This window comes from Archocentrus centrarchus, chromosome 20, assembly GCF_007364275.1.
Source record: "Archocentrus centrarchus isolate MPI-CPG fArcCen1 chromosome 20, fArcCen1, whole genome shotgun sequence".
Classification (NCBI taxonomy): domain Eukaryota; kingdom Metazoa; phylum Chordata; class Actinopteri; order Cichliformes; family Cichlidae; genus Archocentrus; species Archocentrus centrarchus.
In genome coordinates this window covers 31,104,836-31,337,039 of record NC_044365.1, presented here as the reverse complement: position 1 = coordinate 31,337,039, position 232,204 = coordinate 31,104,836, and the positions used below count along the sequence as shown (strand labels likewise).

At 43.5% G+C, this 232,204-nt stretch overlaps 9 protein-coding genes and 1 long non-coding RNA gene across 17 annotated transcripts; 5 read left to right on the top strand and 5 right to left on the bottom strand.

Annotated features, from left to right (window-relative positions):
• Positions 1-16,324: 16,324 nt before the first annotated feature.
• nanog (nanog homeobox) lies at positions 16,325-19,234 on the top strand. 3 transcript variants are annotated; one of them, XR_004021528.1, is made up of 6 exons: positions 16,325-16,977; positions 17,403-17,530; positions 17,697-17,777; positions 18,190-18,531; positions 18,623-18,763; positions 18,909-19,234. XR_004021528.1 is itself a non-coding variant. In XM_030756075.1 (3 exons), exons 1-3 carry the CDS (start codon positions 18,490-18,492, stop codon positions 18,993-18,995), a joined length of 270 nt encoding a protein of 89 aa, XP_030611935.1. In that variant the 5' UTR covers positions 18,017-18,489; the 3' UTR covers positions 18,996-19,234. The 3 variants fall into 3 exon arrangements, 1 of the variants encoding a protein (XP_030611935.1); XR_004021529.1 differs by lacking the exon at positions 16,325-16,977 and having other exon boundaries at positions 17,334-17,530; XM_030756075.1 differs by lacking the exons at positions 16,325-16,977; positions 17,403-17,530; positions 17,697-17,777 and having other exon boundaries at positions 18,017-18,531.
• Positions 19,235-23,443: 4,209 nt separating this feature from the next.
• Positions 23,444-25,029, bottom strand: LOC115799988 (uncharacterized). The gene is made up of 5 exons (XR_004021629.1): positions 24,906-25,029; positions 24,659-24,739; positions 23,905-24,246; positions 23,716-23,781; positions 23,444-23,563 (listed from the first exon to the last, which is right to left on the bottom strand). It is a non-coding gene; the product is annotated as an uncharacterized LOC115799988 (long non-coding RNA).
• Positions 25,030-25,221: 192 nt separating this feature from the next.
• ipo4 (importin 4) lies at positions 25,222-37,944 on the top strand. Of its 2 annotated transcripts, none has more exons than XM_030757083.1 (30): positions 25,222-25,357; positions 28,352-28,438; positions 28,542-28,621; positions 28,711-28,752; positions 28,862-28,991; positions 29,384-29,563; positions 29,766-29,831; positions 29,920-30,021; positions 30,159-30,242; positions 31,271-31,426; positions 31,543-31,596; positions 31,684-31,793; positions 31,989-32,097; positions 32,427-32,556; positions 32,711-32,824; positions 32,976-33,089; positions 33,262-33,385; positions 33,544-33,655; positions 33,749-33,879; positions 33,971-34,048; positions 34,147-34,204; positions 35,403-35,508; positions 35,632-35,825; positions 35,934-35,984; positions 36,191-36,316; positions 36,526-36,752; positions 36,869-37,001; positions 37,120-37,224; positions 37,610-37,679; positions 37,782-37,944. In XM_030757083.1, exons 1-30 carry the CDS (start codon positions 25,286-25,288, stop codon positions 37,910-37,912), a joined length of 3,276 nt encoding a protein of 1,091 aa, XP_030612943.1. In that variant the 5' UTR covers positions 25,222-25,285; the 3' UTR covers positions 37,913-37,944. The 2 variants fall into 2 exon arrangements, with proteins under 2 accessions (XP_030612943.1, XP_030612944.1); XM_030757084.1 differs by lacking the exon at positions 25,222-25,357 and adding an exon at positions 27,699-28,042.
• Positions 37,945-41,450: 3,506 nt separating this feature from the next.
• On the bottom strand, positions 41,451-54,786 carry rec8b (REC8 meiotic recombination protein b). 2 transcript variants are annotated; one of them, XM_030756051.1, is made up of 18 exons: positions 54,616-54,786; positions 54,442-54,510; positions 53,935-54,077; positions 52,845-52,920; positions 52,333-52,450; positions 50,358-50,421; positions 50,199-50,266; positions 49,498-49,579; positions 47,969-48,029; positions 47,582-47,774; positions 47,143-47,277; positions 46,608-46,683; positions 45,999-46,183; positions 45,770-45,809; positions 45,595-45,670; positions 45,401-45,502; positions 42,100-42,206; positions 41,451-41,968 (listed from the first exon to the last, which is right to left on the bottom strand). In XM_030756051.1, exons 1-18 carry the CDS (start codon positions 54,669-54,671, stop codon positions 41,895-41,897), a joined length of 1,725 nt encoding a protein of 574 aa, XP_030611911.1. In that variant the 5' UTR covers positions 54,672-54,786; the 3' UTR covers positions 41,451-41,894. The 2 variants fall into 2 exon arrangements, with proteins under 2 accessions (XP_030611911.1, XP_030611912.1); XM_030756052.1 differs by having other exon boundaries at positions 47,969-48,026.
• Positions 54,787-55,968: 1,182 nt separating this feature from the next.
• Positions 55,969-73,311, top strand: pdcd6 (programmed cell death 6). 2 transcript variants are annotated; one of them, XM_030757053.1, is made up of 6 exons: positions 55,969-56,174; positions 60,485-60,546; positions 69,087-69,131; positions 70,154-70,324; positions 72,009-72,118; positions 72,464-73,311. In XM_030757053.1, the coding sequence occupies exons 1-6, from the start codon at positions 56,092-56,094 to the stop codon at positions 72,560-72,562; spliced, it is 570 nt and encodes a 189-aa protein (XP_030612913.1). In that variant the 5' UTR covers positions 55,969-56,091; the 3' UTR covers positions 72,563-73,311. The 2 variants fall into 2 exon arrangements, with proteins under 2 accessions (XP_030612913.1, XP_030612914.1); XM_030757054.1 differs by having other exon boundaries at positions 70,154-70,312; positions 72,464-73,309.
• A 251-nt stretch (positions 73,312-73,562) lies between these two features.
• On the top strand, positions 73,563-92,032 carry LOC115799722 (probable enoyl-CoA hydratase). Its single transcript, XM_030756993.1, has 7 exons — positions 73,563-73,858; positions 76,477-76,647; positions 80,324-80,421; positions 81,049-81,193; positions 88,713-88,862; positions 90,234-90,349; positions 91,405-92,032. Exons 1-7 carry the CDS (start codon positions 73,714-73,716, stop codon positions 91,510-91,512), a joined length of 933 nt encoding a protein of 310 aa, XP_030612853.1. The 5' UTR covers positions 73,563-73,713; the 3' UTR covers positions 91,513-92,032.
• A 4,568-nt stretch (positions 92,033-96,600) lies between these two features.
• On the top strand, positions 96,601-143,350 carry bmp6 (bone morphogenetic protein 6). The gene is made up of 7 exons (XM_030756242.1): positions 96,601-97,490; positions 123,323-123,515; positions 130,233-130,381; positions 130,572-130,769; positions 140,159-140,235; positions 141,624-141,734; positions 142,147-143,350. Exons 1-7 carry the CDS (start codon positions 97,082-97,084, stop codon positions 142,294-142,296), a joined length of 1,287 nt encoding a protein of 428 aa, XP_030612102.1. The 5' UTR covers positions 96,601-97,081; the 3' UTR covers positions 142,297-143,350.
• A 619-nt stretch (positions 143,351-143,969) lies between these two features.
• txndc5 (thioredoxin domain containing 5) lies at positions 143,970-151,876 on the bottom strand. Its single transcript, XM_030756244.1, has 10 exons — positions 151,611-151,876; positions 149,662-149,814; positions 149,108-149,213; positions 148,905-149,001; positions 148,036-148,151; positions 147,623-147,709; positions 147,046-147,216; positions 146,356-146,438; positions 145,935-146,064; positions 143,970-145,666 (listed from the first exon to the last, which is right to left on the bottom strand). The coding sequence occupies exons 1-10, from the start codon at positions 151,793-151,795 to the stop codon at positions 145,544-145,546; spliced, it is 1,251 nt and encodes a 416-aa protein (XP_030612104.1). The 5' UTR covers positions 151,796-151,876; the 3' UTR covers positions 143,970-145,543.
• Positions 151,877-171,156: 19,280 nt separating this feature from the next.
• Positions 171,157-175,825, bottom strand: bloc1s5 (biogenesis of lysosomal organelles complex-1, subunit 5, muted). Of its 2 annotated transcripts, none has more exons than XM_030755979.1 (5): positions 175,621-175,825; positions 175,385-175,473; positions 174,644-174,773; positions 174,118-174,176; positions 171,157-173,960 (listed from the first exon to the last, which is right to left on the bottom strand). In XM_030755979.1, exons 1-5 carry the CDS (start codon positions 175,763-175,765, stop codon positions 173,790-173,792), a joined length of 594 nt encoding a protein of 197 aa, XP_030611839.1. In that variant the 5' UTR covers positions 175,766-175,825; the 3' UTR covers positions 171,157-173,789. The 2 variants fall into 2 exon arrangements, with proteins under 2 accessions (XP_030611839.1, XP_030611840.1); XM_030755980.1 differs by having other exon boundaries at positions 173,790-173,960; positions 175,391-175,473.
• A 20,313-nt stretch (positions 175,826-196,138) lies between these two features.
• Positions 196,139-203,975, bottom strand: eef1e1 (eukaryotic translation elongation factor 1 epsilon 1). Of its 2 annotated transcripts, XM_030757098.1 has the most exons (4): positions 203,868-203,975; positions 202,480-202,677; positions 199,775-199,870; positions 196,139-197,971 (listed from the first exon to the last, which is right to left on the bottom strand). In XM_030757098.1, exons 1-4 carry the CDS (start codon positions 203,949-203,951, stop codon positions 197,828-197,830), a joined length of 522 nt encoding a protein of 173 aa, XP_030612958.1. In that variant the 5' UTR covers positions 203,952-203,975; the 3' UTR covers positions 196,139-197,827. The 2 variants fall into 2 exon arrangements, with proteins under 2 accessions (XP_030612958.1, XP_030612959.1); XM_030757099.1 differs by lacking the exon at positions 199,775-199,870.
• Between the last annotated feature and the right edge of the window lie 28,229 nt (positions 203,976-232,204).

Here is a 232,204-nt window from a genome sequence, read left to right as displayed (position 1 = left end):
CAACACCATCAGATCACACAGGTCCTGAAAGGTACTCACCCCTACCCCTCCATGATTTCAAGTGTTGCCTTAAGCTTCCAGGATCAACTCATGCCTTCAGAACTGCAGCTTTAACTAGAATATTTCTGACCATCATTTGCAGTCAGTGCAGAGTTTTGTGGCCTTTTCCAGTCAGAACAGACTGCAGCATAACCACACAGACAGCTTCTGGCAGCCACACAAAATAAAAACAGGCACCTCTGTCTTCATCAAACTTGGATGTGACTGACCGACCAACACTGTCAAGTAGAGTCTGCATTTGAATTGGCAACACTTTATCTACTAACAGCTTTTAACAGTTCTGGTCCGAGACCAGTCGAGACCAAGACCAAGGGGAGGGCGAGACCGAGACAAGACCAAGACCAGTGCCTGACGCTACATGACACAATAAAATGTGAAACATGATCAAAATCACTTCTCAAATTGATCTGAAAGATACGCATTCCCATAAAATTACCCTGATATTAAAAACTCACAGCTCAAATAAATATAACCATCTTCATTTAATCCTCCTGGGTGACTTCCATCATTTATCACAGAATGTAAAACAATTATTCAGAGTTCATCACAATAGTCTTAACTTTTCTCTGCCTTTCATAAACTATGCATAAAGTTGTGTTGTTTTTAAACCAACAACCTTTGTAAAAATGGGAGCTTTTTCAAAACCACATAGCTAAATGTGTAAAACTGAAAAAATGGCAAACACTCATCCACAGTAAGAGCTAAAGCCTTTAATCTTATACAGATTAAAGCTGCAGGATGTAACTTTTATAAAAAATCTGGTTTTTACATATTTGTTAAAACTGTCACCATGTCAGACAGTATGAGACCAATAATCTGCGAAAAAAATGGAGCTCCTCCACCTCCTCCCTGAACCGCTCCCAGTCAAAAACAACCAGTCAGAGCCAGGAGGAGGGTCTTAGCACTGTCAATCACTCCTGGTGTATGCTGCTCAGTGTAGTTGTGTGCGACACTTCAAGATTTGGTATCGATCCTATGTAAAGTAAACACAGGGCCATTATCACTGATACTGATACCAATACTTTTTAATAATTATGAAGAATTTCCATGAAGTTTAACTGGTTTGAGATTTTTTTCCTTTGGATCATTAATTAGTTAAAACCCAGGATAGAATTGGGCAAAGTTTATATGTAAGTAGAAAATACTTTATCAAAATAAAAGTTATTGTTCTGAAACAATAGAACAAAACAATTTTCCCCATACATTGATGTCTGGAATTTTTTTTCATAAATTAAGTGTACAAAATCATCACTCAAGAACAAATGCAAACTTTTTTCCAGGTAGATTTTTCAGAAAGTATAATAAAAAATAAATAAAAAATGTCCCTTCATTAACTAATTTTCTACAAATTTAAATTTAAATTTGATTTAAATGATTCATAGCAAAATCCTTTTTTTTCCCAAATAAAATTTCACTGCAACACTAACACCTTTAATGAACGAATCCCAAAGGAGAATCGTTCCTTCAGCCTACCAGGGAAAGCACCAGTTTCAACTTACACACATCCAATAATCAATACGGCTCCAAGTGTCCTAAACTGTCTGAGTTTATACAAGACAGCACAAAAACTCAACCTCCAGAATATTAACAGCTGAAAACATTTAACAGAAAAGAACTGCTCAGAGTAACCAGACAGACAAGTGGTGTAGTCATTCAGATGATATAGCCTCCAAACACCAATACTTGGCACACAAAATATCAGCTCATCACAAGTTACCAAACCTGAGACTAATTAACTCAAACTTTCTTCACAGGCAAGCCCAAAGTCACAACTAACCAAATTAACCTGTGCAGGTGTAAACAATATAGCTCAAATGCTTACCAGCACATCAACATACATGCCATGTTTGAATGTGTAGAGAGTGTATGAGTGAGAGGGGTACCAAACACTTCATCAGCCAAGCAGCCTCCATGAAGAAAAGAGGAGAGCCAAGAGCATCTGGCAGGGCTACTTTAAAGCACACCTGTGCTTGACCTGCTCAGGTGTGCTTAATCTGAAATTGGGTCAGCTCCACCCACTAGAGATGCAGAAAACGGCAACAAGAAAACAAGGCCAGCCCAGTGACTGCCACACAAGTCTGTTATTGTCAGAAGGTACTCAGTGTAATTAGTGATGGCCAAACGAAGCTTTGAAGCTTTCCATCCAGTTGCTTCAAAAACAGGTTAATTACTGAGGCTTCATGTGCACACAAGCCCCCCCTGTTGGTCAAAACCTTTATTGTCATTTCAGCTATTTGTGATGGCCTCATGGCTGTCTTGTAACTGTGTCTACTACCAATGGGAACACTACCAAGAATAGAAACAAAAACACCTTAACTTGGTTTGGTGTGGGTCACTCATTCATGTGAACTGCCTTGATTACTGTGTGGGTGATGGTTATAGAGGTCTTGGAGTCAGTTGGTTTCTCTTTCTGGAAATAACCTCTCTGGCTTTGGTGCTGAGGAGGCAGGGCTGACTCATCCAAAACAGAGGGCAGGGGCTTCTCTCCTTATCTGACAAACAGAATGTGAATATGTTGATACTGCTCTTCAAACACAGACACACAGTAAATAGAAATATGAGAATCTATAATCAATGTTCTCATATACTTTTCAGCAGTTTTTCCTTGGATTGTCCCAGAAACACCAAGCAGAGTTTGTTGGAAAGGTCTAAATCCAACAATACAGCTGTGTGACCACATCAGGTCATATCAACAGGTACAGACTCTAAAATGTCCTCCATGTTGTGTGTGTGTGTATTCAGGAGAGCCCCCACTATCACTGCATTTAGCAAACACCAGCCGCCACAGCTATACCGCTGCTTTTATCGCGGCTTCCACCTGTATTATTTCACTGCAGTTTGCAACCTACCACAGAGCAGGGAAAGTTCACAATGTGCACGTTTGATCTCCCTACGGTCATGCGGCATGAACGCGAGGAGGAGTAAGAGGAAACATGAAGATCAAATGCAAATTTCAGGCATGATGTAACACGAGTGGATCATCGCTGACAAGTTTTGCCACGCCTCCATTGTGCTGTGAGTGTGCGTGTGTGGCTGCGCTCGTGCGTTTTGCTGGCTGTGCAGAGAATGTCAGCTGTTATTTTCTCTTTACGGCAGCTGTTATTTTCTCTTTAGGGCAGCTGTTATTTTCTCTTTATGGCAGCTGTTATTTTCTCTTTAGGGCAGCTGTTATTTTCTCTTTACGGCAGCTGTTATTTTCTCTTTAGGGCAGCTGTTATTTTCTCTTTATGGCAGCTGTTATTTTCTCTTTAGGGCAGCTGTTATTTTCTCTTTGCGGCAGCTGTTATTTTCTCTTTACGGCAGCTGTTATTTTCTCTTTACGGCAGCTGTTATTTTCTCTTTACGGCAGCTGTTATTTTCTCTTTACGGCAGCTGTTATTTTCTCTTTACGGCAGCTGTTATTTTCTCTTTACGGCAGCTGTTATTTTCTCTTTACGGCAGCTGTTATTTTCTCTTTAGGGCAGCTGTTATTTTCTCTTTGCGGCAGCTGTTATTTTCTCTTTACGGCAGCTGTTATTTTCTCTTTACGGCAGCTGTTATTTTCTCTTTACGGCAGCTGTAGCCACCAGAAGATCACTACAACCAAAGTTTGCTAGCGGGGGCTGTCATAACACTAGCGATCGTTTGGTGACGGACACCCCCCCCCCCCCTTCCTCAGTATCGAGGGGCTCCGTCAGAATATTTTTTATGCTTTAATCCCTGATTAGCGACTAAAAATAGAGCTGCAGTAGAAACGTAATTTGGAGGAGGCTTGTGAATAAAAAGCATTACAGCGTTAAGCTCATGCAGCCCCCAGTTTTTCAACAAAAACACAACAGCAGCTGTTTTACTGCAGTCTGTCTGCACATGCGCAGCAAGCGCAAAGAGGCGGAGCCGTTACTGAGACGGTGGAGCCAAAGACGTCCAAAGCAGCAGCGCTTGTTCCTGTAACCACCTCAAACCTTTACTGGGAAACAGCTGGAGGTCCTTCTTCAACCACCTGATCAGCAACATGAAGAACAGAGAACTTTGCAGCTGCTCCATCCACCCTGTTTGTTTCACTGCAGTGAAACTGCAGTACGGAAGTACGGGCACATGTGTTCACGCACATGATCAATAGAGGGTCATAACCACCTCCAGGGGACTACGCCCACAGGGGTTTAAATACCTGGGTCTCTCCACCATTTGGTTGAGAACTGAAGAAGCCTTTCGGATGAGAGGTGAAACGTCTTCAAGAAACAAAAAAGAAGTCCAGTCGCCTTTTTCAAGCTCCAGAGACTACTATGACCTGGATGACTGAGAATGTACACAGACATATTGCCTTGCACTTTGGGAGGAACACCCTTCAATTGGTGCGGGAGTATGAAAGGGACTCAAGAAAGCTAGCGGACTACAGGAACCACCTTCGTTTCAACTTGAGATGCAGACAGTCCAGACTGGTTCCCAAGAGTTTGCACCTTGGGTCCACAGTAAAAGGACATAGAGCTGACCAAATTCTATGGAGAGCACAGAACCACCTTTTGAGTGAAAGGATAAGACAGGTCCATTTCACCATAGATGCACTCCAGAACAAAATCCACCAGACTCAGCAGAAACTCTCATCACTCTTACCTCACACCATCGCAGAAGAAGTTTTTACATTTGTGGACAAAGCCCAGCTCGCACAACACATCAAAGGCAAGGAAAGACAACTACGTAAATTTCAAACTCTGCAAACCAAGGCATACCATTCATCTGTTAACAAACAGGACGACACGATAAGCAACGGAAACTAACGAAAGTGGGTGAAGAACCTATCAGACAGGGTCCTCACCAAACCAGAAGAAAATGTGCTAGCTGTGGTGTTCCAGACAGAAGCATTGAACCCATAGAGTAAAGAGGGTTTTGAGTTAATGTTGTAGTGACGGTGCTCCTGTGTGGTGGAGGTTGGTTGTATTGTTAAGTTGTAGTTGGAAGAAAATAACGAGTCGCCACGGGAGGGCGCTTTTGGGTAGAGAACCGGCTGTGTGAAAAAAACAATAAATCAGGTTGCTGTGTGAAACTTCCAGTTGTCTGCTTGAAAAGTGTTTATGGGATCCAATAACATACACAACAGACTTTTGGCGACGAGGATGGGATTTTCAAGTTGGAAGACACAGAGTCCGCGGACGGAGCGACTCCATCGAGGCAACCCAGGACTGTAAAACGAAAAGCCGAGCTTTGGTGAGTGAAAGGACCGCCGAACCGGAGCGACTCCATCGAGGCAACCCAGGACTGTAAAACGAAAAGCCGAGCTTTGGTGAGTGAAAGGACCGCCGAACCGGAGCTAAGAAAATGGCGTTTGGAAAGCCAGAAGACTTTCACTTCGAGGAAAGTGAGGAAAGTTTTGACAACTACCGTGCACGTCTCGAGCAGTATTTTGCAGCAAACGGCTTGGACACTAAAGAGGTGAAAACTAAGTCGGTGTTTCTCACAGTGGTAGGGAAACGAGCACATAGCTTGTTGATGGATTTATGTGCACCAAATAAACCGTCGGAAAAAACCTACGAGGAGTTGGTGAATTTGCTTCAGCGGCACTACGTACCGAAGACCAATTTCATTGCAGAAAGGTGCAAGTTTCACGGGAGAAACCAAAAAGACAACGAGACGATCAGTGAGTATGTGGCCAGCTTAAGAAAGTTAGCGGCTACATGTAAGTTTGGGACCTTCTTAGATGAAGCACTGCGTGATAGATTTGTCTGTGGGGTCAAGAGCAGTGAGCTGAGAGATCGGCTGCTCAGCACCGCGCACACCAAAGACTTGACACTCCCGCTTGCTGTAGAAATGGCGCTCTCTTTTGAGGTAACCAAGGACAGTGCACAGCAATTTGCACAGAAAGCTTTCAAGGCTCACATAGTGGACAAGAAAGCTAAGGCAAGGTACCGTGAAGCTACGGAGAAATGTGCAGCTGTCGGGAAGCCCTGTTATCGTTGCGGTGGAAAGAGTCACAGCCCGAACGACTGCAGGTTTAAGGCAAGCGAGTGTCATGAGTGTAAAAAGAAAGGACACATAGCCAAAGCCTGTCGCTCACGCAAGGAAGGAGGCTATTCCACGACGACCAAGGGAGCCATGCATCTGGATATGGAGAAAAGGCGTCCCAGCGTTTTCACGCACCAGTCCTGCCTTGGTGTCAGTGATCTTAAGCCGCCCCAGAGTGCAGATCGAGGCAGCGCTCACAAGTTTCAGGGAGATCGAGATGGCATGCAACTCCTGTCACACCACAACAGAGAAGACAGAGTGGCCAGCGATGTTTTGGTGCAGGATAAAATGGAGGCTGCACCGAACTCTGACAATGATCCAGTTGTGACATTAGACAGTCCCGATTTTGGTCTGTTTGAAATTAACACAGGTAATGGTGATGTTGTAAAACCTTATTACGTGTATGTCAGTATAAATGGTTCAAGAGTGAAAATGGAACTAGACACTGGTGCAGCAGTGTCAGTGATATCCGAAAAGCTGTACAAGCGCAGATTTAAGTCAGTTAAACTTAGTGCAGCAAATTGTGTACTTAAAACGTACAGCCAAGAATCATTGCAACTGATGGGTAAATTTATGGCAAAAGTAAAATGTCAAGAGACCACTAAAAAACTAGAACTGCTAGTTGTAAAAGGAAGCGGCCCCACTTTGATGGGTAGAGACTGGATTAGCCAGTTGCAGCTGGACTGGTCACAAGTGAATAGAGTGGCTCCAGAAACAGTGGAAGACGTATGCACCAAGTATGCATCAGTGTTCAAACCTGAGCTTGGCAAGTTGAATGGTATTAAAGCCAAGTTGTATGTAGCACCCGAAGCAGTACCAAAGTTCCACAAGCCCAGAAATGTGCCTTATGCACTGAGAGAAGCTGTGGAAAGGGAACTGACTAAATTGGAGGCGGAAGGGGTTATTTCACCTACTAATTACAGTGAGTGGGCCGCTCCAATAGTGTGTATACCTAAAAAGGATGACAGTGCAAGATTATGTGGAGACTACAAGGTCACCATAAATCCCTGGTTAAAAGTGGATCAGTATCCACTCCCAAGAACTCAAGATCTGTTTGCAAAATTAGCAGGAGGTCAGAAATTCACCAAACTAGACTTATCCCAGGCCTACCAGCAAGTCGAGTTGGAGGAAAGCTCTAGGCATTACCTGACAATAAACACTCACAAGGGGTTGTATCGATACAACAGGTTGCCCTATGGTGTTGCAAGTGCCCCTGCAATTTTCCAGAAAATAATGGATCAGGTGCTTCAGGGCATGGATGGAGTTATCTGCTATCTTGATGATATTTTGATAACTGGTAAAGATGCAGAAAGCCACCTGGCTAACTTAAAGGAAGTTCTTAAGAGGCTAGAAGGCTACAATCTCAGAGTAAAGCAAGAAAAATGTGAGTTCATGCAAGACAGTGTATCCTACTTAGGACATGTCATTGATGCCACAGGTATTCATCCTATGAAGGAAAAGACAACTGCCATTCAGAAGGCCCCAGTCCCAAGAAATGTAACTGAACTTAGGTCGTTCTTGGCTCTGTTAAACTATTATGGGAAGTTTATTCCAAACTTATCCACCCTGATCCAGCCGATGTCAGCATTGCTGCACAAAGATGCAGACTGGATTTGGTCAGAAAACTGTCAAGATGCATTTGAGAATGCAAAGAAGGCACTGCAATCTGACAAAGTTTTGGTGCATTTTGACTCAGAGTTGCCAATTATCTTAGCATGTGATGCATCTCCTTATGGAGTTGGTGCTGTAATCAGTCACCAAATGAAAGATGGAAGTGAAAGACCGATTGCATTTGCATCAAGAATGTTAACCAAGACTGAACAGAACTACTCTCAGATTGAAAAAGAAGCACTTGGGTTGGTGTTTGGTGTTATGAAGTTCCATGACTACCTTTTTGGAAGGAAATTCACTTTGGTGACAGACCACAAACCATTACTGAAAATTTTAGGACCAAAAACAGGTGTACCTACACTAGCTGCTGCTAGGTTGCAAAGGTGGGCTCTAATCCTGGCTGCATACAAGTACGAGATTCAGTACAAGAGATCTGAACAGCATAGTAATGCAGATGCCTTATCAAGGCTACCAATGAAACTGAATGTAGATGTGGTGTCAAACCCCATTTACAAAGTATCTTACCTTGAAGAGTTACCTCTCACTGAAAGGGAGATAGCGAAAGAAACAGACAGAGATTCTGTATTGAAAGTGGTGAAACAGTTGGTGTTGACTGGCTGGCCTAAACATGTACAGGATGATTTGCTGAAGCCTTATTTTCAGAGAAGACTTGAGCTTACAGTTGAGGATGATTGTCTGCTGTGGGGGCTACGTGTCGTAGTTCCTGAAAGATTCAGAAACCAGTTGCTCGCTGAACTGCATGAACACCACTGGGGAATAGTTAAGATGAAATCCCTTGCCAGAAGTTTGTTTTGGTGGCCAGCAGTAGATGAGTGCATTGAAAGGGAAGTCAGTGAGTGTGCCATTTGCCAAAAGCAACGTAGTGTGCCTTGTACTGCACCAGTACATTCATGGAAATGGGCTTCCAGTCCGTGGGAAAGGATACATCTTGATTTTGCAGAGGACCGCAAGCAGATGTTCCTGGTACTGATAGATGCCTATGCTAGATGGCCAGAGGTTATTCCTATGCATACTACTACATCTGCTAAAACCATTGAAACATTGAGAACGTTGTTTGCAGCTTACGGGTTACCAAAAGAAGTTGTAACAGATAACGGGCCTCAGTTTGTGTCGCAAGAGTTTGAGTCATTTCTAAAAAAAAATGGAGTGCAGCACATTAAATCGCCTGCATACCACCCTGCCAGTAATGGATTAGCTGAGCGATTAGTCCAAAATCTTAAGAAGTCACTGGCAAAGAATCGAGCTGTTGGTGGCATGACACTGGAGCACTGTGTTGCAAATTTTCTCTTAGGGTACAGAAACATGCCCCACACAACAACAGGAAAAACTCCAGCGGAGTTGTTTCTGAAAAGACAAGTTCGAACGCGACTGTCACTAATAAGACCTCAGTTTTCCCAGAGAATGCAAAACAAAACAGACCCACTTTTGCCCCGTGTCAGGGTCTTCGCTGTAGGTCAACCTGTCTTGGTAAAGAATTACAGGGGAGGGGAGAAGTGGTTGAATGGAGTTGTACAAGAAATTCTGGGTCCTGTAACTTACAGTGTTGAACTGAATGGGAAATGTGTAAAAAAGCATGTAAATCAGATGTTGGGGGTGAATGGAAACGCAGCTCAGCTGACCAAAACAGACTCTTGTGGTGGAACTTTTTGGGATTGTGATGATCTCGATACAAACGAAGATGTGGATCAACAAAGGGAAGAAAGCACTGTGGGAACACAGCCAACTGAGTTGACATCACCTACAGTCGAAGGGAACACTCGCCCAGTGAGAAACCGGCGGCCTCCTGAAAGACTGAACTTGGAATTGAGATTGTAAATGTGAGAAAAGAAAGGAAGAGTAAAAATAAGTTTTTTTTTCCTGTTTGTGTTAAAAAAAAACAAAAGAAAAGACAAAAAAAAAAAAATCAATAACTGAAAATGTTCAATGGATGGAGAAGTATTGATTTTACAGGGGAAGAGCTGTGGTGTTCCAGACAGAAGCATTGAACCCATAGAGTAAAGAGGGTTTTGAGTTAATGTTGTAGTGACGGTGCTCCTGTGTGGTGGAGGTTGGTTGTATTGTTAAGTTGTAGTTGGAAGAAAATAACGAGTCGCCACGGGAGGGCGCTTTTGGGTAGAGAACCGGCTGTGTGAAAAAAACAATAAATCAGGTTGCTGTGTGAAACTTCCAGTTGTCTGCTTGAAAAGTGTTTATGGGATCCAATAACATACACAACACTAGCCAAAGGACTCAACTTTGCCATAGCCCCACAACAGCTTCCTATAGTAGACCTCATCACAGCAACAGAAACCGCTATAAGAAATAACAAACTTTCTCATCCTGAAGCAGAACAGATCAGGATGAAAGTTTCAGCCACTCTCTCCAGTGCAAGACTTCCTCCATCCAACCTCACCATTCAGGAGAAGAAGGCCATCACAGCCCTAAGCAAGGATCAAAACATCACCATACTGCCAGCCGACAAGGGGAGGTGCAAGGTTGTGCTGAATTCATCGGATTACCACAACAAAATTACTACACTCCTCAGTGACAACAATACTTATGAGGTCTTGAGACGTGATCCCACAAGCAACTACAAGAAAAAAGTTGTTTGCTGCCTGCAACAACTTGAAAAGGAAAAAGCCATTGACCGCCCCACTTACTACCGCCTGTACCCTGGAGAAGCCACTCCATGCATTTATGGACTCCCAAAGATCCACAAAGAAGGAGTCCCACTTCGACCCATTATCAGCAGTATAAACTCGGTCACCTACAACATTTCCAAACACCTCGCCACCATCTTATCACCGCTTGTTGGCATCACACCCCACCACATTGAAAACTCTACAGATTTTACCAACAAGGTCCAGAATCTTGTACTGGATCCAGATGAAACCATGGTGTCCTTTGATGTGGTTTCACTTTTCACTTGCATACCCACAACTGAGGCAGTGGAGACCGTCAGAAGACGACTACAGGAAGACGATTCCTTACTGAACAGAACCAGCTTCACCCCAGATCAGATTTGTGCACTTTTAGATCTCTGCCTTACCACAACATATTTTAAATACAATGATGGATTCTACAGACAGAAGCATGGATGTGCCATGGGCTCCCCAGTGTCTCCCATTGTAGCCAACCTTTACATGGAGGAAGTGGAAAGTAAAGCTCTTGGTTCTTTCAAAGGGATGGCACCTAGCCACTGGTACAGATATGTAGATGACACCTGGGTCAAAATCAAAACCCAAGAAGTAGAAGCCTTCACTCGTCACATTAACTCAGTGGATAAATACATACGTTTTACCAGGGAGGACACCAGAGATAACAAGTTACCATTCCTGGACTGTGCGGTGCTTATCGAGGAAGATGGAAGCCTCAACATTGAAGTTTACCGGAAGCCCACACACACAGACCAATATCTCCTCTTTGACTCCCACCACCCTCTGGAACACAAACTTGGGGTGATCAGGACCCTACAACACCGTGCGGAAAGTGTTCCCTCTAAGGCAGAAGGGAAGCATAAGGAACACACACACATTGAGAAAGCCCTCAAAACATGCGGTTACCCCAACTGGGCCTTCATCAAATCAGCTAAGATGCACAGGAATGAAGGCCAAACACAAACTACAGAGAATAGGAAGGACAAGAGGAACAACATTGTCATCCCATATGTGTCAGGCTTGTCAGAGAAACTCAGAAGAATTTTCTCCAAGCATGACATCTCAGTATACTTCAAACCAAGTCACACCCTAAGGCAAAAACTGGTTCATCCCAAGGACAAACCCGCCAAACACAAGATCAGCGATGTAGTGTATGCTGTTCAGTGCAGTGAAGAGTGCTCGGACCTCTACATTGGTGAAACCAAACAGCCTCTTCACAAACGAATGGCACAACATAGAAGAGCCACCTCGACAGGACAAGATTCAGCAGTACATCTGCATCTGAAGGAAAAAGGGCACTCTTTTGAGGATGCCAATGTTCATATTTTGGACAGGGAAAACAGATGGTTTGAAAGAGGAGTGAAAGAAGCCATCTATGTCCACTGTGAACAACCATCATTGAACAGAGGAGGTGGATTACGTCACCAACTTTCCCCCGCTTACAGTGCTGTCCTGAGCTCCCTTCCCAGACGTCTCAACCCCCATTCACACCTTTGTTCCAGTGACCTCAATAGGCCACAGGAAACAATGGAGCGGAGTCCTAAATTGGTTTCAACTGAAACCACTGATTAAATATGACCCACGCCCCCTTCACACCTGGGCACATGTGTTCACGCACATGATCAATAGAGGGTCATAACCACCTCCAGGGGACTACGCCCACAGGGGTTTAAATACCTGGGTCTCTCCACCATTTGGTTGAGAACTGAAGAAGCCTTTCGGATGAGAGGTGAAACGTCTTCAAGAAACAAAAAGAAGTCCAGTCGCCTTTTTCAAGCTCCAGAGACTACTATGACCTGGATGACTGAGAATCTACACAGACATACGGAAGTTAAAATGTGCAGATGATTACTTGATGCATTAATCAATAGAATACTTAATTACTAAAATAATCGATAGTTGCTTGTATTCAGAAAGCCATAGTCAAACATTACTTTTCAGCACCAGTGGACCTATGAAAGGCCTTCAAGAAAAAACTACAGTTCCCAGCAAGATGATGTCACTTACAACATGGTGGCTGATTTTCCAATGTAGGAAATGCTTTTAGCAGCTGTTTGATAAAACATCTGGATTACATTTTTGTTGTGTATGCTTTTTACATGATTTCTGCAAACCCATTAGAGGAAGTAAACGTCACCCTTGGGCACATTAAATGCATGATTAATAAGTGTAACTGTTCTGGATTATATGCAAAAATGATCACTCTATTGATCTAATAAGGCCTGGGTTAGCATTCTGCGTTGGTCCTACGTACATAACCGAAAATCCTCTCTGAACCTAACTTGACAAGCAGCTCGAGAAATGTAACTACAGGTTCGCAATGACTGGTTAGGCTTCAGAGGTGCTTTCTGGTTACATATGCAGGCACCATCACTCAATTAACAAGTGGGAGCAGCTTTTTTAATTAGCAAGCATTAGGGTTACATTTCAGAGAAACTAATTCTGTGGACCGTCATACAAGTTTTCATTTGCTTCTGTAGGGGGCGCTATTGCACCTATTGCCTTGAATCCACAGTTATGGATTCCGCCTGAGTGATCACATTTTTAGGCCGATCGGGCAAAGCATGTGCGAACAAGTGCACGAACAATTTTGTGGTGAGGGAGAAAAACAAAGGCCAAATTCAGTGGCCTGGTGTGACAAGGCCGTTGAATATTCTCCAAAACCATGAACAACCTTTGATGGGCTACTTGTCGAGATGATCTGGAGCCATTTTGGTCTCAATGGGTGAAATACCCTAGAAGGAGATGATTTAAACAGCAGGCCTGAAAATGGCAAAAACTGACACCTTCATAGCTCTGAGGACACACAAAACACGATATTTCATGATATTTCCAGGTGCCACTAGGTGGCGGGCTAACATTTAGGGACTTTATACATATCATTGTGTTCAGGGCTGGAGGCTTATCAAAGCACTAAAATTTGATGCATGTCAGCTGGCATAGACTCCAGCCCCCCCCCCCCCCCCCCCCCCCCCCCCTGCCCCCTCCGCGTTTGGAGTCCTTACTGACTGAGCCATGACAACTGACAAGTTTTTTTTTTTTTTTTTGTTTTTTTATTTAACATACAGTACCAGTCAAAGGTTTGGAAAGAATACAGTGAATTGCTGTATTCTGAGCAATTCACTTGGCATATGCCAATAAAATTGAGTTAAGCTGTATAATATTGCTGGGTAAAGATCATACAATATTATACAGAAACCCCCAACAATCAAACGACCCCCTTATGAGCAAGCAAGTGGCGACAGTGGGGAGGAAAAACTCCCTTTTCAGGAAGAAACCTCCGGCAGAACCGGGCTCAGGGAGGGGCAGCCATCTGCCGAGGCTGGTTGGGTAGTTGCTTAACTAATTTTAATGAATTGCCATTCATTGCTATGCTTTCTGACTCCATGTAGGAAGCCCCTTTTTCGGGCTCCTTGTTCCCTTCTGAGGTCATCTGTCTCAGCTCTCATTGCTGGACATTTCTCCTTGAGAGTCCTTTCTTTTTCATTTTCTTCATCAGTTTGTCCTGTTCTCTCTGCATGAGGTTGTTGCGCTGAACAATGCTCTTTTTTTCAGCCTCCAATGACTCATACATCAGGTTAAGGACTCTTTCTCCTTGGAGGTTTATGTGCAGCTCTGTGATTTGGGCCTGCAGAGCGGGAGCTGTCAGGCTGAGGGCTTCAATCTGAGCTCTGAGATTGTCCGTTTTTTGCTGCAAAGATTGTTCTTTTTGGACCTTTGACCGTAGCCCCTCAATCGCCCTCTCCAGAGTCGTATGTTGACTCGTCATGTTGTTCTTCTCTGCTTTCAGAGTCTTATAGGCCACCTTAACAGCAGCTAAATCCTCTAAATTCTTATTGAGGATCTGAATTTGTTGAGCTGCTTCTTCATTTTTCTGCTTTATGGCATCTGTCTGTTGCCTCAGCACAAAATACTTTTGTCTCCAATCTTCTTCGATTTCAATCTGCTTGGAGAGACCAGCTTGTTTTTTAAAGAGTTTTCTGCTGTGCTTTTGCAGGGCTTTCTCCTCAGCTTTAAGCTCTTCCAAATCTCTTCTCATTTGGATATTGATCTGAAGGTCATTGATTTGAGCTTCCAAGTCGGCGTTTTCCTTTTTTATGCTGTTCAACAGCCTCAGACTTCCTCGACTGTGATAGCTGTAATATTCTTCAAGGAGATTTTGACGCTCCTTGCGCAAATCCCAATGTTTAGACCACAGAGAGTTCATAATGTCATCATTGGCTGTTTCTCTCACTAAAGATTTTACTTCTTCAAGAGCTTGCTGAACCTCCTCAATATCTGTCTGCAGCATCTCATTCTCTTGTTGAATGTTGCTGTAGGCTTCATTGTTAGCCTTACAACACTCAACTAAACTCGTGACGTGCTCACGCCCATCCTTGAGTCTCTGGATTTCTCTTTTCATTGCTGCATGCCGTTCCTTCATTTCTTCATTTAATTTGCTTAGCTCCTCGCAGTTTTCCTGTAGCACCATTTTACTTCTGGTTCTTTCCTGCAGGAGCTGGAGCTCCTTCTGGAGCGCTTCATGTTCTTCATTTAAAGCATCATTTTCTGCTTTGATTCTGTCAAAGCTGTCAGTGTTCACAGCGAACTCTGAGGTTTCTAAAGAGGGAACGATCTCTTGGTTGGTAGTCATTCTTGATTTCTTGAATCACTGAAAAGTTTGTAAGTTTGTATTCACCAAGGAACTAACAGTTACAAGCTGTGTTGAAACTTTCACTCGCGGTCTGCTTATGAACTCTGGGGGAGGTGCTGTGACTCTTTGATATTTGAGCATAGAACTCTTTGATCCAACATCAAAGACACTTGCATGCTGAAGACAAATCCACCAATCAGTTTAAAGTTCATTCTGCCAATCAGAATGCTTGCATACATTTAAATCCACCAATTGAAAACAGCAGTCAGATGCACTGCCTAACTGCTGAATTACAGGCACTTTGTGGCAAATCCCTGTTAAATTTGCCTCGGTGCACCTGTTGAACTACTGCTTCTAAATCAAAAACTGTAGCTCCTATCAGAATACTTTTTACACTGTGAGATTCACAAGGACCTGCTCTAAACAGAAGTGCATTTTTTATTTACCTGGACTTAAAAACGTCATCATGGGAGCAGTTTAAAAAAAGGGCTCTTTTCTGGTTTTGAGAAAATCTCCTCTCTAAAATTACATTGTTCTTAATGGAGGAGTTGGAAGGTACTCCCTGTACTTGGATCCTCACAGTTTAAAATATTTCCATCTGTTAGGGTTGAGAGACACATTGTTTGAAAGAAGAGGAGTGGCTCTACATTTTGAGGGTAAAATGATGGCTGTAGAATGAACACTGTGGACACAGTGGCAGTTTAAAAAGAAAAATTTAAGATGAAAAATTTGAAGTCTCCCACTCTGTCAGCTGGAGCTCTCAGTCTAACCACCAACATTCCATCCAACACACACACATTCTACCCTCTGAGGTCAAACATACATCCTCATCTCTGAGGTCTCCTCCATATGAAATGAATTCTTGGATCAATTATTTTACTGCCAACATGGTTAAATTGATAGATATTGTTATATACCCCAAAAGTAAAAAAGAGCTCAAGTACAGCCTGTCTGCATGAAAGTTAGCACACAAAAACTGATGTAGTTTAATAATGCAAGGCCTGAGAGCTTTCAGAATAGACATGCATGTAGTCAGGACTTTGCTTTACCCATTAGAAAAACTGGATGTGAATATCTTAAAGTATGGGGTAGATAGAGACCTTGGAACACATACCTAAAACAGGCGGGCATGGAAAAAAAATATCTATGCAGAATGGTTTCATTTACTTTGTAATTGCTTTGCCAGGGATTGTCATAGAAACACACATGATGACTTGTTGGAAAGGTGGAGTTATGCTGAATCCATCAATACCAAATATGTAAATGTAGCCTGCATAATCAGGGTGTTAAGTCACTTAATGTATGAAGTGCCCCAACTGAGAGAAAGTGAAGTATTGACAGAATTAGGTCTCCAATCTAAAACATTATTATGCTGTATGTATTTTCATATAACACAGTAGGCTTGTTGAATTAATGTGCATGTTTTCTAAATCCAGCAATACCAAATACGTAAATATACCATACACAGTCATTTAAAAATGCTGATGGAGAGTTAATGAAGCTCATTTTCTGCTTTCTAAGTGCTTTATTTTCCCTTCAAACCTGAAGAAAATCTGTTTAAATGAAATGATGAATGAGGACCAATGAAACTGCTTTGACTCAATAATAAAACGACTGGTTCAACCCCACAGCCGCAGAAGGCCTTATAAGCTGTTCTTCAGTCAGTCTCAGCACACACAGCGTCGTCCTGCTCAGCTTGAAGCCACTTTTCATCAAATCTGCTGCGAAGCTGACAGACTGGAAGACGCACATGACTTCCAAACATCCCTTCTACTACGCCTGTGGCTGCCCGCGTCCTTTCCCGGGCAGAGCCACGGGAGCTCGATGGGCTGGGGCGAAGCGGGAGACACCAACCCGAATAACTGCTGCCAGAACCAGGCAAGAGCTGCAGTGTAACGACCCCGAGCAGCCACGGACGGACAGCTTCACTACCAGGCCACAGGCCGCCCTTACGAAAATCCACTATGGTTTTAAACCATAGTGGATTTTCGTAAGGACGCACACGCTGGGGGTGATTCATTGAGGCACAGTGACTCACCGGTATGTATGCCTTTTTGTTTTTCCCAGAGTTAGCTAAACTGTGAGCAGCTGCAGCAACACCTTTGACTCAGTGTGCTGTAAGGCCATATATCAGTACTTACATCTCCCGACCTGGTGTTAAAAGCTTCAATTTCTCTTTCCAAGCTGGAAAAGGAAGTCCACTTCAGCTCCATCTTGGTTTTGAAAGACTTTCCAAACGTCCCGCCACTTTTTTTTTCTTACTGTTGCAAAATGGCGACACCTGGTGGTAAAGTTTAAGGATTCCACCAAAATAAAAGCCTTAGAGGTTAAGCTGTTTACTTTTGTTTTGTTTTATATCGATTTATGTTCTAAAGTGTCTTATACCAACACATCAGTGACCATGCTGACCCATGTGGACACTGTAGACTTGTGCTTACTTGGCCTCTGTCTCTTTATCCTCACAGATTTGTGGAGTTGTGCCAGCAGCCTTGAAGGAAGTCTCCACCTGGCAGGCATTGCATGGGCTGAGAATGCTTTTGATGAAGAGATGAGCAACAGCAACTCTTTGCAGCTCTGTCGCAAAGGACTTTGAGTCAGTAAACTACAGAAGTAAACTGGCTATATTTTGCGAGTAAATTCTAGCACATTGCTAGTATATCATCCTGCAATTAGACCTAATCTTAGGACACCTGTGCCATACTGCTAGGTTTTAACTGTTTGAGCAGAGATGCTTGAGCCACGTTTACTTTAATCTGCAGGCACCAAATCTGCTGCAAAGATGGAAGACTGGAAGACACAGATGACAGTCAGCTCTCCCATGGAGGTCTGCTTCTCACCAGGTATGTACTCAGCATTGTTGCCCAGTCAGCCAATATTAACAGAGTTGGCCAACCTCTGTGACAACTGGCAAAAATACCCTTTCAATCTGTGTTTAAGGCCTGATGCCAGAATCCACCATTTCTCTCACAGCTGATCAGGGAGTCCACTTCCTGCCCATCTTGGTTTTGAAAAGCTTTCTGAATATCCCACCATTTTCTTAACCTCCTCTTTTTAAAGTGGTGTCATCTGGTGACAAATTCTAAGAATGCAGCCAAACTAAAATGCAGAGGAAGTTTGTGGGAGCGTCAAACTGTTGTGTATGAAGCCCATCAATTTACCCTTTTGTGTATCATTTTCTGTTGTAAAGTCACTTATGCCAACACATCAGTAACCATGCTGACCCTGTATAGACTTGTGCTTACTTGGCCTCAGCCTTTTTACCCTCCCAGACTCGTGGAGTCCTGGCAGCAGCCCTGAAGTGAGTCTCCCCCTGGCAGACGTCATTACATGGGCTGAGAATGCTCTGGATAATGAGACAAGAGCGACTCTGACACTGCTGAAGCTGTTTCCAGCTCTGTCACAGAGGATGCAACTACAGTTCCACTCTGCATGCTCCCATCACTGCTCCAGAGAAGGCTGCAGAGGAACCCCAAAGAGAGGCCTGGGTTTTCTCAGAGAAGCAATTAAATATTCTTCTCCATCACTTCAGTCTGTAGACTCATCCCACCTGAAATGGAAGAGCTGGCAGAGCTGACAGGACTGACCTACAAACAGGTGAGTGTTTCTATTCTTTCAAGGTTGTTACAATACAAGTATATTAAATTTAATTGTCTGGCTCATTAATCTGTTTTTTTCCTTTTTATAGGTGAAGACGTGGTTTCAGAACAGAAGAGCAACAATGAGGAGAAGAAACAAAGATGCCAACTGGTGCTCAGAGCATCAACACCCCAAAAAGGACTGTCCACTTCATGGACCTTTAAGCAACATCCCCCCACATGTCCCTCATGTAAGTATCTCCAACACAAATGATCTGTTTCTATTTTAGTCATTATCGGGGGAAGTGATTGGATTTCATGAAATGTAGTGTCTTTAATTTGAAACAGGAGCTCTGTATTGTGGTTTTACTGACAGTCTGCCTCTCTGTGATTCAGTTTCAGGGAGAGGAACAGCCCCCCCCTCAGGACGCACTACAGCCAGCCTGGGATGGATACAAACACTTTTCATGCTGCGTTACCTGATAGCGCCCCCTCCTGGACTTTATCACATTCAGCTGTGCCCAGCTTGCCACAGATGGTCACCTGGTCCGTGCCTCGAGCATTTCCACCATCTTGGCTGCAAAACTCCACGTGTGATGAGGAGGGGTGAGGCTGACTGTGGATCTGCAGGCTGGTGGCTTTCAGATAGAAAGCAGCTTCAAAGCACTTCTACACTGGCTGCAGTTTTTTCAGTGTGGAAGCTACATCCATGTTTTATACTGTATGAGTTTTTTCTGTAAATCTTCCTGATGTTTATATTGTCCTGTTGATGCTTCATTAAAACAGAGGCTGTTTCTAACATCAGTAATGCTGTGAATGTCTCTGTAATGATTTTCTTCCAATAAATGAGGACTTTGGGAGAATGAAATCCTGCCTCCAAGCCAAAACGGACTACAGGAGGAGAATAGAGTCCCATCTGTCCAGCAATAACACACGGGAGGTGTGGCAGGGCATTCAGAACATCACAAACTTCAGAGGCTGTGATGTGACTTCAGGAGACCTGAGTGTGTCACTAGCAGAGGAACTTAACTGTTTCTTTGCTCGCTTTGAGATGCCTCAGGACCACCCATCTGCTCCAGTCCTGCCCCCCCCCCCCCCCCCCCACCAGGCTGCACCCCACTCACTGTCCAGGAGCATGAGGTACGGCGCGTGCTCCTGGCAGTGAACCCCAGGAAGGCTGCCGGACCAGACGGAGTACCTGGCAAGGTGATCAGAGCGTGTGCCCACCAGCCCACCCTGATTCTCACCAGGATTTTCAACCTCTCCCTGGCCCAAGCAGTCATCCCCCCTGCCTAAAAACAGCCACAATCATCCCCGTGCCCAAAAGGTCATCTGTCACCAGCCTAAATGATTACCGCCCTGTGGCCCTCACACCGGTAATCATGAAGTGCTTTGAGAGGCTGGTTCTCCAGCACATCAAAGACCATCTGCCCCCCACTTTCGACACCCATCAGTTTGCATATCGTGCAAACAGATCCACAGAGGACGCCATCGCTGTAGCTCTCCACTCTGTGTTGAGCCACTTGGAGCAGCAGCAGAGCTACGCTCGCATGCTCTTTGTGGATTACAGCTCAGCATTCAACACAATCATCCCGGACATTCTCACCACCAAACTGCACACCCTAGGCCTGCCCCCTCTCACATGTTCCTGGATCAAGGACTTCTTAACCAACCGGCCCCAGACTGTGAGACTTGGCCCCCATCTCTCCTCCACCCGCACACTGAGCACTGGCTCCCCACAGGGCTGTGTGCTGAGCCCCCTCCTGTACTGCCTCTACACCCATGACTGCAGTCCGGCCCACAATAACAACCTCATCGTCAAATTTGCTGACGACACCACAGTGGTCGGCCTCATCTCAAAGGGAGATGAGGCAGCTTACAGAGAGGAGGTCCTGAAGTTGACAGCCTGGTGTTCAGAGAACAACCTGGTACTGAACACCATGAAAACCAAAGAGATCATCATCGACTTCAGGAAGCACAGGACTGACCCAGCTCCCCTCTACATCAACGGCGAGCGTGTGGAGAGGGTCCACACCTTCAGGTTTCTCGGTGTCCTCATCTCTGCTGATCTCTCTTGGTCAGATAACATCACAGCTGTTATCAAGAAGGCTCAGCATCGACTTCACTTCCTGAGGGTCCTCAGGAAGAACAACTTGGACTCAAACCTGCTGCTGACCTTCTACCGCTCATCCATTGAGAGCCTGCTGACGTACTGTATCACAGTATGGTACAGCAGCTGCACTGAGGCAGACAGGGTCAGGCTTCAGAGGGTAGTCAAGACAGCACAAAGAATCGTTGGCTGCCCTCTCCCCTCCCTGATGGACATCTACACCTCCCGCTGCATCAGCAGAGCCAGGAACATCATCAAGGACAGCTCACACCCTGGCTTTGACCTGTTTGACCTGCTGCCCTCTGGCAGGCGCTACAGGTGCATCAAAACCAGAACAAACAGACTCAAGAACAGTTTCTTCACCAGAGCAATCACCACCCTGAACTCACACACTCACCCACTGTAAGTGTGCAACACCCACTGTAACTGTGCAGCACCCACATCTCTGTGCAATATTAGATTATTCATACTGAACAATATCTAACATTCCTATATTGTGTAATATCCAGTATTCATTCACTAGTGCAATATTCATTCACCAAGTGCAATATTCATCATCTTCATTATTATATGTATACACGCATTTACTTTCTTACAATGTACAGATGCACCAATGTAGGTATGTATGTATATATTTTTATACATTCTATTTTTTGTATATTTTACACATTGTTTATTTTCTGTATATCTCTTGATCATATTGATTATACTAGATTATAATATTTTTATAATATTTTTATTTTTATTTAGAGAGTTTGATTTTCTGTTACATGGCACTGAACAGGAGTGGCCCTCCAATCTCATTGTACATCCTGTATAATGACAATAAAGGCATTCTATTCTATTCTATTCTATTCTATTTTTATTGATGAGCTACAATATTTGAAGTCATGACTCTTAAATCACAGAGAATTCATAGAGAAACTCTTAGAAATCGTGCTGTGACACGTCTAACAACCAAAGTCCTGTTACAGCTCTGGCGTCTCATCACAGGCTGATGTGTGCTTCCTCCTGCACACTGATACAGTTGGTGGATGGAGTTCAGCAGAAAGAAAATAGTTCCTAAATTAAAGATTTCAACAGGAAATCAAATGTAATACTTTTTCACTGCAAGTCCAATTTTGTTCCAGTTTAGAAGATCAATAAAATATCAGTCCCCTGCCTGCCTCCATATCTGCTGTCAGAGATTGGACATCCAAATATTTTAGGGACTTCAAGAATCTATCTTTCTGTGTTAACATGAGCTGCAATCTTCTGGATTCGTAGTCATAGTATGAGAGAGTTCATCTGAAGGATCTGGACTTAGTTATCCAAGAAAACCCTCTAAGAACAGTCCTACCTTCATCCCTTCAACTATTTCTGAGAAAACTAAAGACGGCAGGGACCTGAAACTTTGCATACTTCATATTAAGAAATCGAGGATAATGAAGTTTCTGTCTAAAGTGGCAGCCTCAACCTTCAGACCTCTGTGGCCTGGTTTGAAATGTGAACATCTTCTGCAGCCCAGCCAAAGCCTTAGTCACAACTCATCTCCATAAAAGCAGAACAGTCAGGATTTCCTTCATTTTCATTCATTTCACTCTGATTTCTTTATTTTTGTAAAGAGTTCAGGATCAAAAATTGGTCATTTTAAACCTCACAGCTTTGTTTCTTTATTTTACGTCCTTTTTCTAACATCAATGACTCATTTCCATGTTAAAGCTCCTAGACTCAAGTTGTACAGGAGTTTAAAAGATGCGACTTTCACATTTATTCTTATCAGTTTCATTTAAAAAAAATTATCTTTAAGAGTTCAGAATGTGTCTTTGCAAATTAAAAAAGGTTTTCTCTGTAAGCATTTTAAACTGCCACATCTGTCAGTTAATAATGTTAATGATAGACTTGCACAAAAAAATTCAGTAAAATCAAGTTTAAAGTCCATCATTCAATCAAAAGCTTCTCTGCTGCTAACATTTTAGCCTTTGATCCATTTTTAATAACAGTGCAGAACTGACGTCTGTGTTATTGAATATATTTAATTAATGAGTGATATACTGAGAAACAAGAAATCTCAGCTGGAAAATATTTTTGTTAGGAAAGCAACGTATATCATAGTGACTGATCAGGATCGCCACTGCTGGAAAATGAAAATGAAACTGGTCGAGCATGATGATGAGAATCTCAGCAATACTGAAGATGGCGGCGCGCCACTGATGCCAAACATTTCAGTTATTGGTCTCCACTGTTTTATTCCCAGACAGCTTCAGAGAGAAAAATATACTGATATTGACGAGTGTTTCGTTATGGGGAAACCTGACCAGGTGGTGACTGCCTCCCACAGCAAAAGCACTCCATCCACCAAGAGACGCCACCCTGAGGACTCTCCTGAATCCTATGCAGTGCTTTCAAAAGATGGGACAGTGATTGTGCTTATGAATACTGAGATGATGGGGACTGTATTCATATTGATTAAGATATTTATTGTTTTCCACTGTGCTTGGACTCCGTTGGTTTCTCTTTTTGGAAATAATCCTTTTACATGGTACTGAGGAGGAAGGGCTGCACAAGTATCCCACAGCAAGCCTGCATCAGCTTGGATATATGCACCTCTGCCTAGATGATCCTGATAGATGAGGTGTTGCTGTTCTACCCCAGTTACAAACACTTCCCTTTGTGTCCTCGATATAAACAAGCTGAGAAAGAAATCTCACGACTTCTGAAAAATTCATGAACTTTAACAATCCTGCCAAATATTATGTTAGAGACTCAAAAACACAAAGGAAGGATTTCATTTGACCAATATCCTCATTTATTGGAAGAAAATCATTGCAGACTAATCAATGCATCAGTAACTTTGAAACAGAAATATATAAAAACAGCCTGTTTTAATGAAGCATCAATGGGGGGGGGTCTCTATCCCAGGCTGGTTGTAGTGCTCCCTGAGTGGAGGCTGTCCCTCTCTCTGAAATCACAGACAGGTGGACTGTCGGTAAAACCAGAATACAGAGCTCCTGTTTCAAATTAAAGACACTACATTTCATGAAATCCAATCAATTCACCAGATAACCACTGAAACAGAAACAGATCATTTGTTTAATAATTGGAGCCAATTACATGAGGGACATGTGGCATCTTAGTTTCTCCTCCTCATTGTTGCTCTTCTGTTCTGAAAGTCTTCACCTATAAAAAGGAAAACAGAAAAAATTTTAAGCTAATTAATGAGCATAACTGAGCCTAAAGTGAACATGAATTTAATTTAATATACTTGTATTGTAACAACCTTGAAAGAATAAAAACACTCACCTGTTTGTAGGTCAGTCCTGTCAGCTCTGCCAGCTCTTCCATTTCAGGTGGGATGAGTCTACAGACTGAAGTGATGGAGAAGAATATTTAATTGCTTCTCTGAGAAAACCCAGGCCTCTCTTTGGGGTTCCTCTGCAGCCTTCTCTGGAGCAGTGATGGGAGCATGCAGAGTGGAACTGTAGTTGCATCCTCTGTGACAGAGCTGGAAACAGCTTCAGCAGTGTCAGAGTCGCTCTTGTCTCATTATCCAGAGCATTCTCAGCCCATGTAATGACGTCTGCCAGGGGGAGACTCACTTCAGGGCTGCTGCCAGGACTCCACGAGTCTGGGAGGGTAAAAAGGCTGAGGCCAAGTAAGCACAAGTCTATACAGGGTCAGCATGGTTACTGATGTGTTGGCATAAGTGACTTTACAACAGAAAATGATACACAAAAGGGTAAATTGATGGGCTTCATACACAACAGTTTGACGCTCCCACAAACTTCCTCTGCATTTTAGTTTGGCTGCATTCTTAGAATTTGTCACCAGATGACACCACTTTAAAAAGAGGAGGTTAAGAAAACGGTGGGATATTCAGAAAGCTTTTCAAAACCAAGATGGGCAGGAAGTGGACTCCCTGATCAGCTGTGAGAGAAATGGTGGATTCTGGCATCAGGCCTTAAACACAGACTGAAAGGGTATTTTTGCCAGTTGTCACAGAGGTTGGCCAACTCTGTTAATATTGGCTGACTGGGCAACAATGCTGAGTACATACCTGGTGAGAAGCAGACCTCCATGGGAGAGCTGACTGTCATCTGTGTCTTCCAGTCTTCCATCTTTGCAGCAGATTTGGTGCCTGCAGATTAAAGTAAACGTGGCTCAAGCATCTCTGCTCAAACAGTTAAAACCTAGCAGTATGGCACAGGTGTCCTAAGATTAGGTCTAATTGCAGGATGATATACTAGCAATGTGCTAGAATTTACTCGCAAAATATAGCCAGTTTACTTCTGTAGTTTACTGACTCAAAGTCCTTTGCGACAGAGCTGCAAAGAGTTGCTGTTGCTCATCTCTTCATCAAAAGCATTCTCAGCCCATGCAATGCCTGCCAGGTGGAGACTTCCTTCAAGGCTGCTGGCACAACTCCACAAAGCTGTGAGGATAAAGAGACAGAGGCCAAGTAAGCACAAGTCTACAGTGTCCACATGGGTCAGCATGGTCACTGATGTGTTGGTATAAGACACTTTAGAACATAAATCGATATAAAACAAAACAAAAGTAAACAGCTTAACCTCTAAGGCTTTTATTTTGGTGGAATCCTTAAACTTTACCACCAGGTGTCGCCATTTTGCAACAGTAAGAAAAAAAAAGTGGCGGGACGTTTGGAAAGTCTTTCAAAACCAAGATGGAGCTGAAGTGGACTTCCTTTTCCAGCTTGGAAAGAGAAATTGAAGCTTTTAACACCAGGTCGGGAGATGTAAGTACTGATATATGGCCTTACAGCACACTGAGTCAAAGGTGTTGCTGCAGCTGCTCACAGTTTAGCTAACTCTGGGAAAAACAAAAAGGCATACATACCGGTGAGTCACTGTGCCTCAATGAATCACCCCCAGCGTGTGCGTCCTTACGAAAATCCACTATGGTTTAAAACCATAGTGGATTTTCGTAAGGGCGGCCTGTGGCCTGGTAGTGAAGCTGTCCGTCCGTGGCTGCTCGGGGTCGTTACACTGCAGCTCTTGCCTGGTTCTGGCAGCAGTTACTCGGGTTGGTGTCTCCCGCTTCGCCCCAGCCCATCGAGCTCCCGTGGCTCTGCCCGGGAAAGGACGCGGGCAGCCACAGGCGTAGTAGAAGGGATGTTTGGAAGTCATGTGCGTCTTCCAGTCTGTCAGCTTCGCAGCAGATTTGATGAAAAGTGGCTTCAAGCTGAGCAGGACGACGCTGTGTGTGCTGAGACTGACTGAAGAACAGCTTATAAGGCCTTCTGCGGCTGTGGGGTTGAACCAGTCGTTTTATTATTGAGTCAAAGCAGTTTCATTGGTCCTCATTCATCATTTCATTTAAACAGATTTTCTTCAGGTTTGAAGGGAAAATAAAGCAGTCATATAAATGAGCTTCACTAACTCTTACACTTTTCTAAATATTAATCTCTGGATGTATAATATAAGTATAATCTCACAGACACTGACCTGGTTGTATTTTTGGGTGGAGGTGAACAGTTAATTTAGACCAGTGATACTCAAAGTGTGGCTGCAAGAGGACATTTACAATATGGACTTTTTACATTTGTAATCTGACAGTCTGAACTCTTCCAAGATTTTAAAAATGAAACCGACAGGAATAAATAAAACAGTCACATCTTTCAAACTCATGTACAACTTAATTCTAACAGATAAAAGTTCAGGATGAGATGTTACCTCATTGGTTGGATCAGATGATAATTTGGTTTAATTCTACAGGATAAAATCATTTGGTTCCAAAAATCAAACTGATTTTTGATGTTCAGTCTCTGACAGCAGATTTGGAGCCATGTAGAAACTTGAGGTTTGCAGGTAGGGGACTGATATTTTATTTTCCCCTCTGGCATGTACTGCTGTTTATCCATGTAGATTATTTTGCTGAGATTATCATGTTAAAGACTCAATTAAAAACACATAGAGGCAGGAGTCCTCATTTATTTGAAGAAAGTCATTGCAGAGACATGCACTGACTTTAAAACAGTATAGAAACAGCCTCTCTTTCAGTGAAGCATCATCAACAGAAGAATATTTAAATTAAAGATCAGATCTACAGAAAAACCTCAGACAGTATAAGACATGGATGTGGCTTCCATGTTGGAAAAATGCAGCCAGTGTGGAAGTGCTTTAAAGCTGCTTTTTATCTGAAAGTTTCACAATCAGACTCCTTCATCAGCTCGATGGCTCCCTTCACCTTCAGTGCCCACCATCTTATTCAGGGATTACCACCAACCACCTTGCAGAATGGAATGGAAGTGAGGAACATGGTCCATTCAGATGTCCTCAGCCTCCCTCAGGATGCTGTCGAAGTTCTGCTGGAGGTGGGAGTTGAAGACCTCGTCTGCTGGGGACCGGGGTGATCAGTTGACAGCTCACCTCCTCTCTTCACCAGAGTGTCCAGAACATATGGCCACAGATCTGATGAACTGCATCATCATGATCTGATGATGCAGTTCATCCTGCAGCCTAAGGTGTCCTGGTGCCACGTGCACTTATGGACATCCTTATGTTCAAGCATGATATTCGTTACAGACAAACTGAAGTCCAGTAACAGAACACCACTGAAAAGCTGCAGAATTCACCAGAAAATGACGGCATTAAAGTTGGAGAGAGGGGAAAACTATCCCACAGGAAAAAAATGACAGTGGGAGAGAAGACCCAACCAGGGAGGAGAGAGCTGTGAGCAGTACTGATGAAGATGAAGATGGTCAGACAGACGACTGTCTGGCATTTAAACACTTTATCTCAGTTATAGTTGAATGATTTAAACTGTGGTGAAATAGGCTTAGAAACAAATAACTCCAACATGGGCCTCCACCTCTGCACACAGTGCTGCATTTTCAAAGTCTAACATCTGGCTCATGGGAATGGGTCAAATTTAGAAATTGATCGCGTTTTAAATTACCTTCAAATTACCTCGTGAGTAACTGAGCCGATCAGGCCCATAGAGAGACTGTAGCTTTGTAAAAGAAAAATGTTTTGGGGCCTCCTCTCCAGCTGTGGGCGCTGTTTGTCTCCATCAAACTCTGAGTAACTCTGAACTCCGCAGGTCCCTTTAACGCAACTCACGTGGAGTTCCTGGCCGGTTCTACCCCGCGTGCAGATCGTTGGAGCGCGCCCGAACCGGACCGAACTCAGACGCGCGCATCTGTCAGTCTCTCCTTTTCGGTTCCCACTGTTTAAAAGTGATTTTCCTTCCAAGGCGAACTCGGTAGCTAACTTTAAACTCACCGAGAGAGCCCCGGTTGACGTATTTGGCAGGTGTCGCACAGGCACACTACGTCGAAGACAGCTCGTTTAATCCGTGCGGGTTTGTTAACGTTAACAAGAGGTCACAGAGGTGATCGCGCTGAGGCGGCGAGATGACAGCAGAGCTCGAACAGATCCTTTCGCAGCTGACACAGCCGGACAATGCAGCTATCCAGCAGGTAACGCCACAAACAGCTTCGCTGAAGTTGATGTTAGTTTTACTTCGACAGCTGTGAGGCAACTTTCTGAAATAGCTGCTGGAGGCAGCGCTTATAAGCTAGCTAACACACCAAAGGTAACATTATGGCAGCTATATCTGTTAAATCATTGGTTCCGATATATAGGGCCTTTGGGTTCTCACATTACCCTCTTTAGTTGGAACCTTAAATAAAAAACAGGCTTGATTGTGAGTCACTCGGTGACCTGTTATTTCTGTGTGCTGTATTGGAGGCCCCCACCGCGGACAGTCTCTTTTGTCCCCCTTTTAGGCCACAGCTCAGCTGAAACAGGCTTTCAAAGACCCAGCCATTATACCAGCCTTGTGTACGGTCATGAGTGGCTCCCAAAACCCTCAGGTACTATGAGCGTGTCAGCAGTAAAATCAATTTAACCCCTGGTGTGTGTGTGTGTGGCAAACAATTCCCATTGTTCCCTTTGTAAACATTTTACACCCTACAGATCCGGCAGTCCGCTGCAGTGATGCTGAGGCTCAGGGTGAAGAAACACTGGAAGAAGATCGGACCCAGTGACAGAGAGAGGTTTGCTTTTTACTTTTATAACACCCAGCTGTTATAGTTCAGACTCAGCTGAATTGTTGTAACTCTGAGGTTTTGCTTTGTTTATGCAGCCTGAAGGCAGTGGTGCTGCAGGCTTTCATGCAGGAAACAGAGTAAGCAAAGTACTGCCCTTGGTGTTTCTCAGTCTACACATGTAGACCTCCATATATGTGTAATCACGTGCTTGAGCTGTCGTCCCTGTATGCATTTTTATTCCCGCAGACACACAGTGCAGCATTCGCTCTCCCAGCTGTGCGCCATAATGGTTAAGCACGAGACGCCAGACCGTTGGCCTGCCCTGCTGCAGCTTCTCAATCAGGCCACCAAGAGCGGCAACCCTCATGACAGACAGGTACCCTGATCATACCAGCTAGGGATTCTGATGAGTCTGATTTATTTACTGATTTAAGACTTAAACAGAACTGCCAGTGATTTCTGAGCATGTCTGGACCCATTCATAACCTGTGGTTATAGCTTTGTTAGCTATGACTTAAAGCAGGGATGTCAAATTCCTTTTACATTGGGGGGCCACATACAGCCAACTTTGATTTTAAGTGGGTCATACAAGTAAAAGTTTTAACTACACATTTAATCCCTGAGATAGCTTAACAGGAGTCAATTCTTTGACTGGCCAGTTCTGGTCCCTGGGCCTTATGTTTGACACCCTTGGCTTAAAATCTCATATTGTAAATTGCACAGTTTAATCCCTGAAATGTCATCATTTTTTTTTTTTTTTTTTGCCAGGTTGGTCTCCTGCTGCTGAACAAAGTGATTGAGTCCAATCCCGAGCCGTTCAAGCCTCACTACTGCCAGCTGTTACAGCTGCTCAGGACTGTGCTGCAGGACCACAGCAACCCTACAGCACTGTACTATGGCATCCTCACCCTCACAGCCATAACAGCATTCACTGGCACAGAGGAGATGGTGAGGCATAGTAACTGCTTTTCCTTTGACATCCATGAGAGAGAGTGTTTCAGTGTGTAGACATTTACACTGCATTTGATGCATCACTAATTAAGTCTAAACAGCCTGCTGTTTAAGGCCTGAATTATATTTAAACGTTGTCATCTTTAAGGCTTCAGAAAAGTATTTTGTCATAACTTGCTAATATCTTGCTGTCTTACAGCACCTGATGCGTTCCATCATCCCGGGTCTGATTGTTGCCCTGAAATGCCTCATCAAGGCCGATGAGGTAAATTCTGACATTTAGCAGATATTTTTGGACCTCGTGTGCAGATGAACCAGACCTGCTAAATTACTGTTTGTCTGTATCTTCACAGAACCAAGCCAGTGAGGCCATGGAGGTGTTCAATGAGCTCATGGAGAGTGAGGTGTCCATAATCGTCCCTCATGTTGCTGACATTGTCCGCTTTTTCTTGGAGGTGGGACCTGAATGTGGGAATTCTGTCTGATATTGTAAATGTTGTTTAGTTTGCTGAGCTGGCAGGTGATGTTTGTTACCCGAATGCCCCGAACGAGAGTTTTACCAGTAAATTTTAACAGTGTGTGCTTGTGTTAGGTCGGCAGTGACGCCACCCTCAGTGACTCTCTGCGAGTTAAAGCGCTCTCTTGTGTCGCCTTCATCATCAAGTTGAAAAGTAAGGTGAGTCATCCACCAGCTGTTTAAATAACTGGCTTATATATGAGCTGTATAATATATGTGGGACTATTATTATTTGAAGGACATGACTGGCAGGGTTGTCTTGGTTGTGATTGAAAGTTAAAAACTAATACAGCCTCTAAACATGGCTGGCTGGTTCGTGACAGGCCTGCGGGCTGTCCTTGTCTGATCTCTTGGCTGTAAAATATCCTGTATGTGTTAAATAATGCCTTATGAATATTTGCATTACAGACTTTGCCCCCCCATGGGCCTGAATGATGAGTATAATGTTATAGTTTCTCTTAGATTCACATGTTCTGCTGAAAAAAACCCAGGGGCGTGTGAATGAATAAGTGGTTCATGTTGGGTGTTACGGTGATGCAGTTCCTCAGTCCTCCTGAACGGCCGAGGCTTCTCCTGAGAATGCAGAGATGCTGCTGATATACCTGAAGAAGGTTAAACAAATGGAAATGTTTTAATTTAAAACAATATCAACAGTAAGCAAGACAGAGTGTGTGTGTGTGTGTGTGTGTGTGTGGGTGTGTTACATTTAATTGTCTTTATAAAGTTTTTTTTTTTTCTGGCACATCTGTTACCCATTCAGGTGTGCAGAGATTTTGCATCAAAAGCTTCCAGGTTGACTCTATTATGCAGCACAAATCTGCATTCATGAAATCTCACCAAGTAATAATCCAGCAGCAAACAAATGAAAAATAAAAGTTGTGCCAATATCAGCCATAACCTCCCCATCAGCTCGTGGACTTTGTAGGAAGAGACAGTTTATAAGAATTTGTTTTAAATGAATGAGTGTTTGCAGGGGATGTTTTGGTGTTTTGTAGTGCAAATCTTGGTGGCACTCTGCAGTTGAGTGAAAGGGCATTTTCCACCAGTCCTCACTGGGCGCTGGTTTGCATTAATGGAGTATTAAAAAGCTTTTAAAGATCCAAATATCTGAGATCTGCAGCACCAGCCGAAGTTTGATTAGTAACTTTTTACTGACTTGAAGTAATATATTTTTCTCATCTTTGCAGACAGTTATGAAGCAGAAGCTCCTGAACCCAATCCTGCAGGCCGTTTTCCCTGTACTGACTGCAGCGCCACCTCCTGGTGAGCAGGACCCGGATGATGAGGAGGACGAGAGTGGAGATGGAACAGACAATGAAAATCCCAAACAGTGTGCTGCTCAGGTCTGTAACCATATTGATGTATAACATGCTGCTTTGTTATATGAAAGAAATTTACTTTGCAGAAACTTGAAGTCATTTTTAAATGAGGTTTGACTCGTTTTATCATCTGTTTTCAGATTATTGACGCCATGGCTCTCCACATGCCTCCAGAGAAACTGTTCCAACAGCTAGTAGGTCACGTAGATTTGAAATAACTGATCCCTGACTCTTAAATCTGCTTTCTGATCGTTACGTTGTTTTTGTGGTGGTTGTGATAGATGCCCTTTACTCACACCTGCCTTGCCAGTGAAAATCCATATCATCGGAAGGGAGGACTCGTGTGTCTTGCTGTGCTGGCTGAAGGTTGTGCAGACCACATACGCACTAAGTACGTCTCCTTCACATTAAAATAGTTTCTCTTCAATTCATCAATTGTTCAGTTTTTCTTTGTGGAAACAGACGCTTATACACACAGTTTGATTTTGTCAAACTTTTGACTGTCTACAAATTGTGTGTGTGTGTGTGTGTGTGTGTGTGTGTGTGTGTGTGTGTGTGTGTGTGTGTGTGTGTGTGTGTGTGTTAGGATGTTAAAGTCAGTGCTGCAGACAGTGTGTCAGAGTCTTTCACACAGCAGTGAGGTGGTGCGCAGTGCTGGCCTTTTTGCCCTCGGACAGTTCTCTGAACATTTACAGGTGAGTCAGGACACACCTGCCAGCAGAATACAGCAGCAGCTGTTTGTGTGGTTCTTTGGTATTTGTGCCTGTATTGAAGTGTTTATCATTATTACTGTATTTGTGACGCAGTATGCTCAGTTTAGACTTTTCAAACAGGACGTGTGTGTGATGGCGTGGACAGAGGTTACTGTGCAGTGTTGGAGCCTTAAAGTACCACTTAACTAAAAGCAGATTGATGTGGATATTTGTAGTTTTTCAGAATAAAATGATGATGAAGATTAGAATTATTAACTTAGAACTGTTTAGGTTTCTTTTGCTTACTCTTATTTTCCTTCTTTGGTTTCCAGCCTGAGGTGAGCAGGTTCTGCTCAGAGTTGATGCCTCTGCTGCTGGGTTACATTTCATCGTTGAACCAGGCCAAGATTGGTCATGTCACCAGAGCCTTCTATGCCCTAGAGAACTTCATGGAGAACCTAGGTAAGCTGGAAAAAGATCTCACACACCTCCTTACCTGGAGAGGAAGAGTTTCACTGAACCAAACCTCGACTGTTAAACTGAACAACAATCAATCATCATATCAGAATCATTTACTGACAACGAGCTGTGAGTCTTATTTTGTTTTTCCAAACAGGAGCTGATATTGAGCCCTACCTGCCCACTCTGATGGACACCATGTTGTCTGCTCTGAACAACACTGATAACCTCAAGCTAAAAGAGTTAGCAGTGTCTGCTATAGGTGCCATAGGTGAGAGGCCGTCAGGGATTTACACAATAACCCTCAAATAAATGAGCTGCAGTTTTCTGGCTAACTCTGTAAGCTGATGGTTAAACAGCCTTAAGACACAAGCTGGAGCTTATTGCTTAAATGAAAACGAATCCCAAAATGCCTTTAACAGCCAACGCTGCCAAGGAGCTGCTGGTGCCCTACTTCAGTCCAGTTATTGAAAGTCTGAAGGGCTTCCTGACCACCACCACAGAGGAAATGAGGTCTTTACAAACTCAGTCTTTGGGTAAGTAAACTCCAAGTTTGTTCTTCTTAGAACAGAAAGCTTTTTGACCTCATCTTCTCTGGTAGTGTCTCGTTTGATTTCTTTAGGCTTGTCTCACTCCGTACTCTCACTAAGTCAGCAGCACGAATGAATGAATGGATGGATGATGATCTTGTTCTGTTGTTGTGTTCAGGCACTCTCTCGGTTCTGGCCCGCACCGTTGGCAAAGATGTCTTCAGTCCTCTTGCTGCTGAGTGTGTCCAGCTGGGCCTCAACCTCACCGATACCAACGATGACCCTGACCTACGACGCTGCACGTGTGTAACGGTCCATTATTGAACAAAACATTTTAACTCGTCTTCATTTCAGGGGAGGCGTTTTTCCCCCCTGCTGTCAGAGCTCTTCACAAAATAATAGAGAAAAACTGCAACTTGTTTGCTAGCTGTTCACACCTCTCCATTCCTCCATCTTTTAGGTACAGCCTCTATTCTGCTGTATCCACAGTCAGCCCTGAGTGCCTGACTCCTCACCTCACCGCCATAACAACTGTCATGCTGTTCGCCCTCAAATCCAGTGAAGGCATCACGGTAGAAATGACCAACATAACACTCGTGTTTTGAAGCACTTGCGATTAAAAATGTGTGTTTGACTTTCCCTCCTCCTCCTCTCTTTATTTTCAGGCACACCTCGAGGAGGACAAGACGTTTGTTCTGCTAGATGATGACGAAGGTGATGAAGAGGGCGATCAGGAAAACGATACTGAGGATTTTTTAGAAGATGACAAAGAGACAGATGTCCATGACGTTGCCGGGTTGGGCTCGCACGTGCACACACGCACATTCATGAACATTTACTACACTGGTCTCACTGACCCTGATTACCCCCCCGTGTCCATCTCTCAGGTTCAGCGTGGAGAACGCCTACATTGATGAAAAGGAGGATGCCTGCGAGGCTCTGGGAGAGATTGCCTTCAACACTGGGTAAAACATGTTCATAATGAGGGGGTTGCTGTGGGGTTTTTGTGGTTTTGGGTGTGAATGTGTAATTTTTGCTCTTGTTGCTGTGGTTTCCCTCACAGCGTTGCCTTCCAGCCCTTCCTGGAGTCCAGCTTCCAGCAGGTTTATGAGATGAGAGATGTGAGTGACTCTGGTTGACTAAATTTCCCACTCTGTCTAATGTACTGTGAAGGCCACTCTGTGTCTTGTACTTGTGTGTCTAGTTATAAATGGAACAGTCTGTAGGCTGATTGATAAGGTCAGTTTAAATCCCTCCTGTTGTTGTTATTTTGGGTCAGGTTTAAAAGCTGGCAGCATGGTGGCGCGGTGGTTAGCACTGCTGCCTCACAGGGTGGGTTCGATTCCACCTTTGCCCAGCCCCCTCCCTCCCTCTCTGTGTGGAGTTTGCATGTTCTCCCCGTGTCTGCGTGGGTTTCCTCCCACAGTCCAAACACATGCACTTACTGGGGTTAGGTTAATTGGAAACTCTAAATTGCCCGTAGGTGTGAATGTGAGTGTGGATGTTGTCTGTCTCTCTGTGTTGGCCCTGCGTCAGGCTGGCGACCTGTACAGGTGTACCTGCCTCTCACCTTATGTCAGCTGGGATAGGCTCCAGCCCCCCCGCGGCCCTGAACAGGATGAGCAGAAGTGAATGAATGGATGGTTTGAAAGCTGTATTCACAGATAGAATCATTGCTAGTTAAAACAAGCCTCCAAGAATCTATAGACACTACTGCTAAAAACATGTTAAAGTCATTGTGGCTTATATATGTTAGAACACCCTCCCTAAAACAGACCATGGTCATATGTTAGCACGTGATCAAATGTTTTTATGTCTGTATCATTTTATTAATACTTTTTCAGTGTAACTGGGAATTAGAGGATATGTAGGGAATTACCTGAAAGAGGATCTTAGTTTAACACATTTGCAGGCTTCTTTTGTGATATGGAAGTAACGTAATGATTCATTGGTCTCTTCATAACAAGAGATTCATGACTTTAACCCCCACCAGAGGTCTCTGTTTGGGTTTCCTCTGACCTCAGAAGACAGTCTCATGCCGCTGCTACTGACCGAGACACTGAATTAGAACTTGGGTTAGTGTGCAAAGTATGCCCTGGTGATCAATAATGGATAGTAGGAATAAAATACTAATCAGTCTCCATTTATTACTGGCATTACAATTTTCTGGGGTCAAACCTTGTTGGTTCTGCCAAGATGTCGAGGTGACCTTCAGGAGGACACATGCATGCATTAAACCACTTATGTCTGTATCTCTGACAGCACCACCCATGATGCTGTAGCTTGATGCTTTTGTGGTATTCCTACTTCCCTCCCTAGTTTCCCCATGAGGACGTCCGCAGGGCAGCGTTTGGAGCCATGGGCCAGTTTTGTCAAGCCCAGCACAAAGTGTGGAAGGAGAATCCCACCGACTCCAACCACCAGGGTAATACAAGCATGCTGAATTAGGCAGTGCTGCTTTCTGCAGTAAATTAAGTTAGAAAGTTACATATACCCACTTTAACTTTCTTCTTCATTGTCTCTGCGCACGTTTGCCCCACACTCTCAGCCCTGTCGAAGTTGCTGGATGTAGTGGTTACCTGCTTTGTGGAAATGGTGCAAACAGATCGCGAGCGTCACGTTGTGATGGATGTCTTGGAAGCCATGAACAACGTGATCAAATCCTGCAAGGAGGAGGTTTTCAAAAACCCTTCACACCTGACGGAGATCAGCCGTACCATTCATAACGTGCTCAAGAAGAAGGTGAGGGTGTGAGGGGTGGACTGGTTCGTTTGTCCAAGCTCGGGACGTTAAACAAACTTCTCAGATTGTTTTTGACGACCTTGCACTGTTTTCTGTTTGTCTGCTCAGACTGTGTGTCAGGACAGTGGTGGTGAGGAAGCTGATGATGACGAACAACAGGTGCTGCAGCTCAGTCACGGCAGTAAACAGAATCTGCACGATGCTGAATTATTCTTGTGAAATGGAGAAAATGATGTAAAGGCTTCAGTCAGTGAGAAAGCACCCACAGGAGCCTGTGCGGTTGTAGCTTCTTTTTCAGTGATTGTGTTTATTTTCTTCCCCTTGATCACTGAGTGTGTTTCCTGTTGGTGTGCTGTCTCCTACAGGCAGAGTATGACGCCATGCTCCAGGAGTTTGCAGGGGAGGGAATCCCCCTGCTGGCTGCCTCTGTTCCTGCACAAAACTTTTTCCCTTTCCTCAACGACCTGTTGCCTCTCATCATGAACAAAGCTGTGAGTCTGAATGCACCGACACATTTAGGGGATTGATGCTTTCAAACTCGCAGTCTCGTCTCTGAGCATTAATATGCTTTGACTCTGGTTCTGCTGATCGCTCAGAAAGTGCCCCTGAAACTCATTTGTGCCTTGAAAATGTGATTCTTTTGGTTGAATTATTTGAAATCCTGTTAAGTCACCCTAATTTATTTATTTGACCCTTAAAGAAATCCTCGTGCACGGTGGCAGAGCGGTCCTTCTCTGTGGGCACAATTGCAGAAATCCTTCAAGCTCTCATCAGTGTGTCTGGGGGCCGCGAAGTGGCGGGCCGGCTGTCCAATCGCTTGCTTCCTGTGCTGGTGGCCGGAGCGAAGGACAGAGACACCGAGGTTCGCAATAACAGCGTGTTTGGACTGGGATGTTTGGCTCAGGCCGCCGGACCCATCGTTGTATCGTATCCTTCATAACTGTGTGTGGCTTCTGTTTAGATTATGTGCAGTGTATGCAAATACACATTTATACAATGAATGAAATGAAATGAACCCCAGTCCTTAGCAAAGGGTGTTTCAGAGACTATCCAATGATACTCTCCGTGTTTTCCAACCTGCTGGCCAAGGAATCTGACCTCAGGGTGATTGACAATCTGTGTGCTGCCCTCTGCAGGATGATCATGGGCAATGTGAACGCTGTCCCTCTGGAACAGGTTTGTTACCTGTAACATTTTACATCTCAGCTGTTAACATGGTTCTAGCCTCTTCAGCTAATCTTCATTACAGCAGTGCTGCTGCAGTTCAAGCAAATGACTCTGTGCTCACTGACAGGTTGTACCTACTTTGGTGGCTCATCTGCCCCTCAAAGAAGACCAAGAAGAGAACAACACAGTGTTCAGCTGTCTGGCTATGCTCTACACACACAGCCCTGCTCTGGTACAGTCATACCATGTTAATTACAGTCATAACCATGCTTATATCTGATTAGATTTCCAGGTTAGAGATGGTGTGAGTTTGGATTGCTGTGGCCCAAGCTGAGCATTAACTGTAATACTAAATAGAAAGTGGATGCTGTGCAGGAAAGCATGTTTCCCTGAAAGTTTCTGTCTGTCAGAGGATGTGTAATGCTTACAGTGATTATAGAGTGATGCTTTGGAAGGGGACATTTTTTATTAAATGTCAAATGTTAAACAGTCTATTGTTACAGTTACACACATGCAGAAAGCTTGACTGACAGCACACACGCTCAGATGTGAACACTGAACTTCCTCACACTTGCGGTGCATTTTGTCCCTAAATTGTTTGTTTTCGTCTCTTTCAGGTTGTGAAACTAATGAAACCCATAGTTGCTGCTTCCAGTCATGTTGTTGGCAACAAGGATGTTGATAAAGGTGAAGATTTCTTTGGCAGCACGTTGCCTGTTTTGTCAGCTGTCCCTGCGCTGCTCTCTCAGCTCTCCTGTAACCTCTGACTCTCGGTTTGTCTCTCCACAGAAAGCCAGCACGTTTCAGCAGAACTCTTGAAAACATTTGCCCAGAACCACAGTGCAGAGTTCCACGCAGCTGTGACCTCACTTCCTGCAGACCGGCGGGCCGTTCTGAGCGCCGCCGTCACGCCTTCATAGCCCACACACACACACTTCCACTGTCCAGCCAGGGCCGTGAATGTTTATACTGCAGGTGGAAAATGGGATAGTTGTGTGTGACGTTTCCTGAAAGTGATCTGAATGCAGCACTTCAGCCATTCTTCTGAATACATTCAGCAGTTCTGCCTTTTAATTTATTTGCCTACATGCATGCTTTGTTTACATTTTGTTATGTCTGGAGTTACAGTTCACCATCCTGCGTTTTGTACTTTGATTTCCTGCTTCACTGTAAATCGTTGCTCTTCTTTGCACACTTTGGACACACTTCTTGTTTTCTTCTCAGGAGTGCGAAGTTATGGATTTAATAAATGTAGTTTTTATTCCCATCTCCCCGGTCAGTCAGCAGGCTTTAACCTGTGGACCAGTACATGTGGTCTCTGTCCTAGAACTGCCTTATTCAGAGAGTACTCACTCTCTGTACACATGCTGAGTTATGAAAGTACTTACTTTACTCCTAGTACACTGCTAATGCTCAGCAAGCTAACCTGTGACCAGCTTTCACCCTTTGGTGCTACTTTTTTAGTGGGGGGGGAAATATCGTACAACACAGAGTTAATGAGGAGAGAAGCTTTTTACAGATGCTACAACAGTTCAACAATGTAACTCTGACAAGTTATGCAGTTAATGTCAGTGCAGGTGTACAAAGTAGCACTTTGACAGCACTAAATAAAAGCAGTCTTGTGTCATAATGAGCGTTCATGTTAGCCTCTTATTTAAATAAACGAAGGGAACACGTGGAGCGTGTTGGTTCCCCTTCAGTTGCACTCAGTTTTATGTGAGGGAGACCCCCTTGTTGCTCCTCAGATCTCCTGCTGTCCTCGAGCCCAGCTGCTGGTTTTCCAAGTCCAGTGCCATAGTCATCTGCACAGGTGTCAGTGCGTTTTCCCCTGATGCAGGCAGACACACAAACACACAGGTTTTTTTTTTTACCTCACACTCACGTTTGAGACAAATTCCACACATCGTCAAAGGCTCCGACCGTGTGCACACAGCAGGGTCTGCTTCACGCTGCAAGCCTTTTCTCCACAGCTGTGTTTAATTCTGCTAAAAGGGTAAATGAATAAATGTGTAATTTTGACAAGTGAACCAGATTCCTCACAGTGATGAAGAATGAGGTTTAATTTGGGCGCTGACGTAATGTTTGGTCTGATCTAATGTCATTGCCTCAGGCTGTGGCACGCCACTGTGATCCACACGGGCTCGACAAGTCACCCGTTATCTGAGAGGACGCCGCGCACTGAAGCCGGGCTCAGTGACTTTTTTTGGGCATGGTAATGCAGATGTGAGCTAGCAGTGACACAGAGCCAATGAAAATCAGAAACCCTGAGCTGACTTTAACAGCAGCAGAAGCGTCATTAAGAGCATCACAGATTTAAGCTGCTCGCAGACCTGTGCACGCCTGCTTCCAGGGCAGAATGTCCATTCCGGTGCGGCAGAAGGAGCGGTCAGTGTGGGCCTCGGTGCTGTACAGGACCTCCTGGAGCTGCTTGTCCCCAGGCTTCTGGGCTTTCACTCGCACCTGAAGGACAAAACAGAAAAGGTATCATTTTACTTGATTTGCAGATTCTGGTCACATCCGTGCAGTTAATCTCACAGCCGTACCTCTAAGATGGTGACCTCCTTCTCCTTCAGCTTCCCTGCTTTGTTCTTCACCTGAGTCTTCTTGGTGTCAACCCACACCACCCTCTCCTTCACCTCTGACCTGGACATACCAATACATATTCAATAAATATTCTTTAGATTGCTTCTTAATAAATAAAAAAAAAAAAAATCCCTCACATGGAACAAAACTCACTCTTGGATTCCCAGATCAGCCAGTGTGGTGTCCAGGAAAGGAAAGGGCTGGTTTGCCGGGTCAGGCTGTACCTCGATGGGCAGTGTCACCGACATGGGAATGTCCCGCTCCACTTCAACACGCACCATCATGCTGCGGGACCCTGGGAGCTTTTTGCCTGCTGGCTCGTCCGTCTCTCCGTCAGGATGCTCCACAGTCACCTCTTCCTCCTCCAGCAAATGTTTAGTCTCGCCTGCTGCCAGCCTGACTCACTGATCTGTATCTCAGGAGGCAGTGGGTTTCTACCCTCTCCCCCTGTGATCCTGTGCGTTATCTCTAAGACTCGCTATCTGCACCTTTTTTTTCTCCAGCACTTCTTTATTGTTAGAGATGCTGCTTGCTGTGCTCTTCTCTGGGGCACTGCTGATTCAGAGCTCTGCTTCTTCTGATGGTAAACGCTTCTGGAAAGGCTGAATGTGAGTCTCTCTGATTCATACAGACTTGTGCTCTGCCCTGCAGGCTGATATATGCAGCCAGTGTGAATGTGTGTAATGTGTCACTCAGATGTTAGGTTCATTAGACTGTCACAGGGGTGATGGACGGATGGTGGTGGCTGTAGGGCCGGGTGTCTGACCGGGCCATCTCCTACCTTCAGATCAGGCAGTATGTGACCTCACCCACATGTAGCCTGTTAAATATTTGATGTTTTTAAATTCTTGGTACTTAAAGGTTAAATTAGTAAATTTGGTGAAAGAAGGGGAGGCGGGGGGGTACAGGGTCACTTCAGGTTCAATGTCGACAGCAGATTTATGACCGGCTGATGAGATAATCCATTCCACCATATCCAGTCCTGCACTCATCGTTAGTCCTCTGTCTCATTTCTCTGACAGCTGAGGTGAGCAGGAGCTCGATACTCGAACCTTCACATCACAGCGTCACATTTTCAGCTTTAAAAAGAAACAAGAGCATTCGAAGTTTGAAGGCTGCTGCCTGAGGACACAAACACAGGACACGTGCAGCACCACAGCGGGCGGTGTGTGTGTGTGTCCTGTGCAGTTATGTTCAGCTTGTCACATTCCACCGGCCGCCACAACAGATCCTCTCACACAGATAGCAGCTTTACATCAGCGCTGCAGGAAGGGGAGCAGGTGATGTAGACACTCAGGAATGCGTTGAACTAAATGGAGAAAAACTATGTGTATATTTGTATATATAAATAATACAGCCTTCCCAGCATGGTGCTGTTTGTAAGCAGCACAAGGTCACACTAACCTTGCTGCAGTGGAGGCAGCTACACGGGGACTATTAAGCTCCTTCTGAGCAAACAGTCTACTGTAAGAGATGGAGAGGACACGTGCTGGCACAGTGTCACCACCTGAATGCGTATCAACAATGTTCCCATTCCAGGGTGCTGACGTGAACGAGGATTTCTGCCCTGACGGCAGCGCTGACCTCAGCTCGGGCTTCTTGGTCACATCGAGGTATTTAACAAGCAAACACTGAGACTGTTATTGAGCCGTGAGGTCACAGAGGAGTTTTTCTGCCAGCGCGGCAACATCTGGTCCTGTGGCAGGCAGGAGATAAACACACTGACATTTCACATTTCATTAATTTCTAGATGCAGCACCTTTCTACACCATATGCAGAGCATCAGGGAGAAACGGGGATTTGTGGGATGCTGTTTTTCTCAGTTGCTAAGTCATATTATGACAAAGAATATTTCTAGTTTCATAAAATGCATTTTATTAAAGATTTAAAAATATTTAAAAGAATAAAAGTTCATACTGCAGATACAAACTGTATAAAAAGTGGAGTTAAAAATGATTTAAAAGGATAAAAATCCACAGAAAATAGAAACTATAATAACACAACTCAGGCCAAACCCGACACTTTGTATCCTTAAAATAAAACCATGTAAACAAATCTGAACCAGATGAACAGCAACAACATTTTTAAAATATTCTTAAAAATACTGAGTACAATTTTGTTTAAGTACACTTCAATGTTTAACTCTGGATTTTTTTTTAATGCATAAAAACTCGAAACGCCGATTAAAAAAAAGACCATTTTCTATTCCTATTAATAAAAGGTAACAGATTATTATCCTCATATGGTGTGAATAAAAACAGGATGTGTTCAGATTAGCTGAAGCTCCACTGGGTTTTAGTTTGATGCTGTGGGAAGTGTTCAGGCGGGGCTTATGGTGATGCAGCTGTAGGGTTCAGCCTGATGTACCGTCACCTGTCCTGCAGACAGGAGCTCTGGGGAAAGGAGGCATCACAAGAGCCTGTGTTAGTGTACAGTGCAGGGAAACTGATGGAAGGCTGGAATTACATGTCAATGCACCTGATTCTTCAAGTCTGAATAAAATCAATTTGTGCCTTTTGTTTACCCAGCAGTTTGTAGAACGTATCAGACGCAGTGGAGCGATTGGCCTCTGGGGGCAGCAAAGAGTCAAAGGTGACTTCACTGAACCTCTGCAGGCTGGAGGTGATCCAGCTGGAAAAGAAAAGCAGTGTAAGTGCACGTGATATGGATATAGTGGGAAGGAGGCTTCCAGGATTATTGTTTTGTTTCATAAGTCATAGTGTGAGGTTTATTTTCATGCTGATAAGTTCTAAAATTGAACTTTTTTTCAAGACTTTTACTGATCCTGGAACACGAAGCTGGTGAATTCACACTGTACCCCCTAAAACCTTCGCTAAGAAAGCACGAATACGGCTGCAAATGCTGCTCCTGTTCACACAACAACACAAGAGAATCCAGCCAAAATGTCCCATTACAGCCATGTTAGCTTCAGAGCTTCAGTCAGACAGTGGCTTTATCATCAGTACACTGAGCACTGCAGTGCTGTCACATTAAAATGTTTCAGATCATCAACAAAATTCAAGCAAATGCGGATTTTAATGAATGATTTTGTTTATTAGGGGGGGGGGGGGGGGGGGGGGGGCTGTGTGAGAAACTGTCTGCAGTTTAAAATCATGAGTTAACTGTCATTAATCACATGTTTGGACAGCTGATTACTGCCAGACCTGCTGAGTTAAGAAATCAGGTATAAAGAAGCAGTCTGATGAAGTGAAGTAGCACATCGTGCCACGATCCAAAGAAACAGGTGAGACACAAAGTGACTGATGTCGGTCTGTAAAGGGTCACAAAGACATTTCTCATCTCAACAACTCATCCAGGAGCTCCCAAAGAACCCAGAACAACATCTCAGGAGCTGCAGGCCTCACGTGCCTCCGTTAGGCTCAGTGTTCATGATTCAACACTAAGACGGAGACTGCGCACAAGAACACAAAGACTTGTGTCACATTGGGCAGAAAACATCCTGATGATCTCTCAGACTTTTGGGAAAATATTCTGTGGACTGACGAGACAAAAAGGTTTTTTTAGAAGGTTTGAGTCCTTTTAGAGCTGCATAAAACTAACACAGCGTTTCATAAAGAGAACATCAAACCCACAGTCAAATATGGTGGTGGTAGAGTGATGGTGTGGGGCTGCTTTGCTGCTCATGAATTCTGCTTTCTACCACAAAACCCTGAAGGAGAAGGTCCGGCCATCAGCTCAAACATCTTCTGGTTATACAGCAAGACGACGGTCCAAAACAGAGCAGCAGCTCCACCTCTGAATGGCTCAAAAACCAAAATGAAGGTTTTGGACTGGCCAAGTCTGAAGTCCGGGTCTTTGGCATGACGTTAAACAGGCCGTTCATGCTCAAAACCCACCAATTAAAACAATTCTGCAAAGAAGAGCGGGTCGAAATTCCTCCACAGCGATGTGAAAGACTCACTGCCAGTTAGTGCAAACAGCAAACAGCAGTTCCTGCTGCCAACGGTGGGTTCTCAACGTGGGTTCAACGAAGGGTTCTCGAGTTACTGCGCAGACCCTTCGATGGACGCTTTGGTTACCTTTGTCTAACATCAAAATTAATTTGATGATCTGAAACATGCAAGTGTTGCAAATATGCAAAAAAACTAAGAAATCAGGATGGGCTCAGATACTTTGTCACAGCACTGTATTTGACATCTACACAAATTCTGAGTCAGTGCAGCAGTCCCAGTGTCTCAGCCTCACAGAGAGGGACGTGCGTCAGTCTCAGCCCTCTCTGTGCAGACGTCCAACAACTCAGAAAGCGGGTCGACCTGCTCTGCTGGAGGCAACAAGTGTATGTGCAACCACAAATGTCGCCATATAGATGCAAACTGTGATTAACACAGGTTGACTGTCTCATGCATGAACTGAATAAAAATGAGAATTTTGCAGGATATGGACCAGATGTACAAATCAGCCCATCGGGGAGACTCTCAGTATGTAAATGACAGCTCAGTACAAGAAAAACCTCCCTGAAAACACATTTCTGACAACACTGAGACAGAGACTGAGACCAACACTGTCACACACAGTAAATAAGGATGTGAAAATGCCTCAAAGTGCTGCTGTTTATCAGCACATCTAATCAAGATTACGAGCATTTAAGTGCTGAGTTTTATCAGTATCTACCCATCAATTCAGACCTGCGCTGTGTTTCTCTTCATGCAATTCAACTAACACAGCTGGAATCCTGAATAAGGAGACGGTGGCCTCGTTTTCAAAGTGTAGCCACTAATGATTCACCTTTAAAAGTCTGCCACGGCCTGCCTTCACATACAAAGAGCGCAGTAACATGCCGTGCCACAAAACACTAATCACCTCGGGGTGATTCAGGCAACAGGGCCGAGTCTGAAGTCTTCAGATCTCAACACGAGGGAATATTAGAGCAATAAAGTGCAAGTGGAGGCTGGGCGGCATGAATACAGAGCCTGCACTTCAAACTCAGGAGTCAGAAAGAATTCAAATGTCAAAGAAACCTTCTCAGTGGGATCTTCTAGCATCCTCGATCTTCCATGTTTATCAGAGTGTGAATATCTGGCCCAGTTCAAACAGTATATCAGCCGTATTTAAGTGTTGCACCATATGTGCCAAACGCCTTTAATTGAGACTGTGTGTCTAACTAAACATGTGGGCACACCTTCAAGCTAACAAGCTAGCTAACACAGAGAGGCAAAGCAGAAGCAGAGAGTGGACAAAGTCACGAGAATTAAGAAGCTGAAAAATTTACCAAGAGTAAAGAGAGGCGTGAGTATCTCACCAGGAGATGATCTCTGTTCTGAAGGATGATCATTTCTGTTAAATACTGAATCCACAAAGAAAGCCTCTGAGCTGAGGAGAGGCTTGCAGCTACAGCAAAATAAGTCCCTTTGAGCAGAGTCTCAAAGCGATGCCAAGGAGGCCATTTACTCTCTTATTTCCCCCCAAACAGCCAGTGAAATGTTAAGGAAACAAGCGCTATGATACTGCAGGGAGAAACAAAACGAATCATCACTTTGCTTTGACTGATTTTGTTTAATCAAATGCCTCGTGTTGCCAGGAGTCGTCACATTGAGGCTGATGAGCAGGCTGTTAGGTTGGCTGTGTGGCAGCCATGATGACAGCGTGTACTCCTGCTTGACTGATTGTAGCGACGTCCTGTTTGTTGTCTGGTTCCAGCTTCACGTGGACCAGAAAAGTAAAGAGAAGTCTCTGATTAGATTAAAAAGCTGTCGAGGTCTGGCCCCTGGTGTAACGCTCATTTCTCAGTGTGGCCTTCAGTGCAGCTCAGTTTGACACACCTGTGTGTGTGTGTGCGAGTGTGTGTGTCTTGCAGTACAGAGCACCTCGGCATGTCCCTGCTGTCTGCGTCAGTCTGAGCCTCGGGCATCTCAATCCTTTCTTCTGCTATGGGCTCCATTGGTAGTTGGACTTCTTCTGGCACAGACCTACACACACACACACACACACACACACACACACACAGTGATCTGTTTCTTATGCACCTAGCTGTCCATCTTTCTATCTGTCTGAGACTTACCATCTGCTGATGGGAGTGATGACATCACTGACTGATTTATCTTCTCTGGACACGTCCAGCATCACATCTGACACAGCTGGTTACACACACAAACACACAGTGAACAGCTTTGTGCTGCCAAAATATAATCTGAAAAGTAATGTGTGTGTGTGGGAAAGAGAGAAGCTCTTCTCACATGAAGCCTCTGCGGTTTGCAGTCTGGACTCAGTGGTTATCTGTGAGAGAGAGAATCGTGAAACAGAAATGAGGTTTATAATCTGGCAGGCTACCACTGCAGGCCAGGCTGATACCAGATAAGCCTCATTATTACAGGCGTGTTTTCACAAACACCCTCTCAGAGTGGAGTTTGGTAAGATTACCACCACTTTACATCAATAATTACATGTACTTTTACACAGACCCACCTCCTTCATGGATGAGTGCCTTCGCTTCTTCTCTGTCCTCATTATTTCTCTCTCTTGCACTGACTCTGATCTCCCCTCCTCTTCCTCCCCCTCTTCCACCTCCCCTTTCGCTTTTTCTTCTCTGGGCAGGATGGCGAGTGAGGCCTGCTGTTTCCATAGTGTCTGGAGGTCAGCGTGAAGGAGGGCTGTAGATGGGGTATAAGGCAGAAGGCAGGTTTTCATGCTGGCAGGTTATGGTATTATTTCTTCACTATACCAACAGTGCATATAGTGCTAAGCCCTATACGCTGCTATGAAGCGGTGACATCAGTACTAGCAAACATTGTCAGAGGCCCGGTGAGGTTGATGTTGATTGGAAAGTCTGCACAATGTTTATGCAACAAAGCGAGAAGTTGCCGCACTTCTCTCTGACTGTGTGTCAACTTTGTGTTTATTAGGCTTCCTAACTGAGAGGTTCACACATCTTCTGTTCAGTTTTATAAAATATCAGTAGTTGAAGTGATTCACAAGGAATTTTATACTGTTCACATCCTCCTGTGTTTTCATTCATGAAAGGTTTAGAAATTTCTGTTCAGTCAATAGTGTAACAGTGCAGCTCCTGGTACTGACATCCACAGGGGGCGCTGAAGAGCTGAGCGGGCGTAGCATGCTTGGTCAGTGACAGGGAGTCCAGCAGCACCTCTGACTGAGAGAAAAAAACAAGATTTTAGGGTTGTGGTGCAGCGATGGAGGAGGGAGAAGAGGAGGAAGCCAATCACGGGAAGGGAGGAAAAAAGCAACAAAGGAAGGCAATGAAATCAATGAGCATGATTGCAGTGGGCTCAGAGAAGGAAAAGAAGTGGAGAGCTGGAGTTTAATTAACAGACACCCTGGTGAACAAACACTTTGATGGTGAGACTTTGACTGCACAACAGCAGAGACTGGAAATCCAATCGGTCAGTCAGCCGCTGATGCCCGTGATACAGTGAATACAGCTGCGGCTGAGCGGACAAGAAGCTGTTAAATGTGCACGTGTGCTTCAGCAGCTATGCGGCTCTGATAAAACTACATGTGTCATTTAATATCTGAAAATTTTAATTACACTGAATTAATTCAGATAAATCTTTAAATGCTGCTGCTAAGTGACGTCATCTCAGGCTACTACCAGGCTGCGTGTCTCGATCCTCGGGTTCCCGATCTGCTCCTCCATTGCTCTCTCGGATATCTGGACCTGAGGGTCTGCGAAGACCAGCTGACGCCGGCGTCTTCCACCACGTTTCCTCAGAGGAGGAACGACCGCCTGATGGCAGAGTAGCAAACATAACTTTGACAGTCCAGGGCGCACACAGTGGAAAACATGCAGCTCTGTGCTCAAACACCCACACATGCTTTCTATTATTTGCTTCTAAAACAAAACTAGCTGCCCGTGAGTCACTGTCACCACAGTGTGTCCTACACAATCATCATTTGACAGCCTAAAACAAAAAGGTGGATTTAATGTCTTCTTTTCTGTCAACAAAATCAACGCCTCACACAAACGCTGACATGCTTTCATCTATTCACAAAACAAAACTAGCGACCAGTCCGCACGCTCCTCATCTCACCTCTTCACGGGGACTTCCTCCTGTTCCGTCTCCCCCTTTCCCAGATGCCCCAGAGGGTGGAGTTGGCATGGCAACTTGTACAGGGGTCATCTCTAGGGCAATGGTTGCCAAAGGAACCGCCACAGGCTGACCCGACTCCTCGTCCAGCAGCCACACATCGTCCTGGTCTGCCCCCAACGCCGTCTCCTTCAGCCTGGAAACAATTACACACATGCTTCCAGCACAACACTGAAAATGCTCATGAGGCAACACCGCCATCACACCTTTGAGACAGGTGTACTGACTGAACGGTGATGAAATATTCTTGTAATTCTAGAGCACATTGTCTGTAACAGCCAGCAGAAAGCCAAACAGTGTTAGTCGGGTTTGTTACTAGCCAAGACTCACTGGTGAGCAGAAGACATGGCTCCGTCCCCGCTCCTCTCCTCTGTCTGCTCCTCTGCATCTGCTTAACACGTGTTGCACACAACGCTCAGAGACACAGGACAAAAACAAGCTAATGCTTAGTAAATGCAGTTTTCCCCAAATGACCCTGAAAAAAGCTCACTGATGAGTCAGAGGAGCTCGTTCTTCTTTCTATTCTCTCGCTCAAGTTTTAACCTCCTGAGACCCCGCGTCCACATATGAGGACATTACATTTTGGCTTTGCTGCACCTTAGACTTCATTGTGCTCAACAGTATTTTATACTTTTAAGTCATGTTGTTTTTGTTGTGTTATGCTATAAAATAGTGTCCACATCTGAGGACATCTTTTTTTCTCACAAAAGTATGTAACAACCATGTGACAAAATACAACTTCCTGTTCAAAGAGGAAGCTTAGTTTATATACATATCAGGTCCATCTGATCACAAATATCTAGGAGAAGGTAAAAATGCATCGCAAACAGGAGCTCGGGTCTCAGGAGGTTAATGCAGAAAATCAATCATTTTATTTCAGGCACCTTTCAAAACACTCAAGGTCCCCTTACACAGAAGAGTTAAATAAAATAAACCCATAAAACAAGTTTGCAATGTTTAAAATCACTACGAACAGAGAATTCATGTGACAGGAGGGAGACCGTCAGAGTGAGGAAGCCAGTTTACAGAGGAGACAGAGTCAGTGTTATGGACCTCTGGTGGGAGGGAGAGGTGAGGAGCAGAGCAACTGAACTAAAGGCTCTGGACCCCCACGGTAGTCCAAAGGTGGGAGTACGAATGGGTGTGTTGGCATGCAGCAGTTCAGAGAGGTACTGCAGGGCAAGGCTATAGATCACCTTAAAGGTGAGGAGCACAATCTTGAAATCAATATCTTTAACCAGAAGCCAGCGGAGCTGCCAAAGGACGTGTGTGAGGTCTGTTGATGCTCAGCTGTTGTCCTGTCTGTTTGCTAAGACTAGTACACAGTTGTATAATCTTCCATAATCTTTGTTCAAGCAGAAGCTAAACCTCTAAACTTCTGGCTCTCTGCTCTCCAATCAAACGGAACCAGAAAATAAATGTTTTCTTTCTGGTAGCAGGAGCACTCAAACAGGGTCAGAAGTCTCTTTTTCCAATTACAGCAGCGGCGCAAAGGATTTGACCCGGGTGATGGGGGCAGACGCAGTACAACAGGCTTTCTCCCGGCTCAGAATGGGTCTTGTTGTAGGTGACTACATGCTTACAGTAAAGGAAATGAGTTCAGGGTTTGGCATTTTCCCGTTATTTTAAGGCTTAGATAAACAAAAACATCTTTTAGGCTTGAAATGAACCAAACTAGCCATAAAAACACAGGTGACCTTTCTTTGACTCTGCCTAAAACCTCTTAGAAAGAGTGCAGAAAAACATCCTGGACAAGAGAGGAACACGTGGTGGTGGAGGTACAATGTGACGTCAGGCTAAACAGATAAAATCCTATTACGTGTGTGCAGTGCTTATCAGTGTGTACGACAGAAACACACCTTTAGCGAAGTGGTCTGCTTGGTCCATCAGCAAGTCAATCTCTCTGACTGTGGCTTCAGGAAGGTCAGGCCCCTCAAAATACTGACAGAAATATTTGAAAGATTGAACAGATGAAAACTGCGAGGAAAGTGATTAAAAACCCCCAAAGAAGTAAACATGCAGCAGCGAAGCAGCCGGGCACAGATATCACCGTGTTTCTGTCTGCACGGCAACACGAAGCTCACGGGACGTGAGCATAAGTCAGATCTTATCAAGCCAGAATGGACATCATCAACTGATGCAGTTCAGGAGGACCATTAGCAGTCCCTGAGTGACAGAATGAGGAGGCTAACAGTGCGCGTGCAGGTACTGCTCGACTTGCAGCAGAGAAACGCACAACTCTGGTTTCCTTTAAGCACCTGCCACCGAGGACATTATGTCACTGCTGTCATGTTTGTCCACATTCCCGCACACCCTGCTCACTTCACATTATAAATGGTGAATAGTTTGAACACTTCAAATAATATCTGATCTCGCTGACGCTGCTCGCTCGTCACAAAGCAAACAGGAAGCAGGCTTCTAATCTGTGACAAAGATGTTAACCAGAGATGCTGTGGGCACACGGTCCACATCCCGGCTCTGTGATTCACCAGGACGCCCGCTGTATCTAAAAATGATGACCGGGGTGTTTCTTGTCCCCGCACTCTGACAGAGAGTTTACCTCAGCAGTGGTGATGGTGAAGAGCTCCTTCTCAGTTAGAGTGATGGCAGCTGGAGGTGACCTGAAACCTGGTTAAGAGCACAAGAAGGATGTGTGAGTAAGCTGAGGTTCAAATGGGGTGCAGCTCCAGCTTCTTAGATGTTAAAATGTCCATCTCACCGTCTTTGTCTTGTGTGGTGTGGGGACTGGGCACCAGGGAGCGCTGTTCAATCATAGACCCTGTCTGGAAATGCAAATTACAAACATGTAACAAACAGGACTGATTCCTGCACAGGCTCTCACTTAGAGAGCGCAGGGATCCTTTAAATTCAGCGTCTCTTATATTATTTGCCCCACATAACAGTGACTTATTCTACTCATTACAGATTATGAGGACAAAGTTCAAGCCCAAGCCTGCCAGATTTACAACACCCACACTGAGCGAGTTAGCCACTGTGATTTAACTGACTCGACTATGCAGGATTGTAAGGAGGGAGAAATAAAGTGTAAAACTTCCAGATAAGATGGGATGTAAATAAAAGCAGAATGCAGTGATCTGCAAATCTTAAACAGCAAAATTTTATTCACAATAAAAAAAATAATCAAATGTTTATAAATAAAAAAAAAAAAAAAAGATCATTTTGAATTTGACTGCAGCAACACATCCCAAAAAAGTTGGGACAGAGCCATGTTTACCGCAGCATCCCTTCTTCTTTTAACTACAGTCTGTAATTGTGTGGGCGCTGAGGAGAGCAGCTGCTGGACTTTGGGCAGAGCAATGCTGTCCCGTTCTTGTCTGATAGAGGATTCTGGCTGCTCAGCAGTCTTGGGTCACTTCATGATGAGCCAAATATTTTCAGCTGGACTACATGTAGGTCAGTTCAGACTCTTCTTCTTCTCGTTTATCTCACTCGCTTTGGTCCGGAGACGATGGCAGGATTTCTGAATCGTGTTCACATACAGCTTCTTCTTTGTATGATACAGCTTTCAGCTGCATCTGTGGATGGCGCGGTGAACTGTGGACACATACGGTGATTTCTGGACGGGTTCCTGAGTCCGTGCAGTGAGTTCTATGAATCATGCCAGTTTCTACTGCAGGTGATGCCTGAGGAAGATCACGGCCATCTCATACTGACTTTTGGCCTTGTTCCTGCACACTGACTCAGACTCTTTACTGTAGATGATGAGCTTGTCAAAGTCTTCACAATTTTAAATCGAGGAACATTATTCTGAAATTGTTCCACAATTTGTCGACTGAGTTCTTTGCAGATTGGTGAACCTCTGCCCATCTTTACTTCTGAGAAACTCTGCCTCTCTAAGATGCTCTTATTGTACCAGTCCTGTTGCTGACCTGTGGCCTGTTAACCTCATTAGTTGCAAAATGTTCCTGTTTCTTTTTAGTGGCCCTTACTTTTCCAGCCTTTTGGTGCCCCATCCCAATTTGACGTGTTGCTGCCATCAAATTCAAATTGAGCTAATATTTCTCATTAAATAGTAAAATATCTAAATTTAAACATCTGATATGCATTCACTGTGAATAAAATACAGGTTTATGAATTTTGCAAATCATTGCATTCTGCTTCTATTAACATTTCTACACACCGTCTCAACTTCTTTGGACTTTGGACATGAAACCATAAAACAATGACTCAAGCAAATGGTACATATGTAATTTCTGTTACTTCTGGTGTCAAGAAACTCGTGAGAAATAACACTTCAGTGGACATCAGAAGTTTATCGGTGTGTAAAGAGAAGAGCCAAATGTCACCAACAGTCTTACAGAAGAAGCTCATCTCTGAATTAAACTTGAAGTGAGAAAACAGAGACGGCAGTTTGTCTGAGACATTCACTTGTTTGGGGTGTTATACTGTATGTGTGAAATCCTGCAAAATACAACCGTTACAATTGATGGTAATTATTGTAACAGTAGCTGCTGCTGCTGACAAAAACTGTTCACCACGTCCATCCGGCCTGTTTGCAGAGCGAGCGAGCTATGGAGAGCACGGAGCTCGGGGATGGTGACTAGGACTGGCACCAAGTTTGACATTTTTTTCTGTGCTACATTGACATTGGACTGCGGCCCCTCTGTAGCTTACCTGACATATTTCAGAGGCATGCATATACAATATTGGTATATACTGGTGGCTGTGCGTACCTGCAGTAATTTATATGGGCTGGGGAGTAGATCAGACTCCATGACACCAAAGAAGGGATCCTGTGCTCCCTCTGCCTCCTCCATCATGTACAGGATCGTAGGCATGTCCAAGGCATTCCTACAGCATCACACACCAACGTTATTGCTCAGCATATTAAAACAATTCGCACCACTTCTAATCATATAAAATACGGCTGGAATAATATCACAGCAAATGAGAGCATACAGTACCACTGTTCCATAATGTAGCTTATTAAACATTAATGAAACTATTTAAATGAAAGCAGCTCAATTTGCCCACCCATTTAAATGCTACATTCTCCTTTTTACAGTTTATTACTCCAAACAATCTGTTTGTCATCTCATAAATATTCACCCAGAAGCCTGTGAGCTCAGACTTTTCCAAACACCTAAAACCTCCTGACAGTTCTCCTATTTTTTTTTTCCAGATGCCCCAAGAGACAAAACTTTGTTCCCCTGTGGATTATAACGTCGTGTCTGCACACACAGACCTGCCAGATTCAGCCATGTCTATAGGCATGCATCTTTTACTGCGCAGCAGGCGGTCTATGGTTTGTTGAGCCTCCTCTGGAAAAACAGAGCAATGATGCACATGAGTGTTACAGAAGCAGGAGAAGGGACATCACATGTAAATTAAAGGTGACAAATGTACTGAAGGTGACTGGAGGCTGAGATGTGAACGTGACTTCCTCACAGATAAAAAGTCCTGACACGATTTCTGTTATCCAGACAGCCCTGTGCAACCTGCAACCCATTCAGGATACACGCTACCGTCAACTATATAAGCGTGTAAAAAAAAACAAAAAAGGATGTCTGAACAAATAAAAATGAGCATGGAGGATGTTTATGTTCCATTTTACAATGATCATACCAAACATCACTAAGACATGCTTAATAATACCTCATAAACATCGTACCCACACACTTGGAGGTTTTATTCCACCGGTGGGTGAAATTAAATGCCACTGCAGACCGTGGCTGCTTTCTTGGCTTCTCCTCCTGCATTACGTTTCTCTGTTTTCATCAACCACGACCACAGCATGATTGTGAATCTGTCGGATGCAATATCATTGTCAGGCTGCAATTTGAGACGTGATGAATCGAGACTGTTGTGCTGTGTTTGATGATGTTGCTTTCATCAGTTCCATATTGGCACCTAAATCAGACTTCTCAAGGGGGAGCCGGGGTGATAGCATTGTTTGGGTTTTACACCGAAACAGTTTTCATGAGACGGAGAGGAGCGACAAACACGATCCGTCTGTTGTGTTTTGCATGAAGTAAACAAACTGTCTTTTTCCCAGTTAACGTGCGTCATGAAAAATAATGAAGCTGCTCTGTTGTTGCTTCTGGTTGATTTGTTTTTTTTTGGCACTGAAAATCATTCTGCTACTCCTACATAATCAAGCTTCAGATTTGTTTTTACCCACGTTACTCATTCATCTCCCCAATTTCTGGTATATGCTTTTAAATTTGACAAGTGCCACAGTAACTCGAAGTGAATTTTCTATGGCATGATGAAGCTTGTAGCTTTGGATGTAAACAATGATCAGATCAGTTTCAGTTTATCTTCTTTCTGCTCACCCAGCAGGAAGCCACACTGCCTGTGGTAGACTACAACCACTCCATACTGCAGCTGGGAGGACAGGTAGAGAGAGAACCGAGGCCTGGGCAGGCTGGGCTGCGGTGGAGGAACCTGTGCGGTCACATAGTCCAAAATCTCCCCGCTGTAAACATTTAAGAAAGGAGGCAGAGAAATCTTGAATAAACGTGCAACAGAATGAATTCAAACAGATAGTATAACCCCTTTGGACGGTGGAGATGGTGTAGGAGATGTCAGAAAATGAATAACTGGTGACCGAAGGAGATAACTGCAGAAAAAAAAACTGTACTAGTATATACAGGTAGTTGTGAAGCAGAAACTGTTATCTCTTTAACATCAATAATCTAATGGCTCAAGGGAAAACACACATAAAATTATAAAATGTGAGATACTGATGATAGTTTTTACTGTAAAAATAAAACCCAACCTGTTCTTAACCTGTGCTAATGTACTTTAATCAATCTGCCTCGCATTCATTACATTCATACCAGGTCCGCTTCACATTGACTCTCAGGAGCTCTCTACGGGTCACCCTGATGCCTTTAGTTGCTGCTAACCTGAACAAAAAAACATTCACAAAATTTAGATTTAAATGTTAGCTAAGCAGCAGGCTGATGTGTATCCGTGTCCTTTAACTGTGGTTTAAATGCTGTAGGACTCACCAAATGGTGGAAAAACATCCAGAATGACGCTGGAGCACATTGGGGTAGTAAAACATTTTGTTTTGAATTTAAAGATAATGCAGGAACTTGAAGAATAAAGGATTAACTTTAGGAACTGAGCAAAATAAGTAAGTCTTCGCTGGTTAGAAATTCGCGCCTCTGTTTCCCGCCTCAAATCCCACTGCACCAATCAGCTTTCAGATCCCGGACAATGAACGTAAACAGCCATGATGCGTTCAGGTACTGAAATAAATATAAAGGAATCCGTTTGGTTGGGCTGACCTGTATAAAAGGAAAGCTAACATTATCCATACTGCATTAATCTGAGATATTTCTGCAGTAAAAAAGTTACTTTAAGTTACTTTAAAACTGATGATTAAGAGTGATAGCAGTACTCAAGTACTACATTAGTTACATTATTATATGATTTCACTGTTTTTGTGAGAATATGATTTTTGGTTTTGGCTCATTTTTTTCACAGCCATACCAATTAAAAACTCAAAATCCAACGCATTTAAATGGATTACTATTTAATGAATTCATATAAAATTTAAAAATGTGCATAGTTACTAAAGAGTGTATGGCACAGCAAATTAAAATAAAAAGCTCAACTTTGTTATGTTATTATCTTGATAATGATGCAATATCTTACATGAATAATGAAATATTCTCATACTTCTGAGAATAGTATTTTAAGTACACCTTTTCTGCAAATCTTTGTGTACTTTGAAGTAAATACTCAAAATCACTTAAGTAGAGACTTGTTGCCCCCCCCCCCCCCACACACACACACATACACACTGTGAAAATGTTTTGCCCTCCTCAGTGCATCTCTTTAAATATATAACTATGCAATGATGTGATATGTGATAGCTATTGATTTAAATATATGTGGAAAACAATGCATTTTTAATTTTGAGAGATAGACTCTCTCCTGTGTGTCTGACAGAGGTCTGGTGAACTGCACTCACTTTACAAACTACTGTGTAGACTTGTGTTTAGTTATCCTGCTCTCTGCTGCTTTAATGCGGCTGCCACATTGTTAGGGGGCGGCAGTGTTTCCTAATATGAAGACGGTCTGTGTGCACATTTAAGTCAGTATTTTTTTTGGATATGATTTTCTGATTTTCCAGGAGCTTCCCTGAGTCACCCCATTAAAAAAAAAAAATCCTGGAAACGCCCCTGAATAGACCCTCTTTATTTATTTATTTTAAATTTTTAATTAAAACGCACTATTTTTACCATCACTTACAGTAACGTGAACATTTAAGGTTTTAGTTTCTATTTTCACTTCACGTGAAAATAGAAGAGGAGAGAGTGACGTCACCGCCCCAACGGGTAGTGAATGATTTGGCCACGCCCCTGTGCGTGAACGTCGGGGTGGTGGAGTCTGAAGCCGCTGAGAGCAGAAACTACAGCAGGAGGAGGAAACGCAACCTTAGACTTGTGCGATTTTTGACAGAGCGCTCCCGTAAAATGGCGTACCACAGTCCGTACAGAGCTCCCCCGCACATCAGCGCTCCCCCGGACCAGGGCTTCCTGTGGAATATCTTCCAGAGGTGAGTGCGGCCAGGACAGGCGTTTGCTCCCGTTTGCTCCCGCTCCCGCTGCCTCCCGCTGCCGTCTCTCACTCTTCGCTTCGCGGTGAAAACTGCTGTCGTGTAGCGCGGAAGGAAGAGAGTGAGGCTGGGTGGGGGTGACGCTCAATATTTCAGTGACAGCTCCCCCCTTTTTTCTTATCTTTTCATAACTCCTTCTTTGGCCCAGGACGGACCTCCCGGAGTGAAATTGGGGATTTTCAGTACTCCAGTTGCCTCCCAGTTGTGGAACTAGTACTGCACAGTTCCTGTATCTGCTTTATGCCACTCATCTAGTACTACCGTACAGTACTACACGTCAGCAGTGCCGCATGGTTGTATTACTGACGTTAAATTGCGGTGATGTCACAGGCAGCCAGCTTGCTCAGTGCCAGCGATGAGTTTTCAAACCCGGGTCCAAGGACCTCCGGGAGTCCTTGGAGGGTTTCCCCCCTCCCCGGTTCATCCTGGCAGCGCAGACACAGCTCAGTTCAACACGTCTCCACTGAATGCCGTCTTCCACCGACACTTGGGTCCGAAAAAGTCAGACAAAATGTTTTAATCTGTAAAAAAATATCTGAGAGCTTTATATGACAGCTATTTAAAATACACTGGAAAGCTCATTTCTACATCTGTCATATCTTGGATTTTTACCCCCCGCCCCAGTTTGGATGTTAAAGTGTCTCTGGGGGGCTTTCACCCATTGATAGTCATCGATTTCAGCACAGCTTGAGTCAAAAGTGTGTCAGCAGCCAAGAAGGTCATAGTAGTAGGCAGAGAGGGAAATGTGCATATGCTTTGGCCCCTGGTGATAGTAAGCTATAGAGTTATGTAATACTGCAGAGGATTTTTTTCCTTCTCACATCAGGATGCTGCTGGCATCAAGGCTCGAAACACCCTTAACTAATTATTTATGTGTGTTGCAAACCCTGTAAGACATCAGATGGACACATGTTGTCTCTGCCTCATTCTCTCGCAGCAGAAACAGCACCTTCCCGTGACTGTGTACACATGTGGAGCCATCACTGTGTCTGGCATTATTATGACTGTCATAAGGACATACAGTCATGTGTCACATGAGCAGCGAGCTGCCTCATCTGCTGCCCCTCGCTGAATATCTGGCAAAGCTGTGCTGGAATTCCCTCGGTCATGTGGTCAGAGTCAATGGAGCATAATTGATGCAGAAGGCTTTTCAATCTCTGTGACACACACCTACTGACTCATGACTCACCGTCCCATTGTTGGACTGCTTTTAGATATATTTGCACACAGTAACTCGCCGTGGTATGACTACATCTGAGTGGATGTGCCGCGACAAGCGAAGAAAAGCAGGCTGTAAAGCAGTTGCATGGCTAGATGCTGAGTGAATTATGCTGTTCCTTTTGTGTGCTTTCTAATGGTGGATGGCTACAGAAATGTTTGAACCCGGCCCTTCGAGATGTGGTTTTTGTAGATCAAACATATAGATTTGTGGTGATTGATTATCCTCTACTCCTCAATTCTCAGCATCGTGTTAATGTCATCAAATTACTACTTGCTGGAAACGTTTACCTGAAAAAAGTTTTTACATACACAGAGCTAACTCGAGGTATGCCGTCTTACTGCAAACCCGGAGTTCATGCAACAACTTGCTGCAGCCTCAGATTAAAAAGGTTTAAAATAGTTTTAATTTGGGCGTTTTTTTTTCCAGCGTGAGAGCCACAGCACCAGTGCCTTACTTTTGGACCAGTTATGTGGAAAGTAGGACGGATTCCAGCCTGATTGCCTAACAGGAAACAGTGAAACATGGGAAAATCTGAGCAGAATAACTGACTCAGGCGTGGTGCCGCTGCCGCTTTACATAAAAGTTCTGCGTTTGACAGCGTGAAGATGGAAACAGCAGATGGTTAACTGTCTGCTCTGCAGGGAAGAAGCAGTTTTAATGATGCTTTCGCTTTTTTTTTTTACTGTCGAGGTAACTTTGCCTGAGGCAGAGTGTGTGAGCTTGTAAGAGGAAGACCGGCGTTGGGGGGAGAAAAGAGGAGAGCTTATTCTGTACACACACATGCTTCTTTGAGTTAATATATCAGTGTTTGGTGAAGGCCGTGTGCCCCCTCTGCCTGCACCAACCCAACCAATCATCACTTTCACGGTGACAGAGCTCTCATTTATGGCCAGGAGGACCCGGCAGGAGTGTGTGTTTGCTTTTCTTTATTTAACGGGGCGAAATGCACGCTGACATATAGCTGATCACCTCGAAGGCTGCAGTCATGGACTTAAAACTGCAGAAAAACCAGTCACAGCCGGGCGCAGAAACCCAGCCCACATTTTGTGTGTGTGTGTGTGTGTTTGGGTGTTTTGTTGGGGGGGGTTCCCTGTCTCCTCCCCTCTTCTTCTCTGCTGGTATTCAGACTGTTTGTTGATCGAGCGCTGCATCAACAGGTTGGGCCCGGCAGGTTGCTAAGGAACAACTGAGTCAGTGGATGTTTGACTAAGCAGCTAAAAGTGTAAGGCCTGACGCTCGTGCCCAACCTCAGTGTCTCAAAGAGAGGCTCGTGGCTGCGTTTAAGCAGACCGTTACGTTTTGTCATATCCACTTATGTATGCTCATACTAAACGCGGCCAGAGTTTGTGATCATGAGATGAGCCTGAAGCTCAGGCCTCAGACTGCTCCAAATGTTCAGCTGAAGTTTTTTCTTCCCTCTGCTCTCTGTGATGTCACTCACAGCTGAGCGCCCTAATATGGTCCCAGTATGGTGAGACCTACCAGTGTCCGTTTGTGTTAGAGTGAAGGACTATGTGCATTCAATCCATGCATAGCCTGATGGCAATTATGCTGTGCATAGATTAAATGCTGATTGGCTGAAAATTGCCTTGAATTTGAAGGGGGGCCAACAGGAGAAATAACTATGAATAAATGCTAAAGATTAAAGAAACACCCATGGAAAGCACAGCCATTGGCTGCAGGCTGTCATAGCAACAACAACTAATCATTCACACGGTAATGTTTCACTGCATTGATCAACTTCTCCTTCATTTTGATGCCAAACTGTATCTGCTACCTCACTCTCCGGGGATATTTCCATGATTGGCTAGAGGCAGCACTGGTGTATTTGAATAAATCTGTTTTGATTGGCTGACAGCTGCACTGGGAGTTTAAAGTTTAACCTTTATCAATGTTTCAGCTCAAGTACTGTGAGCAAAGTGAAGCAACGTATGGCACTGCTTCACAGGGAGAGAGAGGCAAGAGCACTGGAGCCTGAAACGTGTACATGTGAGTCTTTCTCCAGTGCAGAAGCCCCACCCACCTGCTTTTTAAACCTTCTGTTTATGAGGAGCAGCCAATCAGAAGAAGGTGTTTTTAAAGGCACAGAGGAAGTATAAGATAAATCAGGATTCTTTTGAACTGCGGCTCAGGCAAAACTACTTTAAGAGAACCTGAGAATAAAAATGTGGAAATGCTCAAAACTGGGCTCCTTTAAGGTATTGTAAGTGTATATTAATTATTACATTGTATGTCAATCCCTTCCTTTGTTTGAAGTCTGAACGCATGAAATTAATGCGTCATTAACTAAAGGATAAGGGCTCCATTAGGGCTGAAAGAGTTGAATAGCTGATGAACCTAAAACTTGTTGCCAGCTATACTGATAATTAATTAGGCAATCAGTCTTTATCAGTAGTTGTTGTAGTTTTTGCTTCCTAGTTTCCTGTCAGTTGATTTATTGACTAATTGTATGAGCTGTAACCCCAGGATCTGGGACAAAGAGACACTCTGCTTTAATTTTCATGGGTAATTCCTCTTTATTAGTTTTTGGAGGACTTTTCTCTTTGATATAATCAAATAATTAACAGTCTAGTTGACATGAGACAGCCCGGTATGGTCTTTAATGTATTGCCAGGTGTTCCAAATAGCTTTCCCATGCACATACCACACTATCCAATCAATCTATCAAATCTGTTCTGCTATTTAAGAGTCCTCCAAGCAGACCTCATACTGGTGCCACTAAAAGTTACAACATCCTGTTTCAGGTTGCTTTCTCAGAACCAACACACACACACACACACACACACACACACACACACACACCCACCCACCCACCCATATCTTCCAACCTCGTCTGGCCGGTTTCTACAAGCATACAAGCTGCCTTCTGTGACCTGCTCATAGACTTCCATTCATTCTTTGTGGACTGTTGAAACACTAACACGTGCTCAGGAAGATAAGATTTCAGTTGGCAGGTGCCGGTGCCTGCTGCTTTTGTGTGTGAAGTGTTTAAAGCGTTGTGGCATATAATCTGTGTTTTCCTCCCCAGGGTCGACAAGGACCGGAGTGGAGTGATATCAGACTCAGAGCTCCAGCAGGCCTTATCCAATGGTATGGATCAGTGTCTTGGAATTTTTATATATATATATATATATATATATATATATATAAATATAAATATAAATTTATGCTCCATTCCCACCTCTCCCTCTATCTCAGTCTGTCATTCTTCTTAATTCTCTCTGTTCTTCTTTTTTCTTTCTCTCTCTCTCTCCCATCTCCTCGATGCACACCATTGGTCGCTGCCTCTCTATGATTTAAGCAGCTGTCATGTTTAAGTAGAAAAATGGATGGGGATTTTATTTTTATCCCATGGATAGCAGGTGAACTGAATAAAAATGAATGTAGTTTTATTTTTGTCCCAGAACAAAGGAGCGGGTGAGAAATTTATCAGCGTAGCATCAAAGAAAATACTTTGATATGTTTCTTCGTCCCTGCAGTGACAGCCAGCGACACACTGCACCGGCCGGTAGTTGAAATTGTGGGTGTGGATTATGTCACAGTTTCCAAAAGTCCAAACAGGATGAGTGCTCTCGTATCAGGAGTGATGGGGGAAAAAAAGCACAGACTGGATATAAAAGATGGAAGTAACCACTGTGACATCACCCATTGGCCACTGGCTGTTTTTTTCTTTTCTTTTTTTGGGGCCAGAAATAATGACCATATTTGGACAAGAGGGTATAAAGTTAACCAATGAATAAACTACTGGAAAGCAAAACTGTACCTTTTTAGATGGACTGTACCACACAGCAGGCTAACACGTCAGACATGGTGGAGAGCTCCAGTTTAGTGACTGCAATTAGCAAAGGTGAGGTCCAGCGGACAGCTGCCCACGTTGGCACTAATGTCAGAAAAGTGGCCACAGAACAAATTTGAAATCCAGAACGATAAATTATAAAGAAACAGGCCAAAACTGTTTTTTCACAGCGCTGCACTGATACTAATTTCATCGCTGAATTTGGACATTTTAACATGGGAGTCTAAAGAGACTGGCTCCTCCTGTGTGACTATTAAGTAGCAGGGTTTTAAAAGCTAGTCAGCTGGAGGCCATTCAGTGCCAGCCATAGATAACAACCCCAATCAGCCCTCTACTACATCAGTTAATGATGGCTTAATTAACTAGTTAGCTACAGCTCATGAAACCCACGCATTTCACTGACTGCCTAAATTTGAAAACGTCTGCTTTTGTCTGAAGATTTTCATAAAGTTGTCTGTGAGATTGAGTGCTCACACTTCCTTTATTATTATTATTAAAGCGGCGTGCTTTTTCTCCTGCCGAATAATCTGATTGAAACCCCTCGGATGTAGCATGAGGTTTACAGCTGCTAGTAGAGGAGGTGCAGTCTCTCCTTAGCCTTGTAGGTCTGGAGGAGGATTCAAACAGGAACGAGGCTTCACTTCCTAAACAAATTAAAGCAAAAGAAATGGCGAGCGTGTGATTCTTCGCAGCAGTTTCGGGAGAAGCGCCGAATAAATGACACAGGTCATCCTTTCTGCTCACATCCTGGCAAATGAAGTCAGTTGTGTTGACTGAGGAGAGCTGCCACAGCAGAGCTCTCCTCAGTCAGATCTGTTTTCCTGCCACACTCAACACTGCATCGCTTCTTGACCTTGCTCACAGTGAGACAGCAAAGTTAAAGTGCAGTAATGATTAATGAGAACAGCGTTAAAACCAGAAACTGTGGGTACAGGTTAATGTTTGTGTATTCATTAAAATATAATGTGTTCCCCCATCTTTTTTGTTTGATTTGCTCCAGCAGCTTTTTAAAGACTTTTGAACCGATTGCGCTGCCCAGAAACCCATTTTTCTGTGCACTTCAAAGGAGAGGGGAAAAAGTAGCGTCGGAGCCAGCAGCAGCACTGAAAGAAGCTGTTATCAGGCTGCGCAGTGGCTCTGGCACAGCATACTGATTAGTGTGTGGAGCGTGTGTGTGCGCGCAGGCGAGCGTGTGTGTGTGTGCGTTGTTCATTTCATCAGATTTTTCTTTGCCAAGGGTCAGTGAGTCTTGTTTTTGTTTTTAGACTCAGTGTTGTGTTTATGTGCTCCTCACTGCGTGTGCGTGCGGTGAACGGCGGGTCTCCAGGTCCAGTCTCCCAGTTCATTAGACTCATTGGGACATGAACCAGAGCCAGCCGAGCTGAACATGGCGCTGCATCCTGTCCTGCAGTTTCCTAAAGACAACCTGCCGTTCGACTGTCTGTCGCAGCTCTGCCGTCCCAGCGTTGTTCTTTTTTTAATCAGTTTCCTGCCATCAGCTGTGCTTTGACTGCCTGTTCTTTGCCCCGGCTCCCTCAGCTCAGAGGACCGAGGTTCAGGAGGGAGGCTGGGGCAGCGTGAACGTTTCTGCACCACGTTTCTGTCTTTCTGCACATAGAAAATGATCACTTACATGCTCCTTTTTCCATTTTACTTTGTGCAGACGCCCATTTTAAGAAATCATTTGATCGCATGCTGTTTTTTACATTGTGTTTTTTTCTCCAGTCAGCAGGATGTCACTTTTTTAAAGGCATTTTAAACATTATACAAGATCCTCTGCTCTCCTTACATTTCTCTCGAGGATGTGGCACCGGCTCTTCGCCTGCTGTGTCCTCTTGTCCTCTCTTACTCTAACTTTCTCTCTTTGTCTCTCACCCTTTCTTAGTCCCCCCCGTCTGTCTCTGTCTTCCCTCCTCTCTCAGTCCTGGTGTTACAGCGTATTATCCCTGTTGAGTCTGTGATCGCCTCTGTGCATGTGCCTGCCTGTGTCCTGCGTATGCCTTTTAGCCGGGCCAATTGCTATAAATATGGATTTTCTTTTTTTTTCTGGCCTCCACTCTTTCCTCCGCAGTAAGCAGATATCCCACAAACTTGCCTCCATGCTCCACCGCTCTCCTGCTTCACTTATTTGTGTAGGAGCGCCACTGAAATTGCTGACAAACAAGCGGGCTCGTGGAGCTCAATCAGCAATCGTTGCCTTTACACTTGCACAGTTTTGTTAAACCCGAGTTGAGTCAGACAGCGTGGACATCAACCAGATAGTGTTAAGCTTTCCAGTGTTTCCACCTTCGGACCGAGGAGAGGCGTCATGCCCTGATTGTGTTACAGCCAGTAACAGTCTGAGGCACCAGGGTCATTTTGACTGGATTTCTTGAGCTTCTTTGTGTGTGTGTGTGTGTGTGTGTGTGTGTGTGTGTGTGTGTGTGTGTGTGTGTGTGTGTGTGTGTGTGTGTTTTGTATCATGATTGTTAAATGGCATAGACCACAAAACAAACAGAGCTGGCTGTCTATTACTATTCTCACTCCTTTATGACACATGTACACGAGCTGCCTGCGTTCCCCTGTGGTCAAACTCTCCACATACTGCATAACTGTACTAGCTGCATCATTTCAAATACAAGCTTTGAGTGAGATCAAGAAAAAAAAACAAAATTGCAATCATGGTGATATATTCAACAGTAATCCAGCAATAATCATGTTCATCACTCTGTCCCCTTGCTGCTCTCAAGGTCAAACCTTTACCTGACTCATACAGGGTGTGTGTCTGTGTGGGGTCAGGTCTGTGTAGCTACTTTGTGAGGTACATAGCTCAACATTTAAAATGTGTTTGGAAAAGTTCAGGTCCATGTTTGCTTGCTTATGTCAGGCGTGTAGGTACAAGTGAGTCTCTGAACTCCATCACGACCGTTATACATATGCGTATACACTGCGGTCAGTGCTCTCTGTTTTTCCACTCGCCCGCCTCACTCCTCAGCTCCTATATTCCCTCACTTCTGTCCACCTCACCAGTGGCAGGTCACCAGTGAGAGAGACCAGTGTGTGGACTGGACAGAGGGTCTATTGTCCCAGTTTGCCGTGAAACACTCACAAACATCTCAGCCATACTTGCCGCCTCACACTGGGCAGCCGCAGTCTGTCTGGCATACATTGGTGACCTCACAGCTTGTGTGTGTGTGTGTGTGTGTGTGTGTGTGTGTGTGTGTGTGTGTGTGTGTGTGTGTAAAGGTCACAGCTTGTTCTGTGCTCTGCCTTTGGTCATTCTTCTGCTGGCTCTAATGTTGGAGCAGCATTCACAGCATGTAGATGTTACAGACGATTGTATAAAGATATTATCAGAATTTTTACTGTGATTTTTAACTGTACTCATGGTTCTTTGTGTATTCGTGGTATAAAACATCAGAGATGCTTTTAAAGGTAAATTAGAAATGTTGTCTTTGGAGGAGTGTAACAAATATCAGCCTATATTAATATCTGAATTTTTTGCTCCCTAAAAATCCAGCATCAGTCGAGTACTATTTATTAGTTAACTTATTATAATTAATAAAATAATTGTTGACATTTTAGTCAAACAAACTTCAGGTGACTTCATATTTCACAGGACTCTGTGACGTCCTGTGAAATATGAAGCGCACACTTACTGCTGGATAAGCAGCAGCCAGTTGTTTTGGTACGTTGCAGATACGGCGCGTTCGTCTATGCCTCGGTCTTTGGAGGGATGAAGATTTGTGCTTCTCTTCCAGACACAGGACCCGGTCATCCTGCAGTCATTGAGTGGACCATGAACTCCTCTGTGTACCAAAGTATTCTGGAGTCAAGTGTGAGGCCACCTGTCTGACAGCTAAAGCTGCAATGACTCAGGCAAAGTCCAGATCTCAAACAGATTGAGATGCAGTGGGTGGGACCTTAAGAGAGCTGTGCATAAGTTAATGAACTGAAGCAACATTGTAAAGAAGAGTGGGTCAAAGTTCCTCCACAAAGTGTGAGCGAAGCCATAGAGCCACCTTTGGCAGCAGTAGTTTTCTGGATCGTTCACATGACTGCATATAGGCTTTGTAATTGTAATATGTTGATGATTTTTCCATAATTAGGCATCTCACTTTGACATCACAGTTTTCAGATGTTTCAGTACAGATAGCTACTTTCAGCTGCTCCCTTATTCACATGAGGTTTCCACAGCGGGTAGCTCTGCATGTTTGATTTGGCACATTTTTATGCCCTTCCTGATGCAACCCCAAAGGCATTTGTGCCCCCCCCAGAATTGAACCGGGGAGCTTTTGCTTGTTAGGAAACCACTGCACTGCAGAGCCATTATAATTTTCCATATATTTCGGTAATCTTAAAATTTGTAGCGTTTCTGCCCATTTTTAAAAGCATTATGCATTTGAAAACAATTAGTTTTAGGTTTTTATTTGAAACGATATGAAATGATTTGTTGGCGATCAAACTATTAGGAAGTCATAGTCAATAGTTATAATTATAGATTTTTTTTGTACAATAAGCCTTTTTTAAACCAAAAATCACATTAGAATATCTGTCCCATAGAAAGGAAACAGTACAAGGATGATAAACAAAAATGTAGCCAATTAAAAAAAGAGCATCCCTTTATAAAATATAATATATGGTCATAAATCGCACCACTTCATTCAATTTAGTCACTAAAACAAATGTAAATGTTTGCATTCATGCCTCCTTCTGTGCTTGAATGTCAAACATGTTACTGAGGAAAATGTTTCTGAAATAATGTGATCAGTTTAATGAAAAAAACAGCAGTAACGCTGACCTGTTCCTGCAAGTTGGCCTCACATCAACGTTCTAATGATGCTTTATGATTGTTGCTTTAGTTCATCCAGTGGATGAAAAAGGAGTATAGATTCTGGCCCAGACCCCAGCTTCAGTAAGAGCCTCAGGCCCGGTCCCAAAACAGCTCTATCTCCACAGTGCTGGACAGCCTCAGCCATCAATAAAACAAACCGAGCAGGAGGGAGGAAATGAGCGGTGTCTTCTGAAGCACACGCAGTACTTAGCGTACCAGAATCTTAACTTTTGAAGTCCTGCATTTGTTTTGGCTTCATTATTTATTAGACACTTTAATGGACTTTCCCCGAGTAAAATCAAGGTGCGAGTAAGGCAGCAATAAAGCAATTTCTATGTTCTGTTTTGATTTGAAACCCTTTTATTCAAATGAGATCCTCTTATCTAAGCTCTTACGGCTCAGAGCTGCAAACCTGCTTACTGCTGGCGTAGCTAAACTGTGGAGGAAAATCAAAAACAAGCAGCACAGTGTGAAAAAGGCTCCAGAGTGTTGGCAAGTTGTTAAAATTCTGCAGATGCAGTTTTAGGGTCTGCAGATAGAGTTGCAGGAAACAACCTTAGGTCAGCAAATGCAGGCAGGAGAGCTCAAGGTGCTGCAACAGGAACTAAACTGCAAATGTTTTGTTCACCTCATCTCCTCAGGTCGCTTCTCTTTTGTTAGCTATCTCTGCTCCTTTTGTGTTTCCCCGCCTCCCCTCCCGTCTCTGCGTCCTCCCACGCACGCTCCTCTTCATGCACGCTCCTCTTCATGCACGCTCCTCTTCACGCACGCTCCTCTTCACGCACGCTCCTCTTCACGCACGCTCCTCTTCATGCACGCTGCTCTTCATGCACGCTCCTCTTCATGCACGCTCCTCTTCATGCACGCTCCTGAACCGCCGGCCGGCCTGTAATAAAGTGAGGTGGTGAGTCAGCAGCAGTTTAGATGGCCTGATAAATCTCAGTGTCTTGAGAGTGTGAAGCAGGCTATAAAAGTATAAACACTCACCTGAAGTAAAGACCCATCGCTCTTTTTCCCGACCACCTAAACGACAGGTAGATTCACATGTAATTGAAGTTTGTCCTCTAGATGAAAAATAATGGTGTGTGTCAGGGGGAAAAGGGCATACTTTGTCACAACCCCCCCTTTTTTTTTTTAAACTTCAGCTTATTGAACTTCAGGCTGGAAAAAGTCTTGAGCCGCGCCTCATTTATTTATATTTTGCTAGGAAAATGGGAAAATGGGGAGGCCAATCCATGGCTGATAGCATTCCACTGCGTATTTTTCCATCCTGTAGTGCACTGGTACTGTGTTTGGGATCGCTGTCATGCTGAAAAATGAAGCTGTTGCCAATCAGATGCAAAAGATGATGCTTTTAATTCATGTAATAACTCAATTTTATGCCCATCAAACTGTTATTTTTGTCTTTTTTCATAGATTCAACTAAAGAAATTGAAACAAATGATGTGTTTTTGTGACAGACTGCTTGTAACAAAGTGCAAAAAGATACAATTTAAAACTGGTTCTTTGCTCAGTTATGTGTAGACACAACACTGGTGTTTTTCATGCTTGAATGATTCATAGGTCAGTGTTAGTGTGGCTTAACAAACAAACAGTAAAACATTCCTCGGGAAAAGGTCGGGTACAAGGAGTGGACTGAGCATGAGTGAAAAAGCAGCCGATGTCCAAAGAAAACCACTGGAAGAACTACTGCTCAGGACCGCTTTAAGGAAATGGGTGGCTCAAGACTTTTACACAGTACTGTAAATCCTCATCTTTGCAGTTGTTTTTCCATTTTGTTAATTCTTCTGTTGTGTATGTCTGTAGTAACATTATTAGTACGTTATTATTCAGGGATCCTATATATCATAAGAGATACTCCAGATGTTGGTTGTCTTGCACAAGCGTCTGCTGGATATCAGGAAGGCTGCTTTTAAAGAAATAACACATTCTCTGACACACAATGTGTGCGCTCCAGTGACACGTAATTGTCTGTCATGAACATTAAAAAGAAAAAAACCTAAAAGATTCTCATTATAATTTAGCTTTTCTAATCACATTTTAATGTGTCTGTAGCTCAGGATAGGCTTTCTTTACAGCGCACGTTTTGATTGGTCATTGCAGGAGCAACGCAAGTGGAATTAATGACGATATTAATGCCGCTGTACTAACCGAGCGTCCCACGAGGATATGACGCTGTGACAGTGAGTCAGCAGGCGCAATAAATCATTTTAATGACAGTTTGACGTGTCACTGGAGGACAATCACAGTGGATTAGTAACATTTGTGATATATGGAATGAAATCAGTGACTTGTGCACGTCGGTGTGCAGGTTTCAGGGCCCCCGCTTTGACAACTCAACACCTGCCTGGGATTAAAAGTGCGTCTGCAAAATCATTCCCTCTTCACTCATTCACTCCTCCCATAATAACACAAAGGAGACCACACTAATGATCGCCATTTTTCTTTATCCGTCACATGACGGGTTAGTGTGGTAATCTTCCTCATTTATAAAACGTAGAGTGCTGCAGTGTGGGGCTGTGGAGAGAAAGTCATCTACCACCGGTTTTACTCCACTGTGGACCTGACATAGTGCACGCTCGTACGGTACATATAACAATAATAATAGTGGCAGAAAGTATATTTTACAGGCAGTACTGTTAAGTATGGCAGCAGTAATATTATCTTTCTTAAAATTAAGCTGGGCATTGCCATCAGTTCTTATCCCAGGCTAATAAACTGATTAAAAATCAGATGGGTATGTAGTGTCTTATGAAATAAATACAGGCGGCACTGAAATATTGTGAGAATGTAGTAATTAAGCTACAATAGCAACAAGAGTTTGTTTTCTGCAGCCCCTACATAATTGTGGGGGCTGCAGCTAGAATTGAGTGTGCTGATAATGTCCTCCCTAAAGCCTTTATTCTACCATCACTGCTGCTTTCCTGCTCTGTTATCATATATCCGTTTGTTTGGGGTGTTTAACAGCTTGTTGCAGCAGACGCTCTCGGTGTATTTTTAACCAGCGTTCCTGTTTCACAGGCACGTGGACTCCTTTCAACCCAGTGACGGTCCGCTCCATTATATGTAAGTAGCCACTGACGGTGAGACGTTCACACACACACACACACACACACACACACACACACACACACACACACACACACACACACACACACACACACTGCCTCCTGTTCTGAAAATATTCGAGTTGTTTATCTGCTTTCTTGCCATGACGACCAGATTAGTTCATTAAGCGGTGAGCAGCCTGAAGACACAAACAAACCTCTGCTGTTATCCCGCTCTAATGGAAACCTGCAGCCATCAATAAAACAGGGACGAGGGGAACATTCCCTTACAGTTGTTACCTGTGAGGGAATGTTTCCAAACGGCAGCTGCTGGTTTCCTCACACTTCAAATATTGATCTGTTTACACTTTCACGATATACAGCTTAGGTTAAAAACGTGGAACTCTGCAGCGTAGTTGAGGACTAAGTCATGAGCTTTTAAACTCTTCGACTCTGGATCATGTTTAATATATATATATATATATATATACACACTTGTACTTTCCGTATTTGAGTTTATTTCCCTGCCACATCTGAGTGACTGTGGCTTATTATTTATTCTGAAACACCAAGTCCAGAAGTATGCTCCAAATATCTTTCCCTTGGTCTCAGATGTACTTTGCTCCCCATTTGTTGTGCGACTTCCAAAGTAAATCCCTATAATTCCATCGCCTTTCCTTCCCACTGTACCGTGTGCAGTAAATCCATTGTTTAGTACTCCCACAGCAAGAAGCATATCCTGTGATAACACTCCCTTTGTTGGGAGGTAATTGGATTGAAGCGCATGGGGCTGAGGAGTGGAGTGCTGGTGGGGGGATCAAGCTGTTTTCTTGCTCTGTTATAACGCAGTCTCATGAGGCAGGAGTTAGTCAAGTGTGAGTCTGTCTGTCCCACACTGTTAATTCTGCTGTTCTCTCACAGCCCTGGAAAAAATGTATGCAGTGAAATTAAAGCTGTCCCAAACACGTTTAGTGTGTGTGTGTGTGTGTGTCTGTCGACCATACAGTACTAGTGCATTTAACGCATTATTGTCTACTTCAGCCATGTTTGACAGGGAAAATAAAGGTGGGGTGAACTTCAACGAGTTTGCCGGTGTGTGGAAGTACATCACAGACTGGCAGAACATCTTCAGGACCTACGACAGGGACAACTCCGGCTTCATCGATAAAAACGAGCTCAAACAGGCGCTGACTGGATTCGGTGAGCTCCAAAGTATGATTCAGTATTTACATTTACGGCGCTGGTGGAGGGCTCAGTAGGTGTGTCTAGGCTTTCTCTGGGTCACTCGGTCAGGTTTTCGTCTTTTGTGTGTGTGTGTGTGTGTGTGTGTGTGTGTGTGTGTGTGTGTGTGTGTGTGTGTGTGTGTGTTTGGAAACAGCAGCTAGCTATCAAACAAGAGTGGCATTTTTATGGTATTTCTTCCTGACCGCTCATGCAGTAAATGCTTTCGATGTTACGTTAAATATTAATTTGTGCCTCTAAATTGCTGTGTCCAAGCCCATTGCAGGAAAAGTTTGGGTTAAACATTTGAACTTTTCCTGTTTATCAGCGGGCAGGCAAGTTTAGCACCTGCAGCCATACTGGTGGAGTAAGTGCTTAATGTGGTTTGGCCTTGCTTGATAAGACGGTGTCTGGTTTGCAGCATCTGTTGCTCCACGACCAGCATTAATAGTCCCTTCACAGACGTGCGAGTTTCCAAGCCATGTGTGCCAGTGCCCAGCTTTACCCTCACAGACGCCGGGCTTGAACTGTGCACTGAAAACATGCCGGATGGTTCCAGTTCTCTTTAGGTTGCAGGATGGGGGACCCATGATTTGAAAAAGATTAAAAAAAATAAATTATTAGTTGAACTACAGGGTAATTTCACCTTCCCTGTGTCCGTCTTAAATGAGCTCAGAGCCAGTGGCAGCATTTCTGGATTTTCTCTGCATGCAATGGTGGAGTTTAACTTGCAGTTATGGGCCAGTGACAAACTGTGTTTGTCTGTTGTGTGCAGTGATGCAACCTGATTTTGTGCATATATTAAAGGCTATTATGCACAGCAAATAAATTAGACTCCCTAATTCTTTCTAAGAAATGCAGTTTTTAGACTGTTTGCCCCGTGCTGTCTTTGCTCCTGTAAGGCTCAGCCTCTTTTCATACCCACTCATGTTGTTGTACTGTGTGCGGTTTAAGCATTGCACAACTTTTTCGAGTCTCGTTCTGCCCCGTCCCAACGTTTTTGAGACGTGTTTCTTTCATCAAATTCCAAGTGAGCAGATTTATTTTGTTGAGATTAAAATAAATTAAATATACAATTGACTGAATTAATTAAATAATGAATTTGTACTATATTAAAGAACCGGTGAATGAAATCTGTCTGTGGCAAAAAAAAGGGGTGGGGGGGCTTCTAAAATACCTGTTAGACTTTGCGTGAGTTTGTAGGTCTTTGTGGTTCTGTGTCGCTGTTAAAGCGACAGCAGCGTCTCAGTAAAACCGATGCTGCAGTATCACACTGATGGCGGCTGTCCTTAATCACACTATATCATAATATGTCTCCAGTACTCCCACAACTTCTTCATCTGCCCAAGCCCGTCTGCATTAGTTCAGCTCAAAGCAGCCTGGAGCTCTGCCACGGTCAGTTTGCATATGTCATGGTTCACTTAAAAGTCATTACCTGGCCAGCACCTGTGTGTGTAGGAGTTGTTGTGCCCTCTCATCACCGAGTGGCTGCAGTCTCAGAGTCCTGGCTAAGAACCAGAGGTGAGACCCCTGCCGGGTCCAGCAGTTTGTCCCTAGCAGAGACTAGACCAGAAAACATGCCTATTTCAGGTCCTCACTCACCAGAAAACAAACGCCGAGGGGGTGAATGTGCGGGACGGCTTCGAAATGACGACTGTGTTGTTGTTGTGTGTAGGCTACCGTCTATCGGACCAGTTCTACGGCACCCTGATAGAAAAGTTCGACCGCCAGAGGAAGGGACAGGTGGCTTTCGATGACTTCATCCAGTGCTGTATTGTACTGCAGGTAACAGAGTCACACTGAAGCAAACTGTGAATACTCTAATAGGATTTAGTACAGTTTTCATTAACGTAGCACCGGCACTGCAAGGCTACTCAGGTGCATTTAAAAGATTTGAAGTGGAGTTTTAACTCTGTATTTTTAAGGACACGCTGCAGGCGTCGCTTTTAGATGAATCTCTCAGGAAGCTTTCATTTGAGCCACTTTCTTTCTTCTCAGTAATTTCATGCTCCTGCTGCTATAGAACAGCCTGCCAAGTGTGACCAGCAGCCTAAAGAAGTAAATGGTGTTAATATAATAAGATAATGCTGCTGGCTAATGTGCATAAACTCTTTTCTGTCCTTCCCGCAGAGGCTGACTGACGTTTTCAGGCGGTATGATACGGATCAGGATGGCTGGATCCAGGTTTCATATGAACAGTATCTTTCCATGGTCTTCAATATAGTATAACACACACGGATCGCCACAGAAGAGCACAACTGGACACAACTGTGCCAAAACTACGGGCACCTCCCGGATGCCTCCCATGATGATGGACACTGCAAGATTTCATTTTTTATTGTTGTTTAAACCTTGTTTTTTTGGCCCTGGTTGTCGGGCTGTTTCACATTCATTTATGAAGCTACCACAGAAAAATACTTTTCATTTTGGGTTGTAATACTTTCCGGATCATTTGTCTGGAAGTTTAAGTCCAGCGCTCGACAAATTTAAAAAATAATCCTGCAGTGTTTCGTTTGTTGAGGAATCTGAACCACGTCTGTGTCGGGAACTGTTGGCCGGGGGGGTTATTATGGACACGTCTCTCTTTCTGTCTGTCAGTCTGTCTGTTAAATGTCTTAACTTTAATTGATACCATTAAAAAAATGATGAGAGTAAAATAATGCATTGTAAATAACGTTCCAAATGCATTGCATGCTTTTCAGGGAAATTTCGCCCCACAGTTGAAGCATGCTTTTCCCTTTCTCTTGACTTTTCCCTCAGCCCTGTTTTGCTCAAAGCCATGTTTACAAAAACTGTGAGAGCAGGTGACGTCCTGCTTCGGGATTCACTGACATGCCAGCTTACATGCCATATTTGTACAAACTTATTTTTAACTGCAAATCTTCAGATGTTAGAACATACAGTTGTTTTTTTTTTTTTTGGTAGAGGGTAAGCATAATGCCTTTAGGAAAGCTTATTTTTTGTGCATGATGCCTTAAAATGTGTACAAATAAAAAGAAAAACACAAAAGAGAAATCTTTTATTAAAAAAAAAAATCAAGAAAATGTGATGTGGAGTTTGCTTTCATTCTTTCCAGCCTGGCTTTGCAGGGCAAAGTGCGGATTTAAGGCTCAATGCGGCCCTCTGCTGTGCGTTTCCTGTTTTTACCACTGCAATGCACCAAGTTGTGAGCGTCCCAGAACCTTTAGCGTTTGTTTTTGTTTCTGTCGGGGATACAAAAGTGTTACTCCTCAATCCCAGAGCTTCATCGGAGGAAGCCAGCTTTGTAGAACACAACTGAAGGAATATTTTACATTGAGATATTTTCCATATATTTGACCCTTTGTTGTTTTAAGACACTTCGAGTTTCTAGGGGTTTTTTTTTCGTGCGAGTGTTCCCAATGGCGCTAAAACATTTGCGGACACTGGCACCACTTTTAGGGTCTAATTATCAGCGTAAAACGTTTGGAAAACGGTTCGTGAAGACAACTTTAGTTTTAGTGAAATCCTGCAGCGCTCAGAGCGGGGGCGAAGACACGGCGAGAGGTGAGCGGGGACTCGCAGTAACACGGTGTGGACGCTGGGGGGCAGCAGAGGCTGCCGGTCAGCTGGGGCACATTTGCACAACTGAGTGCAAGTTTGAAGTTATAACTTATGTTATAAGCTTTCTTCATAGCCGAGTGGTCCTAGTAATAATAATAAAAAAAAGAGGGTTTCGAACACAAAGAGCTAAACCTAAATTTCATGGTACCACTGATTTATGTTCTGATTTTGTTTGTATTTATTTTTTGTATTCTTCATTAATTTAGTTCCTTTCAGAAAATAACCTATTAAAGTCACTAATTATCTAACACTGTATAACCAATGAACTTTAAAATGCAGGACTGTGCAGGAGCCTTGAACCATTTCTCATTTTGGAGCCAGACCTTCTTGTAATTTTTAAACTGGTCTTGAGGAATGATTCAGGCTGTCTGAAGACCTTTGAGTTTATCTTTTGAAAATTGGCTGCTTTTTCACCCGTGCTCAGTCCAGTCCTTGTACCTGCACCATTTTTTGAGAAGTTTGTTTATTTATTGTTAAGCCACTTAACACTGACCTATGAACATAGACAGTATAAAACATGGGCAGAAGTATTTGCTTGTCTGCCTTCACACATAAAGGAACTTGAGTGACATCTTATTTTTAATCCAGAGGCTTTAATATGATGTGGGCCCACCCTTTGCAGCTATAACAGCTTCAGCTCTTCTGGGAAGTCTTTCCACAGGTTCAGGAGTGTTTATGTGAATATCTGACCATTCTCCCAGAAGCACATCTGTGAGGTCAGACACTGATGTTGGAGAGAAGGCCTGGCTCACAGTCTCCACTCTAATCCATCCCAAAGGTGTTCTATCAGGCTGAGGTCAGGACTCTGTGCAGGCCAGTCAAGTTCTTCCACACCAAACTGGCTCATCCATGTCTTTATGGAGCTGCTTTGTGCACTGCTGTGCAGTCATGTTGGAACAGGAAGGGGCCATCCTCAAACTGTTCCCACAAAGATGGGAGCATCAAATTGTCCCAAATGTCTTGGTATGCTGAAGCATTCAGAGTTCCTGTGACTGGAACTAAGGGGCCGAGGCCAACTCCTGAAAAACACCCCCATACCATAACCCCCCCTCCACCACCAAGTTTTACACTCCCATTTACACTGTCCATCAGATTGCCAGACGGACAAGTGTGATTTGTCACTCCAGAGAACACGTCTCCACTGCTATAGAGTGCAGTGGTTGTGTGCTTTACGTCATTGCATCTGATGCTTTGCATTGCGCGTGGTGATGTAAGGGTTGGATGCAGCTGCTCAGCCATGGAAACCCATTCCCTGAAGCTCTCTACACACTAAAAGTCAAAGCTTTCCTGCTGAGTTTATGAGCTGAGCCTTTTTTTTTGTTGCAGATTTTGGTCATTCCGTGTTTTAAAATTGAGGATTACCTGAGGTATGAAACTGCAGCCTCACTGGCTAAAGAGTTGTCAGTCACACGTCATTAGCTGTGATGTTTCACAGTCATACCGGCACTTTCTGATCCTCAGGATGGCACCACAGAAACACTCATCTTCACAAAAGAGTCAGTGACGTCACAGTAGCTACGGACATTGTTTTATATGGCCTGTGACAATGGCTCATTCAGGCACAGGCAAAAAGAAAGGCACCTAACTCAAGGGAAGGACCAGTGTTGTGTCTACACGTAACAGACAACTTTGTCACTACAGTCTGTCACAAAATCACAGAATTTGTTCCCGTTTCTTTACTTTAATCTGTGAAAAATGCCACCGATATCAGTTTGACATAAAACAGTAATTTTGTATCAACAAGGTGATTCCCAAAATAAAGTGAAGGGCCAAAAAAAAAGCTATCTACAGCAGGTGAACACAATCTGAAACTAATGGCCTTAACCCTAGAACGTCAGGTGATTTTCACCCATGTGTAAATGAGAGTGATAGTGTTAGAAAACTCACGTTAGTGTTTCAGGGTTAAGAAACAGGAAAATACACAGTGGCTCAAGACTTTTGCACAGCACTGTAAATTTGAGAATATATATTTTTTTGTAAATACACAAAGTAAAAAAACAAAACAATCCCAAACAGTTACAGCTCTGGAAGTTCTGGTTCACTGAGTTTCGCAGCACACGGCTCAAAAAGCTTCTTGTCCCTTGAAATTGCATCGGTAGCGTCAGAGTATAAAATGCGGTGTGAGACAAATTGCCTCTGCACCTCACCTCTCTGGGCTTTGCCATCCCTAGAATGGCCCGTGTGGAGAGAAGCGAATGCATCCAGCAGCTTTGTTCCCCCGGCTCTTCCTACTTGGATGGAGTTTCCTCTGGGTGTGGTTGACACTCGGCTTCCCCGGGATGAACCTAAACAATGTCGGGTTGATTGCCTGCTGCAAGTTAAGGCCACAATCACTGGCACACACACCGACCCAACGTCGTCACCTCAGCCCAGATGATATCTTTCAGCCTCTCATTCTCTGTCATTATTTTATCAAGCCTGTCCACATAAGACAATTTACATTCCATCTCCATCCCACCTAGTGTGAAGTCAAAGCTTAAGGCCTCTGGGTGAGTCTCTTTCTAAGTGTTGTGGTCCTCACTGGTTTCTGCCTGTGTGTCTTTCTTATTCTCTGTCATTAGCTGCAGGTCAGACTGTGGTCTCAGAGAGAAGGGGATCCGTGGTTACTGTGGCAGTAAACCGGCCCGAGGTGCGTAATGCGGTGAACCAGGAGACAGCGAGGCGTCTGCTGGAGGAGCTGAAGGCCTTTGACAGCGACCCAGGCTTGAACGTGGCTGTGCTTCATGGGAAAGGTACCATAACTGTAAGGCACATGTGTGCAGGGAGGTTTGGATATTTGTAGAAACGTTACAGATTTTGAACCCGATATCAATCTTTTTAAGAGATTTCATTAGTAGTAATCCTCCTAAGTGTCACCCATTAATTTCTAGATTCTCATCCTCTTATTTATCTGGAATTAATACTCGAGTATTAATTACTTGAGGATCTTTGTGACAGGGAGGCAGTGATCAAACTCTTTTTTTCCAGCCTCAGTCTGAACATCATCCAGATCTGTGGATCACTTCATTGTGTTTTAGCAGGACAGGCTTCCTGCTCACAGAGAGCACGATCACATTTCTTAAGTATAACAGGAACGTACTGCATATAAAATCTGCTTCAGCCACTTTTTTTTATTTGTTTGTTTTATTTGTTATAATTCTACAATACTTTAAACCCCCCCCAGGGTTTTCCTGGCCCCATTAAAAGGAAACGCTGCCTGGAAGGAAATGCATCTTTTTGTTTACTTGCTGAGAATTTGACAGTAAGACTGACACAACACTCAGTGTCTGTACAGCTGCAGATTTTCTCAATCACTTTGATGCAGTTCACACATCAGGAGCATCAGTCTCACCGCTCTTAATGCAGTTGTCAAAAATGAAACAACCATAACAATTACAGACTGTTCATTTCTTTGTAAGTGAGCAAACCTGCAAATTCAGCAGGGGATCAAATAATTATTTCCCCCACTGTTTAGAATATCATGGGAGCTTCTTTTCATCCCTCGTTAGCCCTTAATTTCTTCCTTACTTCCACCCTCAGCACTCATCCCACCTTCCCTCACTTCCCCTGCATGTCTCTTTGCCCAGCTTTTGCTTCTTTGGCTGCTTAGACCTCAACAAAATGATCAGGCAAGAGTGCACTCAGTAAACACACACACACACACACACACACACCCGCACTTGTAAGGTAGCCTGCACTGTGTCAGCTGCAGATCTAGAGTCATGCCACGACTCCTAATGCTTCTAAAAATAATCATCTCCCACACACTCCTTCCTTTGGTGGAAATAATGTCTTCAGTCTGGATCAACCTGTCGGCTGTGGCCTCCGAGTGCACACTTCAGAGGCTGGAGCATCTCCAGATGATGGCTGCTGATGCTGCTGTGCAATGAAACCAGTGCGTGTTACAGAGTAATTAGCTGGTATTAAATTGGTTAGCAATTAGCAGCACAGTAGGTAGTTTCAGCAAACGCGGCTCCATTGCAGTTCCCACTCTGTCTGTAATGTGATTATAATCATCCTGCCACAGTTTCCTGTCAGCAGGCCGTCCCGTGTTCCTGCTCCGGTATAACATGACGACTGACCTTCAGCGATGATTAGCAGTGCGTCTGTGCTGTGAAATGACAGGCAGGGAGGTTCAGTTTCAGTGTTTCTGCAAACATAAGGAATCAATTTTGTTCAAATTAGCACCGACACAGCCGCTCTCACAGCTCTCATTTTTCAGTGTCCAAATGTGTGTTTTCAAACTTCTGAAATCAAGAGTAATTGCTTTCAGCGGATTTTGAATATGCTCGCACATATTTGGAGTGTTTCATACTCTGATTTCTGTGGACATTTGTGGTTCAGATGCAACCTAAACTTAGCACAAAAAGTAAGAAACTTGTGTTTGGTTGATTCTTTCTGACAATAAATGATGTTCCTCCTTTAACGTGGAGGAACACGATGCTCAGCAATGAGTCCAGGTTCTGCCTGTGCCAGCCCTAGTTTCAAAGCATGGAGAAGACACAGAGAAGGCTGCTGGCTGCTGCACCAGCAGGATGACAGCTTCTGGTGGAAGCAGTGTGATGGTGTGGACACTGTTTGCATTGACATTGGAGACAATCTCAATACAGATACAGCAAGATGAGATTCTGCAACCAGCGGCGATCCCGTATCTCCTCAGCCTGGCAGATGTGGACAGCTGTGGCTGCGTATGGTTCTTCCACATGCTACTGAGGAGCCTGTCTGTTATGGATAAACTCTTAAATTGTTTCTTCAGACTTTAATCACCCGATCCAATAAATATCACCAAACAAGAGCCAATAGCAGAATAAGCTGTTTGGCACTGGCAGAGAAGATTTGGCAAGTTTTTCATGGGTTTCAACCCACAAACTCAACTCTGCTGCTCAACCCACAAGTTTATTTTCCATATAACTGTGGCACCATTCAATGGGAATTAAAGTATAAGATTTATTGCCAAGAGGCATTGTTACAACAAGGAAATAATCGACCAAACACAAATTTCACTTACTTTTTTGTGCTAAGCTTCGATGTCATCCCAGCGGCGTCACTGTAAAAGCTGAACAGATGGAAAAACATCAGCGGAAAAAGGAAAGGCTCCGCCTCTTAGAGGTTTTTTTGGTTTTTATTCAGATTTGTGGTGAAGCACCTTAAAACTCAACATTTCATTCTTAAAGCGAGAAAAGTTTCACTTTACTGCAAGATGCTGCTTCGTGAAACTGGCACATCAGCGGCTCTGGTCATTACTGCACCTGAGTGTCAGCAATTACAGTGTGAGGTGTTTTAGTGCAGACTTTGTTAGGAAGCTGGCAGTTAAAGACCGGCTGCTGTCCGGTGTGTCCAGCTTTTGCACTCTCACATGCACTTCGGCGGACCGGTATGTGCAACACCAGCACCGTGACACACAAGGGGCTTAGTAGAATTAAATTATTAATATTTGTTTTATTTTTATTCCTACTGCGATATGTCAAAATGCCAAAACTCTGGGAAGGTGTCCTTGGCTGTGATAGCCTGAACAGATACATTAAAATGAAGGAGAAATGCTCCTGTGGTCTCATTCTGTGATGCTATGATACAGTATGATATATGATATGATATTTGTCTTGACCAGGTTAACTAATGATGATTTGTTTTATATAAGTTTGTAAAGTTTTTAGTAGCAAAGCTTATGAACTCTTGTCCACATACTTTTGGATCCTAGACTTTCTCCTGAGATTATCTCCATCAAACTAAAGTCTTGTTCTCTTGTTGCAGCATCTCTCATACAACTTTTTCTAACTCCTGTAAAGAAACACACTCAAACTGTAACATATTCTTCAGTAACAGAGCTGAAGGTCTCCTCCATCATCATCTCTCTGTCACTGCTGCTCGTTTCCTCTTACAGGGACAAAGGAGATAAGGCTGCTCCGTCACAGTGCTGCTCCCATAAACAGCGCGACACTCTGTGTTTCTGTAATTGCCTTGTGCTGACCCACAGCTGCAATCAAAGCTCCCAGTCGATGGGTGTTGCTGCCGCATGCGTTCATTAAAATCGTTTTCATTACTGTTACATTACAGAGAGAGGAGGATTTCATGAGCCCCTGCCCGAAAGTGTGACATAGTGTTTGTAGGCCTCTCGGGTAAATGCTGTAATTACCACATGAATCCAACGGAAGGGGCTGTGGTTGCAATATGTTACTCTTCTGTTAATGAGAGTATGATGTGTTTGCATTTGCATGTGTGTGAGCGCACGCGTGATCTGTGCCTATGCGTTGGGTTCAGGTTCTTTAGGGAAGAGAAGCATTTGTGTGCCAGCCAGCCCAAAGCGAGCTGCTGTCCAAATTGTAGCCCTCAGACTCCAGCTCAACGTGTTGTTTTTTTTCATCCTCGTCATTTTCCCTTCCCCTCTGACTTTCCAGCTGCCATACTTTGTAATTTTGCGGTCTCTTCCAGGAGGGAATTTCTGCGCTGGTTATGATCTGAAAGAGCTGGCCAATCACACGGGCCCCTCCAAATTGGAGCAAGATGTCACTAAGGGTCCCGGTCCAATGGTGAGTGGTGAGAGTTAGATGTATATTTCCATATGATGTTAAGGGGGCAAAAGGTTTGCATAAAATGTATATAAAAATAGATTTGGGGAAGGATGTCGAATACCTCAGTAACTGCAGACGCATAAGCAGAGAGTCCTCCCTCCTCGTACACTCCTGTCACTTGACAGAGGGACAAATCATAGCACAAATGATGCACTGTAAGCTATGAAAAGTGCAGACTCTGTAAGGTCTGGATTGCATGCTAAGTATTTGGCACTGAGTGGACCTCCTGTGCAGAAAATTATAGCGTTATATCTCACGCACAATACAAAGTCCTTCATTTGTTGAGCTACAGCCAGAACTTGGATCATATTTCAGCCTTTTGTTTGACAGTTTGAGAAATGAATTGGGAAATGAAATCTGGAGCCTTTTTAGCTGATAAACCATCGAAATCAAAGACGAGAGGCAATAAAAGCACAAAGCGGGCAGTGAAAACACACAGAGACACCAATTTATACCATTAGATCTGAGAATATTTGTTCCTTGTTGAGTGTGGGGTCCTCTCGTGTTGATTGCAGTCATTTGGCTTTGCGTACAGTTTAAGTGTGCATGTATGTTTGGATTTACTAATCCAGCTGTTTCCTGCAGGGCCCGTCCCGTCTACAGCTGTCAAAGCCGCTGATAGCAGCAGTGAGTGGTTTTGCCGTGGCCGGAGGGTTGGAGCTGGCTCTGCTGGCAGATCTGAGAGTGGTGGAGGAGAGCGCCGTCATGGGGGTGTTCTGTCGCAGGTTTGGTACGTCTGGCACTTCGTGCTACTGCGCTCTTTACTGCTGCTTCTGCTGCTACTGTGTCATGCAGCATGGTTTGTCAACAGACCGGTGATTGTCAGTACTGCTGCTTTGTCAAGAAAAAAAAAAGGATGCCTAAATGCTCATCATTTCAGCAGAGCCCCGCTCACAATGCAGACATTCAGATCCTCAGAAGGCACATTGTTTAGGGTCCATTTAATGAGGAACAGGCAAGCACTGCGCTTTATGTTATGCTGGAAAGGGAGAAGATTTTTGGTACCAGAAGCTTTCTGTTGGTAATCCGAGTGGTTCTGACCAGTCACAGTTGAGCAGGCTCTGACTGCATGCAGATACAGTCCATTTTGCTGAAAATGCATTCCTGAAACCCTTATCCATGGTGTGAAGGTGATTTAGCTTTTTAATAGCATTTGAAATGAATCTGCATTGGTTAAGAACGGGCACAAATCCAGAGGTCTGGATGTCTGGTGGCTACACAATACCTGCCATTGCCCCCGAAGTCATCAGACGATAGCCAGAGGATCCCAGGTTGTCCAGGTTTATCCCACTGGTCCAGTGATTGACACACAAGCTTGCTTTAGTGAGCACTTAATATAAATACTTAATATAAATACATACATAAATACTGCTACTCTGCCAGTAGTGCTACTTCTGTGTGTGTGTGCTTTCGATAAACCGAATATTACTCCTTAGATTTATGATGTCTCTGCTGATGATTAGCATTAGTAGAATATATATAATGTATATACAGATCAAAACGAGAGCTGCAGCTGCTGCTGTTTAATGTGCTGCTACTTAATAGTAGCAGTGCTTTCTCTATTAAACGCTTTACCAAGTTGTAATGACATTAACAGGCATGCTTTTTCTCAGTTAATCCTGCTGCTGTTAATAATACCAATCCAAGCCTGTCAGTAGTAACAGCAGAGCCAGGGGCCTTATTTCTTGGCAGGCCAATCGCTCTTTTTCCCCTTCTTTTCTGTTTTTGGCGTACCTTCTGTGTGTGTGTGTGTGTGTGTGTGTGTGTGTGTGTGTGTGTGTGTGTGTGTGTGTGTTTACTCAGCTAATTATATCTCCCCATGAAAGTGTTCTTGTGTTTTTCTTTGCATCCAAACATACATCACTCGTGTGCTAATGCCGGGAAGTCGACACTGTTTCTATTTTTCAACTTTGTTAGTCTGTCCTGTGTTATCACCCGAGCCTCCTCTTGTTTGTTTGACGGAGGCAGCGCGATAACACCAGTGACCGTGACCTTTTGGCATCACGGCCAGAGTCTGCTGGGCAGTCTTGATAAGTAGAAGAGGAAGCAGCCAACTGCCAGGTTTCCACTGCAGGGCCGAACAGGGCTTACATATTATTTATGTCACACAGTTTCCTCATAAACAACATTTTCCCTTTTTTGGCGTCTAGTAGCTTACAGGCATAGTTTGCATGCTGAGTCAATTCTACTTCTAAAAGATCAAGCAGTACTTTAGAGCATCTGCTGTAAACGCTTTAGGCTAATCCTGATCCCGCTGCTGGCTTTGCTCTGGAAAAGTGGCTCGTGTTGGAGCACTGCAGCTTCTCAAATAGCTGTCACTCCTCTAACCGTGCTGCTGGACGGCTTAAATCCAGCCATATTGTTTACAAATACAGCTGTTGTACTGTAATTTACTGGCAGTACTAGATCTAGAGTGTAAACATGCGAGGTTTATCATCTCAGCCTGTAATTTAACAGGGGAGCATCCTGGCACTGCCCTCATCCTTCTGACCGACCACACAGTTCATCCTCACAGAGACACTAGTGCACTGTCCTCAGTGCGGGAAACACTCAACTCTGCTCGCTGTGTTACTTCTCATAGAGACATTTTACTGTCATCACACCGTCTGTTTTAAATGACTCGTTTTTTACAGTCATGGAAATTAGTCATCATGTGAAGACAAATAACGTGAACCATCCATCCATCATCCTTCCTTCCATCCAGCCATCCATCCATCCTTCCATCCATCCATCCATCCATCCATCCATTCATCCATCCATCCATCCTTCCATTCATCCATCCATCCATCCATCCTTTTTACACTAGAGTGAAGTTCTGGGCTGATACTGATTTTTGAAGGAAAAAAAAAAACTTTGACCAAAAGCAGAAAAAAGCAGAAAGCAGTGTTTTTGATTTGCTTATTTATTTGCCTTCCTGTATTATGGAAGCAAATACATTTTCATAAATTAAAAATAAGGGGACAAACGTACACTTGACTCCTTTATAGCCTTTCAGCACGTTATCACACCATCTTTAAATGTGTAGCCAGCACAAACTTAGTGGGATATAACAGATAACAGTGAGCATCATTCTGTTTGTCAGGGCAGTGGTGGCCAATGAGACTGTTCAGCTAATATGTATCCCTGTCTGCTTTGCTGATGTTAGAAGTAGAAGATTGTTGAAACATCACTCTGGGTTTACAACATGTATTTAGAGGGAGAATCGTGCTTTCCATCATTAACTTTGTCCTTTATGTGCCATTAACATGCAGAGTTACACCTTATCTGTCCCCAAGAAATGTAACAAGAACGGTATCGATGCAACGACTCAGGAAAGTACAAATGATGCAGAGGTTATCGTTTCAACAATGGCTTCTGTTTGTCTCTGAACACAAACTTTCTTTATCTCAGCCTCCCCTCTGCGTGTCATACGAGCGACCGAACTATGCTGGGGCGGCAGAAATGAGCATTACTGCGGTTTTGACACATTAAGTTACACATTTCCTCCCAGTAATTAATTCTCAGCCTCATATTTGATTGCCACACATTTTGTTTGTCAACACACTAGCGTTGTTTCCTCCAGCTTAGCTGAGAGCGTTGTGGTTTTTTTATTCAGACGTGCATTTAGCAGAAGAGTGGTTTTACTGTGGGCTCAGCCAACATCTCAGCCTGAAGGTGTTTTTTTTTTAATGAAGCTGTGGATGAAGGAACATTAGACTCATTGAAGACACCATTTTTTAAGAGTTCAATTTTTTAAAAGGAGCTTAACACAGTTTAAAAAGATCGATCACCACGCATTTCATTTTTCCCCCCTAACATTAAACAATTAAAAACCAAACTTCCCAGGCTTTTCACATCAAACGTACTACTGTTCTGTCGGGCGCACTGTTTATTTAAAGATCCAGTGTTTCTTAGTGATTATTTCCTTTTAATGGTCGAATTCTGTAACCGTTTTTGGGCCAGGCACAGATGGCAGCAGCCGGAGGGAATCCCTGGTGGCTTTGGAGATGAAAAACCCTCAGAGGCTCGCTGTGCTGCTCTGATGTGGGCCAGTGGTTACCGCAAGGATCTGACAGTTTTCTGGCATGTGATTGGCTGCCAAAACCTGTGGCTTCCTGTCTGGGGCACCTCTGCCCTGCCGAGGAGGAAATGAGAAGGAGGAGATGGTTGCGTCACAGGAATCTGGTATTAGTGTCTGCTGCTCTTTGAATTTTCAGCCCTGAATGAAAAACCATGCCACTTACTTAATTCCCTGATGTTATTTTGATTCCATAAACCAGAGGAACATCACAAAGCAAATAAAAAAAAGAGCTGGAACAGGAAATGGAAAATAAAAATACTTTAGTAATACTTACTGTAGGATTAGTCTTTGAACAGAAGGCCAGCATGGAGGCTGTTGGTGTTCCAGGTGTGTTTTATTATTTGAAGACCATTAACTAGAGACCCTTCCTACACATGCAGCAGTCCATTTCAACTCCTCTCTGTACCTGGATGGGTACGGTAGATGCTAAGTAAGAAAGAGGAAGTTGATACTTCCAAATTTTATTTCGGGATGAATCCAGCTGTTCTTGCTTGATCGATAACGAGCAACTTCCAAAGCAGATACATTGATAATAGCACGACTTCTAGGCCTCTCAAAGCAAAAGGTGGTGTTTTTAAATGAAGTTCTGGGTGGAGGAACACTAGATTTAATGAGGCTTGACAAGATGCTTTACCATAAAAGTTGAGACTTTAGGGAAAACTTGTTAGATCTTATCATCATGCATGTTTTTTTCTGAGCTGCCACACCTTCTGCCATTTTCATGGCCTGAGGCCCCATTTACAGCCTTGGTGGTCTTGTATAATAGCCCTCTGCAAGCTAAACAATACAGAGCCCTGGTATTAAATCAGTGGGCTAAACACATGAAATCAAGTCAACTGTGTGGTGCTCATTTCTGACCCAGCCCAACTCAACTATTTTCCTCGATTCCCAGTCAGTATTTCAAAGCGAGCTTCCGATTGAAGGTCTTGTCCATTTAGTCTGGAGTTATCCGGAAATCGTTAATCCACATCAAACTTAATCGCATTACCCTCATGGGAGGCCATTGTAGTGGGTTTTGCTTTGATGTGGTGAGGATGCCAGCAGCACCAGGAGCAAACCAGAATACCCCAGTGTGTCACGTTTCACACTGTTTTGGGGTTATTAGTAGCTGAAGAATGGTGGGTGTGCTGCCTTATTTCCTGTCATGGGACTTTGGTGCCAATCTCATGCTAACTTTTCTATTTACATACAGAGTTGATGCCTATAGTTTTAAGAGAGAAGCGTGCTTATAGAATATGAACAGATTTCAATTGTAGGTAAGTTGCAGTTTAAAACATATGCAGGGCTGTGCAAAAGTTTTGGGCCATCTCTTTATTTTTCTTATATTTTGCCAGGAAAATGGGAAATGGGTGCGGTGATTTATTGAAACATGCATGCGTACATGGAAATACTCCATATAAGCCAAAAACAGTTTGTACAATTCTAATGAGCTTTAAAGTCAACATTTGGTGTGAGCACCTTTATTCTTCAGCACAGTCTGAACTCTCTGAGGCAGCTTTCTTGGAATTTCCCTGAGCTGTCTTCAGGAATAGTTCTCCAGGCTTCTTGAAGGACATTCAGAGCTGTTCTTTGGATGTTTCTGCCTTTTGTTCTCTTCTCTGTCAGGATGGTCCCACACTGCTTCAGTAATGTTGAGGTCCGGGCTCTGCAGTGACCACTCCATGATTGATCCTCCCTCCATACTGATGATGATTTTGAGCCAGAAATTTCCGATTCAAATAAAGAAATGCGGACAAATTATGTGCTTTTGTGACAGGCTGTTAGTAACAAAGTGGCTAAAATTGGTTCTTTGCTAAGTTGTGTGCTATGCATACACACAAGACTGGTTCATGCTTTGAGTTCTTTTTATGCTTGAATGATTCATAGGTCAGTGTTAAATGGCTTAACAAACAAATAAAAAACAACATTCCTCTTAAAATAGTATCAGATCTGCACTTAAAATATAAGTAAAAAACCTTCAGGATCATCCTCGAGATCGTTCTAAAAATGACCAGAAAGTCTGGCTCCTTGGAAGCAAAATATAAAAAGATTATATTATATTTGCTCTTTTAAATGTCTCCTTTTATGTTTTTGTTACATTATTTAACCACAGTTATATCTTTCATGAGACAAAATTAAAGCCAATGTTCAAACTGGTAACAAGTCAGAAACACTACAAGTTACAAGAGGAAAGACGTTTCTATTATTCTCTAAATGTGAGTTTAATTCAGTAGAAAATATCCAAATATTACTCAGATTATTTTTTTCTAAATAAACTGAAGAAGCCGCAGGTTTTACTGCGATGAGTAGAACTGTGCTGCTATCACAGGGCAACACATTTCAAAGTCTGCAGCGAGTAGATAAAAGACGAGATAACTTTTGTCCTCTAGACTTTTACATATCAGTCAGATAAGCAGCAGCGGCTCTGTGATGCAGGAAGACAACTCATTCTTCTGTCTGCTTATTAAACAATAGGCTTTGCCGACTCATTTTGACTGACTGCTTTGAACAATAAAAGTGAGCTGGCTGCTTCTCAAATATTTGGCTCATTACGAAGGACCGACGATGACAAATCCACATTTATTTAATCTTCAGCATCAGGATCACTGCCAAACATTTCCCCCTGAAAAGAGGATCTCCGCCGCAGCCAGGCGCTTTCAAGCCAAGCATACCTTTTCAGTTAAAACTGCTCCAAGGAGGTGCAGCACCTCTCTGCTCCTATTCATGCGGGACAAAGCACAGGTCTGTCAAACAGGACACATCAGAGACGGGACTATCAGAGAAACAGGGAGGGGGCTGCGAGGGGTGGAGGTGTTGGAGACGGCTGCTGTGGATAAGAAGGGAGATCCTTCCGGTTGCTGATAGCAGTGGTGCCAACAGCAGCACCACAGACAAAGACTGGAGGTCAACCTGCTCTTTATCTGCTCTTCTTTGAGTCAGCATCTGTCTTCTTCTGTCCTTATTTATGCTTCGCGTGCTTCTCACTGTTTTCAAGCCAGTCGTGTGTCTGTGTCACTGTTGTCTTCCTCTTTCTGTCTTTTCCTGTAATCAGGGATGATAGCGCTGGGCTTGGTGAGGAGCTCCGTGTTCTAGTTAGTTCTCTGTCCCTGAGGATGGTAGCGGTGACCCGGGGGGGGGGTGCTCAGATACCAGGGGTTATATGGAAAGATTGTTGAATAAAAAGACAAAAATAGATATCAACAGGTCATCGCAGTAAAGAAGAAGGATGTCTCTAAGCCAAAAAACAAACTAAGTTTAGGCTGCTACAGCACAAATTGTGGCTCAGAACCTACATTTCATACACACTCAGGCAATGAGGGAAGAAAACTGAGTGAAATCTAGTCTTTGCAGACAGCGCAGAAACCCCCTCCCTCACACATCTAATCACGGCCTTCAGCCTGTCGGAGCACCACATGTGCCGACTGTCTCAACCTGGACCAGGCCCCTGGATTGGTCGCACGTGTATTAACACTGGTATTCCATGTATTCCAGTTTAATTTATTTGAACGACACGGAGAGACAGAGTAGCTCACAGAGTATGAATAGAATCACATTATTTCCATGACTCCCCACGGGGGGGGGGGGGTTGAAAGCTAGCATGATGATTTGGGGTTATGAAAACATGTTCTATACATGTGCTCTCAATAAGAGGCGGTCAAACAGAATCAGTGACTTGGAGGAATTAGGGAGTTGGGATTGTGGCGTGGAACTTGGGAGAACTGAATGGTAGAACGTGTGCCAGTTGCAGCTGGTGCTCTTTAGAAATTAGGACCGATGCCAGAAGCTTACGGTACCTCGCAGCAGTCCCTCTTTTTTTTTTCTCTCTGGTAATAATGCAAATGTGTCCAGTGAGACTGAGAGTAAAGAGGAGTTTTCTTGTACTGATGTAAAGAAAGTACAGTTTGCAGCTCAGGAGTAAAATTGTGTTAATTTTCAGTCGTGTTTCATCAGCTGCTTCCACACAACCTGAGTGGCTTTTAATGAACACGTTACACCCGCACAGCAGCCTGCATTCACTTTCATCTCGTACAGTTGATTGATACTTATTTAAAGATCATCTCAGGAACAGCTACAGTGTAGCAGGATGATAGAGTTGGTACTGTCACTGAGGCTTTCATTTGTCTTATGATTTATTGCTTAGACTATGAGTGAGTGAGTGTGTATAAACTTTTGGCTGGTACTGTATTTCATATTTAAAATCCTTTTCTAGGAGTTCCATTGATCGATGGAGGCACGGTGCGCCTCCCACGTCTGATTGGTCTATCAAGAGCGCTCGACCTGATTCTGACTGGACGACCAATTGGAGCTCAAGAGGCTCTCGCATATGGACTGGCCAATAGAGTCGTTCCTGATGGTCAAGGTATGTACAGTTTTTTTTTTTTAGCAGTGCTATTTTGTGATTTAGTGCCAGTTATGAGACCTCAGCACCCCGGCATCGAGCATTAAAAAGTGTCAAACACCAAAATGTTTCTAAAAATATTTGATGTGACTGTTTTCAACTTATTTTATTATTTGATCATATATTTCTAAAACAGGAAACACTTAAAATATTAAATCACTCTTGGTCAAAAACTGAGTTTTCAGTATAGACTTCATCTTGTTAAATTAAAAAAGGCTGCATATCCTTAAATTGCTGGAGCTAAGGTATTAAATGTGGATCGCTTCCTGTAGTAATTCAAATGAGCCAACAACAAGTGTAGGAAGCATAATCTGAATAGATCGCAGTTCAGCACACTGATTGATAGGTAATGTTATTGTAGCATAAACAAACTGTACCTCCTTTGAACACAGTTATGTTGAGTTTATGCATATTAAATTGAAACAGAGTAATTTATTGGTGATGTAGGTTTGGTGTCATTTTGCCTCCGTGTGCTACAGTCAGAATAAAATGCAGACTTGAATTAAAGCTGTAATTAAAACTTCAATCCCATCTTGATTGATTGATTTAAAATTGACTGTGATGGTGTACAGAGGCAAAACTAATGGACCTAACTGTAGTGTACTATATGGAAGGAGCCAAATTAAGACAGTGGTAGTTTTATTAAAAAAACCCTCTCAAATAGTATATAATGTAAATCTTTTCCATTAATGTGTTTTCTTTGTGGCTTCAGCCTCACTCTGGAGCTGTAAATCCCTATTAGCACTGTCTACTTCCCGCCAAGCAGCAGTCTGAAGATTAAGCTACACACACATCTCAATGTGGCATTTCCTGTCTTATATTAATGCACAAACGCTCTCGTATCCTCAAATCCAGAAAAGGCCCCTCCATGTGCTCTTCGTGGTGTGCTCTCTGAGTCCCCCTCCTCCGCCCTTAGCGATACAAATGATTAGCTTAATTCTTTTAGGAAACCCTTCTTCCCACAGCCAGTCCTCGGTGTAATTGCCTCTCTGAAGGATGATCGCTTAGCTCAAGTTTAACTTCAGAGGAAAGCGAAGGAGCAGCAGATCAGAGTGCCATCATGAGGTGTCATTTTTTCCCCCGAAACACTGATCTGGATGCGTTCCAGCGCTTTGATGTGGGTGAGGAGGCAAAGTGGCGTAAAGGCCCAGTGACAGCATTAAAGGCCTGATTTTCAAATAAAAGAAAAGGAAAATTGAAATGGCGCTACACCAGTGGGGTCTTTGAGCATTTTCTGTGCTGGGAATAGACACGTTTCCTAACTTTTGTATCTGCAGATCCTCTGTTTTGTTTTTTTTCACTGTGCTGATTGAGTTCATATTGCAACCACAGCTTTGGAGGCGGCTCTGCAGCTAGCAGAACAGATCGGCTCCTTCCCTCAGCAGTGTCTGCGGGCCGACCGCGCCTCAGCCATGTACAGCTGCTACGATGCTCCGTCTTTCACACAGGTAGGCAGATCCACAGGTCCACACCTGTATTTATCCATTTTGGGGGAGTAACAAAAGGTTTTACAGTTGTTACACATGGAGGATTCATATTCATTGATGGCTGAAAGGCTCTGATAGCTAAAATAATACATATTAAAGAATTAAATGACACCATGCAGATACAGTGCTGTGAAAAAAGTATTTACCCCCTTCCTGATTTTTTTTGTTTTGCATATTTGCACCATTTAATGTTTCAGATCTTCAGAAAAATACAAAATAAGTTTTTTAATGATTATTTCACTTATTAAGGGGAAAAAAGTTATCCAAACCTACCTGACCCTGTGTGAAAAAGTAATTGCCCCCTAAGCCTAATAACCACCAAGAACTGCAGTCAGGTGTCTGGAATAACTGGGAATGAGTCTTTCACATCACTGTGGGGGAAGTTTGGCCCACTCTTCTTTGCAGCGGTGTTTTAATGCAGCCACATTGGAGGGTTTTCCAGCATGAACGGCCTGTTTAAGGTCAAAGCATCTCAATCTGATTTGTTTTGGTTTTTTGAGCCATTTAGAGGTGGACTTGCTGGTGTGTTCATTGTCCTGCTGCTTTTGAGCTTCAGGGCATGAACTGATGGTCGGATATTTGCCTTTGGAGTTTTCTGGTAGAGAGCAGAAAACCTGATAATGTGACTGTTGGCCCCATGTGTCCATAAAACCCTGCTTTGAAGTTATAACATTACACATCAGATCAATAATTGTGATTGAGTAAGGAGAAACACAGATGTTTGTTTTGCACAAATGTCTATAAATGATGAACACATGGATGAGACCACTTTAGAGTGGTTGTTAATGAGGTAATGAGACTTAAATGCTTAAGTTTTAATCTAAGATTGAGGTGATGTATTGGTAATACATAAATATCAAAGAAACAGGTCGAAGCACCGATGTGCTTACCTTGGCTCTTGGCTTAGTGAAGGAATAACGCTTATTTGTGCATCAATGACCATTTTTCATTCACGGCCTGCTGCTGCATATTGTATTAGCCAGGCTAATTTTTTTTTTATTGGTTCTCTCGTCCAGGCCATGCAGTATGAAATCGACCACGGGATTCCCGTCATCCAAGCAGAAGCTGTTCCCGGGGCACTCAAATTTACTTCTGGAGTAGGAAGAGGAGGAAAATTCTCCTAGAATTTAGCTTGAAGTGTGATTCCAGGTGATCCAACACATCCTGTTGTGTCCACTTTCAAACTCTTACGAGTTGAAAGCAGGTTTTTTTTTTTTTTAAATAAACGCTGTAGAGCTGTACTCACTTCTACTTTAGAATTACGTAACGAGGAGTAATTCTTGTGAAATATGAAAAAAAAAATTAACATTTAAATTTCAGTTTAAAATTTGGTTTGTTGTGAGTTGCAGCTGTGTTCGGCACCATTTTCTCCCTCAGTCTGCACGTGATGTTTTCAGACTGAGGCCCACAGCTAACACAGCTAACCCCCAGATTACTTTCAGTGATGTCATACATGAAGCAACAGGTACTTTTTAATTAAATAAGATGTTGCTGATCTGAGTTGCCTCTAATAGCCCGCGGACTGATTTCTACCTGAAGGACTCTGGATGGATTTTCCCAATAAAATCCACACAATGTGATTTTTATACTCACCTCTGGGTGCCTTACCATAATATCTGTCCATTTTAGCACCAATAGTGTGCAACACAGGTTAATAAAAATTACTTTGAGCTGCAGTGGATGGAGCCGCATGTTTGATTTGGTACCGATTTTTGCGCCCTTCCTGATATAACCCTCATATTTATCCGAGCTGGGACCTGCAGTAGGAGTTCAGCAATGATTTGTGCTTTTTAAATGTTCTTTAAGAAGTTTGTCATGCAGTAAAAATGAGATGAGGGCAGCATGATAGACATTTACTCTGATTATACAAACATTATATAGGAGTAGGTGATGATAATAGGTATTGATTGTAAATAATTGGACAGGAATAACTTGTTGCTTATTATATAATATTATACTGCAGTATATTTCTGACTAACTCGGCTGCTCATTCTCTTTCTCTTCACAACACTTTCTTTAAAGATAAACACATTAGAGGGTCAACTTGAAAGAAAGGTAGATGTGAAATGTAAAAGTGAGGTCAGAGGTCAAATGGGACAAAAATCCACATTTTGAAGCTTCAGCATTAGTGTTTTGGCCACTCCCATGTTGAAGTCAGATGTTACCTTATATGGATGAAAGGGAGGATTGCTGAATTATTTGGCTAACAAGCTTGTGCTGCGTTCATAAACTGCACAGGTGCAGATACACATGCATCGGCTAATTCGTGGGAACAACGGACTAATAACTCCCACAATTTTACTCACCAAACTGAAGCATAAACATCTTGGATTGTCTGTACTACACAGCAAGTCATATTATTATACAGATAAGCTGTTAAAAATGCCAGTGACAGCCAGCAGCCTGCAGGAACTGCTCACCAAAACCCATTTTGTTCTGAATACACATTTTCCCCTCGTATCATATCACAGACATCTCTCAGGCAACGTGCACATGACATCACACAAGAAACCCCAATAATCCAACTTCCAGTACGCTGATCACCTTTATGGTTTGTGCCAGTGCTGGAGAGTCACGTGACCACAAAATGAATCCAACTCAAAAGGCATCAAAAGCAGCAAACCTGCACATGCAAAAAACAAAACAAAACACTTGATAAGTGGGTTTAAGGTGTCTGCTTGTGTATGTGTGGGTGCATATGTGATTTAGCAATATACTGTATTTACAGCAGAATATTCAGCACTCATTACCAGAGCTGTGCCAGGTGGAAGCATTCCTGTGGCTTTGGAGCATGCTCACCCCTTAATTTAGCATGTTGGAGAGATCACTGAGGAAAGAAAATACTTGATTCTCACTGCGTGCAAGTTTGTGTGAACTCCTCTGTGACCTCTTGAATAAAAGTGTCTCGTGGGAAGAATTAAAGAGGTATATAGATGTGTGTGTGTGTGTGTGTGAGAGAGAGAGAGTAAAGACAGACAGACAAAGACCTCATTAGGTCGAGGAGGTGTCCTGTCTAGACAGTGTGATGACAGGACACAGAACTTCTGTTTAATGTTTCCTCCTCCTTCTGCTTCCAATTCATCCAGCATGCACACATATCACCTGCTCTGCCTCAGGGAATGCACACACACACACACAGACACACACACACACAGACACACACACACACACACACACACACACACACACACGCACACACGCACACACACACACACACACAGAGCAGTCTGTGTCAAGGGAGATGACTTTTTTAAATGTCTTTTTTAAAAATGATTGTGTGTCTGCGCAGCTTGTTATGCTGGTTGCTATGAAAGCTCTGAAGAGCACCAAGACAAGAAGAGCTCTGAATTGTTTTCAGGGAGCCGGGTAGTGTTTGTTTATTGAGACACATGCCTAAAATTAATGGCCCGTGAAGACTTTAAATCACGGACTTCATGGTGTTGCCATCGGCTGATTCATACTCAAAAATGACCCATTTCCTTTCATACTTCTTTCCTGACTGTTTCCCTGTTTCTCTGTTTCGTGCTCGAGCCAAAAAAGCATCTTAGAAAAAAAGTCACCGTTAACAAAAATCCTTCCCAGTGAAAGAACTATTTTTTTCTTTCTTCCTTTTTTAAAATTTTTGCTCAAACTCGGCTTCACCCGCAGCCTGTGATATAAATCAGGAAAAAGCTGCAGTTCAAATAAATGGGATCTTAGATTCCAAGATAAACTGAAAAAGCTGATAAATGGCGTCCATGAGAGAGCCGGTTCTCCGTCAGCTCAGCGCAGCATCTTTAGCCCGGCTTCTGCTATTTTAGAGAGAGATCAGCACACATCGTTTTATCTATGACGAGTCTCTCTGGATTATTTTCATACTTAGCAGACAGGGAAAAATGTTTTCACATCTTTAAAATCTTTGGTGCGGTATTTTTCTAGAGAACTGCATAAAGTGAATATAGTGAATAGATAAGGACATTTGAAAAACATAAGCCTTTCCTCAATATTACATTTTCTTTTAGCTGTGTGGGATCGATATGTGTGGCATTTAGTCTGGAAGCTACCCAGCATAGATGTGTGTGTGTGTGTGTGTGTGTGTGTGTGTGTGTGTGTGTGTGTGTGTGTGTGTGTGTGTAGCTTTGATGCAGGTTCTCACTCTTCACATACAGATTAGATAAGCTCTGGCAGCAGCAGTAGCAGAGACACAGAGTGATATGGACACCTTTGGGCCTTATCATCCAGCCCATCACAGACCGAAGGGACCAAGAAGACATAACACAGGTTAGGGTGCAAAGGAGTGAGGGCAGGAAAAGATAGAAGAAGGAGAAATGAGAATTTTAAAGAATTCCTTTTCCGTTTCTGGAACGCTTTTAGCCGAGTTCTGTTAGGCTGTGTCTGAAATACCACAGTAACATATTATTTAGTAAACTAAAATAGCATGTGAGATTTTTTTTTTTTTGTATATACAAATGCAATATCCAAAAGCGCTGTAAACTACAGCAGCATCAGTAACACAATGAGACAACAGACATGTCTGGATGGCAGCTGAAATGTAATGTTCATCACTCTATTTTGCAGGGCTTAAATGTGCGGTTGTGTGTTGTACGTCTTAAAAATTAGTTCATCTTTGCTCGATTCATCTGGAAGGAGGATGACTCTCAGGAAGCGAAGTAATATGTCTAAAAAGAAACATACCTACTACTGTTTGTTACAAAATTCAGCTTGAATTTGAGGGGGGGGTTAAATCGCAAAGGTTCAAAAGCACCTCTAAGAACAAACTCTTGGCTCTGAATGCCTCCTGGGCAGCGGTCTCGTCCTCGTCATCATTTCATTCACAAAAGAGCCCACATGCTGCTCGGAGCTATCATTAACTTGTTGTCCTGCGAGGAGCAAAGAGCTGACCGTGCATGAGAAATAAATACATTTAAAAAATCTGTCCCAAAAGCAGTAAGTTAAAATTAAATAGACTGATTGCAAAAATGTGGAAGGAAATAAAGGAACAGCTGATGACCCAAAGCATAACTTTCAGTGATTTAAAAAAGTGACTGAATCAACATGATGAACACAGTGGTAGCATTCTGCATGCTCACATTCATACCGATTCGTTAATCTTTCACCATCCAGCAGGATTTGAGAGTGCAGAGGTGCAGTATTAATGGGTGGAGTCCAGTTGGGTCTGCTACCTGCAGTCCACTTATTGAGGGCTGGACAGGGAGCCGGCAGCAAGCAAGAGCTGAAAGTGGCTGCATGAAGTCTGGGAGTGTCTCCTAAAGTCTGTGGGTTGAAGAATTTGCACAGTCATTGACTCATATAATTGTTAAGTGTTATATTCAGATTTTTCATTACATCTATGTGTGTTCATGCCAGTCTTTATAAGCCTTTTAACTTTGGGCACAGTTGTTTAAAAAGGCTGTCAGCCACACAGTTCCCTCTATTTTAGTGTAAAACCCACTCAAAGCTGAGACTAGGAACTAAATATTTACTTTATTGTTTTAGTTGAAAATGAATGTACGACCGCAGACTGAACAAAGAACAAAAAAGTAAAAATTATTACGTCAGGACTTTGTTTTCCAGGGGTCATCTCGGACAAATGACCAATTGCGCAATTTGTCCGCATTTTCCAGTGGCGCTGACGGGAAGGTGCGGGCCCTTCTGTGCGTGCATTACTTGCTGTTTCAGACTCCATCGTCAGGGGTCGTGCCTTAACTGGACAACATTTACTCAGCGGCTCTCCTTCTGAAAGTGTGAGTGTGTGATCCATGCTTCAGCGCAGTGGGTTTGACATTTCTGCGTAACTTTCTGGAGAGGCGAGTATATCGATTCAAGCTTCCAAAGCGCAAAATTTCAAACCTCGTTTAAAAAAACAGAACAGAAAAACAGCTCATTTTACAATCCTGGGTCCGATCAGAAGTTTAAGACCGACCCCAGCGGGACTATTGATTACATACAGAAGTGTAGGACAGATATCAAGAAGTAGGTTTCCTTTAGTCCTGACACGGAAATTATAAAAATAATGAGCGCATCTACAAACCTGATTTATTAAAACCAGACAGGCCGTTATTCCGCTGCAAACGAAATTTGGAAATATGATGTTAAGTTGTCTTTGTCGCCTAAAGAGCGCCACCTCTGGCTAAGAGCGCACCGAGTGGGCGGTTAGGCGCTGAACGCGTCCGCGCGCACGCACACATATTATGGACTGCAACCTGCTGATTCCTGTTAGACTCTGACACTCCGCCTGTAGGAGTAGGTGACCGTCACTGAGACCGGTTCAGCTGTTTAAGGACCCAGTGCGCAGCTTTGGGAAAGTCATAAATCCAGGCGAGTAAATATATCCGCTTAAGTAATATGGCTTCTGTCACAGGAGTTGTTGTTCCTCTTCTGGTAAATGTCGCGTCGGGCGCTGTCTGTTGACCGACTTACCGGAGCGCTCAGAATTAAGTTTCACATGGTGCACTTTATCCTGAAGGAGCAACGCGCGCTACGGGAATCAGAAATGAAAGCTGGGCCGATACTATTATGCGCATTTTGCTTTAGGGAGTATTTCAGATGGCTTGATACACGATTCTTTTTTTGCTTTTGATCTTTGGTTGCCACAGATAACAGCGCGCTCGGACGGACTTTGGTTATCTTTACGCGTATTTTACTTTCGGATAGGCGACTGAAGCTCCGAGCCAGGAACACTTGGGAGTCCGGAGAGCACAGCGGGACAACACCATGACCATCTGCTGGCTTGCCTTGGTCGGATTGTGGTGGAGCGCTTATTACTGCATGTTCACAGTCGCGGGGAGTAATTATTCACTGGATGGAAACAACGACGTTCAACCAGGTTTCATCCACCGGCGGCTGCGGACGCACGAGAAAAGGGAGATGCAGAAGGAGATCCTGTCCATCTTGGGGCTGCCGCACAGACCGAGACCGCATTTGTCAAACGGAAAGTACAACTCCGCTCCACTTTTCATGCTGGACTTATACAACACTATATCCAGCGAGGAGAAAAGCCAAGTGGAAAGCAGGCTGGAGCGATACGAGGCCACGCGGACGACCCAGAGCCCTCCCCTGGCGACATATCAAGAAACTGCCTTTCTAAACGATGCAGATATGGTGATGAGCTTCGTTAATTTAGGTGAGTTATTTTTAAAAAAAAAATCAGATTTATCTCTGTTTTTTGTTTTTGTTTGTTTTTTGAGCGCAATGACGAGTATGTGGGGAGGCTCTGAATGAACCAACTGTCTTTTATACCGAAAAAAAGGTGAACAGGTGCAAGTGAGATGAGGCTACCTGGGCTGGCGGGAGCATAACTGGACAAAATGACTTTATAAGAATTTCATTCTAAAAATAAATCATAACTTGGTTCTTTTAAGTCATCTGCTTTTACTTTGGGGTTACATCTCCTGACACAGTGCGTTACACAAAGCGGAAACACAATTACGCACTTTTAGCGTTGGATAATGAACGAACCCATTGTGTAAACCACAAGGAGAGCAAATAACAAACTCATCTACTGTGTGGTTTGAGGAAAAACTGATGAGGTTCGTATTGTTTCTGAGTAATTTATTGTTACACGTCCTCTCTCCGGGTAAATTCGCCCTCCTCAGCTCATTTATAGGACCGAAATTCTGTGGTCAGTCTTGCTGTGCAATCTACGCCATGATTTATGTCTTCTCGGGAAAATAAACCCAGTATCCTCAGCAAACCATCAACCACCACCGCTGGTATTTATATATAAAGGGCTATTCCTGCCGTTGACCTCCATTGCAGCGAGTTGCGGTTTCTGTGCGTAAATCGCGTCGCGTTGTTTGCGTTTCCCAAGCAGATTTGGCTTTAATTAGCTCGAGTGATGATAAAGAGGGACACTTTAATCATAACGAGTTTGGGACATAAAAGCTCAAAGGCCTCCCTTCCATTAGGAGCTGTAGTGTTTACTGGGAGACTCTAAACAGAGCGCCTCAACATAAACAGACGCGCTGCCAGAGCCAGACGCTGGTGGACGAGGAGGCTTAAATCCAGATTGATTGTCATTCTTTTTGGGAACTCGGAGCATTGTCGTGATCTGGCCAGGAGAGCGCTGGGAACATATCACTGCAGAGGAATGCAGGCATTTTTTTTCTCACTCAAACTTTTCTTGAGGCAAAAAAAAAAAAAAAATCCCTGTAAATATTTTTACCCCTCACCTTTCCAAACCATTTAACAGTCATTCAATACCGCAAACGGAGAACCGAATTGGGTTGGAGTGACTGAAGTAGAGCACTCTTCTCTGCTTATTGGTCCTCTGAGGATTGGTGTTGCAATTTGTAGTGATGAAAACCAGATATTCAGACAGGAGGAGGCCGTCGTTTCGGTCTCAGACATCGAAGCCCTTCTGCTGGCTTCTGTGGGGGAATGCGATGGTGGCGGCACGGTGTTTGTGTGTCTGTGGTTATGGTATTCCTTTGCTGTGTGAGTTTTTGGTTTATACTCCTGTGTTGTTGCACATCTGGCTCTCCACTTTGATTAATCACGTCCTGTCCATCCTTTGACGATTCCCTCAGATTTCTGCGGTGACCAGGGGATTAGGTTGCCATCTCCTCCAGCCGTACACAGAGTCCTAACCGCCTTGGAGGAGGGATGGCTTCCTCCCTGAATGTGATTGTAATTAATGTTGGACAGGCCAAGGCTTTCCATCTGCTTTGCAAATAAGGCCTTGCACGACTACCGTGTGTCATCGCCATCCGATTAGTTTTTAATGTGTCTTTTTTGCTCGATTGGGGCGATTTGTGTGGTGGATTTTTTTTTTTTTTTTAAGAAAACTGTAGTAGAAAGAAACACTTCTGGGTGGTCCTTTTTGTTTCAAAAGTAGCCCCCAAAAATCTGGATATCATGTGTGGCCCGAGTTAAACTACAAATTGGAATCAAGATTAATGAGAGAAAGAAAAGCGAAGAAGTCAAACAATCTGTCTGAAAATTACAGATTAACAGACACGGGCCCGGCTGAGCTCCTTCATCTGACAAATATTATTAAGTGAAACGAGAGAATCAGTCAAATTAAAGAAGGTGACGGTGGTTTCGCTGATCACATGATCTAAAAGTGGATTCACCTGTTTTAAATGAGCGAACCATCCCCGTGTCACAGAGCTGAAAGTGACCCATAGCAAATAAAAACAATGACAGTGATTTAAAGGCGGGTCTGAGCTGATGTCTTCCACAGCCAGCCGTGGCCGTCGCGCAGATAGACGTCTCATTCTCCTGAGCGCGTCCTCTTGGGGCACAGACAGATTTAAGAGCCCCTGCGTTACATTCAGTCTCAAATGCACTCTCTGCAACCCCCCCCCGTGATTCATGTGGAGTTCGTGTTCAGTCACCCATTTTCCCGTGCTTTCATCACTTCTTCAGAATGACCTACTGAAAGAAGAAAACAGTTGTGGAAAACTTTAAATTGGAGGGGGGGGGGGGTGCAGGAGCACATTTTCCAGCTGCTTTTTCATCTTCATTCCCGGAGCAGCGCCTTCATCACTGTTTGTCTTGTGGACGTTCTGCTTTTCCACTGAGGTGGAGTGAAGCGACGCTGTGTGCTGCGTGACTCACGCTGTGTGACACTCCGCAGCTCCGAGCGCGTCCCGACGCGCGGCGGAGTCCACGGCTGACGGTCGCTCTTCACCATCGGGATAGGGGCTGTCTGCACTTGCTTCACGCGTGAAAACAAGTGCGTGTAACGCTTTATTTACATGTTGCATCAGTCTCAGAAGCTCCCTTTAAAGTACAAATCCATCTTTTTCAGATTCATATTTGAAGGAAACTCTATTAAATTATATTTAGCAGAAAAAAAAAAGATGACCTACCCTTTTTCTTTTCTGATCTCTTCTATAAATCTCTCACAGGGTAATATATTGTGGAGTAAGTGACCAATATTGGTAAGGTTGAATTCCAGTGGAAACAAATACAAGGGGTCAGCGCTCACTCAATTAATGAGCGGTGACATATTGCTGAGCAAACAGCCAAAGCCGCAGCGAGGGTTATAATAGCCAGCAGGGGAAAATTTGCTATTCCTATCAGGTTTGATTTTCAGTGGTGAAGCTGTTTCCTTGTGGTTATGGTGAGTCAGAGATGCACAGAAATGTCTTTGGTTTCACGGGTTGCAGAGCAGGAACTACAAATGTTGTTCCTGTGTCATCTGCATTTAACCGTGATGTGTTTGCTTCACTGTGCCAGACAGACAGACAGACAGACAGACAGGTGCGGAGGCCTCTCTAAGCCTGGCATGACTCTGCAGGGCTTCTGTTTGTCTGCTGGGACGTACCAAGGGGAAGGTCCCATTATAATCCTGGAAAACCCCTCCAGGGATTTTGGATCTTGTTTTACTTTTTCTCGGGGGTTTAAATACCCTTTGATGCTTCGGGGGTGAGCTGAACCCTGTCCTCATATCTACTTTGTGGACCAGTTTTCTTTTCTAAGGCAAAATCTTCTCATGTCTTCTCAAGTCTGCATGAGATACGGCGTATCCAGATAAGATTCATTTAGGTTTAGTCACGGGCTGCTTCGTTAGGCAGATCACAGATCTGATTTATGTGGTTAGATTTGGGAGCGCAAAGGATTATGTTTGTGTCTCAGGGAGATCTTTCACCGCCTGACTAACGTGCATTAAAACCACCTCACAGAGGGATTTGAAGATACCTCTTGTTTGTATTTACACTTACCTGTCCATTCTGCAAAAGATGTGAATGTGAATAAACTCATTTATATTTGATCAAGGTTCAGATAGATGCCTTGTGTGTGATGCAGAGAGTGGCTATTTCACTTCACCAATAAAACAGAATTAAAAAAAAAAAAAAGTACATCAGGTGTGCATCTTGCAAGAAACACACACACATGCACCTTTTGGTGGAATGCATCTCAAACTCTCTCCAGAGGAGGTCCGAAAAAAAATGTGACTCGATTCCATCTCGATTTGGCTTTTTTCCCAGTGTCCAGAAAGCGAAACTGCACGTCTTTCCCTTGAAGCTCAAATGTAATGCACTTGTTTTATGCTTTCTTGCGCTTGTCTGTCATCGCTTCTGCCCTCATTTTCTCCTTTTCCCTGTCCTTTCAGTCTCTGCACACCCCGTTGCATGGCTGTACCTGAGCTGTCATAGCCCTCCTGCCTAAGCAAACAGCAAAGCATTCGACCCACCTACCTCCCACACTTTAAAGGCAAACAAGCCAGAAAGCCTTAAGAAGTGGGTTTTGGGGAGATTAGCCGGGTTCAGACAGCCCTGGGCTTACTCTCAAATGAAGTGCCCTTATTAAATGGCTGTTTTCCTTGTCTTATGATGCCTGGCTGCATTTCTCGGTGCCTAAGCCCAGGTAAGCCACTTCCTTTGCAGCAATACGTGTCCCAAAGCTCCAGCATGATCAAATAATTAGTTGGCTTCGATCAAAGAGTCAATTGTTTAAGGCAGAACGTAGCTTTGGAAAATTTTCACTAAATTGTCTTGAAACACTTCCTGCAAAGCCAAAGGGAGCAGAACAGAGGACCACCCATCACTTTTCTTCAACTTTGAGAACACCGTAAACAGTATTAGCCAGAAGCTAAGCGAGGAATTCGAGATATGCTAGAGTGAAATAAAAGCTCTTTTCGGAGACATAAACTTGGCAGTTAAAGCCTTCCTGCAACGGTGAGAAAAATTACATTAGCGTGGTACAAACCTCTGTGTTTGTTTTCATCTGTTTACAGTGTCAGATATTTCACTGCCACAACAAATTCACTTGAACTTGCAGTGATGTTCAAGAATGGCCCAAGATATACAAATAATTCTGCTTATTGAGTTTCAGTGTTTTAATGTGCTTCCTTTTTCACATGTTTGGATTGTGCTGGTTGTTGAGCGCTCTGGCAAAAACACACAGCTGCCTCAAGAAACAAACAGGGTTGATGGGGGAAACATGTCTGGTTAACTGTGTTATGTCTTTTCCAGTCAGGGTTCATGTCTGTCATAAAAAAAAAGATGCAGCGTTACTGAACAGCTCTGGTGAACATCCTAAAAGAACACGCATGTCTCATGACTGTACTGTAAGAGGAGGTTTGCACACACACACACACACACACACACACACAGACACACACAGTTGCTTGACCTTAAACCATTTCTGTAGAGCAGTGCATTTACACTCGTCTCCCTCACACACCCCGCTCCAATGCCCCACCGTGTGCACACACTCCTCCAAACCCCCGATCATATCGCTCCCTCTCATGACACAGCTCTCAGGCTTGTAGAGATGGCAGCTGAGATGGGGGCTACCTTACACCTCTTCCCATGCTCTTTCTTTCTTCCCCCTTCGCCTCCCATCAGTTCTCACGTCTTCGTTGGACATTCCAGTTCGGAGTGATAGGCGTGGGATGATGGAGTGTGACGAGATAAGGAGGTGAGGTGCAGCGCACTCCCTGCTGGTAACGATCTATCGAAGGCAGCTGATAACCCTGCCGGTACATCTGATTAGGACTCGCTGCTCCCATATATCACCTGTGGGTGCAGGCACGGAGGAATTCGTTCTGTTTGCTCTGCTACGCTTAAAGGAGAATGACGCCAAGCTTCACGTGCATCTCTCACATCAATCTCTCTTTGCGTGTCATCTGTGTTGCCTGTCTCATGGGGTTTGCAGTGTGAGGGGAGTGCTGTGTTCAAAACCCTTTTGTGCGTGCATTTTTGCTCCAGCACCGCTCTCTTGTGCTGAGAGGGGCTTTAAAAGCGTCAGGCTTTGTGTTGTATTTACGTGTCTGCGAGGAGGCCACGCAGAGGAGATCAGTGTTTTGTGCTTGTGCGAGGTTGTGTTTGTACCTCTGAAGAGTCCAAGCACGAAAGAGAGAGAGAGAAAAAAACAGAGAGGTGAAGATGCGAGCTTAAGTTTCTCGTTGGTTTGATTCATGCATTTCTCCGATTTCTGAGTTTGTGGCTGTAAATCAAACCAATAAGAGAAAAGGATTTGAATGAAAAGAAATCTTAATAAAAGGGCCTGCTGCTTTTAAATGGTTTGGGAAGCTTTTTTGTATAAAACAGACATGGAGAGACATGACACGGAGCGCTGACGCTGCTCACACTGTGGCTTTTGCACAAAATTGATGAAAAACATTAAATGCTATCAAAGTAGTCAGTTTTCCTTCCTTAACTCAGACCCTCGCTGATATAGGTCACGTCTACACATGCATTTTTTCTGTAGTAAAAACTGGCTACAAAAGGTTTTGAAACTTTTTTTTTTCTCGCTGATCTCGGTAATCTCCGCCATTATCATAATGATGCTGTCACTTCCCCCGTCAGAGAGGCTCTTTCTGGCCATGGAGATGACTGAGACTGACAGGAATGCCGTAAATGTGGTGGTAACATTCCTGGTGTCACATTCTTCTGTGAGTCCACAGCAGGGATTTCGCTGATCAATAAAAAAAAACAGGAACAAGGAAAAGAAAGAACAAAAAGAAAAAAGGCACACCCAGCGAACGCTCGACGGGTGAGAAACTCCAGGACCATTATAAAGTCTTTGCTGACCTTAGAGGAACAGGAGACGGAAGGTGTGTCTGTGTTTGTGCTTTCAATACTGGTCACTTGCTCCACAATATGTTACTTTTCTCTGTAATTTTAAGGCCCCGTTTACACGACGCCGTTTTGATGTGTTTTTTCGGAAACGGGGTCCAGAGTGGAGCGTTTCAGAAACACACCGGCTTGCGTTCTCGTGTAAACGCTTGAAACCGGGGCGATTTGAAAACGGGTGACTCGCACATGCGCACTATGGCTGCGACAGCCACAGTTTTCCACGCATGCACAAATTGATAAACAGCAACGGGTGCTTCTTGTGCTTTTCTTGTGTTTTTACCGTTCTGTAATTCAGCGTTGTGTGCAGCAGCGATCCAACCTCATCGTCAGTCCACATAAAACCTCTCACATTGGCCGTTTTGTAAGTAATGAACAATTTGCTTCCTACTGTGTCCCTCCACGCATGCGCGTCTTGCGTAAACAAGCTTTGCAAAGAAAAAAACCAACGCCAACGTGTGGCCTGGCATAGGAACTACATCGTTTACATCGTTTCACGTGTCATCGTGTAAACGGAGATCGTTTCTGAAACGCTACCGTGTAAACGGAAGGCTGAAACGCATCAAAGCGACACCGTTACGGGACCAAACCGAATGCAGAGGGACCCACAAACAATCAGCAGCTGAAGGTGGCTGCCGGTAAAGGCCTGGCAGAGCATCTCAAGGCAGGAAACACAACATTCAGTGATGTCTGTGGGTTCACTGCAAAGGATTTTCATCCGAGTATACATGGCTGCATAAATGGCTGCAAAACAGTCAATGCAGAACGTTTGTAAAACATCTTTGAATGAAAGCTGAAAGTCTGCACTTTAATCAGATATTGATTGGTTGATTTAAAGCTGACTGTGATAGCGCACAGAGGTAAAACTATGTGTGCAAATGTAAGGTACACCAGCAACAACGACTACTGCTTAGGGGTGGAGTTTCTTTCTTCAAGGTCAGGGTCAGGGGTTAGGAAATGAATGTAGTCATTACGAGTGCACCAATACAGACTCATGCCTTTACTGTGTGTATCTACTCTGGTGAATGGAGAGTGTTTGAATGTACTCGTTGGACAACAAGTCTTCATCACACAGAAAGCCGCATCTCTCGTCCCGTCGAACGTTCCCAGGCTGGATGCCTCTCTAAAGAGGACGTGCCTGAAACAACAACCGTGAGCCCGCAGTGAGAAAAAGGCCCCATATGACCAGCAATGCTCTTGACCCTCCTGAGCAAGTAGCCTCCCCTTTCTGCAGCGCTGCTGCTGACAAATTTACGAGCCCTAGGCTGACCCACGGGCCGACTTTCTAAACACGATCCTGACAGGAAAACAGAGACAGGAGAGATGAATTCAGGCGGGGAGCAAGAGTGAGATGAGAAAAAGGAGGAAGGTAAGCAAGCAGTTCTCTTCACGTGCTGTACTTTTATCAGAGAATAGTTCACACAGCACATTTGGGTCAAATCTAAAACTTCTCATAGAGGCGTCACTGGAGACCTGATTAACTGAGGCCAGTCAGGTGGGGAAAAAAGCAAAGAAAGGGTTTAATCTTTCTCCGTACACCACACAAACTGATAGTAACACAACACATTTTCTTTAAAAAAAAAGTATAATATGTAGAAATACTAAACTCTGAAATGATAAGATTACATCAAAGCTCAAGTGAATACATCAGACTAGAGGGTTAAATCCTAACCAAGGCCACTCATAACACAAATGTATCCATTCCTCTTGCCATGAGGCAGCTTGGATTAAAGGATCTTATCAGTAAGGATGTGCTAGGGAAACTCTGCCCAGTGCTTCCTCCTGTTCGGACACTTTCCACATATCTGAGCAGCCGGTCTCCTGGATACCTTATCTGAATGTTTAAATATCCAGTATCAATCCTATTGCGAGAGGAAGTCTCCCATTTATTTTTGTTGTGTTTTTTTCAATAATATGCTCAGATCTCCTTCATCCAGGTCACGCGACGTGTTCAGCCCGTCTCTGTGATAACGCAGTCCTCTCTGCCCGTTATCTGTGTTTTATATCCAAAGAGAAGAAATAAGGCTGCATAGAGGCAGAAGGTCTCAGCCCCTTGTGGTAGATGCAGATATCTCCTGGAATGTGAAGGACAGGAACCTTCAGATAATGTTGCATTCATGTACCACTGTGAATTTAAGTGGCCAGCTAAGCCTTGGGAGTGTATTGTAAGGTATCTAGAACGATTGCACTCAGTTCAGACAGTAGATATATGGTGACACTCACACTGCATGACTGTAATCAGTTCGCTGAGGCTAACGGCGTGCGGTTTCCTCTCGGGGTATTTCATTTCCACGCAGTGCTTTAATGTGTTGTTTAGGGTACGAAGCATCTTTTCCATGTGGGCTGATTTCGGGCTGCTTTCTGCTCTCTTTGTGTGCTCACATCCTGCTACAGATTTTTGCTACTAAAATCAATTATTCCAACAAAGAGATGAAAACGGGATTCGGATGCAATCTGTAATTTAAAAAGCATAAAGAAGAAAATATAATCAAGTAGATTTACACTAATTTCCCCCTTCAGTGACGGTGGTGTTGATTATTCCTGCAACATTTCCCTCTCTTCACATTTTTTTTTAACTGCTGTTTGCAGTGACAGGAGCTCTCATCACCCCCTGGTTTATAGCAGTGTGTTGCACATTCAGCCAGTTGTGTTTAAGGAGGTTCCCAGCAGGTCTCTCCAAAATTATAAAAGGCAGTTCAGACGTGCGTTTATGAACACTCTTTGTGAACTCAAATAAAGTGGGGAAAGCCAGTGCTCTCTACACTTTCATTCCACAGTGCTCTGCTGACACTGTGGACAGATGTATTATTAGAAACCTTGATTATTTTTCTCCCGGTTTTCCTCAAGGTCCACCTGCTTTTTGAATATCCAGGTATCTGGTTACCGTCGCTGTTTTTGGAGCTGTGCCTGTGTGTAAAACAAGCAGTAGGTCTTACATGCAAGTCAGTCCAGGGGGAGGACTGAAGTCGGCCCAGACTGATTTATCAGTGGATCGTGCGCTGTGCCTCTGAGCTGCTGAAATGCATTGTGGTGACCGTGGACCTTCCAAAGGGAATCGCACTGCGGTCCGACTGTCTTTATGACAGACAGAGTGGAGGGGAGAGAAGACAGACAGGCAGAGAGGGAGAGAGGTGAGGAGGGAGCGATATAAGGGAGGAGAAGATGTGTGGAGAGGAAGAAAAAAGGGAGGTGTTCACAGAGAGAGTGAAAATAGAGTCCCAAACATCATCGCAGAGCGAGCTGGCCTTCTACCTTGTGGCTGTGGAATGCAAAGCCACCGATATTTTGACTTCTCCTTTGGAAACAGCTGTGTTTCCCTTTTTCAAAGATACTTTTTCCTTATTTATCGGATCCCTCAGGAGAGATCCATCTCTCAGCTCTGACACTGGCTTCCTCCTCTAAATCTGGGACCAGACCGGCCTAGCCCTGACACACACACACACACACACACACGCATGCACACCTGCTGCCCAGAAGCAGGCTTTCACAGCAGATCACTATAGCAGGCGTCTTCGCTGCCTGCACCGCCGCACGTCTGCAAAGGCACACGCGCAGACAGATTAAGGCAGACACGTACGAGCAGGAACGCACAGCAACCTGCTGATCAGGCAACCTGAAAATAATGGACACGCAGACTGCACGCCGCGATCAGACCTCAGACAGGCCAATAAAAAGGGGACTCTTGACAACCGTCGTCCTTTATTGACACAATCTAAATAAAATAAGGCCTGGTAATAATTCAGACCCACTGAAATGGTTTGTTTTTGCCGAAAATGGACCCAACAAAAACCACAGGGGTTCGTCTCTGTTTATGGAATATTCACTTAGCGCTGAATGGTGGCCAGTTTAATAAAGTAGCAGAGCGAGCAATTTCTGAAAGGGTCTGTGGTCACGGCCATAGGTAGCCATCATCATTCATATAAACCAAAGAGGAGCCAAGCAAGGATGGAGAGCGCTGCAGGAGCAAGATCTGAGATTTCTTTCTTCCTTTTTCTTTGAACGATCATAGCCCCCCCTTTGCTTGGGGGTCACTGATTTTCCCAATAAATACTGACTTTAGTGGTGTCTTTGAAAACTATTACTGGTCCACCTGTCAGCCTACATTTGAGGATTTCATTTTGCAACCAAGCAACGGCCAAAGATATCATCATTTTTTTTAAATCACTGATAGATTTGCTGCAGTCTCTTATTTTTTTAGGACCCAGTCGTGGACAAAAGCCCTCTCTCCCGGCCACTGAAATGTTTTCTCCCGTATCTTATGGCAACCAAAGGACAGTAAATCCTTACAATCTGGCCAGCTCTAAATAGTGTATCTTTCAGTGTGCCTTGTAGTGCAAGATAAATCATCCCAGTGTAGTATTGTTGCAGTCGGTCACATACGTTACACAGCAGTCTTTAGTGCCAGCGGTTTTGTTTGTGAGTACGATGTTTGGGTGAGTTTGTTTTTGTGTTCGTGCCAAAATGAAATCCTTGTTTTTGTCTGCAGGGGAAGGAGATTTTTATATTTGAAAAGGTGTGCCGTGCATGCATTATGGTTTCCTGTTATAAACCTAACACGAAACACCGATGAACTCATTCATTTTAGTTTGTGCAGTCTCGCTCTTCCAGCCGCAGGACCAAATCTTGTGTGGAGACCGCTGATCATAGTTGAATTGTAGGCCACCATTAGCCTGACCAGAGGCTGTTGTGACAGCTGCTTTACTATAGAATTACATTTTTATTAACATCCCATAAAGCGGTGGGGAAAAAAAGAAATCGGCGGGGTTTATTTTCCAGCTCATTTCTGTCCTGATTTCATGGAATTTCCTTATAAATGTGAAAAAGATGTTACACTGTCCTTTGCTGACAGTTCATTGGCCGGATTGGTGTCCAATGAAAAGAACACTTGTTTTTACAGAGACTTTAAGGGAAAATCACAACTGGCCATTAATTTCAGCAATTGTTTGTGGCCATTTCAAGTATTCAAATAGACACAAACGCTGCACTGAGATTATAGACGTGTTGTAAGGGGTGAGTGTGTGCATGAACTCCCCGTGCTTCTTCCTTACACATTTGTCTCGTAAATCCTGCGAGGTCCCTTTTCCTTAGCTCTAAAAATGCCATATTTTCAGTCCAAGTTTTAATATGCAAAAACTTTAGTAAATTGCAGTTTTCTCTGGAATTTGTAGGGACTCTTTTTTTTTTTTGCAGTTTGGCACGTCTGATTATCTCTAAGCAATGCTTGTTCTCATAGATCCAATCATAAGTCCAATATTTAGAGTAAACTAAAATAATATTATGATTTAAAAAAAAAAGGGGGGGGGGGCAAAGTGATTCTTAAAGGTTTTAAATGCAAAACTGTATCCGCTCATGATGCCACTCATAAAAATGTGAGACTATACCATTTATGTATTATTGCAAAAAAAGGGTAAAAAAAAAATGGGATTTGGGTCACTTCAGGCTGCAGTGTGAATGTAGCCTTAGAGAAATCACGGCCTATATGTAGTTATGGGATATGCATATCACACAACTTTAGTTGTAAACTTTAGTAAACAGATCAGACAATAATTTAACTGTAGCTTAAAACTCTGTGTGGCAGCTCACATGTCTGAAATTTAGGGGTAATTTTTTGTAAGTAATTTAGTTATGATAGTTTTGGGTCACATGTGTAAACACTACCTAGCTTTGGAAATGTAAAATGAAGGATTCTGCTGCTGTGTGACGCTGCAGGTGTGTAATAAAGCCAGAAGAAAGACTTCTGGAAACAGCTGGAAGCAATAAATGGACTTCAGCTAGCATTTTGTAAAACCTCTGATTATAATCATTAGGCCCCCTTAATCTGTCACAGACTCTGTCTTCATCACATGAAGTTGTATTTATACAATTTTCATTTGTGATCGATATGAAATCCTAGAAGAAAGTGGACAGAGGAAAAGTGGTGATTTTGATGATGTCACTGCACACTTCCAGTGACTGCATGCGCGTGAGCGGTGTCCTTTGAACCCTGTGAGGTTGGACTGTTGACGGACTTTGTCATACTTTGTCCTGTGTGCAGATAAACATCTGGTTCAGATTTCTTTTCCATAAAGAAGTGACTTTGAGGCTTCTGTGTTAGAATGAAAGCGGGTGTCGTGTTGAACTGCTGAACGAGATCGGTACGCAGTGTCCAACCTAGTAAGATTTTTACAGGATAATGCTCAGGGTACACATTTACACATGAAATCTGAATGGTAAGATGCCAACAGATTACCACAAATGAGAGCATGTATGTGCATGTGAACTTTATGCCATGTTAGATTATGCTGCTTTATGCCAGGCTGCTTTGTAATTTAACTTACATTACACTGGTTTTGTTACTTGCCTTTTGTCTAGGTATTTTATGTTTCCTTTCCTTACTTTGAATGATTTTATCCTACCCAACTTGATGTCACCTTACCTCCTTACCTCTTCCTTTTATTACTATATATTACTTTGCCTTGTTAGTAGGCTATTCTTTCCTTTATCCTATGTTGCATTAACCCATGGAACAGTAGATTTATGTTGAGAAAGCACAGAGAAACACAGATAATCACATAACCTTGTGGTTTAAATGAACCCTATATCCGTGTTAGTGGGTTCACAGCTTAATGCTGAGAAATAGTGCTTGAAGAGGTGGAATAAAATCTCCTACTGACACACAGGTATGACATATCCAGCTCCTGGAGGCCATCTGGAGTCTCAGCAGAGGGCTGAGTTTGAGACTGCTACCACTCAGCTGTCAGTACACTGATGGAAAATACTGATATTACTCAGTCCAACAGCCATACCTCGGATATCTATCTGTTAGCAAAGCCCCAGCAGAGGAGCAATTACAGCAAATTATCCTTCTACCCTCAGGGATAAGCACACACATACACACGCGTGCGCACACACTGACACGTGCAAACCCACACACACACCACATCTGAAAATCTCAAAACAACAAAAGATAGATGTGTATCCAGTCATCATTTTATCATCTCATATGGAATGCAGCACAGTGGTGATAGAGCTTTGGGACAGTGGGAACAGAAATCAGATACTCTGTGGATATGTGTGAGTTCGTGTGTGTGTGTGTGTGTGTTTGTGCGCGTCCTGGGACGGTATGCCTGACATTATGTGTCATGGTTTTGGATGGGTCTTTAGAAAAACCCAAATGGTTTTTCAGGGATTATGTGGAAGATGATGGCTCTAGAAAAATGTGATTATATGGTTCAAATGGGGCCTTTGTTCCTGGGGATGTCTGTCCAGTGAGATCATTATGCGCTGTAACCTGTGGGAGGTAATGGAAGAAGAGAAGGCTGAATATCAAGGCCACTGATGAATGTGTGTCTGTGTATATGCAGCCTGAATGCTCTCAGGAAGTGCTGTATTATTTGTGCTGTGTGTGCTTTGCCATTCTGAATCAGCAGCTGCCTCCTATCATCTTTAATATTTGGTGCTGCACCTGCTTCTGCACATACAGTATGCTCCTGTGTTCCAGTCCTGCAGGATGTTTGTGGCAGTGTATGTTTTCACTTCGACCAGCATCTGAGAACTAGCCTGTTGTGATGTCACCCGCTGGTTTGCAAAGTCCCGTTTTGAAGCATCGAGGTGAGCATTTCCGTCATCGCCGTGTTGGAAAGAGGATGTGCCGAGCGAGGGGTGGATCTGACTGTGAAACTGCACATTCATTGGGGAACCACTTGTCAATCACAAGGCTTTAGCTAATGAGGGTTTCCTGGACAATCCTCCTTTCTAAATGTTAAAAATGAGCAAATATGTCCAAAATGGTCTCAGATATTTTACTCAGTTTGACCCAAAATGAGTGACTGAGCCCATAAATTCATTTTCAGAGGTCAAGTCTGAGAGTTGTTTTCCCATAGACTTCTATAGGACCAGAAGTCTTTTTGCAACCACAGGTATCGCCCCCTGGTGGCTATAAAAAAAGAATACGGGTTTAAGGCACTTTTGAGACCTGGAAGCTACATCTGTCTCTTGTACTGTCTACGGTTCAGGCCAGAAATTAGGAAATATTTTAACTGTTGCTGTACATAGACTGTATATTGAAGATTTATTTCACTAAACGACTTAAGCACAGACTTCTTTGTCTATTAGAACCATCGCCCACACAGCAAGCCATGTTATTTGTCAGAATAATACATTAAAAATGATCCAGGTACCGACACCACAAGAACAATGGAGAAGTTTAATTAGCTGACACTGAAGCCCATCTGTGTCAGCATCCACCTGTAAGTCCAAAGGCCACGTGCCCAACTTTGCAAACTTTTAGCCCTAACTTTAAACTTCTGATTCCAAAAATCTCAGAGGCAGCACAGCTCTAGTGCACCACGAGCACTGTTTTTTATCAAGAATCACAGCCTGAACACATATTTACTTACAAAACCCTTTAAGAAGTGTTGCAGATTCTTACTCGATACACTCTTATTCTCAATAGCTTCATATGTGCCTGGGACACTCCAGCACTAAACGCATGTCTTGGCTGTCTTCAACCATCTGTCAGCAACACTTAACAGTAATCAGTAAAGACTAATGTGCTAAAATCACTTTACTGATTTCTGTTGGACACACAGGGTAGAGCTGCTGGCTGCTGCTCTCTGTTCGCTAATGGGGCTTGACTGTCTGCAAATGGGCTGGTCTCACTGCCTCGTACCCTCGCTATGGATGAATGCTGCTGCCTGGCCCCAACTTTGCACACTGTCTTCTGCCACTGCGTGGTTGGGGGGGGGGGGGGGGGGGGGTATCTAATATTACATGTTAGTGTAGTTACTGCAACAACACATTAATGTTGCTCCAGGAGCGTCATTGCAACTGACCAGTGGTGTTTTTGTGATGTCATAATATTGCAGTTTGGGGCAGATGGCTGGAAAAATACTGAAGTGAGAAGTACTCGCAGCTGAGTCCAAGTGTGGATGAGGATGTGGTGGATGAATGGTCGAAACATGGGACAGGAGAGCGGGGCTCTTGTCCTGTGTAAAACCGAGAGCAAATGTCGAGTTACCGTTTTCAGACTTGGTGGACTTATTGTTATTTTTCTTATTTTTATTTTTTGTTTGGTTAGGTTTTTGGAAAAGGTCGTGGTTTTGGTTAAAATAGACCCTCTCGTGGTCAGCAGTGACCACGTGTTAGAAAAGCAGAAAGGCCTAAAGGCAGCTTCGTGCACGTGTGGTATCTCTTTCCCCAAATGTCACAACTGCAACGATTCTTCTGCTCGGGAATTATAGAACCTTGGTCATAATCTTCCTATGCATCCTCTGTGGATGTGTCAGTGCCTACATGTATGTAATTACCTTGTCTGGATGTGTGTAAGCCATTTTTTAAGGTCTAGGTGTGGTGCTTACATGCATCACATATAAAGTCTCGCTCTTGCCAGTGACCCTCGGCTGGTCCTGTGGCGCTCAGTGTGTTTGATGCAGGGTCAAAGATCAGAACACAGGATGAGTCTCCAAAGACACACATACCCTTGCTCACAGCTGATGATGACTCCCACTAGACCTCAACCCCACTGCCAGCTGCCCAACTGCAAAGAGCCAAACCACTCAGCAGAATGCAAAAACAGCTCCTGGTGGCAGCCAAGCATAATGGTAACACCTCAGGCCGCTCGCGCTGCTTCAGTGTGTGTAAATGTACTGAAAGCTGCCAGTATTCTTCTGCTTTACCGAAGTCAACAGATGTCTCAATGTTTTATCTTTCCACACTGATCCGGTGCCAAAGGTCAAAGAGTTTGAGGCATAAAACCTGGCTTGAGCCTACTCAGAAAGACTGGTGTTTACAGCATGAAGAGTTCCACTTAATGAGATGTTTTCTTTTTGAATGAAATAGTGGTAATCGCCGAAGAGAAACGATTCCCGAAAAAGTCAATCCGACAGGCCAAAGATTTAATTAGATGAGAGATGGGAGAAATTAATGATAAATAGATGACACGAACACATCTGATGTGTCCTCAGAAACCATCAAGTCTGAGAGAAAAACCAGATAGATTATGGGCTGTAATTACATAAACACAGATGGATTCTTCTCATGCCTTGCACATGCAGATCATTTTTTATTGGTTTAACCGTCCGCAGCCTTTAACGATGCTGACAGGTTCTTGGTGTGCAGAAATTTAAAGGGTCATTTTGAAGGGTGATTGTGAAAATGTCCACTTTTTAAAATTCACCCTGTCTTTCTTTCAGTCTCTCCTTCACTTGGACGCTTTTCAGCTAATAGGAAATAGATTAAAGACTGAATTAGAAACAAAAGAGTTTTATTTATTTTAGTTTTGTCTACTTTTAAAACCTCACAAAGATGATTGGGATTATATAAATGCCTTCTTACACTGGATGTTTGTCCCCATTTTAGTTCAACAAGGTCTGTGGTTCCTTTCTTTAATAGGAGTTTTTCTTCCATGAACCACAGAGAGGAAAAAGGCAAACATTGCCCGCTGCACGAAAAAAGACAACCAAATGCCAGCATCGGTTCTTTCCAGATGAGACGAAGAATCAGAGGAACTCAGTGGTTGTGTATGTGCATTTTGGGACAGGCTTTTCATAAAATGTAAAAGTTAAAGATGCACACAGAAGCAGCAGAAAGGATACACTGAAAGGTCTGCTCTACGCAGCAGCTAATGTTAGCTAACCTGGGAAATGAAGGAAAATTGGACGTGTCATTAGTCTGTGTAAGGCCCTTTGTGGCTGCTGCTCGGCAAAAATTAAGCAGTCTTGCATGAATGGAGCTGTGACAGAAAACATCACAGGACTGGGGTGAAATGACTGTTTCAGCAGGTTTGAAACTGTGAGGATAAAAAATGTTTAAATTGGCACTACGAACCAAATTTCTCTGCCTGTCATCAACATGGTAAAATCGTACTGAGAGATTTAATAAAGTCTCCCCAAAGACTCAACTGTTTTGGGTCACAGGCGCTCTGTAATCTGTGTTGCAGCATGGGCTATGGCACCTGAAAAACTGCACCTTCGAGATACCGTGCATCAAGAAGACGCAGTGACGAGTGCTGATGAAGAGAGAGAGAGAAGGTGCTGGTTGTTTGGCTCTGTGGTTGTAGGACGTGTAAAAGGAAGCAGGAGGGATGTGACGCAGGCGGCCATCAGCCGGCTGTCCCTCGGAGGGATTCACCAGGCGGCCCTGGGAGTGTGACCACAGATCTGCCTGTCAGACACCACAGGGACCCTTCTGGACAGAACACTGCAGCTCTTCAATGTTTATGCTTTAATTCAGCAAAATGTCGGGACTGTACCTGCTGCTATCGGTCCTTTTTGACCCATATCAGCACATTAGATGCTAATTACTTGTTGTCGCCGGCTGATATTGATCTGGGTGATGACTATCTAGAAGAAAGAAAATAAAAAGGATAAACTAATATCAGCTTTGGCTTATTTTGATCAGCCCAAAATGTAACAGCTGGTGCATCCCTGGTTTAATTCCCACTTCTTTATAGTTTTTAGTTTGCTGTCCTCCCTCTACTCATGCAGTGGTTTCCCTCCTTTATACTTTCTCCTTGTGCTGTTTTCCATCACTCCTCTAAATGTGGTTCAACCCCACAAACTGTCACTTATTTTTATCATTGTTTTATTTTTAGTTTTTTGCTTTGTGATTATCGGTCACTGTCAGATTCAAATTTTCTCATCATTTGTCTGCCTGTTTGGCCGCTCATGCAGCCCGGCTGTCTCCGTGCACAGTCAGAATCTGGCTCAAACTCTCCCTCTTTCTTTCAGCACCTTCTTCTTTATCCTCGTCCTTTGCTTCTTAAAGGCACGTCTGAGTTTATAAAAAACCGGTCTGTCGGGATAAAGAGCCGGGGTCTCTGTAAACACCAACAGCAGCCTGTGTTCAGGTCTGTGCTGTAGGGAGACAAGCTTTTTGCTTTCCAAATTTCTGATTTACCAGCTGTTAATGTGAATTTTTACGCATTTCAGAGCAAAATTGCGTAACGCTCAGAAGCATGTCTTATGAAAGACATCTTATGTAATAAAACATTTCTGATGTAACTTGATTTTAGACCAATCATATTCACAAAGCCATTATTATAACAATTTATTGGATATACTATGCAAGGCTACGTGTGGAAGTAAAAGATACCCAGAATCACAAAGTTGTGGTGCTGTGTGTGTCATTGTGCGTGTGGGTTGCTGTAATGCGTACAGCAGTAGGACAGTAGTGCCAGATGCTGCTCAGGTGGAAATGAGAGAACAGCTCCCATCAAAGTGTCCAAGTGAATCTGCAAATCGTCTGTCTCACTCTCCTCCTGTCACTGACGTTCTCATCCCAGACTCATCTTTGTCCCTTCGGTCTCTGCATATTCTTCGTGCCGACAGCCGACTCCGTCTTTCCTCGTCTGGTCTCGTCATCTTATCCTCGTCTCTCCCTGTCATCGCATTCTCGTATCGCTCTAGATGACATTTTCCATTCAGTGTATCCGGTTTGATACATCGTTCACAAACGCTGCTCCCTTTGAAAGCATCTTAAATCCATTTGCCTCTCCTTTATGGTCTCTTCCTGTTTCTTTTGTTTATTTTCTCTGTTTTTCAGTCTTCTTTCGCTTCCTCTCAAACTTTAATTGCTTCAATCTTTTTCTTATTCCTCTCCTCTCCCCTGGCTCACTCTCTTTTTTTTTCTTTTGCTCTTCTCATAGGAGATGAAGTTCCCTGCAGTGTTTTGGTGAATCATCTGAGAAATTCCCCAGGACTGTGAGGCTTTCTGATTAACCTTGACTTCCTCTGTTTAAGAGTGAAAAACCCTGACTGTTTTCAGTGAACATTAACATAGTCATTTTATGTTTGCCTGTATTTTCTCAAGAAGTGGTGATAAGCAATGGGAAAATGAAACCGCAGTGAAGCCATAAAATTAGGCTGATTAGGCCATGAATATTGTAATCACTCTTTTCCCATCTTTAGAACCACTTTGAATGAATTCCTCTGTGAATCACCCAAATCCAAATCCCTTTTCCTTCCTGTGTGTTCCTGTCTCAAAGCTCAGTCATGGTGGATTAGCACAAAGGTTACGTAGCCTGTGTGAAGACTTCTCTTTGATTTTAGATCTGAAAGCTCAGTGGATTTCAATCGAATTTCAAGCTGAGAAGGTGGAGAAGCAGCTGGAATGCTACTTAGCTGCAAACACTGTGGCTCCCAGGCTGCTTTGCAAAGGGTTGCACTGAGACATGAGGCTGTGGCTGTCTTCATATTTCATGCCTTTAATTGCTTGTCTTCATCTAAACGCTGTTTAAAGTGAGTCCCCTCTCTGAAATTAGGCAATATGATTGATTTGAGGAGGCTCATTATGAGGGTGAGTGAGCTGAGGAGCGCTTGGAGATTTTGTTTGGAAGTGATGAAAATAAATGTGAATACTGTGAATTTCATCAGAGCCTTCTGAAAATGGTGCATATGGGATTTTTTCCCACCTTAGCAAAAACATTTTTTTTCTTGGACAGGAACGATGGAGACGCCTCTTGTATGATCATAGTAAATTTTGTAGCAGTTTCCAGGAAACAAAAAGGAGTTTACAGTTGCTCGTTAATGCCATAGACTGTATGTAAAAGATGGAAGTAGCCTCTGATCTGAAAGGTAAAACCAAAGTGCATTAAGCATCCATTCCTTGTAATGACAAGCAGGCAACTGTGCTAGATGCAAAATGAAGGTGATTATATATAAAACTATGAGAGAACTACCCTGCTGCTAACTCCATTTATTACCTCAGTCACACACCTCTGAAGAGTTTGAGGCAGTGTTAATTTCGTTGACGAAATATTTTTGTCATAGTTTTTGTCGACGAACCTTTTTTTCATGACGATAACGAGACCATAACTAAATAAAAACTACCTAAAGACACTTCCGTCAACGAATGAAAATGAGATGAAAATGCTTGGTGGGGACGAAATCCAATCAGAATTGATTTAATTTTGTGACAGGGCGGGACAAGTTAGGAAAACATCCAATCAAACGCACAGATGCACAAATTTGCTCTAAACCCGGGAAGACCAAACTAGCCTGTGATTGGTCGTTACTTCTATAGAACTAAGTTATGTAAACAATGTCAGCAGGGAGAAAGAGAAGAGCAGATGTATGGAGACATTTGTCCTTTGATGCTGTAACGAACAAAACGATGTGTAAACCATGTGGGGCGACTATCTCGGGTAAAAACACGACAAATCTTAAACGACATCTGCAAACCAGTCACCCAGATCTCCATGCAAAGGTCAGCATTTTAATGTCATGCAGGGTAAAGTGTTTTTCCCAGTTTGTGTTTAGAGAAAATCTCCACACCGCGGTGGATTAGCCTTTATAATCTTAGTCCTGAACACTGCCCTGTACCTTTCAGAGCGTCCTGCTGTAAAACGCTCGGATTATCTCAGTAAGGTGGTGTTAATGATCAGGCGTGTGGGAAGCAGGTGAAACGCTAATGTTAATATTATTAATAATATTCCACAACTTTTAATAAATGTTTAATTTTTTGTAAGTGTGTATAATGACTAATTCAAGGGAACTGAAGAAAAAGCATTTACATTTTACACCCTTTATATTTTAGTCGACTAAATCGACTGTAGAGTTAGTCGACTATATTCTTACCATAATTTCGTCGACTAAAACTAGACTAAAACTAAAACTATTCAGATGACTAAATTATGACTAAAACTAAATTACATTTTCGTCAAAAGACTATGACTAAAACTAAATCAAAATTTGCTGTCAAAATTAACACTGGTTTGAGGTCTCTGTCGTTGGTTTCAAGTCATATCATATAAATCATATAAGTCATCAGAATGATGTTCATTTTTTTTAAGTGGCCGTCCCAGTTATAGAAAAAATAGACAACAAAGCAATGTATGCTTTAGTGAGCAGCTAGCTTGCGATTGGCAGGTTGCTAATATAAAAGCATGTTGTTTCTCAGTCAGATCCACCCCCTTAGCTCATGTCTTTTCAAAATACCACGATGGCAACAGCTGAAATGCCAAATCTTAAGCTGCCAAACGGCATTCAACAAACCAGTGGGTGAAGTTACAGTGCCTATGTCCATCTTTTATATACAGTCTATGGCTAACACACCCAATGCTCCCTAAAGCTGCTCGTTGGAGGACCATGGCTATGCTGGGGAAATGATTTTGTGTCTCTGTGTCAGCAGCCTGGTGGAAAAACTGTTAATGTCAGCCTTCAAGATGTAAGCACAGATCAGAGATGGGGGGAATTTCTCACAGCTGCTCGCAGTTACCAACAGGCCTGTGATGACCTGGGTACAGGGCGGTCTTTGCTGCTGCTGCCTGAATAACTCAAACAGTGCACACTAACATCAGCATGCCAACCTGATCACAGTGAAGAGAATCCTATTAGCTGTGCAGGTAATATGGCTTTGAGCACAGTTAGGCTATGATTGTCTACCAAATGCTTTTAACCTTTCACTAGAGTATTTGTTGTTTTATTTTGCACATTTAACATTCATTTCAGCAAAATACAATAAATGGTTAATACATTAAACTCCTCCTGACCTTCTCACCAACCTACAGTCTATCAGAGCCATTTCAAGTAAAAAACAGTTAAATAGGGAATATTACATTTCAAGCGATTTGTATTCAAGCTCAGGGGTGTTGAAGCGAGTGTTGTAAAGTCATTTAGAGTGCGTGACCTCTGTTTAAGGCGTCCGCACACAGGCACAAACGCTTTTCTGAGCTAGAACTTGAACACAAGAACAGACCTGTTATCGCACTGTAATGTGTGTGTGTGTGTGTGTGTGTGTGTGCGTGTGTGTGTGTGTGTGTGTGTGTGTGTGTGTGTGTGTGTGTGTGTGGGCAGCTTCTGGAGTAAGATGATGAAATGGTCACTGTCACATCTGATAAAAGTTGCAGTAACACTGATGTGAATAACATCTTGTTCTCCATAGGTGGTTTCCTTTGCTCCAGTGGAAAGTGTTTGAAGGACAGAGAGGCAGACCTCTCATAGATGTAAACTGACATATTCAATTTTATTATATATTTTTCTATAACAGCAGGTTACTTGCTTTTTCTCAAAAATGTAGAGAAGCCAGAATGATACGTCTTCCTACCTGACCCCCTTTGCTCACTTTGCTGCTCAAGTTCAACATTCATGTAAGCTGAAAATGTCCAGGGATGAGCAGAGCTTTGACCTTCCAGGGTGTGGGTACAAGGTGGAGCTGGCACTTCTGGGAGAGCCTGATTGGTTCCAGTGTTTTCACATCAACACAGTTTTCTCTTCTGCTATGACTCGAGGAACAAAATGTGTCATTGGTCCATTTTGGGTGGGTCCCCACACCATAAAAATTACCAGAAAGTTTTAACAAGTCTGGCTCAGGTACAAAGCTGCAATCTTCTTACCTAAGATTTGGACTGCAAAAGTATCCCAAATTAATCCTTGAATCTGTTTAATAAAATATAATTGACTGATTCATGTTGTATCATTAAAGGGGACCATATATTCCAATAAGACAGGCGTGCTTTGTCCATTAGTCCCTCCTATTTTATCTTTGAGCCAATTATTTCTCTCAGCGTGCAAAGACCCATCCTGCTGTCACTGTGTAGTTTGGCGTATTAGCTTGCTAGCTGGTGATTACAGAGAAATATTTAGATCCGCATCTTCATCAAACACTATGACCACACCAACTAAATTAGAATTAGGTTTATGAGGAAGTCCTTGGAAAATGTTCTCCTCTATAAGGGATCCCTAGTCCAAAAATTAGGAAAAGCCCTGGTTTAAAAGGAAAAACATGAACAGATGAAGTCCATGTCTTTGGAAAACAGGTTGTTTCTCTTCAATTCTGTTAGAATTGGAGAGAAATAAACTGAAGTTTCATGCAGAGTAGAGGTGCTCGTCAGTGTGTGCTGATTAAGGTCCTGCTTACATGAGAACGGTGTCGTTTTGCCGCTTTCATTTTCGAGTAGTAGCACGTTCATACGGAAACGTTCCAGAAACGATCTCTGTTTACACGGAAATGCAAGATGTTGAAAACGCTGCAGTTCCTATTGCCTGGCCACAAGTTGGCGGTGTGGCTATAGGAGCTGCAACCATAGTGCGCACGTGCCAGTGCTCCTGTTTTCCAAAAGTAGCATTTTCGCCCATTTACACGGAAACGGAGACCGGAGCGTTTCGAAAACGCTCCACTCTGGAGCCCGTTTTCAATAAGTATTGTTTTCACGCCGTTCTCGTGTAAACGGGAGGCCGAAAAGCATCAACACTGCTGTTTTCATCTGAAAACGTTCTCGTGTGAATGGGGCCTAATGTGTTGCTCCTGGGCTGTTCCTCTTAGAGAGATGAAGTCTCTGTGTTACCTTGTTCTTTCATAGTGTAAAAGCATCAGGACTGGAATTAAGTATGAAGACAGCTAATCTCATAATATTTCAAGAGGTCCGCCACATGTCTTGACAACAAACACCATTTCATCATAGATGATAATTAATAAATCAAATTGAACAAATTATATGCTATGCAGTCCTGTACCAGGTGCTGCTAATCAAATGCACTTGATTAACTGATCATCAAGTGTGAGCACCTCTGTAAGAGCAGATGTTTTGACAGTTTGCTGGTCTGGAGCATTCAGGTTTGTGTCCATCCATCCATCCATTTTCTTCTGCTTATCCTTGGGCAGGTCGCAGGGGCAGCAGCCTAAGCACCAAGGCGTTCCCAGGCCAGCCAAGTGATATAAGCTCTCCAGTGTGCCCTGGCTCTGCTCCGGGGCCTCCTCGCTGTAGGACATGTCCGGTTGAACCTTGGATTCAAGAGGAACAATGTGGTTTTCGCCCTGGTCGTGGACCGCTGGACCAGCTCTTTGTCCTCTCAAAGATATTTGAGTGTGTGTGGGAGTTTGCCCAACAGGTCTACTTGTGCTTTGTGGACTTGGAGAAGGCATTCGACCACATCGCTCGGCACATCCTGTGGGGGCTGTTGTTGTTACATTCAGTCCTTGTACGACTACAGCGAGAGCTTGGTCTGCGCTGACGGTAATAAGTCGGACTCATTTCCGATGAGTGTTGGACTCTGCCAGGGCTGCCCTTTGTCACAATTCTGTTCTGGTTTGTTTGTTGTTTTTTTAATAATGATATGGTACCTCTGTCTGAACAGTCAAACTGGAATTCATGTGACTTCCTAATTATTGGCCTGACCTGAGTGTCTTTTCCAACAAGTCTTTCAGGGAGCAACTGGCAAAAGGACCCTTAAACACCCTGAAATTTTGGAGAAAAGCTGTGTATTTGTATCACAGTCCTACCACGCCCACACACATCTGAATACAGACGTTGCTCAGCAAAAATAAAACCAAAAAACATAATTACTCTTTTTTCCCCCTCATCTTCTTTGTCACATGTTTATAAATTTTCTGCCTTCCACTGCACAGAAACTTATAAATGAAAGGATAAACGCTCATTACAGTGCCCTCCGTGTTTACTTTATTCTGACAGAGGGTAGATGTGATGGCTTTGTTTCTTTGGAGGCATTTGCTGCACATGTCAGTCTGGGTCCGTGAGGAGTTCAAACTGGACGGTGATATTGGCCACAAATCAGAAAAGAAGATGGATCTGGTTTGTGTTAACGTGGCCTGTGTTTGTTCCCACTGTAGGTGAAAAACAGGTGGTTGCATACAACAATCTAACTCTGGTACCAAGTTAGTCTGCGCTCAGCTGGTGGGGGTGAAAAGACTGCTGAACCTCACTGCGCTGAGCGGTAACTGCAGATGATGATAGTGTGAGCGTGCCTGTGGGGTGTATGAGCATCTATTTAAAGTGTGATAGAGTAAGAATAGTGCGTTGATGAGTGTAGCATTTACTGTTAGTGTTGGCTTGGTTATTTCTATACACTGCCTTCTAATTGTACACAACATGCGCCTCTTTATTCATATCCCCGTCTTACTCCATGTGTCTGTCAGCTCTCCGGGTCCTTTCCTGTGGGAGAGAAACCTCCAGCTGAGACGGAAACGATTCCCCAGAGAGCACATTATCATTATGGTGCATATTGCACTTAAAACACAGGAGGGAGAGCATTTGTTGGTTTTCATCATTTCACGCTGTCAGAAGTGGTCACGGAGCAACTCTAAGTTTGCTGCTTCTGAAATCATGGGCTTTTGCTGTGAACTGATGATAACAGGGATTTATTTATAGAAAGTGGAAGCCAAGAAACCTATTAGAGTTCATGTATAAATCACATGTTTGGCATACAAGGCCTCTTTGGTCGGCCTCAGTGCACTGTCTGAAAAGGATATCCGCTCATCACTCACTGCAGCGTATTTACACCAAAACCCTGTTTGCGGATCTATAATTTGATCCTATTTGTAGAAAACGCATCATGAACTTGAAAGGCGTAAAATCGGAGCTGGAGGAGCACAAATCTGACCGAGCGATGATACCTTATGATGAACATTAGCATCTCACCTGTGTTGAACTTAAAGCCTTATTGTGTGAGTTCTGATCTCGAGTGCATGTGTGTGTGTTTCTGACCCACAGTGGAGTACGACAGGGAGCTCTCTCCACAGAGGCGTCACCACAAGGAGTTTAAGTTCAACCTCTCGCAGATCCCAGAGGGCGAGGCCATCACCGCGGCCGAGTTTCGCCTCTACAAGGAGTGCGTGAGCCGTGCCTTCCGCAACGAAACCTTCCTGCTCAAAGTCTACCAGGTGGTCAAGGAGCACCCTGACAGGTAGCACATAAACATTTACACGTTTCTCTCCAAAGTCTTTGCCACAGCCTGATTCCCTGTTCAGTTTTCTCTCGATTATCTTATCAAGCTTTGTGTGAAACCAATCCAATCCAGTCCAATCCAATCCAATCCAGTCCAATCCAATCCAGTCCAGTCCAATCCAATCCAGTCCAGTCCAGTCCAGTCCAATCCAATCCAATCCAATCCAATCCAGTTCAATCCAATCCAATCCAATCCAATCCAATCCAATCCAATCCAATCCAATCCAAAAATAAAAATAAGTTTTAAGGCGCACTTTAAAAACATGCACAGTAGAAGCTGGCCTAACATAAGGGGGCAACTTGTTCCATAGTTTAGGGGCTATGGCTGAGAAAGCTCGGTCCCCCCTGCTCTTAAGCCTAGTTTTAGGAACACTGAGAAGTAGCTGGTCAGTGGATCTCAGTGACCTAGAGGGAACGTAAATCAATCCTAAAACGCACAGGGAGCCAGTGAAGGGAGGCCAGCAGAGGGGAGATTTGCTCAGTTTTAGGAGTTCTAGTAAGAAGGTGAGCGGCTGCATTCTGGACCAAATGAAGGCGTGAAAGAGGGGACTAGTTTATACCAACGTACAGGGTGTTACAGAAGTCAAGCTGAGTAGAAATAAAAGCTTGTTTAACTCTTTCAAAACTACTAAAAGATAAGAAGGGCTTGACCTTAGAAAGGAGCCTCAGTTGGTAAAAGCCTGAATTCACCGCAGAGTTTATCTGTTTCTCCATCTTTAGGTCACAGTCTGTTTTCACACCAAGGTTATTTACCACGGGCCTCACATAAGGATCAAGTGGGCCCAGGTCCAGTTTCACAGTACTGCTTGAACTACTGGGTCTAAGAATCATGACCTCAGTCTTGCTTTCATTAAAATGCAAAAAGTTTAAAGCCATCCAGGCTTTAATATCATTAAGACATTCAATTAATATTTTCAGAGAGCTGCCATTGTTTCCTCTCAGAGGCAGATAGATTTGGGAATCGTCAGCATAGAAGTGGAAGGAGATACCATATTTTTTCAAAATTGATCCTAGGGGAAGTAAATATTTAAAAAAAAGGATCGGCCCCAAAACAGAACCCTGTGGAACTCCGCATACGGTGGGGGGGGTAGAGCCTCCAAAGCTGACTGTGAAACTTCTTTCTGACAGGTATGACATTTAAAGGTTATCTGAATGAAATACAGTGACTGGGAAATCTAAATGATATGTACATATGCACTGTCAATACCCAGCTGTGGTTTTATGCATCTTATTAAAGTTTAGGGCTGCATAAAACGATTATTTTAGTAATCGAGTATTCTATCGATTATTCCAGCGATTAATCGAGTAATCGGATAAGAAATACTTTTTTTTATTAACAGTTTATCTGCATATTTTAACTTCCGTACTGCAGTTTCTCGCCATGTGAACAAACAGCGGTGAATGGAGCAGCTACAAAGTTCTCTTTTCTTCACCTTAACACTTGCTGATCAGGTGCTTGATGAAGGACCTCCAGCTGTTTCACAGATTTAATGGTGGTTACTAAAAGAAAAAGCTGCTGTTTTGGACGCTGGAAAAACGTTTCCTTTTGCACTAATTGAGCTCACCGTCACAGCTTCGCCTCTTTGCGCTTGCGCAGTTAAAACCGCTGCCTGCTATGAGTGTTTTGAAAAACTAGTGGCTGCCGGAGCCATGGCGCATGTGTGAGTAATGGTGTAATGCTTTGTATTCACAAGCATTCTCGAAAATACGTTTCTACTGCAGGTCTATATTTAGTCACTAATAAGGGATTACAGTATAAAAAATATTTTGAAGGAGCCCCTCGGTCCTGGGGGGCGGGCCTTCCGGTACCGAACCATCGCTAGTGCTAATGGCCCGCGCTCGCTAGCAAACCAGTTCTGGTAGCTACAGCTGAAGTAAAGATAAAAATAGCAGCTGAAATTCTCAGCGAGCACAACACACACAGACACACAGAGAGCAGTGGAGGCGTGGAAATGCATGTCAACGACAGTTGCCACCCGTCCCGTAAAGTACGGAACACGGCATGTTACGGAGCCGTATTCCACGGAGTCCCGTAACATACGGGGTTCTGTATTTTACGAGACAGGTGGCAACTCTAGTGATGATCCACTCTGTGTTAAATGAAATCCATCGCAGCGACGGAGAGCTTTTTAGAATGTGTGCTTGTGTATACGTGAGTGATTCACACTCCAGTCCAGTAGGTGGCGGTAATGCAGTTCTATGTTGGTTTGCCAGCCCCCAATAAACCCACAAAAAAACGTCAGCACTAATGCTGCTAATGCTAGTGAGGAGCGCCGCTTACACCGAGACAGCTGAGCGCTGCAGGGTTTAAACGAAGCATCGACACAGTAAATTTGTGTCGATAAATTTTTAGAATCGATTTAATCGAGTTAATCGATGAATCGTTGCAGCCCTATTAAAGTTAATGCATGATTCTGGAACTCAAACAGTAGTACTGTGCAAAAGTCTTGAGCCACCCCTCATTCCTTCCAAGGAGCCAGACTTCCTTGTTTTTGTGGTGGTCTTCAGGCTTCTTCAGGCTTTCTTGGGTTCTCAGAGTTTTTCTTTGGACAGTGACTGCTTTATCACTTATTTTTAGTCCAGTCCGTGTAACTGATCATTTTAAGAGGATTTTATTTTTGTTTCTTAAGCTGCTTAACACTGACCCATGAGTCAATCAAGCATAAAAAGGCTCTTAACTCAAGTGATGAACCAGTGTTGTGTCTACACATAACAAGAAACTAAACAAAGAACCCATTTTAAATTGTTCCCATTTTTTTAGTTGAATCTACAAAAACACAGTTTGAAAGGCATAAAACTGCATTTTTGCATCAACAAGGTGAATCTCAAAGTTATTAGCCAAAACTCCGGCGTGGTGTGCAGTGTGTCCTTAACAGAGATGTATAAAGTACTGGAGTAGAGGAGTGGAGTAGAAGTACAAGTACTATATAAAAAAATTGACTTGAGTAAAAGTTGAAGTGTTCTTTCAACACCATACTCAAGTGGAAGTACAGAAGTACTCAATTTTTTTGGTACTTAAGTATTGCAAGTAGAAGTATTTCAAAAATTGCTACTCAAGTACCGAAAGTACAAGTACAAGTAAAAGTACAAGTACTGTGTATATTAAAGAAAGGCAGTCAAAAGTTTGATTATCATTGTTTATATTATTTCAAACATTTGAAAGGCACAATGTATTTGGCTGAAGCTGGAGTACAATGATAAAAGGCCATACAAGTGTTTACAAAAAACAAACACAAATAAAACATCTCAAAAGGCCAGAGGGGCAGTCCACAGAGCAGCTAAGACAAACCTGGACAAGGTGTTCCTGGGACGTTGTCCATCTCGATATCGGACAGTAAGCTGACGCGTTTTGTCCTCAATACTTGCAAGCAACAGCGCAAAAGGCCGAGACGAAGCCTGCGTTTTTTTTATAGGCTTGATCGCTCAAATCGCCCAATGATGAGCCAGCTTCATAAACCGTGACAGCGCCATCTACCGCTCTGGCATTGATACTATGACTTGGGGATGATTAATAACGTTTTCATAATAGTAACGAGTAACGATTCAGCACGTGAAAAATGTATCAGAGTAAAAGTATTAAATTAATCAAAAATATATAGTGGAGTAAAAGTGAAAGTAGGGGAAAAAATATGTACTCCAATAAAGTACAGATACTGCATTTTAGCACTTAAGTACAGTACTTAAGTAGTTCTACTTCATTACTATACATCTCTGGTCCTTAAAAACATCAGAGGAAACTGGACAAGTGGAGGACAAAAGAAGAAGTGGCCTAAAGAGCTATCTACAGAAGATGAACAGTATCTGAGAGTCGTGTCCTTAAGAAAGAGGGAAAAATCCAGCAAAGCCCTGACACAGGACTTGACAGATGCAGCTGGCCCTCCCACTGATTTATCCGCAGAAGCCTCGTGATCTCAGTGGAAGGGTGGCTGTCAAGAAGCCAGGCAGGTTCCAGCAGGCTGGAAAAAGGGGCTGCTCTGTGTTTTTGCAGACAATCAACAATATCAACAACATTTAGAGTGTTACTGGAATCAGCAAAAATGCTGAGTTCACGTCTTCTGGGCCCAAAGGTGCAAAATTATGATTGAACAAGTGTTGGCTCGCACTACATTTTTCTATCTTTCTATCTCTCTGTGTGTGTTGCACATACTATGGGCAGCTGCCATGTTTATAATGTAAAATCAAGCAAAGCCCCATTACAGAAATAGCACAACTTCAAAATCCCTCCCTCCCCCCACCCCACCCAAAAAAGCACAGCTAATACATGCTAAACATTTACTGTATATTAATACTGCAGGGCTAAACAAACACAGTAATGTTTCTGAATGACTTTTGTGTCTTACACAGCCCAGTATATTTATTTATATCAGTGAATAAACAGCTCTTAAAGCTGTTGCTGAATGAAGAACCGTTACAACTGATTAATGTATCATTTTGTGTTTAATAAAAATGTCAGACTGTTCCAGGCCAAAGGTGAAAGAACCTTTATGCAGAGTAGGTGTCAGGAGCTGTTTGTTTCATAAATACCATCGTGTCTCTCTCAGGTAAAACCTTTTATTTCTGGAGATATTTTGAGATGAAACGGCTCATTATGTCACCATTACTTTATTTACACCTTGGCAGGAGAAATAAAGTGCATTCATAGATAGCATCTAGATCCAGTTACTGCCTCAGTTTGAGGTATCGTGACGGAGGAAAAAACACAAGCGTGGCTGTTGAGTTATTACTGTTTTCCCCACCTTTTGCAAAACTGTACTTTTCTAATCAGCGGGAAGCTCGTTAAAATTCTCGTGCCCCTCTCTCCCGTAAAACCCCGACTCCTGCTTTGACTCCGAGCTGTAATGATAGAGCGCTTAATTAGGCTGACACTCTTTGTACTTTGCATTTGATTGGAGTGGTTTCTCTAACAGTGGGAGAGGAATGTGGCCGATTACAATGCTAAAGGAAAAAAAAGTGGCAGCGCCGACACTGTGCTGAGAAAAGGCAAAGGCTGTCCAGTACCCGTTCAGCAGAATTAGTTTCAATGACAGGATGAAGGTCTTATAATCTCTATCTTTTCCTCCAGATGTCCGACTTACATATTATCTTTACAGTCTTACAAATATGCCATTGCACCAGTTTCAAAGACGAAAGCATGTAAAATAACCAGGCCAGCTGTGAGTCACGCTTTCCTACCTCGGATAACAATTTTAACAAGTCACTGACAAGACTTATAAAGGGGATTTATGGTAGAAAAAAAAAACACAACTTTGACTCTTGACCTTATTATTCCGGTTCATTTAAAGCAGTCAGTCAATAACAGACTTTACAGTAGACCGTCACCGTGCAGGTGTCTCTCTTACAGACTCCCTGCTGTGCTTTGTCACGTATGCGACAGTGAGGCAGAGACGTAAGCTCGCCGGGACAAATGTGTGAACTTTAGCGTTAGGGTGGAGCATGCGTGTAGGAAACCAGGGTGTAGGTGCTCATACGGAAGCTGTCAGAAACACTCTCATTAATGAGCAATAAAGAGGGGCTGCTGAAGCATGACTGCAGGGGCATTCTCTGAACACCTGGATGATTGGAGGCTTTGATGTCTCAGGTGGAGGAGTGTCTGACAGGACTGCTGCAGTGTTATTACTACTGTAATGGGACAGTGGGAGGACAGGGCCTCTTATCATTCACACTCTTGTCTTTTCCTTACATCTCCTCCTGCTCTCTTTTATTAAATGTCCACTATTTTTACCCCCCCGGCACATTTTGAAGCCTGATTTAATCCATGCTTTTTGGTTTTTTTTTAAATTTTTGTAAATGATATTAACATACATGTAGCCTGATATCATACTTTTAATTCCTTCCTCTTCTTAGTCCCTCAGAGATGCAGACTTTACGGTCACATCTACCCCAGAGCAGAATACAGTATCCCAGCATTTTTTGTTAAGTGCTGCGATCCATCTTCCTGTCACTTTGTTATGATACTCTTACCTTGATGCAAACCAAGAGCTTCTGTGTTTTTTCTTTGGTTTCTTAAAGAGGTAGATCGGCCCTTTCTGCTGTTGTGAGTGATGCTCTTCTGTATTTTTGTACAGCACGCAGTGAACCAAAAGTATGTAAACTGTAATATCTGTGAAGCCTCACTCATTTACGACAGAAATGTTGCTGCACAGCAACAAGTTTCACAAGTGTCAAAATATTAATCATAAATCCAAAAAAAGGTGAACCTAAAGCTGCATGAAGTCAAAGGATCTGCAGGGTACCACCTTAGGTCCATCATAGCACTTTTGGCAAGACAAGGAGGACCTGCACAATCATGATGTTGGTTCTAATTGTAATGGCCAGTGTAATACTGCTACAGTTACTTTATGATAGCAACTCATATTTAGCTGGCTTAATACATTAAACATCCCTTGTTGCCACTTCAGATTGGCACTTAAAGCATGGTACACTCTCTCTGTTTAGTCTTTGTAATCATTGTTCTCTGTGAGCTCACACAGGAGACTTTTTACCTTTTTAATACCATTTTTGTTTTTACCTTCCCAAAAATGTTTGTTTTGCTTATATGCAAAGACATTTACCTCAAAGAAATACTCAATTCTTCAGATTATCCATCATCCTTGTATAGATGGAACTATTAGCATAAGTATTTCCAGTGTTTTATTTAAGAAGTTTCTTGTTGTATCTCTTTGCTGTGATCTCGCAGAGAGGCAGATCTGTTCCTGCTGGAGTCTCGCAGGTTGTGGGCGGCTGAAGAGGGCTGGCTGGAGTTCGACATCACTGCCACGAGCAACCTGTGGGTGATGAGTCCTGTGCACAACCTGGGTCTGCAGGTCAGCGTGGAGACCAGCAGTGGTAAGGAATGCAATTACACTTTTTTGTTCTTGCTTTTTAATTTGTTTTTACAAAGAATGCACATAATATAAATCCATAGCTGGAGTAAATTAAACACATCATTTTCTCCCAGTGAAACGATGGTTGGTTGTGCAACATCTAGCACAATCATAGCTGGAAGTTTTTTATCTCCTTTTGTACTTTTAAACAGGACAGAGCGTCAGCTCTAAGGACGCGGGGCTCGTAGGACGAGACGGTGCACTGGAGAAGCAGCCTTTCATGGTGGCGTTCTTTAAAGTCAGTGAAGTGCACATCCGCACCGCCCGGTCTGCTGGTGGAAAACGCCGCCAGCAGAACCGCAATCGATCCACGCAGCCGCAAGAGGGATCCAGAGGGCCGGGCCCAACAGGTCGGTCAATAAAGAACGCTGAACCTGAACTGACCTCATTACACGGTGCACTCTTGAATGTAATCAGACACAAAAGTAACATCAGCATAAATTCACTGAAGTCCAGCCCACTGAGAACAGTGGATGGGCAGCATGTGTTTGAAATCTGGTTTTGCTATCCCTCTTTGAAATGCTTGATAAATTAGACCCGACGTCTGCCGGATCTCTCTAATCAGCCCCCGTCAGATGAGAATTGTAGCCCAGGAATAATATCCTCTTTTTCTTAGTTTCTCTGTATGGATTAAAGGCAGTGCAGCTTATCCTAAAACTTGCCCATTGAGCAGGGAATGCAGTCTTATGTGATGTGTGGTATTTCTGGATGGGATTTCTGTCACACCTCTCCACGCAGGTTGAGTCACACAGGTGGTGGGAGGATTTGGCTACAGATTCAAGCTAACGAGACTTAATAAAGAGTTAAATGCACGGTGTCAGGGAGAGAGTGCACGAGAAAGGACCTTAAGCTTAAACTTTAAAGAAAAAGGATGATAAGAAAGGATTTTACACTGACACCTATAAACGATGCAGATTTACAACCTGGAAAGATGCTACAAAATTGTGAGCTACTGAATATTCAGTGATTTGGGATACAGATGGTGAATCCGTCTTGACAGGTGACCTCATCCTTCGAACCTCCTCATTAGCCCCGCTCGCTTCTCTTCCTACTCAGCAGATGATGTAACGTGCAGGTATAAGCCTGATGTTATGAGCTTCACAAGCTTTTCAAATTAAATCAGCCCTAATCTTTCACCTGCTGTGTAATTCTGCACAGACTTTTATAGTGCGTAAAGCTGAGCTGCTCTTGTGAGGCCTCATTGTGTGACTGCTGCAGCATATAAAGGTAGCCCTCAGTGAGCCTGCTGTTGATTTTGGGGCTGATCATCCCCAAATTTGGCATCATGCTATTGCTAAATATCAGAAACACAAAACTGCAGAGAGACCTACATGCGGTCCTAAAATCTACGCAGCTGCTTGCTGCACTCGTGTTGGACTTGCTTTAATTAAATGACGTGCCGTGATGAACTTGAGTCTGCTTCTAGGGGCTGCGAGCATCTATGCACACAGTGCTGCTAACTAAAGCTAACGATCAGGAGGTTTGAGAATGTGCCACAGTAGCCAAAGTCTTGGCCAGAACTGACTCAGTTTTGGTCCTCTTGGCTGATCACAGCTTAGTGCCCTGACATAGAGCTGCAAATCCCCCCATCTTGACTGGCTGCTTGGGTAGCGATTTACCTCTGCTTTGCTTTTTGCTCCTTGTTTAATGGTTCTAACATCTGTGCGGTACACAGAAGTATTTCCAGGACAGGTTTGTTCTCATCGCTACTCCCTGCAAACCCTTTGCTGAGATTTGTTGGCTCAATCTTCTGTTTGTTCAGAGCATCTGCAGCGACTTTCTCAGTAGGTTACACGGCGGTGCTGTTAACACTAGAGGTTGTATGCTAAATTCCTGCGGGGCTTTTCCTCAGTAATTGCATTAGATGAAAGCTTTGGCTGACACGACACAGAACTCATCATTTGTTATGCTACAGGACAGTTAGAGCTCACCACATGTTCAGTTTTGGCTCCAGACCTGTATTCTCCACCGCCCAGCTGTCACCTTTGGCTCGAGATGTCCTGGGACTGTAAGGCAAGATGTCGTAAAGATAAAGCGATTCTGCGGTACGCAGTGAGGCAGATTTCAGCCCTGCTCTCTTCCAGTATAAAGCTTTTTGTGTCCCCTTCTGTATCAGGAGGATGAAAAACTTTCCGTGAAGCAAATCTGCTGGAAAAAAAAAAAAAAAACTTGCTCTAACGACAATCTGTTAAGTATGCGTCCTGGAGGATTGGACTTTACATAACCCGAAACATCAAGACCTCTCCGCCTCGCCACTCGGGACGACTGGGAGTGTAAATATTTAGATCCTACACAGGAAGCAGGGAGGCCCCCCTCGCGACAGCCGTGTGTCTGTGGCCAGCAGAGGACTGCTGGGATTGGACGGGATGGGAGGATCCGTGAGGAATTCAGGAGGGCATATGGTTTCAATACCGCATCACTCACTTCAGAGACAGGGAGGAGGCCGCGATGGATGGGGAGAGCATCCGTCTTGTGGAGCGCTCATGGGGAGAAACAAAATGTGGATGTTGTCCCCCGGTTTCTATCTGGCCGATAATTCACCCTCACGGATATTTCCCCCCCGAAAAAACAGGAGATCTAAGACTGAGCGGCAGCAACGTGTTTGTTTTTAATTGCGAATGTGTGCACTAGCTTCCACACAGAGGCTTTTTAAACTTTTTTTCAGCTCGACTTAACTTAGCCTGCGTGTTTTCTAAAAATAGACTCCCACCTCAGTCCAAAGTGGAGCCCCTGACCTGTGAGGTCAACCTGATTTTACTTTTTGAGGCCGTTTAGTCCTCAAAGTAATCCCCAACATCTTCAGACCGATTATTTTTTTGTCCATTTTCATTTTGACTTCATAAATCTGGCCTTACCGTACCTCGATTTGGCACAAATGGCTCTTGTGCCTTGCTCGGTCTGTTAAGGCTGTAAAACAGCTTTTAAACCAGGACACTTTATTTTCCCAACTCTAATCCCTGTGAGGTTTTGGACCTTGTTATTTTCTCATTTGCACCATTTTAGCGAGCTGGATTTAAATCGACATCTGATATTAAATATCTTCCAGATGACAAAAGAGGCCCGATTCGGCCAAAAAAATTTCTGCAGCAATAGTTTCGAGATTATGGTGTAATTCTGAGTGTAACAAATCATCTTTGTTTTCCACATTTTGCTCCTAAAAGCGTGCACGCACACACACACACACACACGTACACGCACACACCCAATGTCTCGTTTTCCTGTTTAGTGGGTAAACCTTTTTTAATTTTGCCTCAGATTCTGAGGCATGTGGGGAAGGCCGTGAATATTTTCAACAACAACCGTGATATTTCCACCCACTCTGGGTGTGCCTGATGTGTGCACAGTGGAAAATGCTGCTGTGTATGTTGCCAAAAGAACAATACAACACCTTTAAAGGTAATTTGGGGTTTTGTGGGTGAGGAAGGCTGAAGAGGTAATGGGAGTCGGGTTGGGCTTTGGCTGTGGGGGAAGTTAACAACCATCCGGGGAAGGAATATCACGTCCCGGCAAAGCACTGGCGGCCTGTAATTAGGTCTAGCTAGTCATTAGCTGCACAGCTAAAAGACTGACCAAGCTAACAGTATTGCTTAAAGAATTATAATAACACACCACTCAGCCAGCTGTGTTTTTTTCATCTGTCGCTCCTCTCCTCCCTCCTCCTCCGCCTCGTTCTCCTCGGTCCTTCCCCACCCGACCTCCTTTTGTTTACCACTGGAGTAATTAGACATGGCGGAGCTCCCTCGCAGGGTTTAATAACCTCTGTGATGAAAGACAGGAAGAAAGATAAACTTCAGTAGTGGCTGCTGGAGGGAGGTGGGGGGGCCGTCACGTCTTCACGACTTCTGGGACACGCTCCTTTCTCCTTCAGGTGGAAGGGTTTTATTTTGAACACTGGGACAAGTTTTCCACCACTGCCGCCACCTCTATGGGAATTGATGTAATTGCTACTGTAAAGCCTGCAATTTTTTTCTCGCTTTGGAATTAAGAAATAGCTGGAGCAAACTACAGGCTTTAGGTGGAGCTTTGGCCTGTCGGGTTTCTATGACTCTTTGTATCTCACTGAAACTCTGAAACTGCAGCTGTAACGTCTGAACTGGCACAACAACCTGTGATAAATATAACATCCCAGCCTTTCCCTCTTCACATGGGAGCTGCTGAGTTTGAGGTTTAATGAGTGTGAAGGGTTAATATGAACTCATACAGTATGTTAAAAGTCTCAGTGTTTAAGAGCCACAGTGCTTATGTTCAGTAAGGAGCAGTGTTTCCCCTGCTATTGAATTGACAGGGTGGGAACCGGCAGCAGGAGCCCCACCTCAACAAATTCAATGTGAATTGGTTTCAGTGCAGAGTTTTACTGTCACGCGGTCAAATGGATGTTTGTCTACTCACAGAGAAACGTTTGCAGGTTAAACACTGTGAGGTAAGCTGCTGTGAAACGCCAGCGGAGCTCTGTGCCACAGTGTACGTTCACATTACCATCTCAGTAAAGGAAATCCTGCTTTTTTCCTGTGTGATATTCAAATATTTGGTTCTGAATGCAGTTCTAGAAGAAGGTGGAAGTAGAGTTCATGGATTGGGTCTTGAAATCCTCTGCAGACATGGCAGAAGGACATGCCCCCCGCGACCCTGAACAGGATAAGCAGAAGTGAATGGATGGATGGATAATCACCAGATTAGGGATTCCTAAAAGGACAATTACACCTTCCCCTTCACTAAAAATCCATCACCTAGAAATAAGAAAATAATTTTTGGTTTATTAATGTAAGATTTATCCTTAGACCAGGGAATTATTTCACAACTGTTGTTATTGTGTCACCAGAATTCAAAATAACGACGTAAAGAACACCTGAAAAGCAGATTAATCTCCCACAGTGGCAAGCAAAAAAACTTTCTGATGCACTTTCATCTGACATCTCTTCCAACATGATTTTGTGCAGCAGTAATTAGCCAGATGGTTATTGAGTAGCGGTCATCATCTTCTTCCTCTCTTTATGTTTGGTGACATCAAGGTGCAACACAGCCGTCTCCTATGTCGGACAGTTGCTGGAGCTGGTGCCGCAACATTGCTATTGTACAGTTTAGCTATCCGGTTGTTGACGTAGAATTCCATTTCCGGGTCCAAACTGTCACGTGATCAATGTCTCGCAATGCTGTGTCCCTGGTTGTTGTTTTAACCCATCCGACTCGATTTTACCGATGAAAAAGACAAGCGGAAATGGCTGCAGTTGATAAGGTATGTTACAATCATCTTTAACAGTGAACAGTCACTGGTTATGCCATTGCTGTTTATTTAGGAGCATTTGGACCCGGAAATGACGTCAGACTCCAGACAACTCAGATTTTTAGCTCAGCACAGAGAAACTTTGCACTTTCAGTAGAAGAAAACAGCGTTGCATCATTTTGTAACAGCCAAGAGAAGGAACAGTAACCGGAACACCTCTTATTAAAAGTTGCAGTCACAGCATCAGCTTTTCTTGCAGAGATTGAGAACGCCTTCATGTTTGCCTGTTCTGCTGCTTAGCCTAGCACCACCTTTGTGTAAACAGACTTCACATTATATGTTATTTTTATAACCTTTGGACAGACCAGGCTAGCTGTTTCTCCCTGTTTCCAGCGTTCACGCTAAGCTAAGTTAGCTCCGTAGTGTATGGATAGCTTCTAAATTATTATATTTTCAGTATTTTAGCTAACCCGACCATTTTATTATATAACGCAAAGTATCTACAGTACTCGCACACGCTCTAAAGCTTTTAATTAAAATAGCGAGTGTAACATGTTGGGTCCATTTTTGTCTCTTCTTACCTCTGCTCTCTGTCAAGGAAAGGAAAAAGAAATGAATGGAGGCCTCATGGGAGCCGGAGCTCAGGGGTGTAGCTGTGTGGCATTAAATTTTTACAGGCAGGAAGGGGAGATGTGGTTTATGGGCACCACAAATCTGGGCCTTTACACCCAATGAAAGCCCGCAGTAAATATCAGCTTTATTCCTCCTAAAGAGCCCCACAGACTGTACATGTTGATGGCTTTGAAGGCCGAGAGGCGAGGGGGAAAATGAGTTGTGGGTGTATGTGTGAGAAAGAGAGGAAAAAGATACCCTGCACTGCACAGCAAAGCCACACTTATTTGCTTAGGATTTAATGAACCTTTGACCTGCCTGTTTGGCTGCATAGGACGTTTATTTAGTTAACTAGTGCTACATTTAATTATTCTAGCAAGCGACAAAATTATGACGCTCAGTCTATTTAATCGGAGGCATATCTTGAAAGTCATATTTAAAATGCAGTCACCTTAGTGAACAAAATTCAATAGTCATGTTTAAACATCTCAAGATTGGTTGATTGTGTGAAGGCTGTGTGGAGGTGGCACTGCAGCTTCACTCACCCTCCACCCTGGGCTGTAATTTGACCCAAAGCTGAGTCTGTAAGAACAAGGGTGTGTGTACTTAGAAGCAGTGTGTATTTCTCTATTTGAAGCATTGCATACATGTATATTAGTGAGTCTCTATATGTTAACCCAGTGAGACCTCTGTCACCCTGGAGCACTGAAGAGCAGCCGTGCAGTTTGAAGGTGTGTCGGTTTCTCTTTCTATAAACGTCACCTCAAGTTTGTGTCGGGGCAGCCAAGTTTCATAGCCAATCAGATTTGTTCTTTCTGTGCGACTCTTCCCTTGTCCTTGGGTGTTTCCTGTATATAATAAACACTGTGACCATTTCTCAGGGACAAGTATCCAAAAGAATCAAGTGGATTTTTGGTTTTGGACGCTTACAGAAAAAAAAAATTATTGGTTTTGTCCGTGTACAATTCAGAATTGGTCAGTTTGAGGGCTCTCTACTCTTGAGGACAGGGAGGCAGGACGAACACGTGACCCTGCACGCACAGATGCACCAGGAGCCACCACTGACCGCACTGACATATAAACATATAAACTCTGTATTTCCACATTAGCAGACATGCAGCAAACTGCCCTTCCTACTGGAAAGGAAGGAAGCCTAAAACTAGGGAAACACCTGACTGTATCCTGACTGTTACAGATGACCCTTTCACCTCACTACGCCACTGACTGTCATGGCCAGTGTTACCTTTTGTTTCCTTCTTTGCACAGAATGAACCCATCTAATCACATGACAGATTCATGTTCTGTTGCAATGGAAAAAAAAAAGAGACTTCCAGCCTTGTTTCCAAAAAAAAGTTGGAATTTTGTGAAGACATTGATGAAAACCATTTCCAACCTTCATGCATTTCAAATGCATCCATTGCAAATACTCAGGAAGCTTGAAACTCATTTGTTTATTGAATGTTACGCGCTCATTTTGATTTTGATGCCAGTAACATGTGTGCCAGTAACATAGGGGGTCGTCTGATTGTTGTGGCTTTACCTTACAATATAAAGCACCTTTGAGGCAGCTGTGTTTGTGATGTGGTGCTTGAATTGAATTGAAGAGGTGATGCGGCACAGTCCCAATACTTAGCATCTTATTAGTACCCATTATAGGCATGGCTTTATTGTTATAATTATTTTAGCTGCTGTTTGGTAGATGTTCTCATATAAAGTGCATTATTATTATAGAGCAGCTGCACATTTATAGCACAGTTGGTAGAAAAATGAAGACTAAACACAGGCAGTGCCAGGCCTCATGTGTCTCTTTCTGTCCCCTCATCTCTTTGGTCTGAGATGAATCCAAGCAGCAAACCCAACGTTGCTCTTCCTCTCCCTGTCTGCGTCCCTTTTTGTATTTGAGATGAGGCCAGCCAAAACACATGGGTCTGGGCAGTGCAGTCAGTGTGTCTGTTCAAAATGGAATTTAATTTGATGACGAAATCATAATGCAACCAGCTCTGGTGAATTTAAATTACAAGTCTCCGCTTTAATGAGTAGCTAAGTGGGTTTGGCTGTTAAATAGATAAACATCAGGTCATTGGTGTGCGTCTGTGAATGCTCATGTGTACGTACCACAAGTGCAAGTGCCGCTCGTAATGAATGATAGACGTACAGATGTAAGGGACCAAAATCAATGACCCTTACATAATTGAAATTTGTTTGTATATATGTCTGTGTGCATGTGCGTCTCCCTCCAACTCCAGCTGACTAAACAAGGCTGCTGTCGGTGAGTTGGTGAGGTGAGTGGCTGGGTGGTGGCTGTGACTGAGTGACAAATCCCCGACCGCCATCTGACTCACACTCACACAGACAGACAAACAGAAACACACACGCTAACTGTTCTGGAAAAAAAAAAAAATCAGTAAAATCCCAGTTGCTTGCATGGACAGTTGATTTATTCTGTTGTTTATTTTATTTTATTACACCTATTTATATATGTCTATAGATGATAAATAACCACGAGCATGAGCTGACAGGTTAAGAGTCTGTTTCAGATTTGAAAAAGTAAACATCAGTTTCGGGTGCGAGGGCCAGTTGCATTTAGATTCAAACCTGTGAATGTTTTTATTGTTCTCCTTTCAGTCTCAATATTGATGCAGTTCATTATTTTAGCCATTGACTGTATATAGAAGATGGCAATAATAATGATTTGTGAAATCCTGTATTTAATTCTGGCAGTGGTATAAAAAAAAAAACAGCTTTTGTTTTTAATTTAATACCAGACTATAAACGCTCTCATTTCTGCTATAAAGTTGGGTATTTTAGCAAGTGAATCTGTGGGGGTTGACTTGCTTTTGCTGCCTCAAGTGGCCATTAGATGAACTGCATGTCTTGGCACTTCAACCTTGGCTTCGTTTCTTAGCCCTGGAAATTGCTGCTCAGTTGTAATCCTGGTCCCAGGCTGGACTTCTGTTAAAACAGTTTTATAATTAACTTTGCAGTAAGAGGATGTGCAGACCAGCAATTGACTGCAATTAAAATCAGTTTGCAGGATTGCTTCAGGTATTGAGTGGCATCCAAGACGCTACTGGTGTGCGTGCGTGCGTGTGTGTGTGCGCGTGTGTGTGTGCGCGCATGGCTGTAGAGGCTTCACATAGATCAGAAACCAGGACCAGTACGACTGCGTTTGATTGCATTCTCTGCCTCGTTCTCTGACAGGTTAGTGGTGAAAATGTAATCAAACCCATAAAATCCACGAGCAGGACAAAGTAAATAAGCAAAAGGGAGACCTTGAAGCCTAAGTGGAAAATCTGTGTCACCATCTTGACTTCAGTGTGGTGAGCAAAGCCAGCAATGACCTCTTCAAGTTTGAAAACCAAACCTATACCTGAGAGCGTCTGTCCCGCTGCACAGAGCACAGATGATTAGGAACAAACTGCTGGGCTGGAGAGTCCATAAACACACTTGTCAGTGTCTCACCGCTTGTGCTTATGCCAAATAATATCTAACTGCTGATGAATTCAATTAGGCACGCGTTCAAATGCATTAGACAGCAAATGAATGTGAAGCACGTACAGTGCAGCGGCCGCTGTAATGAGCACTTGCCTGCGCTCCGGTCTACGCCCTCGCATGCGTCTCCACCCAGTGCATTACACGAGGCGTGCTGTGTTATTCTTCTGCTCTCAGATTCACTATGTAATGTGTCACCGGACTTCACTGGATATTTTTACATCATTTACCAAAGGAGAGGCTTTCACTTTGTTTTATCATCATGACGCTGTGACAAACTTTCCACACGCTGCGGGTCACAGTGATGTTGAAGCCGATGCCAGGTGCAAATCGTGATTCCAAGTAGAGCGGCTCGTGCGTGGAGAGGATCGTGGTAATATGTGCACCCTGACGGTTTCCGTTCTTCTCCTTCAGATTACAACAGCAGCGATCAGAAGACGGCGTGCAGGAGACACGAGCTGTACGTCAGCTTCCGAGAGCTGGGCTGGCAGGTACTTCCTTCTTCTGCACATTTTAGCTCCACTTAAAAGTTTCCTAGTACACGTGTACTGACAAAGTAAGGTGGTCAGGACTAGTTTAATTCTAATCTGGCTGTATATTATAGTAATATGGTAAATGGACTAGTTCTTATACAGCGCTTTTCTACTCTGTCTGAGCACTCAAAGCGCTTATACAACACATTTACCCATTCACACAAGCACTAACATGAGTAAGAGAGCTAAGTGCTTTTATTGTCTAACATTCACACCAATACTCCAACACTTACGTCAGAGAGCAACTTGGGGTTCAGTATCTTGCCCAATGATAGTTTGATATGCAGCCCAGAGCAGCCAGGAATCAAACCGCCGACCTTCCGATCAATAGGTGACCTGCTCTACAGCCATCCCATACATAATATAGGCAAGAGTCGCAATGCTGAAATAGCCCATATCACCCAGGCCACAGAGCCTAGTTAAAATCTGAGAAGTACACTGAATGAACAAAACTAGTGATCATGGTCCTAATCAATCGTCACACATTACTGGTTACATTCTGAAGCTAAATATTGATTGCTCACTTAGGTAGTTATTGTATGTCAGACATAGAAACCAAAACATCCTAACTAGTTAAGTACACTAGACTAAAGTGTGTCTGTGTGTGTGTGTGTGTGTGTGTGTGTGTGTGTGTTTACTTGGAGACAGGAAGAAATAAAGGAGAAGGGCAGAGTTGCAAACACAGTTCCAAACAAGCTGTTAACACAGCACTGACATCTAGAGGGAGACTGCCAGCAATCACACACACACACACACACACACACACACACACACACACACACACACACACACACACACACACACACACACACACACACACACACACACAGAGAGAGAGAGGAAGGGAACTGGAAAGAATGAAAGAGGCTGGCAGAAGAGTGAACAGGTAAAGGCAGACAGTTTATTAACACTGACAGGAAGATGAACTAGATCAAAACAGAAATTAGAGCGAGGGGATAACATGCTGACAGCTCGTCAGACGTGAAGACAGAACGAATGGAAGGAAGGAAGGAGGAGAGAGCTTCTCTGAGTGCTTTCACAGACAGCACTGTACGGGCAGGGATCTGTCCTCAGAGAGAAAGTTAACTCTGAATTTACCAGCAGCAGTCAGGTGGTAACATGGAAAATTATGTTTTTTTATATTATATATATATATATATATATATATATATATATATATATATATATATATATATATATATATATATATATATATAACTGAGTAACTTGAACAGCTGTTCATGAGAGGTATTGGCACATCATTGTTTAATGCCACTTACATTTTGATAGTAAACAGCAGAACAATTTTCTCCACAAAACAAACTGATTTCGTGTGTTTCTCTAAGGACTGGATCATCGCTCCTGACGGCTACGCGGCCAACTACTGTGATGGAGAGTGCTCCTTCCCCCTTAATGCCCACATGAATGCCACCAACCACGCCATTGTGCAGACGCTGGTAAGACCGTCCCACTATGGTTTACCACACTAAGTATGTGTGTATTCTTGACACAATGAGGAAGAAGTCATTTTAGGTCTGTCTCCCATGTCTGCCAGAATTTTGTGGTAGTCCTCATACAGTTTGTCTTGTGGATTTAGGGGCAACACTGCAACAAGATATAAAAGTGGTCTACTGTTGAGATCATTTCTAAATAACCTATAAAAATAAGAAGTGTTTTGACAATGTATTTTTAATATAGTCATCGTGTTTTTATTTGTTGTGCGACTGCTGTGTGACCTTTTTTATAAAGATCAATTAATATGTAGTGTTCTTATTCTGTGGCACAGTCCACTGAATTTACTTGTCATGAACCATCTGCAAAAAAACAAAACAAACATGTTGATGTCAAAGTCTTCGTCATTGTTTCCAGGTGCACCTGATGAACCCCGAGAACGTGCCGAAGCCGTGCTGCGCCCCCACCAAGCTGCACGCCATTTCAGTGCTCTATTTCGACGACAACTCCAATGTCATCTTAAAGAAATACAAGAACATGGTGGTACGGGCCTGCGGCTGCCACTGACGAGGACCGGCGGCGCTTCATTGAAAGTTGGGTGACGTTGACCTCAGGTAGACACCAGATTCCCGCCCAAATCTTCAACACGCAAGGAACGTCCAGCCTGAAAGATCGTTCTAGTCCAGTAATTGTTCACCTGCGAACATATCAAATAACAAGTCACCGTTGCAAATAATGATGCTATATGGGCATCATCCATAGGCAACTTCACCCTGTTCCAGTCTTGAGCCACCAAGTTGTCTACCCCCCTTTCTGTTAGCTGTGGACTGGGGTCTTCACTTCATGGGTCTGCAACTGAGTGAATGACTGTGTGTGTGGAGAGGAGGGAGCGTTTAAGTTTGTATATTATGTGTTTACTGAAGTGTGTGTATATGAATGCCTGAGAGGCTACTGCACCTTCTCCCTCTCCCGAGAAGGTGAAACTGAACTGTTGTGGGACCAGTCAAGAGTGCTGCTTTCTTTCCCGTTTTCCCTCTGACATAAAAAAAAAAAAAAAAGCAAGGTGCATCAGTTCTCACAGGAGGCTCAAATAGTTACTAACAAACAGCTTTCCTACAGCGCGACACTGTAGGGCTAACAAATTTCTAAATGATGTGAATCGGATGGGGAAACACAAGCTTGACTTTCTTTTTTCTGTGCAAATGTTGTTAACCAAAACAATCTAATACTGAGTGATACATCAGAGTCAGCACACTCACAGTTCCTTCCTCCCTTCTGCTGTTTTTTCTTCTCGAGCCATATTTGCCTTCCCAAAAATATAATATGGACTGAACCAAAGTGACCGCAGGCTATTTTAGCAGTGGACCGCTCCAAATACCCCCCCTCCCCCATGTCAATATTTGCCAGGCTCTAGCTGAGCTGCGATTCACCAGGCTGGTTCAACGTGATGCATGTTGTGGCTGAACTTATGTTTTTCTCCAAAGAACCGAAGAATACAGCCTTATCCCTCGGACATACCACAAACGGCCATTTCCATGTTGCTGCACTCGCAAAGTTAACAAACGCTTCCACTCCTGACAGCCCATCAAGAAACAGTGGAAAAACATTTAGCTTTCAAAAAAAAAAAACCAGCCCGCAGAACGGTTTCTGTCAGCGTGCTGAAATTAGCCGTTTGCTTTCTCAACCCTGAGGGTGAGACTGTGTTCGGATGCAGACAGGTGACAAATTAATGGAAAAACCTGGGGCGTTCAGAGGCAGGGATCAGGTTTTTGTGAATGAAACACTTGGATCTTGATGGGAATGATCTGGTACCTCTGTGGCCCTTGAGTCACCAGATCTTATCCCAGTTTAAGAGCTTTGATCGCAGTCGTCCCTTAATTTAATACAGTGTTAAAGAAGCAGTGGCTGTTTTTTTCCTTTAGTTTGTCACCCGTCCTCCCAACTGAACGTGTAACTGTGAGCTGTGAATGACATGGACTCTTTTAGGAAGCAATATTTTAAAGAAAAACTAATACCAGTAAGAATCAGAATACCTTACGTGCCTAACCAATCATACATTACAAAATATACCTCTGGTAAGCTGCTGTTTACATTTGTGATCATGTTAAGACTGTTTTTTCTTTTTTTTTCTTTTTTGTAAATACTTGTACATTCTCAGCTTATTTATTGCACCTTTTATTAAAAGAGAAAAAAATCACATACGTTAACAGAGATGCAAGAACAAAATGAAAATGCAAAAGTTATTTTTGAGAAAAATTTATTATGAAATCTCATGTTACATTTTTGCCATTTATTCACTCTTTTTGTACAAAATCTGTGGGTAGTGCACAAACTATGACCCATGAAAAGCAAAAAAAAAAGACTGTCACTGGAGTTGCTTAGACCATGTGCTATCCATAAAAACCTTTTACTGAGGAAAAAACCGCTGTGTCTCAGACTGTTTGAGTACCTGGGTTATACAATAAATGGTGCCCTGCATCACACGACACATGCTTTCCACATAACCTGGGTCAAAGAGCGTTTGCATAACAGGTGGGTGCAGTTTACAACATGATGGTTAATCACAGGAAGGTGTGCTGAAAAACTGCAAATGCTTTTTCACTCAGGTTTGACCGACATTTGTTTTTAGCCTTCGACCAGTTCCAGCCCATTTTCAATGGTTAGCTGTGATCAGACCCCCAGCATCCTCTTTATACAGTCCAGTGTCCAAAGGTCAACATCATCCTGCTGCACTGTTCTTCTCACTAAGGTAATAATAAACAGCAATCGTGGTGTGAACGTGGACATGGCACCCTGAGCAGGAGATCTCAGTGACAGTGAGTGACCCTGCTGTCATGTCTTTGTCCACCTCCGGGTTCCTAAATCCTTCCAACATTAACATTCCAAGAATACAGAGATTCACATGTTTTAACATCAACGAGGGATGATCTCAGGGTGATTTCGCACCAAAGATGGGCTGTCCAATCAGACGCAGTAATAATTAAAAAAAAAAGATCAGTCACAGACAGATGGGGCAGCACGGCCTAAGACTCCAGATGCTAGGAGGAGTAGAGAGGGACGGTCGATCATGGAGATCTTTTACCTTTACTTGAAATAAACGGTCAGAATCTGGTCATCATGACTAACAGGAGCAATTATCAGACTCTGAAATCACTGACGCCTCCATCACAACTTCTCCTAGTCTATGTGGTTGCTTCCCTGAGAGTGAAGTCAGACAGGCCATCGCTGGCACAATGATGAAGCACCCTCAACTTAACACTACTTCACATTGGAGTGTCACAACTTTTACAGCCATTTGAGTGACAGCAACTCAAAGTCAATGGCTCAGGATATAAAAACAGATTTCATGTATACAATTTAGCATTGAGAGAGAAAAATAAATGGATAGAGACATCAGAAACAGTTGATTTAAAAAAAAAAAAAGAAGAAAAAAGTAGAAACTTTAGTGCCACCGTTTTAATAAACATTTTTTGTATTCTTGTGAAGAGTTCTGGTTCTGAGCAGTGCTTAAAAAAGTGGTTCGTTACTTCATCTCCAGACCCAACCCATCTCCACATGGTTTAAGGTTGGGCGAGAGCAATAAGAAATACATTCACCTTCCAAACACTCCTACCGAATGATTCTGTACTTGAATACCGAAGAAAGAGCTGACAGCGCCAGCCTGTCATTGGCTGACCGACCGAGTGGGGGGAGAGACAGAGAGGGGTCTGGCTTCTGTAGGAGACAGAGTGGTGTCCTACTGGCCAGACGTGCAGTGTGGGCGAACAGCTGTGGGGAGGGAGAGAGGAGAGAAAGACTGCCGATTTGCCCGTTTCTACAGCTCGTCTCTCGCCTGCATCATCACAAAGCTGTGCAGGTTCTCCAAATCCCGCCCGCCGTGATACTCGTCTCCTAGATGCCCCGCCCTGAAGATGATCAAGGTGGGGTAACCACGCACCTGGACAAGAAAGAAAGACCACCACCAATATTGTCAACATTACACAACCTCTCTGAAACATCCATAAATGTGTGTGTGTGCAACCAACAAATGTTAAATCTGCCTTAGGGGTTCAGTTCGTAGTATCTAACACACTTAATAACACACTTAATCCTGCAGATATAAAGTTCACTGAAGGATATATATGCCAGAAAGAGGCCCTGAGTGCAAAGCATTCACTGCTTGGACATATGAGTGGGGTGGAGTGGGGTGCTTCAGATATACTTACAGAGTACTTGTTGCAGAGTGTGCGCTCAACAGTGCAGTCCACTTTAGCAATCTTGACATCAGTGAGACCAGGAAATTCCTTCTTGGAAAGATCTTCCCATGTTGGAGCAAGATTCTTACAGTGACCACACCTAGACAGCAGGAAAACACAAGAATGACATCACTCTGACTGACTGACAAACTGCTGGCAGCCAGTGTTTGAAACACATTTCCAATCAAGAGTTTAGTCACGGAAATAATCACAGCTTTAAGTGTCTGCAGGTACTTAAACGTTTGTTTAAAAAGTACACAGTCCAACTCTTCTTATTCTCAGTATTTTAAACCCTCTGTTGCAGACAAAAGCTCAGTGTTCTGAGGTGACACAATGCATTTTACATTAACACACTATAAAATATCCAAATGTGTTTCAACAATGGTCTTACCATGGAGCGTAGAATTTGACGAAGGTGAATCCTTTGGATATCGTCTCCTCAAAGTTGTCCTCATTCAGGACCAAAACACCGGACTGCAGAAAGAAAGAGGACAGGAATTACATGGATCCATATTTACCTGACCGCAAGGACTGCATTAATCTGTTAGTGGACAGTGACAGTTTATGGTCCCCAGTGATAGCCACATCAACTCATTTATAAAAGAACATAATGGCAACAGACTTCATCAGATCAGCATCAACAAAATGACATCATTTAGCAGAAAATCTCACCGAAACAGAAGCACCAAGTTCAGAGATCTGCAGTGTAACTGTAGTATACAGACGAACTATCCACGCTTTTATTGCAACATGAAATGACTGCTGCTCACGTGCAGCAGATTTCCACTAATAGTGCCTATAAGAAGTGTCCAATGGAACCTTTAACTGTGGCATGTGACAAATACACAATTCAGTTCCTGTAAGGATCACAGTAACTTGACTACAGTGCAAGGACCCCACTGAAAGCCTGACAGGCTGACCTCCTTTAAAGACCACCACACTGTGCAGCTGCTGTGTATTTACAGTCTCTGAGCACCAGCTCAAGGTGGCACAAAAATGACCCACTTCAAAATAAAAGGAACAGGAAATACACAAGAGAACACCAATATATTATTTCAGCACTCCATTGAGCACACCCAACCTTTGCTTCCTCTTCAGCTGGCTCATCAGTAGGGATCTCATTTGCATTTGGCTCCTCCTTCAGCTCCTCTGGCTCCTCCTTCTCTTGCTCCTCAGTGAGTGCAGCCTTCAGCTGGTTGTCCACAAACTCCTTGAAGGAGTCCAGGTCTCTTTTTCCTTTATACTGCTCTGCCTACGAAAAGAGGACGAGAAACCAAGAATTACCGCAAACAACCTAACTGTGGGGCATCGTTTTGTTTTGGATGGAGAACTATGCAGGAGTCAAATCAGAGATTTTCCTTCCTATGACCTCTGAACCGAACGAGCCTGGAGGCTTGAGCTTCCCTCAGTACACTTATTAAGAAAAGCAGGCAGTTTGTTTACATGCTAAGAAAACGACAGGTATCAAAGGCGTTTCTGAGACCTTTACGATAAACTGATTATACTCTAATAGCACCAATGAAAACATCAACTCTTCTTCTGCTCTGATTACCTTGCTGGGTTTTACTTGCTTTCAGGTTTGTGCCTTTAACTATTTAATGGAAGTATCTACAGGCCGTGCATGTCCACACAGAGGTCGTCCCAAACCTTTTTCATACCTTCTGTCCGTTGTAGAAGAAGAGCAGTGTGGGATATCCCCTCACACCATTCTCAGAGCACACCTCATAGTGCTGAGTACAGTCCACCTACGTCACAAACACATCAATGTGTGTTATTAAACAGGAATGAAACATCACTGCAAACCATCACTCTGTGAGCTGTTTGTATAGCGCAGTATGCAAATAGTTAGCTCCTCATATAATCAGCATCCTGTTCTGTCACACAGGATCCTGACAGGGTAGTAAATTAAGAGCAACGTTTGCCGTGTGCCACATGGATTATTAGCAGGAAGTTAAAAAAAAAAAGTAGGAGAAAACTTTTCTTATGCAAGGAAAATGGACATTACTTTAATACTTGTATTTTCCTTGTACTGTCCTCGCATCTGTTCTGCTGTTTTAACATCTGAACCCACCTTTCCTATCTTCACATCGTCAGAGTGCTCAAAGGTGGTGGCCAGCTGTTCCCACGTCGGGGCCATGGCTTTGCAGTGGCCGCACCAGGGTGCAAAGAACTTAATAAAATGGGCGCCTGATGGTGGAGAAAAAGAAAACGCAGCAGGAAAATTTTAGACAGGAAAAAAAGAAGAAGAGTAAAAAGGCTTGCGGCCTACACCAGCTTTTAGGTCATTACACATTTACACAAATCCACCAAAGTGAGGCTGAAGTTTATTAGTTCAGATGTTTGCTTTGATTAATGTAAAAAAAGCTGATTTCACTGCACACGCAACACAGCCTGCTGTACATGGATATACACATCTTACAGGTTATATGAACCAATTAAGCAACGTTTATTGCAGCCCTGTTGCCAAGATGTGAAGGTGGGACCTATAAACACCATTTTAAAAATACCCATGTCATATCCTGTTGGTTTTACCTCTCCAAACAAGAAATAATTTAGTTTTTTCTTCAGAACCGAAACATTCAAGTGCAGTGGAGCTTAAGAGCCGTAATTTCAGCGAGACAATTATCGTGAGCGACGTTTATTTCCAGAAACGTGAGGTGACGGGAGACGAGGATTTTACAGTCAGCTGGGTTTGACTGACGCTCGGGTGTTTGGGTGCTGAAATGTCAGTTATGTAAATCGAGGGCAACGAGGTGTTTCCATTCTCCAGTGTGAGATCCAGAAACACTACTTGGTGTGGCTGAAAACTGAAAGCACATTCAAAAATGAAGACAAAACAGAAACGGCTTATCTGTAACAGCAGGATGCAGCTGCGTAAATACACAAATTCACTTTGCTAATTAAGTTACCGAACTGAAGCCTTCCACAGCACATCTTTACCTTTGGCTACGTGGGCCTTGAAATTGTGGGCAGTGAGCTCATACATTCCCTGTTTGGGCTCCGGGGCTTTAGGAGGCTCCAGTTCAGTCTCTGGTTCCTGCAGGACACGCAACGATATCAAGAAGCATGAGCACCACTCGTGCACTGGGTTGACGACATGAGGTGATAACCGATTAAAAACGAATGAACACTAAACCACTCACCGAAGGCTCCTCTTGGAGTGTCTTCAGCATCCAGGTCTCAAGAGACTGCAGATCTCTGGGTCCCTGGTACTTTACTGCTTCCTGCTCAGGCTTAAACAACTTGAGTCTGCACATAACACGAGAAATTGAACTCCATGAGATGCAGCATGGCAGACTTCTGATTTAAACCTACCGCTTGATGAGAGAGAAAGTTAAAGTCGATCTTAGCTATAAAAGCACATATCCTGTCAATGATTATGCAGTAATTTGCTGCATTTGCAGTTAAAGTATGCACGGTGCAACATTCAAGTTTTAGTCATTAAGATAATGGCAGAATATTCAACCAAATGCAGGTCAACGTGTCACTCCTCTGTCAATCAGTGATGAAAATGACTGTTTACTTCCATGATCTAAGAGGAGTTTGAGCCTACATACTTCAGCTGCTGCATTACAATATGCTGCGTTTCTGTAAAACTGACATAAAAAAATGAAACAGAGCAATTTTAAATCAATAAGTGAAGTCAAGCGACGACGCCAAGATATGAGATGAGAGCTGGAGTGAGTCCAGTACTTACGTAGGGTAGCCTCTAACACTGTGGACATTGGAGCAGAATTTGGTGTCCTGGACACAGTCTACTTTCACCACGTACACCGGGGGGTCGTCCATGCTGTTGTATTTGTCTGCCAGCTCATTCCAAGTCGGCTGTAACCTCTGGCAATGGCCGCACCTTGACATAACAGTGGGTGAAACGAGGGATTTAATGCCTTATGAACAGGAGGGTTTATATTTTTGTAACAGTGTATGTGAACCTTGTATTCTGGATGTGGACAGTGGCACGCTGCTTCAATATATCTCTACTTTCTGCTTTTTAATTCAGGCTCTGTTATGGGACAATAAAACCAACATGCAGATGCAGTTCCTTAACAAATTAGCACAGCCCTTGATGTCATTCATTCCCCCTCCCATTGTGAAAAGGTTACACAATTTTGTGTGTAATGACAGCCCTATCTCACATCATTTTTTTTTTAATTTAAACTGGCATCTGCAACTGGGTCCTTCCTGACGCAGCGGCAGCAGACAGTCTGGGTGGGAAAAAGACCATCCAGCTCAATCATGGTGAGCTGCCTCAGGGCTGCATCTTGAGCCCCCTCTTGTTCAGCCTGCTTTACCCATGACTGCACTGCCACCCACGCCACAAACCACACCAATAAGTATGCAGATGACATGACTGCGGTGGGCCTCGTTAGGAATGACAATGAGGCCGATACAGAATGAAGGTGGAGCAGCTGAGTCGTGATGACGGTCCCACATCCTATTCCTTAACACAGAAAAAACAAAGGTGATTGTGGTGGACCATCAACGGGGCAGCTGTGGAGAAGGTCAGCAGTGTCAGGTTTCTCAAAATCCACCTGGCAGAGGACTTGATCTTCACCCCCAGTACTGCAGCCATCATCAAGAAGGTCCAACAGAAGCTCCACCCACTTTGGAGACTCAGGAAGGCAGGTCTCCACACTATTCACTTGACCACCTTCTACAGGGGCACCACTGAGAGTATTATGACCTACATCCTCACCTCCTGGTTTGAGAGCTGTAAGAACTACAAGAAACACCAGCTGAATAGGTTGGTGAAGACAAGCAGAGGGATCATAGGCGACCCCCCCCCCCCCTCCCTCGCTGCTGGACATCTACAGCGAGCACTGCGTCTGTCAGATATCCTAAAACACCCTTAGCACCCATCTCACAGCCTGTTCTCCCAGCTACCATCTAGGAGAAGATTCAGAAGCATCTGCTGTAGATCCAGCAGACTTTTCAGCAGCTTCTTTCCACAGGCTGTAAGAGCACTAAATGAACTGTGACCTTCTTTGAACATTCACAGAATCTTAACTGCACTCCAACAGGATGACACTGGCTGAATAATAATTTGTGCTTTTCCCTCCAGCTCCCTGTCTACACTGCAGTGCATGGTGGCCAAATGAAACTGAATAACAATAGCGGCATTATAAATTCTTGCAAACCGTGGAGGACCTCTAGGGGTCCGTGAGCCCCGGTTTTGCAGCAGCTGATATAACATTAGTCAATCAGTGCGTGCCACGTCAGCGCAGCACAGTGAAGAAGCGCTTTGAACTGTGGCTGGGCAGCTCTGAGTAACGGCGGGGTGTTTTTAACCTTCTGCTAGAAAGTTTTACATTGCACGTCTGCAGCAAGTGAACACTGAGCACAAATGGCAGCGAGATCCCACGTTAAATAAAGAAAATAAATGAAGTGTTTCAACTCGTTCAAGTGCACTGGGCTATTTGTCTTTGCTAGTTAGTAGCTAAGCTAGCCTCACTGAATGAGCCAAAGGAATGAGCTAGTGCTAACTAGCTAGCTTGCTAATTCGCCGGCTGGCTCTACACCCGAAGTATCTGGGAGACTTTTGTGTTGTCGGTGTTAATGGAGAATATTAAAGACAAAAGGCCAGTTTCGAAGCACTTACTTAACGCTGTGTATGTGTGTGTGAAAACTTAGTAAGCGTTTACTTACCACGGAGCGTAAAACATGACAAAGTGGGGTGCAGTGGGCACCGCCTCGTTGAACATATCCACCGTGTACGTGTGCTTGGCATGCTCATCTTCCTCTGCTTCAGCGTCGCATAACACACTCGCAAACAATAACGACAAATGAATAAAACACAACAAAACGGGTGTGCGGTGCAGAGCTGAAGCCATGGTGAGTCTCCGTGGGTGAACAGTGTCCCTGCTGGTGTGAAAGGGCTGACTTTCTGGGAGCACGCCCCTCTGACTAATCTGGATGGGATGCTCGAAGATGGAGATAACTGCAGCCGCACATGGGCGTGCAATCACGGTGCTGTGTAGATCTACGGCGGCCCTCTCGCGCTTTGCGACGCTATCAGATGTGACAGGTTTACAAAGAACTAAAGCCTGTTAGGTATTACCGACTCTACGGGGATGAGACGGTCTACAAATATAATAAGTTATCGCACTGTTTCCGTACTTGTCCTGTGAGATTTAGCACTTACTCAAAGAGTAACAGAGTATTTAATGAATAAAGTCTTAACTGTTTGCATTTACTGACACTTGCTGCTCATGCACGGTCTTGTTAAAGCAAACAGCGCTTAGTTGCTTCTCTAGATTTGTTGGATAATTAACTTTATTAAAATTAAAAATGTGGCAATTCAAATACTTATTGGTCACTTTATTAGATTGCTGTTCAACTATTCATTAATGCAAATGTCTACTTGACCAATTGCATGGCAGCAACTCAGTGCATTTAGGCATGCAGACGTAGTCGAGACAAAACAGAAACGTCTAGGATGGAGGTTCAGACCAAGCATCAGAATGGGGAGGAACGGTGATTTAAATGATTTTGAACGTGGTGTGGTTGTTGGTACCAGTCACGCTGGCCTGAGTGTTTCAGATACTGCTGATCTACTGGGATGGGATCTTAGAGACTGACCATCCATGGTCCAAAAAGAGAAAATATCCAGTGAGGAGCAGTTCTCTGGGTGAAAATGCCTTGATGTTAGAGGTCAGAGGAGAATGACCAGACTGCTTCCTACTGTAGGAAGGCAACTGACTCAAATAACCACTCGTTACAACCGAGGTATGCAGAAGAGCATCTCTGCATGCACGACATGTTGGACCTCGAAGCAGATGTCAGCAGCAGAAGACCACACCAGGTGCCACTCTTGTCAGCTAAGAGCAGGAAACTGAAGCTACAATTCACAGAGGCTCACCAAAATTGGACAATAAAACAGTGGAAAAATCTTGTCTGGTCTGATGAGTCTCAATTTCTGCTCCAACATTTGGACGGTAGGGTCAGAATTTGGCATAAACAACATCACAGCAGGAATCCATCCTGCTGTGTGTCATTGCTTCGGGCTGCTGCTGGTGTAACGGTGTGGGGGGATATTTTCTTGGCACCCTTTGTGCCCTTTAGTAACAACTTAGCATCCTTTAAAGATCACAGCCCACTTGAGGATCGTTCCTTTATGGCCACAGTGTACCCATATTCTGATGGCTGCTTCCAACTGGATAACCTGACGTCACAAAACTCAAATCCTCTCACGCTCATTTCTTGAACATGACAATGAGTTCACTGTACTCAAGTGGCCTCCGCAGTCACTGGATCACAATCCAGTAGAGCACCTTTGGGATGTGCATTCTGGATGTGCAGCTGCAACTCTGGGACTCTATCATGTCAACATGGACCAAAAATCTCTGAGCAGTGTTTCCAGCACCTTGTTGAATCTGTGCCACTAAGAATTAAAGCAGCTCTGAAGGCAAAAGGGGATCCAACTCAGTACCAGCAGGGTGCACCTAATAAAGTGTAGCGTCATTAAATCCCGGCATTTTTATTTTGGATAAATGTATGCAACACTTCATAGACTTCGCTAACACTTTAACACCAAATTTAAGATGATGAATGTGAAGTTAAAACTGTAAATGTTACAGGGAAGTTGATGTCATGTAGAAAAATCAAATTAGAGACATTCAGGAGAGTTTGTTTCACCTCTGCTAGTGTAAAGAAAAGCCAAATTGGTCAATTATAGATGGTCCAGTAAGTTCGGGTCGACTGCACCTCCTTGGCCGGCAGCAGAAGTTTCCTTCACACCTGAGGCTCCCTTTCTTGAAAAGACAGGCTGCTCTCATAATACCCAGTGGTGTAAATCTAGAAGACATCCATGAGAATATGAAATATTGTGAAAACAAACTGCTTTAAAAGAACACATAGTTAACATTTTGCTTTAGGTGAAAAAAAAAATATGGGCGCCGCATCTCAGGTATCAAATCCCTGCAGGTTCAGATGGCAGACAGACTGTTGGTGTTCTGCACCGATGGTCAGATATGAGTCAGAGTTGCCTCCTCCTCATCGCTGGAAATGATGTTTTAAAGTGAGAACATTTTAAGCAAACATAATTAATCCAATTTTTTACACTGGTTAAATAGCTCGTCCCGTGGGGGCTGCAGCCTTGCGTAATGGCGACAGAGGACATAAATCATGCATATATTCCCACGGAGGCGGCTGTTTGCGTGTGTCTGTTCCCAGAGCAGAAAGTACCTGCTGGCTCTGTGAATCGACAGCTCTCTGGAAAGTCCTCCCCTCTTTTATTATAGTCACAATTTCATGAAAGCAAATGAAGACAGTCTTCACATTAACAGCATCTCTCTTTAATCATCCCCCTGTTTTTCCCTTTCATCGGGACAACGGGAAAAGTGGGAAAGGGAAACGAAGAGGTGACAGCATGGAAACAGACAGAGGAGTCGCCTGAAGAGCCGCTTCATTGCAGAGCTCTTTCATATGGTTTCCTGAGTGAAAATGATCCTGCCATGCACAGCTCAAGGCAGATATACACGTTACTGAGGTGTTTATGAAGTGCTCTGTGTGTGTGTGTGTGTGTATGGCTGTGACAATACTTTGAAAGCAGCCAGTGCCTGGAGATTTTCCTGTACTTTTAAACACACACATGATTATTCTGTCCACAGGGAGTGCATCTATTGAAAGGAGAAGCCACATTCTTGTAATGGACTCCGTTGCTGAGGAGGATGCTCTTACACTGAAACCTCTGGTTATAAATGTATACTAAGCTATCTGCAGGAAATATCGTACCTTATTTTCGGAGGTCAAACAAGGAGAAAACAGATACATTCAGAGGGTCAACAGTCTGCCAGCAGCTGGATTCTTTTTGAGATGAACCATTGCAGGTTTGCACTTACTGGAAAAATCCAGGGCTCAGAAACAAAGGTTACACAGAAGCGCCCAAAACTGGAGTTCCTCTGTTGGTCACGTGGGCTGGTTGCCACTCAATCAGTCAATCTCTGTTGACTCCCATTTTAAAATGCACAACTTTGTAGCAGAAATAACCTGTATTTATATGACAAGTGTTTACAGCCTTAGAACAAAAATAGTTTTGACTTCTCTAGCCTCTTATCACACCGTATCTATGGCAGGGTTATTATAGTTAACGAAACGAACGAAACACAGAAAAGTGAAATTGAAAAAACATTGTCGTTAACTGAAATAAATAAAAACTAAAATTCAAAATGAAAAAACGATAACTAACTAAAACTGTATTGTGAGTTTGAAAAACTAACTAAAATCATAGATAAAATGACCTTCCTTTTCTTGTTTGTCATTTGATTTCAAAGCCTTGTGGATTGATCATTTTCCGCTCTCAGAGTTGAAGCTGGGAGCGCCGTCGGTCAGCTGTGCGCGTGCTCACGGAGCTGGTCCACAAAGTAATGTCAGCGGTGTGCCAGCGGCAGAGTCCCGTATGGAGTTTCTCTGAGTCCGATAATACAGATAGAAGAGCGTCTTGTTGTGAATGATGAAAAATGTATGGAACACGTCTCAGTGAGGAAAAAACACCAACGTCAAAGTCACAAGGAAACCGCTCTGAACCGGAGAAATGAGACTACTCGTCGCTGCCACGCAGGGTTGTGATGAACCTGTTCCGTCCTTGTGCGTTTCCGGCCACTTTATCAGTGACAGAATAACAATCAGGAACAATCAATATAAGGACTCGAGGGAATAAAGAGAGTGAAAAAACAGGGACAAATATGTTTGCAGCCAAAAAACTGAGCACAAAGAGGAGGACCAGAAGAAGTCCCAGCCGCATATAAAACACCAGCACACCACCGTAAGGTAATGAAGACACACAATCCAGCTACACAAGCAGAAATGCGACATGAGGTCGGCCACATATCGAGCATCTAACCAAGCTAGCTCCAAAACAGAAGCTGTTGTTAATCTGCTGCACTGACGCTGAACTTTATTGTAGTTTATTGTAGAAGTTATTGAGTTTGGAGTTCATGTTTTTCTGTGTTTCTCCCTGTTGATGTTCGTGTGTGTCCTTAATATTACACACATTTAGCATGTAGTGCTGCTGTCTGTGAACAGCTGGTTGTTGAATACATTTCTTTAAAGGTATCTTTGATTTTTATTACACAATAGTTTTTATGACACAATAGTCACTCTTGTACCTTGAGTCTTGCATCTGACAAAGTATGAAAAACTAATACTGAAACTAACGAAACTAAACTAAAACTAAACGATAATGTAAAACCCAAAACTATTATAACCCTGATCTATAGGCAGGGATTGAAGTACGGCCGGAGCACTGGGAGCACGGACGACGCAGTCTTGATGGGGGTAGGAGCCAAATGAAATGCATGCTGTTATCTTTTTACAGGCAAAACTTTTTGATTGCACCTTTTATAAAGCACCAGTTGGCAGTAATATAAGGGAAGATCCAGGTTGATAAACTGCATCAAGGCCACAGTTTGTGACTGTTTAGGGGCTTTGTGTGCTTTTCGCTTGCTGTTTGGTTAAGTTTAGGTAGCAAAACTGTGGAGTTAGTGATGCCAAGGTGCATCACTGATATCCCAACAGCAGTGAAACCCTGGGAGTGACAACAGGCGTAAGAGCAAATAAGTATGCTACACAAAATGTCAAACTGTTTCTTAAAAAGAGGAAGAAGAAGAAGAAAGCTCAGCAGCCTCACATGCTGCTGATTCACAGAGAGCTGCCTTCATGTCACATCAGAGGGTTTCTGTCTTATTGCTGCTCTGATTTAGTCTGCTGTGCTCACACAAAGGTGTTGGCAGAATGGGAACTCCCACCCACTAAAGTTTATTTGAGCTGTTATATCAAACTATGGCCTTGACGCCCACTAGTGACCCGCAGCTCTTGCTGCTCTTTTACGTCCTGGCTCCTGCTCACTCAGTGAAACACGAATGCCTTTATGGTTAATTTAAAGTAAAAAATTAATCTATGAGGTTATTTTCCTTGACTTTTGCACATGATAAATAACCTCTACGTGCAGGTCGGACTCTCCCAAAGGGGCTCTATTGTTACCGTGGCAAGTCTGCAACCACACATCACTATTTAATCTCAACATGTCATATAGCTGTGGTAAATATGACCAAATTAGCCCCGACATATTTTACATTTATCCTGCTGTAGTGGAGGCCGCATACTTGTGGGTGTCTACTGGTTACCCATTGTTGATAGCTAGGCACCTTGCCAGGCCTGCTATAGCGTGGTGTAATGGGAAAAAGAAAGATGAATAGACTCTGGGGATCCAAGGACACTCTGTTTATTTTCTTAATTTGCCTGAAGTTGGTGGCTGAGAGTGGGAGAGTCAGCAGGTGGTAAACGGGGTGAAAAGTGACAGAATGAAGCTGTATGTGTGAACTTAAATTAGTTTAGGCCACAGTTACATAGTGTGCCAGGCCTCTAAGTTCACTGAGTGAGAAATAACTCAAGGCAGGGGGCTAAGACTGCTCTGAAAGAAGACCTTCACTGGAGGAAAGTCCTTTTTTTAATACAGGCTGGTCAGGCACAGGCCGGAGGAGAGAGGACACCAAATCTGTTCCTGCAATAATCACAGTCTTCATCTTGGACTTGTTTGTACAAGTAATTTATATTGTTTCCTAAAATGTTTCAAATAGTCTAAAAGCATTGGCTTTTGAGAAGATTGTGGAAGCTGTATAACAAAATTTAAATCCTGCACAAGTGCTTCACATTTCACCCTGGCATTTTTGTGTTCTCATGATACCTGCCATTTAACACAAAAGACTTCATGATGAAATGTATATGTGATAAATCATAGAAATTGCAACCACCAAACTGACCCTGATCTCCAATAATAGTACATAGACTCACCAGCCACTTAATTTCCTACACCTTGCTGGTACTGGGTTGGACCCGCTTTTGCCTTCAGAACTGCCTCAATTCTTCATGCCACAGATTCAACAAGCAGCTGGAAACATTCCTCAGAGATTTTGGTCCATGTTGACATGACAGCATCACACCTGTGAATCTCCTGCTCCATCACATCCCACAGGTGCTCCTATGGATTGAGATCTGATCACTGTGGAGGCTATTTGAGTACAGCGACCTCATTTGAGTTGCTGTTGCCTTTATATCAGCACAAAGCAGTCTGACCATTCCCCTCTGACCTCTAACATCGAAGCATTTTCACCCAGCGAACTGCTCCTCATGGGATATTTTCCTTCACTCTATATTTTGTGATTGGCTGATTAGACATTTGCACTAACGAGCAGTTGAACCCAGTGAAGTGTCTTTGACAAACTGGGGTCTGCTTTTCACCGCTGCCAAGGGAAACACTGAGAAACCCTTTAAGAAGACTGTCTGGAACATCTCAGAGTCTATTTCTGACCAGATCTAATTCTGTCATGTAAACATGTGGGAATTACCTCGCTGGACACTCAGTCTTTCTGTAAAAATACTTTACGCATTGTCTTCCCACTACTGAACCCCACACAATCCAAAGCCAGAAGTATTTCCATTAGGAACACCGAGACTCATGGCTGTATCATATCCGGGACACAGGATGTGACCAACAGAGGGGAACCAATGGCATTTGCAGGCAGCTTTTACTGAAACCACTGCTGCATGCACCTGTGCTAGAAAAGAAAACAGTTGGAAAAGGGCTCTCCCACATGATTGGAACACTTCCAGAAAAAAAGATTAAAGTATGGAAGTCAGAAAGCACCTTGACTCTTCATCTGAGTGGCTGAAAAAGGGAGTGAGGAGGACATATAAGAGACAAGGAAGAAAGGAAGAAAGAAAAGGAGGAGGCTTTGGTGGTTGTGGATTGTCATGACAACTCCCCCTGTATCCAAAGTGTTTTTATGTTCTGCTGCTCTCTGCTGGATCCAGGCAGATGACTAAAGCCGTGCCAGGTCTCATGAGGAATCTACAGCATGGAAATACTATCATTTGCCTGTGACCTTACACGGCTGTTTTCTCACTTCTGGAAACTCTACACAGAAGCACAGGTTGGATACTGACTGGAAATCACTGCTGTTTTACACGAAACAAACGATCCTAAAACAACACAAAGAAGGAGCCAAACAAAATGTCACTGCCAAAATATCTTTGCTAAGATTTTTTTTTCTTCTTGGGGGGGGGGGGAGGACACAGCTTTATGAACAACAGGACTTTTTAACCATCATGAAACTGAATCTGCACAAAGCTGGCCACATGAAGTTTAAATTTATGTAAGTAACAGCAATGTTGGTGTGTCAGTGAGTTGACCCATCACTTTAAGGTTGTAAGTGGCATGTAAATGGACTGGTCTCATTCACCCATTCACACACACATTCATACAGTGCTTTGCTTCAATCTGCACCTAAGCATCAGTGGCGGCTCCAGAAATATTTTTCTGCAGGTGCTAAGGGGGGGCTAAGCATTTTACTGAGGGTGCTATGAACAGTGGCGGTCCTAGCCTGTTTGGTGCCCTGAGCGAGCCCCCCATAGCAATTGCCACAGCAGCGCCTACCGCACTACTCCCCTTGGCAGGTAATGAGCGCCCTCTGCCTGCTGTGTGGTGCATGTAGATTTCTGCCACGGTCTGACAGGCAGGTTTTTTTGCGCTTGCTGCGTGTGCACAGACTGCACGTAAAACAGCTGCTCCTGTTGTTGAAACACTGAACATAATTTTGTAATGCTTTTTATCTTGACGCTTCTGTCATGACGTTGTTGAATATATTCCGAACCAAATACGGCACTTGTGTGATGTAATCACGCAAATGCGTCCTCATGTTAGTGGAATCGATGAGCGGAATCATTAAACAGACTAACGATTCCAAGGAATTGAATTACTGGGAACCGGTAATTATAAATGAATTGTGCTTTGTGTTCTATCAATTGTGTAGATGCACAGATTCATCCTAGGCTCAGCAACCGAGACGAGAGAATCCCCCGCCTGCCCCTTTCCTTCTGTTACAACCTGTCAGACCGTGGCAGAAAGCTACATGCATCACACAGCAGGCAGAGGGCACCCATTAACCCACAAGTGGAGTAGCGCGGTAGGCGCTGCTGCTGCAATCGCAATGTGTAGGGGGAGGTGGGGGCGGTCATGCCGTCCTAGATGAGAAGCTGTCCTGGGCGGCTGCCCATGTCGCCCATATCAGGAACCCCCACTGGCTAAGAAGGCTCATTTGTTATTTCAGTTCTCAACACACACAGTCACAAGCTATTTTCTTGGGGGTGCTACGGGGGTGCTATGACTTTTCCAGGGGGAGCTATAGCACCCCCTAGCATCCCCCTGGCGCCGCCACTGCTAAGCATTAACATTCACGCTCACACCTCGATGGATGCATCGAGGTGCGGTTTTTTAGTCTTCTGTATATCAACTTTAACAACATTAGAGAAAGGAAGTTGTCAGCTAACTCTAGCTGGCTACTTTTGCAAGGTGACTCTCTGTATGTCTGCACTGCAGAGCAGCCCTATTATTTGTCAGATTTTGTCATTAAAAATGCTTCAAAATAACAAACATCATAAATGCTCTGTCACTACACAGTCATAAAGGGAGGAATTCAGATGAGCCTAAACCTGTTTTTGTACCTGGCTTTTTAACATGGGAGTCTGTGGGGATAGACTCCCTCTTGGAGCCAGCCATTTTCAGCCCTAAAACTTGCAGCTTTCCTTCAACATATTTTCTACACTATGCAAAAGCTTGATTTCCTGCATTGTAAGCAAACACTCCGACCCCATTTATGCAATGCTAATTGTGCCCAGACTGATCACAATAAAGTTGTAGTTTGGACTGTCACTTTTTCCTCTCATGGATCAAAAAGGTGCCTCAGCTGATGAAAGAACTTACACAGCTCTGCACTTTGATGAATATTTATACCCGTCACATGAGGTGAGACACCGCAGGTGGTGACAGGACCAAGCTCGACCAGGAGGCTGCCTTTTACCGACACTTCTTGGTTCACAGCCTTTCTGTAAAAGCCCCGCTTCCTTCTGGTAAAGCCATCAGGATATACTGACCAAGGAGTGAGGGGGCTGAGGTGGAGCAGAGAAAAAGCCAAACAGAAGAGAGCAGGAATATGAGAGAAGAGGCGAAAAGAGGATCTGGATTTATGGACATCGGAGACATCTTGGCGATTCAGTCAGTCAGTACGACCACCTGTGCTTCCGGAAACCCAACATTTTTGGTGTTTTTAAACTGCCCCCCCCCCAAAAAAAAATAAATAAAAATTACGTGTATGTGTGGAGAAGTTTTAGGTTCAGTTCATTTATCACTATCCTCAACAGCAAAAGTCATAATTTTGCATAAATGATAAAACAGACTTCTTGAAGCATTTACAAACTTTTAAAGTGTCCTTGAGCAAGACACTGAATTACTACCAGCTCCATATGTGCCTTGTGGTTGGACCAAGCCTTTGAAACAGAAAATAGGACTTCCTTTTAAGGATCAGATGAGAATGACATATGATTTGGTTCCAAGAAAAGGAAAGAGGATGCTGTTACATATATGGTGCATGCAGGTATCGATGACAACTTACAAATCAAGCAGCTGCCAAGAAGGCTTGAAGTCACAGGGAAAGCAGGGCTCTAAAGTGATACTTCAGTAGGCAATATTTCATACGAGACGAGCCATAAATGTCATCAATAACTAGAGAGCCTACACTTTGCCTCAGCAAAAGCCGTATATAAAGACCGTCTGTGGTTTTATTCTCTTTGGGTTCACTTTAAGAGCTCTCGAGTACTCTCCTTCATTGCATCAAGGTTTGTTTTTATTTTTCCCCACTTTTGAAAAAAGGAAAAACCTTACAGATGCTGTCACCCACTTACTCGCACGCCTTCTTGCTCTCATGGAAAATGTAAAAGGGGCCCAGCCTTTGAGGTCAGGCTGTCATTGGCAGCGAGAGGTGGCCAAGTCACAAAACAGATGTTTACTGTTTTTCTAAAGATGATTTGTTCTCTGCTCAGTATTGACTCAGGTCCAGGTATAACCTCGGTCACCCTAATAGAGTGCTGAGTTAGAGTGGGATGACGGGGTCACAGTGGCTGTACTGGGTGATGATGTTTTACTGTAAATGAGGGACTGTATGTGTGCTAATTCCATGGGAACTTTAAGCAAGTTATGATTCTGACAGGTGAGCGGATTTGTCCATAATTCAAGCAAATGTGCAATAAAAGGATTGGACGAATCACACGTAGGAAAGTTGTGTCTGTGTGTGTGTGTGTGTGTGCGTGCGCTCTTCTCTGGATGTGTCACACTGTATATGCAGCGAGTATGAATGAGTTTAAGGAAGCCTTGGTGTATTTCTGCGTGTGCATCAGTGCAGCGAGCACCTCGGTGAGTCTGCAGAGGCAGTCATGGACCGGGTAAAGGTCTCTCCACAGAAGCCATTAAGCACTGTGACTGCTGGAATAATGTGTTTGACTTGGCTGCAGCAAAGCAGCAGGTGCTGGGAGGGCCGGCTTGGAGCTCCCGCTCCCTCCCTGCTTTGATCTACAGGCCAGGGACCAGTCTTCCCTTCTTGGTGAGCTTCCCATCCATCGTTTCTTTGTCTTCCTCCGTCTTCCCCTTTGTTCCTCCCTCGCTCTGCCATTCTCACTTTTTCTTACTATTGCTGCTGCACTCTTCCTTGTCTCTGTTGAAGGGCCTTTGAATGTTGCTCTTTTACCTTTTACTTTTTCTTTCTCTGAGCCGAACACCTGCTAGACATCACTGACACTACTGGGTGCAGAGCAGCGAGTACATCTTTAAATGAATGGATTCAGTGGATCGTTGAACGAAGAGAAAGGTTAAACGGCTGCTAACAGTGACATTTTTCAGACTCAGTAAGCAGAGCTACCAACAGGTGGTTGGTGTAAAACTGTTACCTCATCTTTAAAAGAAGTAGAGTTTTATGAAAAAGGCTCATGTGCATTCTTTCTGAGAAGATAGATACTTCTCTGTTGTTGATAGTTGGGACCACGTCCTCATTTGGATTTGCAGCATTTCTCACAGATAATCAGAATCAGCTTTATTCACCAAGTATGGTTTCACATACAAGGAATTTGTTTCCGTCTGTTGTTAGCTCTCTACAATTTACAAACAACACAATATGCAGACAAGACTATGTAGACAATGTACACATTCACATGTTCAACAGAATTTGCATATGTACGAAAATATAAATATAGTGCAAGATAAATAGTTGAGTAAAGTTAGGTGCAGCTGCTGTATTATACAGCCGATATAAGTGCAGTGGCAAGTAACAGTAAACAGCAGTTCAGTTTTTGTTATTAATGAGTTTGATGGCATTTGGAAAGAAACTTTTACAGTGTCTGTTTGATTTTGTGTTCAGGGCTCTGTAGCGCCTGCCAGAGGGTAGAAGGTTAAAGAGTTCGTGTCCAGGGTGTGAGGAGTCTGTGATCATTTTTTTAAGTCCTGGAGGGTGGGCAAAGGAGCACCTATGATTTTTGCTGCTCTGTCCACCACCTTTTGCAATCTGCATGTGTCCTGTTTTGTGGCTGAACCGAACCACACTGTGATGGACGTACACAGGACAGATTCAAAGACTGCAGTGTAGAACTGTTTCATCAGCTCCTGTGGCAGACCGTGTTTCCTCAGTTGACGTAGAAAGTACATCCTTTGCTGGGCCTTTTTGAGGATGGAGTTGGTGTTGGCCTCCCATTTTAGGTCATTGGAAATAATAGTTCCCAAGAACCTAAAGGTCTCCACGGTAGACATGGTGCTGTTGAATATGGTGATGAGAAGCAGTGTCGAGTGTTTCCTTTTAAAATCCACTGTCATCTCTACAGTCTTTTGTGTGTTCAGCTCTAGGTTGTTCTGACTGCACCAGAGCACCAGCCGATCAATCTTCTGCCGATATGCAGACTCATCTCCGTCCTGGATTAGTCCAATGATCGTAGTGTCGTCTGCAAACTTAAGAAGCTTCACTGTTGGGTCTGTAGAGGTACAGTCGTTTGAGTAAAGAGAAAATAGCAGTGGAGAGAAAACACAGCCCTGTGGTGCACCAGTGCTGACTGTTCTTATGTCAGAGGTAATATCCCCTAGCCTCACCTGTTGTGTCGGGTCTGTCAAAAAGCTGCTGATCCACTGACAGATGGCGGGGGACACACTGAGCTGAGACAGTTTGAGTTCAAGTAGTTCTGGTATGATGGAGTTAAATGCAGAGTTAAAATCCACAAAAAGGATTCTTACATAGGTCCGTGGGCTGTCCAGGTGTTCTAAAATGTAGTGCAATCCCATGTTGACTGCATCATCCACCGACCTGTTTGACCGGTAAGCAAACTGCAGTGGGTCCAGCAGGGGGCCAGTGATGCTCTAATGGTAGATGGCGTAAGCATGAATTGAGGCTGCGGTTCGAGGAAGGCCTCAGAGGGGACTGGCAGCAGCTCCCAGGCCGGACAGATCCCCATGTACTAATGAGGGTACTATATGATGATGAGAACAAACATCTTGTAGTGCAGGAGGGCATATATATTCAATTCAATTCAGTTTTTATTTATATAGCACCAAATCACAACAAACAGTATCAAGGAGCTTGGTATTGTAAGGTAAAGAGCCAATAATACAATATAGACAGAGAACTGGAAGGAGAGTGTATGAGGTGTGGACCCGTTCATGAAATTCAGATAAATGATCGCCAATTAAAAATGAAGCTACAGCCAGCGGTCAGTAGCCTGTGCTTAACTTAAACTTACCAGCAAACTTACCAGCAAACTTACCAGCAACCATCTAAACAACCCTGCTGAATTTGTAAGTTTGCTCACTAACAAAGAAATGAGCAGTCTCTAATTATTATGGTAGTTTTATTTTAATGGAGACAGACAAAATATCAAGACCCATCCATGACCCATCTTCAGTGTTCTGGCTGAAGGAAGGAGGTTCTCATCTAAGATCATACAGTACACGGCTCCATCCATTGGTCCCTCAGTGTGGTGAAGTCGTCCTGTACCCTTAGCAGGAAAAACAGCCCCAAAGCATCATGTTTCCACCTCTATGCCTGACAGCGGGGATGGTTTTCTTTTGGTCATACTGAGCGTTTCTCTTCCTCGAATTTTGGTTTCATCTGACCCCAGGACTTTCTCCCAAGCCTTCTGTGAATCATTTAGATGTGACTTCTTGAACAGGAAGACCTTCTGGGTGCTGAAAATTTTCAGTCCATTACAGTGTAGTAGTGAGTAGGGAATTCAGAACAATTGATAAGAACTGTGCACTTTTTGTGAAGTTTTTGCGATTTGGCACGGTCAAAGATATGGACAAAAGGCTTTCAAAAACCACCGCATACAAGTTGAGGGGGCCACCTGCTGGCTGGTATGCAAAAAAATCCAATATGGCTGCCATCAGAAAAAGAAAATATCTCAGCTCCTGTTACCAGTAGAACCTTGTATGATACCAATTTTCCTTTGTTTTTTTGGTGCAAGAAATCCAATTTCTGTGGTCATTACTAAGTGACCACCAGGGGGCCACCTCAACTTGTATGCAGTGGTTTTTGAATACCTTATGTCCATACCTTTGACCACGCCAAATTGAAAACACTTATCACAATTTTCCTGAATTCCCCACTAGTGTGCTGCCAATGATGTTCTTGATGACTGTGGTCCCAGCTGCCTTCAGATCACTAACAAGCTCCTCCGGTGTAGTTTTGGGCTGATCCACCACCTTTCTCATGATCATCCTCCCTCCATGAAGCAAGGTCTTGCATGGCGCTCCATATCTGAGGGTGATTGATGGTCATTTTATATTTCTTCCATTCTGAATAACATCACCAACTGTCAGCTTCTCACCAAGCTTCTTGTTGTCGGTCTTGTAGCCAATTCCAGCCTTGTGCAGGTCTACAATCCTGCCTCTGATATTTGTTGACATCTCTTTTGGTGGTGGAGAGGTTGGAATAGAGGAAATGTAATCTTTGGACAGGTGTGCTTACACATAAAGAGTTGAGATCTGATTGCTTCTAATCTGTGTGCCACATGGGATCAAAAACTTATTTCACTTATTTCACCCAGTGACTTCTTGGTCCTTTGCAAGGAAGCGTTTTTTTTTTTTATACCCCCACTTAATGGCCAACTACCCCTTTAAGGTAATGTCTGCACTTTACAGGGGAATGAATGTTTCATAAAGCCAAACTTTCCTTCGCTCGTGTCTTTCTTCCCGGTTACTCTCTTGCTGTTTCTGAGTCAAATAAATCCAGACTGTTTTTATAATATCTGGCCAAACGTGTGCATCTGCTTTATTTGCTGAAAGGACAACACTGCGTTGAGCCATAACAAGATTTCATGACACTCAGAGTTTAACACGGGCATGCAGGAGATGAGTCATAATTTCAGCTCTAGCGCTCCCTGCTTCTCTTTTTCTCCCAGCCTCAAGGTAAAGTCATTATGCTTTGAAACGAAGAAGCAGCACCAAAAGGTAGCCCACTTGGAGAAATGGGAGGGAAACCATGAAAAGCAAAGCCCAGGGCTGTCTGGGGGCCCCGAGAGAGAGCGAGAGTTGCCTTTATTGCAGGAGCCCACTCCCATGCATTCCTCTGCCAAGAGCCCTTGCCTCCCTGGAGAAAGTCAGGATGAGAGGCTGAACTCACATACAGATGGGGGTTCATGGGCTGGAGCTGCTCCAATCACACACAGACACACACAAAAAGATCTACGCACCTTGTTGCTCCGTCTCCCGCCTCGCTCATTGTTCTGTCAGTCAGGATGGTTTTAAAGCTGCGATCCACAGTGGGGAATCTCTATTTCCTGAATGGGTAACACACACGCAGGGTTTGTAAAGCAAAACTGATTGATTTATTGGTTTCGGGGGCTGAGGTAGGCGGGATATTAGATGCTCCTTGGAGAGCTCATTGTGAGTTAGTGAGAGCAAAAGCCCTGGTTTAAAAACAACGGGAGAGAGAAATTCCACTTTCTTGGGTACAGTTTCACCGAACTGACAATGGAAGAAACAACCGATGCTGTGAAACGTTCACTGCTTGGGGAGCTCTGAGGGAGCTGAGAGCCTTGTGCGTACTGGAAGAAAGGAGCGCTCCTCTGACATTTCCAGCCAATTTCAGTTTTCATAACATTTTAAGGATATACTGGCACTGGAAGAAGCATCTAGCTGATTTCTTCCACTTCTCCCAGCGGTTTGATGGTACACTGGCACTACAGTTAGTTTGGCTGATCAGCAGAAACTGTGGTTGCAATCTGGAGACCACATGTTGGGTCTCTTCGCTGAGAAAGGTTTCTGATTTCATGTACTATTTAAACTTTTACAGCTATATCAGTTATATTTTACTGTACGTCTATTAGTAATGAAACATAAAATACTTCTTCAGAAAAGCCTGGGGACATGGCTTAAGTTCTCACAAAGTCAGGAATGCAGTATGCTGAACACTTAAAGAGACTAACAACACATTTTTTCCGTTGTTTTTATTTTATTGGTATATTTTTAGTGTTTCTGTTACGCCGATCATTGCAGAGAACTCCACCCACTGCACCGAGGCCTTGAATCATCTTTTATATTGCCTACAGTTCTCCTCTCTGTTCCATAACTTATTTCCTTAAATCGATACCCAGATAATAAATTATAAATTCCCAATCAAGGACTAGGAGAAAAGGAGAAAATTGCTTTTTCATGACCAGTGGGTTAGATTTAAATCATAAGCTTTATTTCAAAATGTCAAAGCAGGAGCATTTCAAGGAGGAAAGATGTAAGTCTAGACTGGAATGAACTGGCAATAGTTCAGCGATGGAGACAGGCAAACAGACTGATACAGAATCATTTCAGCTTGGGCCCACTAGATCTTCACTGGATGTTGCTGTAGTCAATATTTAGATATTAACATTACAATACCTGTTTATATGTGAAATTGATGAACCAGAAATGAAAAACTGTCTTCATAGAGCCACCAGAACTAAAAGTTTCAGAATATCTTTTTATTTATATTTTAATTTTTCTGTGGGATTAGTATTTGGTACCACAAAGTAACTTATAGGGTGAACTATGCATGTGGCTGGTCTCTATCCACGTACATAAAATGCGATTTTTCCCAGGTGGGAAAAATGAAGTCAATGTAGATGTGCCAAAAAAACTCCGATCTATCTGAAGGCCACCAGATGTTAACAGCTGTGGTTGCAAAAAGACTTCTGGTCCTGGAGACGTTGACGAGGACTTTACCTGCGTTCCTGCTCAGTTTAACCCCTTAACTGGCAGCAAAAAAATCACCTGACAAAAACTACATAACACCCTCTGGTTATTATTGGCTCTGAACAACCCATTTCATAGCCTATTAACTGGCTGCGTCTGGTCCGCCGGCCGAATGAAGTGCATTTATATGGCAGGCTAGACCCGCCCATTTTGACTGACACCTCATTCGGCCAATCATGTTAAGAAATGGGTTTCCCAGAGCCAATAATACTCAGAGGGCGTCACGTAGCTTTGTCAGGTGATTTGGTGCAGCCAGTTACATGATTGGCCGAATGACGTGTCAATAAAAATGGGAGGGTCTAGCCTGCCATATAAAAGGGACTACAAACGGCCCGTCACCGGGCCCTTGCCAGTTAAGGGGTTAAGGGCTCAGTCACAGTTTGTGTCACAGTGAATAAAAATGAAGGCCCTGTTTACATGAGAACGGCAGGCTCCCCTTTTGTAAACGTACTGGCACATGCGTAGTTGCAACTCCTATATCCACACCGCCAACTTGTGGCCTGGTAACGGGCACTACAGCGTTTTCAACTTTTCTGTGTAAACAGAGATCACTCTGAAGCTTTTCTGTCTGAATGCGCTACTTTTTGAAAACGTTCCCACTGAAAACGTTGCCGTGTAAATGGGACCTAAGTTTGTTTGATAAAGCTTTCAAAATGGAGGATTATCTGTGGTATGAAACTGAATGCTCATTGGCTAATGAGTTGTCAGTCACAGGTCATGAGTGTGGGGTTTCACAGTCAGACCCCCCTTCCTCTGATCCACAGACGACGCCATATCCTTCCTCCTCCACAAGACCCTTTCGCACATAAACACCGGTAAGGGGAACTATGTAAGAGTGCTGTTTGTAGATTACAGCTCAGCATTCAACACCATAGTTCCCTCCAGGCTGGTCTCTGAGCTGCTGGACCTGGACCTGGGCCCATCCCTGTGCAGGTGGGTTCCCAGCTTCCTGACCAGCAGACCACAGGTGGTACGAGTGGGTCACCTCACATCACCTTTGTATATATGGTTGCAGGTACAAAATACATTTCACTGTGCATTGTACTGTGTATAACTGCGCATGTGACAAATAAACACTTATCTTCTTAACTTATCCTCTTTTTTTTTTTGCAACCCAGATGGTGATGGCAGTGAAAACACTGGTCTCGAGGCTTCAGAAAGCACTGGTGACCCCATGGTAGCCAAGTCCATGTTTCATACCGTCTGTGGAAGCAGCTCCACAGCTCAGTTCCACTCAGAGGATGTAACTCCAGGGTTCTGGTGTTGTTTATGCTGCCCCATCGTCATTGCTCACTGATACGGTGGATGGAGAAAGGGATGATGTTTAGCCATCTTTAATACAGTTTGCTTGATGCATGTTTAATGATTTGTTCACTGAACCTATTGCAAGTTCGAGAGTAATGCTGAGTGGAAAATCAAGCCTAAAAGTCGTTATAAATCTGTGTGTCAGTCTGTCTGTGTACTCAGAGAGAGATAACATCAGGAAAATACCTGCTTGGTACAGAAAACAGGGAGCAGTCAAAGCCACTGAGAAGGTATGTGGTTGGCAGTGAAGTCAGACATTCCTCAAAGGTTCAGGAATCCAGACGACAACAACCTTTGCTGCTGCTGGTAGCCGCTGCCTGATGACAGCCCTCTCCCCGTCATCTCAGGCTATTGTTTGGCCAGTGATTGACTGAGGAAGGTGTTTGTTGTTGCTGGAGTCTTATCTGTGTTTCTTGGACTGGGCAGGAACACGAGGCTGCTGTGTTAGCACGGCCGTCTGATGAAACTGAACAGATGCAAAACATCATGTTCAGTTCAGCTAATTAGACTTTAGGCTCTCAAAAAATGGCCACGGTGAGAGTTTCTTTGACAAAGAGAAAAAGCAGGTATAAGGCCACCTGTAAGAACGTGTGAAGAAAACTGATTTTGTTCCCTGTACCGACGTACGGCGGTGTCGGCCTTCTCCAGGGAGCATATCAGTGCTTGCTAATAAGGAGGACTGGCATTTTTATTGAAAGGTGAGGCATTTAATTCTCAAACCCTTTCTTTCGATTATTGCTTTTTTATGTCACCCAGTGCTCATTTTCTAGAGCTGCCAGGGCCTGAGACTATCCAGCATGCTCAGCAAAGTCCCCTCAGAGAAATATCAATTTCATAGAGCAGCTCTGAGAGCTCTCTCGCTCTTATTTAGCGATCCACTGGGTGAAGGTATGCTACTGCCAAAGAATTCATATTATCACCTAAATTACCATCCACCCAAGACCCATCACCGACTCCCTGGAGCGTTGTTATGTTAGGATATTAACTTGGAAGTGCAGCGCTTTTGTTCATTGGCATTTTCATTTTGCACCCCTTACTGACTGAATAACAGGGGCCCGTCATGTAACACAAAGGGAAGAAAATGAGCCTGCAGAGTCTGAAAATTCTCATAAGCTGTGGTGAAAGCGAGGGCAACCTCCCTCGCCACTTCCTATTGTTCCAACACAAAATATTGTGCTCACGTCAGACCTGTTTTTTTCTCATCAGTCAAATAAAATGAAAGCTGATCAGGTCAACTCAGAGAGAAAATACTTCAGTACCAAGGGCTAAGTCAGCCTTTTGACTTGAAGTCAGGTCCCTAAAGTCGTGTACATATACTCATTTCTTTGAGGAAATACAGAACATGATATAACGGGCACATAAGCGTCTAACTTGATTATATGATCTGCATGAAACACAAAGTCTGTATGGATTACAAATCCATACAGACAGTTTTTATCACGTTATTTGCATCAGAATTTACAATAAAAAATATACAATTAATTCTGCTATAAAGATTGATATATATTAATTAAAACACATATACAGTAATTAGAGTTAATAGAATTACTCCTGTGTGGGAACAGTTTCTGAATGCATACCCCATGAAGGCCATGGGGGGATGACCCTGCTGCTGACTTTATTTATGCCTTCAGTAACATTTTCCTGATGAATTGAGGTTTAAGCCCTATTAATATAACATGGCGTACATTTTGTAAATTACTACCCCAATTTGAGTGAAACAGACCATGAAGGAGGGGGGCTTCAAGGTGGGCCAACATTATGAGTGACAAGCTGACATCAGATCCAACAGGACAAACCAACAGGTGATGTCATGGTAGCTAAGGCCATCTTTAATATACAGTCTATGGGAATAGTACAATCCAATCTCTGAATGATGTGTTTTTCACAATATTTTTAATTGAACAGCTGGGAGTGAAGGTATGATGGGAAATGCGGTGAACAGGTGCAGGACAACGTCCAGCAAAGGTTCCCGGTCAAATGCAAACCAAGGACACAGTTCGGTTCACTGTGGGCAGCTGTGGCTCCAGAGGTAGAGCAGGTGGTCTTTGGGAAATATACTGAATCCCAAATTGCTGCCAGAGCATCCATTGGTGTGTGTGTGTGTGTGTGTGTGTGTGTGTGTGTGTGTGTGATAGGTACAAAGTGTTTAAGGTATAGAATGTAAATGTGTAGAGTAAAAGCACTTTGAATACTCACTAAGGTCTGCTACTGGGATGTAACAGCATCATGTCAGGGCGGTACACATGATGACTACATTTGATACTTCTAATTTGTTACTAAATCACTCTGCGCTGAGTAAAATGGTTGCTTGATAAACACGGTGACACCCTGAAAACCGATTCTTTCAGTCCTTTCTCGGTAAACCTCTGTTATCTGAGCGCGTCATCCCTGTGAAACATTCTGTTATGTTCCAGCGGATGTGGAAAGCTCTTTTTCAGACACAGTATCAGATTGCATTGACCAGCACACCCTTTTCTCCGTCCCTTGCCCGGAGGAGCTCCATCTGGGTGCTGCTGTTTCTTCTACCATTTATGTTGGCACAGCAAACAGCAGCAGCATGTCCAGAGAGCACTTCTCTCCCTTCAAAACAGGAAGAACGCACTGCGTTCAGATAGACACGGGAGACCAAAAACAAACCAGCGACGATCCAGAGGCAGCAGACGGAGGAGGATGGTAACAGGAGATTTCGGCTGGTGCCCGGCCAGTTTCTGCACTTGGCATCATCTTACTGGATCGCATGCCCTCGTCTGTGCAGAACCCCTCTGTCCCGGCAACCTACGAGGATGTGATCCTTAGCAGCCTGATGTTGTTTGTCATATCTTCTCCATGTAAAAATCATCTAAGAATGCTGTTTGTGTTAACCCTGAGCATGAATTAGAAGTAGCTGATTGATCATTAAACAACAGCACAACGCTGAGCCTGTAAGCTCGTGACTCTCTGCTTATTGAGAGCACACAGTTCAGCAGTGACTCTTTTTCCTTCATTTCAGGGAAACAAAAAAACAAAAATCAAAGGGCAGAAAGGGTGGCTTGCTGGCAGAGGTCAGCCGTGTTTCCATACTGCCACTCCTTGTCAGCTGATGATGGTCCGTCTCCGCGGCAGACAGCTGCAGCCATCAGGGCACAGGGAAGGAATAGGTATGCACGCAGCCATGCACAGAACAGAGCGGCACTGGCCTTTTGCTTAAACATCTGCTGGCACGTCTGTGCCCTCTGTGACCTGCTCTTACTTGCACAGACACAGGCAGAAAACACAGACAGGGTCCTTGCATAAGAGCAGTGGGGACAGCTCACTGCTGGGCTAATGGAAAAAGTTGTAGTTTCTGTGAAAGAGGATCAAGCAGTCAGCATCAAAACTCTGCAGAAGGGCTCAAACACGCTTCAGATGATCATGAGACTATTCAGACATCCAGTGTATGTGCAGTTTAAGGGAGTGCAGATGTTTGAGGGGAGGTTTTGTTAAATATTTCTCCTGCTACGGTGTTTGAGATGAACTCTGGTCTCAGACATGCCAAGAATGTGCCAAGTGCACCCACCCATCCATTAACCTGTCCAGAAGTATGCCACTGTGCTCGAAAACACTTCAGTAAAAGCACTGCATGTGCTGCATCAAAACCAACACAACATTTCAGTTCTTTTCTATTTAATAACTCAACTTTTTCATTATTGCATGCTGCTGAAACTTGTACTTGTTAGGAACACTACACACAAAGCATGACAACCACACATGCAGAGAGCCCAGATTTGATTTAGACTTTTTCTGTCTCAATACAAGAATGTATGATTTGAGGGGGCAAGAGAAACAAACCAAAAACCAACATTAGCTGCTCCTGATCATCTGTTTCGCTTCGGGCAAAAACCTTTTATCATTTGTTGACTTGCAGGTAAAGTCAGAGGTCACATGCTCCAAAGGGAGCAGAGCAGGTGAGGGGTGGGTTCTTCTTCAAACACACCTGCTCAGGAGGGCTTCTCGAACACTTAATGATCTCGCTTTTAGTGCTCAGAATATCTCCCCGCTGTGCCAAACTCAACGCTGCTTTCAACACGATGTTCATTTATCATCAGGACCCTTCGGGCAGGCATCCATTAAAAACCTTGAAATGTTGAAACCTTCACAGCCAAAGAAAAAAATCAAACGATTGCTTTTTTAAAAACGACGTAGTCCAGGCTTTTTTTTTTCTCTTTTTTAAATGCCGTACATGTTCCACGTGCTTAAGACAGAAAATTGTGAGTTTGATGGCCTGTAAAAACGTTCTTAATCATGATTGTTTTTTTTGAACATTTCACAATTTGGACTGTGCTGAGTTTAGTGCTCTTTTGCTTCCAACCACCAAGTTCATCAAGCAAAGTCAGCAGTTTTGTTTAGCGTGTGTAGAGCAGGTTTCTGAGACCGACTGTGTTCATTCGCATCTTCACGTTATTATCAGCTGATCACAGCGTAAACTTGGCCAACTCCTTCTTCTTTTCACTGTATTTAGTGCTGAGTTGTCCTACAGCCCTCGCATGCTCTTCGTCCACCTCTTCCTTTAGTCTCTGCTGCTCTTTTAGAAACTCGGCCCAGTCTTCTTTTAGTTGCTCCATGTTCGCCTTCAGCTGGGTGCCCTGTTGGGACACAAGGAAATGAAACACACTGTGTCATGCATTGTTCTGTATATGCAGGGAAAGTTCAAAGTATCATAAATGTCTTTAATGCAGTTTGACTCTCAGAGGATATCTTTTTGTCTCCATCTCTAGAAGTGGCCTTGGCCTGAGTTTTTACCTGCTGGGCCTCTAGCTCCCTCTGCTGGACCCTTTCAGCCATGTGATGAGCAGCCGCCACTGTGGGACACATGCAAAAAAAAAAACCCACACACCCACTGAAATATAGTTTTTGTCTGAACATTACATAAAAAAGTGTACTTTTTGAGCAGACTCAAAAAAAATGGCACAATAATAGAGCACAGCAGCCCAGTTTGAACCACTTGTATTTTAACAGGAGGTATGTTTTGCGGCTACACTACATCCGTTTGTCTACACCCGTCACAAAGATTGTGCTTTCAAACAAGTTCTAAGTGTTGTGTTGGAACCCACACCTTAAAAAGCTGCTCACAGACCCTCGATCTCAGCAGTAATACGTTTACAGCAAGCGTGGATGGAACAAACATGGACACGGCACATTTTTATGAATGCAGTCTGTGCATCAGTAATGCTAACTGAATGTTTTGTCCCATGTTACTGTCAAATTAACTGAGAGACTAATTCATGAACTAGCAAACAAAAGTGTGGCTGCGGGTGGGGTGACTTACACCGTTTGATGACCTCAGACAGCTGCTGGTTCATGTCCCCTGAGTTTGCTGGTGGCATTTGCTGGTTAGCTTCCAGCACACTTTTACTGATGTTCTCCAGCAGACGGCTCTCCCTGTACCCCCGTTTTTCCTAAACGACAGCACAACGAGTCAGTCTGCGCCCTGAACAGCTGATTAAGAAAACCTGTAACCTCAGTTATTTGACAAACTTCCTACTAGGTGGGAGAATTATGGCAGGTTTTAGTGTTTGACAATCTCACCTGGCAACAAAAAATAACTGAAGTGAGCGAACTTTATCTTATTGGATAAAACAGATACAAAACTTGAACTTTGAGGACAAAATCTGCCGTGCAAAAAAAGTGATAAATTGCAATACACAAAATGTTAAAAAGCACAACAATATCATATCATGGGCGTGTGTGGTGATTCCCACCTTTACCTCCTACAGCAGGAATGAACAGAGTGTGACAGAAACTTCAAAACTCTGTTTCTTTTTAATTTTCTTGGTTATTTGCAAGAGAAAAAGCAAAAAGCATTTGAATTTGTGCAGCTTGTCACGACTTGCGTGGATTCTCTGTAACTCATGTGGACTCATAATAAGTAACTACGGTGTGAAATGAAAAGATAAAGCAGATATCAGTGACACCATGACAGGGACAAACATCCTACATTTACATGTTAAAACGCTGTAACCCCCCCGTTTCTGACAAATGTCAGGGGTCTGGTTTAAACAGTATTCACCTGTACCTCAAACTCTCTGACAAAGTAGCGGATCTCTGCATTGATGACGGGCCTGTGGTCCAGCAGTCGTGACTGGACGTCACCCACATCTGCAGGAGGAGCACAGATCAGGATGAATCCGGTTTACACGAAACAAACACACACAAGTCAGCGGTCTGTGTTTTAAAATACAAGCTCAGAAAAGCGCTTTAAAGAGCAAGCAGCGAGCCCGCTTTTCTGCCATGGGCCGAGCTCACCTTTAGCGATCTTGTCCATAACTTTGAGCTCTGCTGTCAGAGTCCCTTTGCTTTGCCCCCCCCCCACAACACTGGAGCTGCTAATTTCCTCCAAACGCGAAACCAGCTGATAACTAGTCTCAGCAACAAAAGCGATAATCAACATAACCAAACTATCAGTTATGAGCGAAAGCTTTCCAATAACGATGCAGAGTACTAATACCTGTCACATGACTCAAAAAACAAATACTACTTCCGGGTGCGAGCCTTTGGACTGAACCAAGGGGCTGAGGGGTGTTCACGATCGGTAAAGGTGTGTTTTACATACACACTCAGCTGACGGTGACTTCCTAATACACGGTTTGACTTTTTTTTTTGGTGTATATATGAACCTAATCTGAGGTGCTGTTCACTGTTATCTCTGCATGAATGGCTCCGGCTTGTGTGTGAGGGAGTGCTGTGTTGTGTCTGTTGTGTCTGTTGTGCCGTATGGACGGCAGCAGATGTCAGTGTTACTCTGTGCTGGTGCAAAGCGGCTGCAGCTCTCCCTACTTTTCACTCACTCACCGACCAAAGCCAGGTCGTTACAAGGGTTATTAACATTTATTAATATATTAATAAATCACAAAATAAATTTATGTGAATCAAAATATTGACGTTAAAGCTGGTCTGTACTTTATAATTTTACTGATAAATTACTTTTTTTCACCCAAAACAATGAATATAGCCATACTCTACAAAATAATAATAACAAATGTAAAAATTTTTAAAACGTTAATTATAAATTTGTGGTTGCCGGGTTGTGGAAAATCCCTTCAGCTCGTATTTGCCTTTGGGCCCTTCCTTTATCTTTCTTAAATTGTGTTTAGTTCTTTGGGTAGACGCTGAACCCAGTTCCATTTATTAACAACTTATTCATATTTATAACGATATACTTTAGAAAGCGTAAAACTCACAAGCATTTGTCATTTGATTAACATTTTTTAAACTGTATTGTAACTAAGAGAAAGAACTACCAGCTGCTAGAGGAATGGTTCAAAACCTGGCAACCTAATATATATATATATATATATATATATATATATATATATATATATATATATATATAATTATTAGTGGCACCCTGTAGGTTTAATAATACTATTTATAGAGGAAGGTAGAGCATCCACAGTTTTGAGTCTTTAATCAACTTCACTAAATGTATCTGTGCTACTGGACTGTAGAACCACACTTCTTTTTGATATCTCTGTTATACTGCTATATATTCATTGGGGAATGATTACAGTTCCTATTATAATAAAAATATGCACAAATGAAAATATTACAAAAATCAGTTCCATTTTGCTGACCTATATATCTGAGCAGGGAGAGCAGTAACTATCAAGAAACAACTAAATTAGAATTTGTAGTCACTGCTGTTCAGGAGAGAAACTGTTTTCACCAAACTGGCCACAGGATGGCACTAAATCTCTCGCGTGAGACTAAAATCCAGGGCTGGCAAAAACACCGGTGCCTGAATTATCTTGTCTAAGCAAATGCTTTTTTACACTTTATGAAATGCAAATATATGAGCATAAATGTATTAATAAACTCAGCACTTGTGGCAAGAGCAAAGTAATTCCATCAGAAGTGAGAGGGGGGGTATTGTTTGGGGGCAAATGCCGCATATTACTTGTCAAAAGTTTGCTCGTGAGCCCCAAATTCACTTAGGCTGTCATGCTCAGTTAAGAGAAAAAACACTAAGACACCACTTAAGTCCCAGCTCTGTCCACATTGTTTAGTTAAACACTCATTACATGCACCATTAGTTTTGATTTGGGCCTATTAAAGAGATTAAATGATTGATCAACAGCTGAGGGATAAAAACAAGTCCTTCGCCAACGCCTCAGGTTTGTGGGGAAAGCCGAGGGGATCTGTGACAAGAAAACATGTCAGAACCAGCAAAGGCCTCTCTGACAGGAATGTGCATCCTGTTGTTTATTTATTCATGACTCTGCAGGCTGAAATTAAAAACATTAAGATCAGCTCTGCAAATGGTAGAGAGGCTATATTTCTGATTTTATTATATAAATTTTTTTTTTGCTTCGATTAAAATATCACCTAATAAGTCAAGCATTTGACAGAGAAATACCAAAAACAGACCAACCATAACCGGTTAAATTGCATTCATTATTATAATGATTTTAGGTTTGGAGTCAGTAAAAACAAAACAAAATTAAAGCCGCAAGCGGCGATGAGCGGGCCCTCGCACCCGGCGCGCGTCGACCCCTGGCGCGCTCCAGCCAAGCCGCGCGTCGACCCGTGGCACGCTCCAGCCGAACCGCGCTCGGAGGTTCTCGCAGACGAGAGAGTAGCTGGCTCACCCGGCTGCTGACGGCTCAGCAGGCTAGCCGTACTTCGCGTCGATCGTCTCCCGCTTCCAGTAGGTGGCGTCGGTGAGTGCCCACTAATTAATATGTCACAATGCTCTATGTAATGCCTGCAGCCATCAATGAAACTGTAATGACCATAGGATGATGAGTATCAGTGTCCTACTGATTTCCTGTTGCCACTAGGTGGCGTTATGAGTGTGAAACAAAGCTGATAGAGGGGTGTGTCCAGTCTCCCTTACCCTCCCATTAAGCCTGTGAAGTTTGAGGCAGATCGGACAATGTATGTCAGAGATGTAACAATTTGGTGCACTGTGGTATATGAGTAAAATCCCACATTTAGAGGGTTGCTACGGCAACACCGTTCAATATTCTACAAAACCATGAATATCTTTTGATGGGCTACTTGTGTAGATGATCTGGAGCCATTTTGGTGTGACTGGATGAAAAGCTGTAGTAGAAGATGATTCAAATAGCAGGCCTGAAAAATGTGAAAAATGCTGCAAAAATGACACCTTAATTAGAACATGTGAGGCTTCCTGTTGGATTTCGGCTATCGGTCCAAGAGACTTTTTTGTACGTCTTAGGATGTTACTTCAGCATGCACGATTTCAGGTACACAGACCAAGCACTGCCGTGGGGCTGATGTTTAGAACCTATGTGGGCCTGAAATGGAAAAAAAGTCCAAATTCAGAGGGTTGCTACGGCAACACCGTTCAATATTCTACAAAACCATGAATATCTTTTGATGGGCTACTTGTGTGGATGATCTGGAGCCATTTTGGTCTCACTGGGTCAAATGGCCTAGGAGGAGTTGAGGCAAAAAGGCCTGAAAAAGGCGAAAAATGCTGCAAAAATGACACTTTAAAGTGAACGTGGCTGACTTCCTGTTGGGTTTTGGCTATCGGTCCAAGAGACTTTTTTGTAGACGTTAGCATCTTACATCAGCAGGCACATTTTCAGGTACATACAGAAAGCACAGCCCAGGGGCTGATGTTTAGAATCTCTGTGAATTTGAAATTGAAAAAAGTCCAAATTCAGAGGGTTGCCATGGCAACACCGTTCAATATTCTACAAAACCATGAATAACTTTTGATGGGCTACTTGTGTAGATGATCTGGAGCCAATTTGGTGTCACTGGGTGAAATGCCCTAGGACAAGTTCGTTCAAATAGCAGGCGTGGAAATCGCAAAAATTGACACCTTCAATTGAAGATGGCCGACTTCCTGTAGGGTTTGGGGTATGGGTCCAAGAGACTTTTTTGTACGTCTTAGTATGTTACATGAGCATGTACATTTTCATACATGTAGATAAAACGTAGCTCCGGGGCTACTCAAAAAACTTGCTATTTTAAGATATTCCGAGCTGCCACTAGGCGGCGCTCTAACGTTTATGGACTTTATGCATATGAGTGTGTTCAGGGCAGCATGCTTATCACACCACTGAAGTTTGAGCCAGATTGGGCAAGTTGGCTTTGAGTTACAGCCATTTTTGTGTTCATGGCGAATCATCGAACTTTGCCGTCCCATAAGGGTCACGCCCTTTTGTCAAAAAGTCACAGTTTTGAAAACACAGTAAGTCCAACTTCTTAAGGCTTTCCAGGTGAAATTTGAGATGGTTCTGCTAAACCACCTTGGAGCTGGACCTCCAAGTGTAAAATATGACATTTCCTGTTCCCACTAGGTGGCGCTGCGACTGATATTAAATATTGTCATATGTATGTGTTCAGGGGGGCACCCTCATCCTACTGGAGAAGTTTGATGCACATTGGATCATGTAGGTATGAATGAGAGGCAATCAAAATTTCATGGCGAATGATCAAAGTTCAAAGGGGCATAAGGACCCCTCCCCCTTGGCAAAAACTCACCATTTTCGAGATTTAGATTCCCCTGGGGGTGTAGGTTAGACAAACCAAATATGAAGATGATAACGTCTAAAACCTCTGAGTTATTAGAAAAAGTGTGAGGGCTGCAAATCGCCAAATTTGCATAATTAATTCAAAATGGCGGACTTCCTGTTGGGTTTAGGGCATGGCTCCAAGAGGATTTTTTGTGCGCCTGGACATGATATACATGTGTATGAAGTTTCATTCATGTACGTGAAACACAGCGGTGGGGCTCCAGTTTAGGGGGCGCTAGCGAGCCATTTGGGCGCGCCCTTGCCCGAGCCCATTAAAATACTTAAATTTTCACCAGGTGTGACGCATGTGCAAAGTTTCATGAGTTTTTGAATATGATAAAGCCCCCAAAAAGCCAATTCATTTGCCTGAATAATAAAAAAAAAAATAATAATAATAAACGAAGCAATTACAATAGGGCCTTCGCACAGTTCGTGCTCGGGCCCTAATAAAAAAGCTCTGATTTGTGATGCAGGTTTTGCATGTTGGGGTTTGGAGGCCATTTCTACATATAGCATTAGTTTATTAAAGACATATAAATAAGGCTGTTATCATAGTCTGAGATAAAAATATGTTCCATCACACCCAAACTAAAAGTGATCCAAAGCTGGGACTGCTACAGCAATGAAGAATTTGGAGAGCCAAGCCAACATCAACATAACGAGGAAATATGTGTCCTCCTGCATCATTATCTGCGATGCCGGGCTGCAGTTTGCATGCGAGAGTTTGTTGCACGAGAGCAGATCGTGTTTCCCTGTTTCTGTCTCGCAGGTCTATTAACTGAATTCTGCTTTTTATTTGACACTCCTGCACTGAGCACAAAGCCTTTCTGGGACACTCTCCAAAATTGTCACTTAAAAAAAAAAAGTGGCACTTTTCAAAGTTCCAGTTTTGTAAAACTTAAAATAAATACATCAGCCTCTATTTCAGTGATCTGCACTGCAGGTAATTCAGCATGAGTTACATGTGAGTAGTTGTTATTATTTAGTAATTACATTTTAACATAATTGAGACATTAAATGTATTTTTATTTAGTAGTAAATGCCAAAATAAAGTTCATGCTACTGTAGGGAGTATACAAATGAGAGTAGAGCAAACATTATTTTACATGTATGTATTCTAAGTATTTTCATTAAAAAAAAAAAAAAAAAAAAAAAAAAAAAAAATATATATATATATATATATATATATATATATATATATATATATATATATATATATATATATATATATATATATATATATATATAATTGTGTTTCTTTAATATGGTCATTAGTGTGACTATAAATAACACTAAATTGAAGAATTCATATATATTTTCATCAGGAGTTACCAAAGCATTTTGTATACTCATGCGTTTTATTGTGTCACGTGTGCCGCCGTGCATTTTGTTACACTTCCACAGCATATTTGTGTGTAGTAAGCAGGGCCGCAGCGGCGGTGTTTCGCCTCCTCTGAATGCACGCTCGCCGGTATCCACATGATCTCCTGCAGCACTTCCACCAACGGTGCTCCAGCAGTGCAGTGGGACGTCTGTGAGTGTGGTTTACCAAACATGCCCACTGGCCCTGCGAGCTCGCCCCGGTGACGCTCTTGCCTCTGTGTCTCTCTCTTTCCCGGACCAACCGCGCTGCCCCTGTAACAACGGTGCTCGCATTACCCACTGGGTATAATTATCCTGCATTTAGCCGCTCTCCGTTCTCTCTCCTTCTCATGTTTTCTCTTCCTCTCTCTCTCTTAGCTTGGTTGGGTCTTGACACCGAGGTCCAGGCGGAGGGCCGCAGGGCCGCTGCTTTGTGTTCACAACACGCTCTATGCCACTGACTGCACCGCAGTGTTGAACAGGTGGGGGTGCAGTTGATGGGAAGGGAAGGAGGGGGAGTGTTACTCACTGGATGCTAAGGGCTCTAGGCTGGAATGAAGATGGGGGCGGATGAGGGTTATAGGAGAGGACCTGCTGCCCAGCAGCCCACCTATGTGCTCTCCCTTTCTCTCTTTCTATAAACAGTTCCTATTTCGAATCAATGTCGCTTTCCCTCTCAGTTCCTGGACGGGAAGCAGGTCAGTTGTCCAGGCGCCACCACTCTCTTGTCCCACTGCCTGCTTCAGGGCTGTCCACTGTGGAGAAGACGTGGGAGAGTCGGTGCGGTGCAGTGACAGAAATGAAGACTGGAGTGCAGCAGGAAGGTAAAGAACCAAATAAACACACTTAGGACATGTATGCAGTCGCACTTACAAGTCAGTGTGCAGTGTGACACTGCCCTGCTGTCACACCGTCCCATGGTCTGATAAGAAGACACAGTGGCGGTACATGGCTCACAGGCTGAAAATCAACATATGTAGTCATCATTCTGCGCTTTTCAGGGAAGGAAAAGATTTTTTTCTCTTTTGCAGCAAAACAGAACAAAACGTTGTCAGACGCATCTTGCAATGCCGGCCCCTTTTCCTTCCAGCTGGAGATTGGCACTCAAGCATTCAGGGACTGGAGTGTGTGCGTATATAGGGGGCGACCAGCGTGTCGGCCGCGATTAGCATTTGCAGCAGGCTCCTGCTGCCGTTTCGGGACTCGTCCCAGAGATTAACGGCAACTGCACTGTCATTTCTCCCATGGGGGGCTGTCCCCCTGTCCTCTCCCGTCCTAGCACGGGTAGGGATCGCCTCTTTTTCCAAGAGGCAGTGAAGAGGTCGAGTAAGGGCAACAGGCTGAGGGAGGCTCCAAACCTGTTGAGGCAGAGCAGCCTGCAAAGTGTCCACAATCAAAGTGACAGATGTAGGGTGGAGGGAGCACCGGACAAAGATATCGCTCCGTTTGGACCAAATTACTTCTCCTAACTGAGGCATTTCATACACACACACACACACATACACATACACACACAATGACTGGAATAACACACACATGCAAACACACACTACAACCAGCAGAGGAGGAGTTTAGACTGTGAGGTTTAGGGGAAGAATCGACTCAGCTCCACTTGATGGTTTTTGAAGTTTTTCTTCAGTTGTGTGTGTGCATATGTGTGTGCGCTGGGTGATATTGGACGTGGGACAGGGCTCAGGAGAAAGGCAAAGAGTAGAAAAATGGGGGTCTGCCCTGGGGTCAGGCACACATGCACACAACCTCAAACATGCACTCATACTCACATACACCATAGACACACACACACACACACACACACACACACACACACACACACACACACACACACACACACACACACACACACACACACACACACACACACACTTCTCAGGCTGCTGTGGCATGTTTGGAGCAGTGCCTCGTCAGATTAGGGCCATGCTAGCTGTGTTTGATGGCCAACCTGGACAGACAAGGCCTGCCAGGCACAAACTGCTCAGGCACATGATGTCAGGGCAGAACACACATGCACACACACACCAACACACACACACACACAAAAATTATCCCGCGCCAGACCAAAGAGACAGATGACACCCAGCATGAAGCTAAAGCCAAATCTGTAAGCATCCGCTGCGATCCAGCTGGCTAGCCCTAGGGTACCTGTCTCTGCGAAGTGGAATCAGCGTCACCCCCGTGAGCTGTCAAATTAGCTCACAGGGCTGGAAATGCTGAAGAGATTTGGCCCCTCGTCGTGGAAGAGCAAAAAGAGGGGGGGAGGGAGGGCAGTATTAAAAGAAATGTTTATAATTCATCCTCCTGTTGGGAAAAATGGTTAAACTTCCAACAACACATGAGTCAAAGTGGACTTATTATTGTGAACCTGTGGAGTGGGGAAGCACTGTAACGAAGAAGCATTCGCACTTTTCCAACACACATACATGTCGATACTAGCAGATGCACATGCTCAAACACGGCAAAAAGAGCGTACTGCATGCGCACATGCCTCATGATTTGTACACACACACACACACACACACACACACACACACACACACACACACACACACACACACACACACACACACACACACACACACACACACACACACGCCGTGCCAGAGGCGAGTTTTCAATTACTGCCAGTGCTAAGCAGTCACCTGGGAGAGATGTACCGTGTTTGAGTGGAAAGGAATTTCCACCAAGATTTTTTCTTTTTTGTAAATCTGTTCCTGTCCCAGTTATTCGACAGCTGTCAGGTACACGATCAGAAATGATGTCCAACAAAACAGCAAATGTTTCCTCTGTGAAACTTCATGTCGTGGGGGAATGATGGAAGAAAGCTTGTTTGAAAAGCTAAATTTGTACCAACTGTTGAATGTGTAAAAAGGAGGCCTGATTGAAAAGCCTTAAGGAGCAGATTAGTCCAGATTAGATCACTGCGTTGCTGTGGAAAAACTTGATGCACTTTGCAGCGCGGCAACTACACACACTAAAAACACAACAAATCACGAAACACAATGAAAAGACAGGACATCTATGACTCAATGAAAGACACACAACAACGTTTCCAACCAAGAGTGCTGTGGTCATGTCACACCTAGGGAATGTTTAATTAATCAATTAATTTAAAGATTATACAAACAAATGAGAAAATTAAGATGATGTAACCCAGTTAAAACTTACAATTCTACATGAATTTCCATTTTGAAAGACATGAAATGAAGAAACATTTTGAGAGGATTTGATAAGTTCAGATGATTTGAGCTCTGAGCGTGTTATTCAACAACAACAATACTCATGCACATCGTGGCATTTAAAGGATGCTCTGTTGGTACCAAAGGACCCAGTGTCGTGGTCCTGGGCCCTTTTGACCCAGTGTGTTTTGTTTAGGCTTTGTTTTGTATTGCATTTATCTTTTCTGGGTTTCTTTTGTTGTGTGGTTTGGTTTGTTCCCCGGTGTTCAGTGTCTAGTCCCTCGTTGTCTTTGTTCCCTCGTCTGACTTCCTGTTTTATTTTGATAGTCTTCTGGTCCCTGTGTGTGATGTTCTGCTTTGCTTCCCCCTTGTCATTAGCATTATTTGGTTCACCTGTGTTCCCAGCTGTTTCCACTCCCCTCATCAGCCCTCTTGTGTATTTAAGTCCTGTGTTTCCTCTGCTTGCTGCTCGTCATTGTTCACATCAGTAGTCCTGTCAGTGCACCTGTCACTGTTTCCTGCTGTGTGCGTCCCATTTTTTTGCCTATGTTCCTGAAAGTCAAGTCTAGTTTAGTTTAGTTTGTTCTGAAGTTGATGCTGCTGTTACGTCCAGCGCTGCCTTTGCTCTGCTCACTAGCAAATAAAGCTGAGTTCAAACTTTACTTCCGCCTTACGTATCCCGCATTGGGGTCCTCTTCCTTGCCTGCCACAGTGTTACATGACACCCAAAGTGTGCCAAGAAAATATCCCCCACCCCATTCCATTGGATGTTTTTGTCCTTGGTTCATCCCAAGGACAAAACTCCCAAAAACAAGCTAATAGTGTATGCTGTGCAGTGCAGTGAGGAGTGCTCGGACCTCTGCATTGGAGAAACCAAACAGCCGCTCAACAAATGCCTAGAAGAGCCACCTCGAGCACAGCTGAGACCTGTACTTCTGCACCTAAAGGATGAAGGTCACTCTTTTCGAGGATGCCAATGTTCACATTTTGGACAGGGAAGACAGATGGGTTTGAAAGGGGAGTGAAAGAAGCATCTGTGTCCACTGTGAGCGACTGTCACTGAACACAGGAGAACTATCAGTCACATACAACGCTGTCTTGAGATCTCTTCCCAGGCACCTCAACACCCACTCACACCTTACTTCAGGTGACCTCAATAGGTCACATGTTGGAGTGGGGCAAAGTCTCACAGTGGTTTTGCCCCAAATCAGAATCTCTGCAGACTGGTGCATTTATTCACCTTGGCTCATGAATAATAGTGGGCTAACAACCACCTCCAAAGAGGAGACCCCCCCCACTAGAGTTTAAATCTCCACCTTTTTTAGCACTGAAGAGGGTTTCTTGGCTGAGAGGTGAAAATTTTTTTTCCACCATTAAATTAGAGATTAATAAATATATAGTTTGGATTTAAATGGAGCTTTTCTTTCATAGGAAGTTCCCTTTTTCCCGATTTCCAGGCAAATTGTAGTCATAGAAAGTAATTTATTATTTTATTTTTTACGACTGCTCCAAAATGAATTTGTTTTTATGAGTTATTATGATCTGCTTTTTATCATTTTTGCAAATCAGAATGTCTGCAGACTGGTTATTTTATCTCTTTAGGGCACTGCCTGGAAACTAAAACTCTTAACAAAAAAATAAAATGCTCACATTAAGTTTTAGCCAGCGTGAAGTTCTTCGGGGCCTGAAGTGTCCCTGCCATACTGATCCACTGTTAGCAGCAGGTTCTCTGTGTGTGAGGTGACATAAGGACAATAGTAAAGAAATGTGGGCTGCCAACAACAACATTACTCTCCAGTGTGTGTGACAACATTTTAACCCCTATGGAGAGGCTGCCCTGCCCTGAGACAGCACAATAAGGGTGTGTGTTAGAGAACCTGACAGGAGTTTAGTGCTGATGACCACCATGGCGTGAGATGGCAGCACCCCTCCTTGAGGGAGATGCTGTCACTCTCCTGTGTTTGTTTGAGTGTGGGTGTGAGATGGCTAAACTTCTTCAGGCTTGAAAAGTCTGCTTAAATTAACACTTTTCAGCATAGGATCATGTTTTAGTCCAAGAAAACTTCAGACTTTTATCCAGTGCAGCAGATCTTTCTGGTGGATGTTTTAGTGGGCATAATGAAAATGTTTGAAAACCAAAGAAAGTGCTGTATGCTGTATGAATAATGGTGGTATGGTAGAAAAAAAATGCTTGCAGCATGGCTGAGGTGAGCAACACCAACAGCAACTACTAAACGGATTACGGTGACATTCGTTATCAGGTTTGCTCTCAGCAGTCTGAGGCCCATCGTGGCTCACTGAATTTTCAATAGGTTAAAAGAGTGCAGTCATAATATCTCCAACTATGCAAAGGAGGGCTGGATAAGACTGCAGCATCCCTGTCAGTGCAGAAATGTGTGCAGAAATGGGCATGTGGAGGTCACTTGAATGGCAGTTAGTGTGCATGCTGTGCTATGTGCATTATTTCAGTAAATATATGACTTAGCTGTGCTTTATTTTTTTACTGCATACGAGCGGCATGCAAAGGGAACTTCACAAAGGCCGCGCTGGATGCTCAGTCATCTTTGAACATGCTGAAAGTTATGGATCGCTGCTTTGAGGTGGTTCTGCATTGCATTCCTCTCCTCTGCTCTCCCCTCTGCTGATGTTTGTCCCTGGAGGTGCTCTCTTAATGTCTTTGACTAAACTTCAGCCAGTCTTGACAGTGACAGTGCCCCATAGGAACAAAGTTGAGAGGATACCAATATGATTGTAATGGAGGGTTTGCGGGCAGGGTCTATCACACTGTGTCACTTATAAAAAGCACAAAAGCCAAGTGGCGGGGTGCATATCTGCACTTCTGGCTACGGCGATGAGAAAAAAAAAATTGTATAAACTACTCAACTGTTCTATAGAGATGCTGTGGAGAGAGGGGACGTTTTCATTTTTGTGTTCCTCCCGTGTCACCGAGGGACTGAGGACTGTGGTGTCAGAGGGGAGTTTTTAAAATAAAAGCCTTGTGACATGATCTTATTTGACTGTAGTAGTTTGAAATGCTTGCAAGCCTCATTTGAAATCTGCCTTTATTTACCATGACTAATACATTTTGGGCATAAAAAAACAGATTTTAATCAGATCAGTCTGGTTTGATTTGTGCTACAGACTGTAGTAAGGCTGTAAAAGGTCTCCCACCTTTAATATGTTAAAAAGAACTTGTTATAATGTACCCCGTAACGTCAATATTAATAAATTAGTCACAGCGTGAAGCACATATCTGGTAACAGCTCATATAATTAGTATTGCAATGCCAGAGCCGAGTGTGAAATTACATTAGGACAAATAAGACAACACGTCAACACCGTGTCAGCACTTGGCAAGGGTCTCAGATCTTTACTTGTGCGTATGCATTGTGTACATTAACTGTGTCGCTGTTTGTGTGTGTGTGAAGCATCATCACATGCTCCTGTCCCTTAGGTTAGTGGATGAATGAAAGCTGTAAAAAGGAGCATGACAACTGTGAAAGTCACAAGGGGAGTCTGCAAGCGCCATAAAAATGGTTAAGTATGCCTCCCTCTGGGTATGACCTGTGTGTGTGTGTGTGTGTGTGTGTGTGTGTGTGTGTGTGTGTGTGTGTGTGTGTGTGTGTGTGTGTGTGTGTGTGTGGACTTACATATGTCTCTGTGTAGTCATAGTGCATGCATATATAAGTTAAAAAAACAAAACAAACAGATTCGCTGTATGGATGCGTTTGTGTGTTTGCATGTCTGCGTGGTTGTGGCGTCCTGAAGCTGCACACTGGAGTCTGTTGTTGTTGACTATGAGCACTCCATCACTGCCCCACATCTTCTACCCTCTCACCAGTCCCTCCGCCTCATCAACAGCATCTTTCATTGCTGGCTCATCCTCCCACCTACACCCCTGAGGCAAAGGCAGTGTGTGTGTGTGTGTGTGTGTGTTTGAGAGAGAAACTGTGTGTTAATATCATCATTGTTTCACTTCAAAGACTGGTGGTTTTGGCTGGGTTAAAGTTGTGAAATGCTGCGGCATCCTAGAGATGGACAGATAGTCCACTGAGTGTGTGTTTTAACCTCAGACGCACAATGTTAGAGGATCAGGAGATACAGAGATGATTTTGTGTTTCCCTGTCCAAATGTCGATTTCACGCACCCCTTGTTTGTGGGTTCTTTTCAAAGAGGCCAGTGATCAGCTGTGTGTCATGTGCTGTTAAATTTAGCTTGAACAGGGAGTGTTTTTTGGGGTTTCTGAGATCAAATGCTTTAACACTGCACTTAAGCTGCAAAAACACACACAAATCAGCAACTGTCCCTCTGGGTCACAAAACACAGGAACTCGAGTGTTTTTTTTTCGGACATGCATTGTCTCTGTGACATTTGAAATCAATCAAAAATGTGCATCTACTCAACTGATTATTTTATTGAGCGAGCTTTGAGCTTACAGCAGCTAGTGCTTGGATTTGAGGGTGTGAATCCAGGCCTCTGGCCCTTCACGTTGATAACAAGGCCCACTGGCTATTGTACTTTACAGTGGGGCTGTAATTCATTTCATGGGACACAGCAGGAGAAAATAAAAGCATCCCTCAAAAGCACACTCTACAAAATGGTAAATTAGTTTGCCTTTAACCTTTCAGCAATATGTTTGTCTTGTGCTTATCCATGCCTGTCACTGTTAAACACACACGCCTGCATGCCTAGAACACTCAGTCTACCCTGAAGCTGAAGGTTCTTGACATGCATTCGAAGCCAGTGCTGAGAACTGCTATTATTTGTGAGATACACTAATAAAAGCAAAGTATTTCCACGCAGACACTGTGATATGCAAATGCCAAAACTCTGCAGCAAATATTCTGTCAGTGAACCTCCTTCTTTGAGCTGTTTAAGTTTTATACGACAAAAAGAAAATGCAGACCCTTCACAAAGCTCTCCTCTCACTGATCGTGAATCCACTCGTGTCTCCATAAAGTCTAAGACTTATCAAGATCATTCAGGTTCACTGAGGGGTTAGTGCTGCTTCCTCATCGTCCTTCCCACCTTGCACGTTTCGGCCGTTCTCTGTAATGACTGTAATGATGCAGCCTCGCTTCTCTGTGCTGGATCATGTGTGCGTCTCTCTGAACTTTTGTGTGTGGGAGCGAGGTGCAGTCATCTGAGCAGACTCAGCCACTCAGTGTTGGTTGGGGACAGGCTCTGCCAGATTGCAGCTTCATGCCCTTAGTCCAGTATAAAACCAGTCAGCAGTGAAGCCACCCTCCTAACACACACACACACACACACACACACACACACACACACACACACACACACACACACACACACACACACACACACACACACACACACAGACACACACACACAAGCCTGTTTGTGTCTCTGGTCCATAATTATGATAAATTAATTAAAGCACTGTTGGCTGCCTGATCTGTCATTCTGCTCATAATGATGTATAGCAGTATACTGTGCATCCATGTTTAAATACACCATCATTTGATTTACACTTCAAAACAAAAGGGCCAATGATTGTTTCTCTGGAGCTCTGTGAAGGGGGGGGCTGGTTGACATTTGACTCGATAACTATCTGTTGTTGACTTAGCCCAACAAACCTATTTCACCCCTGAGTTCACCCATTTCTTTTTTGGACTCACATTTTCAAGCCTCATGTTCAGCATTGTGACAGTTGCCATCTTGTGTTTTTTTTTTTTTGGAGCCACGAGCGACAGCAGGGTGAAGTTGTGAGCTGTCAGCTAACACTTGCTGGGCTGGTTAGCAAGCTGCACCCACAGACTATATAATTACATATATATGTGACTTCAGTAAATCTCACAGATACCTGCGAATTAGCGCAGCGTTCCACTTCAAGTGGGAAATTCCAACTTCTGAGTTGGAATTTTTCACGTGGAATGCCCCCTCGACTCAGATTCCCATCTCAACTCAAGTCGGAGAAGCCCCACCAACCCCTGATTTCACAATCCAAGATGGCGGCAGGTAACCAATAGTAAAACAGTTTGTACTACTACTATTAAATATGTGCCTCACTAAAAAAGCCGTACACAGAGAACTGACCAGTCAGTATCTGTGAGCGTGCTGGTTTTAAGTGAACACATATTTTCATAGCTGCTCATCCAGTTCTGGGATGGGAGCCTATTCCGGCTACCACTGGGCACATTATAAATTATGAGGATTAACTCAGGTGGCCATTTTCAGGAAGTGCAGTTTTTCCTACTTCAGCTTTGACTTAATCATCAGCCACTGAGGTTTACTTTGCTTGCGTGTGCCAAACAGATATTGCTCAAGGCTGCTGGCATTTAACATTTTCAATATACTTAATCATTTGCCCATCTGGATTGTTTTTTTTCTATCAAGGCAGATTCACAATGTCTTCATTTGTTCTGTTTTCTTTCTTTTTAAAAAAAACTTGAACAAAAGGAAATCTACTTGTCTTTCATCTACACATTAGTATAAAAAAGTAGCTAAATTTAAAAAACATGAGTGAATCTTGTTTATATTTATATAAAGAAAAAAGATAGAAAGAGCAGAGATGTTTGTTTTTCAGTGCGGTTGAAGACGTGGAGGCGTAAAGCCAGGGACGAAGTTAGACAAATAATGGTGATTAGATTAATCTCTAAAGTGGAAACAGAGGAGCTCACAGCATGTTTAAGAGAAATCTTTTTCTTCTCGAATTAATCCCGGCCCAGGGGGAAACCGGTGATTCTGGATGGAGAGTTTACATTTAAATTACTGGAACTTTAAATTGTCTGCAGATGGACTGTCCTCGGCGTTCGGAATAAAAATCTTTTGCTTTGATTGTGAAAGTGTGTGCCAGCTCGTTTCTTGCAGCGTTCCTCTGCGTCAGCCGTAACCAGCAGGCACCTCAGCCCTGTCCTCATTAAAAATAACTAGCTGGGTTTCACACAAGAACAATAAACTGAGAGGGGGGGTCATTAAGGTAACCGCCCATACTCAGAGTTAATGATATGAAACCTTGTTTATGTTTTCTTTTTTGTTAATTATTAGGGAAATGAGATGAGAAATAGAAGAGAAAGGACTCTGCATTAATTCCAGGTTTAAATAAATTAGTCATCTCGAATTAAATCCAAACTGATGTAATAAAAAAAGACGGTGATGTATGCAGATGAGTTGAAGAAATATGCAAATTAGGAAACTGTTGCTGTTTTTTTTTTTTTTTTTTTTCCCCATGGAGGTCAAATTACAGGAATTGGCTGAGGGCAGTGGTCTCTGCCCCGACTCCCCCGCCATCCCCTGTGCTGATTTCAATTGCCACCCTCTCTGTGCTGCACTCCCAATTTTTTTTTTCAAAGCACACTCCCCTGTCACAGGGTTTCAGCTGCAATTACTTTTGGTATCACTTCTCAGTGAGAAGTCAGCTTCCCGGGAGGCTTGCTATCAGAACTTATTACAGCAGGGGGCCGGCTGAAGTTAAGTGGCATGACCTGTGGGTTGGCTGGAGCAGGAGGAGGGGATAAATGTATGGCTAATTTGTGGAACATTTGAATAAAAAAAGAAGAGTATTACTACAAGGCTGCACAATGTGATGGCAGAAGAGCAGTCCTCGCATCGACCGAGGCCGTGTGAACCATAACCGTGGAACCATATGAATTAGAGGGTGAATATATATATTTATATTTCTCAACTGCTGCTATAAACCCATTTTCTGGTCTTGTTCAGAAGAATGGGTCAACCCTCTCCTTTGCTTTTAATTCACCCCCCCAGAGCAAAAACTATAACCCCAAGAACGGGTGCACGAACACACACACACACACACACACGCACCTAAGCCTCTGCACCTGAGGTAGCTCAGCAGAAAGGGTGATGCATAATCGAGGCGGCTCTCTGAGAAGAATCATCTATGTGTGTGTGTGTGTGTGTGTGTGTGTGCCAGAGAAAGACTTAAGGTGCAGTCTTGTGCAATCTCCTTGCCCCGGGGTCACACATATGTAGTTTAGCACCTACGTGCCGAATCAGCCACCCATTTCCCTGATTGATGAGCTGAGTGGGTGCATCTCGTAAAACTCTGGTCTTTCTGCACACCTGGGATCCTTATGTAATCCAAGGTTAGGCTGCATCCTACTAGAAACGAGCAGAGAGATAAAGAGAGAACACGAGGAGTTCACAATGGGACGAATGGTATTTGCTGATAGTCATACAAAAACATTTGAGTTAAACAAACAGATTCCACGGATGGTGATATACAGGAGATCAAAATAGGCGTGCATCTATGACATGGTGGTGCGGTGGTTATCACTGTTGCCTCAACGAGAAGGTCCAGGGTCTTTCTGTGTGGAGTTTGCATGTTCTCCCCGTGTCTGTGCGGGTTTCCTCCGGCTTCCTCCCACAGTCCAAAGACGTGCAGTCAGTGGGGTCAGGTTAATTGGTGATTCTGAATTGCCCATAGGTGTGAATGTGTGGTTGTCTGTCTCTCTGTGTTAGCCCTGCAACAGACTGGTACCCCGCCTCTCGCCCTAAAATAACTGTACTAGGCTCCAACCCCCCCACTGCCCCAGTTTACATTCATTTACCTCCAGACTCATAAACTATATAGCCCAAAAAATATTTGCTCATCTGTCTTCATACACATATGAGCGTGAGTAACATCCATTCTTAATCCACAGGGTTTAATATGTCGGCCCACCCTTTGCAGCTGTAACAGCTTCAGCTCTTCTGGGAAGTCTTTCCACAACATTTAGGGCCGTGTTTATGGGAGGGAATTTTTGACCATTCTTCCAGAAGTGCATTTGTGAGGTCAGACACTGATGTTGGATGAGAAGGCCCGGCTCACAGTAGGTGCTTGGTTTTATCCACCTGTGTCCGTGGAAGTGACTGGGACACCTGAATTCATTGATTTGGATGGGTGAGTAGATACTTTTGGTAATAGGGTGTATATGACCTAAACAGTTTGAAAAGGAGGACACCAAAGTTTTGCCTCTAATCCAGTATCTGAGTAAGAAAGAGGGAAACTGAAAAAGTTAATATAGAAATGGCAAAAAAACTGCAGCTCCTGAAGGTGAGACAGACTCCAAAAGGGAGTCAATCTCCAAAGGATCCCATGTTTAAATGCCCAACTTTACAGCAATTAAAAAGCACATTTATAGCCTATTATTTATAGCCTTGGGTTTTCTCGACAGCGGCATGTATGCGAATACCCAATGTGAGCGCTTGCATCCCCACACCTCCAAAGGCAAAGACACATTTCTCTCCTTCATGTCTACAGATATAAGTTTAGTGAAGAGCATGTTGGGAGAAACACATGCCCCCCTTCTTGTCCCTTTGTGTCCTTCATACTTGCATCCTTGCTCCTGCACTCGTGTAATTGCAATAGACAATCAGATGCCATCTTTATAGGCGCATGGTACAACTGTCACAGCGTGTAAGAGCACGATGAAGCGCGGTCGATAAATCCTGTCAAAAGAGCTTACGACACGCTAACGCTCCCCTCACCACCACACAGTGTTGATTGTTCCACCGAATCAGTCAGCGAGAGATGGCAGGGCCCCTGTTCTTAGCAGATGTCGCGGCCGATCCCGTTCCCTCACTCTGATTTTGTTAATAAGAATTAATGAAGGGTGGCTATTTGCTGTTGTGTAGGTGGAGTGGGGAAGGCGGGTGGGGGTGTGGTGTCCATCCAATACAGCTGGTAAAGTTGAGCTGACAAAGGTGTCGGGGAGATGAGGCATGAGGTGACACAGGTAAAACCTAAACGCTTGACTCTCTCCCCTCATTATGAAGTGAAAACAGAGACACGTGAATGATATAATACTGCAGCTTCTGGAGCCTGGAGAGGATGGAGAACCATCAGCTTTATTTAAAACCGGACAGCAGAAGGTTGCAGAAAGCATTGGGTAGGGGGCATGCAACGAGTGTCTTAGACGTCGCTGTTGCACATTTACAGGTCCTCCCAAGATACCTGCGCAAAACCATCTCCTGAGCTTTTAAAATGCAACCTTTAGTTGCATGTCATGAGCTTATGACGTGAATTTCAAGGCACAGACGCAGTGAACGAGGTGATTTCTCGTCCTCCTTCTTTCCTCCAGTGTTCATTTTTGAAGCACTCAGGTAATTTCCTGAGGTAGGCCAGAAGTCTGTTTAATGATACAATAAATTGGCCTTTATATCATATCTAGCAATAATTATAGATGACTGGGATTATGGTTATTGATGGGGTTGTACTTTCACTTTGTGGTTGTGCTTCATGTGTGGATATATTACATCACTGTTGAGTGCATCCTGCTGAAGTCTGATTTGTTGGAGTCAGTACCAGAAACTGTGTGGATAGATGAACCACACCTTTCAGGTGAGCTTGTAAACCTGTTTCATAGTAACCCAACCAACATGTTACATTTTTCTACCCTCGGTCCTTTTACGCTTGACTTTAGAAAGAGTCGGGTAACAGGCCCATTCCCTGGCAAAAGATGAAGTCATGTATATATTCTGATGATTACCCTACCTTATTGATCTCTGACCCATCCCTCTCAAGGAAGCAAATTATATTTCACCATTATTAACCTGCAGGGGAGTCAGGGGGGAGAGTTGGTATAGTAGAAAGCTATTCAATCTGGGGCCACAGTGGAGGGCCACCCCTGCAGCGCGTTCCCTCTTTCGCCTTCAGAAGTCAGCATGAAGGTCGTCCCTAATTGGTGCTTGTGTCCTGTGTACCCGCTGTGGCCTCCTCACTCAGGTTTGATCAGCGGAACCCGACAGAGACCTCACCGCGAGAGCGTTTTGAGATTCTGCCGACAGCATCGGCAAAGAGCGCGGGAAAAAAAAGCAGCATGGTTTTAAAACGACTGACTCATCAGCAGCGTCGCATCAAGTAAGCACTTTAAAAAATATATCCTGGGATAAATTGAAATAAAGTGGGAAAATCACTTTCATGCATTCAACTAACATCAACGTTAACTCGTTACATGTCCTGTTTTTTTTTTGTAAATTTGATTTATACATTTCTGTGTAAACAATGCTGTTTATTCAGCGCGTTAACTACAGCTGGTGTGTCTCTGTTAAATTTAATGGTCAAACAGCTAAACGTGTGTGTGCCAGCTGCCAGTGAGCAAGTGTTAGTGTGAATCGTACTCGTCCAACAAGTTTCTGTTGTGAGCTTTCAAAGCAAAACGCAAACGCTCGTCTCACAATTTGGGTTCAGCCACCTGTAGGCTCCACAGGTGCGCCCACTCATCGCTCCCCAGTTTCTGTGTGTTACATTTGCAGGCGATAAACCCGGAGCCTCGGTGCCTAACTGTACTCTGTGGTAATAAATGATCCCTTCAAAAGCGAAGGTGTTTCCTTTATCTCTCTTTCAACAATAAAACTATTTTACCGTTGCAAAGTTTGCGACTATGGGAACATCACAGACATCATTTCAGATTTACAGCTGCAGCTTCAGAAGGCACCAGTTTTTTTTATTATTTATTTTTAATACCTCAGAAGTGAGTCGATGCTGCACATTTGAGACTGCATTCCGATCTAAAGTTAACATAACCGGGAGGACAAGGGCTTCTTTAATGCTAGAGAGCACCATAAAAATGCTCCAACTAGTCACAAGGCTCACTCAGATGACTGCAAGCTGTTTATATCCTTCACATCTACTTTTATAACACTTGCCGCAAACACACAGCACGCAGTCTTACAGAACTCCAGCGAACAACAGCTCTGTCTTCTGGCTGTGCAAAACAAATTCATGGAGAAAACGGAGACACTCGGTAAGAAGTCAGGGGTCATGAGCTGCGGATCCCGCTGATTTATTGGCACAGGGTGAGCGTTGTGGTTACACCGGATGACAAACCACTGAGCTTTAAGCAACAGGTGATGTGTGGGACATGCAGGCATGAGGGAATTAAAAAAACATGACTGAAATGTCAACATTTAAATAGAGAGTGGTTAAGATACTGAATATTACATGAAGTTGTCAGTCCCATCATGAAAGGTTTAAGTGTAAACAGGTTATAATAGGAATCAATGAAAACGGTGACGTTCTAATGAGTTACTCCGCTAACCCTACCTCGTTCTCCTTCAGTGATTCCACATTTATCATACCTTCATGATGGTAAATACACAGGTTAGGCCGACAGCGCCGTGGTTTGGCCTGTAAATGGTGCTAACAGCAAACAGCCAGTCAGCAGCAGTAAGGCTTTCGGAGGCACTGATTATTGTTCACATGTCACAAAAAGATCCCTCTGCCCCTGGGTGCTCTTTTTCTCTGTGTGGCCTCTCTGCCTTCCTCCCTCGCTCACTCTCTGCCTCCCTTCGTCCTTCTCTCTTCAGTAGCCCCATGGGAGCGTGAGGGTTGAAATGACACACAGTGGCTGACTGTCGCCCAGGGGCCTGGGTTCTGGCCTTGGCTGGCTGGATCTGTGTGGCAGCTGGTGAGCCCGCTGCCCTCTCTCTGGCCTGCAGCATCAACAGTGGTGGTAGTGGGACTGATTGGAGCCTCACTCTGATCTCTGACTCTGGGGCTGACGCTCAACTGCTCACTGCTGCCCACACAGCTGGTGGTGAGGAAGTGGAACACGGAGCGGGGATGTAATCAGGAAAAGAACAAAAAACACGCACACAAACACACAGAAACTAAACTGTCCGTTCAACGCATGTGAAAAACTAAATCCTAACTAAATAGTATCAGCTACTATGGGACAGGAAAAAGGTAATACTGTGGAACATGCAGCATCATAAACTGGAACAAACTATGAGTGAGAGCACCGAGGTCGGATGGAGGAAGCTGCATTTCCCCAAGGACACAACGTGCTTCCAGTTAAGTAACATCTTAAATCTTCTTTGAAACTGTAATACTCATCACATGTTCAAGGCTCAGATTAAACAAAGAATCATTCATAAATAGAAACACCTTTTTGCCAAGCTAGCAGCACTTTACTGTAACCCGCAGAACCCTGCAAGACTTCCCAAAGTCAAAAACACAGATCATCTTTATCACTGAAGAAGCATTAAGGTGCCGGACTCCGTATAGTGTTAGCCTTACTCGATCACTAACGGGCTATAGTGACAGACGCCCTTCTTTCTTTCCTCCCTAACCCTTTGCTAAAACAAAAATCCTACTCAATCAGGCAATATATTTATTAAAAATGGTAACCTTGTGTGAAAGAATGCGAGCTGAATTACATTTTTAATACAATTATTCCCTTAATAGTACCTAGCACACTAAAACGTTTTTCCTTTTTATTCTCTACCCAGATAACCAAAGACCTGAGTCCAGGTTTGTGACTAGAAGAAAACATGAAGGCGAGAGTAACGATCCGGAAAGCAGCAGATCAGTGTGACAGTACGGAGGTTATGATGGGGATGTGACACAGTCTGCGTAGGACATGAGCTGCCCAGGTTTAGCCCAAAGAACAGCAGGACAGTGATGAGTGAGCCCGGCTGAGCTGGGGGTGGCGGCCGGGTCTCAGTGGAGTCTGCCGGTGTAAATTCTGTTCCTGAGCACAACTACTGGAGGGAGGTGGTGTCGGACGCCGGGGTAGTGCTGGATGTGGTCGAACCAACGAGTAACATTCACATACTGCTCCCTGTCCTGGATGGCCAAGTCCACCTGGGAAAGAGACGAATAAACAGCTCTGTCAAAGCGAGATGAGCTGACACCACAAATCCACTTTACACAGTTCAGACCAGCTGCAAAAAATACTGTTTTTAATGTTTCACATAATGAAAAGGACAGAATATCTACGAGTTTCCTAAAAAAAACAATGAACAGACTCAAACAAAAGCAACAATCAACTATGACCGTCAGGCGTGTAAAGCAGTGTGTTTCCCTGTGCTCGAACAGGTAAATGCTGCTGAGTATTTACCTGTTCGCAAAATAGATTCTCAATCACACAAGTTTGCCTTCCTGCTGAAATACAGTCAAGTACAGCTTTCTCTTATTTTGGGTGAAACATTAGATCTTTTTCCTATTCTATCTAGACCAGGGGTGCCCAAACTCAGCCCGCGGGCCGCACAGGCCACGCCCCCTACTTCCGGTCCAAGAATTGATGTCAAAAATAACATACAATGTGGCCCTTTATGTTACTTTTTTGACATTTCGCCTTCCCCTCCAATTAAGGGGGTTAAGCGAAATGTCAAAAAAGTAACTTAAAGGGCCACATTGTATGTTATTTTTTTACATGAATTCACGGACCAGAAGGGGGCGTGGCCTGAGCGGCCCACGGGCCGAGTTTGGGCACCCCTGATCTAGACCTTTTTAAAAAATATACTGTTGATGTGTTCTTACTGATATATGTGATATAAAATATGTATTTGACTCTTTAGTCACAACTGAACCGACATCACAACCTGAAACAAATTATTTACAAAATACAACCGATTTCTGTAGCGTTATGATGGAAACAGCATGAAAGAATATAAACTCTGTGGGAAATACTAATAACCTGGTTTACGATCCTTCATTTGCTGACAGGTTTGTGACAAATGTAAATAAGTTTTCCTTGCTGCACAACGCAGGTGGAAAACTAGAGTTCACTGAACTGTCCTGGGAAAATTAGGCGTGCAGTTTTTTTAATTAAGTGGAATATGGAAATTCCCAAAATCCAGCCTCCAACCATTCCAGCATCAGTCAGGTTTAATGCTGGTTTCCATGAATTGAACATCAGCACAGGCTGTGGTTAAGGGTCAGACCAGCTGACCTCCTGTCCCTGAGGTTAAAAACCACACTGATTGCAAACCAAAGTGATGCTCCTCTGCCTGGTGGCGGGGGGGTGGGGTGGGGGGCCTTCCATCTCCGCCACAAAAACTGACATCTCTGAACATGTGATCTCCCCCTCCCTCCATCTCATTCTGCCTTTCCCCATCTCTGAACTCACTTGTTTTTATCCTGTAAGGCGTAGCAAACTCACTTGTCCCTGGTCTGAGGGTAAAGACATCAGTTTATGCCACATCACTTTATTTATGTGAAGAGAAGTGAGAATCTGTTTATAATCCGTGTGCTCATTGCCAGCTTGTCCTCGGTGCCCTTTGGCCATGTGACTGGTCTAATTGTGTGTTGTGTGCAATGACAAATTGCTTATTAAAGTTGAGGTTTGACCGAAGTGTACATTGATAAGGAGAGAAAAGCTGGATGGAGTCCTTGGCAAATGGTTATAAGAATGTAATTAGACACATTACGTGAATGAAAGTTGCCACTGAGAGTGCATCCCAGCAACTCTGAATAACTAAAGATATCTAAAACTTTCTAAAAGGTTTAGTTGTTTCAAAATATTCAAATGTGTCCTAGAAGCACATCGTAAAGACTGGAAGTTAATGTGAAGCTTCCAGAACACATTAAGTTGACAAATGTGTAGAAACATGGCGTCTGAGTGTGACATCAGAGGGTGCAGGGAGCCTGAAACAGGTGACTTACTATGAGTGGATGGATTCCATAGTACATAAAAACATCAGCTAAGGTGAACTGGTTCCCAGCCAGATAGACCTTGTCTTGCAGGTAGAGGTTGAGCTCCTAAAAGAGGAAATTTCAAAACATAACGCGGTATGCAAATTAGGTCATTTCTTATGATAATTTATGCATTATGGTAAGTATTTCAATGCAAACACAATTGTCTTAATGTGACAGATGGACACATTATATGAATCACTAATGAAGCATCCCTAAGAAAAGAGATGCTGGAGTATGAAATGTTGCTGTCTTGATGGACACTACAGCCTTAAAGAGGGCACAGCAGCAGGTTCATTAACCTATATATCTGTGGGTGCGTGAGGTACATGAGTCTGGTTCACGGCTTGCGTGTGTGTCTGTGTGTTGTGCTATGTGGATAGGAATGATATGTAACCTGAGGGGGTATGTCATCTCTCCCCATGACTGGCGATTTAGCACAGATGCCGTACAAAACGGGCTATTTGTTTACTCCGCTAACAAATGACTACAACTCTCGCTTGCAAATCTAATGAAGCCGTCTTAAACTTGGGCAGCATTTTGTGTACTCCTCAGTCTGTGTCTGCGCATGCAAAGTCGTGCATGGAAGTGCTGGTCCCTGGGGAAGGGACCATCTTTAGCACTTGTACATTGTGCGAAGGGAAGGGAAAACTCCAAACACACACAGAGCATCTTGGGGGCAAATGGAGTTATTGTGCGGGAAGTGTGGGTGATGCCAAACAAGGCATGAAGACTGCAGACTTCCTGCTCTTCCACAGTCAGATCCTTGCTTTTCTTTAGCCTACAGCCATCAGGCTGAAGCCCAGTCGAGCATCAGAGGAGAGGCAGCTCTCCTGCTACCCTGCACCCTGCACATGGAGCTCAAACCTGGGTTCATTTCTACCTGCCCCCACCTTAAGTGTGCATTAATGTTATTGCATTCAACCCCCCCCCAAAAACACAGTACTCTTGAACTCAGTAGCAGCAATTACAGCACTGCAAAAACTTAATTAAAAAAGGATCCTATGTCACTACAATAATGAAGAATACATTTACTTTATTACTTATGTACAAACATTTCTCCATACAGACATGACACTATTACCTGATGACACTCCAGAGACATTTTTTTTTATTGTTGCTTGGATTCAGATGCAGTGACCTCCAGTTTACACGACTTTCCTCCGGCCTTCAGGCGACCGTAGCTGTCGACACCTCGCTCAGTACTCTGTTCACCCATTTTTCTTAACCCTTTATTTACCACGGGCTCGCCGGCGGGCCCGTGAACTTCCAAAGTACCGCCATTCGCAGACTTGCAGCAACAATTACCATAATAACCCTATGTTGGTTGTGAAGCGCAATTTCACAGCTTTCAGAAACCGTTTGAACTTTCCTGATAGGACAAACGGTCACGTATTTACGGTAATTCAAAGCGCGTTTGATCAGACGTCTCAGCGGCGATACGCTCGGCGTTAACCAGCTGTTCACGGCAAGTAAGGGCAGGTAACAGGTGTATCGCGACGATCGCTGAAGCCTATCCTGGCTGACACTGGGTCAGAGACCTTGTACTTTAAATTGTACCATCTGAACACATTACAAAGGATTTTCTGATGTTTACATTGATTGTTTACAAAGATTCGTCAAAAACAGAATGATTGTGCTCTGCTCACTAAAGACAAAGTACTTACCAGATGTAATCATTTGTATACTAGACCATTTGCATGGTAACAAAAGGTAATAGTCAAACCAAGAGGCAGCAGGAAGTTTTTAATACTAGCCTGATTTGTTTAAGGTGGAGTGACAGACTTTCGCCAGCACTCAGCTGTCTTTGGGTTCAGGGCCAACCTGCACTGACCTGTTCCTCATCATATTACATGAGTGACAAGATGTTTACTTCAGAAACAAGTCTCAGCTTGTGAAACTACAAATGTCTTATTTGCATCCTGGGGTGAGAAAATTTAAAAACTCCTCCAGATGACACTTTTGTCTGAGGATAATTTAATGGGAGATGACTGGTGTGCTTGAAAGAAGAGCGTTAAGGACGCAGCTAAAGCAGCAGGACAGGACAGGGGGGCCACCGGGCACCAGCGCCGAGCTGCTCAGGGCGACTTCCTTCTGTAAGTGGCACCATTAAAATATTTAAGAGGCCTGTCCAGATAACATGCTGCCGCACAGCATGACTTCTCAGCCATGCCACAACAGCGTGTCACGCTGAGAAGTGCGCGCGCACATACACAAACGCACGGACACTTCATGCTGACAGGACGGTGCCAAGAGGCGCCCGGCGTCCAGCAGACCAGCGGCTGACGATCCGTTTCACGCTGACTGGCGTCAGGCACATTAGAGTATTTTGCTCTGTCGCGTGGGGCCATGTCACTGAAGGGCCATACATCAGTCTGTATTCCTGTCGCTTGTGCCTTAACAGGGCAAACAAACACACACATTTGACATAACTGGTGGTCAGAGGAAGTGAACGTGTAAGAAAGTGACAAAGAAACTCTCAAAGATAGAGAATGATTTTAAGCACTGACCAGCACAAAGAGAAAAAAAACTTGATTCTGAGCATGTTTAGAAACATCTGGATTAAAATCTGGGATATTAGTAACTAAATTTTAAGTATAATTTGAAGTCCAGAAATGCAGTTTCATTGAAAAGGAAAGGATTTCAAAGATTTCCTTGAAAATCAGCTCTTTTACCTTCAGGACGGTCTTGATGTCTTCCTTTGTGCAGCTGTCGAGCTTCGTCACTCGGTACTCGAGCCACTGCTGCACCACCGCTCTGCTCTCTGCAGTGTCACCCAGCAGCTCTGGGCGCTTGGCCTCTTTCGCCAGGTGACAGGCGATGGTCACCAACCCCACCAGCGGAGGACCATTATTATTCTGTAGCACAGGTACCTGCAGGGTGAGGAGCGACAGTGAGTGGTAGTTACACACAATCATTTCAATGCAGACGCCAACACTTGCTGTCTTTTTAAATAACACATTTCATTTCCAATGACAGCAAAACTTAAATAAATGTATGCATTTCATTAAACTGTCTGGACCTCATTTGCACGGTGATTATCAATGTGTAGCTGTCTTGCTTTGATGATGTTAAGAAGTTTATTACTACTATTACTTATTATTATTACTTCTTTAACAGTGGCTTGTTAGGTGATTAATGCTACATAAAGTCTGCAGACACCCACTGTGGTCATTTGATCCTTTTAAACCAGTTAATTCCAGTAAGCCAGAGTGAGGAAGGCAGTGAAACTGAAGCAGTTATCTGCAAAGGGGGCAAACTGCGATCTCCGTTTCTGCAAAAATATGATTTACTGGTGTTTTGGACACACAGATAGACAGATGGCTCCTCAAGGAGAAATTCAAATATCCAGCAACTCCATTTGAAAACATCCTTCCAGTCAAACCAATAAACAAATAAGCTCATTGAATATTAAAAACGGGGATTTAAAAATACAATAAAAACAGTATAAACGTTTGCAGCAGGAAGCAAAAATGTGTGAAGAAGAGATGATGATTTGAGACTCCATGCGTCTCACCCTGAACATATACTATAAGAATATAAAATGATATTTCAAGCACTTTATTTTGCAGGCTAAATGCATTTTTAAAAAATGTGTTGGGTATAAGAAACTATCATCACAATCTCTCATGTGCCTTTACTCTCCCTTTTACCCTGTATGATATTAAGCAGAATGGCAGTACTTTACTACTATTGTACAGCTGCTCTGTCCATCCCACGGCCCCGACAGCTGAACTCCTCCCCTCGTTAGTTTCAATGGACGGCCACGCGCAAAGCGTGGGGCCACATCCATGAAAGCTCCACGATATCCACTATGCTGACCTATCGCAATAAGACAGCTGGCAAACATATCTCTCTGCATGGAAATGCTGGGGTATCGGAGAACCTCAGCCCGATGCAGACGCACTGCAGGGACAGCTTTATTTCCGACACATGCTTAGCCTGTTAGCACCCCCTGCTATAGCTACGTGTCCCGGTTACAACAGCTCAGAAGCCTCCTTTCAAATAAAATGGCGATTTTAACGCCAACAGTAGATGACACAGTAAAGAACCGTCACATCACCTTTTTATTCCCCTGTGTACTGTACTTGTTTGCCTTTTTTTGTCCCAGGTATTTCTCCAGCGACGATAGCTCCCGCAACGCCATGTTTGTGACCGTCACACGGGCGATGTAGTGCGCAAATGATGTGATTGGGTGAAAGTCACAAATCCCACCCACTCATGCGTGACTGACCGAAGGCTTAACCAATGAAAACACGGTATATGATTCTCTTTCATTGTATTGCATCAGAGCTTGTACGATGAAGCCAGCCTGTGTGAGTGTTACACCCCTCTGCAACCGCTATTCCTACTGCCGTGGAAGTGAGTTAGTTTTCAGGTGGTGCCTTTGTTAATTGCTGATTGACTACACCTGATGAGGTGTTTGAGCATCTTTCTTAAAACCCCGGTGTCAGTCCTAACAGGGAGAAACAGTGAAAATGTGAAATACAGATACCACTATATTATTGGCCAGCTAACTCTGGTGTTTGGTCTTAATATGAAATCTCACTGAAATTTAGTATGAAACTATTTCAATAATAAATACAATAATCTCCAAATAGATCATATAATTTGTATTGCAGGTGACAATAAAACTTATTCTTACACATATATTAATTTTATCAGGTTTTATTGTGAGTGTTGCATCGAATGGAAGGTAAAAAAAAAGCAAAACAATCAACCAAAAAGCAAACAAAAAAATGTGAGCGACCAGGTTAGCGTTGCAGCTTTGTTCTGCTGGAAAACACTGGGTCCGGAAATCACATGGCTGATACTTTCACACATTTCCAAAATCAGCATTGCTGCCATGGGTGGAGGTGAGTGCACCTTCCAGACTGCAAAAAAAAAAAAAAAAATGCTGAGAACCGGCTCAGTGAACATGACAAAGAGCACAAAGCATCGGGCAGGTCTCTGAACTCCCCAGATTCTAGTCCAATCAAGCGTGATTCGTGGCGACCCCACCCTGCAACACACAGGATCTGAAGGAATGCCAGTGTCTTAGCGCCAAGCACCATAGTACACACCCAGAGGTCCTGTGTCCTAGCCCAGGCAGACCACAGCTATTCTGGCAAGTACCAGTCGCTCTTAATTTCTTTATGTTTTACTAGGAAAATAGGAAATAGGTGCAGCGATTAACTGAAACATTTGTAAATGACTCATCACTGTGTATTTTCCTATCCAGGAATGTTTTTACTACACTGACAGAACTCCTGACCTCCAATTTTTGAACCAAAAACGTGAACCAAAAATGTAGCACTCCATGAGACCTGTTGCCGCTGATTGCCAATGGTTTTCAGACCATTTCTGATGAGGCTTCAGTGAACAGCATATGGATCAGCTGTGAAAGGCCAGATGCATAGGTCCTGTGTCAGGTCTTTGCTGGATTTTTTTTTAAGGATATGACTTTCAGATACTGTTCATCTGCTGTAGATAGTTTTTTTAGGCCTGCAACTTCTTCTTTTGTCCTCCACTCGTCCAGTTTCCTTAGATTTTTTTAAGGACACACTGCACATCATTCTGAGATATGCAACGGTTTCAGGTAATAGCTCTTTGGGAGCCACCTTGTTGGGGCAAAAATACTATTATAAAGCTATTAATTTAACTGTTCAGTAGACAATATGATCAATACCACTCAGACTACCAACAGAGTGCACACTGAAACCACAAAGCTGGTCCCAAAAATCATCCCCCTTACTTACTGATTTTGAATGCTTATATGCACATTTCTTTGTACAGAGATCAGTGTGTGGCTGTTTGGTGTCGTTTGGGTTTAATACAAGCACAGTTTATATTTGTGTATCCCAGCATTCCCTTGGTGGACTCAACCCCCCCCCTCTCTCCCACCTCCTGCCATCAATGTGGGCTGAACTATTCAAGAATGAGGCTTCTGTCTGTTCTTAGCTGCATAGATGTTATCGCTAAAACTTCTCTTGTGTGTGTTTGTGGTCAGAGGGAATCAAAAATGACAGAGGGAGGTCTGGAGTTTCAGTCTGACGTCCTGCAGCAAAGTTTTCCCGTCCTGCCTGTCTGCCTGCGCAGTGTGTCCTGGATGTGACATTGTGTGCAGCGTGTCTTTTTGGATATATACTGTGCTCCAATGATTTACCCATAATGAAATGTCACCTGTCAGTCAAAACTAGGCTTACTAACTATGCACTGTGCAGGTGTGTCTGTGTGTGTGTGTGTGTGTGTGTGTGTGTGTGTGTGTGTGTGTGTGAGTATGTACTCGTGTGCTTAGTGAGAGTGACAGCTGTGCTGAGGTGCCACACTACAAACTTTCATTTCTTTCCAGGCAGATCCTCGTTGTAACAACTCACCTGGATGACAAGACTTAAGGTCGCATCAGCGACTAGCAATACAAATCAACCCCCCCCCCCTGGATTTTATCCACTTTAATCATACTGCGACTTTGAACTGAGACCAGTTCTGTCTACTTTTATCTGGGACTACATTTAGTGGCAGCAGCTGATCAGATTCGTGCAGTAGTGGAAGTATTCACCAATAAATTGCACATCAGATCTGTACTTAAGCAAAGCATTGTTACATGTGACCTATGGTTTTATGAGCAGCAGGCCTTTCTGTACAATAATAAAAGGAGCACAGGGTGAAATCATCGACTTAATCAGAGGGGACGGTGAAATTCACGGACTTCATGGGCTAAACTCTTTCAGGCAAAAGCAAATAAGGGCATCAAATTCACGTATCGCATCAGCAGTGCAGGTCAAGCTCATATCGAGGGAAGTACATACCATAGTCTAACATAGCGGTTTAATTTTTTGACATCAAAGGCCTTTTGATTCTCGTGTGGCAGCAGCTGTGCTTCACGTGAGCTGCTTTCACTGATGTTTATTGCCTCGCACATCCAGTGTATTCACAATGTTCCTTTTCACTGCGTACGCTTAATATAGACGAACAGATGATATTTTTAAACCCAATTTGCTGAGAAAAAGCTGTCCCAGAAAACAAATTAATTATAAGAATGAGTACGCAGACTATCACAAATGATTAGATGCCGTGAAACAAGGTAAGCCTAATTCTCTAACCTTTTTTTTCTTTTTTTGCTCTTTGTTTATAGGCTGCAGCACGTCATACGCTTTCACCATAGTGGGGCTTCCATAAATGCATGCCCGCAGCATTAAAGTGCATCTCCTTTAACTAAATGCCTCCAAGCTGCCACATTCTGTCTGTACTCAGGCGGGCTGAGGACAGCGATCCCTAGTGCTGAGGACTAACTGTAGCCTGTGGGAGTTTTCCCCTGCCGATTGTGATACACAATCTGGGGTCACATTAGTAAGGAAACCTACAGTTGTGGGGGGGGGGGGGGGGGGGGTCACAGATAGTGCCGTGGGGCTTCTCTGGGCTGGCATAGCCATAAACGCAGCCTCAGTCCTGGTACATGTATCCCCCCTCTGCGTAGTCTTTAGTTTACAATATGCTGTTATGCTGATTTGTCTGGCTGGATGCGGGGCCTGTCTCCTCTGCTACCTTTCATGACCTGTGAAAGCTCTTTGACTGTATTTTAACCACACAGATGCTTGCTGAAGAAGAGGGGTAGTCGACATGAATGCTGTCAGCACAGATTGGTGAAATTGCATATTGGTGCTAGGTCGGATCCCCACCGTAGAGTGAACATGGGGACAGGCGCCAGGCGGCTGGGTGACAGTTTGGGAGAGGGCTGAGGAGCTGCGAGATGAAGACAGACAGATGCACGGGAGTCAGCATGCTGCCTGTATCCACAGCTCCTGTCAGGTTTTATTTGTGGGTTTTTTCTCTGTCGAAAGATGTGGCAAATAGAAATAATTGTTTAGGATTTTTTTTTATTTTATTTTAATGGAGATTTTCTCTTCCAAAGAGGAAAAGGGTTAGTGAAATCAACTAAAAATGTATTTCTGGAAATATCCTTTTTATTAGTATTATTATTTGTAGTAAAGCAGCTGCCTAAAAAGTTCTTTAAATTTCTTGTTTTTTCCTACCAACAAAACAAACCTCAAATAAACAGTTTTTCTTGCCACATTGAAGAAAGATAAAGCAGCAAATCTTCATATAGGTTAAACTATAAGTACTAAGAGAAAAAAATAAATTGAATAAACTGATTAAAAGGGATTTCAAAATATTCTGTTTTAAAACCTAAACATCGTCTCCAAGACGCGTATTCTTTCATTCATTTCCAAGCCAGACCCACTATACAGTAAGTCGCTTTCAGTTAGTATATGACTTGCGGTCTTCTGCACAGTGTGTCGCTTGGCTCGGGAGCTGCTGGCTCTGGTAGTGAAGGAGAGTCAGAGGATGCCAGAAATGTCGCACCTCCAGGCGCGGCCTTTGGTCCTTCATGACGACAACGGTGATGGGATTATAGGAACCACCCTGCTGCTCCATGCAGAGCAGGCACCCAAAGGCTACAAACAACAAGCTGGTCCCACACTCCATCACACACAGGCACACGCACACATGCAAATGAGTGTATGTTTGAATATGTTTACAAGGGGGGGGGGAGGGAACGGCTGTATGAGCCAGTGACAGGGGTAGAGTGATGACATTTTTGTGGCATTTCATGTCTTTCTCTTAACATTTGTGACACGAGATTAGCATTGGAAGGCTGCGTGGTGTGTGTGTGTGTGTGTGTGTGTGTGTGTGTGTGTGTGTGTGTGTGTGTGTGTGTGTGTGTGTGTGTGTGCAGATGGAGGGCATTTGAGACCAGATCAGAAAAGGGCCCTGCAGACAGACAAACGAGTAATAAAGGCACTTTCTCCATTTCCTCCTCCTCTGTGTACATGCCAACCCACAAAGCTGTGGGACATGCTGGGAGTCACAGTACCAGCTCACAGTAACAACAAACCCCGTCCCTGCCTTCCATCCAGCAGCAGTCACTTAGGAGTATTAATTACCGCTCTGAATTTCCTCCTCCATAGCCGTCCGTGTCCCCCTCAGACAAACAACCTCGGTGGGAGGATCTTGATTATTATAGCTTCTGAAAAGTCAGATAGTCTTTTATTGAAGTTGCCCACTGGCCATGCAGGTTTCTCTCCATCCCTCTCTCCCTCTCTCTCTGTGTGTGTGTCTCATGATTACTTTAAGTGTCTCTCATCCATGATTCAGACAAAATCTTGGGAGGAAAAACTGATGCTCTTGCCGTGGCCAGGAGGTTGATGAGGGAGACTCCCATGTTGTTAGAGGTTTTTTTAAGTCATTGTAGCTCACGTGAGGTTAAAGCAGGCGCACGCATGCTGAAATCTTGCCCAAGCTGCTTTCAGAGCGGCTGTTTTGTCCTTCACCAGCAGGGAGCACTGTGGGTCTTTGGAAAATCCCAAAGTCCATCTCTGCTCACAGTCCAGTTTCATCTGAACTGGGATCCTGCCTGTGAAAAAATTCACTTTTTATCTGGAGTTAAAAAAAAAGTAACTATTAAAAAGAGATAATAATGGCTAACTGATAGGAAAACCAGTGTAACTTCATCTTCAAGTATACCATACTGAAAACAACGTTTGCCACATTTTATTTATTATAATTGTGTATATAACATTATGGTGTTATTTTTAAAGTAAAGAAAATGTGCCTTTTTACAGCTTGGCACCATCTTCCACAACACCAGACGAGGAACGAGCTCGGGTTTGGTGTCCGGCGGCGCGTTTTGTAAAAGTGCTCGACTCAGGGGCACATTAATGATCCTTCTCTTTGCCATTTCCAGAAAGGTTAAAATGAAACTCCATCTATTTCATTGCAAAGTTTGAAATGTTTAAGAATCACAGGCGTGTGAGAGAGCATTTGGGAAACCTCGGCCAGGCTCCTAATCCTCCCTGCTCATCTGTCTTCATGTCTTTAACCCATTAGTTTGATTCACTGCCTCTGGAGCGGGAAAGTGAAAGCTCAGGCCGGCACTTGTCTCTCCTATGACTGTGTCCACTATATCCCTTTCGTGCGGCACTTTATGGCCTGCTGGAGAGGGGTGGAAGGACGTGTGCGTGTGTGTGTGTGTGTGTGCCTGAAAAAGAAGACTAGGAGGGGTGGGGAGGGGAGATAGATATAGGGAGATTCAGAGGGTTATTTGTCCCTCTTCCCCGCTCTGAGAGCTAGGAATCATGGGCTGCATGACAGGTCGCCTGCACCCGTTGGGGGTGATCTATATGAGGCCCTCTTTATTGGCAATTTCAACCCAGGGACAGATGAGACTCCAGCCAGCCAGCCGGACAGCCAGACGATGATGAAAGCAACCAGGACTCACCTGTGACTCTCGCACTGAAGGCTAGAGAAATAATGCATCAGAGGTTATATGTGGAGCTATGTGCAGTGTGTGTGTGTGAGAGTGCGTGTGCTCTGTGGATGTATGAGCTATGAATGTGTGTGGTAGAAATAATGTATGGCCGCTGTCATGCCCAGAGGTCTCTGTTTAGTATGGAGAGAATCACTGAGCTGTGTTGCAGGCAGATTTCAATTGAGATGCTTTGGATACTTTACATATTGTTGAAATGTAGGGTAAATAATTCAGCTCAGAGCAACAGTCAAGAACCTGCCCGTGACTTATTGCTTTCGGCCTGCGTGGAGTAACACTGCTGTGACATGCGTATTTCATAACAAAGCGCGTACCGCGCTGCATGTGAACGACAGAAAACTCAGTCTGAGCCGTATGAATTACATATTGTTCCCGAGGAACGTTCAAAAGTATTCCAAAACCTGGATGTTAGGCTGATTGCAATAAAACATTAGAGCCACCATAAGTACTAAAACATTACTTTCAGATTCTGACTGAACTGAAACATGACTCCGTTCTCCCACAGACATCCTGCACCGGGTAACACTGATATCACATTCAGCCCTTTCTCCCAAGTCTGCGAAACACATTTCCCATTTTTCAAAGTCCTGAATCGCACCAGGCAAATCACTGGGAACTAGCATGACAACATTCAAGCTCTGAGCAGACAATATATCCCGAGGCCATTCCTCCATCCAACGCACTGCTGAATGAAAGACAGAAGCTTGCAAAGTGACGAACACCATGAAATAGCCCTGTAATGAACAATTGCTCTCATATGGGGAAGGCCCGTTCAAGTCAGGAACAGCCATTAGAGCCGTCTCCCTCTGTTCACTCCTAATCGATTAGTACAGTCTGCAAAACATTGATCAGCGGTTTGCTTTCAAGTGTCGAGATGGTGGGAAGGTATTAAAAAAAAATGCAGATTTTTTTTCTTTTTAAGGGCGCTTGAACAGGTTCAGAGAGAAGAATAGCGAAATCTTCATTTGTGGAAGAAGAGCGTGATGGTACATTTGGAGTTAAGTCATGATGGTGATGATAGAGGGAATTATAATGAAATTTGTTGTGGAAAGCATCTCCATACTGCATTCACTCCTTTTTATTCTGTGTATTCAGTCCCAGAATCATACCTAACACAACAGCCGTGTCTAAGTGGATAGGATGTCATATTTAGACTGAAGATAGCAAAGCACACAGTTAATCAGTGTAGGACTGACTCTGATTCACTAGCGTATGTATAGTGGGAACAGTGCATGTTTCATAAATCACACTGTAATCTTGTGTGTGCACCTTTTTCTAGCTACGACTTCTTTCTATGCACATATTATTGAATGAGGCCAATTGATTGTATGTGTAATAACACAAAAACGTGGAAGCCATTCTGTCACTTTAATCAACTGTTAAACTCCACTGAAGGGTTACCATAACATACGTTTGTGGAGCTGAACAAGTTCAATAAGACTGGAAAAAAAAGAGAGGTTGTTTTTGCAACTGCTGGACGCTAAACATTAAGGAATGTGACGCCAGTGTTAGCAAAATACAAGGCTCAACGATGTCTCTTGGAGGTGCTGTGCCATCAATTAATCATTTGATCTACTAATTGAAACAACTGTGTTCCAGCTGTTTAAACACTGCAGCGTGCAGCCAAAATGTTCTTAGATGTAAAATGTTCTCCAGTTTTAGCTCAGCTGACTCGCTGCACATGTATTGTTTCTATATTGTGGTGGTCTGTAGATGTAAGCCAAAATCTTGCACATTACATTTTCACTTCCAGTGCACAGACACTGACAGCGTTTCATTTTTCACTGCTGTAATATTGTAATTGGTTACGCTGTCTTGGCTGATGTGTGTGATGATCTGCTTCATTTCACAAATACTGTATATAATAACTATGAATTAATGTGCACAGTATGCAGTACCTGCACGCATGCCATGTGTCTAACCTGTTTAAACTTGTGCGATTACGTCCTGTGCGTTGTGCTGTGTACTCGCCAGTGGCCGTCACTGCTTCTCAGTGTTTGTCATTCTGTCCGTCTGTGTTTTCCCTCCCTGCCTCCACGTACACTCAGCCTCTAATTAACTTAATAAAGTGTAGCAATTTTGACATTTAAGGGCCTAATTTGCTCCACAGTAGCGGACCGGCTGACCGGCGCTGCAGATAACGCGGACTGACAGGATCAGAGAAAAGTCTGTTTATCTGTGGGTTTAAAGGGTAAAAAAAAGAGGCCTGGCTTAATGATAGGTACTCTCCTGTATGCCACGTGTGTGTGTGAAGGGACAACGTTTATGATTGAATGTGTGTGAACTGCATTTATCTGCATGTAAGTGAGAGACAGGCCTAGTTATTACTTAAATGGCTTATCGTATAGGCTGATACGGGGAGCCCGCTTGTTTAGGTCTATCAGTGTTGTCCATTTGTGATGTTCAGCTGGCGACCTTTGCCTCAGGTTTCTCCTGGCTCGCTGGTGGCACTTTACATGAGCTGCGCTCTGTCTTTGCAAATCTCCCCCATAATGAAGCTATCAGATTTACCAAAAGACAGAGGTACACACACACACACACACACACACACACACACACACAGAGCAGTGCTCTGTTTGGCGATATAGCCAAAGACAATCTTCCCATCTACCTGGGGGGACCTGCTAGTGCCAGCCCTCGAGGCTATACACATCCTCCATCAAAACATCACTGACAGAGAAGTCAAGTCTCTCTCTCCCTCTTTCCCCTCCTGCCGCCTCCGACCCGTAACCCATTTATCTTCAGATAACTTTGTCAGATTGTCAACCAAACTCTCCGGTGGGAGCCGAGCCCAAAGCCTATTACGGGAGAATCAGCGCAGGCCGAGGCTGGTCACTGCTAAACGGATACTCCCTCCGAGCTCTCTCTGCCTCGGCTGCATTATTGGGGCTGCCGTTCCCACAGCCGCTCGAGTCAGCCAGTTAGACAGCTGGTAATCAGGTTGCTGAAGTCCCACACTGTTCCAAACTGTGCTGGTGTATTGATTACATAAACAAAGACTGGTTATCACTGAGCAGATGTAATTCTTGTAAAATGTGAGTATAACCGCAGTGAGCGCTGATGACCTCAAGTGTCACTCACTCCCTCCTTCCTGCCTCCCCTCTGGCTTTTAGGACTGAAATGTATGTACACACACTGAATAATCAAAACACTTAATTTAAGCAGGAGCTGTGCTGGGTGGCAGCAGCACTATCAGAGAGATGGGTTTGATTTTGAGCCTGCTGGTTGTGTGTGTGCATGTTTTCTCTAACTCCTATACTTTGTGACATGTCACCCAGGACACTATGCTATTCCCGGCCAGGAGACCTTGGGTTCATGAATAATTTGCTGCTGTTAATCTTGAGTGGTCTTGATTTATTCCAGGGTGCCTTTAAAGCACCAGCACGCTGTGGGCTTTTACAGGGACAGCTACCAAACCAAGTAGACTAACAGCAGCAATAAAGGGAGCTGAAAGTTGCTGCTCTGTTTTCAGAGATTTTTTATTTTAAAGATAAGACTCCAAGGCTTTTCACACTGAATGGGAGTTATTTATTACATAATAGCCAAGAGTGAAATGTTTTTATTTCCCTGACTTTGCAATAAGGTGATGTTAGTATGACTTATTGATTCAGGATCTGACTGAGGTCCTCTTGGCTGACTTGACTTGAATACTGGCACATACGCACCAGCAAATTAAAAGTAAAGATATGTTGGTGTTGATATTGTGATAGTTTTGTCAGTGCACTTTGCTGACGAGCAGTCAGGCTATGACACCACCGAGCCATGTCAGTAAGAAATAAAAAAAAGTTGGAACAGGCTCACCAACAAGTTAATGAGGTTAAAACAATTTCCATGGCTTTCAATTAAAGAAAGTGCTCATTTGAACAGATTGGTTTGATTCACAGTGGCTGCTGAACTTCCACAACCTGAAGGTAACCAGATTTACTGAAAGCCCGTCTCAAAGCATCTGTAAAAGCTGGCTTTCTGTGGGGGAAACGGGCCTTCAGTCACTAAAAGAAAATGTTAAATGCTTAAAACGCAGCCAGAAAATGTTCTTATTTTGTGCACATGCAAAGCTACAGTCGGGCTAATAAGACGTGCACCCCACTGTGTGTATGTTAGTGTGTTTGCAATTAGTAATCAGCAAGCTGCCGCGCCACCAACAAACAAATCAAAGGCTTAGGATGTAATAAATGAGCGGTGAATGTCACATCCTCTGAGACACTGACTGTAATGCAGGCAAAAAAACAAACAAAAAAGGTTTTAGCTCTAACTTCGTCCACTAAAATCAAACCAGTTCAGGTGTGAAAATGTGACGAATCCTGTGTGTTTGTGCGGTTTAAATGCAGATCTGCGTGCATGCATTGTTCCTCACTCTGACTGAAAGTCATCGAACCGTCACATCTAATCTCTAGCAAGAATACTTATAGGCCTTTGATTAAACAGCCTCCACAGACCCTCAGCCGCAACAGAACCGATGAAAGAGGAGATTCGTCTGTGGCTCGTACCGTACGCCAGCTGAGAGAAAGTGACTCATAAAACAGAAACCCAAAGAGACAAAGGAGCCTCAGGTTTCACTGAGTGATTCAGAGTTTCATTGGTGCACTAGCACCACCCAGCTCAGACTTTTACATCATCATCATCATCATTATTAGTATTACTATCTTCTGATTTGGTGCAGCTGCTGTTGCTTTTTATCAGTTTTTCTTGGGAGAATTGATATATTGAAGTCATCTCCCTCACATAAACAATCTAATCAAATAGCACGTGAGATGCACTGGCTGAATGTAGAAGTGCGTACAGATAGATGGATGGATGGATGGATGGATGGACGGGTGAAGAGTGAGAGCGAAGGGCATGTCCACCCATGTCATCTTTCTTGTAGCCATCTGTGTGACACCCCAGTTTAGCGGTGTAATGACCCGGCACTAACAACTTTCATTTGGCTCTATTGAGGTCAGTGTCTGCTCCAGCGTTTTGAACCATTAGCCTCACATGCAGAAGAGATTATCAATGATTAAACAGTTCAGGGTTTACACAGCTTTTATTTTTTGTGTCTCTTTTGGTTTTAAAACCATATATTCTTTACACATCAAACTAAAATGAAGTTATCCTATCCCACGTTTTTAAGGCTGTGAGTAGAAGGTTATTTAGAGTAAGACGTAATCAAGATAATATCAACTATTCTAGACTTTTATTCAAACAATAAAGAAAAACAAAGCTGTATAGCTGGTCTAATTGCGGGACATCTCTTGGAAAGATGCTTATGGCTACTTTCTGCAGTGGAACCGGGCTTCTTAGAAAACGATGATAAACAACTGATTTGACAAATAAGGTGACCTGCTTGTGAAACACAGCCTTTGCGTGCCTGCTTGTTTCTTCTTCCTGACCCTGGCTTGCATTGTGTGCAGATGTAATAAGCTGTTAGGGTCCCAGGTGCTCTCCTCTTTGTTTTGGGACCGAGCCCCTGAAGGCCGTGACGAAGATTGCCTGTTTGGGCTGGAGGGCTGAGCACTGAGATTTATTCTGAGGTGGAATCACCACACTCGTCACTCTCAATAGGATCCAGTGGTGTTTACTGAACAAACCTGGGGGAAAACTCGGTAAACTGTTTGCTGAACCAGATTCAGACACAGAAGTTGTGCGCATTTGTGGTTTTCAGACATTTCCTTGCAAAGGGGACTTACAGTTTTTGAGAAACTTTCCTTTCCTTTCTGACCGGACTCTAATTTGCATTTAATTCTGCAAAGATAGCACCTTTCACCTTGGTTGCTTGTTCAGCCGTCCTACTCACTTGCTGTGGAAATCGTATCCATTTATTCTACCTTTTTAGAGCTATGTGCCCATCACTAGGCTTCCTCTTCTACGTCTGTGTACACCAAACATGAAACAAGAGCCAGAAGTCGATGAGCTTACGGACTGGAAAAGGTACAAAATGCTAGCCCGGATGAGTCCAAATGAAATGTATAAATACAAAAAAAAAAACAATTTAATAGAAATGATATAAATAAAAAAAAAAAAATACACCCACCAGTGCTTTGTGTTTCTAGGCTACATTACAACATATTAATTATCAAGCTTTGCACGTGTTGGTGAGCCAAGCAAGCCATGTACCCCTGCTTACGGTCTTCATGCTAATGTATGCTAATGGCCTCCTGACTGTATAGCCTTCTATGTAAAGGAAACTCTGAGTGCTCTTTTGTCAGTTCACGCTTGGCAGGAAAGACATTGTTTTCAGCAAGTAATCCTTTTCATTTTGCTCAAACTTCCTGCAGCAGCTTCTTTTTGCTAAGCAACATGAACTCTGTGGCTCTGCAAACCTTTCACTCGCGCTGCTCTTTTCATAGAGCGGTGAGGCCAAAGCGTAAAACCGTGCCCAACAAACATCACGGGGGCTTCTCCGCTTTAACTTTTTGAGGTGTTGCTTACTTGATTGTGCTGATGGTGTGCTCCACAGCCTCAGCGCAGCGCTGCATTCAGATCCCGCTGCACTGAGAGAAGCTCTCAAGGTAAAGTTCAGAACAGGCATACTGTACTGTGTATTGTACTGTGTATTGTACTGTGTATTGTACTGTACATAGTACCAATAACTCGCGGACTATATGTGGGCAACCCTGAGGGGCCCAGACAGGGAAGCAGGGCTTAAAAACATAAACAAATATGCATTTAGGGCCTCTGTGTCTTCTAATTTCCTATCTGCATTATCCACTTATAGCCAAAGAGCCTTGATGTTTATCTCAGCGGATATATATTCACTTCCTAGAAACACTTAATAACCCGGACGTCCTGTTTATTGGTCAGTGTCAAACAGAGTTAAAGCTCCTCTTTATTACACTTACTATTTGCAGGTAATACAGTTTAGCTTATGGACACTCAGCTGTTCACCGATGTTTAGTTTTCATTCAGAAAAGAGAGCCTCGTGTCTCATTTACCAGTGTAATGATACTACGATAAAAATACCAGTTTTTAGAAGTGCAGATAATTTATTTTTTCCCCTAGCCACATAAAGATAGGATAATTATTTAGATCACAGATCAGGCGCCTTTGAGCTACCCTGGTTGCTAATCAGATTGGCAGTCATGTTAGCATCAGGCTAATAATGCCTTATTAGAAAATGACATCTATACACATGCACCCTGTGAATCAAATACTATTCCGCGTTGAAGTGTATGAGATGAGGAAGAGAGTAACAAGCAGTAATAAGAATAAGCTTCGAGTGTTTTAGAAGCAATAAAGCAACAACAAACCAGAAGAATCCACCACGACCTGTCTGAGGACGGCCAGACGATGTGTGCAGTGGCCGTGACTAAGTGCACACAAATCATCAGAGGAAAGGACTGAAAGGGCATTATATCGATTTCGTTTTTTGGGGCGCTTCTGTTTTCACTGCGAATGCTAACTGACCGAGACAGCCCCCATCATTACCTCGAAAAGACGGAGCAGGGAGGCTCCACCTCACCTTCCCAGTCAACTCAAGCCAGGGATGGAGTGAGGGGGCGATTGGGTGGATAAAGGAGTCGTCGCAGGACGGGTAGCCTGCCTGTCATCTCTGTCTCATCACTGCTCGCCAATCTAACTAACTATACTCTCCCGTGGCCCAGTATCGCTCTCCCTCTCTCTCTCTCTTGCTCACTGGCTGGATTTTCTACCAGTGCTGACAGCCCACATATAATTAAGGGCCATGAATGCAGTGCTACCTATGAGTGGAGCTGACAGCAAGAGACCTACCTATAACTACTTTCCTCCTCCTTTTGCTCTTCCTGCTCCTCTGCAGCCGTTTAGCAGCAGCTCAGCAGAGCGGCGGGCAGGCCAAGGGACGGTTCGAAACCCACTGGCCCTAATTGGTGGTCTCTTTTTCTGGGGAGGGTGGGTCTGGGTGGGTGTGTGGAGACGTGGGGGTGGCAGTCCTTGGATTAGGGGGTGGTTGGATATCTAGACAGCCCCCTTTTCCTGTCATAGTCAGCCCACCCCCTTTTGGTCCATCTAGTGTTATCCGCTGTTGTCCTGCTTCTCTGGCACAGTTACTACTCCCTTTCTCTCCGTCTCATTGCTTCTCTCTCCGTCCCTGCCTCTGAAATCACTGAAGGAAAGAGAGAGGGCTATCTGCTCCACAGAGAACAGCAGGGTAAAGGTGCTGGATCTCAACACAGAGCCACACACAGAGTAGATTATCTTGGCCATGGAGAAAAAAGTGGCAGCGATTACCTGAAGAAAGATATACAGCAGCTGACATGAAGACTGAAACAGATGATGGACAGAGAGTGAAAAGAGAGAGACAGGGGAACCCTTCTTGCAGCCTACTCCAAGAGATCACGTTAACTAGAGACATTTGTGCATAAGTGTCAACACTGAAGGCAGTGAAGTTATCCCTGCACGGCTCGTTCCGCTCACACCCCGGTGTTGCTGCTGCGCTGACCAGCAAGCAAACGGGGGGGGGGGTAAGGAAGATTGGTATATAGAAGAGGGGGTTCCGGTTGTGAGCCGTCAAGTGATTAGAGCAATTACTCGTCAAGGATCTGTCACAGCCAATCAAATCTTTCCCTTTCTCGTCTCTGTGGAGCCGAGCGAGGGGGTGACCCAGACCTGCCTCAGTGTGTGTGTGTGTGTGTGTGTGTGTGTGTGTGTGTGCTGCCAGTGATGCTAGTATGGAGTATGGAGGCCTTTCAGTGCCTTAAAAGACTCCAGGTTATCTTCTCTTACCAGTGATCTTACATTGCTAAAAAGGGAGTCGTATTATGTTTATGTAATTACACCCCCCCCCCCCCCCCCCCCCCCAATCTATACACGAGAGGGTTACTACTATACCAGACTTTCAAATAATAAAATATTGTTTACCATAACAGATGTATCACTAATACCCACGGTCACTTTCTCTGCTCTCTTTGTCGTCCCTCCTTTTCCTCTCCTGACTTTCTGACTCCTTTGTTGATGAGCTGCAGCCACATGTTTTTTTACCCCAGACTGTCCTTATCTCTGCAGCGCAGGGAAATCACACGGATACTTGCATTTTCCAGGAGCCAAATCAGCCCAGGCAACTGGAAGAGAGATACTTATCATTTTTTATGCCTTTGTGTTAGAAAAGCTTCTTTATAGGTTTTTAAAAGTAATTTTGAACACATTGAGTCGTTTGGTAACCGTGCAGTGTGTTATTTGTTTTATTTAAAAAGCAATATAATCTGTGTGAAGGTCCTACTCCTGAACATCATTACTTATAGGTAATGTGTTGCATTACACACCACAGAGACTTTTCATTCCCTTGCTTATTAGGTTAATGATATATGGTAAAAGATGATCCAGACTTACTTTGTACATTTTAATAATAAGAATTATAATAATAACTCCTTTGTTTATCACATATTTGGAACATTCAGTAACATTTGAGCAGCTTATTACCTCATTATCGGGCTAAAGCTGTTCTTTACCTGCTCTACCTTTCCTCCTGCTCACTCTCTATCCTCCCTTTCTCTCCTGCTAAATTCAGAGCTGTGACACGAAATGAAGACTTTTGGCAGCAGCGCGCTGTTACAGAGGACCGAACGGACCCCGCAGATCCCCCGCCACGAGAACCCTGGCAGCGCAGCTCTGGGATCACTGCAGATGACCCGTGCTGTTTCTGAACCTCCTGCGCTCGTATGTTTACACGTGTTCTTCTGCGTTGTTGTTCCTGTGTGCATCTCGGCCCTTCCCGACCTTCCCTGTGTGCAAATGCTGCAAGTGCACAAACATGTTATTTCAGTGTTGGGTCAGAAAGTGTCTCCGCGGTCATGCAGGTTCCACTTTTTATATTCTCTTACAGATATCTAGATACCTACAGTAGTCACATGTGAGCACAGCGCCATACAAGAACAGCTGTGATTTATGCCAAATCCAAAAACTGACTAGTAATACTGTACAGGGCATTTACTGGGCTACATAAGCGTATACAGGGTGTAAATGATTTGTGTCTTATGTTCAAACATTAAACAATCAAACACACATCAGATCTGTTTTTGCTTGCAGCTGAGTTTGCAGTTACATTTTTAACAATTTTGCATTCATTTATTACTGCAGCCAGTCATAATTGCGCATGTGCGCATGACCTCCGCCTTTGAGATGTAAATACACCAGTTCTGATCATACACAATCGTGCAATGTCTGGCTAAGTGATTGTAAATTCCTGGGTGTGACAGTCTTACTATGAGCTTACAAGCACAGCGCGTGTGTCGAGCTTTCTGATACCCGAGCATGAATAATTCCAGGTTATATATATATAAACTATATCACGCCCCATGTTTTTGCAAATAGGAGTGATTATGAGTGATTATCCTCAAAAGCCCTGCATGTTGTACATGTATGTCATATCTGTTTGATTACGTATGTGCATAAAATGCGAGGATTACTACTACTGTAGTAGGCCTTTGCAATTTTAAGTAAACAGGCAGACTGCCATTTTTTTTCCAACTCTGAACTTTCTCTTGTTTTGTGATCAAAGGAAGATTGAAGACAGAATAGATGATAATAGATGGTTGATGTCTTTAGTTACATATTTATTTATGAATGTTGCTCGCTATATGGACTGCGCTTTTAATTAATGCTTCAAATGGAGTAATTTGTTCTTCCCCAGACGCGTCTGTTTGTTAAGTGGGCTAATCTTCCTTAGCCTTTTAGAAAAGCGACCACTAAGAATAGCAAACAGTGACAATCTGCCAGAAACTGTGACTGGCTGGGGCTGGGAATGTATGCTCCGGGCATTTTCCAGCCCTATCTCAAAACCTTACATCATCTATTATTCTCCCGCTCATATTGATATGTAATTTTTTTTCTTTTATCCGTGTACAAATTCAAGACGACAGACGCAGAAGAGCAAAGAGGAACAAAAGAACTCAATATGTAATTTCCTCTCCATCCCTCCTTGACTCCAAATAGACACGCATAATTCTTGCAAGTGTATTTTTTTATTTTTTTATCGTTCTCCATCTTTGGTATGATTGTTTTTGAAGTTGAAGTCAGCTATATTGTTTGTGATGTCTCCATGCAGTCCGGCTGTCACCAGCCCCCAATGTCTACATTCCAGATATTATTTCTGGCTGTCCGTACTCCATCTTAGGGGCACAATGGAGCCTCTTTCATTTTCTGTGTCATAATGCGATAGCACAAATTTCCCTGCGAGGCATCACACTATTGGAAAAGCGAATAACATATGTTGTGTCTCAAACTCACCCTTCTTCCCCTTATCCCACTGGTGCAGATGACCAGTGAGTCTGCCAGTGCCAAAGGCTGAGGATGAAGAGGGAAGGCAGGAGGAGGAAGAGAGTGTTCTGGAAACATGTCACATAGACTATCATTCATCTCCACAGTGAGGAGCAAAATAATACAAATTCTTCCTATCAAAACTCAGAAGAGGAGCCGTAATGCATTAAATTCAGAGTACCTACACCACCAAACATGGCTTTGTAATGTGTTCCCTGTATGTTTTATTGATATCGGAGGAGAATAGTCTTTGCGCTGCCCTGAGGAACCTTCACAAAGCAGATTATCTTTTCTTTGGCATGTACTCTGACTTGGTGCTGCTTTCCAGGAGGGTGTGTGTATTTGTATCTCTCGATGTTTCTTTTTTGTAGTGTATCGTGTTTCACTTGCTGGCTTGGCCCTGCTAATCTTTCAATCAACACCAAGCTTTCGGGGCATGCTGGCAGATTTCTTATGGAGGGGAAAAAAAAAACCAGAGGAGGATAAATAAGCACAAAGCTAGAAGAACTACATACCCCGAGCAGCATATCCTTACTGCAGGCCCGCTCTAATGCGACCAGTGTTTCCACATGCATCTTTGAAATAGATCGGGACTACTTTGACAGCCAGGTAGCTTCAGATGGCTTATCTATCCCTTGATTGGAAGATGAAGGACGGTTATTAAAGGGAGATAAAGAGAAAGTGAAATGGAGCGAGCGAGCGAGTGAGCCGGTGAGTGGGAAAAGAAGGAGAGTTGGTGACAGTGAGAGTGGGTTCAGATGAGGCGAGAGAGATGATGAAAAGAGTAGCCACTTGGTCCTTTGAGACTCCTTTTCTTCCCTTGCTGCCAAATTAGCCCAATTAGTCAAAGTGGCCTCTGTTCGGGCTGCTGTCAAACCCCAACACCGTGCAGCAGCGCCAGCGGTCATTCTCTCTCATTTAAGTCAAGCTTTTGACTCTCTCCTTTGCCTCTTCTCCTGAGCCACCTGCACATGTCCCTGCTGAATGATTACTCCTGAGTGTGTGTGTGTGTGTGTGTGTGCACGTGCAAAGTAAGAGATTCCCTGTGCGTGCTCGCATGTGTTTGTGGAGAAAGCTTGAAAGGGAGACGTTCCCTTTAAATCAATCCCTGGCTCGCCAGCATGGTGCCCGCGTGTCCTTCTTACAGCTGCAGCTTCCAAAGCTGAGGTGGGAGAATTTTTTTTTCGCTCCTCAGGTAAAATCCACCAAGTGTCTTTAAAGCTCTCGATCACTGTAACTCTTTTATCTTTAAACATCTGAAGGAGCAAACTTTCACACAGTGCAAAGGAAAAGATTTGAGAAAGACGGTGCAGAGGATGAGTAAAGTCCACAAAAAAATGCCGTGAGCGCGGGTGCATGTGTGTGCTGGTTTGAAACCACAATAACAGACCTCTGCAGTTTACTGTAATTGTTTATTCTGCCACTCTAGCTCCAAGTAAAGATAATGGGCAACATGATTCTGTCACCAGTGACGCAAAGACACAAAACCCTAAAAAAGCCCAGCTACCCCTTGTTCCCAAGATTAAGGAACCACTTACAACTCCTCAGTAGCTGCAGTCATCTTTCATTGGGAATCTCTGAAATCGGAGGAAAACTGGTCCCTGATAATCACCTGAGAATGACCGCCTCGGGAGAACAGAGGAGGAAGAAGAAGTGTGAGAGAGATGGAAGCAGATATAGTGATGGATGAGAGGTGGAGGTTTAATTGGACGACCTTGTTGCATGAACAAACACACCTTAAGCCACATGAATGGTAGCAGCTAGATGGGGGAGAGAGCCACTAAGTGAGCCAAAGTGCAGGCATTCATCTCTTTAATTTACCTCACCAGTGTTGTATTTCACCCTGGGCTCCGTCACAGAGAAGCCAAACACAGATCTGACCGGCTCAAACAGAGGAGGAAGTCTGTTTACCTGTGTGTGTGTGTGTGTGTGTGTGTGTGTGTGTGTGTGTGTGTGTGTGTGTGTGTGTGTCTGAGAATTTGTCATGGCTCAGAGGCTGTCTAATGTATGACAAATACACACCGTGCCACAGAGATGCTCCAACCCAGGGATGCACAACTCGCCTAAGGATACTAGATCTGCTTTGTCTGCAGCACAATAAAGAGGTGAATGAGTTAGAGCTGAGAGGAGATAACAGCGTCTTCGTGTGTCTTCAGTGAAAAAGATTGCAGTGTGTTGTGATTTCTTTTTTTTTTTTAACCTGACACATTTGTTTTTCTTTAATTTACTGTGCCATGCACAATGACTTGGTTTGCACTGAATTTTAATATTTACCCCAAACAATCAGGATCATTTCACTGATGTTGAAAGGATCTTGCATTTCATGATGAAAGTCGTTGAGCTTTCACGTACTTCAGTATTTTTTTTTTTAAAGGAACACAGCTGTAATAGTTTTATTACTGTGATCATTTCACATTAAGCGTGCTGACGTGCCCTGTCAAAGTCCTGTCCAAACACTTCAAAATTGTTTAGGGTTAATGATGATCCTGTTGGATTTGTGTCAGAAGCTGTTCACAAAAATGATGTGAAAGGCACTGATAGGAATGGATACAATTCTGCACTTAAAACCACCCCAAACAATCAAAAATACGCACACACAGATTTGGAAAGGGGAGGAAAGTGTGTCCATCATGCTAGAGCAGTAGGTGGTTGTCTGGATGTGCCGGTCGTCTCACTTCCGTGTTATCCGGGTGGGGTTGTGGAGGAAGCCTTGTAATATCGTGTTCTGTGAAAGGCTAAAGCAATCATTTCCAGTAATTGATACATACACTCCTGTAAATATATGAACATACATGTCGTTCTGTATAACATGACCCTGAAATCCACATGGCACTTCATTGGCCTAATTCAGTGAGGTCTACATTCCCTGCCTCCTCTTCCTCCTCCTCCTCTTCTCTTTTCTTCTCCTGCTAAATGTTCCTCCACCTATATCTGTGCTATTCCCGTCCTCTTCTGTTTTCTCCTTTCTTCCACCAGCTTCATACTGCTTTTCTATCATCACCTTGTTGGTTTCACATAATTTACTATCCAGCATGCGAGACATGCAACAAACCCCGCCCCCAGCAGACGTTTTAGCAGATTTGAACGTTGTCAAAACTTGCATTATATATTCGTGTATCCGGATCATATCCTGATCAAATGTTACATGTCCATGGACAACACTGATATACTTCTTACTGCAACAAATGAGGATCATGGGCCTTTTTTCAGCTGAGATATGGCCAAAAAATATACAAGTTTATCAAGATAAATTCAAGTACCTGCAAATCCAGAATCTGGATCGGATCCAGATAGCATTCGGTTTGAGGTAGATATGATTTTTTTTTTCTGATTTTGCCCTATTTTAAAGAGAGGGATTTTCTTGATATATTTTTTGACCCAATTATGGCAAAAAATGTAATCAGGTAATCTAGGCGTCACTGACAGTCTTTCATGCAAATTTGATATGACTCAGACAGACATACCAAAAACAATACCCTGTTCCTCCTCCAGGGGCGGGTAATAACAGGGAGAAATGGGGCAAAAAACATGATTATCTTTGTTTCCCTCCTCATGGACCATCTCAATACATGACCTGTGACCTTAAAGGAGTGACCTCAGAATTTAGGCATCTGTTTTAAGAGTCTTTTGCATTTTAAGCTTAAAAACCTGTTTTGATGTCTACATGTGGAAACAGCTATTGAGGCTCCAAGTATAACAATCATGACATTTTGCTGATTTTGCCTAAAGGGGACATCATATTTACTGGTGTTTATAATAACAGAAAACCCAACACCAGTGAAGAATCAGAAAATCCTTTATGGCATCTGTTGCTTCCCAACCAGTGTCTCTGCTTACAGGCTGTGCAGTGACGGTCGTCTTCATTACTAGTACTCAAGCTGAACCCGTCACATATGTCTGCATTATGCTGATTTGTAGAGACAGACACTGGCTAGAAATATGCAGGAGGTTTGATACATTTACATTTTTATGTGTGCTAATTATGAGTTAACACAGATTTACTTTGGTTACTTTGGTTTTACCAACATAAAACATTTTGCTTAAACTGTTCTATAATTTTTTTGTGTTTTCATGTGATAAGAAACTGTCTATAATCTTCATATATTTACAGTCATGTGAAAAAGAAAGTGTAACCCCTTTAACTGACATTTTACAGAGAGCCAAATGCAGAAACAGTGTGTGAAAAACTAACTGTGCCCTTACTGTTTCCATAGGAGATAAGACGGTAAGTAGCAGCTGGGTGCTGATAATCACTTGATTAATTAATCATCAGCAAGTGTGATAACCTCTATAAAAGCAGAGGCTGTAGCAGCATTCAGGTGTGTGACAATACAAGGAGGAAAGACATCAGCAATGGTCTTTGGGAAGTAGTTGTTGCTGGGAAGGGTTATTAGCCAATCAATTTGAAGTCCATCCCTCTACAGTGGGAAAGATTATTCACAAGTGGAAAACATCCAAGACAGCTGCCAGTCTCGTGGACGTCCCAGCAAAATCACCCCAAGGTCAGACTGTCCAGTGCTCAGAGAAACTACAAAAACCCAAGAGCTCCACCTCAGACTCTGCAGGCCTCAGTTAGCATGTTAAATGTTAAAGTTCATGACAGCACGATTAGGAAACACTGAACCAGTACGGCTTGTTTGGAAGGGCTGCCAGGAGAAAGCCTCTTCTGAAGGGATCACAAGACCTCTGGAACAAAGTCCTTTAGACAGATGAGACTCAAATGGAGATGTCTGGCCATAATGCACTATGCAATATTTGGCAAAAACCAAACACCACGTATCAACACAAACGCCTCATGCCAACAATCAATCCGGTGGTAGCGGGCTTGTTTTGCAGCCACAGGACCTGGGCACCTTGCAGTCATCGAGTCGACCATGAATCAAAGTATTCTGCGAGGCCATCTGAGTGACAGCTAAAGCTCGGTCGACACTCGGTCGTGATCCGAAGCACTGCAGCAAATCTACAACAGCTGAATGGCTGAAAATGACCCAAAGTCCAAACCTCAACCTGACTGCAGTGCTGTGGTGGGACCTCAAGAGAGCTGAGCATAAACAAATCCACAGCTCAAGCCCGTGTTGTTGCTCATCTGAGGTTGCAGTTACCTAATTTTAAGACTGAGAAGGATGACATCATTTTTATTTATGTCCTGATATGTTATATAATATATAACTTGACAGAGGATGTACTTTCTTTTGACTGTGTCTTTTGCTCATATAAAACTCGGTCTGTGGTATTGATAGGCCAACCATAAAATGTGTGTCAGTTTGCCACTGGGATACATAAATTAAAGAATGCCTTTAGCTTATAGAAAAAGCACTTTTTCTTTAAATGTCATAAATGGAAGTATTCAACAAAACTTTAAGCCATACGTGGAAACTGAATGAATTTAATGTGCTGCGGGTTTAAAGCGGTTCCCCCTGTTCCTCCTGCGCACCTTGGAAAGATGGGATTGCTTTCTGAGACCTGATTATATTATACTAGACATTAGTAAGCATTGCTGGGACACAGTCGTTTCCCCTTTTTTATTACCAAACATTTTTGCCTCCTCCAACAACAGGACTGATTCTCTTCGGCTGGCAGCTACAGGAAAACTTAAAGACTATCCACTTCTTGTTTCCTATTTTTGGAGACCAGTAGCACATATAGTGAAAACGTGACTTAAAATGAACCAGGTACAGCGTTTTTATCCTACAGCCATCATGTTGTGCAATCAGCATTTCTTTCATCATAATAAATTAAATAATAACTTGCCTATTGCCAGTTTATCTGGTGTTCTAGTGTAGTGTTCTTAAAAATCAATTGTTCTTCCATTTTTCCACACTTTTTCACCACACGCCTTCGACATTTGACAAAACATTTCCAATATGGTGTTTTGGCTCCAGGGCGGTGAACCGTCGTGCTGAGGACACCGTTTGCTCCCACTTAGAGCGTGCAACGGAAAGAAACACAAATCTGAATGCCTGAAAAAGCAGATGTGGGAAAAAAAAGGATCTTTTTTAATACCTCTGTCTTTGATTCTTAACATAATGAAGGAATGAGGAATATTCATGCCCTCCATGTTAATCTGCTCTACTCCCATTTAGCTTTGCTGAAGGGGATAGAGCAAACCACCTCTTAGGCCCCGCTAGCCACCTCTTAACCCCAGCTCTGGCGTATGTCAGTCTGCTCCAGGACCCGCCAGGCACTTCCAAAAGCCCACCGACTAATTAGGCCCACCGCATGGGTCTGATAAGAAGAGATCGCTAGCGATGGAGAATCGTCACAGTCCTACTGAGCGGCCAAATGAGCCGGGCACGGAGACGGATGAACAGACAGATGGCTGCTGGCTGACTGGTGGGAAGGGCCCGTGCAGGGCTGTTTCGGAGCTCCAAGGGCCACGGGGGCTGGGTAAAAGGAGTCGAGGCAGCTGAGAACTGGTGCCATCCAAATAAGATGAAAGAGACTGAGATGCAAATAAGATGGAAGTTATGGAAAGATAGATGGACACATGCACGGAGCTACATGACATCATCTAGGGATGTTTCATAGGGTGATGGGAGTAAATGCTGGCATGAAAACTGGTGGTCCTAGGTTCTTCTCATTAACCCTTTGTTTACTCTTCACATGACGTTGTTTACTAGATTTACCTGAGGCATTTTCGAGTACACAAACCTCTGACTTTGGAAGTCTTTCATTTCATGTTACATTTTGACATGGGTAATTAGTATTATTCACTGGAGGATTACAGTCCCATATAATTTAATGAAGCATGCTGCTTGCTTCAATTTGTAATAGCATGGGAACAAAATCACTGGCATTCCTGTGATATTTTTGTGAAATATGCATTTTAAAAAATAGCAAAAGAGAAATTCCTCCCTAGCGAAACCTTTCCACGTGCACTCGTCAACACAAACACACTTGCGTGCACGTGCTGCATGATATCTCCTTGCTTTTGAGGACAGTTTCTTTGCCTCAGCAGATTCTCTCCAAGCTACACAGATTCCAGTGACAACAAAGATTCAGACCTTTGTTTGTCATACAGCCTGCAGCCTGTGTGTGTGTGTGTGTGTCTGTGTGTGTGAGAGACAGCTAACGTCCACCCTGGTGACATGCTAGCAGCGAGCCCCTTGGTATTTCTTTGATATGCCTTCTACTGTGGAAACGATGAAAAGCACAGAGGTGTTTTTGTGCATGCGTGTGGGTGCTTATGTGTTATTTCATGTGTCAGAAGGGCGATGCTTAGCACTTTCAAGGTGGCTGAAAGCCGCAGCAGCCCTGCAGCATCCCCAGAATCAAAGATGACAAACCAGGTTTCCCCTGCTGACATGCCCGAGGGAAGAGATCCAACTTCAGCAACTGAAGAAGAGACAAAGAGCTGAATATATATGTTTTATGTGATACATGTATATGGAAACTTTAAAGAACAGAAAAAGGTGTTTTTCTTAAATGATTTTCATTGCTTTATTTTACAGAAAGGAGATCTTTTTACCGTTATTTGTATGAAGAAACTAACAGAGACTAAAGCAACAGACTAATATTTTAGGAAATTCATTCATTCATCATCTTGTTGACAGTTAGATGAGAAGATCAGCTTCTCTCATTCCCATTTGTTAAACCTGTATGTTGTTGGCCATATGGGGAAGTAAGAACAAAAACAAAAACAAACATCCCTGATATATTTTGACCTTTTTAGCTAATATGTTGAACTTGAAAGCTAACACTTGCCCATTAACACCCTCAGCAAACGTTGAGCACCATGTAGTTAGAGATGATGGCCACTACACACAGTGGATGCAAGTCCAAAATGATCTTTTTAGCTCTGTTTTTGGTCACCACTTGTCCTGAGAAATGTACTGGACTCACACATAGCTAAAGGCTCCTCTGTGCTCACCTGCTAGTTGCTGGCAATGTTTGTCTGATGCTGTTTTTTTAGAGTTTAAAGAGGTTTTATGCTAAACTAAACTAAGCTAAATTATTGAATTCATTTAAAAAAATAAATGAGGATGCAGTAAAAAGTAACAGTAACAGTAAAGATCTAAATCTAAAAAAACAAAAATAGGGCCAAAATTTAAAGCATTGCATGGAGATTAAAATAACTGCAGAGCTGATAATTTCAGTTCCACAAGCTCATTTAATTCATTGTTATTATGAAAGGGAGATAATTGACTTTGCTTTAACGAATCTACCTAGAAGAAGGATTTCTGAGTGTCAGCTGAGCAGAGAGTTGCTGCTCTCCATCTGAAGACAAGTTTACATTTCTGGTAAGAAAGCAGCTCTGCAGCTTTCTTTTCTTTACAGAATTATTTTCCAGTGTTTGACTGCTAGGCCACGAGGTAGTGTGTGTTTGAAATGCACTTAAACCTCCCCATTAGAGGCTCTCAGTGCTACACCCACCCAGACAACCTGTAGTTCAGCTTTTCAGAAATAGAATAGGTTGCAGCTCTCTCATATTCGACTTAAGGAGCAGATGTGCACGCCCTTTTTTTGGATGCTTTTATCCACAGTCCCTACAACACTGTTGGTATGGGTGGGCCCAGAGGGACTCAAAGCATCGCTCTTTTTTCTCTCTCTTTATCTTTCGTTCTGAGGTAAGTGACTTAACATCTGAATCGACTTATGACTGATCAGAGGTCAGAAACTCAACAGTCTAACATACAACTGAAGAAGAGTTTCAGGGGAAGTTATTTCAGGTGCTGAAGTCTGACCCTAACACATATGCACACTTCAACCTGAACATCATTGATGGAAACATCAAAAGTTGTGGAAGTTTGTGTTTATGTGTCCCGGTAGCCTATAGATGTGTAGATACACAGGTGTAAATGTCACGTGGGTGCGCTGCGTGGTCTCTGCCGGTGCTGCGTGCATAAACTCCATTCCATCCGTCCCAGGAGACCCGCTTGTCCTGGGCACTTTCAATCGGAGCTGTTGAAAGGCCCTTGGCACAGATGTCACCAACTTTGAGTCTTTTCCCGGCTTATCAGATCATGTTCCTCTGTTGGGACGCTGGCTTGTCCTAGCCCTACCTTTCCCCTTCCTCCCATCCAACAGGCTTTCCCTGACTCAGTACTGAAGCAGCTGCCAGGTATCCATCTCACAATCATTTTAAGTCAAGCCAACATTCATTCTCTGCCTGGCCTGCTGTCTCTTGCCATTTGTGTCTCTCAAAGGCAGCTTGATTTCTCAGAAATTAACCCAATGCCAGCTGTTTTTTTTTTCCACAGTACAGGAGGTCTCTGGTTCCAGCTAATCACTAGTCCCTCTATATAAAGGGTCTTTGTGGCCACCTGAGTGTACAAATTGACTTTAAAAATCCCCAAAATACACTGTAATGGATCTTGACTAAACTTTGGATTCTAAGAAAGTGGATTTATACCCAAACCCGAAGCTGCTGCACTGGAATGCATGACCTAACATACGTTATTTGTTGAAAGTAATACGGAGGACTGGAAAAGTCTGCTCTAATTTGAGGCACATCCTCAAACAATCCAATTCTTTGGTGGAAATTTTAAAGTGTGGCAGCTGCGTAGCCTGAATATATTAAGACTCATTAAAAATGCTTAACATTTTCATCTCTTTTTTTTTCTTTTCTTATATTTTGGAACATGGTTACAGACTGTTAGAAGTTTGACCTGTGGCGACTGCTGCATAAAAACATCAATCTAAACCTAGTCCATTTCTGACAATGGGTAAGTGCTGTGCATTTCATATAAATAAATAGATACAGATGCCAGTAAGTGCCCATAAAGATGTAAAAATGCAAAAAACATTGCACATTAAGTACACAGTTGTTTGGAATTTTACCCTTGCCGCATATGAAAAATGAGCCTCGTGCATGAATTTACAATTCAGATGGGTTTCCTTAGGGATGCCCATTTAAGATGCATTGGTATAATATATTTGTTGTCTTTACTGCTCACCACTGCCATTGAACATCATTAGGTAATGCGCACTCACTGGTGGAAGGAAAGCTTATGTTTATCATCATTTACTTGGCAAGGAGTCGTTAGCCGGGGCCTTGGGTCGACTCCGTTGTGAACCGCGCATAGTGTATTACCACCACAAGTGTGCTTCAGCCTGCTCTGTGTCTCCTGTGATCATCTATCATATCAGTTTTACATACTAAAGACCAAGGAGGATGAATACTATTAGCAACATGTTTGGGGGGGGGGGGGTTGGATGGCGGAAAAAATGTCTGCATGTGTGTTAAGTGTGGTGCATGTGCGCGCGCTAACACAAGTCTGGTAAACATGAATACTTTGATCTCATTTGCAAGTCTGCTGAAAGTGGTAAATAAACAGAGAACGTCTGGGCAGCCATGTTGGTTCAAGGAGCGACAAGTCCATACTGAGTGGATCCTCCCTGCCTGCTGTGAAGGATTATGAGAGTCATTTTCCAGGGTCTTGAGAAGAGGTCTATATGGAACTCAACAATTCCGGTTTTAACTCCATTATACATTTCCCTGTGGGGTGCGAAGAAAAACCATCCATCATGTTTTGGGGGGTAAAGAATGAAAGAAGAAAGGGCCATAACAATATCCTTGATCATTTTTCCTATCTTCAGGCACCTTTTGGGCTTATTTATATGTTTTGTTTCATTCCTAAAATTAGTCCTCTGCTATTTTTTTAGTTTATTATAATGTAAATGAAGAGTGGAATTATCTGATCACAGGCGAGGGAAGGTGGAGTGGCAGATAAGAACCGATACACACGGATGGATTCACGAGGGAAATAGTGTTGACTAATGCCTTTGCATTTGTATAGGGAAACTGTTTATTTGCTTATGTCGTATTATGATTGTTGAGGTTAGTAAGCTACATCTAAGGCAAACTCTCGAGTCTGACACTGCCCTCGAGCAAGCAACGCAACAACAACAACAAAAAAAAAAGCTTCTTTTTTACCATTTTGTTT

What these genes read in the sequence shown, in the direction of transcription:
- nanog (XM_030756075.1), top strand. Translation starts at nt 18,490, where the DNA reads ATGGAAGAGCTGGCAGAGCTGACAGGACTGACCTACAAACAG. An exon ending in CAGGACTGACCTACAAACAG is followed by an intron (nt 18,532 to 18,622) that starts GTGAGTGTTTCT and finishes TCCTTTTTATAG; the next exon opens with GTGAAGACGTGGTTTCAGAA. An exon ending in TCCCCCCACATGTCCCTCAT is followed by an intron (nt 18,764 to 18,908) that starts GTAAGTATCTCC and finishes TCTGTGATTCAG; the next exon opens with TTTCAGGGAGAGGAACAGCC.
- ipo4 (XM_030757083.1), top strand. Translation starts at nt 25,286, where the DNA reads ATGGAGCTGAAGTGGACTTCCTTTTCCAGCTTGGAAAGAGAAATTGAA. An exon ending in TTAACACCAGGTCGGGAGAT is followed by an intron (nt 25,358 to 28,351) that starts GTAAGTACTGAT and finishes TCCCCCTTTTAG; the next exon opens with GCCACAGCTCAGCTGAAACA. An exon ending in CAACAAGGATGTTGATAAAG is followed by an intron (nt 37,680 to 37,781) that starts GTGAAGATTTCT and finishes GTCTCTCCACAG; the next exon opens with AAAGCCAGCACGTTTCAGCA.
- rec8b (XM_030756051.1), bottom strand. Translation starts at nt 54,671, where the DNA reads ATGTTTTACTACCCCAATGTGCTCCAGCGTCATTCTGGATGTTTTTCC. An exon ending in CTTCAGCGCCCCCTGTGGAT is followed by an intron (nt 46,184 to 46,607) that starts GTCAGTACCAGG and finishes CCCCATCTACAG; the next exon opens with CCCTCCTTCACGCTGACCTC. An exon ending in GCAAACCGCAGAGGCTTCAT is followed by an intron (nt 45,671 to 45,769) that starts GTGAGAAGAGCT and finishes GTGTGTAACCAG; the next exon opens with CTGTGTCAGATGTGATGCTG.
- pdcd6 (XM_030757053.1), top strand. Translation starts at nt 56,092, where the DNA reads ATGGCGTACCACAGTCCGTACAGAGCTCCCCCGCACATCAGCGCTCCC. An exon ending in GACGGTCCGCTCCATTATAT is followed by an intron (nt 69,132 to 70,153) that starts GTAAGTAGCCAC and finishes TGTCTACTTCAG; the next exon opens with CCATGTTTGACAGGGAAAAT. An exon ending in TGGATTCGGTGAGCTCCAAA is followed by an intron (nt 70,325 to 72,008) that starts GTATGATTCAGT and finishes TGTTGTGTGTAG; the next exon opens with GCTACCGTCTATCGGACCAG.
- LOC115799722 (XM_030756993.1), top strand. Translation starts at nt 73,714, where the DNA reads ATGGCGCTAAAACATTTGCGGACACTGGCACCACTTTTAGGGTCTAAT. An exon ending in CTAAGGGTCCCGGTCCAATG is followed by an intron (nt 80,422 to 81,048) that starts GTGAGTGGTGAG and finishes TGTTTCCTGCAG; the next exon opens with GGCCCGTCCCGTCTACAGCT. An exon ending in ATGCTCCGTCTTTCACACAG is followed by an intron (nt 90,350 to 91,404) that starts GTAGGCAGATCC and finishes TCTCTCGTCCAG; the next exon opens with GCCATGCAGTATGAAATCGA.
- bmp6 (XM_030756242.1), top strand. Translation starts at nt 97,082, where the DNA reads ATGACCATCTGCTGGCTTGCCTTGGTCGGATTGTGGTGGAGCGCTTAT. An exon ending in GTCAAGGAGCACCCTGACAG is followed by an intron (nt 123,516 to 130,232) that starts GTAGCACATAAA and finishes GTGATCTCGCAG; the next exon opens with AGAGGCAGATCTGTTCCTGC. An exon ending in TCCGAGAGCTGGGCTGGCAG is followed by an intron (nt 140,236 to 141,623) that starts GTACTTCCTTCT and finishes TGTTTCTCTAAG; the next exon opens with GACTGGATCATCGCTCCTGA.
- txndc5 (XM_030756244.1), bottom strand. Translation starts at nt 151,795, where the DNA reads ATGGCTTCAGCTCTGCACCGCACACCCGTTTTGTTGTGTTTTATTCAT. An exon ending in ACGATGTGAAGATAGGAAAG is followed by an intron (nt 147,710 to 148,035) that starts GTGGGTTCAGAT and finishes TTTGTGACGTAG; the next exon opens with GTGGACTGTACTCAGCACTA. An exon ending in CACTCTGCAACAAGTACTCT is followed by an intron (nt 145,667 to 145,934) that starts GTAAGTATATCT and finishes TTTCTTGTCCAG; the next exon opens with GTGCGTGGTTACCCCACCTT.
- bloc1s5 (XM_030755979.1), bottom strand. Translation starts at nt 175,765, where the DNA reads ATGTTGATTATCGCTTTTGTTGCTGAGACTAGTTATCAGCTGGTTTCG. An exon ending in TATGGACAAGATCGCTAAAG is followed by an intron (nt 175,474 to 175,620) that starts GTGAGCTCGGCC and finishes CTCCTCCTGCAG; the next exon opens with ATGTGGGTGACGTCCAGTCA. An exon ending in TCAGAGAGTTTGAGGTACAG is followed by an intron (nt 174,774 to 175,384) that starts GTGAATACTGTT and finishes GCTGTCGTTTAG; the next exon opens with GAAAAACGGGGGTACAGGGA.
- eef1e1 (XM_030757098.1), bottom strand. Translation starts at nt 203,951, where the DNA reads ATGGCGTTGCGGGAGCTATCGTCGCTGGAGAAATACCTGGGACAAAAA. An exon ending in ACATCAAGACCGTCCTGAAG is followed by an intron (nt 199,871 to 202,479) that starts GTAAAAGAGCTG and finishes TTCCTCTTTTAG; the next exon opens with GAGCTCAACCTCTACCTGCA. An exon ending in ATGGAATCCATCCACTCATA is followed by an intron (nt 197,972 to 199,774) that starts GTAAGTCACCTG and finishes TCTCTTTCCCAG; the next exon opens with GTGGACTTGGCCATCCAGGA.